The sequence below is a fragment of the Thamnophis elegans genome, chromosome 13, assembly GCF_009769535.1.
Source record: "Thamnophis elegans isolate rThaEle1 chromosome 13, rThaEle1.pri, whole genome shotgun sequence".
Classification (NCBI taxonomy): domain Eukaryota; kingdom Metazoa; phylum Chordata; class Lepidosauria; order Squamata; family Colubridae; genus Thamnophis; species Thamnophis elegans.
The window spans coordinates 19,067,445-19,355,802 of NC_045553.1; the positions used below are offsets into that span (position 1 = coordinate 19,067,445).

General features: G+C 44.6%; 5 protein-coding genes across 8 annotated transcripts in view; 3 read left to right on the plus strand and 2 right to left on the minus strand.

Moving 5' to 3' along the window:
• The first annotated feature begins 4,591 nt into the window (after positions 1-4,591).
• Positions 4,592-12,395, plus strand: BOLA3 (bolA family member 3). 2 transcript variants are annotated; one of them, XM_032229955.1, is made up of 4 exons: positions 4,592-4,687; positions 4,881-5,007; positions 11,536-11,624; positions 11,948-12,395. In XM_032229955.1, exons 1-4 carry the CDS (start codon positions 4,649-4,651, stop codon positions 12,020-12,022), a joined length of 330 nt encoding a protein of 109 aa, XP_032085846.1. In that variant the 5' UTR covers positions 4,592-4,648; the 3' UTR covers positions 12,023-12,395. The 2 variants fall into 2 exon arrangements, with proteins under 2 accessions (XP_032085846.1, XP_032085847.1); XM_032229956.1 differs by having other exon boundaries at positions 11,922-11,964.
• Positions 12,396-28,469: 16,074 nt separating this feature from the next.
• Positions 28,470-34,909, plus strand: MTHFD2 (methylenetetrahydrofolate dehydrogenase (NADP+ dependent) 2, methenyltetrahydrofolate cyclohydrolase). Of its 2 annotated transcripts, XM_032229717.1 has the most exons (8): positions 28,470-28,671; positions 29,682-29,866; positions 30,507-30,629; positions 30,894-31,046; positions 31,723-31,830; positions 33,009-33,101; positions 33,373-33,498; positions 34,157-34,909. In XM_032229717.1, exons 1-8 carry the CDS (start codon positions 28,547-28,549, stop codon positions 34,294-34,296), a joined length of 1,053 nt encoding a protein of 350 aa, XP_032085608.1. In that variant the 5' UTR covers positions 28,470-28,546; the 3' UTR covers positions 34,297-34,909. The 2 variants fall into 2 exon arrangements, with proteins under 2 accessions (XP_032085608.1, XP_032085609.1); XM_032229718.1 differs by lacking the exons at positions 28,470-28,671; positions 29,682-29,866 and having other exon boundaries at positions 30,509-30,629; positions 30,833-31,046.
• Positions 34,910-38,659: 3,750 nt separating this feature from the next.
• Positions 38,660-144,116, minus strand: SLC4A5 (solute carrier family 4 member 5). Its single transcript, XM_032229450.1, has 27 exons — positions 144,044-144,116; positions 142,723-142,917; positions 115,362-115,491; positions 106,336-106,496; positions 101,858-102,010; positions 100,337-100,432; positions 94,062-94,117; positions 91,096-91,253; positions 90,280-90,367; positions 89,479-89,633; positions 87,880-88,020; positions 87,033-87,207; positions 86,511-86,644; positions 77,789-78,060; positions 66,641-66,702; positions 64,719-64,919; positions 64,471-64,584; positions 63,159-63,320; positions 62,419-62,597; positions 50,835-50,907; positions 50,388-50,456; positions 48,976-49,149; positions 46,545-46,706; positions 45,247-45,325; positions 44,659-44,726; positions 40,241-40,308; positions 38,660-38,828 (listed from the first exon to the last, which is right to left on the minus strand). Exons 1-27 carry the CDS (start codon positions 144,114-144,116, stop codon positions 38,660-38,662), a joined length of 3,567 nt encoding a protein of 1,188 aa, XP_032085341.1.
• Positions 144,117-166,974: 22,858 nt separating this feature from the next.
• LOC116517054 (tetraspanin-15-like) lies at positions 166,975-232,657 on the minus strand. 2 transcript variants are annotated; one of them, XM_032229821.1, is made up of 8 exons: positions 231,915-232,657; positions 215,772-215,957; positions 180,618-180,692; positions 176,758-176,853; positions 174,586-174,699; positions 171,260-171,313; positions 169,047-169,163; positions 166,975-168,264 (listed from the first exon to the last, which is right to left on the minus strand). In XM_032229821.1, exons 1-8 carry the CDS (start codon positions 232,002-232,004, stop codon positions 168,031-168,033), a joined length of 966 nt encoding a protein of 321 aa, XP_032085712.1. In that variant the 5' UTR covers positions 232,005-232,657; the 3' UTR covers positions 166,975-168,030. The 2 variants fall into 2 exon arrangements, with proteins under 2 accessions (XP_032085712.1, XP_032085714.1); XM_032229823.1 differs by lacking the exons at positions 169,047-169,163; positions 171,260-171,313 and having other exon boundaries at positions 231,915-232,656.
• Positions 232,658-279,360: 46,703 nt separating this feature from the next.
• LOC116516961 (substance-P receptor-like) overlaps positions 279,361-288,358 on the plus strand; it is a 19,395-nt gene continuing 10,397 nt past the window's right edge. Inside the window, exon 1 of the mRNA XM_032229665.1 lies at positions 279,361-279,826. Coding sequence (XP_032085556.1) covers positions 279,447-279,826 — 380 coding nt within the window. The 5' untranslated portion in view covers positions 279,361-279,446. The remainder of the gene's footprint in view (positions 279,827-288,358) is intronic.

The window sequence follows — 288,358 nt, forward strand, 5'->3', positions numbered from 1 at the left end:
ATAATTATTTATTTAGGGTATGGCATATAATACATAGACCAGCAATATGTATTATTTGATCTAGATTAATAAAACACAATAACATTTAAATATTAAAAAGATCTATGTTCAAATACCAATCTCTAGGCTATCTAACCATTGAAGCACAGCATCGTTTGTTAAAAAAATCAGATACTGGACCAGTATCTGCCCTCAACTTACAGCTGATCATGGTGTGATCTATAGGTAACAACAGCTTGAATAAAAAATTAAATCTTATATAAGGATCCCTGCAGGCCACATATTTACTTAGAAAACCACTTGTTTGTTTATTTAGCTGAATAGATAGATATTAATACATCAACACATTAAATCAGATAGAACTAGATACTGTACTACCAATAGATAAAAACACATTCACTGGGTTTTGGGCTTAAAGGCGGCAGCTCTGACCCCGCTTTAAGTCCAAAACCCAGCCTGAAGATGGCGAGTGAGACCTCGCTGAAACGTTGCCAAGACACTCTCAATCTTACATGGGAAAAGACCCGAATACAACAAGACCAGCACGCATATATATATATATGGCATACATACATGTTTACAGATTATAATCTAAACTCACTAGTCATTGAAAATTCACTTTGCAAGTATTTAGTCTACATTTCTTTCCTGGACCCAACAATCAGGAACAATTGTCATCCAGCCTCCAAATGTCCCTTCCTTGGGAATACTTCAGCTTCAGGGGAACCTGGAGGAAACGGCTTTCAGGCAGTCCTTGACTTTCCATGCTAAGCAAGGCAGTTGTTAAATGAGTCATACCCGATTTTACATCTTTTGCTGTGGTGATTAAATGAATCAAGTGGTTGTTAAGCAAAATCTGACTTCTCCCACTGATTTTGTCAGGGCATCTGGGAAGGTCACAAAAGCCAATCATCTGATCCCGACACTGCAACCATCATGTCAAGTGCCCAAATTTTGATTGTGTGGCTGGGGATGCTGCAATGGTCATAACTGTGGGGACTAGAAATTAGTCAGTTTTTTCAGTACCACTGTAACTTTGAATAGTAGCTTAACAAATGGTTGTAAGTCGAGGACTATCTATATTTGAATTAGTTTTGGTCAGGTTTTAGCCTGCAGACAGCATTTGTCACATTTGTTGATGACTTCTGCTAGAGCAGGAATAGAGTTGGTGCATCCAGCCTCGTGCTTCCTGACCTCCCAACAGCTTTTGATATCACTGACCATTCTTTTGGACTAGCTTCAGGAGTTGGGGACGGGTCCGCATTTGTGGTGGGCAATAGGGTTTGACTTCTCTCCAATGTTCCCTCTAATTTTTTTTCAGTGTGAGCAGAAAAGTATAGTGTTTGAGCGGCATATTTTCATGCCGGAGCACCTGAATTTTTTTCACAGATGTCACCTAAGACAACGAAATCAGTATTATTTGAAACTCAACGTTATGTTTATTCAAGGTACCCGCTTAATTAAAAGTGTTATATAATATCAGTATCACTTAACAATGGTCCTGCTTAGCGACCAAAATGTTCGCTCAGAAAGTCTGGCATTTGAAGCATGCAAGTCTTAAAGCTGTTGTTACAAGATCCTTGCACCCATAACCATTTAGAAAAAAAAACCCCAGGGGTCTTCAAACCTGACAGCTTTAAGATTTGTGGACTTCAACTCCCAGAATTCCTTCTCCAGTCATGTTGGCTCAGAAACTCTGGCATTGAAGCATGCAAGTCTAAAGCTGTCAAGTTACAAGACCCTTGCACCCCTAACCCTTTAGGGGAAAAAAAACCCTAGGGGTCTTCAAACCTGACAGCTTAAGACTTGTGGACTTCCAACTCCCAGAATTCCTCCTCCAGTCATGTTGCGGCGACGTCATCTGCGTGGATCTGCTCCATCTTCGGTTTTTTTTTCACAGGGGGCAGGGCTGCCGCTGAAGATGCCGACGAGCTCCCCCCCCACCAGAATAACTGCTGACGCCACCCCCGCCTCCTCCAAGAGGGGCACCACATTTGCTGCCTGGTGCTGCGGCTGAAGTGAAGCCGCCAAAGCTCCCGCTGGCACCACCTCCGCTCGGAGCACCTGAGCTGGGCACCGCATTTACCCCTGCAGAGGAGGAAGGGGGAGGGATAACGTGGGGGCCAGCTCAGGTGCTCCGCGTGGAGGGGGAGGCACCACTGCCACGGGCGGGGCTGCTGACTGGAGCTTTGGCGGCTTCATCTCAGCCGCGGGCGGCAAATCCAGTGCTGTTAGAGGAGGAGGAGGCAGCAGATATTCTGATGGCGGCAGGGGCTTTGGGCGGTTACTTCAGCCGCAGCGCCGGGCGCAAGCAGCTAGGATTGGCCGCCCACAAAGGACCTCCCCGGGCTTGCTTTGCTGAACACAGGGGCGACTGACGCTAGTTTGAGAGGCTGCAGCCGGCACAAACTACCGTCAGTCGCTCCGTGCTGATCAAAACAGGTCTGGGGAGGTCCTTTGCGGGCGACCAGTTCTAGCTGCCTGCAAAGGACTTTCCCACGTTTGCTTTGGCAGAAATCACTGCGCGGCAGTTAGAAACTGCTGCGCGGGGTTTTCTTGCCACGTACACGGCCGCGCAGCCGCACACCTTAGAGGGAACAGTGCTTCTCTCCCCTTCTCTTCAAATCTACATGAAAAAGCTGAGTGACTATCTGCCAACCTGATGTCAGGTATTATCAATATACAGATGATACTCAGTTCTGAATTTCTCACCTAGCTGGTTAAAAAACTATGGATGGAAACTTATCGATATCAAACTTAGAAATAAGGAGAAATTTTCCAATAGAACAAGTAATCAAGCTTCCCTCCAAAAGTTGTAGGTGTTCTTGTCATTGGAGGTTTTTAAGAAGAGATCAGACAGCCATTTGCCTGGAATGGTATATTTATTCTGTCTCTCATGTACTTGTTACTTCTCAGTTGGTCCAGAATGCGGCAGCATAGACAGCGAAAGGGGCACCACATTATCCACATATCACATGTGACATCCACATATCACATAGGCAATGAAAGGGGCACCACATTACAATTTTCTCCAGTCACAGGAGGACACTCCTTCCTTTGCAACACTTCCTGAATGCCTGAACAGCAGGAAGAAGAGCCACAACCAAGCCCCTGGTCAAAGACTCGGACACCCGAGTGTGGGTTGGAACTGTAATTGGAGAAAGCCTCTCAGACTTGACCTGTTGAGGAGGGAGGGGGAAGCACACTCAGACTTGCAAGATGCAGATGTTGTAACATTATTAGATTTTTTTCTCATTTTAAAAAAATAAAAGATCAAGATTGTATATCTAATATTCCTGCTACCTATTTTCCCAACAACAACCCTGCCAGGCGGATTGGGCTGACAAAGAGATGTTAAAGAGGTTAAAATCCACTCCTCTCCTAGAAAAATGAAATATCATGGGAAATATTGAAAAGGCAGAATATTATATTTCCCTGATAAGAAATGGAGAAACATGTTTTAGGCAGGAAACAGGCTCACTCTTAATAGCCCCCACCTTTGTCAATGAGCCATTAAAAGGCCAGAGTCAGTCTATTCTACATAACAAAGACCTCCCCGCATTCAGCTCCAGGGTGAGAGGATTAAGGCATGATAGTATTAGCCCTTTACCTATCTCACCACAGGGCACCTGGTAAGAGGAAATGCTCAACCAAACTTGGACTCAAAACATAGCCTACAGAGTTGCCCCTGTATGGCCCTATGGGAGCCTGACAACCAATCAAAATACAAGATCAAGATCAAAGCCCAGAGAGGGCATAAAACCAGGGACTTTCAGCATCTTGCTCTCTTTTTTCTTCTTCACCCAACATCTGGAAGCATCTGATCCCCCTTTTCTGTTCAGGAGCTCAAGCTATGTGGTGCTGTCCACCACATCTTTCCAAGCATGTTTCCAGTGTCTTTTCCCCCCATTTGGAGCTGAACCCAGAAGGAAGTTTCTTCCAACAGAACTGACTGAAAATCACCCAGTTGGCTTTCATGTCTAAGACGGGGCTGGAACTTCCTGTCTCCTGGTTTCTGGCCAGCACCTTCTCCATTGCACCTTCTCTGGTGCCCTTTTATAATAAAAGTAGTACAGGGAGTCTCGACTTACAACCATAGTTGAACCCAAATTTATGTTGCTGAAAAATTTATTGAATTTTGCCCCATTTTATGACATTTCCTGCCACCTTTGTTAAGTGGTTCACCAGACTTGTTAAATGAATAACAGTGAAGTGAAGTGAATCTGGCTCCCCCATTGAATTTGTTAGTCAGAAAGTCGCCAAAGGGCCCGATCACTTGACCCCGGGGCACTGCGACCGTCATAAATGTGAACCAGCCGCCAAACATCCGGATTTTGACCACGTGACCGCTGCAACCGTCATGTCTTTCCCAGTAGCGTTGGAACTTTGAACGGTCACTAGAGGAACGGTTATAAGTCGAGGACTACCCGTGTCTGTCTGCATGACTGCGCATTCCTTGGCCGCTCTCCAAACGGCTAGGCGAGCCGTTTGCCAGGGTGCCCCATGCCCCCTCCCCCACACAGCATCCCCGCCCTTCGGCCGCCGCGTCACCGACGGGCCCTGGAGCCGCGCCAATTGACGGCGAGGCGCGACCTTACGTCACCCCCCGGCGCCAGCGGCCTGCCCCGACCTGTGACGTCACGGCATCATGGCCACTGCTGCCTGGTTTCCCGCCTGCCGGAGGAAGGTCGGTGCCCGGGAGGGAATCGGAGAGACTCCGGCGGAGGGCGACCAAAGGGATAAAAGGGGCCCGGACTGCCCGAAGCTGGGAATCCCTCGCTGCTTTTCCTATCCCGGAGCGGAGTCCCCCAGGGAGGGGTGGGGAGGCTTCGACCCAGGTGAACTTGCTGCTGACCAGAATCGTTTCTGTTTCCCCGCAGATCGCTTTTCTTCTGCGCCGCGGAGGGCGACCCTTCGCTTCCCAAACCGAGGGGGAAATCCGGATGACCCGAGTCCTTCAGGAGAAGTTCCCCCAGGCTGCTGCGATTAAAGTCGTCGATATCTCAGGTGAGGAGAGAGACCTTTCTCTCTCTGGCATTCTGGGGGTTTTCTGCCATGATCTTCATGCGGCTGTCTCCTTCCGATCTGTAGATATGAAATGGAGGATTTGTCTACTTACTCTACTGCTGTAGCCCTTGTCTTCTCATGTCATTTTACTGCAACATCAGATTTGAAGAAAGATGTTGATTGGTGTTTCATTGCAATTAGAATCTTAATCCTTATGTTAAGATTGAGTCAATCTTTTTTTTTACTGTTAAATGTACATTAGATTTTGAACGAGTTCCCAAAAGGTTGGAATGCTTTAGCAAAATAATCCAGTGACACGGCTAGTCAAGCAGTACATAAAAAGTTCAAATCCTGAAATATATACTGATAGTTGATAGAATGAAAGCAATGTTATGTTGATTTAGAAAGATCTTACCTGATACAGAATAGTGTGCGCTTTCTTGGGATAAATATGTTAAGTAATGGTGTACTGCATGTGGTATATTGCACAACATCTTCAAATTGGTATAGTCTTCGCAAATTAGCAGGGAATACTGCATATAGTTGCTGCTCATGCAATTGAGGCTTGTAAAACATGCTACTTTTTTCTAACTTACTAAAAAGAATTTTTAGAAAGCATTTATTAACCAAAGGCACAATGAATGGAGAAGATCAATTCTAGGTCATAGTTCCCTAACCATTTCAGTTCTGTGGACCAGCTGGGTGGGGAGGAAAGGGGATAGTTCCACACGACTGGTGGGCATGCAAGCAATGGGCACGTGTTCATGCAGCTCCATTTGTGTGCCCACTGCTCAAGCAGAACCATTCCCCCCCCCCTCCCCAGCATGCATGCTTGCCTACACTTTCGCAGCCCGGTTCCAAATGGCGGAAGGCTTGGTAGTGGGCCAGGGATTGGGGACCCCTGTTCTAGGTGATCTAGTCATGCCCATGCTGTATTGAAGATTGCCACTTGCAGTGTAAAGAGTAAATGACAGGGAATGAATTTATGTCTGAAATGAAAAAATATATATATGCATATGTGAATTTGTGAAGGGCAAGCTATAATAAATCTAAAAGAAGATGGTCTGATTCTGTGGGTCGCGTTGATGAATAAATGCAGAGAAGTGAAGAAATATGTTTTAATGAATTCATTAACGAATGGGCTAAAACAAATGCTGGAAAGTATGAATTGATGATATCTAAGTTGTTGTAAGTCGGTTGCATATGAAACTAAGAGAGCATGTTATTCTCCATAAAAGTCATAATGGAATAACCAGAGATGAGTGTTGGGGAAAATAATGCAACATTCTTAATGACTACAATCTGGAGAGAACAATGTTCTGAATGGATGAGTGGAACAAAATGAGAGGCAGCAGAAAAGCTGGGCCTTTGAAGGTCCCACATCTCACTGCTGATTGTTTGGTGAGTTTCTTTTTAGAAAAATAGCTGTTTTGAATACATAGATTAAACATAAACAGAATATAATTCTAAAATCATAGTTGGTTTGATTGTTTTTAATGAAGAATTGAGATAGTTTGTGAAAGATACATACAAGATAATAAAAACATTCTGAATGTGGGACAAAGCAGAGTGACGGCATAAAACAATCCATAACGATCATAAAGCATAAATCATCTGTGAAAAAATAATTACTCTCTCAACAGAATTAATGGAAAGTAGATAAAAATGTGTAGAGTGACAAGAATGATATTCCACTGGACAGAAAAAGTGACATGACAGAATGACATAATGGTGGCTCTATAATTATACATGTCCACTTGGATGGGTCTCCTAGAAGAGAGAGGTGAATCAAAAATCGATCTCAATCTAAACACCATAACAAAAGTCCACATGAAATAGAAGCTTTGAATATCAACATTTTCTGGATGAATACAAGATAAATGTTAGTGAAGTGAGTATCTCAGAAGCACGTGGGATTATTAGTCTGAGAGATTGAAGATTAAAAGAGATAGAGAAAATGCACAACATTTTGATGGAAATAAAAAGTGACTTGGAAGTAGATGTGGAGGGCTAACGCCACATTGCCATAACTTCTTCTGAGGGTGAGAGAGTATCAGCCAATTGACTTAGTTCCTAAGGCAGGGCTAGAATTTACAGTCCCCTCATTGCTTACCTGATACTTTCATTAATACACCAAACCAGGTTTCCTTGGATGATGGGATATCGTACAAATGTGAAGGAAGTGAATACTGTAAATGGAATTGATGGGTAAATAAATTGATATTGAAGAGTGAGTAAGACTAGGGTATGCACCCTTGGTTAATTAATACATTTCGGATAAATATCTGGATAAATAGCCTGAAAATAATTAAAAAGTTTGGTTAAGATGGTTTCTAGTTCAGAGATGTCAATAATCATATTCATTTGTTTTTAGATAACTGTTACGTTTGTGAGAGGCAGGTACGACGGGAGTTTCAGGGCTGGCCATTACCGGGGAAGGAGGGCTCGCTAGGTTACAGCGATCCCTCGTTCCGGGCCTGAAAACTCAACCCAAGGACCAGATGGCAAGAGATGTCAGGGCCCTGGTCTCAGGTTGCTGCTACTAAATGCCAGGCCTGTGATCCAGAAAGTTCCCCTCGTCCGGGACTTAATATTAGATGAGGGGGCAGATCTGGCATGTATTACTGAAACCTGGCTGGGCCATGAGGGAGGAGTCCCCCTCTCAGAAATGTGCCCAGAAGGGTTTCAGGTGCTCCACCAACCACGACACCAGTGAAGGGGTGGGGGAGTGGCAGTTGTCATCCGGAAATCATTAGTACCTCGTGGGATCCCTGCTCCGGAGACTGTCGGGTGTGAGTCCCTTCTGGTGAAGCTGGACCTTGGGGGTCAAGTGGGCTTGTTTCTAACGTACCTACCTCCCAGCTGCGTTACAACAGCTCTGCCTTCGCTCCTGGAGTCAGTAGCCGGACTGGTGGTTGAGTTCCCCAGACTGATAGTACTGGGGGACTTCAACCTGCCATCTCTCGGCAAACGCTCTGATGGGGTGCAGGAGTTCATGGCTTCCATGACAGCCATGGATTTGACCCAGGTAATTCAGGATCCTACTCATACAGCGGGACACACTCTCGACCTTGTGTTTCTCTCGGGGCAGTGGAGATGTGATCTGGACCTGAAGGGCATAGAGACCTTGCCCTTGTCATGGTCAGATCACTTCCTACTGAGGCTTGATTTTCAGAAACTACTCCCCCACTGCAGGGATGTGGAACCAATTAAATGGTTCCGTCCTAGGAGCCTGATGGATCCTTTGAGATTTCAGACGGAGCTTGGGGAGATTCCCAACTCCCTTGCCCACAATCCGACAGAGTCCTTGGTCGCTGCTTGGAACAGAGCGGCGGCTGCGGCTCTTGATCGGATTGCGCTTTTGCGGCCTCTCCGCGGCAGTGGATCCAGGAGGGCCCCTTGGTTTACCGAGGAACTCAGGGAGATGAAGCGCCAAAAAAAGAGACGCCTAGAGCGAGGCTGAAGGGCCAGTAAATCCGAATCTGACCGAACACAATTAAGAGCCTTTATTAGGACTTATCTAGTGGCAATACGGGTGGCAAAATGTACTCATTTTTCCGCTCTTATTGTGTCCGCAGATTCCCGCCCGGCCGCCCTGTTTAGGATAACCCGCTCCCTCCTGAAAGGGAGGGACGCGGGCAAACCCTTACAGGGAAGAGCTAAGGAATTTGTTCAGTTTCTGTCGGACAAAGCCGCTCAGATTCGGATGGACCTGGACTCCACTTGGACAGTACCTGCGGAGATGCCGAGAGTGGGCCTTGATCGGATTTCTTGGAGTGAGTTCCAGCCTGTCACTCCTGAGGAAGTGGACAAGGCCATGGGAGCTGTGAGTGCCTCCACCTGTTTATTGGACCCGTGTCCCTCCTGGCTGGTCTCGACCAGCAGGGAGGTTACACGAGGCTGGCTCCAGAGGATTGTTAATACCTCTCTACAGGAGGGATCTTTCCTGCTGCCCTTAAAGGACGCGGTGGTAAGACCGCTCCTTAAGAAGCCTTCTCTGGATCCAGCTATCCTTAAAAATTATCGTCCAGTCTCCAACCTCCCTTTTGTAGGGAAGGTTGTTCAGAAGGTGGTGGCCTTTCAACTCCGACGGACGTTGGATGAAGCAGATTATCTAGATCCCTTTCAGTCAGGTTTCAGGCCTGGTTACTCCACCGAAACTGCTTTGGTCGCGCTGACCGATGATCTCTGGCGGGCCAGGGATAGAGGACATTCCTCTATCCTGGTGCTTCTTGACCTCTCAGCGGCCTTCGATACCATCGACCATGATATCCTTCTGCGACGATTGGGAGAGGTGGGAGTGCGAGGCACCGTTCTACGGTGGTTCTCCTCCTATCTCTTGGATAGGTCGCAGTCGGTGTTGGTTGGAGGACAGAGGTCGACCCCTAGGCCCCTAAAGTATGGGGTGCTTCAGGGCTTGGTCCTGTCCCACCTCCTATTTAACATCTACATGAAGCCGCTGGGTGAGATCATTCGCCGGCACGGGATCAAATACCACCAATATGCAGACGATACCCAGTTGTATCTGTCCGCCCCGTGCCAACTCAGCGAAGCGGTAGAAGTGATGTGCCAGTGCCTGGAGGCTGTCAGGGTCTGGATGGGAGTAAACAAGTTGGCACTCAATCCAGACAAGACCGAGTGGCTATTGATGTTGCCCCCCAAGGACAGAACAGATATTCCATCTCTCAGCCTGGAGGGTGAAACCCTTCACCCCTCAGAGAGGGTCCGCAACTTGGGTGTCCTCCTGGATTCGCAGCTGACATTAGAATACCACCTGTCAGCTGTGACCAGGGGGGCTTTTGCCCAGGTTGGCCTGGTGCACCAGTTGCGGCCCTACCTGGACCGGGAGGCACTTCAAATGGTCACTCATGCTCTCGTCACCTCTAGGCTTGATTACTGCAATGCGCTTTACATGGGGCTGCCCCTGAAGAGTGTTCGGAGACTACAATTGGTCCAGAATGCAGCCGCGTGAGCGATATTGAGTGTACCTAGATACACCCATGTTACACCTATCCTCCGCGAGCTGCACTGGCTTCCCATCGGTCTCCGAACGCGCTTCAAGGTGCTGGTTATTACCTTTAAAGCCCTACATGGCTTGGGACCTGGATATCTGCGGGACCGCCTCCTGCCACATACCTCCCAACGACCCATAAGATCTCACAGGCTGGGCCTCCTTCGGGTACCGTCGACCGGGCAATGCTGGTTGGCGACTACTCAGGGGAGGGCTTTCTCTGTAGCTGCTCTGGCCCTGTGGAACGATCCACCCGCAGAGATCCGGACCCTTCCCACTCTCTCGGCCTTCCGGAAAGCCACTAAAACCTGGCTGTTCCGGCAGGCCTGGGGCTGTTGACCCTAAAATACGGTACAGCCCCATTTAGAATGGAGTGTATGGTGTGTTGTTTTTAAATCTATCTTTTCTTTTTCCCTGTATTTTATTTTTGATTTTATTTCTGTATTGTAAGCTACCCGGAGTCCTACGGGATTGGGCGGCATATAAATGTTATTCAATTCTAAATTAAGAATCCATCTGATCTGTAGTAAATAGTCTGGAAGATACCTAAAATGAGCTTAATCTTGTCTTATATTATTCAAAAGATGATTTATTAACTTTGTTATTTTTTGCTTGTGAGCTACTGCTTTTTATATTCAGTTATGAAATACTTACTGTGTTTTTCGGAGTATAAGATGTTCCAAAGTATAAGATGCACCTAGCTTTTAGGGAGGAAAACAAGGGAGGGGGGGATCTGCTTCTGCCTCCTAGCAATTTGGCTCCTTGCAACAAACAGTAAACAGTACAGACAATGCATGCTGTTTGTAGTGTTACATTTCAGATTATACTTGTACAGATGCTGTTAAAATTGATGTGCTTTCTGGAAGTATAGTTGTTCTCTGCTATTTAAAAGAAGATACAATAGCACAGGGCTCCTTCAGATCAAGCATTTATTTTAAAAATCTTCATTTTGTTAAGCTGTCTAGAACAATAATTAAGCAGTCTTTAAAAAATAAGTCTAATAATTTGAACATTCTATAGGCATTTATAGTTATTGACTTACCTTCTTGGAACAAACAGCAAACAACCTGATTAGCACAAGAAAAAAATTTGCTTCTGCCTACCAACAATTTGCTTCCTAGAGCAAACAGCAAGTTTCACTTTCAGTTTAAGCATTTGCCTCATGATCATCAGCTGTTTCAGGCTGCAGGGATTGCTATATCCTATTGCAGCCTCTGCAAGCCCCATTTTCCCGTTTGCTGCATGGAGGTAAATTGCTGGGAGGCAAAGGCTAAAGGATGGGGGATGGTGAGTGGATGGGACTACATTCAGTGTATAAGACGCACCCAAATTTTCACCCTCTTTTAGGGGAAAAAAGTGCGTCTTATTCTCTGAAAAATACAGTATTTCCCATGATAGGAACATATAATCTCTATCTAAAACAGTCTTAATGAGATTAAAAATGTGAAGTTTAAACAGCTGAAAAGATTGAAGCATATTAATCCCTAAATGTGATAAAATCAACTCATTTTGTCAAGGTGGTTGTGGAGCAATGTACGAAATACATATAGAATCAGAAGATTTTAAGGAAAAGAAAACAATTCAGCAGCACCAGATGGTTAATCAGGTAAGCAGGTGGACCTTAACGCTATGGGAATTCTACGGGAGCTTTGGATTTCAAGTATTTCCAATTATTTACTCCTCTAGACTTCATGCATGCCTCTTGTGATTCTTTTGCATTGTTCAGATGTCTTAATTTTAATTGGGAGGAGCTCTGTTCTCAAAAGTGGCCTAGAAATACTATTATAAGTAAAATGAAAACTGCTATATTTAGTTTTGGGCTTGTTTCTTATCCTATGAATGGATAGCTTATATGTTATATGTTGTCAGTTTGTGCCTGAAATTATTTTTTTCTTTTGCATAGCTGTTTACAATGCCTCCTTCTTCTAGGCTCTAAGTGAAGAAATTAAAACAATGCATGGACTGCGGATATTCACTTCTGTTCCCAAACACAGAACTGACTGATAGTATATGAAAACTGTGCCTTTCAGAAGTTGTGAGAAGATGGCCACTGGAAAATTATAAAACTAGTGGGTTGTATTTCTGTCTTTCTCCCTTCTAATCACCAAAGCCTGGTTACAGCAGCAATATTTATGTCAGATTGAAATTTTAGCTCATTTAATTGTATTAGAGTTTTTTTCCAAAACGACTAGTTGAACTTACAGTGAAAGTCTCTTTATCCACAGTATTAAAGCTAAGAATGAAAAGAATAGGAAAAAATATTTGCAACATTATCTTGTTCTTATTTTTAATTTAAAACTCTGTCATGTCTCAGGTGGAAATTTACTTGAAATAGAATGCAAGTTGCTGCTGCTTTTATTGAAAGTTCTCATAATGGGGGATACTAAAGTTGCAGAAAATGACAGGCTTTAGACTTCTCAGGATACAGGAAAAGTTTATTTGGCAGCCAGGTTCAGAAAGTTAGCGAAAAGGCTAACATTGCAAATTCTGAACAACCTTCATTATCGAAGCACGCGTTCTTATACATTCTCAAAGACAGCATAACACGGAAACACTTAACTCATTTCTTATTGGTTATTTTGGGGGGAAAGCCTTATAAGTAGATGACGGTCTTCTCCTTTTGTTACAGGTATGGATTACGTGTCATTAACGAACTTTATCTGAACCTTGTGGTTTGGACTTTTGACATAGGGATGTTGGCTAGAACATCTTGTGGTTAGAAGCTGATGACATTTCCTTTCAGCAGACTTCTAATTGTCCCTTTTATGCCACGTCTTCATTATTATATTTTTAATCCATATTTTATTCTACTTTATTCCCCCCTTCTAGGCTCTATTAATACCCACTATTGAGTCTAGCCTATTAGATTAACAATATAAGCATGCAGGATACAGAATAGTAAAAAAGCAAGGATACCAGCAATACACATCTTAGAACTTATCTTCCAGAATCACTTTCTCGATTATCTAGATCCCTTCCAGTCGGGTTTTAGGCCTGGCTACAGCACGGAAACTGCTTTGGTCGCATTGATCGATGATCTCTGGAGAGCCAGGGATGGAGGTCATGCCTCCATCCTAGTGCTCCTTGACCTCTCTGCGGCTTTCGATACCATCGACCATGGTATCCTTCTGCGACGACTGCGGGAGGTGGGGGTGGGAGGCACTGTTCTACGGTGGTTCTCCTCTTACCTCTCGGACAGGTCGCAGTCGGTGTTGGTCGGAGGGCAGAGATCGACCCCTAGGCCCCTGAATTATGGGGTGCCACAGGGTTCGGTCCTGTCCCCCCTCCTATTTAATATCTACATGAAACCGCTGGGTGAGATCATTCGACGGCATGGGATAAAATACCACCAGTATGCGGACGATGCGCAGCTGTATCTGTCCGCCCCGTGCCAACTCAATGAAGCGATTGACGTGATGTGCCAGGGCCTCGAGGCTGTTAGGGACTGGATGGGGGTTAACAAGCTTGTTCTCAATCCAGATAAGACCGAGTGGCTGCTGTGCTTCCCTCCTACTAATTGGCCAAGTGTTCCATCTCTCAGGCTGGGGGGGTCAAACAGTACGCCCCTCAGACAGGGTTCGCAATTTGGGAGTCCTCCTGGACCCACAGCTGACTTTTGAACACCACTTGTCAGCTGTGACCAGGGGGGCATTTGCCCAGGTTCGCCTGGTGCACCAGTTGCATCCCTACCTGAACCCGGAGGCTCTCACAACAGTTACTCGCGCCCTTGTGACCTCCAGACTGGACTACTGCAACGTGCTCTACATGGGGCAGCCCTTGAAGAGTATTCGGCGACTTCAGCTTGTCCAGAATGCAGCCACGCGAGCGATTGTGGGTGCACCTCGGTTCACCCACGTAACACCTATCCTCCGCGAGCTGCACTGGCTGCCTATTGGTCTCCGGATACGCTTCAAGGCGCTAGTCGTTACTTATAAAGCCCTTCATGGTATTGGACCTGGGTACTTGAGAGACCACCTACTGCCAATTACCTCCACTAGACCAATTAGATCCCACAGACTAGGCCTCCTCCGAATTCCATCCGCCGGCCAGTGTCGACTGGCGACTACCCGGAGGAGAGCCTTCTCTGTGGCTGCTACGACCCTCTGGAACGAACTCCCTGTGGAGATTCGTACCCTCACCACCCTCCAGGCCTTCCGCATAGCCCTTAAAACCTGGCTGTTCCAACAGGCCTGGGGCTAAAGATTCGCTGCCCCTATCTCGAATGGTATGATTGTTGTGCTTTTAACTATGTATAGTTTTGTGTTCTTGTTAAACTGTTTGTATCCCCCCCTTCCCTTTTTGTATCCCCCCCCTTCCCTCACCCTCAGGGTGAGCCACCCTGAGTCCCCTTAGGGAAAAGGGCGGCATACAAATGAAATAAAACTCAACTCAAACTCAAACTTTCTCCACTTCTAAGAGTGCAATTTGAATATACAAGATAGTATCTGAAACTTCATCTTCCTTGAGGGTATGTGGGATTAGGCTTTCCATTAACTCCTTTTCAGCCCGTATTTCTTTTACAGACCTCATAACGAGCTGTTTAAGCAATGGTATTATGCAAGGGAGGAAGGCTAAACTTGCGATTCCACATAATAAAAGAAATAGCATTTGTTTAATCCATCCTGTTCCCGGTAGCCAAGAGAACCATTCATCTGTCCCTTGCATTCTCTAACCAATTTAGGAAGCTGGGTTTCGTAGTTCTTTAACTACTCCCCCCCCCCCCCCGCTCCTGATCTATTCATATAGAAACAGCAATCTTCTCCCAGGAATACACATAACCCACATTTTTCAGCAGTTAAAAGATCTATGGCACGCCGGTTCAGCAATTTGGTTCAGGCTTTCTTGGAATTCTTCTGACTGAAGAATTGAACTGTGTAATGGAGTGGGTCATTCCACCTACATCCGTTCCAACTGCAGTCCCTATTCTCAAAATCGCTAATAGCGGAATTAGGAGCAGCACTCTTTTCTGGACATGTCCCATGAGGGGTAAAGGGAGGGTCTGTTCCCCACTTACCACCCATTTTAGGGAGGAGGTGTATTAGAATGCATGTGCCAGTCCAATTGGTGAGTAAACATAGATATACATTTCTCCCACATAGAAAGAAAACTCAATTTTCTCCTACACATACGCTGATGTTCACGGAGAAGGCATGGGCTCAGAAGTTCCTTTCATTGGTCCAGACTTGTAAGGTTCCTGCTAGGAACATACCACTCAGGGGCTGTATTGGAACTTCTTGATTAGGATCCATTAACTTTTTCCTGAGGTCTGGTCCTTCAAAGAGATATTGCAAAAGTAAACTCAAGCTCCCGTAGCGGATTGTATTGAAAGCCAAACGGGAAGTCGGGGTGGTTGGAATGGCCTTGGGAAGCTTCCAGTGGTCAGATTCCCCTCCCATCAGTTAAAAACAATTGAAGGTGGAGCGAGAAAGTGACTTTCTGTTGGAAGATCTTGTGAGCAGAGGGACACATGCTGCAAGTTAATTTTACGTCTACAAGGGTTTTCCTGGGGGCAAGATACATTTCAGATGGCGTTGTTCCTCTGATAGTGACCCCACAGGAATGCCAGGCTCCTGATATCGTTTGATGCACAAGGAGGGTGACCCTATAATTTCTACACCAACTGCTATGGGGCCAACGATGGGGAGACGGCTCATCGCTAGTCTTAAGTGCGTCATACAGCTAGCCATGTAGCTGGGCTTCTGCCATTTTAGTTCCCCATCTACCTCCCTTTTCAAAGACAATCGTAGCTCTGGTCTTTTCCCCAAATTCTGGGTCAATTGGAATAGCATTGTAAGATGAAGAGGTTCCAGACAAGCACAACCAGCATTTTTGGCTTAAGTCAGGATCAGTCTGATTAATTAGGCTTTGACCTAACTCCAACACTCTTGACATATAGTTCCCTTTTCTCAATTGTTGCAGGGGCCCATTTTCCCTATGCTCTGCCCTTTTTCTTACAGGATTTGTCAAGACTTTAGGTGTTGGGATTGGCTTACAGTTCATTCCCAAGCATAAATAATGCGCCGTTGATGGGAGCGGACCTATTCCACATCCTGTAACTTGATTCCACCCTGTTCTCTGGGATTTTTGACATCCTCGGATCTTTCTTCAAGAGCAAGGGGGGTTGCTCGGGTATTTTTGCAACATTGGGAACTACTATTCAAGATGTTATCACTTAGCAAGCTCTTTGCCAATAACAGCCAGAGCCACAAAAAGCTCATAATTGTCCCTCACGCATAACTTCTTCTAACACAATTCTTTTAGCCTACTGAATCACCACGTCAGGGAGAAGGCAGGGGATATATATATTTTGAGGAAGGGCAATATCATCTTTGGGCAATCTATAAAACCAAATCTTATTTACTAAACATATTACCCACAATCCAAAAACTCCTATTACACTGCAAAGAACCCATTCCCACAGTTCCTCAAACATAAGTGTCATCAGAAGATTCACACTCCTCTTTGTCACAGTCAATGATTTTAGCCTCAGCAACTGTCTTCCTCTGGAGGGGCAATTCCTGAGGGATGAATATGCAATACAACAAATACGTACATTCACTAAACAAGAGATAAAGTAATTACTTGGCTTGACATTTCCCGACAGGTGTTCAAACTTTCTAATACATCTTATATCTAATAGATGGAACGTTGTCTTCCTCCCCCAAATCTTCAGCCGTACGTCGAGAAGTCAGTTTCCATGGAGTGACTTCACTAGGGCCTTTTCTGCCCCGTATACTCTGCCCGTTGCTGGTAGAGCAGTTTTTAGGGGGCGTTTCTTTAAGCATATCACTAGAGGAAGGGCTTCATCCTGGTCTGCCTCCCAATACACATCAGCAGCTGGCTTAACTTGAGTCCAGTGAATCCAAAGCTTGGATTCCAGCACTTTTACTTACATGACCACAGTATATGGGCCCTTCCATCTAGGTTTCAAATTCTTCTCCTTTCCAGTGTTTTACCTATACTTTTCTCCCACCTGAATATTATGACTAGGGGTGGTCAGAAATGGTGGACTGAGGGACACACAGTATTGCTGGATTTCTTGTATTTGTTTATTCAGTTCCCGCACCATCTGACTCACTCATGAGGACCCTATTTGGCCTAGGTCCCCTATATGATTTTTCAAGTTAGCACTTATAACTGGGGGTCTCCCAAACATCATTTCAAAAGGATTCCAATTCCCTTTCATGTAGTGCATCACACAGACCAAAGTGCCAGTGGCAATGCATTCACCCATTTATGACTAGCATTGCCTTATGTAGCCCCCACTTGAGCATGTCTGTGAAATCAATAACTAATAAATCCATGGGATAATATCCTTTGGGTTAACTTCCAGGAGGAGTCTAGGTCCTTGCCTTGGGTTTTACTTGAGCACACATGCTACACCTTTCGCTTGCATGGGCACACAGTGCATGTAAACGGTCAATGTAATATGGAGTTCTGCTTTGGAATATCTAGGGCTCAGTCCCCTTCGCATTTCCAATGCTGCATAAGCTGTCATGTCAGGGTGGCTCTGATCATCTCGGGTTGCTGACAGCCTTGGTTCTCTGTCAGCTGCTTTTCCCTTTTCTCTGGATCCGACCATCCAGTTTGGAGAGATTAAGGAGCTATTAAGAGTCCTTTATGTGGAGTACATCTTGCAGACCAGAGAGCTAAGGGTAAGGCGTCTACCCATCTTTTCCTTAACAGTGCGATTCACACATTTGTTTAATTCATCCTGAGGAAGAGCTGAGGTGGCGCAGTGGTTAAATGCAGCACTGCAGGCTACTTCAGCTGACTGCAGTTCTCTCACGGCTCAGGGTTGACTCAGCCTTCCATCCTTCTGAGGTGGGTAAAATGAGAACCCGGATTGTTGTTGGGGGCAATATGCTGACTCTGTAAACTGCTTAGAGAGGACTGAAAGCCCTATGAAGCGGTATATAAGTCTTACTGCTATTGCTAATTTCTTTCCTGAGGCCGTTAAAAAACCTCTTTCCCCATAATCAGCAGTATTGATATGCAAAGTAAGGAAGGCATATAGAGTCATTTCAGAAGTTCATCCTTTCCTTCTTTGTCCTCTTTGAATGCATGGATTCTGCTACTTGGACACTAGTGCCTTTTGAGTCAGGAGTGCCTGATATTTGTAAATTCTAGGGTTTGTTAACCGTAAATGTCCCTTCGTTTCTAAAATTCTTTGAATTGCGTGGCTGGTGTAATTTGTTAGCTTCCTCCAGCCTTTTGCATCAACTGTTTGGATAGATAAGCCACAAATTGTTGCCAACCTCCCTTTTCTTATCAGAGCCTGAGATAATTCTGACTTTACGGTTTCAAATGCCCGTTTTTGTTCCAGCCCTCAAATGAAGGGTTCCTTCATTGGGGATGCGCATGTGCGAGCCTGTGAAAGGCTGGTAGCTTCCTTGCTCCAGCTGGGCGGATGGGAAAAACGCCGAAAACATCATATTTCTCAACAGCAAACCCTGCAAGAAAGGGCTTAAAGCGGTAGGGCATGACTTTGGGGACCCGACCGGGTGATCAGTTGGGGAGTCGCCATTCATGGCTTGCTCCCTGGTGTGTTTCTAGCTTGCGCGGCTTCTTCGCTGGCTTCTCTCTATGGGGCGGCAGAAATTGCGGCGCTGCGCTAACGGCGCCGCCCCCGGCGATTTCCAACAACGCTGGTGCTTCTTTTGGCTCTTATTTTCAGACTGAGGAAACCTGGGAGAACGTTTGGGACCGTATGAACTGCCAGCGAGGGGGTGGCTGGTTCAGATGGGGCCAACTGAGATCGGGCTGCTGTCCTTGCTGCCGCCGTCACGGCCCTCCCAGCCCCCCCTCCTTCTGTTTTCATCGTGCTTTGGCTTATGGCAATCCTGGCGACCTTCGTCCTTGTTTTCTGCGACGGAGAGAGCCCCTGGATCTTTCGGAGGGGTGTCGGTTCGCTGCTTGTCTTCAAGGAGTGGGGTGGCTGATCCGTATGGTGCTGGATGAGGGTGGGCATGTAACTGCTTATCATTGCCACGGCCCCTTCTGGCACCCCCTCCACTCGACCGGACTCTCTCTGTGCTGTGGCCTCTCCTTCGCCCTTTTTGTGGCTGTGGGGCCTTTTTCTCCTTATTATCTCTACCATCTGGCTCTTCCTGTTTATGGACCTCGGACTGCCTATAGACTCTGGACCCCTGGACTCCCAGACTTACGACTCTGTTTCCCTGTCACGACTACTGCCGCCTACTACTACTCTAGAGACACCATTTCAACCATCCAGATTTTTTTTCCCCTTTGCCACACTATCTAGGAAAGAAGACGAACGACTTCTTCTATATTTCCCTACCACTGATCCAACGTTTGTGTCTCCGCCCCGTGAATGAACAATCCTACTTGCACAACATTAATACTGATTCTAACATCTGCGCACCCCCCCCCCTTTCTGTATGTGGAGTGTATGTGTATGCCAGTGAGTGAATGATCCCACATTCTTTTAATTAGTGTAATTTTTTATTGTACTGTTGTATTCTTTTAATCTGTAGTGGGGCATGTATGTGGAGAATGCCTGGTTGGTACGTATGAGGGGATTGAGAGCGCGGCCTGGAGCCCCCTCCACTGAGTGCAGTAGCAGAAGTGGATGGGGGCCCAGACTTGCCTCTCATCGCAGAGTGCCTGGATTGAATGGCCTGCCGAGTAGAACGGGGGCCGTGGGAGATGGAGGGGGATCTACGGGCCTGGGGGCAGTCCGGAGCATTAGGGTTATGACTGGGAGGGGCAGGTACGATGGGAGCTTCAGGGCTAGCCATTACCGGGGAAAGAGGGCTCGCTACGTCACAGCGATCCCTCGTTCCGGCCCTGATAGCTCAACTCGGGAACCAGGTGACATGGGAAACCAGGGCCCTGGTCTCAGGCTCCTGCTGCTGAATGCCAGGTCTGTGGTCCATAAAGCTCCCCTCGTCCGGGACTTATTAGACGAGGGGGCAGACCTGGCATATATTTCTGAAACCTGGCTGGGCCATGAGGAAGGAGTCCCCCTCTCAGAAATGTGCCCAGAAGGGTTTCAGGTGCTGCACCAGCCACGACACCAGGGAAGGGGTGGAGGAGTTGCTGTTATAATCTGGGAGTCATTGATGCCTCGCAGGCTCCCTGCTCCAGAGATTGTCGGATGTGAGTCCCTCCTTGTGAGGTTGGACCTTGGGGGTCAAATGGGCTTATTGTTGACGTACCTACCTCCCAGCTGCGTCACAACAGCCCTGCCTACACTGTAAATTTTCACCCCCCAGGATCAAAGATGGACTGTCTGAACTGTCCTTCGGGGGCAGCATCCACAGCGGCTCGGTCTTGTCGGGATTGAGCACGAGTTTGTTTATTCCCATCCAGATCCTGACAGCGTCCAGGCATCGACACATCACGTCCGCCGCTACACTGAGCTGGCACGGGGCAGATAGATACAGATGCATATCATCTGCGTATTGATGGTATTTTATCCCGTGCCGTCGTATGATCTCACCCAGCGGTTTCATGTAGGTGTTAAATAGGAGGGGGGATAGGACTGAACCCTGGGACACCCTACAATTGAGGGGCCTAGGGGCCAACCTCTGTCCTCCGACCAACACCAACTGCGACCTACCGGAGAGGTAGGAGGAGAACCACCGTAAAACGGTGCCTCCCACTCCCACCTCCTCCAGACGTCGCAGGAGGATACCATGGTCGATGGTATCGAAAGCCGCTGAGAGGTCAAGAAGCACCAGGATAGAGAAATGCCCTCTATCCCTCGCCCTCCAGAGATCATCGGTCAGTGCGACCAAAGCGGTTTCTGTGCTGTATCCAGGCCTGAAACAAGACTGAAAGGGATCTAGATAATCCGCTTCATTCAAGGTCCGTCGGAATAGACAGCATGAAGTTTCCACTTAATTCCAAAAGCCTAGGAAACAGTTTGTGTCACCTGAGCTGTGAAATATGGGTTCACATGCTTCAGGAACAAAATGAACAGGTAAAATCATTTAAACACACAATAACTACAAGGATGAAACTTTTTTTGTAAATGACCTTAAAACATTTCCTGGGCTGCTAGTTTAAGGTATAGGCAAGGAAGGAAGGGAAAAAATGCTTCTCTTTACTCTGTTGGCCAAACAAATGCAAAGTAAGGACTCCCCACCCCCTTCACTCAGTTTTCTGGGCCCGACAAACTGAGCGAAGGCAATTTCTGCCAGTTTAAAATTCTTGTCCTTTTGGATTGGAGACATCTTAGTTTCAATTACCTTGAGGGTGAACAAAGACTTAGAGATACATATACACAAGGACAAGGAGCAGGAAGCTTCTTTTTTTTTTCTCACAAGCCATTAGGTTTGGAAATGATGACGCGCACACACACATGCACCAATACCATGAAACAACACTTTCAGGCCTGGGGGAGGTTCTGTCCCTTTAAATCTTCAATTTTCTTTCCTTGGGTAACGTGTAGCTATTCTCCAAGCATGGGAAAACTCAGAGCGCAGTTTAAATCCTAACTACACTACCGTTCCCCAGAGCTTCAAGCCCAAGCTGAGAAGCTTACTTATTTTGCCAGCTGGTCAAACATATCAAAATCAATTCAACGCCATTCAATTCTATATGTTATTAGTATAGATACACACCTAAGAATTTCAACAGACATTACATCAAATTAATCAAGTCCAATTACCTAGGTCTTCCATTCAATAGGCTTTACCTTTTTATTACCTGCTAAATTTCTTACTTTTGCTCATAGTTATGCCCAATGTTCTATCTCTTTAAGCACTAGATTGTTAATACCTGTTTCTGCCCTGGGGTGTTCCGTTTCTAATTTGGATCTGCCAGCAGACGCTGTCTAATTTTTAAAGATCCAAACTCTTCTATCGTGATCTCCCAGCATGCGCTGGCATATTTTTAAAGATCAAGATGTATGGAGACTTTCATTAACACATCGTTTGCATTTAGGATTCATCTGATGGTGGCCAGAATCTGAGGCCCTACAGAAAGGCACCCCAAATCTTGGCACACTTTTAGTACACACAAAACCAAGAGATCTCTAAATCCCAATGTCTGGGAATATTGTGGTGAAATCTAGCACCTGGGAGCCCTGTAGAAGGACTTCCAAAGGAAATTTCCATCCTGTCTTTGGGTTATTTTGTCACAACTGAGACAGGCTGCAGCAACCTGATTAACAACAGCATATGTGTCTCTAACTACTGATCCCCGCAAACAACCTCCTTGAGGCTTGTACAATGGGGTGAGGATAATTTCTCTGCCAGAGACTTTACTAAACTTTCTGAAAAGTTTTTTTTCCAACATGTATTGGAGGGGCGTTCAAGGAACGCTCCCCACCCTCCCATGTTCTATTTCTAACACACTTTCTGCTGACCTGCGGTCCCGGAGATCACGATCACCAACAGGAACTGCAGCAGATTAACCTCCCACACAAACCTAGAGCCTCATTAGGATACGCTGGTTCCGTTTGGAAGGGACACTATCCCGGGCTCAGGAGGGTGATTGGGCCCCCTCTTCCACTCCTAACCGAGTGAGTCTACAATTCTTTTGATACTTGTCCTGATCCTGGTCAGATTCTTGAATCAGTGGTGTCCTTCGGGTGTCCAAGAGAAGTCGTCAGCCCTCTTCCGGAGAAAGGTCTCCATTGGCGCCTGAAAACGGGTGAGATGGCCTCGATGGGGCACCAGTCAGTTTGTTCCGTCTGCAGCGAAATATCGCGCTCAATCCTTCCCACAGTCGCCAGAATTGTTGCAGAAAATGACAGGCTTTAGACTTCTCAGGATACAGGAAAAGTTTATTTGGCAGCCATGTTCAGAAAGTTAGCGAAAAGGCTAACATTGCAAATTCTGAACAACCTTTATTATTGAAGCACGTGTTCTTGTACATTCTCAAAGGCAGCGTAACAGGGAAACACTTAACTCATTTCTTATTGGTTATTTTGGGGGAAAAGCCTTATAAGTAGATGACGGTCTTCTCCTTTTGTTACAGGTATGGATTACGTGTCATTAACGAACTTTATCTAAACCTTGTGGTTTGGACTTTTGACATAGGGACGTTGGCTAGAGCATCTTGTGGTTAGAGGTTGATGACATCTCCTTTTAGCAGACTTCTAATTGTCCCTTTTATGCCACGTCTTCATTCTTATATTTTTAATCCATATTTTATTCTACTTTACTAATAGTTGTAGACTCATAAGTATTAAAATTGCTTGAAGTCTAAACAGCCTTTCTTAAAGAGCTTTTATACCAATTCTTGGATAGTCTAGTTTTCTAAGATTATCTTTAAACAATCCCAGTAATGCATCATCATTAGATATGATGGATAGGGTTGTCTTTTCCTTCTGTTGTTAAGAAGGTGATATCTGTTAGTCTATTTATTGCTTTAAATATAATACCAAATAAGGTAGAGTTTTAATGAAGAATAGTTCGATATAATAGTATTTTAAAGGTGGGAAATAAATTTAAATGACATTTTTTTTCTTTCAGTTCAATTGTAAAGCCCTACATCCTGATATTCTCTTTCTAGCAGGGCTCTGCATGCTTAAAAGGATTACAGATAATATTTGGTTAATGACCATTCCTTCAGCAGTCATTCTGAGTGATGTCAGTGGTGAAGGAAAAGACTTGAGGCCTTTGCAACATCCCTGGAGTCACATGATTGCAATTCAGTCACTGGCAACCAGCTCACCATTTACAATGGTCACATGATCTCCCTTGCTGGCTTCTGAAAGTAATGTCAGTGGAGAAGCTAGCAGGAGGTCACCCCTGGTGACATACTTAACAACTGTGTGGAACCTCTGGAGCTACTGGCATAAGCCAGCGCAGTCATGTGATGTCACACTCTATGACCATGCCATGTTGTGATGGGTTCCCATTCCCAGTCCATTTCCCTCATTAACCAAGGACTGCCTGTACTTTGGGCTTATCCTGAGCACTGCACCAGAACTTGAAAGGTGCCACAGCTTTAAGAATCGTATTACTTAATAGAATGGCATTATTGTTGTATATTTGTGGGGAAGCTAGAAAAATAGTCAAGCTCACTTACAAATATTCTTAGAAGTCATCATCATCTTCGTTTAATGATATAGTCTCAGTGTGCCCACAGAGAGAAATATTTGCCTCTACCTAGGATCAAACTCACAGCCGCCTGATTGTGAGGCAAGAACCACACAATTCTTTCCCACTAATTGAGAGAAGTAAACAGATGTCAAACATAAAAGTCCCTATGAACAATGGTAACTTAAGCTTTCTGACCCACAGGTACTTTGTGGTTCTGAACTGGGCAGAGCATTGGATGTGGGTAGATGCATTGTGTGCCATCAAATAATTTTTGATGCCTATTGATTACATCGAATATAATATAGAGTGATATTAGTAAAGAGCACCTGTAAAGGTATTACACAAGGTCTGTAAAGGGGAAGCACAATATTGGGCTCAATATTTCAAGGGGGAAGTGTATTGTGCGAGTAGGTCTCTTCCCCCCTCCTGCATCGGAGAAGTTGAACCCTCTACTGCTACACATGATGTATCGGGATTTTTTCCCCATTCGCCAAACCGGCATGTGATCCATCCGGGCCGCAAGTTTCGCACCCCTGCTCTACAGTTCTTGGTCATTCACACAAGAAAGTCATCCTCTACAGAAATGGCTGCCAACGCAGGAAAATAATTTGAGTTTGGGGTAGAGCTTTACTCACAGGCATAATTTTGTGTAAACTGCAAACCTTCATAAAGTAGAGACCTCCAAGTTGAATGTATCCCGATCCTTTCCAAGCTTGTAAAACATTAATGCATTGTTACCCTGACACACTTCTTTGCTATGTGGAAGGTCTAAATTGTACAGCTATGTTTTTGAAGGAGGTCATTGTTATAATAAAATCTCTACTTGTGGAATAATGTACAAAGCTTCCATCATGGTCCTTAATCATGTTTTATTTTTGTTGGAGAGGGCGGGAGGAATAGAGAATGATGGCTTTTTAAAAACTATTAAGTGTATTTTACAGCTTATACTGCAATTTTTATGGGAACTCTGTAAGAATGTCTCTTTATTGGCTTCAGCTTCTACTTATATCTGGTGTGGTTTCCTCAATCTAGGCAACTATTTGGCTATAAGTCTACTGCTATTGCTATTAGAGCTAGTTTGGTCTAGTGGTTAAGGCACCAGGGCTAGAAACTGGAAGACAGTGAGTTCTAGACTAACCCTAGCCTTGACCATGAAAAGCATTTAATGCTGGAAGCCGCCTAGAGTTATTTGCTATGAGATGGACAGCAAATAAATTATATAAATAAGCCAATTGTTCTCTCAGCCCAACTCACCTCACCAGGGTTGTTGTGAGGAAAGTAAGGAGAAAGGTGGTTCACTGTGCTGTTATTTCAAAAAATAATAAAGTGTGATATGAATAAATAAACCTGAATTATCTTTGACACAGCATAATTGTCTGGCAAAAGTATGGCTGTTTAACCACCATATTGGGTTCAGCAGGCAATACTTTGACTTTCAGCTAAAGATATAAATTTCCTAGAAATGTTCTGATCACAAGAAAACATTGGGGTTGGGGGCATGAAAGAATGAGGATAGAATTAGCAAAAAAAAAAAAACAACCCACACATTGGGTACAATGTACAATGAAAAAAGAATCTTCATTTGAATCTAATTAAACAACCCATGTCCTGTTGGGTCATCATTTTATAGTTAGTTTTTTTTAACCTAAACAGAGAAATGGAATGAACAAGGGCAAAAAAGCAGTGGGAGTAGTAGTCCTCTACCAGCTTGGCCATGGCTGGCTGAGAGCGAGTGCAGTACCAGTCTACTTGATCTTCAGCAGCAAAAGAAGAGGCCAGACTTCTGCCTGGTCTCTGGACACCTGGGGTGGGGGGCTATTGAACTTCCAGGCAGTGGCACAGCAGCATGGCATCTACCAGGGAATTTCCGCTAGGATTTTACAGATCAAAAAGGTAATCTGTGGAGGACCTCTGTCCCTTTCAGTTAGTACCTGCACTTTCTTCCTTTACACACAATGAGCCTTTGCTTTTTTTTGCTCTCACAAGACAACAGCAGCAACAACAAAATTTTCATTCATTTTTCCATCCATTTTCACACACATTCTCCTTTCCCTAACAGAAGGTCCTGTGCTCTGGCCTGACCCTAATACTTTCCAGGCTCTCTTGGTAAAACACACAGAGGAACCAAGATCCAGCTGTGATCAGGAGAAGGATCCCACACATGCACGCATACACACATCTCCCATGCTTTGCCATGCTTTAAATTACATTTTAGAGAATTAAAATTTAGAGGTACTCACCTTCTTTCCAGGCAGCCTTTGAGCTCAATCTCAAAACCACTTTAAAACCTAGATCCAATGGTTAAGGCCAAGATAAAGTCCACCCACAGACTCAATGGGGTCTGTGCTGGCATGGGAGGCTTACCTGGGCCATATCCATTTGTTAGGCTAGCTTGGAGTCCCATCTGGGTCGCCAATTGTTGAAAGAAATGTCCTTCTGGGTTCAGCTCCAAGTGGGGAAAAAGACACTGGAGACATGGAGGCTGCTTGGAAAGATGGTTTATTGTTGGACAGGGCAACATGGCTTGAGCCCTGAACAGAAAAGGTGATCACATGCTTCAATGTTGGTGAAGAAGAAGAGAAGGGCTGAGGGAGGGGCTTGCTAGGCTTTTTATACCCTGTTTAGTCCCACCTCTCTGTTTCCTGTTCCTGTGTAAGAAATGTATTCTGATTGGTTGTCAGACTCCCATGGTACCATGCAGGGGGCTACTCTCTAGACTGTTTTGAATCCAGGTATGAGTTCTCAGATGCCATGTGGAGAGTTGAGTAAAAGGCCAATATTATCATGCCTTAATCCCATCACTCTGGAGCTGAATGGGAAAACTCTCTATTATGTAAAGTGGACTAGCTCAGGCTTTAATGGCTCATTGACAAAGGGGGATGGGCAGGAAGCTACAGGCAGCTATTCTGTCTTTTAAAACATGTTTCTTCCTTTTTCACATCCAGAGAAATATTCTGCCTTTTCAATATTTCCTAGGATATTTCATTTTTCTGGGAGAGGGCTGGATGATAACTTCCCACACTGCATGATATGGAAAGTATTGATATGGATTAAAGGTGCAATTTTCTCTCACAACCTTACTATTTTGGTCAACAGAGTGCTGAGAAAATGTATTTTTAACATTTTTATAGAATGATAAAATTTCTGGTCCCAGGGTACTTGGGGAAAATTATTCAGCCTGAGCACTCGTGATTTCAGCAATTTGATGCAGATGCCACCACAGTTACTAAAAGCTTTTACAGGTTGGGAAGAATCAGCCGCCACTTCAAACCACCCTTTTTTGGGGAGTTGATGAAACTGACAAGTGATGCACCATTTATGGTAACCCAGGTAAATAGTGAAAAGTTCTTTTTTAAAGGACAAGAAGTTAACTTCCTTGATCGTAAAATTAATAAACTGAATACACTGGATATCTTAGAGAATGTTTAATAGTGATAATGCTAATTTTAGCTGTATATGCGATTTAGGAGCTAGATGTAATTTGAACTTCTCCCATTATTGGATTTGACTTATTGTCACATTTGGAACTAAGAAAATTGTTACTATTCTGAATTGATCATTTGTGTAATAAAGATATTTATCTTTTTCTTAGCTATATTTCAAATATTTTGGATTTACCATCAATTTGGGATTTGGGTTCTGACTAAAAGAATTTGGAATATTTCGTCAGATTTGGAATCTGATTTGAAATAACGGAATGTAAAAATTTTAAAAAGCCTTTTTTAAAACAAAGATTTTCTAGTAATGTTGCCAAACTTAGGTAGTTAATGTTTTTGGTGCAATAATTATTTTATTATATTTTTCAGGGGGTTTTCCACTGTCATTTGTAATGCTTTCTTGATTGGTATGGCTAAAATTAATATCTACTATTATCTTTTGGAACTCTTGGATCATTGGTAGGTCAAGGAAGGCCAAATCTTGTCCCTTTTTTCACAAGAAGAAAAAAGGCTTAGGAATTAGTCATTTAGTAAAAACCTGGGAAAATTTTACAGGAAATTGCAAAACAATTTATACATCTTGAAAAAACACTAAAAGTCAGCACCCATTTGTACAGAAGCAGTCAGGGAAATTTCGGGGAATTTCCTTTCTAAAATTGTAGGCCGCAAATAATTTAGCACGCGGCGGTTCCCTACAAGGAGGGATCTTGCAAGGAGCCTCGAGTATAAGAGCACTCTATCCTTCAACTCATGCACAGGCTTCGTGCGAAGGGGGGGCACGGGCCAATGAGCGCAGAGCTTGCACTACTTCGCGAATCAGAATTCACGACAGCCGCGTCGGCTCACCTTTTGCCAATGCCGGTCCGTCGATTGCGTCAGTTTTCCCCTCCGCCAATAGCCGAGTTCCTCGCTGTCGTCATCGCCTGCGCAAGAGCCGCCACCGTTTCAGCCAATGGGGCGAGCGGGGCGGGGCCGGAGTTTTTATAAGGGGCGCTTCGAGGGCTTTTTCCGCTTTCCCCTTTGGGCCGCCGCTGCGCTTCCTGCTCGTCTTCCGCATCGTTCTGGTGGCTATGGCGCCTCTGGGTTACCCGCGCTTGCTCCTCCGAGCCTCGGCCCGGGCAGCCTGGGGAGGGGACGGCTGCGGCTGCCGACACCTGCCGAGGGCTGCGCGGCGGCTGCACCTGACGGCCCCCAGGTAAGCGAAGGGGCTCCGCTGGGGTAGCCTCCGAATCCGGGCGCGGCATACCGGAGGGCGCTGCCCGCGGCTCCCGCTCCCTCGGCGACTGCCTCTCTGGGAGGACACAGCCGCGCAGGGCTGGCGGGGGACAGGTCCCCCCAGTGGCCGCTCGCCGCGCTGCAGGCTGATGAAATCCTGTGGGCTGCTTGCATCGGCAGCCCGTCCCCGTCCCACCCCCCAGGGCCCCGGGAGCGCTTGGCGGACCCCTCGCAGCCCTGAGTCCTGCCCAAGGCTTCCTTCGGCCGATGGGCGCCTAGTCCAGCCCACCTGCCGGGCAGAGGGAGCTGGGCCAGAGCTCCGCGGTCGCTGCTTGGGCTGCACGCCTGGCCTCGGATTCCTCCAGCGGGAAATTTCTCGCAGCCACGAAAGCCTCCTCGATGCCTGATGCAATATTGAGAAGGTGGTCGCTCATTTGGAGCGCCTTATACTGGAAGCCCTCAAAACACCAGGCGCGCAGCCGGCCGGCCGCCTCTGTAGCTTCCTTGCTCTGGGAGTCGCTTGGCTTGGCTGCTGTTTGCAACCAGCTAAAGAAGTTGGGCTGGCCACAATTCTCTCTCTGGAGTCCCAGGTCACAGGAAAGGCTGCCCGGGCCTTCGTCTTTGAATTGCCCAGCAGAGGCTTGGTTGAATAGTGGGGTCAGACTCCCGTGCGGAGTTTGTAGGGAAAAGCCGCCTAGGAGAATATTAAGGAAAGAGAAGCCAAACACCTGTGGAATGTGGTCCGTTGCTGTGTCAGAGGGAGGCTTCTGGGCGCCCAGTTGGGGCTCAGCTCTGAAGTTGCACCAACTTCTGGGCAGCCACTCCTTGCGGCTGAGATGTTGTGGGAGGCCTCCGCCTGCAGAGAACCTACTTCCATTCATTGTATCTGGCCTGTCTTTGTCAACTGGGGACAATGTGCGCAAATGGTCCAGGCTGCTTAGGGAAACCGAGGCTCCGTTCTGGGAAGCCTGAAGAGCTCTTCCTTTGCAGGGACGAAGCAGTTGTCATCTCTGGACAGAAACTGGCCCGGCAGATTAGGCGGGAAGCCTGTCACGAAGTAGAACAATGGGTTGCTGCTGGCCACAAGAGGCCCCATCTCAGCGTAGTTCTAGTGGGAGAAAATCCTGCCAGCCATTCCTATGTGCTGAACAAGACCCGAGCAGCTGCTGACGTGGGTGAGTTTGCCTGAGCTGACTTTCCCAGCTAGCTGTCAAGAGTGGGGCAGGTAAATCTGGGGTGTCCGTCCGCTTTCTCTCTGGCCTTCTGCCAGGCAGCGCTTGCTCAGGCAGTGCTGTTCTTCAGAGGAAGAAAGGGTGGGGTTGTCTTTTGACGGTTCATCTGCCCCCTCCTCTTGGAGAAAGGCAGCTGCAGCAGCTTCCCTTCAGAGTCAGTAAGTGGAACATGCAGATTTAAAACAGTTCAAGCCCAGATCATAAAAAAACAAATGTGGCATAAAACTCAGCTTAAGCGAATCACCAGCTTTGGCATTGGTGGGTCTGCATATAGCCAAGTCTTATGACTGGGACACAGAATTTAGCAATTGGATAGGAAATTTCAGGCCCTTGAATGTTTCATGGCGGATTAGAATGGGACCTTGCAGGAGGGTTTATCATTCACGGCTGCTTTCTGGGTTGTTCCTGCAACCTGTAGATGTGGCCAGGACTGCAGTTCCAAAGCAGGATCTTGGACAGCTGCTGAGAGGTCTTCCTGAATGGCATGTTGTCAGCCTCTTCTATTCTGGGCCACATCGACTGGCATGTGGACAGGCCATTTCAAGTAACTTCCATCTCCTTATATTGCATTTGTTCTTTGCAGGAATTAGTAGTGAGACCATTCTGAAACCGGCCTCTGTCACAGAAGAGGAGCTGCTTGATTTAATTGTCAAATTAAATCACGATACCAATGTCGATGGCTTGCTTGTGCAACTTCCTTTACCAGGTGAGCAAGTCCTGGGCTTTTGGGGGGAGATTTGTATCAGACATTCCTGATTTTTGGAATGCACCAAGTTGAACTGTAATGTTGCAAAGCAACCTGTCACTTTTTGAGTTTTGCAAGTTCAGCCAATTCCACCTCCTTCAGATGAATTCCTATCTGGCAACACTTTGCAGTCTCACTTGTTAACTCCCCTTGCTCCTTGCCAGGCTCCATTTTGTGGTCAGACATGTGAAATCTGTCACACTGAGAGTCTCCCCTTCCTTGCAGAGCATATTGACGAGCGAAAGATCTGCAACGCTGTGAACCCTGAAAAGGATGTGGATGGATTCCACGTGGTGAATGTAGGCCGCATGTGCTTGGACCAATATTCCATGTTGCCTGCCACACCTTGGGGCGTGTGGGAAATCATCAAGAGGACAGGTAGGAGCAGGGTACCTATCCTGTGGTACAGAGGCTAGGATGCAGTATTGCAGGCTGACTGCCCAGGGTCAGGAGTTCCATCCTGACCGGTTCAAGGTTGACTCAGCCTTCCATCCTCCCGAGGTTGGTAAAATGAGGACCCAGATGGTTGGGAGTAACATACTGATTCTGTAAATTGCTCATAGGCTGCTATAAAGCACTATGGAGAATAGTACAGGTAGTCCTCGACTTACAACAGTTCACTTGGTTACAATGGCACTGAAAAAAGTGACTTACGCCCATTTTTCACCCTTATGACAGCATCCCCACGGTCATATGATTTACATTTGGATGCTTGACAACTGGCTCATATTTATGGCAGTCACAGTGTCCCGGGGTCACGTGGTCCCCCTTTTCAATCTCCTGAGAAGTAAAATCAAAACCAGATTTGCTCCACAACCATGTTAATAATTTAACATCTGCAGTGATTCACTTAACAAATGTGGCAAGGAAAGTTTTAAAATGGGGCAACTTAACAAATTTCCCACTTAGCCACATAAACATTGGGCTCAGTTGTGATCGAAAATAGAGGACTACCAGTATATAAATCTAAATGCTATTGCTTTTGCTATCCTGTTGATGGCGCTATTCACAGGAAAACACATTCCCTGAGGGGCTTTTGTGTACTTTATTGCAGGGATTCCAACCCTGGGCAAGAACGTGGTGGTGGCCGGGCGATCCAAGAACGTTGGCATGCCCATCGCAATGCTTCTCCACACAGATGGACGGCACGAGCGCCCAGGAGGTGATGGTCTAGATGGCCAAATGCATAGCTTTGGGGGGGGGGGGGAGTTTAGATTTGTGGCCCTCACTGTGGCATACGGAGGCACATTTCAGGAGGGGTGAGATGGCCGAGGAGCCAGCTTGCAGCCTAAAGGTCAAAGCAGGCAGGCAGAGAGCAGTGAGCTACATCTTTGTGTTGTTGCATTTCCAAGATGCTGGGTTGGTTCTTGGAATCAAGGGTCCTCTGAACCTCTGGAGGGCAGATGTGAATGGCCAGTAGGGGAAGTGCACTGCCATCTCTGTGGGAGCCTCTTCCTCCAAGGCTGCAATCCACCCACTTCAATATCTTGGGCCAAGTTGTCTTCTCAAGACCATACAAACTGTCAGCCTCTGTTTCGCTATTCGCTTTCGGCTGCCATTGAAACAGGGATGGGGGGGGGGGGGCATGGTATTTGGGAGGGGAAGGTTTGGTACAGGAGAGATTGTTAAGAGGGAGTTTTTTCTCACCATCTACCGCGCATACTGCCGGCTGGTGTTTAGAGTTGGTCAAGGCCAATCGTCATGCATACCAACCTGATGATGCTTCTTGGAGATGCAACCCACATGACCCCTGAGGGATTTGCAGATTGGACAATGGGATGGGGGTTGTCGGGGGAGTGGGTTGGACAAATATTGCTATGTATGATTTCGTGCGCTTCTGCCTCAGACCTTGCTTTACTTTGCTGCTATCTTTTCATAACCAGTAAAAGTACTCTTAATTCTGCAAAATGGAGTTAAGTGGTTTCTTTCTTGGTTGCTGAAGGAGGCCAGCTTGACACAAACCTTGTTATCGTCAGTGAAGCCCACAAGTGGATCTCTCAACTGTGGCCCTGTCTGAGGGGTTTCCTGTTAAAAGCTAGACTGCTTAGTCCAAGAGTTGTTTTGAGCAGAATTTATGGTCCTTTCATCCCAAAGCGTCCCAGATCTTGATCCTAGTGTCTATTTTAGTGTCACTGCTATTAATTATGATGCAGGAATTTAGCAAGTTGTTTGCAAAAGCTTTTAGGCTCTCTAATAAACATGAGCTTCATTCATTTCTGCTTTATATGGCTTTTAAATGGGTCCAAAGTAAATTGTAATTATCATTATTAATTGTTTATCATTATAATAATTATCATTATTATTGTTTATCATATTTTTATTTGTTTTATTATTTTTTAGGGGATGCAACAGTAACAATTTCTCACCGCTATACTCCAAAAGAGCAGCTCAAACAGCACACCATCCTTGCTGATATTGTGGTTGCAGCTGCAGGTAAGGTCTTGAGTGGCTTGTTTAGGAGAGAAAGTTGAAAAAAGAACCTCCTAGGGGACGTTGTTGATCCCCAACCAAGTGACAGTGCTAGGAAGCCTCTGCCGGGCGGGTGGGGGGTTGCTTCTGCATTCTGGAAAGTCCTGGGGAAGCTCTCGGGAGGGGGGTCCCAAGCCAAAGGCCTGGCCATGGATCTGCGGTTTCTCTCTTCCTGTCAGCTTGGTGAACTAAGCAAATCATAGGAGGTTTTTTTGTATTAACTACTGTTTTTCAGGCATTCCCAATCTGATTACAGCTGATATGATCAAAGAAGGAGCTGCTGTAATTGATGTTGGCATAAACAGAATCCAGGATCCTGTCACTGCCAAGCCAAAACTTGTTGGAGATGTGGATTTTGAAGGTAGGCAGTTGATTTGTAAGGTCTAAATCCCTTCTTGATATGAAGATTTGTAGCTGCATTCTGGCAAGGGGAGGGAGTCCAATTTCAGCTACTGGAGTGATGTTGTTCCTTGCTTCTCTCTACATGCCTACTTTAATGCAGAAAATCATGTGTAGTTTTGAACAAGTTGGGAAGCTAATCTGTGGACAACTTACATCACTTTTCCAAATGGCAGGAAATGAAGTTGGTTTTAATGTAGCTAACTAGTAAATACTTTGTTTTTCCCTGTAACTTTATACTGCAACTCTCTGTATTGGGAGAAGCTTTGGGTGGGTTATGGGATTTGGAAAGTCGTCGCAGCTTTCTGTATGTCATCTTATTTCAGTAATTCAAAGCCAAGTGTTCAGAAAATGAGTGTGTGTCATCTGGCGCCTGGTCTTGGGTTTCTGTACAGTGAACAAAAGCTGGAGGCCATTGTGAAAAGGAGGAGGACATTCCATGAAGGGGGGAACTCAGTTACGAGACAAGGGACTTCCTTTCAGTTAAGAAATGCAATGCAATTCAGTAATGAGAAAAGTAAGGTTTTATACAGGCAAGAAAAAGTTATATAGAATATGAGGTACCGTTATTCTTAGATCTGTCATCTAAATGCTACATTTCTTTCTTTCCCCTTTTTCAGGAGTCAAGCAGAAAGCCAGTTACATCACGCCAGTTCCTGGTGGGGTTGGCCCCATGACTGTTGCTATGCTTATGAAAAACACCATTATTGCTGCCAAGAAAATGCTGAGAGCCCAGCATCTTGAAACCTTTAGTGCTTGATGATGGACTTCTTGTGGCCAAAAGTGACATTCCAGATTGCCTCCCTAGAAGCAATGCCGTATTTATTTATTCGATGAAATGTTTTGGCCAGCTCTGCAATATTTATATAAAGCAATTTTCCTCTCAGGCAGAGTAGCTCCTGTCAGTTGTACACATGATTCCTACCTTTTAAACTGCTATTCTGAAATACAGAAAACGAGATCACAACTTGAATGGGAAAGTTGATTCCTCACTCTTAGGCAGTCTGAAAGAGTAACAAAGGGCCAAAATGTGTTTTTATAGTAGAAATATATACACTTGAACTGACTAACCTTGGCTGAACCCAGGATATAAATTATTTGTTAGGATTATATTGCAGCTAATCTGGAGTCAAAAGTTACTATTTTCTACAAAGCCATATTTATATTTAATAATGCTTAGCAAAGCAGTTGATAGCCTATTCAATACTCAGTTTTTTCCTGTTTTAAAGGAAGAATTGGCTTGAAAGCTAGGCGACGCTTAGACAAAATAAGGTGAGCTCTCCATGCTTATTCCAACTTGCTTGTGTTTATCTGAGCAAGGAGTAATATTGCTGGATGTATCTGAATAAAAATAATTGTTACTTGCTTGTAAAGTCTTGAGTTCCATCATACATTTTGTCAGAACGTAGCTGTGGCGTGGCTGGCAGTCGTCTTCTGTCCGACATTGCAGGGTCCCTCTGCTGGGAGGGTAATCCTCCCCTAAATGGATTAAAGATACACTTTGATTTTATGCAGTTGCCCAACCCCATCTAGGGATTCAAGTCCATGCATCTGGGCAGCATCCTGGCTGAAGAAGGCGGCAGCAGTGAATAAGGTGCTCTCTCCCACAAGCCTTAGAACATATCCTGCCTGCTTCTGCTGCTCTAGGAGCCAGGAATAAGGAACGTGCATTTATCCAGGTGCTGCGGAATCGTTTGTGTTGTTTCCTTGTGACCAAATTAATGGATGTTTCTGCTATCCTGGGATTGGCATAAAAGTGTGTCAGGATACTTTGTTGTCCCCTTCCCAAAACCAGGCAATGTTTGCCTCCTTACTGATTTCATGTGAGAGTTTCAGGATAGGAACTGCTGGATTGTTTTCAGTTTTCTCCTTTGAACAAGTGACTCCTCTGGGGTTCCTTGGCTTCACTGGCTGCAGAAACTGGCAATTCTTTTTTGTCTGGCTTGTTGGGTTTTTTTTGAATGAAAACCTGGGCTGTCATTTGGCACAGAGCTGGTACGTGCAGCTTTGTCCTGCTCCCTCAGGTGTCCCACCAAATGTCATGTTGGGGTGACTGGTTTGTGCAGCCCCTTAAGCAGCTTAACCCAAAGTGGGCATTGGTGGCACGATCTGGAAGCAGGATGGAAGGCAGGTACTGTGAACAGGTTCATTGTTTTTCTCTGTCTGTTACACTCGCTTCACTGATCCTTACTCCAGCCAGTCCCCATGTTGAGAACACTTACGTGCACGGAAGACCAACCTCCACTGCTGCTGCTTTGATATGACCACATTGATCTGGAAGATGCACATTCATTTAGATGCATTAATGTTTCTTGACCAATTCAGTAACCCCAAGAGACTGTGAAAGCCTAGTGTCCCGTTGTATTTGCAGTTCTAGCCAAAATTGCCTGAGAGGAAAGTGATCAGAGACCCTATTGGAAGAGAATTGCAGAAGAAAAATGAGTAGTGGCAGAATGGAGGGGGGGGGGGTTGGAGAAGAAGCTTCAGCAGCAAAATAACAAAGAGGACACCCAGGTTGTCTCTGCAGCAGGTTGTGTGTGTGTGTGTGTGTGAGAGAGAGAGAGAGAGAGAGAGAGAAATTGAAGTAGGATCAAGAGAATGTGGCCCTCTAAAGTGGCCAGGAAAGAGGTTTGTGGCAAGATCAGCGGGAAAGGGAGGATGGGCATCTAACACTAAAGAACGAAGAACCTTCACAGGACTACTTTTCCAAGGCTATCGCAATAGCACTTAGACATATATACTTGTTGTGGTCCCCTGGTGGACTGTGGAGCTGGCAGCAGAGTCAGACAGTGAGGAGGTTGGGGAGGAGTTTAGGCCAATCCTGAAGCCAGGGGAAGGTTCAGACGAAGGCTCTGCGGTGGAGGCAGAGAGGGGGTCAGGGCCATCTGGGAATTATCTGCTGCCTCTGCAGTCTCCAGAGTCTGACATCAGCAAGGCAGAGGAACAGGCTCCTTCTGTTCCCAGTGCATGCATGTGCAGAGCTGCCAGAAGGCAAGAATAGTTAAGACAGAAGGGATGACTTGGGAGTAAGGCTTGGAGGTGATTGGCTCCTCCCATAGGATATAAAGGAGGAGCAAAGGCATGTGAGCCTTTGCAGGAAGCAACTTGGTTCATGCTGGTCAGTTTACCTTCTGAAGCTCCATTTTGACTCTGCTCCTTGTGGCCTTGCCAAGCTAATTGCCAACTAAGTCTTTGGCAGTGTTTCAAGGAAGATAAAGATGGGTGCTAATCAGCCTTATCTTGAAAGACTTTGGCAGCCTATTGTAGGACTCTACAATTATTTGGGACTCTTTACCGGCTGGGAATAAACTCAGAACAGTACCTCTCCACAGTGCTTTTAAGCACTCTGAGTGGTTTTTTAACATCAACCTTGAGCTGGTCAGGATCAAACTGCTGGCAGTCAGCAGAATCGGCGTGCATACAATATTCTAATGCACTACCACTATCCATGCCCCACCATGGCTCAAAATATTTTTTATATATACCCATCAACCCTCCAATCCCAAGTTTTAAAAAAAGGACATGCAATTTGTAAAATAAGGCACAAAAGATGTAATTTCAGATATAGAAGCAAGGATTTTGTTCGGGAGATTCTAGAGTGGTTCAATTGTGGTTTTTCTTTAATGCAAATAAATGAGTTTAAATGGCAGCAGGACCTCCTACTTGGTTCACAATTGCAAAATTTGTGACTGTCTTATGAAAGAAAAAGATCTATACCTTCCTAGAGTGTGGTATTTGCCTGATGAACCAACAGGTTGTTATGTATTTTTTGTTTATGTCAATTTGGAAAAAACATTAATTCACAATGGAAAAGGCTGGTTTATTTTTTAGCCATCAGCAAACATAAATGCTCCAAAACTTGGATGGATACCAGGGAAAAGAAAACAAGTGTGATTAAATACGAAATTGATATTCTTAGTAATTAGATAGTATGTTCTAGGCTTTCTCTAGTATTCTTCAATCTAGAGGTCTCTTAATGGTGCACTCATTGCTGTTGCAATGGAATCCGTTTGATCCGCTGGTTATCCTTTCTACAAAAGCTTTAGGATACAAGAGTTCAGGATTTGGTCATTTGAGCTGGTCATTTGTGCCTCAGAACTGAATGATTTGTTTTAGTTGTTTATTTTCCTTGCTGCCATGGTATTCTCAAGAGTCTTAACAGCACCCCAAATCATCAATATTTTATCTATCCCACTTCTTCAAAGTCCAATTTTGCCTTTTATGCTATGTCACAAGAAAAATATACATCTTCATATTTATTAAAAGCTATAATTGGGGTTCATTCACTTTCCTAATAAAATTATGATGCCAGCTGTTTTGCCACTAATGCGGTGTTGCCATCATGGTGGCAAGGATGGTTACCATGATGTCAATGCAACAAGTTTCTGCTGGGGGATGTATAGTTCATCATCAGATCCATTTTGAGAAGAGAGAAATAGGGTTTTGGTTAAAGAGGACAGCAACAATAAGCTTAATTTTCTTTCCGTGGTTAGATTTTGGCCTCATTGAGACATCCACAGAAAGCAGGATGGCAGGAAGGGGGGGGATGGAAAGCCAGCTCAACGTTTTCAACACAGCTGTTTTTTTTCTTGTTTAGAAAAGCACAGATCCATTTCCTTCTAATCATTTGGTAGGAATGGATGAATGCAATGGGAGTGTTCCATCCATTTGCTCAAATCATAGCTTGGGACTGCTTTGTTACTTAGAAATTTAGGTTTAGTCAAGAAGTGTCTGCAAAAAAAGTGAGCCATCTGAGGGGAGGTTTTATGGCTCCTTGGATTAAACGCTCAGCTAGTGGCTCAACTGAATTCCAGGCTGTGGCAACACAGAATAAGTTCAAGTTAAAGATGCTGAAGAATGCCGGGAACATCTCATCACAATGTTCAACAAGGATGCAATCTGATAAGCTAAAATTGCTTCCAGTCTAAGAAATTCCTTTATCCCCATAGAATGGGATCCTGAACTATCTTTCCCACAAATGTCTGAGTAAAAGTCTCTGTGTTCCTCACTGTTCCACAACTCATCTAATGTTTGTGTTCAATTCTTTAGTGTTGGATAAGGCCCAGGAACATCCAATGACCTCTGGGTTTATAATACAGGGGTGGGGGGAAGGCATGTGGAGACTAGAGGGTCGTTTCACTGCCCATGTCCTGTGGGTGCTGTCTCTCGGTGTCGGTATCTTCATAATTGGATCCCATCTCTATCTTCACCTGGGGTACTGTACAGATGGGGCTTCGAGAATAGCTAAAGGCTGGAGAAGATGGGCAGGAAATCTTCAAATGAAGTGTAATACTACAAGAAAGGCAAATAAATTGGAATTAGGAATTATCTCAGACAAGAAACTGTAGTCAAACCATTAATATTATTTCTTTGCCCTTTATTTCTCTCTAACCTGGCAAGCAAAGATGGTGCCATGGCATAGAAACTAAAGCTTTTTCTCTCAGTGAGAGAAAACAGATTAAGCAATTTTCCTAGTCAGCTCCAGAACTGTCCAGATTAATTTTAAATTCCACTTTACTCAAGGACAGTGTAGGACATTTCCCATCTCTTCCTTGCTATTTATATTTTACTATTATTATGTTTTCCACTTTTCCTAATGTTCTCAATCTCTCCTTGAGAACAAGTGTGGTGTAGTAATTAAAGGTACCAGGATAAAAACCAGGAGCTTGTGAATTCTAGTCTTGCTTCGAACCGGTTAATCTCTTGCTACCTCAGGAAACAAGCAAGGAAAACCCATTTCCGAAGTGTGGCAAGAAAATGGCAGGAACTTTTCCAGATGGTTACCGAGAATCAACTGGCTCAGAGGAATACCCTCTCCTTATTTTTAAAGCATTAATTTCTAAAAATAGCTATGTTTTACGACATCTCAAAACTAACAATTTTTAAATTATTGTTTAGTGGATGGTTGTCTGTTTTAATAGAAGGCTGGAGTTTTGTCCTGAAAAAGGAGAACTGTACATACCCAACTGCTAGGATTGGGGCAATGAATAAAGAAGGAAAAGAGAAGAACAGAAGAGGGGTAGGTGAAATGATTACTTTGAAGTGAGCAAACATAAGCCTTTCCTGACATATTGTTTCATTGAATAGCTAGCTGATATATGCAAAATATTTACAAAAAAACCTTTATACTTTGGGCATAAAAGTAGATTTTACCCCCACATACTATATAAATATTTTGAAAAGCAAATCAGAGAACTAGTTTGGTGCATCAAGCTAGAAACTGAGAAACTGCAAGTTTTAATCTCACTTTGGGCATGAAGCCAATTGTGTAGAGGAGGAGGAGGGGGGTGGGAATCAGATTGTGAAAAGCACAATCAGCACTGACTTGAAGACAGAAAAAGAATAAAACTAGGGATTGTAAATACAAACAATGTTATTGGAAAACATTTCTATAACAAGTAATGCTAAAATAATTAAAATAAGACAATGTTGTTGATAGTTTTTAGCATCCTTTTACTTTTGCTAAGAAAAGGAAGCAAGATTCATAAATGTTAAGATTCAAAAGTTGGGTTTGACAAACAAGTCAAAGCTTTAAAAATATTTGAGACTGTCTAGTTTACTAATTTAAGAACCCCATTTTATGCTAAACATAGTTGACAACTCACATAACTTTTACTGTAAAAAAATAATGCCTGCAAACCTCTTAATTTGAGAATTGTAAAGAAATTAAAACCAATGCCAACTAAGCGAAATACATTTGTTACCTGCGATCTGGATCAGAATTGTTAGGGGAGGAATCAGAATGCAAAACTCCAACTGGAAGATTCTTCTCCTGGAGAGAAACATAAGATGCACATGAAGGTAAGGAAGAACAACAGTCAATGAAGAAAAGAGAAGGCTGAAAAAGGCAAAACCACTTTGCCATAAGCTTCCTTTTCCTGCATCCTCTTTGTCAGGCTGAAGGAAGATTTGAAGGGAAAGGAAATTAATTGCACAAAGGCTTAAATCAACCAAGGCCATGCCAAAAACCTGAAAAATCAGTAGCCCAAGACTCTTGGAGTGTGATTGAAACCTAGGGGAACAGTTCCATAACTTTGGTGCTCAGGCCAGCCTTTTGCTGCAGGCGGCGGGCAGATGATGGCGGCATTTCTTTCCATCCCTGGGTGCCTGCAACATCTTTCGATGGTACCCGCCCAGTCTGCTGAACCCCTGGGGACTTTCCTGGACTGCCTCCGCTTCAGAGGGGGAGAAAACAATCTGGACGCCCATAGAGACTGGGCGAATTGGGCGGCTGACTACAAGTGCCACCGCCATAGCCCTCCCAGATGCCTCCCCCTCCCCTCCCCCTGTGGCTCAGCCTTTGTACTATCACTGCCCTCGTTCTCTCCTGAGCTCTGTTTGTTTGGACTTCTTCCCTTGGTGGACTGGGAGAGTTTCTCCTACAGCCTGTCATCGATATTGTGGAGCTTTTGTCTATTTCCTTTGCTGGTCATCTGGCCCTTTTCCAGCTGTGCTTTTAAACATCAAGTTTTGCCTAACCATAATCCTAGGGCCTCTGGACGTGCTATCTCAGCCCCAGCCGCTTTGACTATTACTAGCTGCAACTGCCCTAGGAATACCAATACCATCTTGAACAGCACTTATTTAATTCCATCTATTATAGTGCCTTGGTTTTTGGGCAAACAGGGATGCCCATTGCGCATAGGAAGACCTTCTGCTCCCCTCAACCACCTTGGACTCTTGGGACCTTTTTAGCCTTACCGGAGGAGGGAAAATTTTTAGGAATGCGGTGTGAATGGTATGTCTGATTGATGACTGTACCCACTTTTTTAACTTCATCACTGTTGTATTTTTTGTGTTTTAATTGACCTATGTGGGGAATGCATGGACGAGTGGCTGATTCGGAATGACTGATTCGAAGGGCCTGTCGGGAAACGCGAGGGCTATAGGGGTGGGTGGAGGGACTACGGACACGGGAGTGGGCTGGAGCATTAAAAACAGGGAGGGGCAGATATGGCGGGGACTTTAGGGCTGGCCATTACCGGGGAAGGAGGGCTCGCTACGTTACAGAGATCCCTCCTTCTGGCCCTACGAGTCCCACTCCAAGGCCAGATGGCGCGAGTAATCAGGACCCTGGTCTCAGGCTGCTGTCGCTAAATGCCAGGTCTGTAGTTCATAAGGCTCCCCTTGTCCGGGACCTAATTTTAGACGAGAGGGCAGACCTGGCATGTATTACTGAAACCTGGCTGGGCCCGGAGGGAGGAGTCCCCCTCGTAGAGATGTGCCCAGAGGGTTTTCAGGTGCTTCATCAGCCGTGATCCCAGGTAAGGGGTGGGGGTGTGGCTATTGTTATCCGAGAGTCTCTAGTACCTCGTAGGATCCCTGCTCCGGAGCTTGTCGGGTGTGAGTCCCTGCTGGTGAAGTTGGACCTCAAGGGTCAAGTGGGCTTGCTGTTAACGTACCTGCCTCCCAACAGCGTTGCCACAGCCCTCCCCTCGCTCCTCGAGTCAGTAGCTGAGCTGGCAATTGAGTTTCCCAGGCTCATGGTTCTGGGGGATTTCAATTTGCCTTCGCTCGGTGAACACTCTGATGGAGCGCAGGAGTTCATGGCTTCCATGGCAGCCATGGGCTTGACCCAAGTAATTCGGGGCCCGACTCACTCGGCGGGTCACATGCTCGACCTCGTATTCCTCTCGGAGCAGTGGAGTTGTGATCTTGGTTTGAGGGGTAGTGAGATCTTACCCTTGTCATGGTCGGACCACTACCTACTGAGGCTTGACTTTTGGAGACCAAACCCCCACTGTAGGGAGGAGGAACCGATTAGGTGGTTCCACCTCAGGCGACTTATGGACCCTTTGGGCTTTCAGACGGAGCTTGGCGTTGTTCCTGATACCCTCGCCCGCAGTCCGGCAGAGACTCTGGTTGCTGCTTGGAATTCAGCAGCGGCAGGGGCTCTTAACCGGATTGTGCCTTTACGGCCGATCCGAGGCAGTGGATCCAGGAGGGCTCCTTGGTTTACTGAGGAACTCCGGGAGATGAAGCGCCGAAAGAGACGCCTAGAGCAACGATGGAGATCCAGTAAGTCTGAGTCAGACCGAGCGCTTTTAACATCCAGCATCAGAGCTTACCTCCGGGCAATTAGGACGACTAAAAGAACACACATTGCCTCTCTGATTGCTTCCGCTGAGTCGCGCCCAGCCGCCTTGTTCAGGATAACCCGTTCCCTCCTAAATAGGAGGGATATGAGCGATCCTTTGCAAGGCAGAGCTGAGGATTACGTCCAATTCCTCGCGGATAAAGTTGCTCGGCTTCGGGCGGACCTGGACTCCAATTGCGCAGAGCCAGCTGAGGCACCAGGGGGGAATCTGGCAGGACATCACTGGATTGATTTTCAAGCTGTTACCTCTGAGGACGTGGACAAGGCCATGGGAGCTGTAAGTGCCTCCACATGTGTATTGGACCCGTGCCCCTCCTGGCTGGTCGCTAACAGCAGGGAGGTGACACGGGGCTGGATCCAGGCGGTTGTTACCGCCTCCCTTCGGGAGGGGTTCTTTCCCCCCGCTCTAAAGGCGGCGGTGGTGAGACCCCTTCTGAAGAAGCCATCTTTGGATCCAGCCGTTTTAAACAACTATCGTCCAGTCTCCAACCTCCCCTTTGTGGGGAAGGTTGTTGAGAAAGTGGTAGCCTTTCAGCTCCGGCGGTCCTTGGAGGAAACCAATTATCTAGATCCCTTCCAGTGGGGATTTAGGCCTGGCTACAGCATGGAAACCGCTTTGGTCGCATTGATCGATGATCTCTGGAGAGCCAGGGATGGAGGTTATGCCTCCGTCCTAGTGCTCCTTGACCTCTCAGCAGCTTTCGATACCATCGACCATGGTATCCTTCTGCGACAACTGCGGGAGGTGGGGGTGGGAGGCACTGTACTTCGGTGGTTCTCCTCTTACCTCTTGGACAGGTCGCAGTCGGTGTTGGTCGGAGGGCAGAGATCGACCCCTAGGCCCCTGACTTATGGGGTGCTGCAGGGTTCGGTCCTGTCCCCCCTCCTGTTTAATATCTACATGAAGCCGCTGGGTGAGATCATTCGACGGCACGGGATAAAATACCATCAGTATGCGGACGATACGCAGCTGTATCTGTCCGCCCCGTGCCAACTCAGTGAAGCGGTTGACGTGATGTGCCAGGGCCTCGAGGCTGTTAGGGACTGGATGGGGGTTAACAAGCTTGTTCTCAATCCAGATAAGACCGAGTGGCTAGTGTGTTTCCCTCCTACTAATTGGCCAAGTGTTCCATCTCTCAGGCTGGGGGGGTCAAACAGTACGCCCCTCAGACAGGGTTCGCAATTTGGGAGTCCTCCTGGACCCACAGCTGACTTTTGAACATCACTTGTCAGCTGTGACCAGGGGGGCATTTGCCCAGGTTCGCCTGGTGCACCAGTTGCATCCCTACCTGAGCCGGGAGGCCCTCACAACAGTTACTCGCGCCCTTGTGACCTCTAGACTGGACTACTGCAACGTGCTCTACATGGGGCAGCCCTTGAAGAGCATTCGGCGACTCCAGCTTGTCCAGAATGCAGCCGCGCGAGCGATCGTGGGTGCACCTTGGTTCACCCACGTAACACCTATCCTCCGCGAGCTGCACTGGCTGCCTATTGGTCTCCGGATACGCTTCAAGGCGCTAGTCGTCACTTATAAAGCCCTTCATGGTATTGGATCTGGGTACTTGAGAGACCGCCTGCTGCCAATTACCTCCACTAGACCGATTAGATCCCACAGATTAGGCCTCCTCCGAATTCCATCCACCGGCCAGTGTCGACTGGTGACTACCCGGAGGAGAGCCTTCTCTGTGGCTGCTCCGACCCTCTGGAACGAACTCCCCGTGGAGATTCGAACCCTCACCACCCTCCAGGCCTTCCGCAAAGCCCTTAAAACCTGGCTGTTCCGACAGGCCTGGGGCTAAAGAACCGTTGCCCCCGTCTCGAATGGTATGACTGCTGTGTGTTTTTAAACCATGCATTGTTTTGTGTCGTTTTTAATTTTGTCTGTATCCCCCCTTCCCTGGTTTGAGTTGTGAGCCGCCCTGAGTCCCCTTCGGGGGAAAAGGGCGGCATATAAATAAAATCAACATTCAACATTCAACATTTTGAGTTTCCTTCCTTTCGTGAACCGGCCGAGGGCACGTTCACCTGAACGTTTTCGTTAGAAGCCATCCTGGAACAGCTGGAACCAGAGGCATCTGCATCTAAAGGCAATGCTGCCAAAATGACAACATGCAACGAAATAAACATCTGATGCAAATACATAAGTCGGCACATTTTTGCATGCCCGTGACCAGAGGGTCTTTGGTTTTCAACTCTCCCATGGGTTTCCCTACGATTCGTGTGACTCATCATTGGGTAGAAGTTTTTAAGATTTCAGCCTGATTGGACGATGTACCACACAAAGGACTGATAGGAGCCTGCATGCTTGTTTGTTAGAAAACAAATTGGAATAGGTTAATTCTAGTATTGTTCTAAATCCTAGAGATGCCACGTAGAAGCAAGTTAGGATTAAGGTGGTGAATAAACATCAACTACCAACCAGATCAGTTAGTAATAAAGAATGCGGCCTCTGGGGGCCCAATTGCAGCATATCTGCAGGACAATCTCCAAGCCAGCACACAGTTTAGCTGCACTACCATGATTCTTGTGTGGAGAACAAATTTCCCACATTTCTTTATAGTTGTGGTTAGCAGTTCATTTAGTATCTTGGTAAAACTTGAGTGTCTTACTTACTGGAAATATAATGGATACTGTTTGGGGGTTGAGGCAAGGCAGGTTCCAGTGGGACTGCTATAATAGAGGGAAACTTGGGCTGGGGAAAAAGAAAGGGAAAAAAACAGTGAGCAACTTGGTGGACAGGCAGATTCAGATGGGGGAAGATCCTGGGGTTCTGAAGCAGAGGCCATCAGCCACGGAACGATATGGGTAGGCCAGGCGGAAGATGCCTATGCAGTTGCCTAGTCCAAATACTTTCTGTGATTAATCCAAAGATTGTGTGATTTAAGCTATTTCATCCAGTATTTGAGTACCACATACTCAGTAAAAATATTTATTACAAATACAGTAATTTCTAAATAAAGTGAAAGGTAAAGTTTCCTTTGAATCAGACTGGATGGGTCCATGTTGTTTTCTTGTTAAGAATTTTGTTGTGGCTTCCTTCCAGGACTTTCCCCCTGATTTTCTGGTGGTCTCCTGTCCAAATACTAATAAGGATTCACCCTCCCTAGTTTTTTCAAGATTAGCTGAAGATGGTTGCATGCCACCTGTTCAATATTGTGAACATTGGAGATGGGTGTGGACAAATAAGGCGGTACAGCTTTAGTTCAAACACTTTATTAATATCACTAGCTAACCGCAACTGCTTTAAACTGGGAACAAACAGAATAGAGATTTCCACGTCTGACAGCTCCTTAAATACCCCACTGTCAGATGGCTTAGCCAAACAGCGTCCAGGGCAGCTCCCTCCTCTGGCATGGAGCTGAATACATAACACCACTGTCTTGCACTGGCAATTCAAAGTGCAGGGTAATTGCAAAAACGAATTCTGGTGACAATTTATTTGAAACAAATGCATTACTTTATTTACTTCATTTATTCCAATAAGTGAAGTTTCAATTTTGCCAAGGCACTAACCTGCTCACTCTCTTGGAATACTGTGAGGCACACTAAGCCCCTTCTTTAGGACAGGGGTCTCCAACTTTTTGGCTTTGCGGACTGGTGGGGTGTGGGAGAGGAAATGGTTTTCTGTGAGTGGCAGGTGCATGTGCTCACAGCTCCATTTGCACAAGTGGAGCACAAGTGGAGCTTCACACACACTTGTGAGTGCCTGCCACTTGCGCAATCCCTTGCCTGCTGTTTGCACAACACACGGCTCAGGGGTTGGGGACCCCTGCTTTAAGGCACGAATGTTCTGTCCATCTGACACACTTCACTTGCTAGGCAGATGGCCAGGCCCTACGAATCAATTTCTCTATTGTCAGTAGTACATTGTTGTATAAAATCACCCTCCCTTCCCTGGGTTTCTAACACACCTCCTCAGGGTGCCCCTCCTCGGTTCTTCGGCCTTTCTTTTTCTTTTCTTTCTTCTTGTCATCCACCTTCTCTTTTTCAGGAATGATGTTATCAATCCAAGCCAGATCATGCTGGGAAAAGACAAAGTCCAACATCTTCCGGACTAAAATTAAGGCTAAAATCTGAAAGGTGAGAAACAAAATAAAAATAAGTATCTAAGGTCACAATTGGCTAGGCTGTAGCCATCACCCCCAAGCTGCTGCAAAGAGCAGGTGCCGGAAAGGAAGGGATTGTGTGGTGCACAGGAGAAACTGTACTCAAAACAAGACAGGAGTTGGCCTGGGAGCAAGAGAGGAAGCTTCCTCCTCATTGGTCATGCTGAGAGATCCCTGGCCTCTCCTGCAACCACCAACATGGACTATGGTGACATCTCCATATCCAGCCCAAAGGATTGCTTGCTGGGGAAAGGATATGGGCGCTTTAGTCTTTCATTCTTAACAGGTTTAGAAGAAGAGGACATTAGTCTATGGGAGGCAGCTCCAAAGGAGGCCTGACAGGCCTTTCCCGGCTAAGAGATTCTATTAAAAGGCACGGACTTTTCATGAAACAAATGGAGACCCCTTAAAACCAGAGCCTCCTGCAGTCTTGCAACAAGTCCTGCTTGTTAGAATAGCTGCACAAGGTTGCCACGAAGTCAGCAGCCTCTACAACAGTGGTCCCCAACCTTTCTGGCTTGGTGGGCTGGAAGGAAAGGGGGAGAGGGAAGAGAGGAAATGGTCCTGCACACGCTCTCATCCGCAGCTCCAGTTGTGCAAGCAGTGGGCATTCACCCACATGCATGAAACTCCATTTGTGCAAGCAGTGGGCGTGCCAGCCACTCGCGCAAATGGAGCTGCGTGTGCACTCGCCTGCCACTTGTGCCGCCAATTGGTTCCAAATGGGCCGTGACCAGGAGCGGGCTACAACTCAGAGATGGGGACCCCTGTTCTGCAAGAAAGCTGAGCTTTGCATTGCATCCCCTCAGCCAGGCGCCTCTGCAAAAAACAGACAGGTAAGTTGGGTGCTGCTGGGCCTGGAGCTGGATGAGGAGCAGGCCATGGCCTGCAAGTCCCTTAGGGTGGCTGGATGGGAAGTAGGTCTCAGCTTGCAGGCTACACCTGCCCTCCATGCACTGGCCACTTCTTTTGGCCAGGTTTAGGCTCTCTTGCCTGGCTGAGTGGCTAGCTTTGGAACAGGCCGAGGCTGGGAGAACCTGGAGGGATGGGGGGAGATGGAGGGGGAGGGTAAATGTTGCTGTCTCCCTGCAGTTGGTTATGAAGCTGAAGAAGGTTAGGACCATTTAGGCCATTTAGAAAGTTAGGGAGACATGATAGCAGTCTTCCAATATCTCAGGGGTTGCCCCAAAGAAGAGGGAGTCAAACTATTCTCCAAGGCACCTGAGGGCGGAACAAGAAGCAATGGGTGGAAACTAATCAAGGAGAGAAGCGACCTAGAACTAAGGAGGAATTTCCTGACAGTGAGAACAATTAATCGGGGGAACAGCTTGCCTCCAGAAGTTGTGAATGCACCAACACTGAAAGCCTTTAAGAAGGTGTTGGATAGCCATTTGTCTGGAATGGTATAGGGTTTCCTGCCTAGGCAGGGGGTTGGACTAGAAGACCTCCAAGGTCCCTTCCAACTCTGCTATTGTATTTTATTGTATTTCAGCAGCTGTAACCTTGAAAGTGGGTCGTAAGTACCCTTTAGAGGATCTGTTGAAACTTCATGTTTATAACCCATATTTTGTAAGCCTTACATTATGGATCCATAATGTGTCAGGAATTTCTAAAACGGGCTTTAGGAGCCACACAGTCCACTGTCAACTCTAAGGGTTGTCCTTCTCTCTGCAAAGTAGCTCTTGTTTTGTTTCGCTCTACTGGACTTGATGGAAGGTGGGAGACCTGCATTTCCCCAAGGAAAACTCGAGGAGAAGGCCTGCTTCTCCTATCCGCTGGTGGAGCACTACCCTCTACCACAGAGATCGGGCCAGAAAGTGGAAGCCCCATAATAACTTAAGAGTCATCATGGCCCTGGATAAGGAGTGGAGAGAAGCAAGTTCTGGTGGTCCTTTAGGTCAACCGGGGGCCGACGCTGGAAGAATCCCTGCTTCTCAATCCAAAAGCCAGAGATGAAGGCGCCTTAGAGACCATGTGGGGCCATGTTGAAAATGGTGAACTTTGAGCCCTCCCTCAATCACAGACTTCATAAATTTGGCTTCCTCTTTCTCAGCCTTCCTAGACTAGGAAGTAGCACCAACCTGCCTTGGGTTAGCTGGTATCCATAACCTTCAATCCTGCTTCAGGCTGCTGCTGATTGATTTAAGAATGGATCTCCACCAAAAGAACACATTGTTCGGACCAAGATTTATACGTGGCCCCAGAGCAAGTTTTGACACGATACGGAGGTGCCTACCATCACAGGGAAGATAATGGCTGCCACTGTGGATTTCAGGATCCAGAGGATGGCCAAGCAGATAATCTGAGTGGTAGTGAACAAATGGATTTTTCGAAGGGGCACATGACGTAGGTAGGCATAATCTGGTTGGTGTTTGGCCGGCATCAAGAAGAGTTTGCAGCGCTCCCAAAACTATTAAAAACCAATGAAACATTAATACTGGTTGCAGGGAAAAAGCACTGGAAAGAGGTAGAAGCAGATGTTATTGCCAGCTGTATCTAAGAAAGTGTATTAAAACAGGATTTTTACCAAGAATATCCCGGCTTAAAAAGTGCAACTGAAGTGTCAACCCACACAACACATATACAAAAAACACAGGCAGAGCTTTGATTGTGCTCTCCATTGTGGTTGCCATCCTGATCTTTTGCTCATGTCCCTGATCGCTATAATTCTTTCCTTGAGCAGATGATAATGCTAGAGAACCAACTTTTATAAGGAACTTAGCAGTCTCTGCTTTCTTACCCTGTTGTGTGGAGTTGAGGACGTGTACTGCAATGTCATTCCAGACATTGGGGCTTATTAGCTGGGAGGTATGGGGAGGAGCCCTCTCATGCACGCACAACGCATACCGACTCTACATTCTGCCCATGTCTCATCTGAATGGCCAACAAAGCTCCCTTCTCCATTCACTCTGTAGGACTGTAGTGCAACCAGCAGTGACCCTAAATGAGGGAAAAGTCTACATGGTGCATCTAATACCTACCATGACCAGTGTCTGGGTTTGTCTTGTGCCCTTGTTATTTCCAGCCCTGAACTTTTAGTTATACATCTTTGCACCTGGCTGCCCAAGTCAGGCTGTCAAATTGCCTTCCCAGTGTTGGAGGCTGTTGAGGCTTCAGTTCAACTCTGACAAAGTTGAGTGGCTCTGGGTTGGAGGGTCTCCAAGGTCTGGAGCCCTCCCATCCTGAACTCTGGATTGGGCAACAGTGCTCTGACAGAGAGAGAGAGAGAGAGAGTCGGTAGACAAAGTGGGGCTCCTCCTGGATTCATGGCTCCCGACTGAAGAGTAGGGATGGCAGCCATGGCCGGGAGAGGCTGTGGCACCTGTTCCTGGATCAGGAGGATCTGCTAATGGTTACTCCTTGTGGAGGGCGTAGCCAATGGCCTGGAAGGGCTGAAGAAAAGCGGCTACCAAGGCCAGGGCTAGATAAGCAGATTTTGACTCCTTCAAGTCAAAATATTGGTTGGTTTCTTGAAAGGGGCCTTGTGGCTCCTAAGGGTCCTTTCTGATTTTTTCTCACCTTCTTCCACCAGGCCTAATTAAAAAACAGGAAGAAGCCCAACCTGGCAAGGTGGCTCCTTGCATGGAAATGCAGTGGTGACTGATGGCACAAACGCAAAGCTCCCAGCTGAAGCCCCCGTGTCCATACCTGAATGCCATTGAGTGAGGCCACTCCCATGTAGAGGAAGATCCCGTACAGGACTGGCATGGGGATATACTGCAGCAGAGAAAGCAAGCAGCCAGGTAAAGGACACAGACACAAAGGTGCTTTTCAGAAATCAACTACTTAAAACTGCAATCTGATACAAGTAGTCCTCACTAATTTAGTGACTGTTGGAAGACACGTTTGCTTAATGATCAAAGGAGAAGTGAGGTCATAAATCCATTGTGGTCACAAGATTTCCAATTAGCAACCATGGCACTAAATGATCAAGTTGCCAATCCCAGTTGTGGTCACTAACTAAGGACTATCTGTACTGCACAGAATGAACTTTATTTTAAATAAATAGCTATTAATGTTGCCCGTCATTTCAGATGGTGGTTTAAAATTTCTGGGCCATTTCTAAATCCACATCATGAGGCTCAGATACTTTACCTTGAGAATAGGTGCCAGAAAGACCGAAATCCCAGTCAGAAGGAAGACAAGAATCCCCGTGACTCTCTGCTCCCTGTTAAAGATCAGAATAAAGAACTGGATTTCTGCCCTTGAGTGTCATGTTTACATATTTTATTAGATTCCCAGGTTTAACGACACCTTCCTGCATGCCTGATGTTGAAATACCACCCATCCCAATATTCCACAGCGTTTGTTCCAGATGAGCTGCAGAGTTCAGCCACAAAGAGCAAAAAACAAAGCTGCAGCGATACCTATTTTCACCCAATCCTTATGCTGCCCTGCCTGGGACCATCCATCTCTCTGCCTGGAGTCTCCAAACTGAAGTCGAAGAGACAAGGAGGCTGCCATCAATGCCTCTTTTTTTGGTGGGGGGAAAGCCCCCTACAGAGTGAAGGCAGTGAAGGAAAGCATGGCAGGGCTTGGCCTGGTGGTCTTCCTACCCCAGGGGCTGCTGCCTGTTAGCAGCCCTGAGAGAGATGGCTGTTATTGTGTCTGCTATTATCTGTGATTAGTTTTAATTTTATGTTAGCTGTTCCAAGTTGTTGTGAGACGAATAGCTATATAAATGGATTTAAATAAATAGCTAGTTCACCTTTTATAACTTTTAATAACTCAGCTGCAAATGGACCTAATACCTCTGCCTCCTAGTTTCCTCACATAAATGACTGAAAGTGTGCATTTAGTGTTTCCAGTAGTTTATATCACAAATCCAATGCACACATAAAATAAAAATGCCATTAGAAATTTAAAAAATGTATTTACAGAACATTCAGATTCCCTGTTTCAACAATTGTTCCCAAATTTCATAGCTTTCCTAATACTGGGGTGGGGCAGAGGTGGGTTGCTACCGGTTCGCACCAGTTTGGGCGAACCAGTAGTGGAAATTAGGACTGGGTTGCTGAACCAGTAGGGACGGCAGGCTGGCCCAGCCCCTGAACTGGTTCCCTGCCCCCCCCCTCCCATGCCGTTGCCTGCATGTGTTTTAGGCATTTTATAATGTTCTGTGCATGTTCAGAACAATTTATAGGCAACTGAGCATGCACAAGCAACAGGCGGCGGGCGTGAGCGCGAAGCAAACCAGCAGTAACGCCAGCAGCAAACCACTCCTGGGATGGGGAACACTATTCCAGAGAAAGGGGTCTTCGGTGCTCTCTGAGGTTGGTTGTTTTCTTGCAGATGTTTCATTGCCCAAACTAGGTAACATCATCAGTGTTAGTAGGGAGTGGGGTTTGCTCTCAAGGGTGTGTCCTAGTGGCTGCCCTATCAGTGTTGATGGAGAGGGGGGTGTCTTAGGGGTTCTTTGGTTAGGCTATTTTTACTTTTGGCTTGTTTGGCAGTTCCTTGACTGGGGCATTGTTTACTTGATGGTTGATCTGATGTCACTCTTGGCCATCCACTGTCCACTGCAGAACACAGGATTCTAGAGAAAGGACTCAACTGCAGCACAGGTGATGCCAACAATCACCTGGAATTGTTTGCAGTCCTAAAAGGAGCATTCAAAGCTATTGGAATTCCCACAGAGGTCCAAGAAAACATCAGATAAATGGAGGCAACATCTAGAAGCCAAAGTACTTCCACAAATACAACACAAATTGTATGTGTGCATGTGCGAGTTTGGAATGGCTGCTCCGCTTTTTCGTTCCGTTTCAATTCTGACGAAAAAGCGCTGGGAAATCCTTCAAACTGACTGCATAATCCTTCGGAAGTTCCCTGGGGATGACTGAGATCTGGGGGACTCAAAGAGACCAGGCACCTGGGGAGGTCGTCACTCCCAGACGATTCCGGATCATGCAACGCTCAGCAGCTGTTGAACGACCTATGCTGCTTCATGGCGGCGGCACGCTGGCGGCGTTTTTTATCGATTCTTGCCGCCTGCGATATCTCCTGACTTTGCCCGCCCGACCTGGTGAGCCTTTGGAGACTTTTTCGGACTACCATCACCCCGGAGGGGGGTGAACGACCTGTACGTCTGTCGAGGCTGGGCGAATTGTGTGGCTGGCTGTATTTGCCGCCGCCATGGCCCTTCCGGACATCCCCTCCCTCCCTCCTCCTTCTTTGCCTCGGCCCTTTCATCAGCGCTGCCTCCTCCTTTCTCCGTTTTTTGCGTGACTGGACTTTTCTTCTTGGCGAGTTCCTTCCTCAGCCCACCATCGCTGCTGTGGAGCCCTCTCCTGCTCCCCCTGCCTGGCATCTCTTCTATCTGGGCTTTCGAATATCTAGCCTTCTTCAACCATAACTCTAGGGCCCCTGGACTTGCTGTTTCAGCCCCAGTCGCTTTGATCATCGCCACCCGCCACTGTCCCTTGAATACCAGCTCGGACAGCACTTGTTTAATCCATCTTATTACAGTGCCTCGGACTTTGGATGAGTGGGGGCACTCATAGTGAGTAGGGAGGCCCTCTACCACCCTAAACTGCTCCGGACTTCTGGACCTTTCCAGGCCTACAGGAGAGGGGGAAGACGAGACACCCTCCTGTATGCCACCTGTGGACTATTGCTGGTTTTCAACCATTTAACCATTTCAAACTCTAAGAACTATTTGCACAACAACTAAGACCTGCGCGGACTTCTCTTGTATGTGGAATGCGTGTCGTATGTATGTTAATGAATGATCCCACTTTTTAAACTGTTTTTTAACTTTATGCTCTGTTTATTGTAATTTATTTTAGGGTTTAGTGGGGCATGCAGGTTGGGAATGATTGTTTAGTGTATATGAGGGGACCGAGAGTGCAGCCCCCTCCACTGAGTGCAGAAGCAGAAGTGGATGGGGGCCCGGACCCACCTCTCGGCCCGGAGTGCATGGGGTAAATGGCCTGCCGAGGAGAACGAGGGCCGTGGGAAGGGAGGAGGGGTCTACAGAAACAGGGACAGGCCAGAGCATCCCGGTTACGTTTGGGAGAGGCAGGTACGATGGGAGTTTCAGGGCTGGCCATTACCGGGGAAGGAGGGCTCGCTGTAACATAGCGTTCCGGCCCTGAAAACTCAACCCAAGGACCAGGTGGCAAGAGATGTCAGGGCCCTGGTCTCAGGTTGCTGCTGCTAAATGCCAGATCTGTGATTCAGAAAGCTCCCCTCATCCGGGACTTAATACTAGATGAGGGGGCAGATCTGGCATGTATTACTGAAACCCGGCTGGGCCATGAGGGAGGAGTCCCCCTCTAAGAAATGTGCCAGGAAGGGTTTCAGGTGCTGCACCAACCACGACACCAATGAAGGGGTGGGGGAGTGGCAGTTGTCATCCGGAAATCATTAGCGCCTCGTGGAATCCCTGCTCCGGAGACTATCAGGTGTGAGTCCCTTCTGGTGAAGCTGGACCTTGGGGGTCAAGTGGCTTTGTTGTTAACGTACCTACCTCCCAGCTGCGTTACAACAGCCCTGCCTTCGCTCCTGGAGTCAGTAGCCGGACTGGCGGTTGAGTTCCCCAGACTTATTGTACCGGGGGACTTTAACATGCCATCTCTCGGCGAACGCTCTGATGGGGCGCAGGAGTTCATGGCTTCCATGACAGCCATGGACTTGACCCAGGTAATTCAGGGTCTGACTCATACAGCGGGACACACTCTTGACCTTGTATTTCTCTCGGGGCAGTGGAGATGTGATCTGGAACTGAAGGGCATAGAGACCTTGCCCTTGTCATGGTCAGATCACTTCCTACTGAGGCTTGATTTTCAGAAACTACTCCCCCACTGCAGGGAGGTGGAACCGATTAAATGGTTCTGCCCTAGGCGCCTGATGGATCCCTTGAGATTTCAGACCGAGCTTGGGGAGATACCCGACTCCCTTGCCCACAATCCGACAGAGTCCTTGGTCGCTGCTTGGAACAGAGCAGTGACGGTGGCTCTGGATCGGATTGCGCCTTTGCGGCCTCTCCGCGGGCCCCTTGGTTTACCGAGGAACTCCGGGAGATGAAGTGCCAAAAGAGATGCCTAGAGCGACGCTGGAGGGCCAGTAAATCTGAATCTGATCGAACACAATTAAGAGCCTTTATTAGGACTTATCTAGTGGCGATTTGGGCGGCAAAATGTATGCATTTCTCCGCTCTCATTGCGTCCTGAGAATCCCGCCTGGCCGCCCTGTTTAGGATAACCCGCTCCCTCCTGAAAGGGAGGGATGCGGGTGAACCCTTGCAGGGAAGAGCCGAGGAATTTGTTCAGTTTCTGTCGGACAAAGTCGCTCAGATTCGGACGGACCTGGACTCCACTTGGACAGTACCTGCAGAGATGCCGAGAGTGGGCCTTGATCGGATTTCTTTCCAGCCTGTCACTCCTGAGGAAGTGGACAAGGCCATGGGAGCTGTGAGTGGCTCCACCTGTTTACTGGACCCGTGTCCCTCCTGGCTGGTTTCGACCAGCAGGGAGGTTACACGAGGCTGGCTCCAGAGGATTGTTAATACCTCTCTACAGGAGGGATCTTTCCCGCTGCCCTTAAAGGACGCGGTGGTAAGACCCCTCCTTAAGAAGCCTTCTCTTGATCCAGCTATCCTTAAAAATTACCGTCCAGTCTCCAATCTCCCTTTTGTAGGGAAAGTTGTCGAGAAGGTGGTAGCCTTTCAGCTCCGACAGACCTTGGATGAAGCAGATTATCTAGATCCCTTTCAGTCGGGTTTCAGGCCTGGTTACTCCACTGAAACTGCTTTGGTCACGCTGACCGATGATCTCTGGCGGGCCAGGGATAGAGGACATTTCTCTATCCTGGTGCTTCTTGACCTCTCGGCGGTCTTCGATAACATTGACCATGGTATCCTTCTGCAACGACTGGGAGAGGTGGGAGTGGGAGGCACCGTTTTACAGTGGTTCTCCTCTTACCTCTCGGATAGGTCGCAGTCGGTATTGGTTGGAGGACAGAGGTCGACCCCTAGGCCCCTAAAGTATGGGGTGCCTCAGGGCTTGGTCCTGTCCCCCCTCCTTTTTAACATCTACATGAAGCCGCTGGGTGAGATCATTCGTCGGCATGGGATCAAATACCACCAATATGCGGATGATACCCAGTTGTATCTGTCCGCCCCGTGCCAACTCAGCGAAGCGGTAGAAGTGATGTGCCAGTGCCTGGAGGCTGTTAGGGTCTGGATGGGAGTAAACAAGCTGGCACTCAATCCAGACAAGACTGAGTGGCTATTGATGTTGCCCCCTAAGAATGGTCCAGATATTCCATCTCTCAGCCTGGGGGGCGAAACTCTTCACCCCTCAGAGAGGGTCTGCAACTTGGGTGTCCTCCTGGATTCTCAGCTGACATTAGAATACCACCTGTCGGCTGTGACCAGGGGGGCTTTTGCCCAGGTTCGCCTGGTGCACCAGTTGCGGCCCTACCTGGACTGGGAGGCACTTCAAATGGTCACTCATGCTCTCGTCACCTCTAGGCTTGATTACTGTAATGCGCTTTACTTGGGGCTGCCCCTGAAGAGTGTTTGGAGACTACAATTAGTCCAAATGTGGCCGCGTGAGCGATAACGGGTGTACCTAGGTACATCCATGTTACACCTATCCTCCGCGAGCTGCACTGGCTTCCCATCGGTCTCCGAACGCGCTTCAAGGTGCTGGTCATTACCTTTAAAGCCCTACATGGCTTGGGACTTGGATATCTGCAGGACAGCCTCCTGCCACATACCTCGCAATGACCCATAAGATCTCACAGGCTGGGCCTCCTTTGGGTACCGTTGACCGGGCAATGCCGGTCGGCGACTACTCGGAGGAGGTCTTTCTCTGTACCTGCCCCAGCCCTGTGGAATGATCTACCCGCAGAGATCCGTACCCTTCCCACTCTCTCGGCCTTCCGAAAAGCCATTAAAACCTGGCTGTTCCGGCAGGCCTGGGGCTGTTGACCGCAAAATACGGTCCAGCCCCATTTAGAATGGAGTGCATGGTGTGTTGTTTTTAAATCTATCTTCTCTTTTTCTGTATTTTATTTTTTTGATTTATTTCTGTACTGTTAGCCGCCTGGAGTCCTACGGGATTGGGCGGCATATAAATGTTATTAAACTTGCAAACTTGCAAAATATGGAACAGGTATGTAGATGACACCTTCACCATATTAAAAAAGAACGAATTAGAAAACACCCACAGAACCATCAACAACATTTTTAAAGGAATCCAGTTTACTATAAAGGAAGAAAACAACGCTATCCTTCCTGCACATCCTGATCAGCAGGGACCACAATGACAAACTAGAAATACAAGTCTACAGAAAAACCATCCACACAAACCAAGGGCTCTACTACCAAAGCAATACCCCAACCTCCCACAAGAGAAACTATGTAAGAACTGTATTTAGAAGAGCACAGACTCTCTTTAGCAACCCCGATCAGCAGAAAAAAGGAAATATACAAGTTAATTCCAACAAAATGGATATCCATACAACTTTATCAAAAGGTGCCTGACCACTCAATCCAATATAGCACAACCAACACAAGCCCCAAAAAGAATAACACTGCCATACATAAAGAACATTTCAGAAACTACTAACAAACTACTACCACCACACGGAATCAATGTGGCACACAAGCCAACTAAAGCCCTTCAAAACACCCTAAGCAAATCAAGAGACCCAGCAGCCCCAGAAGAAAACACATTACATACACTGTAAGGACTGCAACAACCCCCCTGCAGGACAAACAGGCAGAAGACTGGCAGAAGGCATCCATGAACACCAACTGGCAGTCAGGAGACATGATGAAAACACGTTCAGTCTCCGGTGTGGGGTGTGGGAGGAGTCACTGAATGGGTATTGTTACGGCTCAATTGCCTGGAGACTGAGATAAATCTGAGGATACTCCCTCTGTTCCTCCTTGTGACTCCCCAGATTAACCTCAGTCTTCGGCCTAACAGGAGCTATTCAGTGACTCGCCAGGATTTTTTTTTCCTAGTCTTTATTCAGTTCCCTGCTGCACAAGGCCAAAGCCACAGCAGACCTGGATCCTCCTCGGGCTCCTAGCCAGAACCCCACCACTCCTAGCACTAGTGGCGGGAAGAAGCAGCAGGGCCCCTTTCACAGGCCCCAGGTAGAGAAGGAGGAGATCCCCACTCCAGACCTGTTCTTGGAGGTCCTCAAGTCCCAGTGGTCCAAGCCAGGTTCCTTTCCCACCCCAGGGATAAGGATCGCAGGTTTTATAACCTCAATGCATCTTTCACTCAAGGCTTGCAGGTTCCTGCCGTGGACACCCCAGTGGCAGCCTTGGCCTCCGCCTCCACCATGGTAACAGGAGATATCTCTAGCTGCCTGAAGGCAGAGGACAGGAGACCGGAGCTGGACATGCGTAAGACCTTCCAGGCTGTCTCATGGGTGATCAAGGTGGCGGTGGCCGCATCTTTCTTTAACAGGTCCACCCTCTTATGGTTGGAGCAGATCTGGGACAGGACACACGCATCAGACGTGAGGCTGCTATAGGACATCATGAAATTGATGGCGGCAACCCAGTTCTCGGCAGACGCTACCCTGGATGTGGTAAAGTATTCCTCCAGGACCTTGTCATCCTCAGTGGCATCCAGACGTCTCCTATGGCTTCGTCACTGGCAGGCCGAGTTCCGGGCAAAGTGGCACCTGGCGGAGGTGGAGTATACAGGCGACAAGCTGTTTGGACCCTCATTGTACCCCATCCTTGTCGAGAATAAAAACAAGAGGAAGACCACCGGGCGGCGCCTTACTCCTGGAGAGCCTCCTACCGACCTCCTACTGACCACTGGATCAGGACACCCAACAACAAAGGTACTCTGCTCCTAGGTATTCCAGACAGAGGGACAGGCAGTTCTCCAGGGATAGGTATAGGGCCCAGCAGGCTGGCAAGTGGCCCTTTCGAGGGGGGTGGCCGTTCCTTTCGCAGGGGTAAGTGATTCGGGATCAGATCACCCCATCGGCGGTCGCCTCTCTTTCTTCCCAGACTGCTGGGAGGGCATCACCACAGATGCCTGGGTCCTCCAGACCATCAGATCGGGACTCCATCTGGAGTTCCGTTCCCCCCCCCCAGTAGATTCCGCACTTTTCCCTCCTCCAAGAACCCGGTCAAGCGCGCCCTCATGCGCGAAGCTATTCTCCACCTTCTGGAAATTAGTGCCATCGAGCCAGTTCCGGAGGGGGAAAAGGGGTCAGGGTTCTATTCTCACCTTTTCCTAGTCCCTAAGAATTCGGGGGGTAGGGGTGGAGGGCCATCCTAGATCTCAAACTCTTGAACTCTAGAATTGTCTACCGGAAATTTAAGATGGCTTCCCTCAAGTCCATCTTGGAAGGGGTCCTAGCCTCCATTGACCTCATGGAGGCCTATCTCCACATCATGATCGCCCCTGATCACCGCAAGTTCCTCAGGTTCTCATACCGGGGCGCTCATTACCAGTACAGAGCACTTCCCTTTGGGTTGGCCTCTGCCCCCAGAAACTTTACCAAGGTGATGGCCACGGCTGTGGCCCACCTCCATTCCTTCCCGGTTCGTCTCCACTGCTACCTTGACAACATCCTTGTGCTAGCCCTCTCGATTCTCTGCGCAGAGAGTGACCTCAGTACCATCATTAGTACCTTGAGTTCCCTGGGGTTCTCGATTAACTTCGAGAAGAGTCACCTTACCCCCTCCACTAGGCTTCAGCACCTAGGTCCCATAATTGATTCAGTGAAGGGTAAGGTTTTTCTATCCCAGGAGCGCAGGAACAGCATCGTTGAATTGGTTCGGGAGATTCGCAGGATTCGATCTGTTCCCATAGCTCTTTTCTCCAGGCTCCTCGGGAAGTTCATATTTTGCATCGGGATCATCCTCTGGGCTCGCCTTCACGCCAGAGACCTGCAGTGGTTCCTCCTCCCTGACCAGAGGAATGGGACAACCGACGCAAGCTTCAAGGTCCTAGTGACCCCTCAGGTACTTCTCTCCCTTCACTTATGGAGGTCTCCCTCCCTGGCCAAAGGGTCTCTTTTCAGGGAACCGGACAGGCTGGTCCTCACCACGGATGCAAGCCTGTTCGGCTGGGGGGCTCATCTGCAGTCCCAGTTGGCCCAGGGCCGGTGGACATTGATGGACCTGTGGAAGAACATCAACTGGCTGGAGCTCAGAGCAATCCACCTAGCCCTTCACCAGTTCAAACAGATGGTCACCGGGAATCACATCTTGGTTCTGATGGACAACGTGGCGGCAAAAGTCCACGTAAACAAGCAGGGAGGCACTCATTCCATGGCTCTACGCGACGAGGCAAAGCGTCTGGGAAGCTGGGTGGAGCGGAACCTCCTATCGATCCGAGTGGAGCACATCTCCGGAGTGGAGAACCAGCAGGCGGACTGGCTCAGCAGGGAGCCGGTAAACCACGGGGAGTGGCAATTTCATCCCAGCATCTTCACACAGATCTGCCAGAGGTTCAGCCATCCAACAGTGGATCTCTTCACCTCTCCGTCAAATGCTCAGGTTCCGAGTTTCATATCGCGATTCCCAACCCGGAGGTCAGTGAACACCGATTCCCTACGCTGCAGATGGCTGGCAGGTCTTCTGTACGCCTTCCCTCTGCTCCCTCTCGTCCCCGGGGTTGTGAGGAAGCTAGTGGTAGAGAGGGCAGAGATCATTCTAGTAGCCCCTCACTGACCATAACGACCCTGGTTCACGGATCTTGTGGAATTGTTGGTTCGTCCTCCTTGGCCACAGGAGGAGATGGAGCTGTGCCAGGGGAGTCTGATCCACCCAGACCCAGAATGGCTCAATCTGACCGCTTGGCACTTGAGCGGGAGCAATTGAGAGTAGCGCAGATCTCCTGTAGAGTTATCAATACCCTTGAGGCTTCCAGGAGGAGATCCACCACCTGCATTTATGACGCGACGTGGACTGCCTTCGCCACCTGGTGCCAAACCAAACAGGTAGAGCCTTCAGCAGCCTCCGTCCCTCAGGTACTGGACTTCTTTCAGGATGGGCTGGCTAAAGATTTGGCTCCCAAGACCCTCCGCAGACAGGTATCCGCTCTAGCCACTATCCTCCGGGGGGAGGGCTCCCAGTCCCTGCCCCAGGTTCCAGTCATTAAAAGATTCCTCAAGGGGGCGGCCAACCTTCGGCCTCCGGTGGTCCACCAGTTCCCCTCCTGGGACCTGCCCACGGTTTTCCAGGCTCTCCTGGAGCCGCCCTTTGAACCCCTTAGGGAGGTTAGCCTTCAACTCCTCACTCTCAAGGTGATCTTCCTCGTGGCAATCACCTCTGCCAGAAGGGTGTCCGAGCTTAATGCTCTGTCCTCTATGGCTGACCTCTGCACCTTCCACAGCAACAGGGTTGTACTCAGGCTTAACCCGGCCTTCATGCCCAAGGTCAATTCCCCCTTCCACAGGGGTCAGGAGGTTATCCTCCTGGACTTCTGCGCATCTAACTCAAGCGCACAGCCCCCTTCAGACGGTCAGAGGCCCTCTTTGTCTCCTTCCACCCCTCATCCCGGGGCGCCAAGGTCTCCCCTACCACCATCAGCATGTGGATGAGGTTAGCCATTTCCAAGGCTTACGAGGCCCGAGGCCTATCCGTCCCACAGGACATCACGGCTCATTCCACTAGAAGCACTGCCATTTCAGCGGTCTGGGCCACCCAGGCACCCATCAAGGACATCTGCAGGGCTGCCGCCTGGTCCTCTCCTTTGCCCTTCATCAGACACTACCGGCTAGATACGTATGCCAGCCGAGGCATCCTTTGGGAGGCGGGTCCTTCAGGGTGTCCTGGACACTCAGGCCCAATGATCCCTCCCATGGACATCTAGCTTTGGTATGTCCCATTCAGTGACACCACACCTTGGAGACTGTCAGTTTGTCCTACCTGAACTGTATGTCTTAAGGTTGGTGTGGGAGCAGTCACTTCCCAGCCTTCAGGCGCCAGTGCCGGGCCTGAGTAGGCAACTACAGATCACCCGGGGTCCAGGAAGGGAAGCTGTTGTTGTTTCTCTGTCTCTTCCCTTCCAGGTTTTTCTTCTTCCGAACCATCGGTTTATCTGGAGAGTCACAAGGAGGAACAGAGGGAGTGTCCTCAGATTTACCTCAGTCTCCAGGCAGTTGGGCCGTAACAATACCCATTCAGTGACTGCTTCACATAGACAGACTTTGCCATAGTTTCAATTATGAAACTGGGACCATCCTAGATCAGGCCCACTCCAACAATGCCAAGGAATTTTTAGAAGCCTGGCAGGGTGACAAATTGGCTATCAATAGACACGTGGACATAAATAATATCTACAAACTATGCAAATGAGACAATCAACAAGCCAAAAAGCTCTAAACATCTCTCCACTAGCAATCAACATTCGGATGAGCACAGATTAACACCAAGATTAACACCGGACCAACAATCCAGAAGTAAATAATACCCCAATCAAGGAATTGCCAAGCATACTGTAAACAGCCCAACCAAGGAACCTCTAAGACCACCCCCACCAACGCTGACAGGGCAAGGCATTAGAAGGGGGGATCCAGTGGGATCATCTGCTCTCAGAATTCCCCAGTCATGTTTGTTTAATGGCCCTGATATTCAAATTGCTGCAGCTCTAGAAGACTGCTCAACTCTTTGCCCATCATCCCATTGTCATTGCATCCTTGACACAGGTGAGAGAAACTTTTTCAGTGGCTTCCAAGAAACTCTCACCTCACTCCTAGGAACTGCGGTTGTTCTCCTGGCGCACTGGTCTCTGTCTCCATCTTCAAACTATCAATGTGTGCTATGGAAATTACAGTGGCTGCCACATACCAGGGTAGCCCCATGAATGAACACACTGCCAAGAGGACTCCAACCCAGAACAAGTCCAAATGGTAGCCTGCGGCTTTCTAAAACAAAGAGGGAAAGGCAGTGTGAAAACAGGGGAAACTGAGGCAAAAACACTGACTTTGAGAGCTGTAAAGTGTGCTGAAGTTTTTCTTTCTCCAAACCCAAAATCACTATACCAGAAATATACTTCCAAATTTATTTGTATTGGCCATTTGGGACATGCAGGGACGTGACTCAAATACACAACCTATCATAATATGAAGGGAAGCAGAAGGAATGAGGAAAACTCTTCTGAGAACTCATTAATTAGCTCTGCCAATGGTGATTGTCTAGCTGAAGAGGCAAAGTAACAAACAAAATTAAAACATTTCCTTGGTGTGCACAATATGTTGGTAAGCTATTATATCCAATCAATACAACATGCCATAGAAAGCCAACTGATGTTAAAATTAACCCAATTGGACTCTGTTTCAGCTGATCTTTCTACATCATGCCAACTCTTTTGCCTCAGGTCTGGATCCTTGTCCAACATGATAGAAATGGGGTTGATCAGCATCCCACCTTTCTTTGTGTTCCAATTCACAATAGTAGTGTGCAAGAAGACAGAAGAAAAAACATACCTTCAGCTTGTGTTCCTTCCTGTTCACAATCACGGCTGTAATTTGCTGATCCATGAAGATCAGGATAGTGACCAAAAGAGCCGGAAGTGCACTTGCCAAGTAGACCCACCAAGGATTTTTTCCAAAGGGGAACACAAACCACCCTCGGTCGAGGCGGGTGGGCTAGAAGTAGAATTCAGAAAGAGCAGGTTACCCAAGAGACTCACACAATAAGGAGGTTTTATGCTCCCTCTTATGTGCCGGCTCCTATCCTCAACTAGCTCCTAAGCCAGAGGTCTTCAAACTTGGCCACTTTAAGGCTTGTGGACTTCAACTCCCATAATTCTCTGGGAGAATCTCCAGCCAGGGAATTCTGGGAGTTGAAGTCCACAAGTCTTAAAGTGGCCAAGTTTGGGGGCCTCAGCTATACACAGCTCAGAACACACATTCTACCACGGGCAGAATTTCTCTCTTACTTTAACGTTTTTGACACGAAAAGCCCTAATGCCTCAAGAGGAATGTTTCCTAAGGCAACCAGTGAAAGATGGATCACTCCAAAACAATGCATTGTTCAGAAACCCATATACCATACTGCACAGCCAGGCCTTTGCCCACGTGAAGCAGATTGGAGCCTTTTTTAGCTAAAGTGTAGCATTCAGTTATTTACCTTAAATTCTGTAGGCACTTGCAGTTTTGGAGTGTTCAGCCCACACAAAACATCAAGACCAACAAACATTAGTATGGACATGAAGATAGAGAAGTCACTAATAAGTTTACGGAACTAGAAAGAAGGAGAGAAAACACATGTGTACGAGAAATAGCTATGTTAGAATGTCAGCTGGAGAAGAAAAGAGCTACATGCAATCCTTTTGCCGTCAGAGAGAAACACAGAGCAACCTTTTACCAACACTACTTTCAGTCCAGCCCTAGTAGGTATTTGATACCACCAGAGCCTCCTCTGACTTGGCTGTGAAATTAGAACCGTGAACTTCTTTATGCTCCCCTTCAGGGGAAAGCAAGGTGGGGGGGGGGGGGAGGAAACACGGCCTCCTTGGGAATGGCTCCAGAAATACTGCCACAACCCAGAAAAAGCCCAGCTCTGCTGTCGCAATTTGCAGAGACACAGGCCAGTTTCTCCCCTTGGCCTCAGGCCTGACAGTTTTTGAACCTCCTGGACCCAACAGTGCATTCATTCCCCACTTCCCCCAGTTCACTTTCAAGTAGGACCTTGAGGCTGTAGAAAGCTGAAGCTACTAGAGAAAGCAATTCAAGGAACAGGAGACCGGAGCAGAGAGAGGAAAGGGTGTGTCAAAACCTAGTTGGTTATCCAAACCTTAATGATACTGGGCACATGCAACTTGGGAGTATCCAGTCCAAAACAAAAATCTATTCCACAGAAGAACAAGATGGAGAAGACAATGGAAAAGTCAGCAATTAGGCTCCTGACCTAAAAGTGGAGGGTTGAAAGGGGGAAAAAAAGAACAAGTTATAGGGCACTACGGAATATTATTTTATGTCTTCTGGGAGAGGAAGACCTTTTTTGAACAGCTGACACCCAAGACATCGTTTGGAGAATCTTACCTTGGTTGGAAAATAGCGACTAAACTTGAACTTTTTCAGAGTCAGAGTCATGGAATATGTTCCAAAGAAGAGAATGAAAGACATAAGGGCCAAATCGGGGACAAATTTACAAGACGTCCCCACCAGACTTCCTCCATATTTCAGGCATTCCTTTTTGCTCAACTGAGTCCAGTCCAGAACTGTTACATTAATAGGATTATACTTGAAGGATAAGAAAATAAACCATATTATTCAGGTACTGAAGAATAAAACTAACAAGTAAGTTAACTCCTACACATACAAGAGATACAAGCCTGCTAATTCTTTTAAATATTATATATAACAGAATAACAGAGTTTGAAGGGACTTCTAAGTTCTTCTAGTCCAATTTCTTCTTAAAAGCCTCCAGTGATAGGAACCCCACAACTTCTGAAGGCAAGAGATTCCACTGGTTAATTGTTCTCACTGTTAGGAAGTTTCTCCTTAATTCCATGTTGCTTCTCCTCTTGATTAGTTTCCATCCATTTCTTCTTGTCTTGTCCTCTGGTGCTTTGGAAAATAAGTTGACCCCATTTTCTTTGTGACAATCCCTCAAATATTGGAACCCTGCTATCATGTCACCCCTACTCCTCCTTTTCACTAGACCAGACTCCTGCATATATGTATTTATATATCTCCATATTACACACATATTATATATTTTTTTAAAACAGCCAAAATCATAGCTGGTGATAGCATTGTTAAGATGAAGAGAGTGCTTCCCATAGGTTATTTTCCCCTCCAAAAAAGGATAATGGGGCAGATAGAAGACATCTTTTAAAAGTAGATTTTATGTTTAAAAGTACCTATTTTGTAATTTTAAGTTGTGATTGTTAATGTCTCTGGAAATTTTTGTAAAATTCTTTTCAAGATTAGCAAAATTAATTTTCAACTCTGGAACAAATTGGACTCTTTGATCCGAGTAATCTCAATGTTTTGGAGATTCTAAGCCAAAGATCCAAGAATCCACCCAGTGAATGCAAAAACAATCACCAACTGGCAGTAAGAGCCAGGACTCAGCCTGGTAATTTGGAATTTATAAGCCCCCATAACACAATCCCATAGGTATGTATTCTCAAGTCCTCTTGCATTCAATGCAGTTTACTTCCAGCCTTTATATAAGAATTGGAGCCCTGTGCATTTTCCAGAAGACACCTGATGATTGGGTATCAAATTTGAAAGGGGAATCATGATACTTGATTGCTGGCCTTGATCAGTTGAACAATTGCTCTATAGACTCCTGTAGATGGAGATACAAATTATGAATCTGGCAGGTCTCTGTTAGGGATAGCAAACAATGTGTGTTTGGCATAGAAGGGGGTTTCCAAACGTGCCAATTTAAGTATACTTATCAGGAAATGGATGAGAAACAATTCTGATCATTGCCATTAAACGGTCAAGATTGATCACTGGAGCGAAGAATTGTTCTCACAGCTTTAAGAAGTTTTAACTGATGTTGCTTGAAGCCTCTTTGGGCAGGTTAGATCAGAGATGGACCAACATTTCAGGCCTAGGACTCATTTAAGCTGCCACCCAACACTGATGAGAAAAGAGAGCAGTGGTGAAATTCAATTTTTTTTACTACCGGTTCTGTGGGTGTGGCTTGATGAGTGTGGCAGGGGAAGGACACTGCAAAATCTCCATTCCCTCCCCACTTCTGGGGAAGGATATGGCAAAATCCCCATTCCCTCCCCACTCTGGGGCCAGCCAGAGGTGGCATTTGCAGGTTCTCCAAACTAAAAAGTTTTGCTACCATTTTCCAGAACCTGTCAGAACCTGCTGAATTTCACCCCTGAAAGAGAGGTACTGTAATCAGTTTTTGCTCTTGCAGTTATAATGCTAAACAAAGATATACACAGCATTTTGGATTGGTGGGTGGGAAGAAAAGACAGAAAAAAACTTACCATAGAAATATTAACATTGTTTGGTACCAATGGAACTGAAGCATTGAACAATGTTGTATTTGCTGCAAAAAAGGAGTTTGTAATTATTAAAAAATATATTAAGAAAAAATATTACTCCATGATACACCATCATATTTTTCGTTTGAACTTTTCGAAAAATTCTCTTTTAGTGTTAAAGCAGAACCAAAATCCATATATTTGGCTACACCTATTACAGAGGTCTCATCGGCTTCGTTTTGGTCACCATCTCACCATCCAACCATCCAGAAAACCACTGTTGTGAGTATTTACAGAACTCTTTGAGCTTGTAATCCAATGAAAAGAATTACATCCCCACTGCTTGTAAATAAACAGCTGCTTATATGAACACTTCGATAAGCTACAATGTTGTTCTGATACTAATTTCTGCAGAAACATCTCCCTAATTAACCTAAGATGTTTCTCTCTTTCAACTGGGATCCCAGAAAGCAAGGAGGAGGAGGAGGAGGAGGTGGCATTCTGGAGGCACAGAAAATGCTTTGGAACATACCCCAAACAGGTATCTTCCCTTATGCCTGAGCCAGGGGTGGGTTTCGACCGGTTTGCACCGGTCCCTGCGATCCGGTTGGTCGCTGAACCCGGAAGTAAGTAACTTCCGGGAACGGCGAAGCCCCCCCCGCGCCCGCGCGCGCCCGCACACCCGCTCCTTACCCGGTTTTTACGAATTCTGCGCTTTCCACGCATGCACAGAACGCATACAGCGCCTGCGCGATCCTCCAGGAGCAGCTGGAGCATCGCGCAGACGCTAGTACGCATGCGCGCACCGCGTGCGTGCACGAGAACGCCGCCGGCCTCGTTCCAACCGAACCGGTTGGAACGGGGCGAGAAACCCACCCCTGGGCCCTGAGCATACCTAAAATGTTGATATGTGTCAGGAGCGGATTCCAATTTAATCCAAGGACAGAATTCATAGCTAGGGTGGATCCTTCCTGCATATTACTTTCTTCTCCTGATATTTTTGGTGACAATCAAAACCCACTATACAGTAATATAGAGACACCTCAACCTACACCAGTGTGACCTAATCCTAGTTGATGGAGATTCTCTCTCTGGTCACAGAGTTCTGAGGTGGATCATTCGGTGGTGCCACCTGAATAGCACAAGGACCCCTTCAGGTCTCATCACTGGGTGTTGTGCTTATTATTTTTAACATGGACAAGAGTCCTTGCTTACTTTCCATTGCCTGAATATAACCTCTAAAGGCCTGGGCCTTGCTCAGAGCTGCTTTACAGGGAAGGCAGAAAGTAGCAATAGCAATAGCAATAGCAGTTAGACTTATATGCCGCTTCATAGGGCTTTCAGCCCTCTCTAAGCGGTTTACAGAGTCAGCATATTGCCCCCAACAACAATCCGGGTCCTCATTTTACCAACCTCAGAAGGATGGAAGGCTGAGTCAACCCTGAGCCAGTGAGATTTGAACAGCCGAACTGCAGAACTGCAGTCAGCTGAAGTAGCCTGCAGTGCTGCATTTAACCACTGCGCCACCTTTGGCTCTGAAAGTGCCAACCTTTCATTTGCATGATGAAAGGCCCACTAACTTCCTCACTAGTAAGGTCTGGCTAACTCTTCTCTCTGCCCTCAGCTCACAGAAATGTGCATGTCTCTTGGATTTGGAGGTCACTGATCATAACTCTCCGCACTGACATAAAAACAAAAAACCCTGGATACATTTTCTAATTCTTCATCTGCCGTCTCTAGCTTTTTCTAGAAAAAGATCAAAAGTGGAGCAAGCAGGACACATTTCATGTGACATGCACATAGACACTCCATATTAAGCCATAGTACAGAATCGCTAAAAGGAAAAACACAATAGTATCTACTGTTTTGAAACACCATTCTGGACGGGGCTGCACTACCCTAGACAGACCCAGTATGCAACCTGTGGTTTCTCCTGCCTGAAGAGCAGGTGGTGGTCATGGCTAGGTCTTTGTTCATGTTGTACACCAGTTGTTCCTTTACTGGTGAGGCTCTGCATGCAGCCACTCTTGCCTTAGTCATCCCTCGGATGAATTACTGCAACATGCTCTACAAGGGGCTGCTCTTGAAGAGCATGTGGGAGCTACAGCTGGTGTCTAGTACAGCGGCATGCACAGTCCTGGGGCCTCTAGGGTGGCACAAAGACCCCTGCTGTTTTGCAAGCTGCATACCACTTTGCTTCTGGGTTCAATTCATGGTGTTGATTGTTACCTTTATACTAGCCCTAGGCAGTCAGGGTATCTGAGGAGCCATCTCACACAAATGGGATTACTTCATCCCACTCAGGCCAGCGGAAGAGGCTACAGATCCCATCTGCTGAGGAATTCTTCACTGTGGTCCCTACCTTGTGGAACACTCTACCACCAAAGGTGAGAACTACTCCCATCCTTTTGCCCTTCCAGAAGGGTAATAAAAGTTGGTTTGGCTAGTGTGAGTTGCACAGGGAACCTCTGGATTTATCCAGGTCGTCTGTCTGGACTGTTGTTGCTCTGTAGGGGGGACCCTGGCCTGAGAGACACAAAAGCAAAAGCAGCCAGAAGCCTCTCTTGGGCAGGCTCCCTTTTTCTTTGAGGGGGCTGAGAATAAGTCCCCCACTTTAAGGAGCTTAGGGAATGGTCATGCTGGCCAGGAAGGCAGGGCACGTTCTGAGTCTCAGCTATCCAGGGCATGGCACTTGGTGGGACCTCGAAAAAGAGCCTTCTTCCCCAGTGATAAGACTGGCACCCATCTTGTTGCTTTTCACAAGGTCTCAAAGACATGGGTTTGTCAGCAGGCCTGGGGGATAAATTTGTTTAACAAATAAAGTAGAGTAAATAAACGGAAAACCAGTGCTTGACACTGCCCTCTGCCTATGGCAACTTGGAGCAGGTCAGGAAAGCTTTGCCAGTTGACAGTTTGGAAAGAATCTTTCATCAGACTAAACAGGTTTTGACTTATCTGCAGAAGTTGTATTGAATTTCCCTTTTGATGCCAATAGGTTAGGCTGTGACAATTGATTTAATCATTTTTTTCTGGAGGCAAACAATGTCCACATAATTAATGAAGGAGAAGCAGTTGTTGGGTTAGAGTCGGATTTCTTGCTGCAGAGAAGGTACTGAATTTCATAGGAAATTCAAAATAGGAAGAATTGGACAAAAGTGGAATAATTCTTGCTATTGATTCCAGGTTTTTTTTAACGTTGCTTCTCCCTACAACCAGAAGCTTTTCCAAAAATAGACGTATTAGGGTGGCCTTCACTAATAACTTCAAGTGTAAAATAATTAGACCTTGTACCGGATGAACAATGCTTTTTTAAAAGGCTGATTTAATGCTTTATGCAGATTGTGTATGCTAAAGTAGAAATAACAATAATTAAAAAATAAGAGTATCAAATATTTAATAATCTTAATATTTATAAAATGATACTCACTTGAGAATGAAACCAGCCAAATAGAAGGGTGCAGCAGAGACAAATATGGTATAAATAAGTTACAGTAATCCAAAACGTTGATTTGCAAAAATAAGAGTAATAAAAAAATTAAGAGGTCTTAAAAGACTATTACGGATACTCCCCAGTGGCATCTAGGAGGGAGATTGAGAAAATCGGTGCAGTAGCACAATAACAGCCGCCCCTTTTGTGGGTCAATACAAACATGTACAAAGGAGCAGAGCTTCAATCTGATACTGAGGCTACATCAAGACCTTTTTATTCCCCACTCTGAATGCCACTTACGGAAAGGTGAGAAACTTAAATGGGATTCAGTTTTAAACAGCTGAAATAGAGGATAGAAAACATTACAGCTATTTTCATCCAGATAGAAGCTAAAGCATAGAAGCTATTAAAGATAGAGCATTTCAGAGACTAGTTCTGGGTTCTTCACAGCCATTGAGCACACATGTCCAGACCACAGGAATTCCTGACAAAATATCACCTGCTGTTTGGCATGCAAAATATGTTGTAGCCTCTTCACTTTGGGTCTACAAACCTCCTTTGAAAGACACTTCCATAACTACATATACTGAGCTGCAACCAGAGTTTAGACAGACACACACACAGTGACATAGATAGATAGATGGATAAGATAGATAGATAGATAGATAGATAGATAGATAGATAGATAGATAGATAGATAGATAGATAGATAGATAGATAGATGATATGAGAGGGATTATCAGAACATATTTTGCACAAACGAACTAACACGAATAGGCAAGAGATCACCTGTTTACTTTGGGCAACCACCTTGGAAAACAGGTGATAAAAGGAGGGGGGTGATGGGGGGGTGTCCTAATCAGAGCAGGCATGTTTATACTCCTGGCATGTCCATTTGGTTTTTCTAGGAGGATAGGGGCTTGTCAGTCACATTTTATATTTTGGCTGCCGTTTAACTGACTTTTTAAAAATGCACTTTGTTATACTTGACAGTGTTGCTTTATTCGGTTAGTTGTATTCTGTTATAACAGCTTTTACTAATAAGTTGACTAACAACTTTCCCAATGGATACGAATCATTTTAGAAATAACACATTCTCTGTTTGCACATTGCTTGTTTGTTTCATACATTTGCACTCCCTTCATAATTATGGTATGGGAATCAAGATTCCCCTTCTGTTTCACTTGCTGACTCACAAGAATAAGAGGATAAGAAAGGATCTTAGTAGTCCAAAAAATGATAAAGGTTACTTTCACATACTACACTGAAACAGAGAATCTTCTTGGCAGCATGTGGTCAAAAGGCCCCATTAAAAGGCCTAAAGTTGAGATGCAGACTCCAACTTGCAGATCTTTTGCTGTATTCAGATCACTTGGCACCCAAGGCTCAATTCATTCAGTTTTAGTTTTATGAACTGAGTTAAAAGAAGAATAAAACTTGCTGATTTTATTTTCCCTGCTTGTGTAATGTGTATATTTATCCTCCTGATTTTTTTTATTTCTATGGAAACATGCAGAAACTAAATTTTTTAATTAAAATTTAGTTCTGTTGAGGATTACCTGTTAAGTGAGGTTGGTCAGCCAATTGCTGGTGATGCTGTCTAATCCACATTTTTCTATCTTATCAAGTAGTAGGTTGTGGTCTATTTTATAAAATGCCTTACTGAAATCCAAGTAAATTATATCCACAGCATTCCTCTGGACCACTAATTTTGTCATTTTATCAGGCTGATAGGCCTGTAGTTTCCTGCATCTATTTTTTTTCTTCCTTTTTTGAAGATGGAAACCACAGGTAGCTCTTTTCCAGTCCTCTGGTAGTTCCTTGGTGCTCCAGGATCTTTGGAAGATATGGTTCAGTGGTTCTGAGATGACATCTGCCAGGTCCTTCAGAACCTTGGGGTATAATCCATCTGGTCCTGTGATTTGAACTTGTCTAGGGTGGACAGGTGCTCGTTTACCATTGTCTTGCTTATTTTAACTTGTATTCCTAATCTGTTTTTACGGTATTGTTTTTGATGGGTTGAATTGTTTTTTCCTTTTGTGTAAAGACAAATGCAAAAAATGAGTTAATCAGTTCTGCTTTCTCCCTGTTGCTTGTCACCTTCTTGCCACTTTCTCTCACTCATGGCCCAATCATTTCCTTGACTGTTATCTTGATTTTTATATCTTGAAAGACACTCTTTTGGGGGGTTATTTTTGACTTGTCACAAGCATTAGTTCATTTTGAGCCTTAGCTTTTCTCACTTCATCTTTGCAGGCTTGGGCTATTTGCTGATATTCTGTCTTAGTTATGTGCCCTCTTTCCACTTTTTATATTGTCCTTTTTCTCTTTCAATTTATCAGAGAGTTCTTTATGCCACCATGTGCATAAGACCATTTTATTTGAGAGCTGTAATTTTTCTTCTTCATTGGTATTGTGCTAGATTGGGCTTTTATAATTTCAATTTTCAAAGTTTGCCAAGATTCTTGGGTTGTTTTCCCCTTGAGGATTCTCATCCATGGAATCCTTCTCTCTAAGTTTATTGAAATTAGCTTTCTTAAAGTCCAAGACTCTAGTTTGACTTTGTTCTATTGCTTAGGCTTGCATAATGTTGAACTGCAATATTGCATGATTACTCTCCATCAAGGTTCCTGTAGCTTCAACATCTATCATTTCATCTCTGTTAGTGAAAATTAAGACCAATATGGCTGATCTCCTAGTCCCCTTCTCTACCTTTTAGAAAGACAAAGTTGTCTGCTTGGTTTATCAGGAACCACTTTGAAACTTCCACTTGGTGCACAGTTTGTTTCCCAGTTGATATCAGGTTAGTTAAAGTCTCCCATTAATATTATGATGTGCTTCCTACATACCTTAGTTAACTGATTAGCAAAAAGTTCATCTATTTCCTCTGGTTGGGTAGCCTATACGGTAATATACATCTATGGCAATGTCATTTCCCCCCTTTTATGCATTGCCATATTTATTTCTTATATATAGTGCAACTCCACCTCATATTTTATTTGGTTTGTTTTTTTAAAACAATTTTAATTCCTCTAGCTGTATCTTCAATTTGTGAGTTTCATCCCATCAAGTTTCTGTAATTGCAACAATATCATATCTAAACCACTGAGACCATTTCATAAGTATCTGACAATGCAAAGGACTTAACTGTAATTTTAGAATATAAATCTGACACCAATCTCTATTATGATGATGCTTTAAATACAAGCCTTCCAGTAGAATTGAAAGAAGAGTTCCAAATAAATCTGCACTTCTCAAGAGAACAAACAAGACTGAGAATCCCTTGAGAAAGTTTATAATTTATCGATAGATATTGCAGAGAAGAAAAAGATTGAGAACAAGTTGGAGGGAGTGATTTAAACTTAAAGCGCTAGTTAGAGTTGGGATGGATTTTTAATGTTCTGATATATGTAGTAAAAAGAGGTAGCAATAGACTTCCTGGGGGCGTGGCCTGTTGCCGAGGAGGGCTCCACCGAGCTCCTCAGAGATCTGGTCTGTATATCTAAATAAGATCATAGATAGCACCCCTTTTTGGCTAAGAAAGGGGCAGGGAGTAGCTCTGTAGGCTAGGGTCTATTCGTGAGCCACAGCCTTTTTCTTTTTTTGGCTGTGGATAGAGATTAGATCCAGCCGGAGCAGAGCTTTTATCTCCAGCCAGTTCTTCTCAGCTGCCTTTTTTTTTTGGCAGCCCCAGACAGGCTAGCCCCCCCCAGGACAAAACAAAGTTTTTTTCAAGCTAGAATTGATACGGGCGGGTCCCACCCCTGTGAGATTTATGTTTTTATTACTATCTTAAATACCAGCACCATTTGTCTTAGAGACTTCTTTGTCTAAATGGATTTCAAAATGGCGATTTCTCTCCGTGGATGATTGATAGTGGATATACTTAGCCGGTTTTACCTTCCTGCAGACCGCTCCTTAACAAAATAAACTCTTCTTCTTTGGAAACAGAGGGGAGCAAAGCGCTGCTTACTTGTTTATTTATTATGGCACCCAGGTCAAAGAAGCGCCTTGCTACAAATGTGTCTAAAGAATTTAAAGAATTTTTACTGGAGCCACAGCCTTTGTCTCCTACGCCCTCTACTGGAGAACTTTTAACACAGGAATATTTCTTTAAAATGTTTAATGATTTTAAACAAGAAATTAAGGAATTTGTATTGGAACTATATGATGATTTAAAGTCTAAAGTTAATCAAATGAAGGCGAATACGTTTGCAGCCGTGTCTGCCCTGTCAGATTATTCTGCTGAAATAGAGAACAAATTGGAAAGTTTGGAGAAGGCTAATTTTAATTTGACTACCAATATTCAAATTTTACAACAAAAAATTAGAGACACTGAACAACAGCTTATGATGATAAATTTTAATAGGAAGGCATTTGCAATAAGAGTCAGAGGATTCTGTGAAAAGGAGCAAGAGAATCTGAAACAGACCTTTGCTGAAGCCTTCAGCCATGCGGTGGGAAGCCCGGGACTTAATTTTGATTGGCAGATTCGGAAAATCTATCGCCAGAACTCATTGATAGCGGAACAGCGACAGCTCCCGAGGGACATAATTATACATTTCTCTACAAAAGAAGCTAGAAACGCGATTGTGCAAAAGTTTCATAACAACAGTCTCCGAGTTGATGACCAGGACCTGATTGTCTTCAAAGATATACCTTTCCAGATGTTGAAAGCAAGAAGGGACTACACCTTTTTAACTAAAGAGCTTAGGAGTCAACAGATTCGATACAGATGGGAGGCCCCTGCCGGCATCACGGTTACATTTAAGAATCAAAGATTTCATCTTAACTCTGTTTCGGAGGCTCAAGATTTCTACTGTAGGACTTTGAAGGCGGGACTTCCTGACCCACTTGGAAGAGAGGAGAGACAAGCGGAAGGAGAAGGCAAACGGCAGGCCATGTGGCTGCAAGATGGAGGGGGTAGCCTTTCCTCCCTCGGAGAAGCAGAAAAACGGAGATCGAGAATTTAGACATTTCAAAATATTCGCCAAAGTTAAGGACTGAATGGGGGTTTGAGACCTCTCTCCGGTAGAAAAAGCGGACTAATTCTTATCAGAAGGGAAAGCTGGGTGAAACTACTTTGAGCTAGATTTTAAATTAACGTTAGCATAAATTTGATAGTGGTAAACATTAGACAAGCAAGGGATGAGGGTAAAATATATGTGGAATGATTTACGTTGTTTAAAGCTTATTAGAACAGAAAGCCGGTTGGGATTATCTTAAGATAGGTGTAAAAAGAATGCGGAATGATTTATGTTGTTTAAACTTTGTTAGAAGGGACTATTTTAAAACAGAAGGTTAACTGACTCTTGCTGAAAGTATTATTTGAATATGTGGAATGATCCATGCTATTTAACTTTTATTAGAAGGGAAAGTTGGTTGAAATTGCTTTGAGTTAGATCTCAAACAAATGTTAGCATAAATTTGATAGTGGTAAATATCAGACAAGTAAGGGATGAGGGTAAAATGCATGTGGAATGAACTACGTTATTTAAATCCTATTAGAAGAGAAAGTCGGTTGGAATTATCTTAAGATAGAAGTTGATTTCTGTGTAAAGTAATATTTGATCTACGCTGCTTAACTTTACTAAGAAGGGGAAGCTTGGCTAGATTATTTTGAATTACTGTTTGAAAAGGAGGTTAAGAAAGATCATTTACGCTGTTTAAATTTTACTAGAAGGGAAAGCTTGATTACTCTTCTGCAAAGTAATTTGAATATGTGGCATGAACCACGTTGCTTAAATTTTATCGGAAGGGATCATAAGGTTTAGGAAGAGGAACGGGAGAGTCTACAGAAGGTTGGGGTAAATAGCAAAGAAGTAAGAGACGAGAATAAAATATAGATAGAATGATTTATACTATTTAAGCATAGATAAAGATGGGGGGCTGAGATCAACACAAAGAGTGGTTTCTTTTTTTTTCTTTTTTTTCTTTTCTCTTTTCTTTTCTCTCTTCTTTTTTTCTGTTTTTCTTTCTTTTGACATATTACTTTTATTTTTTTAATCCATATGTATACAAGATATTTTAGACAGAAGGTAGTGCCAGGTGTGGGCCCTGGGAAGTCGGGAGGATTAGGGATGGGGATTTGTGGGGGGGGGGTGGGGGGTGTTAACATAGTCTTAATAAGAACAAGAATGTATTTATATACGGTGGTTCTTTTTTTTCTTTCTTTTTTTTTTTTCCCTTGGTTCATTTTACTTTTATCAGATCAAACAACACTCGAATAAAGGCATACACCAAGGAGGGAGGTAGAGGGAAAGAAGAGGGAGGAGTAAGGAAGGAGTAAGGGGAATGTAAGGAGGGTGTGTGGGGAATAAGGGGAGAAGGAAGGCTTGAGGGGAAAGGGAAGTAGGAGGGGAGTGTTAGAGGGAGAAAGGAAAGTTGGAGGGGGTAGATGGGGTGTATGGAGGATGGAAGGGTTAGGTGGGGTTGTGAATGATGAGTTGTGTTTCCTTTTTTTGTTCGTTTTATCTCCTTTTTTTTTTCTTTTCTTATAGTAAATACCCTGTATATAAGTGATTGCAAATGGAATGTGAAAAATGAATAAAATATATTAAAAAAAAAAAAGAGGTAGCAATAGAAATAGCATTTTGACTTGTATACTGCCCAATCTCTGGGTGGTTTAAAATGTCAGCATCTTGTCCCCAACAATCTGGATCCTCATTTTAACAGAAAGATGGAAAGTTGAGTCAACCTTGAGCCCTGTCAGGATTGAATTCCAGGCTGAGGACAGAGTTTGATTGTCATACTGCATTCTAAGAACCAGGGCTCTAATGTATAGTTTTGTGTCCCTAAGGTAGGTTTGAAAATGGGTTTCTTTTCTCTTTCTTGTATATATAATGCTTATTATCTAAAGCTTGTAAAATATTATTGAGTGAATTTGAATGTATGTCTGTTAAAAGGAAGTTTTAAAAGCTTAATTAGAATTCATCAACTTTAGAAATATTTTTAAAGAAAAGTTTACACTTTTAAAATTAGTAGAGAATTCTTCTTGGTAGAGAAAATGTTTTCCATATCTGGCATTCCTTTGACTTGGAAACTTCTGTGTATATATAACAGTATTTTTTAATTCAGCGTAAGATAGTAGCGGGCTTTTTACTATTTTGGATAAAACAAATAAAAGTGTATCTTCTATAATCTGGTTCCCATTCAGACACTGGCCTGTCCTATATTTACGAGACACTGGGAGCGTCCCACACCAGCTCTGATGCTTGGAGGTGGGAATGCATCAGCCTCACAGTCAGGGACTGATAATGGGTGTGAATTGCCTACAGTGAATTTTGCTGCAAGAAACACCCCACAACACTGAAATGTATTGTGTCAGAACAGACTTCAGGTTTCTCAGTAAAATGGTTCTGGCACAGTAAATTTTCAGTAACTTCCATTCCCTCTTGTGATTTATTTACACTTTTTCTGGCCAGGAAGGACAGCACTATAGAGAAATGTCATGAGACTAACCACTTCAGCATAAATTTACAATACAACCTTGACAACAGAGGGAACTCTTGTCATACACTGACAAACATTTGATTAAAGTTTTGCTGGCTGAGCTATTTCCAATTTCAGACAGAATAAATGATATTAACTTGCATTTGCAAAGAACTTTCAGAAATCTTTGGAAGACATTTTTAAAAGTTCATCATATCAAGCATGAAACACTGCTCCACTATAAGGGGGAATGCAATGACTTTGCAATGGGACACAGGATTTGCACTTACCTGCATCTGGAGCTATGCATTCACATTTATACATAGTCACATAGTCTGGATTGTAGTTGATATTGATAGGGTAGACCTTAAAGGCTCCAATCATCTTTTTAACCGCATCATAGATGAATATGAAGCTGATCAGAGTGGAGAAGCCTTCTTCAGTGAAGCGAGTGATGTACTTAATTATGAAGCTGGCATCTGTAACCACCAGAATAAGGCACTGGGCCGCTGAGTGTAAGCCGATCCAGAGGCGAAACTCTAGGTAATCAATACTGTTACCTCTGAGAGGGAGAACAGAAACACTCTGTTGGCCACAACAGCAGAGCCCCGGCCGCAGCAGAGCAAGATATTATATTCTGATCGTGAAAAAGAGTGAAGACAGGAGCACATTGTTGTCACCGCCATAAATAAACTTTAATGTCTGCAAAATGTACATGACACTCTGAAGCACTTTAGTTGCAGCAGCACCACTGTATCTTCATGGCAACCCAAGAAAGCACAAGTGCCTACTCATGCAACATTATAGGTAAGTGATTGGATTTTCTTTATAGTCTTTATGCATTGCATATAGGGGAGAAGGCAATGGGCAGCATCTTGCCAAAATATGGCAAAGAGTAGGGCTTGGCCAAAAAAAATCATCTCCTCAGGATGTGATCTAACTGGTTGTACCTGAGAAATTTTGGGTGAGTTTTTTACAGGTTGGAGTCTTAGTGATTTGAAGGACTTGTTTTGGACATTTACGGGTGTTAACAGCTGTGCCCAAAACCTAAATTTTGCTCCTTTCAGAACTCAATGTTCTGAACATTTGACAATTGTGTCCCCTGCAATTGGGAAGTGAGCTGATGATGAGGTATTGAAAATGGTTGGCGTGTGGCATGTGGCCTGGTTCTGCTATAATTGATTGCCTTCATATACCAATTGGATGAGATAAGCCGCACAATTGAAAAGAAACAAATTCTATAAGTTTGGTGTCACTTTGTTTGAGATGGGCTGCCACATAAATGTGCTAAGCAAACAAACAAACCAATTGCTAGTTAATAAAAAGTACTACAAGATTCTCCTGTGCACTGCTTGGGGAATCCAAGCATGGGTTAACTTTGTCCATTAGCCTAGAGACTGAGTTACGTAATTGTTGACCACGCCTCCTCTGACTGGATGGTTAAGTTTTTTAACTCAGTCCAGCCTAAAGAGACGTAACACAATTTGCTCTAGGACTAATAAAGAAATTACCTCATTCTTCTGGATTCATCGCTCTATTATTTAACTCATTTAGAGAAGAAACCAAGCACGGATCCGTGTCTGGCTGGATGAATGGGCGACAGTTCACTATCAGCCTGCAAGCCATTCGGCACGTTTGGCAATCTTCCCCAGGGCTCTAGTGGCCAAAGGGAACACTATTGCTGTGAGCATCACTAATTGTCTTTAATTCCGTGCGGGTGCGGTTGAGAGTAGGTTTGCCACTCTCTGTGTGCTGTGTTAACGCGGTTGGGGGTCGGTTTGCCACTCCGTAGTTTAGAATGGGTGTGACCCACTAGAACTAGCGCAGTCTGTCCCACAGCTCCTTCATCACTTGGGCGCTCTCTTGCCACTATTGCTGTCCGTGAGCTGGCACAGAGACGTTTGCAACGCCGGAGGGCTCGAGCGAAGCGGTGATCGTAGCAGCCGCCGATTTGAATTTTGCACCCATTGGATTGCAGTCGCCATTTTGAACAGGTTGAATGCGCGCCGAGAAGCGGCCGGAAGGGGCGGGTCGAGCTTTTCATGCCTGAATTGCGGCGCTGTGCTAACGTCTCTTTCTCTGTTGCTCTCACCCTTGTTAGAGGAGGTCGGTTCGCCGCGGCTTCTCTCAACTTACGGGGTAGCTCTTGCAGGGAATGGAGTCAACCTTCACTATTGGAGCTGCGCAAGTGTTTTGTGTTGAAGTGTGAGATTTATTTATTTATCTATTATTTATTTATTTATTTATTTATTTATTTATTTATTTATTTATTTATTTAGTATGCCGCCCACTCTCAAAGAGACTCAAGGCGGCTTACAGGTAAAAAATGGAGGAGGGACATACAAAAAATAAAAAACAACATTAAAAATTCCACAACATTCATAACTTAGGATGGGGCTGGATAAATCAACAGCCCCAGGCCTGCCGGAACAGCCAGGTCTTGGTCGCTTTGGGGAAGGCCGGAAGGGTAGTAAGGGTCCGGATCTCCACGGGAAGATCGTTCCATAGGGCCGGAGCAGCTACAGAGAAGGCCCTCCCCCGGGGAGTCGCTAGCCAATATTGACTGACAGATGGAATCCGGAGGAGGCCTAGTCTGTGCGATCTTATAGGTCTCTGGGAGGTAACTGGCAGGAAGCGGTCTCTCAGGTAGATTGAGCTCTTTCAACTCCCCCTGTTAAGATTATGGCCGATCAGTCCATCTCCGGAGGCACTGCTGGGTCTATCAATGCTTCCTCGCTTACTACCAATGAAGTGGAAGCCAGCGCCAGGCCAGGCAGGGCCACCACCAGGGCCTCTAGCCAGAGGCCTCACGCCTCGTCTGCAGCGCTGGATAGGGCCTCTAAATGTAAAGATAAGTCTAGGCCTTTGGCCAAGGCCTCTGGGGTCACAAGCAGGTCACCTCCCATGCTAGTTCCCCAAGGGCCTTCCTCCGTTTCTTCCCTGCACTTGCCTGGGAACCACGGTTGGTCCCTGATCTCCCTTTACCCCAGGCAATAACATCCGAGGAGGGGGAACTGGGGACCCAATCTCCCCTGGCCTTTCGGAAATCAGCTTAGCCTCGGTCCAGGCGCCCGCTGTGCAAGGGCCACGGCTACGTTTACACCTACAGCTGCAGGCCTCAGCTGAGGAGGGCCATGAGCTCGGCCTTCCTCCAGAACTCCACCAAATGATTTCAACTGCCATCTCACAGGGCGTGGATGCTGAATTGCATCGCAGGGCCCACTTACCTAGACCGGCAACCTTGCCTAGTTACCCCCCAGGCAGACCCTCCATCATCTTTGTCTTCAGTTTACAGTGAGGATTCGGTGATAGGTGAGGAGGGAGAAGTGGCAGACATAGAATTTTCAGATGATGAGGGCATAGCACAGGACCAGCCTACCTCTTTCAGGTTGTTCCGCCCAACATTATTTAAGTCCCTCTTGTACAAGGCAAAGGCCATTACCAACATGGGGGGAGCCGCCACTCAGGCTAGTACGGCGGTAGGGCTTGACTCTATGGAACGTCTGTTTGCAGAGCAGGTGCAGGAACAGGATGTCATTCCTTTTCCTAAATTGTTTCTTGACGTTGTTCAGAAACAATGGACGCAGCCAACTGCTGTTACCCCACCTAGTAATGGGGACAGGAAACGGTATACTTTTATGCCAGAGCTGGATGGAATTCTTCAGTTCCCCACAGTAAATCCACCTGTAGCGGCTTTGGCTTCACCAGCCTTAATTCCTTCTGAAATTTCAGAGGGCCTTAAGGTGGAGGAACGTAAAGCCGAATTGGTTATCCGTAAGACCCACCAGGCCACTGCTTGGGCCTTACGGGCGGCCACGGCGGCCTCCTTCTTTAATAGAACCTCGTTGGTTTGGCTTAGACAGCTGCAGAGCAGGCTTGCCCCTGATGATATGCGCTTCCACCAGGATGTCAACAAACTGGTGGTGGCACTGGAAGTTTTGTCTGATGCAACGCAGCCAAGTTCGTGCCTCGAGCTGTAGCATCCAATGTGGCGTCCCGTTGTCTGCTATGGCTTCGCCATTGGCAGGCAGATATTTGTTCCAAATGGCGCCTAGCATTTACCCCCTTCAAAGGTGGGGCACTATTTGGTCCTGCATTTGATCCTATCTTAATTGAGACAAGGGACAAGCGCAAGGTGTTCCTATCCACCAACAGATGCACTGACAGAAGGCAGCAGCCTTACAATAGGCGTCAGGCCTTTCGCGCTGGGGACTCTGGGTACAACATCATTCCTTACGTTCCCCAGTACAACAGACCTTACATGCAGATCGGAACCAGGACCACTCTGGCGCCAGGGATAGAGGTCACCAACAAACCCAGAATCAACCTCAGGACTGGTGGCCATTTGGTGGTGCCAAAAAACGGTCCTTTCGTAGATACCGGTGACTCACATGAGGTGGGGCCTATTGGCGGATGCCTATCAGCCTTCGCTCACCAGAGACCACCTCTGACGCCTGGGCTCTCCAGACTGTGAGGCTGGGTCTCACTCTAGAATTCCTCTCCATCCCTCCGAGACGCTTCATCAGGTGCCCAGTACCCAGGTGTCAGGTAACAAGGCGTCTAATGGACACCAAAATACAACATCTTCTATCTATCAACGCCATAAAAGAGGTACCGAAGGGGCAGGAAAGGTTAGGGTTCTATTCTATCCTATTCCTAGTCCCCAAGAACTCGGGAGGATGGCGAGCCATCCTAGACTTGAAACGGCTCAATCTTTACCTAAAATACAAAAGGTTTAAGATGAAATCTCTGAAAAGCATATTAGCTTGTATACGCCAGGGCGACCTGCTGACCTCTGTCGACATCAAAGACCTTCACGTGCCAATTCATCTGGTGCACCTGCGGTTCTACTTTGTGGGGCGTCACCTTCAATATCGGGCTCTGCCCTTCAGCTTCTCATCAGCCCCTTGGACCTTCACGAAGCTGCTGGCGGTCATAGCTGCTGGCGGTCATTCTCTTCGCTTGATACCCATAAGGGTCAATTGTTACCTGGACAACATATTAGTCCTGTCATCATCACAGAACCAAGCGCTCCAGGACTTGCAATACACGATTGACACCTTGCAGAGACACGGCTTTATCCTGAATGTCCCAAAGAGCCACCTGCAGCCAACCACATCACTCCTCCACCTCGGGACTGTCATCAACTCGGTGAGGTACGAGGTGTCCCTGTCTCAGGAGAAGCGACAAAGCCTGCACATTCTGGTGAGTCACATAATGTCACAAAGATCCTGACTGCTACCGACTCTTTCCCAGCTGCTCGGGAAAATGTTATCCTGTATAGACATTGTTCCCTGGGCACGGTTCCATGCTCACCCACTCCAATGGTTTTTGCTCCCCTTCCAGAGGGCTCATACCAGTCACTCACAAATCAGAGTCCGGCTACCACCCAAGCTGTTATGGTCTCTCCGGTGGTAGGCTTCCTCCAAGCTACTCAAGGGATGCCTCTTCAAGGAGCCAGACCGCATCGTGATAACAATGGATGCGAGCCTCTTCAGGTGGGGAGCCCATGTCCTGGACCAAGTCGCTCAAGGTCGCTGGATGGACCAGGAATTAAGGAACAGCATCAACTGGCTAGAGCTGCGAGCCATCCACCGACAACATGGCCTCCAAAGCTCATGTCAACCGCCAGGGAGGCACCCGCTCCGAGTCTCTGATGATGGAAGCGGAGAGACTCCACCACTGAGCAGAAAGCAGGTTGTTATCGGTCCAAGCGGAGCACATCTCGGGCGTATCCAACATGCAAGCGGATTCGCTGAGCAGAGCTACCGTAGACCAAGCGGAGTGGCATCTCCATCCTGCTCTTTTCCAGGAACTCTCTCACAGGTTCGGCCAGCCTGATGTGGACCTCTTTGCTCAGCCTCACAACTCACAGCTGCCACAGTTTTATACCAGATACTGGACACCGGGGGCGGAGGGCACCAACATGCTCCGCAGCCCGTAGCCAGAGGGCCTCCTTTATGCCTTTCCACCTCTACCGATCATCCCGCTTGTCATTCAGAAAATCCTAGCGGAGCAGGTGGAGGTCCTCCTGATCGCACCAATGTGGTCATGTTGCCCTTGGTACACCGGCATTGTGCATCTGTCGGTCTCACATCCTTGGAGAATCCCAGACGGCCAGATTCACCTCTCTCAGGGGGCTCTCATTCACCCGAACCCTCAGCTGCTGCAGTTAGCCATGTGACACGTGAGTGGGCTATCTTGACTAGACTACATTTTTCAAATAAAGTCATCGGCATGATTCAGGCAGTGCGATGCCCATCCACGACTTGTATTTACGAGGCCACCTGGCAGGCCTTCTGCAGGTGGTGTTGGACAGCTACCGCTGACCCAGTCAGGACATCCGTACCACAGGTATTGGAGTTTTCACAGATGGGCTTAGACAAGGGCCTGGCGCCCAGTACGCTTCGCCGCCAAGTCGCAGCCTTATCAACAGTGATTGGCAGCGACCAGGGCCGTTCACTGATGCAGCACCCAAGAGTCCGCTCATTCCTGAAGAGCGCAACGAACATCAGGGGTCCAGTTATACATCGCTACCCTACCTGGGACTTGTCCCTGGTACTCAAAGCCCTCACAACTACACCATTCGAGCCCATTCACAAGATCAGTCTCAGGTTGCTGACCTTCAAGACTGTCTTCTTGGTGGCCATTACATCCGCCAGGAGGGTGTCAGAACTGGCAGCACTGTCAGTTCGCACGGATCTCTGTATCTTTCACCCTAACAGAGTCGTCCTGCGGTTGGACCCGGCCTTCCTACTGAAAATCAACACTTGGTTCACAGGGCGCAGGAGCTCATCCTCCAGGACTTCTGCCCGCGCCCGTCACGGGAACGTCAGTGGCATCACCTTGACGTTGGCAGGACACTTCACCGCTATGTGAAATGCACTGCGACGTTCAGGAGATCGAAGGCACTGTCTCCTTTCAGCCATCATCCATGGGACAGAAGGTATCTTCACATACCACTGGCCGCTGGTTGAAGGCATGCATCGCCCTTTCCTATGACAATCACTACCGGCTGGTTCCCAGACACATCACTCCCATTCCACCAGGAGTGCGGCTACCACACTCCTGGTGTGGCCTGGGCAACACAGGCATCAGTGGAAGACATTTGCAGGGCGGCGACCTGATCATCACCTTTATCAGACATTACAAAGTGGACATGTATGCCTCGGCTGAGGCCTCCTTTGGGCGGCGAGTCTTGCAGAGGGTGCTCTCTCCTCTTGGGGACCCTGACCAGCCTAGCTCCCGCCCTTGACTTTCATTGCTTTGGCATGTCCCATGCTTGGATTTCCCAAGCAGCACACAGAAGAACGACCGTTGACTTACCTGAACGGTCCTTCTATGTGCGTTGCGAGGGAATCCAAACCCGCCCTCGGCTTCGGCTGGTCCGGGCACTAAAGTCTGTCCTTGTTTCACTACTATAGCTACCGGTCTCTTGACTATTGACATTGTTTGATTACTTACCTTATTGGCTACCGCCTTCAGTGACATTTGTTTCACCTCTTGATTCAGCTGACCTTCATACAAAACTGAACCATCCAGTCAGAGGAGATGTGGTCAACAATTACGTAACTCAGTCTCTAGGCTAATGGACAAAGTTAACCCATGCTTGGATTCCCCTCGCAGCACACATAGAAGGACCGTTCAGGTAAGTCAACGGTCATTTAGAATGTTTGAAACTGCAATCCAGACAAATGTCACAAAACAGTATGAAAATTCATGTGTTTTCAATTCAGCAGTCAAACCAATGCCAAGAGTAAGAAAAATGTAGATTTTGGAAAATCAATTTGTACTATTGAGGAAACTATATTAGGAATATAGATACCACGATACTTGGTCATGTAAACAAAACAGAATTGCAGCTCAAACCAACAAGTAATTGTTCTCATTGCCAGGAAATTCCTTCTTAATTCTAGGTAGGATCCCTAATAATCTTCCATTCACTGCTTCTTGTCCTGCCTTTAGGTGCTTTGGAGAGTAAGTGAAGCTCCTCTTCTCTGTGACAGCCCCTCAACCACTGTGACAGCCGACATGTCAGCCCTAATTCTTCTCTTTGTTAAAAGAACATATCTAGTTCTCTTAACCATTCATCCTAACAGTTTAGCCTCCAGAACGTTTCTGCAATCTTTCTAAGCATCATTTTTCTATCCTGGTGACCAGAACTGGATGCAGTAGACTCACCAGTGTGGTATAAAATGGTATTCCCACTTCTCATGATCTTTATGCGATACTTGATGCAGCCTAAAAGCAGACTGGCTTTTTGGGCAGCTGCAGCTCAAGTGCTGAGTTGGGAATCCTAGTGGACAATCACTGATATGTGAGCCAGCACTTGAGCTGCAACAGGCTCTTTTTTTAGCAAACTCACGCTGGCTTCTAGTACAGGTAGTTCTCGACTTACAACCATAATTGGGCTCAAACTTTATGTTCCTGTGAAACATTTGTTACGTGAATTTTGCCCCACTTTTCTTCCTCCAGTTGTTAAGTGAATTAGTCTACCCAGATCATCGCAGTTGTTAAGTTAGTGACACGGTTGCTAAGTGAATCTGACTTCTCCACTTACTTTGCTTGTCAGAAGGTCGCAAAAGGGGATCACGTGACCCCGGGACACTGTGACTGTCATAAATATGAGCCAGTTGCCAAGCATCAATTTCGATTATGTGACCATATGGATGCTGCAACGGTCATAAGTGTGAAAATGGTCATAAGTCACTTGTTTCAATACCATTGTAACTTTGAACGGTCACTAAATGAACTGCTGTAAGTTGAGGACTACCCATAATCGCCTTGTTCATTTCTAGTTTCTTGGGCTAATTCCATTTCCTTTCCTGAGCTCATACGGCCCAAGAGGCAAAGGGAAGAAGGGGGCATTGTGTCTGGGAGGGCTTGTGTGAGGCCCAAAGCCTGAGAGGACAAAGCCCCCAGTTGGAAAGGGGAACCTCCGGCTGCCCCCACTTCCACCCCCATATCAGCCAGAGGGGGGGTTCTGAAGCCGCCCAAGAGGCCCCCACTTACTTGCTGAAATCATAGAGCAGCTTCTCAAAGATGAGGATGGGCCCTGTGCTGCTCAGGATGATGAGGGGCTGCCCTGCCAGCAAGCAGAAGGCGGCGCCTGCAATGGCAGTTCCCAGGAAGCTCTCCATGACGCCCTGGGGGGAGAAACAGCACCACCTGAGTCCCTTCAAAAAGGAGGACCATTCATGGCAGGCCTCCTGAATTCTGGTCCCCCCCCCCGGCCACTTTCCCATATCTGCGGACAGGGAGGCTGCCCCATGGGAGCCCTCGGTGCTCCTGCCTTGGGTTCCAGCCGCACCGAAGGGCCAGCCTTGGGAGCAGACTAGCTGTGACTTTCAGATTGCATATTCAAACCTCAGCCAACTCTGCAAAGCAGACCTGAAGCGGGCACAGAAGTGCCAAAGCCTCCTTGTTCCTGGCTGCTCAGGCCTTGGGACATCAAGGGCCAAAATAGTACAGATTCTCCAATGCTAATGGAGAGACGTTGGGGGGGGGGTGTTTGGGGGGCTGGCCTGAACTTGCCTGGTAGTTGTCAGTAGCGTCCCCCAACAAGCCACCAAATGTAATGGCATTGGCGATGCAGCCCAGGTAGATGAAGAGCACAGCAGAGATCGACTGGATATGGAAGCCATCATAGAAGTCGCTGAGGAACCAGGGCAGCTTCCTCTTCAGATCCAAATACATCCCCCCGCAGAACCTGAAAAGGAAGCAGGGCCACCTGTGCTCTCTAGGCACTGAAGGGCTTCTTCCCATTCAGTGTCCAGAGCGCCCAGCTTTACTCCTGAACTCACTTCCCCTTGGCAAGATTTTCTAGCCACACATTATTCTGCTGCTGATGGCAACATCATTCCCTTCCTTGCAGATTTCCCTGAGCTCCCATAACCTCATTGACCATCTTTAATTGGCCCTCCTGGATCTTGCCCTGCTAAGTGAGGGGCAAGCTTCCTGAAGGTTCTGCGCACAAAAGGACAGGGAAAGGGCCAATGCTGCATGATGCCCACTGGCTAACATTCACGTCACCTGGTGGTGGCTGAATTACCACAGTTTGTATCAATCCCATTGGAAGCAGGGATAGAGAGAGAAAGAGTGAGGGGCTGAGTCCTCACTTGCCCTTCTCTAAAGTAGATGCCAAAGCTGATTTTTCCCATCCAGGTTTCTGCACTGGCCAGGCAGAAAGAGCTGGGGGTAGAGTGGTGAGGGTGGAAAGCTCGTCTTCCAGGGGCTTAAGCAGAAACCTCCTTTCTAAATATGGAAAGGCAGAATGGTAGGCCAAATCTTTCTTCTCCAGCAATTCAATGCTTCTCTCTACCTAAACAGCAGGGGTTTTTTCTTCACTGCTACCACCTGATTGCAGAGACATTTTTCTCACCGTCCAGTCCAGATCAGCTCTTCCCCAATTTCATGGACAGCAGGAAGATCATCATCTTCGTTGCCCCCACCCCCACCCCCTGCTGCTCCTCCAACTGCCCCGTTCATCTGGGTTGCTTCGCTCAGAGAAAACACAGATTTTCTAGGAAGAAAATGACATGAAATATTAGTACACGAAGGATACAAATGAGCTCCTGTAGTACAAGTTGGGGCCAGTTGAAGGCAGATATTTATTAGATTTCTATCACTTTTCCTCTAAGAGCTCAAGGCAACCTACAGAATCCCTTTCCCCTCCTCCTCTTCCTCAAACAGATGAGGTAGAAGGACCATGATCGGTCCAATGTCACCCACCAAATTCTACAGAATTTGAGTCTCTTTTCCTCTAGTCCAGATCTGGGCATTTTATGGGCCCTGTGCCACATCCAGCCCTTTGGCTGTGCCTCTCTGGTCCATCCTGGTTTGTACATAGATCTAAAAATATGAGCAAACAAAATACATACACCTATCAATTCTGGAAAAAGTTGAACTACAGTTCAATTGGAAATTAGAAATCAAATATAAATAAGTGGTTTATTCAAGGTTAAGGTTTATTCAATTTGTATGCTGCCCTATTCCCGAGAGACTCAGGGCGAAAGGAGGCAGGAGAGGCCAAGTTGGGCCAACTCTGCACTGTGGTCTACACTCCTTCAGTCACATATGATGCGGCAAGGAGAGAAAGCACTTTTCTGGGCCTGTGCAGCGCTCACCCCTCGCCTGGAGCAGCCTGAGGAGGGGGAGGGAGAGGCAATGGTGGTCATCATATGGGAGACCCAGGCTTGGCCACTCACCACTGCCTTGGTTGAAGCTACTCAACTGGTTCTCATAGCTATGAGGCCAGGTGTCAGGACCTCCATTGTCAGCCTGGCATCTTGCTGGCATCCTGCCATCAAAGGGGAAGGGAGGCATTTGAGGCAATCCACACCTGTGTATCTCATAGTGGGAAATGGGGAGGGGGAGCTTACTTGTGAAGAAGACCAAAGCTGCTTGTACCAGCTAAGCCAAGCACCTTCAGGGCCGCTTGCCCTGGGTGTGAAATTCCAGCAGCCTAAACAACCTACAACATTGTGGTGATCCTGGATAGGGTGGAAATGGACCAGACATTGAGGAGAAGAATAGGGGACATTGGGTTTGGCTCTTTGTATCGAAGATTTGTACCACCTTCCTGCAGCTTCACCTTCCTGCAATCTTTATTCAAAGTCCAATTCATTCAATTGGAGTCGAGAGTCTGCTTTCCTAAATTATTGTTTGGGGAGACAGGTCTGACCCAGGGCTTGGTCTCTTGTTTTCTAACATTGCCCCTTAACCACTAGACTAGACCAAACGTTAAAGATCAGCTGGTCCTGTTTTGATACAATGTAAATAGACCAGGCTAGATGCATTTTTACATTAAGATGGCATTAATGCTGTAGTTCAACATTTTCCATGTATAAATCATGTATGTATGTGATTTATTTGCTCATATTTTTAATCTATGTAAAAACCAGGATTAATCCCAAAAGAGGTCCTTTCCTCCTGATATTAAGATGGAATGAGGCTCCCTTGGACAAAGGAACCCACTTACCTCTTCTCTGCAGAGGGCACTTTTTTGGGTGGCTCTATCCGAACCTTTGGATCCCACCCACCAGGAGGAAGGACTGTGACTTCATCCAAAAACTCGTCTAGTCCTGCTATCAGATCTTCTCTGTCTCTTGCTTTGTAGGCTACATCACTGAATAGCTGCATACGAAAAGGAAGAGTCATTAGCTAGGAAGCCATGGTGGAGAGAGCAGCCAATCTCCCATGTACAATCGTGCTTAGTTCTTCACTTCTTGTATTGTATTTAAGCACAGTACTGAATGCATGAATGAGAAAACATTCCGACTGAGTAACTATCGGAATGTATGAAGAATCTATGAAGAATGGAATCTATGAAGAATGGTTGCAGGAACTGGATATGTCTAGTTTAATGAAAAGAAGGACTAGGGGAGACATGATAGCAGTCTTCCAATATCTCAGGGGTTGCCACAAAGAAGAGGGAGTCAAACTATTCTCTAAGGCACCTGAGGGTAGAACAAGAAGCAATGGGTGGAAACTGATCAAGGAGAGAAGCAACTTAGAACTGAGGAGAAATTTCCTGACAGTTAGAACAATTAATCAGTGGAACAGCTTGCCTCCAGAAGTTGTGAATGCCCCAACACTGGAAGTCTTTAAGAAGATGTTGGATAGCTATTTGTCTGAAATGGTATAGGGTTTCTTGCCTAGGCAGGGGACTGGACTAGAAGACCTCCAAGGTTCCTTCCAACTCTGCTATTGTATTGTACTAGAAGCCGTGCACCAATAAATGAATAGGGGCAGATGGCAAAGGCCTGCAAAACTGACTTACGTCATCTACCAGAAGGGTAGCAATGGCTCGGCCAATTTCATTGTAGGATTTTGCTTTTCCAGAAGGACCCAGGAGTATAAACAGGAATCTGGTGAAGGAAAGCAAACCATGATATGAGCATTTGCAAACCAGTTCAACACTGCTCCCAGATAACAAGCTCCTGCAGGAGAGAATGCCTGGCCCTTTAAATAGCTAAGAAAAGTATCACAGCATTGAAGAGGACAGAATATGACCTGCCCTGCTATGACCATTAGCTAAAAGCTGATTCTACTCTTTTCATTTGAATAGGCACATGTCAACATCGTGATCATTCACAAGTAGAGCAAGTCAGAGACTTGTGCCATGTTAGACCACAAGGAATACCTGAGATTTCTCTCCTCATGCCTGAAATGTAATTTTAAATCAAATAAAAAGACTAGAAACCTGTGATTCTGGGAAGGAAGGAGAAGAATTCTGAACAGAATAGAGACTATTAGCAGAGTCGTCTGTTAAATTAGTGGATGAAATTTTAATAATGGTTTGGAAGTTTTGAGAGGGAGAACACTCATACTGTATTCTCCACAAAATGAGCGAATTTAGAAGACTGTTAAAGCAAGTATTAATCCAGTATTTATGGGTTGTTTTGCATACAATGAAAAAAGATCTAACAAATGAATCGTCCCTTCAGGCACCATTTTCAGTAACTCCAAATGGACTTGGGTAGAAATATAGGAATAGAAATGAAAGGGTAAAGATGGGAAATGCCCTTGGGTCAAAGCCCTGTTCCTGTCTTTTACCCTGGAGGAAGGTGCAGAGGGTTTCTGACGATTGACCTACCTGGTCGGAATAGGCACTTCTGTCATCCCACCCAATATGGTAGACTGTATAAGCCGGACAAAGGCTACAAAAGGCTTGTCCAGGAAATCCACTTCTCCTACCAGGACATTTGAGGCCTCGGCATTTTTGGGGATCTTCTTCATGAATTTGTTTCTAAGCTGGAGAGAAAAAAAATATTTCTCTTCTGATTTGTCTCGACATGCCTCTAACCAGCACAGTCCGGGGGAAAGAGGCATTTCAATTGATACTTTTTCTCCTGAAATTTAGAATAGAGGATTAGAATATTAGTGGGAACTGTTTGGGAAACACTCAGTTATGGCATGCAAAGCTAGTTTCTTCCATATTCTGAGTTGTGTATGAGAGGTGTCCAATTTTAGAGTAAAACATAGAGGCCTATCCAAATTTCTAATTGAAGGTATCTTGGCTATTTATGGCAATGTCTTTTTAAATGCTGATTGCTTTCCTTCTGCATCCACCCCGATATTGCCACACCAGGTAATTGGAACAAAGATGAAAGGGTGCATTGGTGGACCCAACAGAAAAGTAGCCCAATAAAAGAAAAATAATAATTAGAAAACACATGCTGCTGGCTTTTAAACTAAGGATTATTTGCCATGTAGACATTATGCAAGTACAGGTAGTTCTTGACTTATGACCAAAATGGAGCCCAAAATTTTAATGGCTAAGCAAGACAGTTAAGTAAGTTTTACCCTATTTTATGACCTTTGTTGCCATAGTTGTTAAGATAATGACTGCATGCATTAAGTGAATCCGGCTTCAATTCATTGACTTTGCTTGCTAGGAGGTTGCAAAAGGTGATCACGTGACCACAGATCATAGATAAATGCCACTTGCCAAGAATCTGAACTTGATGATGTGACCATGGGGATGCTGCAATGGACATATATGTGATTGAAAGTCATTCTTTTCAGTGCCATTGCAACGGTCACTAAATGAATAATTGTAAGTTGAGGACTACCTGTAAGGAAGACCCTGCAGTAAGCTTCTGCTTGAAGGCCATGCCGTGGGTGTGGGTGTCCGTCTTACTTCACTGTTGGTGAAACAGCCTGTCGAAGAGTCGAGGGCGGAAGGATAAAGAGCCGCAGCCCTCGGCTCTTCCCTCTTGGCATGGGAAGACACCAGTGTGAAAGTATAGCAGGAAAACGCATCAGGAGAGAAATAGGCTGTGGTCTGTTTCAAACGGCTTACTGAAGTCCAAGAAAAGGAGATCCACAGCATTTCCCTGATCCAGTCATTTATTCATGTTGTCAGTGAAGTCAATAAGGCTCATATGGTAATTTCTGGTAATCTTTTCATTTCTAGATGCTCACAAAGCTGCTGCTTTTCTTTTCCAGGATTTTGGAAAAAAAGATGATTGGCTCAACCCATGGTCACCTTGAGGTCCTTGTGCTCTTGTACCCTCCCAAATCCTCCGTAAGCTTCTCCCTGGAGGAGGCCCGTTGTTCCCCTTGGTCTCTGGAGGGGCCCTGGATTCGGCTTTCAAGCCATTGCCATCTTCTGGGCTCTGTATTGGGTAAACTTCAGCCTGGCTTCCAACTGGCTACCAGCTCTGTCAGGTCTTTTGCCACCATCTGCCCTTTGGAGCGTGTCTCTGGCTCTGGCCTTGTCCTCCTCTCCCTGGCCTCTCATGACCGCAGCAGCTGCACAGCTGTGCAACAGCAGCCAGTAGCAGCGAATCAGCCACAACTTCCCTACATTTCATTTCCTTGTGAGTCAGGGGTCCTGGATTTTGGATGCATTTTGAACATTTGCCCATTTGAGGTACTTTGGTTGAAAAACCATTGACCTATTTTGCCCAGGAAAAGGTCACAACAAGAGTTTTAGTGGTATATAGATTTGTGGAGAGACATGCCGTAGCAAACATCATTACAGGTTCCTACAAGTTACAGCAAGCTAGCAAACAAAGCTGTTTGTCCCTGATATCACCTGAACAGAAAGTTAGCCTTTTACTATCATAATAACACCAGCTGAAGCCTTGATTTACTTTCATAGTATCTCCTCCAAGGACATACACTTTTTGGTTGGAACTCAAAGGAATATTCTTTAAGGAGATCTGACTTCTTGGGAATCTACCCATCATGCTTCCAATTGTTGTGCTCATGCTGGACAATGACTGTGTGGTTGCCATAACTGAATACAAAGCTACTGAATGGCATGGATGAGATGGGAACATGGGAAAGGAACGAGAACGACACAGGGAGCCGATCAAACCGCACATTTATTGCTATTTGCCTGTTGACAGGAATCTCACCAGACTCCTGTGCTTCCCACAGAAACTGCTAGATGAGCCATGGGAGGTTTAGAGAGGATCTGCTCTCCACTCAGGGATTCAAGGCTAATCAGTCTTTTTTTTTTGTCTTTTTTTTCCCGGTAAATGTGTTTTTATTTTCCATTTTCATTTCGTACAGTCACATATATACTGTGCATAACCGGGGCCATATAACATTAAACAATAAACACAGCCATTCCTCTTGTCAACAATACCCCCAAAAATAGAAATCCAATGTACCTCTTCGACGCTCCATACACCCTTTCTTTCGCCCCCCTCCAACTTTCCATTTCGCCCCCCTCCAACTTTCCATGCTGGATTCCGGTCCTCCCCCCTCCCCCCCATCAGCTACAGAAGATCCGGGAGTGCATTCAGACCTTTTAAATGAACTCAGATCACACAGTAAGAGAGTAATCATATCTAGATAAAACAATGCTTGATTCCGAAGCCCCTTCCCTCAGCCGAAAACAGTGAACGGCAGTGGCCTCTTCTGAAATTTCTGAAAGGGGGGAGGGTGGCTGGCGTCCCCATGGGCACAAAAGCTACTGAGCAGGCAAAGACAGCAGTGCCAGGTACCCAGCCAGGGAGCAGCTGCCCATTAGATAGCCCTCCACCTCCTCCTGCCCTGGGGCCAACCTGGAAATATCTAGAAGAGAAGCGCCTGGCGGACTCCTACCTGGGCAGTGCTTGGAGTGTCCGTGATGTCATTCATGCTTCGGCTTTGTGTGTGGCCTAAAGGAGGAAAAGGTACATTTGTTTATTTATTTAAAGTATTTACAGGTGAAACTCAAAAAATTAGAATATCGTGCAAAAGTTCATTTATTTCAGTAATGCAATTTAAAAGGGGAAACTAATATATGAGATAAGACTCATTACATGCAAAGCAAAATAGTTCAAGCTGTGATTTGTGATAATTGTGATGATTATGGCATACAGCTCATAAAAACCCCAAACCCACCATCTCAGAAAATTAGAATATTACATGCAATCAATAAAACAAGGATTGTACATAGAACAATATCAGACCTCTGAAAAGTATAAGCATGCATATATATTCAGTACTTGGTTTGGGCCCCTTTTGCACCAATTACTGCCTCAATGCGGCATGGCATGGAAGTGGTACTGCTGAGGTGTTATGGAAGACCAGGATGCTTCAATAGCGGCCTTCAGCTCTTCTGCATTGTTCAGTCTCATGTCTCTCATCTTTCTCTTGGCAATGCCCCATAGATTCTCTATGGGGTTCAGGTCAGGTGGGTTTGCTGGCCAATCAAGCACAGTAATCCCACAGTCATTGAACCAGGTTTTGGTGCTTTTGGCAGTGTGGGCAGCTGGAAAATGAGGTCATTCATTCATCCATTTCATTTCATTTATTAAATTTAGAGACCGCCCAATCCCGGAGGACTCCGGGTGGCTTACAACAAAGAAGAAAAAAAAGAAAAGCAAAATAAGTAGAAAATAGTTTAAAATTTACAACAAACATACGTTCTAATCGGGACTGGACCTTAACACTAAGGTCAACAGCCCCAGGCCTGCCGGAACAGCCAGGTTTTAACAGCTTTCCTGAAGGCCATGAGAGTGGGTAAGGTTCGGACCTCTGGGAGTAGCTGATTCCACAGTGTCGGAGCAGCCACAAAGAAGGCTCTCCTCCGGGGGCCGACACTGTCCGGCTGACGGTATCCGAAGGAGGCCCACCCTGTGGGATCTTATCGGCTGTTGGGAGGTGTATGGCAGTAGGCGGTTTCGCAGATAGGCTGGTCCTAAGCCATGTAGGGCTTTAAAGATAATAACCAACACCTTGAATTGCATCCGGAGACCAATTGGCAGCCAGTGCAGCTTGCGGAGGACAGGTGTAATATGGGTGTATCTCGGTACACCCAATATCGCTTGTGCGGCTGCATTCTGGACTAGCTGTAAAGACCAATTCGATCGCACAGGCTTGGCCTTCTCCAGGTTCCATCTGCCAGCCAATGCCGGTTGGCAACCCCCCGGGGGAGAGCCTTCTCTGTTGCTGCTCCGGCCCTCTGGAACAAGCTCCCCGTCGAGATCCGGACCCTTACTACCCTCCCGGCCTTCCGTAAAGCTACTAAGTCTTGGCTGTTCCGGCAGGCTGGGTGCTGTCTTAATTGTGACTGTTGTGGATTTTAAAATTGTTTGTATTGTCTTATTTATTCCCTCCCCTGTTTATTGTGAGCCGCCCGGAGTCCTTCGGGAGTGGGCGGCATACAAAACCAATAAACCTAACCTAACCTAACCTGTAGTCTCAAAAGTCAGCATCCCCATAAATCTCATCTGCGGAAGGAAGCATGAAGGGCTCCAAAATCTCCTGGTAGACGGCTGCGTTGATCCTGGTCTTAATAAAAGCATAGTGGTCCAAAGTCCTGTTGCTCCTTGGTCCAAACTCCTCTTTTCTGATGAGAGCAACTTTTGCCAAAAGCACCAAAACCTGGTTCAATGACCGTGGGATTACTGTGCTTGATTGGCCTCTCCATTCTTCCTCCATACTCTGGGTCCTTAGTTTCCAAATGAGATGCAAAAGTTGCAGTCCCAACATGTCTGGACTACAAAGTTAGAGAAGTCCAGTCATCTCCCATTAACCAGCAGGTGGAAATTCAGTCCTGACTGAGTCCCTCCCTTGACTCAGCTGGGAGCAAGCTGTTGCTTTGATGATGGGACTTTTAGCTCACGAAGGTGCTGTTTTCCTTTCGGTATTATATTTGTCAGTATTATATTTGAAGAAAAATGAGAACTTTTTAATTAGGAAATTTGAAAAACAAATATTCAAAGTATTGATAAAAATCCCTCAAATAAAGTTGGGGTAAAAATATAGGACAATAGAAAAAGTATTAATAACATAGAAAATCTAGGAGAGGGGCATCTTAGAGCTGGGCATTTTTGCTGGGGGGAAAACTGTCAGCAATTGAATGTCATTCTCTTTTCAGCTCAGGAAGATCCAGGTAGATGGCATCTGTAGGGGTAAGAGCCACTGTGGGTTAAGTGAAAAACATGTTGAGGCGATGCCTATGACTTGCATCAGATGTTGGGACACAAGTAGATAAGAACAAGATTTCCATCACAATGTGTGTCCGTGCGTGTGTTTGTGTGTGTGTGTTTATCAGTTTGGTTTTATTGTCGTGTGCTGAAGACACACCCACACTCACTGCCTTTGGATATTTTGCTTCTCGTGAAATGATCTTTGTTTCTTTGTTTCATTGTTTGTTTTCTTTCTTCTTTTTATTAATTCATTCAATTTACATTCGGTTCATCTTTCAGTTCACCATGACACGGGGCAGCTTACCATGAAGATATATTAGGGCACTTTCATGTCATTGGTGTTGAACTGGTTCCTTATTTTGATGAAATAGATGTTTTATGACCAGTCGTGGCTATTATGGACATTTTTTTTTCTGTATTTCAAATGTTTTATTCATTTTCATTTTCAATTTTGTACATTCACTTATATACTGAATATTTGCAATAATAATAATATTATAATAATTAAAAAAAACCCAACCTAAACACAACTCATCATAAACCCAACCTGTCGCTTTCATACACCCCTTCTTCTCCCCCTCCAACTTTCCTTTCTCCCTCCAACAATCACCCCTCCTACTTCCCTTTCCCCTCCTATCTACCTTTCTCGCCTTCCTCACCCTCCTTCCCCTCTCATCCTCCTTACATTCCCCTCTTCCTCCCTCCTTACTTCTCCCTCTTCTTTTCCTCTACTTCTCACTTTGGTGCATTTCTCTATTCATTAATCTATTCAGTTACTAAAAATTGCGCTAAAAAGAAAAGAGAAGGAAAAAAAAAAGAAAAAGAAAAAAAAAGAGAAAAATAAAAAGAAAAGATAAGGAACAACAGTATACATGTGTATTCTTCTTATTCTATATATTGAGACTATATCTCCACCCACCCACCCACCCCCAATGAACCCCCCCTCCCTAATCCCCTCCGACTTCCCAGGTCCCACACCCGGCACAGTTCAGTACCATTCACCTTCTAGAATATCTTATTAACAATAATAATGAAAATAAAATAAAAAGAACACTCCGAAAAAGAAAAAAAATGAAAAAAAGAATAAAAAAATGATAAAAATCTTTTGCATTCTGCTCAGCCTCCCATCATTCTTAAAATTTAAACAGTATAGATCATTCCATTTATATTTTGTCTTCGTCCCTTGCTTCTTTGATATTTACCCCCATCTTCCTGTAGACTCTCCAGATAGCCTTTCTTAACCTTATATTCAAATAATAGTTTATACAAAAATCAATTTACCTTCAAATACAGAGCAGTCTAATCATACTTTCGCTACTCATCTTCCTACCCCTCGTTTCTCATCTCCATTCCTCCCAGGCCCAAATTCCATAAGATTAGGATCTCGCTCTTCACTTTAAAATCCTGAGCTTTTTATGTTATACTTCAAGCATGTAAATCCGTAAAATGTGTGCCCAAAATCCATACCACTTCATTCAGTCCCAAGATCCCTTCATCGATATCCCGCTCCACCTTCCCTTCTGCCCCACTCCTCCCGACTCCATTCATCCCAAACCGCAATTCAAATAAATCTTGGTCCCCGCTTTCCTCACACCAGAAAACAATTCATGCGCAGTTTGGATTAAAATTCAAATAAGTCTTATAAAGATCCCATACAATATCTGTCCAAAATAAGCAATGCTTCTTTCCATTCCTCATCGGTACACAGCTTTACCATTTCGTACCAAACAGGAATCCTAAAATTTTAATCAGTCCAAGAGCTTAAAAAGTATTTTAAAGACATTGCTGGATCTTTATTCTTTACTCTTCTGCCCTTCCGGAAAGAGAAGGCAACCCTCTGCTTTATAACCACGTGTCCCGCTGCTTTGAAAATATGGCTAAATCCTCAGTTTCCGCTCTTCTGCCTCTCCGGTAGGGGGAAAACAACTCCCTCCATCTTGTAACCAAGTGAATTGCTGCTTGTCTTTCCTTCACCTTGTCTTTCCGCATTTCCGAGTGAGTCAAGAAGCCCCGCCTTCAGAGTTTTATAATAAAAGTCCCGAGCTTCCGAAACAGAATTGAGACGAAATCTTTGATTCTTGAGTGTAACTGTGATTCCAACTGGAGCTTCCCATTTATACTGTATTTGACGATTTCTAAGCTCTTGGGTTAAAAAAGTATAGTCTCTCCTTGCTTGCAGCATCTGGAGTGGTATTTCTTTAAAGACAAACAAATCTTGGCCATCGATTCGCAGCCTGTTGTTGTAAAACTTTTGGATGATTGCATTTCTGGATTCTCTTGTGAAAAAGTATATAATTATGTCTCTTGGAAGCTGTCGTTGTTCTGCTACACACGAATTCTGGTGATAGATTTTTCGAATATTCCAATCAAAATTGAGTCCTGGACTTCCCACCGCTTGGCTGAAAGCCTCTACAAACGTCTGTTTCAAGTTCTCTCCTTTCTTTTCGGGCAGTCCTCTGACTCTTATTGCAAACGCCTTTCTGTTATAATTTATCATTATAAGTTGTGTTTGAGTATCTCTAATCTCTTGTTGTAATGCTTGGATGTTGGAAGTCAAATTAGAATTAGCCTCCTCCAAAGTTTCCAGTTTAGTCTCCATTTCTTCGATATAATCTGTCAAAGTAGACATAGCTTCAAACATATCCACCTTTATTTGTGCAATCTTAGTCTGTATTTTGTCGCATAAATCCAGCACAAATTCTTTGATTTCTTGTTTAAAATCATTGAGTATTTGAAAAAGAAGCTCCTGTGTTAAGGAATCTCCAGTAGGGGGTGTAGGAGGCAAGGGCAGCGATTTACTAACAAGTTCTTTAAGCACATGCGGGGGGGAGCGTTTTGCCTGCTTAGACCTGGGAGGCATTATAGATAAAAGCTGAGAATAAACAGATAAACAGTGTCTTCACCTGCTCAGTTCTCAATAAGTTATTTGTAGATTTTGCTTGTTAATGAGTAGCAGTCTCCGGGGAGATAAAGCCGGTTAATTACGTCATCAATCACCAACACAGTAAAAACGCCATTTTGTAGCACGGTTTAACAAAGAAGTTTCAAAGGAAAACGAGGCTGGTGTTTAGATAGTTATAAAAAAAGGAACATCACAGGAGTAAGACCCGCTCGTGTTAGTCTTAAGTTGCTTTAAGCAGTTTATCATTGTCCTGAGGGGGGGGATCGCCTGTCTAGGGCTGCAAAAAAAAAGCAGCTGAGAAGAACTGGCTGGAGATAAGAGCTCAGTTACGCTGGATCTTTTCTCCGTTCGCAGCCCAAAAAAAAAAGAAAAGGGGCTGTGAACTACGAATAGATCCTAGCACCTGAGCTTCTGCCTGCCCCTTTCTGCCAAAAAGGGGTGATATCTATTGATCTTAATTAGATATACAGACCAGAACTCTGAGAGGAGCTCCGTTGAGCTCCTTCGGCGACAGGCTCTGCCCCCAGGAAGTCCGCTATTATGGACATTTTTTAAATGCACCAAACTATGCTCTCAAAATTCTAAATGATTTCCTAGTTTACTTACCTCTGCATCAAGGGTGAAATCCACTTACCTTTGCAAGCACCACCTCCACAAATGCGCAGAACCTCCTGCGCATGCACAGAGCTTCAAAAAGGTAAGGTAAGTGAACAGCGAGGGGGTAGAGGAATCCGCTGTACCACACGATTTAGATTAGCTAGAAAGAAGGAAATCCTGCTTTCTAGCTAATATAAGTCGTGCATCACAGCTGATCATCTGAAAGTTTGTAGTTCATTTCTTTTTACTATTAGTTTGGGCGAACCAGTAACATTTTTACTACTGGTTCAGGCGAACCGGTAGCATTTCACCCTTGCTCTGCATCAATCACTACCCTTGGATTTGGTGCTACTTCAACTCCATCTGTTCAATACTTTCCATTATTATATCAGGTGATGAGGAAATGAATAGTTCCTCCTATAGTATTTGATCTGTAACGGCAGAACTAACATGAAACTTACGTAATCTTCCATAAGTTGAGTTTTGTCTTATTCTGAGGTCTTCAGAAGAACGATAAAAGCCAGCTCCTGTAGCTGGACTCTGGACAGGGCTACGATCTGTTGGCAGGCAGAAACATCATGAGGATGAACCTATCATAGCCCACAGCTTCAATAAATATGATCAGCTAGTGAAACATTGGACTTTTGGTACCAAGCAAGAGCCCAAACCACTGAAGAAACACTGCACGGGCGTGCCACACCCATAATGCTATGTGCACCACCCCATGCCCATGCACGCATGACCAGCACTCCCCCTGTTTTTGGCGTGCTTTTTTCACCCCCCCCCCCAGGCTCCAGAGGCTTTCTAGGAGCTGGGGGAGGGTGACAACAGCCTCCCCCGCCCCCCGCCCCCCCAGAGGCACTCCAGAGGCTTCAGGAGCTTCCCTGAAGCATCTGGAGGGTGAAAAATGGCCATACGAGCAATCTGGAAGTTCAGGAACGGTGACTTCTGGTTTGTCTGTAGGACCATTTTTCACCCTCCGAAGGCTTTAAGGAAGCCTCCTGAAGGCTCTGGAGGACGAAAAACGCCCCTATGGGCAATCTGGAAGTCACCGTTCCTGAAGCCTCCGGAGTGCGGAAAATGGCCCAACGTGCAACCGGAAGTCCGTTCCCAAAAACGGCAAAAAACAGCCAAAAAAGAAGGCCAAAATCAGCTGGCCATCATGCACATGTGCGCTGGAGCTGAAAGCGTAACGTCTGGCATGCCCTAACAAATGGCTCTGTGTGCCACCTGTGGCATGTGTGCCATAGGTTCACCATCACGGCCCTATACCATTTCAGACAAATAACTGCCTAGTCTCTTCTTAAAACCTCCCAGTGATGGAGCCCCCACAACGTCTGACAGAAAAGCAGTTCCACTGGTTAATTGTCCTCACTGTTAGATAGTTTCTCCTTAATTCCAGGTTGCTTCTCTTCTTGATTAATTTAAAATCATTGTTTATTATCCTGCCCCTCCGGTGCTTTGGAAAATAAGTTGACCCATCTTCTTTGGGGCAGCCCCTCAAGTATTGGAATACTGCTATCATATCACCCCTAGTCCTTCTTTTCTTTAGACTAGCCATACCCAAATCCTGCAACTGTTTTTTAATCATCTTATTTATTCTTCTTTGCATTTTTTCCAAAGTCTCAACATCTTTTTTGTAATATGGTGACCAAATGGATACAGGATTGCAGATGAGGCCTTACTAAGGCTTTATAAAGTGGTAGTAATATTTCACATGATTTTGATTCTATGCCTCTTATACAACCAGGGATTGTATTAGCTTTTTTGGCTGCTGCCAAAAAATCTTTTTTTTTACTTTTTACCCAGTATTGATCAGAGCCATATCACCTCCCCATTTTTGCTGTCCTTCAGGACAGCAAAATTTGTGGCAGCAAAAGAAGCCCATAAGCAGAAGCCCATAAGCAGAAACTCAAGACTTCCCTTTAGCTGCCACTTCTTCCCTGCTTTGCCAAAAATGGTACTCTGGTAATTTCACTCACTTATGCTTGAGACAGATTTGCCAATATCTGCCAAGGATCGGTGAATGGATTTCTTCATCTGATGTCGGTGCTTTCTCAGCAGCACATAGCTTATTTTATCTCGCAGCTCTGGCTTTAGAAGGCCATCTTCTATTTGTTTTTCAATGACATTATCTGGAAAACATAGATTATATTATTGATGATGTCCAGGCAAAATATTCCCAACTTTTGTCAGTCCTGGATGACTCTTGAATTTCCAGATCAGATGGATTCAAGGTAATAGACTTAATTATTTTCTCCATGCTAATTTTTCTTTGAGGAGATTTGAGGAGTCCGAACTGGTAAGAACCCATGTCTCTCCTGAACTGCTGCTGAAATGAAGGCATTCTGCCCATGTCTTTCAAGGCGCCTTCTGGGGACGACGCTGGCTTGCTACTCAGAGACTGCAAACGGTTGCCCAACACAATTCATCAAGACATTTTTCAATCTCCGAACAAGCAGTAAAGTAAAAGCTACAGGCTTTTTCAAATGTCTTCAGTTATTGACTTAAAAGTTATATAAAAATATAACTATGATATCAGATGATGATAACACAAAATGCATACATCAATGAATATAAAACTCAAATCCATGAGAGGAAAATCCGGTAAGGCACCATAAGGCTACCCCTGAAAAACATTCAAAAGTTACAGCTGGTACAGTTGCAACAAAGATGATAAGTTATCTTGAAGCCAAATTATATGATGAATAGTTAAGGAAATTAGCTATGTTTAGCCTAATGGAGAAGGTTTAGGGGTGACACAATAACTATCTTCTAATACTTGAAGGCTGTCATAGGAAAGAGGAGGCAAATTTGTTCTCCATAGCACCTAGGGACAGGAGAAGAAGAAATGGTTCCAAGGTCATCAAAGGGAGATCCAGCCTCAAACTAAAGAAACCTGACAGTGAGAATAATCAACCAAAGGAACAGCTTGAAGGTGCTCCATTGTTGGAGGTTTACTAGTTTAGTTTAGTTTAGTTTAGTTTCCTTTATTTGTATGCCGCCCTTTTCCCTGGGGGGACTCAGGGCGGCTCACAATTCAAAAAGCGGGGGGGAGACAAACAGTAGACAATACAACATGTTAAAAAAAGAGCACAACAGTCACACAGTTCGGGTGGGGCTACAATCTTAACCCCAGGCCAGCCAGGACAGCCAGATCTTTAAAGCGGCGCGGAAGGACTGGAGGGTGGTGAGGGTCCGAATCTCCACGGGGAGTTCGTTCCAAAGGGTCGGAGCAGCCACCGAGAAGGCTCTGCTCCGGGTAGTTGCCAGTCTGCACTGGCTGGAAGATGGAATTCGGAGGAGGCCTAATCGATGCGATCGTATCGGTCTAGTGGAGGTAATTGGCAGTAGGCGGTCTCTCAAGTACCCAGGCCCACTACCATGAAGGGCTTTATAGGTGATAAGTAGCACCTTGAAGTGCACCCGGAGATCAACAGGTAGCCAGTGCATCTCGCGGAGGATAGGTGTTACGTGGGTGAAGCGAGGCGCACCCACAATCGCTCGCGCGGCCGCATTCTGGACTAGCTGAAGTCGCCGAATGCTCTTCAAGGGCAGCCCCATGTAGAGCACATTGCAGTATTCCAGCCTAGAGGTCACAAGGGCACGAGTGACTGTTGTGAGGGCCTCCCGGTTCAAGTAGGGACGCAACTGGTGTACCAGGTGAACCTGGGCAAATGCCCCCCTGGTCACAGCTGACAAATGATGTTCGAAGGTCAGCTGTGGGTCCAGGAGGACTCCCAAGTTGCGAACCCTGTCTGAGGGGCGTATAATTTGACCCCCCAGCCTGAGAGATGGAACACTTGGCCAATTCGCGGGAGGGAAACACAGCAGCCACTCGGTCTTTTCTGGATTGAGCACAAGCTTGTTGACCCCCATCCAGTCTTTAACAGCCTCCAGACCCTGGCTCATCACATCCATCACTTCGTTGAGTTGGCACGGGGCGGACAGATACAACTGAGTATCGTCCGCATATTGATGGTATTTTATCCCGTGCTGTCGAATGATCTCACCCAGCGGTTTCATGTAGATGTTGAAAAGAAGGGGGGACAGGACCGAACCCTGCGGCACCCCATACGTTAGGGGCCTAGGGGTCGATCTCTGCTCCCCAACTAACACCGACTGCGACCTGTCCGAGAGGTAAGAGGAGAACCACTGTAAAACAGTGCCTCCCACCCCCACCTCCCGCAGTCGTCGCAGAAGGATACCATGGTCGATGGTATCGAAAGCCGCCGAGAGGTCAAGGAGCTAGTTGTACTAGAAAACTTTGTACAACTATTTGTCCACGTGGTATAAGGTCTCCTGCGTTGAGCAAACAAGACCTCCAAAGTCCTTTCCAGCCCTAGGATTCTACGATGATTTCATCCTGTACATTTTCTTGGAGCATAAATGGCTGAGCCCAAAGTAAAATGCCAAAATTAAGGACCTCGGGTTGTATAAGAGACATTGTAGATGCTGCAAAATATGCTATAGTTTCATTACCATGAACTTTGGCAAGGTCTGATTGTCCTCCACATTCAGTATATGCTGGCTTGTGGGGGGTGGGGGGGTCCTATCTATAATATGGCACTAAAAGTGAGTGGGAAGGAGGTAATCTAAGTGCTGGAATTTTTTTAAGGATGGCTCATTTCCACGGTCTAATATTTCTCAAATAATGTTAGAAATGCAAGTCCTGTTAGAAAGGGGAATTTTCTTAATCACAACTGAACTACTGTATGGGCCACACCACGGTCCCAAGAGAGACCATGCGTGCTTGTCCTTGTGTCCATGAGGCATCAAGAGGGTCCTGAAAAATGGTTGCTAAAAACTGAATGAGCCACAACATGAGAGCAAGTGGATAGATGAACTCCTTAAAGATGCTCACCCTGAATGTTATTGAAACATATCAGCTCACTATTTATGTAAAAATTGGATTGAGAATATGATTTTATCTAATATCTTCATGCTCAAATAAAGATTGCAAATTTTGAATGCCATATTGTTATACAGGGTATGTATGATAACAGCAAATGCTTAGCTTGAGGGTCTTTGAACTTTTCCTATGATTTGATTCAGGCACTAGAATGAAATGATACTGTCATGGCGGCCTCCCTCAATAACCAAGAAAGAAACCACTCAACTTCATTTTGCAGAATTAAGAGTACTTTTACTAGTCATGAGTAGATAGCAGCTAGGCAAAGCAAGATTTGAGGCAAAAGCATGCGTAATCATAGATATCAATATGTGACTCAACCCCCTCCCCTTGGTAACCGCATCCCATAGTCCAATCTGTACACCCCACAGGTGTCATATGGGAGACATCTTCAAAAAGCATCATCAGGCTGGTATGCCGGACAGTTGGCCTTGTCGGCAAATCCACTCTCTGCAATATGCGCAGTAGATGGTGAGAACAACTCCCTTTTTACAGTCACTCCTGCACTGAACACTCCGCCACCCAAATACCATGCCCCCCTCCCCGTTTCAATGGCAGCCGAAAGCAAGCAGCAAAACAGAGGCTGACAGATACCTTTGAGTCTTCAAAAACTCTATGCAAGGAAGCTGGAGTTTGTGGATTTCTCCTGCCTTGTTTCCTCCCTCCCACCGCATTCTCCCAACCACCCACCTCTCCTCTTTTTACATTCTAGAAGGAGGTCCAAAATCAGTGTGTTCACAGCCAGGTGTAAAACTTGTGGAGCTTTCCCCATCACAGTAGGGCTTTAAAGCCTGTTCAGTCACATGTATGGACAGAATAGCAAGTCAAGCATGTAGATAACAAGTCATTAAAAGAAGAGGGCAAGACGAAGGCTGTAGCGGCTCAGGCCATCATGACCAGCAGGACCATCCTATCTCTTCTGCCACTTTCAGTCCCATCCGTGTATTAAAAGAGCTACCATGTGACTCTGGTGTAAGATGTGGATTGCCCTCCAATAGGATCCTGTAAGGCAATAATGGTCACAGACCTACAACATGTGCTAGAAATAAGTGTATCCTCCAAAGAATTCTGCCAGGCAGCGATGAGGATGATAGCCCTGGATCCTAGGAATTTCCTGAGCTGGAAGGGACTTTATAGATCGTCTAAGAAGGTTATGCACTTGTTAAACCCTGGTTGAACCCCATATGCCCCAGATTAAGCAGGACTCTAATATCTTTGGAAGCATTGGATATGAATACAGAAGGATTGTGACAATCATCCTTACAAGGATGCAGGCATTACAACATACCCCATGCTCCTGAAGCCATGACTTCTGCACATGAATAGGTCATCACACAGAGAGCATTCCTATCATCTTGGACACAGAGTTCTTCAAATGACGCCCTTAACACCTGAGCTCTCAGTAAGACTGACAGAGCATTCTCTGCATCTGACTCCCATATGTCATAGTACTCTTGGAAAGCACTTTGGCAGGCCCTTGTAATTTAATGAAGCGGGGTTTGGATGGGTTGAGCCTTTCATTTCAAATCTTTGCAGATCTTACCTTACCTATGATTTGTGGCAGGAAGTAGCCATCAAGATCTAACAGGATGGTTCCCATCTGTAGGCAAGTGCGCAGTTCAAACAAGCTATGCAAAGTCAGAGTTGATACATGAGGTTTACTCCATCGCTCCCCTCCTTCTTCCACCTTCTCTTCAAACTTAATCCATCTGAAACAAAGAAAGAGCATCTTTTTTGCCACATGAAATGGTCTGTGGGAATGACCTGGGTGACCAGAGCCGCAGACTGGACAATGGTAAGATAAGAGACAGCTGAAGGAAAAGGGAGACGGCAAACGTTCCAGAAGGAACCCTCCCTGGTTTCTTAGGATAAAAGGAGAAGGGAAGACAGATGCACTTTCAAGCCTGGAAGTTTCAGTTCAAGTAACCTTATAATAAAATTAGAACAACTGTGTAGCAGCTCTAATTCCAGTACTTGAGGGCCATTCACAGAGCTGAGGGGTTTTTCTCTCATGCTCCTGAGGGTAGGAGAAGAAGTGACGGTGGAAGCTTGTTAAAGAGAGACCCAACTTGGAAATAAGGAACAATTAGTCCATGAAGAGCTTGCCTCTTGGAGTTGTGGGTAAAGCTTAGGGCCTTTCCAACTCTGCTATTCTGTGTTCTGTATTTTAAAAGCTTAGGAAGGAGGCTACAATGGAAGTAACACCAAGTTCTGGGAAGAAAAGACATTTTCTTTAGAGACGAAGAGAAATAAAGTTCTGCCTGTCACAGATCTCCTATCTTTACATGTCAGGAAGAGGAAATACCTGGTCATTGGGATTACAGCAAATCCCCTTTCATCAGTCTGCATGCAGCAAGGGAAATATAGCAATTATGTGATGGAGAAGGGATTTATTCCGTGCCAAAACCCTTCACCTCCAGGCAAAATGAACCTAACAATGGAAGTTTAAAAAGCTAACCTCTCTGCTATGCTGGGCTAAGAGCTGGTTCATGTTGCACTAAACCAACCATGACACAATTGGAGCTGAACTAAAACAAGTAAGTATTTGATTCAAACTGTATGACACGTGGAATATCAGAAAGTGGTTTGTCTTTACCTATTCCCAGAAGGTCTATAGAGATTCTAGGTCATCCAGGTCACAGTTGTCCCAAAGGGGCTGCTGTTCAAAAGGCAAATTGACTTTCGTGGGTTTTTTCCTTGAAAACATTTCACTTCTCATCCAAGAACTGAAGAAGTTTCTTGGATGAGAAGCAAAATGTTTTCAAGGAAAAAAACACAGAAGTCCAGTTGCCCTTTGAGCAGCCTCTTTGGGACTATTTCCAGAATGTTTTTTTTTTTAATTCCAGCTAGCCTGACTCTGCTCAGCTGTTTCAAGATTAACCATTTTTGGTTAGGTTTTGCCAAATGTTGTTTGTACATGATACATCTTGGATAATTACAATGCAAACTGGTTTTTCATCACTGCCAATGGACCAAAAGAAGAGACATTGGGGGACATCTTGCCAAAGTTTCCCCCACCCATCGCCACTCAGCTAGAATGACATAATTTGTAACAGAATGAGAAGCAAAACAAAAATTAAATTAATTTTGGTGGGAGAAAATTCTAAAGATAAAAGAAGAATCTTGGAATTTCAGCTTTCCCCGCTTCCCTCTTTCTGCTTTGAGGTTACTGGACATGTGAATGAATTCACATTTCATCTTCATTTCAGCAAAAGGTTTGCTTATTCATTTAAAAGTTCAGATAGCCACCCATACAACTCTGGCTGGAGAGCCATGGGAAAAGTCCCCAAGCTTTTTACTTAGTGTTTGCTCAAGGTCGTTTATATGGGCCACTGTGAACAGGCCAAGGTGTGGATGGCTTAGTCCCCACCCTCCACAATGGAGGAATCATGTGATACAATCCCAAAACTACCATGAACAAGAAAGGCAAATGAATTATTAAAAAATAGAGCTATGTTATTAGCTGCTTGGCTTTATAGTATAGTTTTGCTTTTCTTAGACATAAGCACCCGCGATGCTTTGTTCTTCACAACCAAGAGGTTGAAATGAGATCAAAAGTGCTATTAGGGTCTCCAAATTCCACTTCCTCCCCCAATACAGGGAGACTCAGTATATTAATGAAAAATAACTGGCTAATGCCTCTAGAATCTCAGCCGATAGAGGACATTCCATAAGGATTTGTATTTGAGTTATTTTAAATGGTGAACTTAAAATTCAATAACATAAGGATGCCTTAACATTTTCATTAATACTTTGATTAAAGTTTGAGGATTTCAAAAGGGTTTGTTTTTTATATATATGTAGTAAGTAAGCAAAGTTAACTCTTCACTTGACAATCGCAACCTTTGCAGCTCCCTATGGTCAGGTGACAGAAGTTCAGATGCTTGACAACTGCTTCATATTTATGACTGTTGCTGTATCCCCAGGTCATGTGACCACCTTTTGTGACCTTCTGACCAGCAAAGTCAATGGGGAAGCCAGTTTCTACCATGAGTGGACAGGGGAGCCCATGGAGGAAACCACTCTGGGACAGCCTTTTATTTCTTTGAAGACAAGGAAGAAGGATGCTGATGGCAGGGGGGACAAGCTGGTGGGATGATGGCTTCCTGCATGGAAAAAAAGTCTATTGTAGCATTTCAAAGAAAGTGGCAAATGGTTGGAAACATTCAAGGTAGCATCACTTGGGGATTAACTAAGGTGACCAGATTTTCAGATTGGAAAAGAGGGACACCCTTGACCGGGGGGGGGGGGGGGAGGGGGGGCTTGATTAAAAAAAATTTTTTTGTCAAAAGGTCACCCCAGGACACTGAAACCAGCATAAATACGAATCTGTTGCCAAACAAAATTTTGATCACGTGACCATGAGGATGCTGCAATGGTCGCTAAGTGTGAAAAATGGTCGCAATGGTCGCTAAGTGTGAAAAATGGTCATCAGTCACTTTTTTCAATGCCATTGTAACTTTGGTCACTAAATGTTTTCCCCCTCCTCGAGACTCCTCACTTAGCGACCATCAGAAATACGAATCTGTTGCCAAACATCAACATTTTGATCGCGTAACCATGAGGATGCCACAACGGTCGCTAAGTGTGAAAATGGTCGCTAAGTGTGAAAAATGGTCATCAGTCACTTTTTTCAATGCCATTGTATCTTCCTGATTATTAAAAGTGCAAATTCACTCAGTGTCAATCATGACTCCTGAGTCCATTTCAAAGTATTGTGCATAGAAATTTTTAAAATGGCTTGTTTCAATTTATTTTGGATAGAATCTTTTTTTAAATAGTCTAAGACAATTTAAAAAAAGAATCAACACAGAATACCACTATTTTAAAAAATCATATGCACAATAAATAAAATATTATTTTAAAATACATTGAGCCTATACTCCTTACAGTAAATGACTCATCTGGAAACAAGCCAATAGCAGTTTTGTGCTTTAAAATTTACAGATTTTCCAAAATCAGCTTAAAGTCCAAATATTTAAAGACCACCCCCCTCAAAGCTATCTTACCAGAGCTTTAAATATCTTCTGGGGAGGCCCTGCTAGTAATCCCATTCATGACAAAGGTAGGGCTTTCTCAGGAGGAAGGTCTCAGCTGGTGCCCATCCTTTGGAAACCTCCTCCAGAGCAGGGAGCCCTAACCTGCTGTCCATTCAGGAAGGCTGTACAAATTATTCTGTCTTCTAGAATCTAGAGCCATTGGGATTTAATATGGTTTTATCACTGGATTTTCTTTTTATTGTTTTTGTGGAATTGTTACAATGATTTTATAATAATATAATTTTATTTGGCATTTTTGTTGCTGTAAACTGCTGAAAGCCCCTGATAGAATACAAATTATTTAATAATAAATTAGGAAATGTGTAGCTGTTTTCTACACATTGGTTTGTTTGAACAGCTGAAATCAAGCCTGTTCACCCAAGGCAATTCTAGAGTAACATGTGCTTCAGGACAACCTCCCTCTTAGACTGCTTTTTAAAAATGAATTATGCCTTGCTTTTCTATATTATCTTCACTGACACTGTTAGTTTTATTGTTTTCTTGAAGAGATATTTTATTATTCTTTTGTAAATCCTTTTGGATTTTTTCATGAAGAATTCCAGTATAAAAATAAAAAAACAACACCATAGAGTAAGCTATCTTTTTCAAATACACTTGCAGTGGCAACCTATTACATATTACCTGGCAAAAGAAATCAGTGTTTCTTAAAATCTCTCCTTGGAGTCCAGAGGGTCAGACCCAATCAAGGGTACTCAAAATTCAAATTTGCCAGCCTATGTTGAAATCCCATCAAACAATTGTGAGAATCCACAGTAGCAGTGAATACTTAGATTTCAATATTTAATGCAATACATATTGATAAATATAACCCATACAAACAAATACCATTTTGGGATCCTGAGAGAATTTTTTTAAAACAAAGACAGTAATATAGATTCAGGCGGCTAACACATACAACTGTAATGTTTTGAACATATTTTTCTCTCTACACTATACAGCCTTCTGATGCATGAAATGAAACTCTTACTCTTAACTCTATAGGCACACAATCTTTCCAGTAGTTCACATACTAGTTGGTAACATCTTAATTTGAGGCTTGATTGGAACATTATACAGTTATTGAAAGACAGTAAAATGGACATCAACAATCTCACACCCTGCTCAAAGTTGTGACAGCAAGTTTAAATTTTTGACCTTAACTATCAAGAAAAAAAACAATTTTAAAACTGGCATGTCAGTGACTTCTTAAAAGTCAGGATGCCTGGTCAAGATTAAATTGCAGGTAGATTTCTTATCACTTTCTAAAAAGAGAAAAATTCAGAACATAACAAATAAAAGGTTGTGAATTTCACAGATGAGACAGAAAACCACAAATGGGCAAATATGACCTACAAAGGCATGACTCTCCCATATTATGGGAATCCCATAAACCCTGCAGATGTTCATAATGAAATTATATTTAACTATTTGGGACAGAAAGACAACACAGACTATTTTTTAAAAAAATTCACCAATATCACACCATAAGATTCTTTATCTTTTCTTTGCAACAATTCCTAATGGCACAAGAAATCTCCATCAATATCTATCCCCAAGAAGAAAACTCTTCTTTAACAGCAAAATAATGTAGAAAAATTACAAACAATAACTCTTTTCAGCTTTATGCACCACCCCAGTAAACACAAATGTTTGATCAGAAAAAATATGTCCAAGATAGGAGCAATAAGCTATACACCATGATTTAGGAGTTTGATTTTTTTCAAAAATAAATGCTAAAATACTAAACTGTATATATGCACATTTAGGTAAATAGTGTTCTGTATACCCTCTCGGAGGTGGCGATGGATCCCAATCACGAACGGACGCCGCCAGCAGATAACTTCCACGCGATTCAGGGAAATTGTCTGCGGGCGGCTGGCAGCGCCCCAACCTCTCCTCCTGCCGCGCGGATCCATTTTGATTCACGAACGGATTCCGCGGCGGTTCAGGGGCTTCTGCCGGGCGGCGGGACCCCCGGAAGTGAGAGGAAGTTCCGGAAGCGAGAGGCTGCCCCGGCGATCGATCCCAATCACGAACGGACGCCGCCCGCAGATAGCTTTCCATAACTTTCCGGGCGGCGGGACGCCCGGAAGCGAGAGGATGTTCTGTGCGGGCGGCAGCTGCTGCGCCCATGCTCTCGGAGGCGGCGATCCCATTCACGAAGAGGCAGCTCCTCGTGGGCGCAGCGGCTGCCGCCCGCACAGAGTGAATTCAATTGGGATCGCCTGTGGCCGCGAGGACCCCTGCACAAATGGATTCCTCGCGGCCGCAGGCGATCCCAATTCACTCAGCCGGGGCGGGCAATTTCTGCACGAACGGACTACTCCTCGCAGCCGCAGGAGGAGAGGGAGGAGGAGGGGGCAGCCGAGCCGCCCGCACAGAGTGAATTCAATTGGGATCGCCTGCGGCCGCGAGTACTCCTGCACAAACGGACTACTCCTCGCGGCCGCAGGAGAGTGAGGAGGAGGGGGCAGCCGAGCCGCCGGCACAGAGTGAATTCAATTGGGATCGCCTGCGGCCGCGAGGACTCCTGCACAAACGGACTATTCCTCGTGGCCGCAGGCGATCCCAATTCACTCAGCCAGGGCGGGCAATTTCTGCACGAATGGACTATTCCTCGTGGCCGCAGGCGATCCCAATTCACTCAGCCGGGGCGGGCAATTTCTGCACGAACGGACTACTCCTCGCGGCCGCAGGAGGAGAGGGAGGAGGAGGGGGCAGCCGAGCCGCCCGCACAGAGTGAATTCAATTGGGATCGCCTGCGGCCGCGAGGACTCCTACACGAACGGACTATTCCTCGTGGCCGCAGGCGATCCCAATTCACTCAGCCAGGGCGGGCAATTTCTGCACGAATTGCCCGCCCCGGCTGAGTGAATTGGGATCGCCTGCGGCCACGAGGAATAGTCCGTTCGTGCAGAAATTGCCCGCCCCGGCTGAGTGAATTCAATTGGGATCGCCTGCGGCCGCGAGGACCCCTGCACAAATGGAGTCCTCGCGGCCGCAGGCGATCCCAATTCACTCAGCCGGGGCGGGCAATTTCTGCACGAATTGCCCGCCCCGGCTGAGTGAATTGGGATCGCCTGCGGCCACGAGGAATAGTCCGTTCGTGCAGAAATTGCCCGCCCCGGCTGAGTGAATTCAATTGGGATCGCCTGCGGCCGCGAGGACCCCTGCACAAATGGAGTCCTCGCGGCCGCAGGCGATCCCAATTCACTCAGCCGGGGGGGGCAATTTCTGCACGAACGGACTACTCCTCGCAGCCGCAGGAGGAGAGGGAGGAGGAGGGGGCAGCCGAGCCGCCCGCACAGAGTGAATTCAATTGGGATCGCCTGCGGCCGCGAGGACTCCTGCACAAACGGACTATTCCTCATGGCCGCAGGCGATCCCAATTCACTCAGCCGGGGCGGGCAATTTCTGCACGAACGGACTACTCCTCGCGGCCGCAGGAGGACAGGGAGGAGGAGGGGGCAGCCGCCCGCAGACAACTTCCACGTGGTTCAGGGGCTTCTGCCGGGCGGCGGGAGCCCCTGAACCGCGTGGAACTTCTCTTCCGCAGGCGGCTGCAGCTGCCCCCACCCTCTCCTCCTGCTGCGGCGAGCGGAAAATTCGATTAGAATTAGATTACTCACCAGTCAGCGCAGCTGCAACCTCTTTCGTCTTTTGTCGAAAGGAAATGGAGACTCGCGCAAGCGTGCTGAAAATTTCCCATCCCAGCCAGCTCACTGATTGGCTGGAGTCCAGGCCAATCCAATCAGTGAGCGGCAGGCTGGTCTGGCTTAAATTTGTAGGTAGTAGGTAAAAGGCTAAAAGCACGCTTTTTTTGGCGCTCGCAGCTCCCGCCCATCAGCTGCTAGCTTGCTGGGCTGGCTCATCTGGTAGGATAGAGAACAGAACGATGAGCCAGCCCAGCAAGCTAGCAGCTGATGGGCGGGAGCTGCGAGCGCCAAAAAAAGCGTGCCTTTTAAAAAGGCGGGCGGGACGCGGGAAAATGCATTGGAAAGCTGGTGTGTCCCGCCAAAAGCGGGACGTCTGGTCACCTTAGGATTAACTGCAATAGGGAGGTAGGTGTAACCATCGGTCACCCAGAAGGGCTGGGACATCTCACAACTCCCAGTTGCGGAATCAGCATTGTAGCTCTTTCTCCCATTCTACATTCATTGATTGATAATCAAATTGTAAAATGTATTAGCCAACCATCTTACCACACGGTAACCCTGAGTGGTTAATAATATTAAAAGATAAAACTATATAAATGCTAATAATATAAATACAATACTATAAAACATCAACCAAGCTAAAAAGATGGGGAGGGAGGGAGGATGATGAGAAGGGGTTGGGTGCGGCCTGTTGTTGATCTATCAACCACACCCTGATAGGATTCTGGGAGGCAGGGAATGTTGTGTGTCCCATCCCCATGGGAGATACACCTGGTGGGACCCAGAAGAAGGGCCTCCTCCGTGGTGGCTCCCTCTCTCTGGAACATCATCTCCCCAGAGATTAGAATGGGCCCAACTCTAACGCTCTCCCAGAAGGCGCTGAAGACCTGGTTCTGCCTGTGGGCTGGGGAACCCAGAGTGGGATGGAGCCTGTTAAATGGCTCGTGTGATCTGCTGTTGCTGGGGCAGGGGGTGGGGATTGATTTTACTGTATTTTACTATATTAATTTATTGGATTCTCTGTAGCCAAGCCAGAGGCCCCGTCCGAGCACAAGGCTTTGGGCAATGCACAAGGCTGTTGCCACTGAACAGCTGATTCCAATGTCGCGATTCCTCTGGATGTTACAGAAAATGACCCCATGCCAGAATAGGGTCACCGCATTCTAGTCTTGAAAGAGCTGCCTAAAGCAAGGAGACCAATCCCCTGTTCAGTGCAGGAGCTGCAGCGAAGTTTTCCTAGGAAGATGGCCCTGATAGCCTGTCCTCTTTGAATGAAAGTTCCTCGGGTTGAACTGCTCTTACAGTTGTACCATTTTCATGAGATGTTGACATTTCCTCTAGGTGTAGTTTTCTTTGATTTTGTGCACGTGTGTACAATATTATGTCAATTACTGTTTGGGTGGAATAGGAGGTGCACCATGACCTCCATTTGGTTATTTATCCTTGATGCTCTACAGGGAAAAGAAGGGGAAATGTGCATCTAATACTGAATTTCCTTCACCCCTGAGCCACTTTTCTAGGTGTTCACTAGCTGCAACATAGGAACTAATAAGCCTATAAATCAGAGAAGCGATGACAAGTTTCTAGGATTACTCTATAGTATTCTGGTCCCTCATAAAATTAAAGATAGCTTTCGAAGTAGTATTAGGAACCACTGACTAAGATGACAGTCTGATCCCAAATTTTCCCATTGGCACATAGATTTTAGAGGGTTTATCACCACCCATCAAAGCTGCTTGCCTAGAGGCAACAAGAAGCATGAGAAAAGTAAGAACAATACATGTTCCTTTCTGCACTCTTCTAGGTCATTAGCTATATCTATCCAGCCATGAAGTCAGCCTTTGTAGCCAAATGGCTCCTGCCTTCCCAGTTTTCCTACCTGGCTGCCTCCTTCCATTCCATTTCTTCTCCATCATGTTGGAGAGTGTCCATCTCAGTGAATAGTGTTGGGTTGGGGGGCTCATCATCTTCACCCAGAATATATCGGAGGCGCTCAGCAGCAGGTGACACTAAACCAAAGATGAAAAGCTGATTAAAGACAAGCAGAACCTACTCAGGATGCCTTGTTTTCAACCCAGTTCTGGGAAAGAAAGCGTCAGCAACAAAACAGCTGTTGAAATCAGCTTTTTAAAAGTCTAAGACATTGGTTTGATTACGTTCTATTGCTTATGATTGCGTTAGATTGAATTCCAATATGACATAGTCACTTTCCCCCAAATTCCTGCAACTTCAGCTCCTTCTATCAGTTCTTCTCTGTTAGTAAGATAGCCATGGGTTTCATAGAAGAGCTCCTCGAGAGTGGGGGGAACACTGTAATATGGACCGTGGTTGACCTGTTCTCAAAACCAGCACATTTCATAGCATGCCAAAAGCTCCATAAAACGTATGAAGAACATTTGCAGGAATTGAATATATCTATTCTGGTGAAAAGAAGAACTAGGGGTGACATGATAGCAGTATTCCAATATTTGAGGGGCTGCCACAAAGAAGAGGGAGTCAACCTATTTTCCAAAGTGCCAGAAGGCAAGACAAGAAGCAATGGATGGAAACTAATTAAAGAGAGAAGCAACCTGGAATTAAGGAGAAACTTCCTAACAGTAAAGACAATTAAGTAATGGAACAGCTTTCTGTCAGAAGTTATAGGTGCTTCATCACTGAGAGGGGGGATGGTCATCAGAAAGTCCAGTTGCCTCTTGAAAAAATACCTTTGGATTCATCGCTGGAGGTTTTTAAGAGACTGGACAGTCACATCTGAATTATATAGGGTCTCCTGCTTGAGCAGGGGTTGGACTAGAAGACCTCCAAGGTCCCTTCCAGCTCTATGATTGAATGATGGAAGGATGGATGGATGGAGTGTATAGGCATCTGTCCTTTATGGCTTTCCCTGGATATGCTTTCTACATCTTCTAGTTTGTATCTGAGATTTTCTTCCTTTTCATCTCTCTCTCCCTCCTTGTTTGATTGGTTGTCTTGGGGTTTATGCTTGGGATTAGGTCCTAAAGATCCTAAAGACTGGCCACTCCCCCATTTCAGTATTGGTTTAAAACCCTTCGGGTGTCCAGGCAATTAAAATGTCTATAGAGCTGTATTGCAAGTCATGCTCACTACAAGAATTGAACTACTAATGGTCAAAGCAAACAAGTGGTAGATAAGAGTCAATAGAATTCAAGGTGGTCTGAACTTAGATTTCTTTTTTTTCCAATATATTTTTATTATTTTTATTTTAAAACAATGCAGTACTGCAAAGTTGGAGTGACTCTACATTCACATTATATACAGCTAGTCACAACTATTGACAGTTAGCCTACTTAATATGTTATCAATCCTTCTGTCCAATCACAGTATATACAGTTTGTTCCAGTCTTGTCACCTTGTCTTATACCAGTCATAAAATCTATTCCATACTTCGAAATATTCTGATTCCCCTTTATTTTTAAGTTCAAGAGTGAGCCTATCTGCTTCCGCACAGGCCAACACTTTTCTGATTATATCTAGGTCTGATGGTGTATTTTCTTTTATCCAATATTGTGCATGAGTTATGCGCGCCACAGTTAGTACATGAATAATTAAATAAAGTGTATCTTTCTTAAACCCCTCTGATATTATACCTAGGAGAAAAAATTCCGATTTAAACAAGATTTGGTCTCCTACCATTTGTTCTAACCATGATTGAATCATTTTCCAATAATTTTTTGCCTCATTGCACGTCCACCACATATGATAAAAAGTGCCTGGTGTATTTTTACACTTCCAACAATTTGGGTCCAGATTTTTAAACATTTTGAAGAGCCGTGCTGGAGGGAGATGCCATCTGTAGAACATCTTATAAAGGTTTTCTTTATACGGCGTAGCCATTGTTAATTTCTGATAAAGTATCCATAGATTTTCCCACTTAGCCAATTCCACATTGTAACTGAAATTTTTTGCCCAGGCAACCATCATTTCTTTGACATGCTCCTCCTCTAGCTTGTATTCCAACAAAAATCTATACAACACTTTAATCAGCCTGCTTTCTGTCTGTATCAACAGTTTGTCTAATGTTGTGTAGTCTTTGGCAATACCTTCCTTCTTCCTATCCTGTGCAAACCTTGACTGTATCTGTAAATAAGACCACCATTCTACTTGTACCCCTTGTGATGTCAATTCTAGTCTAGTTTTAATCTCCCCCTGTCTGTTCAATAACTCTTTATATGTAACTATATTTTCCATATTAATTAAATTTGGATGTATGTATGCTTCCATGGTAGATAGCCAAATGGATATTTTGGTGTAGTGGTCGTGTTTAATTTTGTTCCATATTAATAATAGGGACTGTCTGATATAATGTCTACTGAAATATTTATGTACAAGTCCTTTTTCATACCAAAGGAAGGCATGCCATCCTACCTGGAGGTCATGGCCTTCCAATTTGAGTAATCTTTTATTTCTCAACATTATCCATTCTCTTAGCCATGTTAGAGTGGCCGCAGTATAATAAAGTTCCCAATCTGGTACGCCAAATCCTCCTTTTTCCTTAGTGTCTTGCATAGCCTTGAGTTTTATTCTTGGTTTTCTTCCCTGCCAAATAAATTTTGAAACCAGTTGATTCAAATCCTTAAAAAAAACTTTTTCTAATTTGATGGGAATATTCTGAAATAGGAAAAATAATTTTGGTAATACGTTCATTTTTATGACTGCGATCCTACCCATCAGGGACAATTGTAGGTTTTTCCACCTTTCTAAGTCTTTCTTAGTTTTGTTGATCAAATTAGTATAGTTATCTTCTTTGATGGTCACACATCTCGCAGATAAATGTATACCGAGATATTTGACTTTTTTGACAATTTGGATACCCAATTTCTTCGTTAACTCCTCTTTCACTTTTGAGGTCATATTTTTAACCAACATTTTAGTCTTAGTCATATTTATCTTTAAACCCGTTATTTTCCCATACAGTTGTCAATTCCTCAATGAGTATTGTACCAGACTTTATAGGATCCTCTAACACAAACACTAGATCGTCCGCAAAGGCCTGTAATTTAAATTGTTCCTTTTTGATTTCTAGTCCCATTATTTGTTCCTCTTTGCGTATATTCCTGGCTAAAACTTCTAAAGTTAATATAAACAGCAGTGGGAATAGGGGACAGCCTTGTCTTGTACCTTTCTGGATTGCTATACTTGGCGTTAATTCACTATTAATTATTACTTTGGCTTTTTGTTTTGTGTATATTGCTCTAATTGTGTTTATAAATTTATCCCCAAATTCCATATATTCCAATGGTTGATGAAAAAATTCCCAGTTCACTTTATCAAATGCCTTTTGGGCATCGAGAAAAAATAGTGCAACCTGTTTTTCATTATGCACTTCATAATATTCAATACTGTTCAGGATAATTCTCATATTGTTTTTAATTTCTCTTCTGGGGAGGAATCCATTTTGATCTGTGTGGATGAATGATATAAGAATTTTTTTCACCCGTTCTGCTATTATTAGAGCAAAAATTTTGTAACCTGCATTTAACAGTGAGATTGGTCTGTAATTTTGTATAAGCATCTGGTCTCTGTCCACCTTAGGTAATAATACAATATTAGCCTCCGTCCATGATAATGGTGTCTTCGCCTCTTTCAGCATAGCATTATAAACTTCCAACAGCGTTGGAACAAGCACATCCTGGAATTCTTTATATATTTCCGCTGGCAGCCCATCCGACCCTGCAGCTTTATTATTCTTTTGTCTTTGTATGGCTTCAATTATCTCTGATGTTTTAATGTCTTCATTGAGCATATCCTTTATTTCCTCTGGTATCTTTGGCAGATCTGACTTTTCCAGATATTGTAGTATTCCTTCCTTTGTATAATCTCGGTTTTCTCTATATAGTTGTTCATAGAACTCTTGGGTAATCCTTTTCTTTTCCACTAGTTGGTAGCCTTTTCCATCTTGCAGTTTATTGATCCAGTTCTCTTGCTTTTGCTTCCTCAGCCTATAGGATAGCCACCGCCCCGGTTTATTTGCATTCTCAAAGAAATTTTGTTTTGCTTTTTTTATAGACTGTGTCAATTTTGCTTTTTTCAAATATAGCCAATTCATGTTTGATCAATTCCATACTTCTTTTTATACTTCTATTTTGTGGTTTCTTTTGAAGTTCGCTCTCTAGATTTCTATACCTTTCTTTCAACTTTCTTATTTTTTGATTCTCAATTTTTTTCTTCCTAGCTGTGGCCGATATTATGACCCCACTTATAAATGCCTTAGTTGTATCCCATAGGTTTTGTATGGATGTGTCTCCTGGGCAGTTTTCTTTGAAGAAAAATCTTAATTCCTGATTAACTCTTTTAATATATTCCTTATCCTTTAGTATTGTTCTATTGAGTAACCAATGATAACTGCCCTTTTGTTTTTTCCATATAATACTCATAGGATTGTGGTCGGCCTATAAGTTGGGTTCTATGTCTATCTCCTTCACTTCCGAAATTAACTCCAACGACATCCAGACCACATCTAACCTTGACCAGGATTCATGTCTATTCGAGTAGAAGCTATATTGCTTTCCCTCTGGGCATCTTTCTCGCCATACATCATAGATATTGAGTTCTTCAGCCATTTGAAAGAATTATCTCGGCAAAGTTCTCCTAGCTCCTTTTTTCTTCTTTCCACTTTTGTAGTCCCATTTCTGGTCGACTATAGCATTGAAATCACCCATTAAACAAATATTTTCATTTCCCATCTGTTGAATAATGCTATGTAGTCTATAATAAAAATTTCCCTGACCTTCATTAGGTGCATATATTACAACTAGTGAACTTATATTTCTTGTGGGCATGAAGGACTTGAGACCGATGACACATTTGACCACTTTGTTGATCTCAACCACTTATATGGAATGGCATAGTATCTCCTGCTTGTGCAAGAGGTTGGACTAAAAGATCTCCAAGGTCCCTTCCAATTCTGTTATTCTGCTTTTTCCTACCATGTGCTAGAATTAACCTCCCCCCTTCACAAACACAACCTATATGGAGCCCTAGTGGTTCCAGTATTGCAGGCTAACTCTGCCGACAGTCTGGAGTTTGATCCTGATGAGCTTCAAGGTTGACTCAGGCTTCCATCCTTCCAAGATCAGTAAAAGGAGCACCCAGATCATTGGGGACAATGTGCTACTGACATTTTAAACCACCCAGAGAGTGCTGTAAAATACTATTGGGTGGTATATAAGCCTAAATGCTACTGCCATTGCTATCTTTCATCAGACAATCCCTTTCTAACCTTACCCTAGAATTCTGCAGGGAATTAAAGGCCATCCCCTCAAGGTTTTATTATTCTATCTAAACAACATTGATATTACAAAATGTATGGTCCTTATTTTCCTTGGAATCCAGAATCTCTGAAAACCTGTTTTCATTGACCTTTCTACTTGGGCATTGTTGTTAAAAAGCCTACTGTGACCCCAGCTGCATGATTCATTCTTCCAGCTCCTCTAATAAGAAAGTTGTTTAGATGATAACAATTTAAAGGTATTGCAGCTCATTAAAATAATATAGCTCTGCAGAGTCTGCCACTGCAAAGAATATTAGTTTGTTTGGGCCAAATGCTTTTCACACGGATGGCTGATAATGAAGCACCCAGCAAAAGCTGCAGGTCAATTTATGATCACAATTGAGCCCAAAAGGTATGTTGCTATGCGACAAATTTGTTAAGTGAGTTTTGCTCCATCTTATGACATTTTGCCATAGTTGTTAAGTGAATCACAACAATTGTTAAATTAGTAACATGGTTGTTAAGTGAATCTGTCTTCCCCATTGTTTTTGCTTGTCAGAAGGTTGCAAAAGGGGATCACGTGACCCCAGGACACTGCAACCGTCATAAATATGAGTCAGCTACCCAGAAAATTTTGATCACATCACCACAGGGATAGTTCAATGGTCATAAGTGTGAAAACCAGTAATAAGTCACTTTTTTCAGTGGCGTTGTAACTTTGAATGGTCACTAAGTGAATTATTGTTAGTTCCTCGATTTGTACAGCCAAATGAAAGCAAGGCATGCCACTAGTTCAAGGGATCACTGCCCCCAAATCCATTGCTCAGGAAAGAAGTCCACACCCAGGGCTTGGCACTAGGGAGGAAGTCAGCATCCCTGCCCAGGACAACAGCTGTCCAGAGTGAGGAAAAGCCCAGTCAAGAATTCAAGGTTGCTCCTTTGCTTTCCAGATCTGTTTCCCTGCCCAGAGGCCCCCATGGACTGCACTGCAGAGGCATTTCTCTGGCATTTCTCTGGGTTTCCCCTCGTGATCCAGCTGCCTAAGGGATTGAACCATTTGGGCCCAGTTTCGGCAAGCAGCCTTTGGTTCGCCGGCTCATTTCTTTCAAATTATTTTCTAACATTTAGGAATCAGAGATAGAAATCTGGTGGTTTTGGGAAACTCAGACAGTTTTTTGCCCTTCTCTCCTGACTCCCAGCAAATCTATTCCTCTAAAAACTATAATGGGATTCGTGGGGGGGGGGGGGGGGGGAAGGTAGGCAAGCAACAGGACGTGTCCCGGGGAGGATGGGGTTAAGATAAAGGCTTCAACTGTGGGACTTTAAGCCCATCTTCAAAACCCCCAACTTGTTTTTTTTGTTTGTTTTTTGCCTCTGTGGGCACCCATACAAGCCAAAGAAACAATCCAACAATTATTTCTTAATGTTCTTTGTTCCCTATTCAGGAAACCTCAATTCTGGGGAAAGCACTTGCATCCACATTTTGCTGTGGACAAAATCAAAGGGGAAAGAGAGAGTGCAACTGCTACAATAATGAGGGACAAAGCCAACCAGGTGTAGCCCTACATTCTCTTTCCTCCCTTGCCTGCATCGTTCCCTGTGTGTCCACAGAGGCTGTGCAAAGACTCTGCACACACCTCTCCAGACAGAGTCTCCCCAGCCGCAGGGTGGCTTATCCCAGGCCAGTCTCCTTATAGGGAATTTAAACATACATTTCTCATACAAGTAACAGGACTCATATCCGTCTTCTTGCCCTATAATAGACTGACAAAAAAGCACTTCTTTTCTGTAGAACAATTTAATAAATTGCTATTTGTGTAGTATAATTTCATCCATCCCTATTCAGCTATGCATCCAAATATATTCAGTAAGATTTGTCCTCAGGTTAAGAGAGAAACAGAATTGTAGTACAATCAGAATTAATTGGCATTTGCTCGTTTGCAGCCAGTTCCAAGGGGGGGGGGGGAGAGACAAAGGTTGCTTTACTTCCCACTTTGTGTCAACTGGCCCATAATATATAAACAAAGTGTAAAAAAAGCCCCCTAAAGTAAATACATTTTCATCAAAATGTTACCAAAAGACACAGAAACAGAGACTGTGTTCCTTTCCATTGCTCAGGCAAGAGATAAGCTCCCATGACCCTGGAAAAGAAGATGGAAGACAATGGGAAGGTTGTTCATTTAGGTTATTGGTCCCTTTGCCCTTCACTAACTGCACAAGATTTTGCTTCTGGAAATATCAACCAGATGAATTAAAATGGGCCAGTGCCAAAGTATTCCCTTGGAGCAGCGGTTACCAACCTTTTTTTGGCCATGATCCATCTAACCATCTCTAAAATCCTGATCTCCCCCCCCCCCTGTGACATATAAATCTTACTTTACTCAAAAAGTGACCTCTACTCACACGGAGGAAGCCTAAAAGGCCATTCACTTGGTTTAAACAAGGTTCAAATTGCCCCCATTAAAAATCAAATGGCCCCAGGTTGGGAGCCCCTGCCTTGGAGGGAGCCATTCTGAGAAAGTGGATTGTTGTTGATGGAGCCTGAGATTTTTCAGGAGGGGGATTTGCATCCGGCTGAGCACCTGCTGATCAAGTGGTTTTCTGCTGTGCGTTTGGAGTCCTAATGTTTGAGAGACATTTACTGTCTGTTCAGAGTCTGTGATCATAACATTATGCAGCAGGTCTTAGAGCAAGATTGCCCTGCTTGCTGCCTTATGATGCTGCCAAAAGTCTGAAAACCTCTTGGAGGGGGAGGCTTAACAGAAGTCTTTCTGAGCCAATCCAAACACAGGTAAGGAGAGCCTTTGTCCCTTCCTCTTTTTCCCCCGGGGCTCCATCGAGAAGCTCACTTGAAACATGTTGTGAACCTCTTGAGATGAGCATCCACAGTATCCATGTCAATTGTGTGAACGATGCCATTTGTTCAAATTGCTTCATTGGATTCATCTGCATGATGTCATTAATATGTGACATCATTTTTATTTCTAACTGGTTATGTTGACAAAGTCTTTTAGGGGCTAACTTCACAAATTGTGCTAACGGCAGCGTAGGAAACATTTATTATTACTTATATAGTAAGCCTGTCACCTCAGGACTACTTCCCATGTCCTTCGTGGATCTAGAACAGAAAAGATTAAGAACTGCACTGCAGTTGTCAACCTTTGACAGGAAAAAACGCAGGTGTTGGCACAGCCTTTGGATTGGGGGGAGGTCTCAGTGCTCAGATCTAGCAGATCCATTTGAGCCTGTGACCTTTGGAGAATCAGAAGTCAAAACTAAATGATCCTTTCTCCCAGAGGGAGGGAAAACAATAACATGAAATGCTGGCATTTTTAGAAGATGGAGAGAAGCATTCTGCCCTCCAGCTCCCAAATGAAGCCCTTCAGTCTCAGGCTGCTCTGCCCCTTGGTGAGTTCAGCCTTCTGCTGGCACTGCTGGGCCCTGCTCATTTCTCATTAGTCTTGAACTGAAGAGGGAGAGGGGAGGGATGATGTCAGTCAAATTGCTCAATGAGGCTGAAAGGATTGGAGGGGGGTGGTTTGTTGCAGTTCAGCACTGCTCTTTGGCCACAGGTTGTGAAAACCAAGCTATCACGTTAAACTATTACTTTCAGCATCATTTGCAATTCCATTCATGGGGGAAGGATGTCAAAAAAGTCAAGAAGACAGCTGTGACTCTCAATAACTCCCCTGTCAACTGTCCGACTAGTGAACACAAACAAGGAAACATTCTCAGGATATACATATGAATTCCCAAAAGTAAAACTTTATTGGATATACCATATTGGTACTGAAGAAACAAAACCAGCTCTGGTTTTCCCGTGCAAATGCTTGCTATGTAAAACCATAGTTTCCTCCCCACCCCTGGGTGATCACATTGTCCAATTATGAGACATTCTTTTGTTATGGGAACAGCCCACTCCTTCTCAAGCACCTGCAGTGACTTTGATGGTTTCCATCAGGGGTGGGTTTCAAAAATTGTTCGAACCTACTCTGTGGGCATGGCCTCCTTTGTGGGAGTGGCTTGCTACCCATGTGACCGGATGGGAGTGGCTTGCTAATGCCGCCGCCGCCGCTAACGCCGCCGCTAACGCCGCCCCCCCCAACCGCCTTCGACCGCGTAGTGCACGCGAGCCTGCAGCTTTTGCAGGGGAAGGCCTGGAGGCCTTCCCTCGCAAAAGCTAGGCCACCACCCCCCACTTCAGCCGCTACCGCCGCCGCCACTACCACCGCCGTTAATGCCGCTAACACCGCCACCGCTAATGCCGCCACTGCTGCCGCCGTCACAGCCGCTGCCGCTGCCACTGCCGCTGCCGCTGCTACCACTAACGCTTCAGCCACCAACGCTTCAGCCGCTAACGCCGCCTCCGCTAACGCCGCCGCTAATGCAGCCCCCCCCCACCAGCTTCGGCCACGTAGTGCAGGCGAGCCTAGCTTGCAAAAGCTAGGCTGCCACCCCTTTCAGCCGCTACCGCTAATACCGCCGCTGCTAATGCCGCCGCTTCAGCTGCTAACGCCGCCACTAATGCTTCAGCTACTAACGCCGCTGCTGCTAACATTTCAGCTGCTACTGCCACCGCCGCTGCCGCCGCTGCTGCTGCCACCGCTGCTGCTGCCGCCGCTGCCGCCGGCGCCGCCACTAACACCGCCGCTAACGCCGCCGCTAACACCGCCCCCCAGCTTTGGCCACGTAGTGCACGCGAGCCTAGCTCGCGAAAGCTAGGCCACCGCCCCCCTCTTCAGCCGCTACCGCCGCCGCTACCGCCGCCGCCGCCACTAATGCCGCCGCCGCTACTGCCGCCCCCCCCAACTTCGGCCGCGTAGTGCACGCGAGCCCGCAGCTTTCGTGAGCGAAGGCCTAGAGGCCTTCCCTCATGAAAGCTGGGCCGCCGCCACCCACCCAAAGCCTCCCGAGTCCCGCAGCTGGGGCTTTGTTGCTTACCTGAAGGGGAAGCAGCAAGCGAAGGCCGAAGGGAATTTTCAAATGGAGGTCAAGCGCGAAAAATGCTTTGCTTCGCCTCCAGCCCGCTCACTGATTGGTTGGACTCCAGCCAATCAGTGAGCGGCAGGCTGGGCTTAGTGCGGATGGGCGGGGGAGCGAGGGAGCGAGCCGCGATGGGCGGGGGAATGAGCAAGTGAGCTGCGACGCGCCGGCAAAAGGGTGCTTTGCAGCGACAGGGGCCAGGACCGGTACCGGCATTCCCGGAAGTTAATTACTTCCGGGTTCACCAACGAACCGGTTCGTGCGAACTGGTGCGAACCGGGAGGAACCCACCCCTGGTTTCCATGCTCTCACGATCTCTGCATACATTCTCAGCATTTCCTTTCCCTCTCCCCAGTTCACTGGCAAGTTGAAAAGCATTAAGTTTTGAAAGAAGCAAAGCGATCCAATCTTGACATCCCCCTTATATGCAAGACACAGATGAAAATGGGACAAGAGTTTGATGACTAGGACCAGCTGCCATCTTGACTTTTTGCATTATTAATGGGTTGAGTGAAATCAGAACATGATTGTGCATTGAGACATTTTTCCAACTCTGACCATAGGTTGACATGAAAAGTCAAGGCCACAGTTTATGCTGCTCCTTCCTCTCCGCCTTCACTTTCAGAAATACTGAAGAGAGAGAGAGAAAATTGGCTGCCCCCCCAGCTTAAGTGTTTGACCCCAGCCAGACTGTCATTCCCTCTATTGCCCAGCAGGTTTCCTTTGGATTTATTTGCTAGTGATCACAATGCCTGTTTTCAGAACGCCTTCACTTGCTCTTCCAGAGTGAGCGTTAAGCTTCCAGGGCTGGGACTGGAGATATTGCCACCTAAGACAAAGAACAAGATTGGCATCCCGTTCCCTATCCCCAATGGGAGTGGGGAGGGGCAACAGCCTCCCAGAGACACGGCTGGCCCCCAAGCACTCGAGCGGAGGGGCACATTGGTCACAAGAATGAAGGAAAACTGAGCCAGCAAATAAATGTGCCCCATGTTCATTACAATTCCTACTAGTTTAACATGAGGCTTTTCCACCATAAAGGTCGAAGAAAAAAAATAGGATAATCATTGTATTTTAGCCTAATCTGATTAACCTAACTAAGAGCATTAACACTGAACTGCCAGGACCAAGGAACTATAGGCAAAGCACTCCAGACCTCAACATTTGGTTGGTAAATCTATTTCTGGACTATCCAGGGATCTTTGGGGCTAGGAAGGGCAAACATAAAATAGCATTTGTCATCTAGTAGTTCAGAATGGCGTGTGAACCCAGATTGTGGTCTATGGTTTAGCATGAAGTGTGAACCAAACCAGTGGTTTTTTTTCCAGTAAACAACAGTAATAAACCTTACACAATGTAACAATATAATAAATATATTTATATATATTATCATGTAATTATGTTACATATATACATATTTTATGGAATATCAGAAATCAAAATCTAGTCATTGACAACACTGTAAGAATTTGTAGCATAGATATAGCAATGGAATTTATCTTAGAAATGTGCTACAATAGCAGTAAAGTGGAGTGAAATCACAAACAAATATGGAATTCAAAAGCTGAATGGCCAGACCATCAGGAGTTGTCAGAGGAAGCCTACAAGTATATGGGCATTTTACAGTTCAATAACATAAATGGACAAGTTTAAAATATGATTAATAAAGAATACCGTATATACTCGAGTATAGGCCGACCCGAATATAAGCCGAGGCACCCAATTTTACCACAAAAAACTGGAAAAGTTATTGACTCGAGTATAAGCCTAGGGTGGGAAATGCAGCAGCTACCGGTAAATTTCAAAAATAAAAATAGATACCAATAATGTTTTTGAATATTTATTTCAAAGAAAAACAGTAAACTAGCGGTGTATTCAATGAAATACTTCACTCACCTCATGATGCTGATGTCCCGCTGTGATGATGATGTCCCGTGCAGCCGCGGGAGCGATGTCCCGCCTCCTATGACACACGGCACAGTGATTCCTATCATTGGATCACTGTACCAGAGGAGGTGGGACATCGCTATGTGGCTGCTTGCCATAACAAGGAGGAGGTGGGACATCGTTGCAGAGCGGCAGGAGGGGGAGGAAGGGGAATCGTAAGACAGCCCTGCATTACATTAGAACGTGAGGAGGGGGGATGGTGCGGTGCGCGCTGCGTGGCAAACTGACACAGAGGGAGGGGAAACTCACAGGGGCACTGGGCCATTCACGAGTGTCACCCAGTGGCATGGCCCCGCCCCTTTTTCTCCTCCATTTCGGGCAAATTTTTCACTGACTCGAGTATAAGCCGAGGCGGCTTTTTTCAGCCCAAAAAGTGGGCTGAAAAACTAGGCTTATACTCGAGTATATACAGTACATTCAAAGAGTGAGAAAATTGCTAAAGACAATGGGCTATACCTGTGAAATCACCAGGGTTTGGGTGTTTAAATTGCTAGGATCAGATGGATTACCACCCAGAGTTCTGAAGGAGCTGTCTGTCAGGCATTTTAGAAACACTGAACCATATCTTTCAAAGATCCTGGAGCACCAGGAAACTACCAGAGGACTGGCTGATGTGGTTCCCAAATTCAAAAAAGGGGAAAAATGGACCCAGGAAACTACAGATAAATTAACCTCATATCAATACCTGGAAAGATCCCCAAAATGATAATCAAACAATGGATCTGTGAATACCTAGAAACAAGCAAAGCTTACTAGAAGCTAACATGGGTTTGTCAAAAATAGATCATGCCAAACAAAACATATTGCATTCTTAGACTAAAGTGACTAAATTAGTGAATCAGAGAAATGCTGTTGGCATAGTTTACTTGGACTTCAGTAAGGCATTTGACCAAGTGGACCATAGTTTACTTCTTGGTAAGCTATAAAACTGTGGGATATAGAGGTGAAACTCAAAAAATTAGAATATTGTGCAAAAGTTCATTTATTTCAGTAATGCAACTTAAAAGGTGAAACTAATATATGAGATAGACATTACATGCAAAGCAAAATAGTTCAAGCTGTGATTTGTCATAATTGTGATGATTATGACATACAGCTCATGAAAACCCCAAAGAGAATCTATGGGGCATTGCCAAGAGAAAAATGAGAGACATGAGACCGAACAATGCAGAAGAGCTGAAGGCCGCTATTGAAGCATCCTGGTTTTCCATAACACCTCAGCAGTGCCACAGGTTGATAGCTTCCATGCCACGCTGCATTGAGGCAGTAATTGCTGCAAAAGGGGCCCAAACCAGGTACTGGGTACATATGCATGCTTATACTTTTCAGAGGTCCGATATTGTTCTATGTACAATCCTTGTTTTATTGATTGCATGTAATATTCTAATTTTCTGAGATGGTGGGTTTGGGGTTTTCATGAACTGTATGTCATAATCATCACAATTATGACACACCACGGCGTGAACTATCTTCCTTTGCATGTAATGAGTCCATCTCATATATTAGTTTCACTTTTAAGTTGCATTACTGAAATAAATGAACTTTTGCACAATATTCTAATTTTTCAAGTTTCACCTGTATAGCATCACCACCACATGGATTTGTTACTGGCTCACTAACCACACTCAATGTCTAGTCCTTAATGAAACTATATCTACATGGAGCAAAGTAAGCAGTGGGATACCCCATTGTTCTGTTTTAGGCCCAATATTCTTCAGCTTCTTCATAAATGGTTTAGAGAAAGGGGTAGAAGCAATACTTATCAAATTTGCCATAGGTGTATACTATTGGCTACCCAACCAAGCAGAAGAAATAGATGAACTTTTTGCTAACCAGTTAACTAATGCATGTAGGAAACATAAGACAGTAGTAATGGAGAACTTTAACTACCCTGACATCAACTGGAAAACAAGTTCTGCATCATATGGGAGATTGAACAGGTTCTTTACGAGCTTAATTGACACCTTTGTCTCTAAAATGGTAAAGGAACTAGTGGACCTAATTTTCACTAGCAGAGATGAAATGATAGAGGGGGTTGAAGTTCTAGGAACCTTAGGGGAGAGTGACCATATCATATTGGAAATTAATATAATCCAGACACGAGTAATAAAACTAAATCAAACTAGTGTCTTACATAATCAAGCAACAGATTTTCAAGTACCTACAAACAAACTAAATTATAGCCAAAAGCCAACACGAGGTTGTCAAAAACAGATCACGCCAAATAAATCTTGTTTTATTCTTTGACAAAGTATCTAGTGGACCAGAAAAATGCTGTGGACATAGTATATCTAGACTTCAGAAAGGCATTTGACAACATCCTATTTTTTAGTAAATTAGAAATATGTGAGATAGACAGCATCACCACTAGATGGATTTGTAACTGGTTGATAAATCACATTCAATATATAGTCTGTAATAGAACTACATCTAGGACTTCCTGTGGTGACCTCACCGTGCTTAGAGTGGAGGGAAGGAAGCTCTCCTAACCTCTAACTCTAACGTCTTCATTTGGGCTCTTTTTTGAGCACTGTTGATCCTGAAGGGACCAACAGATTAAAGGAGATACTCTGTAGACGCTGGGGTGATAAGGCAAATCCTCCTGCGGATAGGAGAAACCCCCTAAATGGACGAGGAGCTATCCTGCCATTTGGTTAGGACCGCAGCGATGGCGACCGCATAAGAAGGGAGCGAATAGACAGAAGCAGTGGAAATCGGATACTTGTTACTATTGCTGACAACCGAAAGAGGAAGGCAATGCGAAACTGGTAGAGAGGGTGAGCTGGAAAGAAGAAAGCGCTGGGAGTGAAGCTATTTTTGCAGCTCAATTTTGCCAAAAAGAACTGGAGCAGACACACTGAGACGCTGGAACAGAAGGGACAGCCGGAAGAGGCTAAAGGAATTAGCCACAGTGACAACGAAAATCCGACATGGACAAACAGGAGTGGAGTGGAAAATAATATTTGCCGAAAAGATTTGGAAAGCTCAAAGAAGAGATTGTTTAACAGTCGGGTTGGTACACTGAGTTCCTTTTCCTTTTCTGCTCACTCTTCCTTCTGCTGCTTGTTGAATTTATAAGTATTTGACATTTATTTGCCTCGGAGCTTGGAACAGTGCCAGAAACAATAGATAGAGAACTGTATTGGAAAGAGAATTTTGCTTTGTGTATATTAACAGTGAGACTGAGGAAAGGGTGACACCTAGTGGATTGTAAATCCGAACCCTGAAATCTGATGTAAGAAAATCTCTGATGACATAAGCTTTATATATATCCTGATAACAGGATAAGAGCCTGTGGCCTAATGGCTAAGATCTCTGCCTGGTGTGCCTAGTATGCCATATAGCCCAGGTTCAAATCCCAGTAAGGGTATGGCTAGCTGATGAGAGCTAAATAGCTTGAAATAGATCTATACTAGTCTCCCTTTATTTATTTATCAGCACAAATAAACACACACACACACACACACACACACACACACACACACACACACACACACACACATATATATATATATATATATATATATATATATATATATATATATGTATATATATATTTGTTTTCTGAGGTTTTCGCGGGTGTTAGTATGTAGGTCTCTAGTTGTTCGGGTTTTCTCCCGCGTAGAATTGGAGATGTCTTGGCGACGTTTCGACGAAGTTGACGTTTCGACGAAGTCTCATTCGTCATCTTCAGGCGGCTTCAGACTACTTCAGGTTTGGTGTTTCCAGGAGTAGTGTGAGATCTCGGCTGTTTGTTGCTTTTAACTGCCTTCGTCGAAACGTCGCCAAGACATCTCCAATTCTACGCGGGAGAAAACCCGAACAACTAGAGACCTACATATATATATATATATATATATATATATATATGTGTGTGTGTGTGTGTGTGTGTGTGTGTGTGTGTGTGTGTGTGTGGTATTTGTGCTGATAAATAGGGGGATGGTCTCTTGTGACGAGCCGATGGACAGAGAATGGAAGCAGTTAGCTTCCTCCCATAATTGGGGCATTCCAGGGTTTGTGACACTATATATATATGTGTGTGTGTGTGTGTGTGTGTGTGTGTGTGTGTGTGTGTGTATAATTTGTTATATATATACACACACACATACACATATACATATACATACACATACAGAGAGACTAATTACTAGGATTGAATGCTTGTATAATTGATAAAATTGAGAGACATTTATTGGTATAAGATAATAGTGTAATATATAAATCTATGATATATATTAAGTAAAGACCAAAAACCAAATAATCTAATAGGATAAAATACTACATAGGAATGTTTAGGGATTGAAATGTGATATTAAGGACAGTTCATTATTGTTGGATATTGAAATATACAATTATTTATATCATAGATATTACTGACAAAGTAGAAGTAAAAGTAAAACTTATATGCAATTGTGGGCAAGGATAAATAGGGGGATAAAAATGGCAACTTCAGTAAAATTAGTAAAAAAAACTGCACCCAATGTGATCTCAGCAACATCCCCCTCCTCAAATCAAATCAAAGATCAATTGAGAGTGCGTTGGGGTTGGAGAAAGGTGAAAAGATGGCAGAAACAGTGGGACCAGCTCCAATGATGCAGAACATGTAATCAATCCTCCAGATGATACAAGAGACACTGGCAAAAAGCCAAGAAGTGACAACTACTAATCATGAAGAAACAAGGAGGAATCATGAAGAAATGAAAAATGAAATGGGAGAATTGAAAGGAACTATTAAGAAGGTAGATGACAAAATTGAAAAGATACAGAAGGCCTTAACAATCAATGAACAGAAAATCCAGCGTATGGAAGAAAAAAATAGAACAATCAGACCAGAGGATGGAAAAAATGGAATTGGAATATAAAAAACTTAATAAAGAATTAGAACTATCAATAATTCGACTGGAAAATGAAAGAGCTGCATTCTACCTAAGATTCCAAAATATACCGGAAGAGAAGGAGACCCGCCCGAATGTTGAGTGAATGTTGTGTTTTTATGATCAATTTTCTTTTAATCACGATTCTTTTCTTTTTAAGTCTTGTCTTGCACTCCCTTCCCTTCACTGTTGTAAGCCGCCCTGAGTCCCCTCAGGGAAAAGGGCGGCATATAAATTTCCAATAAAATCCTAAAAAAAAAAAAAAAAAAAAAAGTAATTAAAATTCTCACTGAATCTCTTTAAAAAAAAGAACAAGAATTGAGAGGAGACATTGATGAGGCTTATAGGGTGCATACTAATTATGCCAGAAGACATGGACTCCTGAGGGAAGTGCATGTAAGATTTGCTAAAAAAATAACGAGAGATGAAGTGTACAAAAAAACCAGAGAAGAAACAATTACTCTACAGAGAAAAGAGTTGATCATGCTCAAACAGATTCCATGAAGAATTCGGGAACAACGTAGGCAGTACCGATTCTTAACAAACCAGTTAAATAAAAACATAACAATGTACAGATGATTGGTATCAGAAGGGGTTCTAGTATCTTGGCAAGGAAAAAGATATAAGATAGAAAATATAGAAGATGCACAGAAATTCTATGAAGAATTCCGCAAGAGGGAAATAGAACAAGGAAGCAAGGAGGAATTGGAAAGTAGAGGTCAAGAGGAAGAAACATCAGAACATTATGAAAGAAACAGGAGAGAAGAACAGAGGCAAGAAAGAGAGAGAGCAGAGAAGGAACGCGCGAGAGGGAAAAGTCAGATACAAACCAGAAGTAAAAAAAACAACCCCAGTTAAAGATGGATCAAGAAACAACAATTACTGTATATACTCGAGTATAAGCCTAGTTTTTCAGCCCACTTTTTGGGCTGAAAAAAGCCGCCTCGGCTTATACTCGAGTCAGTGAAAAATTTGCCCGAAATGGAGGAGAAAAAGGGGTGGGGCCATGCCGCTGGGTGACACTCGTGAATGGCCCAGTGCCCCTGTGAGTTTCCCCTCCCTCTGTGTGTTTGCCGCGCAGCGCGCACCGCACCATCCCCCCTCCTCACGTTCTAATGTAATGCAGGGCTGTCTTACGATTCCCCTTCCTCCCCCTCCTGCCGCTCTGCAACGATGTCCCACCTCCTCCTTGTTATGGCAAGCAGCCACATAGCGATGTCCCACCTCCTCTGGTACAGTGATCCAATGATAGGAATCACTGTGCCGTGTGTCATAGGAGGCGGGACATCGCTCCCGCGGCTGCACGGGACATCATCATCACAGCGGGACGTCAGCATCATGAGGTGAGTGAAGTATTTCATTGAATACACCGCTAGTTTACTGTTTTTCTTTGAAATAAATATTCAAAAACATTATTGGTATCTATTTTTATTTTTGAAATTTACCGGTAGCTGCTGCATTTCCCACCCTAGGCTTATACTCGAGTCAATAACTTTTCCAGTTTTTTGTGGTAAAATTAGGTGCCTCGGCTTATATTCGGGTCGGCCTATACTCGAGTATATACGGTATCTCAATGAATTTGAATGGACTGAATGCACCCCCCCCCCAAAAAAAAGAGCCCAGATGTTTAATAAAATAAGAAGGTTAAGAATGGTGAAATCAATTCAGGACGATAGCTGGCATATAGACTATAGAACGAAAGAGAAAAAAGGAAATGATATGAAATTATATGGAAATATCAATTTGTGGAAATACCATCCCCAAGAAAACACAAATTGAGATTTGAAAGAGATACCTATAACAATAGAAAAAGAAAGGGACAGAAGAAGGAAGGATAGGAGAGGAGGAAGGAAGTAGAGAAAGGAGGGAAGAAGGAAGGGAAAGGAGAGGAGGATGGAAGGGAGAGAAAGAGAAGGAGAGATAGTAGGAAAGGAAGAGGGAGAGTGGAGGAGAGGTAAGGGAAGAAGAAAGAGATAAGGAAAGGTGGGTGGAAGGGAGAGAAAGAGAAGGAGAGGAGGGAGGAAGGGAGAAAAAGAGAAGGAGAGAGGGTAGGAAGAGAGAGGGTAAGAGTAGGGGTGAGGTAAGGGAAGAAAGAAGGGGAAGGAGAGGAGGAAGGAAGGAAGTAGAGAAGGAAGGGAGAGAGAAAAGAGAAAGTAAGGTGGTGTCATAACACGCTTGGGATGGTAAACAATACAATCCAAACTGTACTCTATAATCTCTTAAATGGAATAACAATAGTATAAGATTGGCAAAGAAAAAGAATAACCATGTGAATGTATACCTAGAATTGTATGTAAGAGAATAAATGATAGTAAGAATATATAGCACATTATAGATAAACAATATTTGGTTATAAATAGCTAAGTATAAATAAATATAGAATTATACATAAAAATGGATAACGAATAAAGAGACCATGAATGTAAGACAGAAAGGTATAGAAAGGGAAAACACTAACTGCAAAGAAACCGATACAGAACTGCTGTATGATATATGATGGAACTTCTTGTTCCTATGTTGTCTTAAGTCATGTGTTTGCTTTTGTTGATGGGTTTATGTGTGTAAAATAAAAACGTAAAAAAAAAGAACTACATCTACCTTGAAGGAAGGAAGCAATGGGGTGCCACAAGGTTGTGTTTTAGGCCCCATACTCTTTAACATTTCATAAATGGTTTAGATGAGGGAAGAGAAGGAAAACGCATCAAATTTGCAGATGACACCAAACTAGCAGGAATGGTCAATATCCCAGAAGATAGGTTCAAAATCCAGATGGATCTCAATAGACTTGAACACTGGGCCCTATCTAACAAAATGAAATAAAATGTAGAAAAGGGTATGGTTTTATACTTAAGCAAGAAAAACCAAATGTACAAGTACAGATGTAGGTGAAGTATAGTACAGCAGTGGTAATAGAGAGAAGGACCTTGGAGTCCTAGTGAATAATCATTTAAATATGAGCCACCAATGTGCTACAGCTACCAAAAAAGCCAATACAATCATAGGCTGTATTAACAGAGGGATAGAATCAAGATTGTGAGATGTGATATTATTACTTTATAACGCCTTGGTCAGACCAAACTTGGAATATAGCATCCAGTTTTGGTCCACACGATGAAGGCTAAAATGTATGAAGAACATTTGCAGGAATTGAATATGTTCAATTGTGAAAAGAAGAACTAGGGGTGACAAGATAACAGAGTTCCAGTATTTGAGTGCGGTGAGATTTATGGCTGATGAGGCACTGACACAGTAGTGGGTTTCAAATTTTTTTAGACTTGTGGACTTCAACTCCCAGAATTCCACAGCCAGGCATGTTCAGTTCCGGTTTAAAGCGACACCATTTGTTTTTCTCCTTTGCGAAAAAGTTTCCTTCATTCTTTTTCTTCTCCCTCCCCCTCCTTCCTCCCTCCCATCCCCTCTCAAACAGACACACGCACACAGAAAAGTTGGATTGGACTATCTCTCCTACCCCCTTCCCTCTCTCATTCACTCTCAAACAAACACAAACACAGAAGTTGGATTGGATTTATTTTCCAATGGCTTGAAAGCAGCTCCTTTGCCATACTCCACCCCCATTCCCCTGCTGCCTTCCCCAAACACCTCCACCATTGCAAATGCAGCCTGCTGTCTGGTGGGAAGTGCCTGAAACGCAATAAAGCCCACCCACCCACTCACCTCCTGCTTGCAGGCTGGGGTGAGAGAAGAGGCAGAGAAGCCGGAGGGAAGCCGAGCCGAGCCTTTGATTGCAGGCAGAGCCACATTGCCTTTTCAAACTTGTAATCAGTGAAGCTGGGCTTATATAGTTTTATCCAGGTAGGTGTGTGTGTGTCTGTGTGTGTCTGTGTATGTGTGTGTGTTTGAAAAGGCAACGTGGCTCTGCCTGCAATCAAACTACACTCTACAGGAGGAGGCAGGAGAACGACGTGCCTCACCTACGTCAGGAATTTTTAGGTTTTTAACCCTTGCTTAACTCTGCTTGAGTGATCATAAAATGCCTAAAGTCAGACTAGATGAGGCACGTCGTTCTTCTGCCTCCTCCTGTCGAGGGTGCTTTTTTAGAGGCTTTTTTAAACAGTTAAGCAGAGTCATCCACGGTGACTCTGGCAGCAACTAGCTCAGCCTGACCTCACCTCTTGCCTTTTTCCTTTTACATTTTTTTTTCTTTTCATGATGACAGTGGTGCGGCTCTGCCTCCCCTGCCTCCACATCCCTGGGATGTTCCAATATTTCCCACAAAGAAGAGGGGATCAATCTATTTTCCAAAGCACCAGAAGACAAGACAGGAAGCAATGGATGGCAACTAATCAAGGAGAGAAGCAACCTAGAACTAGGGAGAAATTCCCTGACAGTGATAATAATTAATCAGTGGAATGGCTGATTAATTATTCAGAAGTTGTGAGTGCTCAAATAATGGAGACTTTTAAGAAGAGACTGACCAGCCACTTGTCTGGAATGGGATGGGTTAGACTAGAAGACTTTCCAACTCTGTTGTTCTGTTGTATCTTAAAAGAGCCGATTTCAATAAACTTAGAGAAAGGTTTTTTTTTTGAAGGGTGGGGTATCCATGGATGAAAATCTTAAAAGGGAAAACAATTCCAGAAGTTTTAGAAACTCTGAAAAATGTGATTATAAAAATTCAGTCCAACACAATACCACTGAAAAGGAAAAATAAGAAATCCAAGAAGAAGGTTGTGCATGGTTGCACAAACACTCTCTGATAAACTGAAAGACAAAAACGATAGGTATAAAAAAAATGGAAAGAGGGACTCATAACTAATCAGAATACCAGCATATAGACCAAATCTGCACAGATGAAGTAAGGAAAGCTAAGGCTCACAATGAACTAAGGCTTGCAAGAAATGTCAATAATAATAATAATAAATGTTCTTTCAACAGATTAAAAACAAGAAAAAAGACAAGGAAACCATCAGTCCACTAATGGGAGAAGATGGAAAGGAAGTTACATGCAGCAGGGAGAAAGCAGAGCTGCTTAATTCATTCTTTGCATCTATCTGCATGCAGAAGGAAAAAATAGCCCAATCTACCAAAAATAGAACTGTGAAAGGCAGGCTAGGAATACAAATTAAAATAGGCCAGAAAATGCTAAGAGAACGTCTGCCCACCCTAGATCAGTTCAAATCACCAGGACCAGATGAATTACATGCCTGAGTTGTGAAGAAGCTGGCAGATGTGATTTCCTAACCACCAAACCAATCCTTTCACACATCCTAGAGCACTGATGACAGTCTGGTTTTTAATGTGCTGTAGCAATTGCATCTAAATACTTCAAATCAAATTAGAAAATTTAGAAAACATCTAAGACAGAAATTCATTTTCTACTTTGTATTCATTTATAACTGTCACCTCTGGAAGATGTGTTCTCAAGGCAGTACATCCTTTTATTATTTTCTTTTTCCTTGTTTGCATTCCACTTACATTATTTTACATTTAAAAAGGCTGTTTGTTTTAAAGAACATCTGGGGATTATTCAAGTACATGCAATCTCTGCTTAAATTCAAATGCAGGAGGCACATTCCTGGTATTACAATAAGATCCAATAGGAATTCCAACTTTTACCTTCTTTATTATGGAGTTCTAATAAATCTTGAAGGTGTCTTTCTAGGCAAGAGGCCAGTTTCTTCAGGGTCCTTTTCCTACTCCTCAAAGTTCCCAAATCAGAGTTTCCAGCTCAAAGGTGCCGGCTTCCTAGAAGATTCCCTTCAAGAGTTCTGGGGAGGTTGCTACTTTGCTGTTAGTGGTGATAGGTCCACTGCCTCTCTTTCTCAACCCCACACTTTCAGAAACACCTTTCGTTCTCAGAGTTTGTCCAGAAAAAAGAGGACAAGCCTGGCTGTGCCAGAATCCCTCTGGTTGCCACCTGTCTTATATGACCTGGAAGCTTACCTAAATGTCCCTCTTGTATGTAAACAGTTGCATCGCTTGCTAGAAGAGGCAAAATCGGTTGCCCTGCCCTGGGCTTCCCTTCAGAACTTCCTAAATTTTCAACAAACCTCAGACATGCATATATTGGAACTTCCCCAATGACTTTTTTTTAAAAAAAAATTGAAAGTACATGGAACCGTTTCTTACCTAGAAATGGTTGGAACTTTTCCCCCATTTATTTCAGGCAAAAGAGCTGATCACAGCACTACCCCCAGCTCTTCCTAGCTTCAGAGACTTTACAGGAGCTGCAGCCACAAAAGTAATCCCCACCTTCTGTTTACTTGAATAACCAGATTATGAGGCATATCAATCCTCTCCTTCACTCCCAGCCCTCATGACACAAAACCACCAAATCAATGTAGCTTCTGTGTGAAGAGGCAGGGCTGCTGGGGGTGCTCTGCGCAAAGGAGAGGGGTAGAAACACGCCCGTGTTGGAAGGGACATATTTCCCTTTCCTATCCAGAGACCGTAAAGCTACCTAGACTGCAGAGCCAGGGACACAACAGTCGGATGATCCATGATGAGAGAACTGAACTAATTTAGTTCTTTGTTTTGCATTTCAGGAACCTTAATCCAGTTGAATCAAGCCCTCCCTCCCAATAGCACGGAACTAGCACTAAACAACCATGTCAATATTGGTAGGGGTTTTCCCCCATCTTCCTCAAGCAGTACGGTGACAGCCAGAGTTTTCCCTTAGGAAGATGAAACCAGCTTCCAAGAGAGCCACTGAGCATCTACTTGGTTTCAATAAGAACGGAGTAGGAAGGGGGTTTTAAGGGAGTTGTCCCCACTTCGCTGAGCAGCTCTTACGGTCTTCCTGCACAAGTCATGTTTTGCCTCTTGCATTGCAAGGGCTTGTGGTGATTGCTACACAAAGCAGTTGTTAACCAGCTCTGAAGAGGGAATCACAAAAGACCCTGAAAAGCTGTGTGTGTTTCTAGAACCATGGCTGCCTGCACTGGTCTGGAGACAAAGGTGCTGAGAGGTGGGCCTGGCTCTGGAATCGTTTTATGGGGTCATTTTCAAGAATGAGGGGAGTGTGGGACATCTTCCTCCAACACTTTGCTTCTGATTGCTTACACACATGTTCCTTTCTGCAAAACAAGTGAGTACCATGTCCCTGTTCACGCCTATGTCACATAAACAAAGGACCACGTTGCCAAAGGAAACCCTCACTTTTAAAGATTGGGCATCCCAACTAGCAAGTTCCAGAAGGCAGGACAATGGCCCTCTGTGGACAGGAGGAGGAGGACTGGGGGGGGGGTCACATACTTCCTCCACCCCGCTTAAGGATTGTGTAAAATCTCAGCAGGATGCCTTTCTGAGAACACCATAGAAAGTAAGCATCTATTGTGGTATGCAGCCTATTAAGCTTTCCTAAGTAGCTTATCAAGTGGGCTGAAGAGAACATTTCTGTTTTGGGCTGCAGCCATTCCAAAAGCAGAACTAGTCACATTCCCTGCTACATCCTAGGCTGAGATCCAACAATTAAAATGGCTATTTGAAACAGCTCCTTTCTTTCTAAAATAGAAGTTGCTTTTGGATTCTGCCCTTGGAGGAGAGCTTCATCTTTTAGGTATCTTTAGCTAAGGGACTCCTTCTACAATGCTCTAAAATCTGTTCTCAGCTTTGAATATTGTAAGAGACGATCAGTAGAAGTTGATTTATCACTGATATATATATTCCAGTCTTAATTATTAATTATTAATTAATTAATTCTAAAAGTTGCTTGGAATGTAATGGGCACTCAAAAAGGTTTGGTAGCAATCGGGCTCTACATGGGGCTACCTCTGAAGAGCCTTCAGAAGCTACAGCTGGTGCAGAGGGGCAGGGCAGGCAGTTCTTGGGGTCCCAAGAATGGCCCCTATAACACCACTGCCCCATGAGCTGCCCTGGCTGCTGGTATGGTTCAAGGGGTTGGCAAACCCCTTTGAAGCCCTTCCTGGCCTGGGTCCAAATCACGTGAGGGACCCTCTCACCCCAATGGGATTGGCCCTTCCCACATGTCCCAGCTCTAGTAGGCAGGCTGCAAGTCCATTGGCCAAGAGGTTCCGACTGGCAGGTTCAGGAGGAGATCCTTTTCTGTCCTTTGGAACATCTTGCACGCTCCAACCAACCTGACTGCAAGAACTGGAAAAGCTGGCTCTAGGAGTTGGTTCTATTGGGTGGGGGTCCAATGGGGGAGCATCAGGCTGGGGGGAGTTGACAGAATAACAACAGAAGCCACCCTCTTGCTGATTCTATTCCCTCCCTTCTCATCTTTTAGTTATAGCTAATATTTTGTATATTTGTAGTATTTTATATTATGACCTCTGTACATTTTGTATAGTTTTATCTTTTTAACATTGTAAACCACTCAGAATTACCCTGTGGTAAGATGGAATGCCAATAAATTAAATAAATAATAGATAGATACAGATAGATAGATAGATAGATAGATAGATAGATAGATAGATAGATAGATAGATAATAGATAAATGCTGTGAAGCTCAATAAAGTTCATGCTAGAATGAATGACCTTTTTAAATTTGAATTTCCATTTCAGTTTGCAACAGTCTTATGTTATTATGCCATATATTCCTTCTAAAGTATACTGAATTCCTATGATTCTTATTGAAACAGTGATCAATGGATTCTACCACTCTCTGATTTATAGCAGAAAAAAAGGAAAGAAATATAAGGGGCAATTGTTGACAGGAATCCAATTCAAGCAGAATAGGAAGCAATAAAAAAGACCACAAAAAAGGGTGGCAGAGGGAAGCTTTGGGGGGGTGGGACAAGGCTTTTTAGGAACTTTTGGCTTGGGGGTGGGACAAGCCACAAGTTCTAGAGAGCTACACAGAGTGTCAGGCCTGCATTTATATTCCTTTTAGAATTTTAGCCTGCCACACTTTCTCTTATTTCATTATGCTGTTTTTTTAGTATAGTCAATGGGTGGGGGGAATAGAAGGAGTAGGATTGTGGATGTATTGTTTTTCATTCTTTACTAGAAACCAATGTCATCCTTTGTCTCCGCACTTTCACACCTGACCGGAAGTAGCTGGGTGGAGACGCCAGTGTGGAAGAAGATTGGACCATGTGATGAACTGTGGGTGTGGGGACAAGATCATGAACTTTTAACTGGGTGGGATTCTGATATAACTTCCAGAGTTGGAATCCCACAGCACGATGCCAACATGCCTGTCTTATTAAATTGGAACTTTAAGCATAGTTTTGCCTTCGACTCTGATTTAATTCTGCATGGTATTTGGAACACTGACACAGAGTCTACATTGCAATTTAATTTTTAACTCGCTTTTTAAAAAGTATACTTTTCAGCTATACTAACACCAAAAAGCAAGAAGTTAAAAAGTAATTATTTTGCATATGATGACAAATTTGAATCTGATTCAACCTTTGCTATAGGTGATGATGCAATTCAATCAATTTTTATACATGTCTTAAACCGCCCACTTGCTTTGGTTTGAAAGCATATAGAGGTAGACTACCCTGTTTAACAATTGTTCTAAGCTGAAAAATTGACTTTGTGGCCAGTTCTTGAACTTACAACCGTCATGGCATCCTGCAGTCGTGCGATCATCATTTCGACCTTCACAACTGGCTTTTGATAAGCAAAATCAAAGGAGAAGCTGCAGTAAAATCCCAAGTCAAGGCCATGTGATGTCTCAGTTAACTATCTGCAGTGACATGCTCTTAATAACCAATGGGAAGAGATGTTGTAAATCTGTTGTGGCTGTAAGTTGTGTTGTGTTTAGCATTTGTGTTGCAGGTTCCACTTTTGTTTGCTAAGTAATAACTGTATGGACACCTTTGTATACTGTATATTGCTGGTAAAAACCCGCTTGACCAGTAGATGGCAACGAAGAAATACAGAAATCTTTGGTTCATAGCTGCTATCCTGTGATTGCCCAGATACGGCAGCCTCATTCATGAGGAGGCGGTAGCCCTCACAATTCCTGCATCAGTAGAGAGCTATTGGAGATTCTTCTAGGCACACCCTAGTTCACCCCTATTTTTATCTGGATTTTGAAACTCTTTTCCCATAAAATGTTTAAAATCAGAAAGCCTATATTTTCCTTCCATTTTGCTACTTTACATTTCTGCATAATATATGCCTGGCAATAAACTCCCTGCAGCCATAGGAGTAATTCAATCATCACTGAAATGAAATTTGCAGATCCTTGTAGGCACAAGGTCAATCCTCAACAGGGTGGAATTCTGGCTCATTTTTAGCGTTCTATTTTCCTTCCTCGTCTACTCACTGGTCCTGCTGGCGTGGTCATTTCCACTCTCATCACCTGTCCGCCTTCCTTCTTCTGTGTCCGATTGGATCTGCTGTTCGTAGGGCCTTTTGCGTTGACCATTTTTATCTTGGCTGAAGGAAGATCTCCTTTTGCGTCTTTTTTTCTGGTTGCTATGGGGCATTGGTAGCCCAATGTAAATGGAATGGTAATCTGCTAGAGGAGACAGCCAATCAGCACAAAGAGAGCAAATGAGAAAGCTCCCCATTCATGAAAATACCACACAGCATATAATGTGTTAAATTAGTCTCCCAAGAATAGAATATCTATTTGCCAAGTGTGATTGGACAGACACGGAATTGGTCTCCAGTGCATAAGTTCTCAGTGTACATACAAACAACCAGATAATGTAATCACAAGGTATCAATAGGAGAAGTTGAGTTGACACAGGAAGAACATTCTTTGTTGTGCCTTTTTAATGACGGTTCTAATGTTAGATGTCCATTTCAAGTCCTGGGAGATAATAGAACCCAGAAACGTGAAGGTCTTTACTGTTGATACTGTGTTGTTTAACATTGTAAGAGATGATAGAATAGAGGGGCTCCTCCTAAAATCTCATATCATCTCTACAGTTTTAAGTGTGTTCAGTTCCAGATGCACCTCCCATCAACCTCCCATCTGTATGCACACTCATCATTATGTTGAATGAGACCAAGGACTGTTGTACCATTTGCAAACTTCAGGACTTTAACAGAGGGAGGGAGGGAGGCGGCTGGACAGGTGTGTGAAAGTCATGTAAATGGGACATGGCACAATGAAACCACTGCCTCTCCGGGCTCTTCGAGTTTAAGGGAGTTGGTCTATATATGCCATTCTGATAGTCCCCGTTTATGAAAGATGTTCTGAAGCTACATTCTTGGGCATGACCAGGGATTGTTCCCCCTTCTTGGCTCCTGATGCTGCTTTCAAATAGGCCTCTTGAGGAGACATTAAGCACCTAAATCCTGCAGGAGTTACGTAGTTGCCCCTTGAAAGGAGCAGGTGGGGACAAATGGATGAAAGCTAGACTTTTTCTGGCTAAATGCTTTTAAGTGTTCAGCAGACTCTGCAAACAATTTGGGATCACATCCTGAACAAGGAAGGGAAGACTTTTCCCAGCTACAGATGTGATTTACATGTAACTAAAACATCTAAATTGCATTTTACTTAGGGAAGTACATAAGGGAAACGAGGGACATGCTCCATGTCAAAGGGTTGTATGACCTTAAAACTGGAAAAATCCTTGTGCCACCATAGAAGAGGCAATTTGATTCAAGGAAACGCACAGGGGGAATTCCCTTACCCTCTTCGTCATCGTATTGCATTCTGAAGGTGCTCAGGCATCTCTCGCCCAGGGTGTCGTTCTCGTACATCATGGCCAACCAGCAAATGCTATCATAGATTTAAAGGTAAAGAATTATTAAATAATAATGAAATATTAATGCACCTAGTGAGAAATTACTAATTCAGCACTTTAAAAGAAAAAAATTGAAATAAGGACCAATGAAAAGGTGAATGAGAAACCATTACTCATTCCTTTTGGAAGAAGCAAGGTTCTACAAAGGGAAGAAAATGAGTAATTAAGATGTAAATAAGAAAAAATATATAATTATACATGAGTTGTGTTGGCTCAGTGGTTAGACTGCAGGTAGCTCTGTGTGAAGTTCCCAGAAGATGACCTAATTAATTTACGAGCCTCGAGACAAAGTTCAAAAGAAATCCATTCATTTATTAGGATCAATATTCTGACATGTACTCCTGTGGAGCCAAAACTGATTTACACTTAATGGCGTCTGAACTTTACCCCTGTATCCCCTCCCCTCTGCCTTGGTCATAACTCACATTCACCAACAAGATGCTATGGAGGTTATGGACATGCACATTCACATGCTAGATACAAGAATATGAGACCTGACCCTAGGCAAAAGTATGCATGGAATTCTCCTCCCGTCTCTATGCCACTTGATAGTAGCCATGGCAACAGTTTACAAGTTGACATCTGGCTCCCCTCACTTCCCAAAAGCGACCTGTGTAAAACAAAGCAATTTGAGTACAGGTGTACAACTTAGGGATGCATTCCTCCCCCAGGCTTGCCTGGATTTTCTGCATGGAATTTTGCTATAAGGCGCTCAGCCTGGATATTCCTACTTTTTACCTAAGATGTCTCTGATAAGGGGTAGCCCTTCCACTTGATTAAGTATTGGAGTTGTCTCCTGTGCCACCTCGAATCAAGGACTCATGGAAATTCATAATGGCTTTGGCCCTCTATGACCATAGGGCCCGGGGCTCCCAGGGTAGTGGTCTCAGAGTGGATCCGACCACGGGTTTTAAGAGGCTACTATGAAACACTGGGTGTATTTTCCCCAGCAATCGAGGCAGTTTCAATTGCACTGTGACTGGGTTGATGATCTTTACTATGGGGAATGGTTCCATAAACTTTGGCCCCAGTTTCTTACTAGGCAGTTTTAGTCTCAAATATTTTGTGGAGAGGTAAATCTTCTCTCCCAGCTGGAATGGCCATTGCGGAGCCCGGTGTTTATCTGCCTGTTTCTTATAAGTTTATGCCACTTTAGCCAGAGTTTTTTTTGACATTTTCCCAATTTGCTTTCAGCATCGACATCCAATCAGTCAAGCTGACTAAGGAGGAAGGATCCCTTGGAAACTCAGGCATTGGGACGAAGTCCATACCGCTCACTATTTTGAATGGCGTGAGTCCTGTGCTACTGTGAACAGCATCATTGTACGCAACCTCAGCAAAAGATAAAAGGTCTGCTGAATTGGACTGCTGATAGTTCACGTAGCCCTTCAGGTACTGCTGTACCATGGCGTTCAGTCTCTCTGCTGCCAGATGAAAAGCTGAACTAAGACCCTAAGATGACCCAATGGACCGCAGTAACTCCGTCCAGAACTTAGCCGTGAACTGGACCCCTCTGTCTGAAATAATTCTTCAAGGTACTCCATGCAGTCAGTAGATATGCTTCATGAACAGTTTAGCCAGCTTGTGAGCAGAGGGTAGTCTGCTGCAGGGTATGAAGTGTGCCTGTTTGGAGAGCAGGTCTATTACAGACCAAATCACTGTGTTTCTCCCACTTTTCGGCAACTCTACTATAAAGTCCATTGCGATCTCCTCCCATGGCCTCATTGGCTCTGCTACTTTTTGCAGCAGTCCGGGAGGTTTTCCCGGTTGTCTCTTCATTGTGGCACAGATGGTGCAACTTTTCACGTAACTATCCACATCTTTCTTTATGCCAGGCCACCAGAATTGCCTTCGGGCTAAGTGTAAAGTCTTTAGGAACCCAAGGTGGCCTGCCATTTGGCGTCATGGCTCCTCTGGAGAATTAGGGTGCGTAGGGATTCTGGGACGTAGAGTTTCGTCCCCTTCCATGCAAGATCATCTCTTTTTGTCAAGATGTGTTGGTTATTTTGGAACCAGGGGTCTGCTAGCAGTTCTGTTTTTAGCCTCATGGTTAGGTTGCTTGCAGGTGGGTTTTGCTGGTTACAGCATTGCTCCTGGTGGTCACTTGGGCAACTGTTTGAGTAGAGGGAATGATGGTGTCCACTACATGCTCCCGTTCACATTTGTACTGAGGCATGCGGGAGAGGGCGTCAACTAGAAAGTTCCTCGCCCCTGGAATGTGCCTTAACACACAATCAAAACGGTTGAAGTATTGAGCCCATCGGACTTGTTTGGGTGACACGGAAACTGTTTCAGTGGGGTCCTAAGCGCCTCCAGATTTTTATGGTCAGTCCAGACTTCGAACAGTTTCTGGCCCCCTTCCAACAGGTGTCTCCAGGTCAGCAGTGCCCATCTCACTGCAAAAGCCTCCTTTTCCCACATGGCCCATCGTATCTGTGTCTGTGAGCTTGCAGGAGGTGTAGGCGCAGGGTTGTAAGTTTCGTTGGTTGTTTCTTTGGAGTAGCACCATTCCTACCATTTCGCTGGTATCTGCCTGGATCATGAAAGGTTGCTCGAGGTCAGGATGCTTCAGAACTGGCTCCCTTGCAAACATTTCTTTTAGTGTTTTGAACGTCTCTTGGCAGGTTAGGTCCCACTATAGGGGTTGTCCCAGACGAGATTTCATTCCTGGGCTCCCTGTCTTCAAGAGGTCTGTTAGAGGCTTGGCAATTTTTGCAAAGGAGTGGATGAATTGCCTGTAGGAGTTCTCGAACCCTAGGAAGCTTTGTAATTGTCTGCGGGTGCAAGGGGGTTGCCAGCCTAAGACAGCTTGCACTTTGGCTGGGTCCATCTCTACTCCCTCATTTGACACTCAGTAACCCAGGTAGTCTTAACTGTGCGTGGTGGAATTTGCATTTTGATACCTTGACATACAGGTTGGCTGCCAGAAGTTTTTCCAGTACGTGGCAGACTAGGGATATGTGGTTGTCCATGGTCTGTGTAGATAAGGATGTCATCTAGGTAGATGAGGACCCCCTTGTAGAGGTGCTCATGCAGCACCTCATTTATTAACTGCATAAATAATGCTGGAGGCCCCTGCAGTCCGAAAGGCATCACTTTGAATTGAGCGCTCCCTAGGGGGCAGTTGATGCTGTTTTCCACTCATCTCCCTCTCTGATACATGCTCGGTAATATGCTTCTCTGAGGTCTAGTGTGGTGAAGACTTTTCCCTTGGCCAGATGAGATAGCACGTCCTTCATTGGGGGGGAGGGGCAGGGTATAGGTTGTGTATGTACACCCCATTTATCACTCGAAAGTCCACACACAATCTCATAGTTCCATCTTTTTTCTCTTTGAAAAGGACTGGTGCCGCGACCCGTGGCTTGGCTGGCTCAATGAACTCCCTTGCTAGGTTTTTCTCTACGTATTTGAGCATCTCTTGCATTTCCCGGGGCGTCATGGCGTACAGTTTGGGCTTGGGTAGTTTTGCCCCAGGGATGATTTTGATGGCACAAGTCTATCTCACGGTGAGGAGGCAGAACATCACACTTGGCCTCACTCTGTGAGGTCCTGATATTCCATCAGAATCAGTTCAGCCTCTGGGGTTTTGTTGGATGTGGTTGCCAATTGTTCCTTTGGGCTCTTTTGGGGGGGGTTGCTGTGTTGGTGGTGTTTCTGCTAGCTGGTGCGGGAGGGGTTGGGGGCCCCTTGATATCCTAAGTCTGCGGGTACCCCCTTTCCATCAGATGGTTGGTCCCCACTTGTCTAGCCAGGAAAGTCCCAGTATGACTGCGCCTGTCATTTAGGGGGCTACTATGAATCGAATTACTTCCCAGTGATCCGCTAGCTCTAGCCTCACTGGTTCAGTCAGGTGGGTGGCATAGCTCCTCCCATTAGGGACCCGTCTACCTGCTCGAACCTGATCGGGTGAGCCAGTTTTTTTGCTCAGTTTCAGGACTGTGGTTAGGTTAATCAAGCACCTTGTGCAGCCTGAATCTATTAGGGCTTGAAAATCCTTCTGGTTTCCTGTTTTTGGGGCAGTGAGTCGTATTGGAAAAAGGAAAGGGTGAATTGGTTCACTCACCATTAGGTTATTTTCTCCCTCGTCCTCACTGTCATATAACTTGGGCAACTGGTTGTTGTTGCCTAGGGTTCCACCACTTTTGCCTGAGGGGGAAGGGGCCTCTGCAGCCTGGAGGGCTTTCCCAGATGTGTTGGTGGTCCGTTTGGGGCCTCTTTCTGGTCGTGGCTTTGGTTTTGGGGCTGGGGTTGGGCATGCAGCTGCCATGTGGCCCATCCCCTCACATCGGTAGCATTTCAGCGGACTTTGAGAGAGAGTTGGTCTCAGGGCCTGCTGTGGTGCTGTGGTTCCCTGTTAGCTGGGTGGTTTCAGGTCAGGTTGACCTCTCTCTTTTGTGTCCAGTTGCTTTCTCAGGTTGTTGACATATAGCTGCCGACTTTTGTTGCTACTCGGAACCATTCAGAGAGTCGATTTGGGATGTCGCAGTATGCAGTTACTTGGACAATGTCAGCTTCTGCTTTGCTGTTGCTTCAGCTGCCATTGAAACGGGGAGGGAGGGCATAGTATTTGGGTGGGGTTACTTATTGTGCTGGAGGAAGATTCTGGAGATCTTTGGATGGACGTACTACGCATGCGTGGATGTTTCCCGCCTGGGTTAACGGCACCGACATTCCATCTTCGTGATGTCTTTTGAAGTTATCTCACACCTGATACTTGAAGGACTTATGATTGGACTAGGCCTATGATGCCAGGGGGAGTGGAATGGGCTATTCTATATATCAACCGCTTTCGCGCCTAATTAACCAGACTTTGCTATGCAACCGCTCTTTAGCCATTTTTAATTAGTAAAAGTACATTTGATTTCCTACAAATGGAGTCTCATGGTCTTCTTTCCTAATTACTAAATGGAGAGGTGCTGACAAGTAGCAAAGTCTCAAACCCACCTTTCCAGGAGATCAACATCTACCGTGGAGGGTGTAAATGTCTTCGCCAGCCAGAGAAGAAAAGGAGGCAGAACTCCCTGCTGAGGAAGAACGTCCTCCCCCTGAACTCTCGCTTCATGAAGATTTGTGTCAACTGCAAATATCAAGCCCGGCTGATCCACCTCCCCCCAGGTGGTCTACCTCGGTAGGACAAAGAGAGGAAGGGGCCAGCTGGGATGCGGGGGTTACCAGAAGAAGACCCCAACAAAGACCGCTGGAGGCAGGAGCCGAATGGAGACCCCAGGAGAGAGATCTACCTGATTACTGGGGACAAAGGTACTTTGGACAAATAGGTGGGGAAGATGAAGAGGTCAGGAGGGGCTGGGGCCGAGAAAACCCACGTGCTGATTCACCCCCCCCTCGAGCTGACTCACCCCCTGCAGCTGGGGCTTTTGCCGGAGTAGGGGGCCCACCTCCCAGGAGACGCAGAATGGCTAAGATTCCACCCTTGCCTGTGAGATATGATGGAAGCCCTGCGAAGCTGGGGTCTTTTATCATGCAAATCTTTAATTACATGGAAATCTACGGCCCAGATTTTGAATCAGATACTATGAGGATAAGAATGATTTTATTATCATTGGACGGCGAAGCGTCTGACTGGAGTGCTGGTTTACATCAGTCAGCTTCCCCCCTCCTGAGGAATTTTAACAGGGTTATGGAGGCCTTCAAAAGGCGCTTTGATGACCCCCTTACTGAAAAAAAAAGCAAGTTAAAATTTATAACCCTCGAACAAGACGACAGACCGGTGGCCCAGTATATTCAAGAGTTTCAACGCCTTTCTCAGTACATGAGAGGGTGGAGTAAGGAAGCGCTTTTGGACAAATTTGCTTTGGGCCTAGATGAAGATATCTATCAGCAATGTGTCAATCGAAATTTTCCCAGACGCTTGACTATTTGGTTTGAGCATGCTGCTGACATTGAGCTGGATTTGGCCGGGCTCCGTTGCGCTAAAGAGGAGAGACGCAAAAGAAAGCAGCAAGCTGCGAAAACAACCCCCCCCCCCTAGCCGGAAAGCCACTTTCGGAGGGAAGGGTGAGGGGAGATCCAGACCAATAACGTGCTTTCGTTGTGGAAAATTGGGCCATCGCACCCCTGACTGCCGGGCTAAATTACCCTCAACCTCCCAACCCCCACCCAAGCGGGAGGAGAAATCTGGCAAGTCCTCGGACAAGAGGAAGAAGGAAGCTGCCTTCGTTATGGATTCCAGACCCCCTCGCTTCAGCCACGCCTTGGAGGGAGAAGCGGACACCTCCCCCACCTCTTCTGACGACTCAGATGATGACACATCGCCTCGCTGGGTGAGTTCAAACAAGGGCCCCATGCTAATCCCCATAGAGTTAAAAGTGCTGCCCGATGGGAAACCGGAGTCCCTACATGCCTTGCTTGACTCAGGGTGCTCCCGGTCAATGATCAATCTTGCTATGGTGGAGAAATTGGGCCTCAAATTACATACTTTAAAAACCCCCCATTGTCTTTTGCCAAATAGATGGGTCCACTGCGGCGGGGGGGGGACCCGCTCATTTCTTTACTGAGCCCTTGGAAATGAAAATGGGTTCTCATACTGAACTCATCTCCTTCATTGTGGCCCCGGGGATGGAAAGACCTCTCATTTTGGGCCTACCCTGGCTTCGGAAATGGAACCCTCGCATAAATTGGAGGGAAGGCTGGTTACGCATTCGTACGGCTCAGCCCCCGGAAGGGGAGGGCGTTCCCGATAAACCTGTTAATTGCGATCCTGAGGTGGCCGCCAGAGGGCATGAGAGGATTGAAGGAGAGGAAAAAATTCCTAGAGTGTATTGGGACTTGAAGGAAGTTTTCAGTGAGAAGTCTTCCGACAAGCTTCCGCCCCACAGGCCTACTGATTGCTCCATTGACATTCTACCCGGGGTTAAGCTACCAAAACCCCAAATATATTCCATGTCACCCAGAGAGATGGAAGAAATGCGTAATTTCATAGATAAAAACTTGACCCGGGGCTTCATTGAACCTGCTCGCCCCAAAGTTGCTGCCCCTGTGCTTTTCCGTGAAAAGAAGGATGGTTCTCTCAGATTATGTGTGAATTTTAAAAACCTTAACGGAATATCTGCTCAAAATGTGTACCTGCTTCCATTAATGAAGGACATGTTAGCCCAATTGGGGAAGGGCCGCATTTTTACTAAATTGGACCTCAGAGAAGCTTATTATAGGGTACGCATAAAGGAGGGGGATGAATGGAAGACTGCCTTCAACTGCCCTCTTGGATGCTTCCAGTTCCGGGTCATGCCTTTTGGCCTGCAGGGGGCCCCTGCAGTCTTCATGCAATTAATCAATGAGATCTTGCATGACCACCTCTACAAAGGAGTTATCGTATATTTGGACGATATCCTTATCTATACTCGCTCCTATGACGAACATGTCGCTCTTGTGCGCACTGTTTTGAAAAAACTCAGAGCTGCTGATCTTTATGCCAAATTATCCAAGTGTGAGTTTCACCGAACCAAGATTGACTACCTTGGGTATTGCATCTCTCCAGCCGGCATTGAGATGGACCCTGAAAAGGTGAGGGCGGTCACTGAGTGGGACGCGCCTAGAACTCGTTGGCAATTGCAAAAATTTTTGGGATTTGCTAATTTCTACCGTCAGTTCATTCCTTCCTTTGCCAAAATTGCGCTTCCTATCACTAACTTGCTGAAATCCAAAGGTGGTCCTAAACCTAAGCCAAGCAAACCTCTTGACTGGACCATGGACTGTCAGGCGGCTTTCGAAAAGCTGAAACGCCTTTTTGCTGCGGAACCAGTGCTGAAGCATCCTGATATGGACAAGCCTTTCGTCGTCCAAGCTGATGCCAGCGACGTCGCCGTTGGGGCCGTTTTGTTGCAATCCAACGATCAAGGTAACTTGCAACCTTGCGCGTACACCTCCCGCAAACTCACAGACACCGAAAGACGTTGGGCGGTTTGGGAGAAAGAGGCTTTCGCTGTACGTTGGGCCCTGACCACTTGGCGACATTTTCTGGAAGGCGCTAGGCACCCTTTCGAGGTGTGGACTGACCATAAGAATCTGGAAGCTTTGAGAACACCGCGCCGACTCTCCCCAAGCAAATGCGGTGGGCCCAACATTTCAACCGTTTCAATTTCACACTCAAGTACATCCCCGGTGGGAAGAACTTCATGGCAGACGCTTTGTCCCGCCTCCCACAATACAACTGCTCTAAACTGAGCATCATGCAACCTGTGGTTCCTACTTCCAGCCTGGAGGCTCCGGTGGTTACTCGCAAACAGGCACGTGCGAAAGTCGACGTGCCTCAAGATTTTCTTTCTGACCTCAAACTCGCCCTTCCCCAGGATGACTGGTTCCGGGAACATCAGGATGAGTGCACTATGAGGGATGACTTGCCATGGATCGGCGCCAAATTGTATGTCCCCACATCTCTTCGCCCCGTTGTCCTCCAACGGGCTCACGACTCCAAGTTGGCAGGTCATTTCGGATTTGTAAAGACTTTACATTTGGTGAAAAGACAATTTTGGTGGCCATCTTTGAAAAAGGACATTGAACTTTATGTTGCAAGTTGCCCCGTTTGTGCGACCGTGAAACGGCCCCCAGGGAAACCATAGGGATTGCTCCAGTCCGTTGCCCGACCTGTTGCCCCTTGGAAGGAGATTTCTATGGACTTTATTGTTGAACTCCCCAAGAGCCAGGGGCACACCGTCATTTGGGTCGTTACTGATTTGTTTTCGAAGCAAGTTCATTTTGTGCCCTGCCACAAGATTCCTTCCGCTAAAGCACTAGCTAAACTCTTCATTTCCCACATTTACCGCCTACATGGAGTGCCTGATCGCATCATCTCCGATAGGGGTGTCCAGTTCACTTCAGTGTTTTGGAAGGAGTTTCTCAAACGTCTTGGCTCCGCCCAGGGCCTTAGCTCTGCCTACCATCCTCAGACTAATGGCACTTGTGAGAGGACCAATTCTGTCCTTGAACAGTATTTACGTTGTTTCATCAATTATCAACAAGGTGACTGGGTGGACTTATTGCCGCATGCTGAAGTGGCCTACAACAATTCTGTCCATTCCAGCACTGGGTTCACGCCTTTCCGGGTTGTTTATGGTCAAGATTTTGTTCCTATTCCTGAACTGCCTCGTGACCAGTCGCAGGTTCCATCTGTCGCTGACTGGAGCGAACGTCTCAGCCGCATTTGGCCTTTGACCCTGGCAACTCTGGATGCGGCACATCGTGCTCATAAGAAACAGGCAGACAAGAAGCGGACACAGCCTTATGAATACCGGGAGGGTGACATGGTTTATTTATCCACTAAGTTCCTTCACACCTCGCAGAAGTCCAAAAAGTTGGGGCCGAAATACGTGGGTCCGTTCCCCGTCGTGAAGGTCATCAATCCTGTCTCTGTCCGCTTGCAACTACCCAAGCACCTAAACCGGGTTCATCCGGTTTTCCACATTAACCTGATTAAGCCTGTTCGTGTTTCCCATTTACGTCCGCCTGATGTCCCTCCGCCTGCCCCTTTGCTCATTGATGGTGAAAGGCACTTTGAAGTTCGTCAAATTCTTGACTCCCGCAAGCGGCGTAATCGCGTCCAATACTTGGTCACTTGGAAGCATTTCCCTCCCTCTCATACCGAGTGGGTTGACAAGTCCCATGTTCATGCCCCCCGACTGCTTCGGAGGTTTTATGAGGCGTATCCTGATAAACCCTAATTTCTCTCTTTCCCCTTGATCCCCCCAAATCTGGCCCCTAGCAGTTGCAAGACGTCATCTATGTCGTCCACAAGAGGGGGCTCTCCTCTTGTGAAGGGCTGTTAACCATTCCCTTGCTTCTCCCTCTAGCCCCTATTCCCCATGGCCCTGGGGGATGGGTAGAGGTGCCCATAGCAGTCTAGGTGGATATCAGCTGAATCGAGGAATAGAGCTAGCTGGTCTGAGTCCCCGTCAAACTTCCCTCTGAATTGGGGTGGGCCATTCACCCCTACTCCTCCAACCTCCTGTCGCACCTGATATGGCTGGCTGTCTTCCTCACCTCCAGTTCGGCGGGAGGGAGGGGTTTGCCTGCCATATCCATATCCATATCCATATCTGTTGTGACCCAGCAGGAGCCGTTGGAGCTGCCACCAGACTCCAACAGCGAGGGGCCCTATGAGTCGGCTCTGGAGGATGTGGAGGACCCTGGACAGGGTTCCTACTCCAAGCAGGGTGCAGAGAGACCAGGTGGCGTTTGAGCCTTGGATCAGTGGGGAGGAGGCAAGGGAGAATGATCCAGAAACCAACAGTGAGTTGTTCCTGGATGCACGCCATCGAAGAACTACTCGGCGTCAGGAGCAATTACATAATTACAGGAGGTAATTACGCTCAGCTGATGGTCATTAGGCTCCTCTCCAGACTATAAAAAAGACTGCTTGTGCCACACCCTTCTTGCAGAAGTCAACGCTTTGACTAAAGAGAAACTAACTTGGCAGGCTGGATTGCTGCCAAGGTTTGTTTGAATTGCTGCCAAGGTTTGTTGGACTTGCTGCCAAGGTCCGTATCTGTTTGTTTACTTGGCTTTCAGCCACTGAGATTCTGGTCTTGTTATTAAAGGACATTCCATTTAAGTTTGTCTTGACTTTCGTTACTGGACGGAGGAGGGGGTCAGAACACATATCCATATCCATATCCATATCCATATCCATATCCATATCCATATCCATATCCATATCCATCCATCCATCCATCCATCCATCTATCTATTATCTATGCTGGTCTTGTTGTATTCGGGTCTTTTCCCATGTAAGATTGAGATTGTCTTGGCAACGTTTGGCGAGGTCTCACTCGCCATCTTCAGGCTGGTGTTTTTGGCTTCGTGTTTGTGTGAGTAAAAAAAAAATTACTCACACAAACACAAAGTGAGACCTCGACGAAACGTTGCCAAGACAATCTCAATCTTACACAGGAAAAGACCCAAATACAACAAGACCAGCATACCTACACCCGTGAAAATCTACAAAAACATACATATATACAGTTTATATACACACACACATATTGCAAAAACCACATTTTTGCAGCCTCTTATTTCTTTATATACCTATCTATATCAATATCAATATCTATCTATCTATTTCTATCTATCTGCAGTTATTGCATTTGTATATGTGTTGCATATAATAAATGTTAAAGAAAAAGATGGAAAATTTTATAATTTAAAATATAACATTGCACCTTAAAGAATTTATAAAATTGCTTTGTATAATAAAAGCTTAACAAGTGTAATAAAATCCATATAGCTTTTATGAAAGGTGTATTGCAACTTGTTCCTTTCTATAATTCCCTTACTAGCTGTGCCATGGCATTCTTGCCACTCCAAAGTCAGTCAACTGAATTCAATGTGGTCTCTGCCTGGGGAAGAGTTTGATCTCTTCAAATCTCATTTCCGACTCTCTGCCGGATGGTTTGATGAGACCAAAGGGACAGCTCTGCCTAGCATCTGAGCCCCATCAGGGGATTGATATGCCTGGGTTAAAGCCCTGGGCTAGAAACCAGGAGACAAGGAGTTCTAGTCCCACCTTAAGCACAAAGCCAGCTGGGTGACGTTGGGCCAGCCCCTCCCTCTCAGCCCTGAGAAGAAGGAGGAGGCGGCCAGGGCAAAGCACATCCAAAACTTTCCAAGAAAACTGTGGAGACTCATCCAGGCAGTTTCTGGAAATCAACATAGAATCGAAGGCACACGTACACTCTCCAAGCTTGTTTCAATGAAGTTTCTGAATGTTTCTGAACATTCAACTGACATAAATAAGCTACAGAGGAAGAGGAGAAGAAAATCCTGCTGCTGCTGCCACCGCTACCAGTCTGGGAAGGAAACATTCAGAGACCAAATTGAAAGAAGCTTGGAGACAAAAGACTGCCAAAATCTAAAACTAAAGCTACAAGTATTTTCTATTATTTCAATGCATGTTAATTTCCCAAATGTCCTTTATGGGCGACTGGGAAAGATGTAGTTACATTTCATGGCAGGAAAATCAATCCCTTCCAAAGTCACTTTGAACCCAACACCGGCCCCTCCCTCTCTCTGACATCCACAGGCTGTTTATTGCTGCACACTGAGAAAATCAAGAGAAAATGTTGTCTTATTATAGTTAGGTGAAAAGTACGTAGATTGATATGAAAGTATATTAAAAGTGGAATATATATTAAAACTGCCACCAGGGAATATGGTAAGTGGTTTAACCATGTTTTTTATGAATTACACATCATAGCATAAATTAAATAAATGGCTTTAAGCACAACTCAATGAACTAAAAAAAATCCTGCAGTAGAGTTTGAGGCTCTAGTATTATAAGCAAAAATGGAACAAAAATTCAGACCATTTTTTTTACAAATAGTACGGATGAATATCTTCTTGCATCTGTGGTAACTTCCTTTATTCAGAAGTCCCTCCCTTTGAAGCATTCAAAAAATTCTGAATGTACATTCAGACAATGTACTTACAGTTGAACCTTCCTGAGAAATGCTCCAGACTACATTCAGTGGACTGGTCAGCTCCTGGACAGCTGCTGCAGGCTTTGAATCCTACAGAGTCCTGGACAGCTCTCTGAGCCAGCAAGAGGCCAATGGATGCTGGGATCGTATCGACCCATAAATGTTGCAGCAGCCTCGCTGTTGAAAATGTGTGTGACATGACGTGGATTGATCCCTTCAGAGCAGCAAGAAACTGGATCATGGGATGCTTCTCAAGTTCATACATGAGCATGTTCAGACAAATTCTGACCCATTTAATGCACAATCAACTTCAAGTAGCCAATTATCCCACAGCTGATAAAGATACTACGCAGAATTTGTTTCTAGGTCTTGGATGAGTTGAGATTGTTGGTTGCAGGGTTGAAAGTGCACTTGCTGAATGTTTTGGTCCTAGGTGAATGGTCTGAACGAGCAAATCTGTTGGAACCCTGGCAAACAGAGTCCTCACCCCACACATCCCTGAGGCCTCTGGAGTTTTCCCACTATCACTAGTCTGAAAACATAGTACAGTTCCTTGATGGAATCCTTTTTTTAAAGTAATAACGCTAAGTGTAGTGTTCTTAGGATAATTCCTTTGCATACAAATTTAAGTTGTAACCTTTCTCAATATCCAATAAGTTATGTATTATTAATCCTCACCCAAGGCTGAAAGAGAACAAACAGCTTGCCTAGAAAAGTCATTGTGGAGACAAAATTTGAACTGAGGATAAAACCATAGAATGAAATACACCTCCACTAAAAAAGAAAAATGTGACAAACACCTTGATAAGATTTTAGGGCAAATCTCCTTAGACATCCTGCTTTAAATGGGCTTAGCTATGGTGTCACTTGATGATTGTTTCCCAGCAACTTCCATTGGCTCTTAAGCACCTCTGTCCCCTGCTCCCTTTCACGTAATGGAGAAATCTTTTTTCACAACTACTTTAAGGAAGAAGTAAAAAGTCATTGAAGTTTTAGAGGATTTCTAGCACTTTGAAGTGGTCATTCTTCGATATCAGAACATCTTTCTGTGCCCATATATGTGAATTTTCGCCAAGTGTCAGACAGTGACCAGGTGCAGATAAACAGTTCTTTGAGAATCCGAAGACAATGAATACACCAGTGAGGAAGGAGATTTCAAGCTTTATTGAGTACTCTTAGCAGGTAAATTAAATACAGGAAAACATAGGGTAACAAGAATTCAAATTAATCATTTCAGTTGTGGAACAAAATGAAAGAACAGCATCGTCTTCTAGGGAAACACAGGGGAAAAGACAATTGCTTCATATCTGTACTTGCAGGATGAGATCCAAAAGTAGAGAATCTCTGTAGCACCAGGCTAAAATGTGGAGTCTTTGGTGCTCTCTGAGCTTGGTTCTTTGCTCGCAGGCATTTCACTCCTGAGACCATTGATCATTATCAGTGTTTGGGGGTTTGCTTCAGCTTTATATAAAATACAAGTAATTCTCAGTTTACAATCATTCATTTAGTGACCATTCAAAGTTACAGTGGCATTGGAAAAAGCGACTTGGGGGTGGTCCTCTGCTCTCACAACTTTTGCAGCTTCCCTATTTGTGGTTGGTGAAAGTCTTCTTGCCACCACGTCCTACCATTCCAAGCCAGTCTTGCTCTGCATCTGTATTATTCAAATAGATTTTCAGTTTGTGACCACGAGGGGGTGGTGCAACCACACAAAAAAGAAAAAGTCAAGGAAACAACGGGTCCACTAATGAGACAAGACGGCAAGGAAATAAAGGGCAGTATAGAGAAAGCGGAGCTGCTTAATTCATTCTTTGCATTTGTCTTCACGCACAAAGATAATATATCTCAACCTACCAAAAACATAAATGTAAAAAACAGAGTAGGAATACAAATTAAAATAGGCAAGAAAATAAGAGAACTCCTGTCTGGTCTAGATAAGTACTCACAGGCACTAGATAGATTACAGCCCAAGGTTCTGAAAGAGGAGGCAGGCATGATCTCGGGACCCCTGAACCAGGGACATGCAGTCAGGGGAGGCAGGGCCCCTCACCACTGTCATGATGAAAAGAAAAAAAATTAAAAGGAAAAAGGCTGAGGTAGTTGCTGCCAGAGTCACAGTGGATGACTCTGCTTAGTGCTTAACTGCAGGAGGAGGCGAGAGAACCACGTGCCTCCTTTACTTTATCTTTATGATCACTTGAGCAGAGTTAAGCAAGGGTTAAAAGGCGAAACATTCCTTATGCAAAGGAGGCACGTGGTTCTCTCGCCTCCTCCTGTTCTGGCAGCAGCAGCTTTTGCCTTTTTCTTTTTACATTTTTTACATTTTCATCATGGCAGACAAGAGGAGAGTTGAAATCCTCTGTGACACAGCTGGAAAAGATATGTGGGTCGGACGGAGGGAGGAATTCAAAATTATAGTAATTTGTAAGTAATTTTTTTATTGTAATTTGTGTGTATGTGTGTGTGTGTGTGTTTCACTCAAACAAACACACTCTCAATTTTCATTTTCATTTTCTACAATTTTTTTATTTTCATTTTCATACACTCACATGTATACTGTACATAGCCAACGCCATACAGCATTAAACAATAATTGCATCAATTCCTCTTGTCAACAATGCCCCAGAAAATAGAAACCCAATATAACTCTTCCACTCTCCATACACCTCTTTCTTCCATCACCCTTCAACTTTCTATCTTCCCTCCATCATCCCCCTCTACCCTACTTCCCCTCCCCCTTTACCACTCCTCTCTCCACATCCACTCCCCCCTTCCTTCTCACCTTTCCCTCCCACCCTCTCTCCCATCCCTCTCTGCCCTTCTTTCTTCTTTCCCACTCCTCCCACCCTCTCCGCTCCTTGGTGTATTTCCACTTCATGCCAATATACTTAGCCTATCCTATTTTTAAAGAGAAGTTAAAAAAAGAACAGTATACATGTGAAGTCATATTACATTGAGATCTAACACCTCTTGTCTAACCTAATATATATCCGTCCCTCCCCCCTCCCCCCACATTCTCCCCCCCCGACTTCCCAGAACCCGTACATGGAATAGATTTTTAACAAACACAGTCTAAAATATATTGAGATGAAAAGAATAAGAAATTAATAACATCTCTACATTGAGCTTAGCTCCTTCTTGCTAAGCTAGCTTTAAACAACTTAAATCATTCCTGGTCTTAAGCATAGGCTTTCTGGAATTTCTTAGTCCTGTATTTATTTTGTATATAATCAATCCATTTTTTCCAGTCTCGTTTATATCTCTCATTTGAGTGGTCTTTAAGATATGCAGATATTTTAGCCATTTCGACTAAATTTGTGACTTTCAATGTCCATTCTTGAATTGTAGGAAAGTCTTCCTTCTTCCAGTATTGCGCCACCAACAGTCTTGCTGCCGTTATTAAGTGCAAAATCAAGTTAATCTCTACCGCTGTAAAGTCAGTACTTATACCTAACAAAAATAACTGAGGAGTAAACTTTATCCTTCTTTTAAAAATATTTTGCGTAATCCACCATATTTTTATCCAAAATGCCTTAACCTTTTGGCAAGTCTACCATATATGGAAATATGTAGCATCGAGAGAACCACATCTCCAACATTTGGGTTGTAAATTCGGATACATAGAAGCCAACTTTTTAGGATCTAAATGCCATCTATAGAACATCTTGTAAAAATTTTCTCTCAGGTTTTGAGCTTGTGTAAATTTCACATTTCTTACCCAAATTCTTTCCCATGTATCCAACATTATCAGTTCTTCAATATTTTGAGCCCACTCTACCATACAATCTTTAACTAATTCTGTTTCCGAATCCATCTGTATTAATACATTATATATCCTCTTTATATGCATTAAACTTTGGTCTCTTATTTGTTTAAATAGATTATCCTCAACTTGGATAAAACCAATTTTTTTATCTATTTTCCACCTGGCCTGTAATTGCCCATACTGGAACCATGTTTGAACTGCCTTCTCCTCTTTCAATACCTCTAAGGATTTTAGTTGTAGTGCCCCCCTTTCCAAGATGAGGAGCTGTCTATAAGTAGTTCTATCCTGTTTTTGTGCTATATTCATATTTTCAATTGCATGTCTAGGAATTGCCCACATGGGTATCTTGTCATTTAGTTTATGTTGATATTTTTTCCAGACTCGCAGTAAAGCATTTCTTAAAATATGACTTTTAAAGTTTTTGTCCAGTTTTTTGTTGAATAACAGGTAAGGGTGCCAACCATATACCAGATCATATCCCTCAATATTCAATATCCTATCATTGGTTAAGTCGATCCAATCACTAATTACGGATAATACCACTGCATCGTAATATAGTTTTAGGTTGGGTAGTTTCAAGCCTCCTCTCTTGCGTGCATCTTGCATTATTTTCAGCTTTACCCTCGGCTTCTTTCCTGCCCATACAAATTTATTGATACCCTTCTGCCATTCTAAAAGATTCACATCTTTTTTGAGTATTGGTAACATTTGGAAAAGAAATAAAAAATTTGGTAAGATGTTCATTTTCACTGCCGCTATTCTTCCCAGCAAAGATAAGTGCAATTTCTCCCATTTTTTCATCTCTATCTGTATGCTATGCCAGAGTGGTTCATAATTATACTTATATAATTTCCCATTTGAGGTTGAAATATTAACTCCAAGATATTTGACCTTTTTGACTACCTCACATCCTAACATTCCTCCTAATTCTTCCTTTTGTTTAGTATTCATATTTATAGCTAATATTTTTGTTTTCCCTAAGTTTATTTTAAAACCACACACCTGACCATATTGATTAATCATATTCATTAAAACCATACTGGATTCCTGCGATTGTTCCAATATTATGACCAAATCATCCGCAAAAGCACGCACTCTGTATTCTTGCTGCCTAATCTTAATTCCTTTTAGACCATCCAAGCCCCGTATTTTATTCAACACTTCCAAAGTTATAATAAACAATAGTGGGGACAAAGGACAGCCCTGTTTTGTACCTTTTCCAATTTGAAAAGAGTCTGTTAAACTTCCATTGACTATGATATGAGCTGTTTGCTGTTGGTATATTGCTTTAATTGACTGTAAAAAACTGTCTCCTATCTGCATTTTTTGCAGTATCTTCAAAAGAAATTGCCAATTAACTCGATCAAAGGCTTTCTCAGCATCCAAAAATATGAACGCAGCAGGAATTTGATTGTTCTTTCCCAAGTATTCTAATGTATTAATAACTAATCTAACATTACCTTTCATTTGTCTCCCTTGTATAAAACCTGTTTGGTCAGCGTGTACCAATTGTTGAATAACCAGCATTAACCTATTTGCTAATATTTGAGAAGTATCTTGATCATCTTTGTGTATCAAAGATATAAAAGCTGTCTTCCAAGATGGAGGCACCTTACCTTCCGTTTGAATCTTATTAAATAATTCTCTAAGAGGTTCTACCATTTCTAACTCTAAATTTTTATAGTAAGCCGCTGTCAAGCCATCCATGCCTGGTGCCTTCCCTGACTTTAATTGCTTAATTACCTGTAAAATTTCCCCGGAGGTTATTGGTTGATTCAATTTTTGCCTGTGCTCTTCTTTAACTAAGGGTATTTTCCCTTTATCTAAATATTTGTCTATATCTAAATCATTAATTTTATCCCCCTTATACAACTCTGTAAAAAATTCCCGAAATGCCTTTTGAATCTCCTCCTGTTGAAACACTTTCTTTCCTCTATAGGTCAATTTAGATATATTTCGAGATTTCCTTTTTTTCCTAATCTGATAAGCTAGGTTTATTTGCGTTGCAGAAAGTATTGTGTTTTGTGTATAACAAACTAGTAGATACCTGGTCAGAGATCAACATGTCAAATTGAGATTTTAATATGGCAATTGCTTCCTTGACCTTTGTATCGCCTGGATTCAATGTTAACTCCAGCTCTTTCCTCTTAATTTCCTCTTCCAATTCTATTCGTTTTACCCCTTGTTTATGTCTATGTGCTATATTTATCAGTACTCCTCTCATATATGCTTTGCTTGCATCCCATACGAATTCCATAGGTGTACCCTTATTCATATTAAAAACAAAGTATTCGGTTAGCAATTTTTTACAATCATTGATATACTTTTCGTATCTAAATAAGTTTTCATTCAATCTCCAAGATCTTCTTGCGTGTACCACCCCTCCCAATTCCATCCAAACTGGATTATGATCCGAAAGGACCCTAGCCGCAATCTTTGTCTTCTTCACCCTAGAAAGCAAATCATTGGTGATTAGTATGAAATCAATCCTAGAAAAGGATAGATGTCTATCAGAAAAGAAGGTAAAATCATATTCCTCTGCATTTCTTTTTCGCCAGATATCTCTCAGTTCAAAGTCATCCATCATGTCAAAAAAGGATTTAGGTAGCTTTGCTCGCATCTTAGTATTTGGGCGAGAAATCTTCTTATCTCTCTTGGTATCTATAACGCCATTCCAGTCACCCAATAGTATACAAGACCTATAATCCACTGTACTAATTTAGCATGAAGATTTCTGTAGAATCCGTCTTGCTGTTGATTAGGAGCATAAATTCCCAAAAGCAATGTCTTTTTCCCTTCTAGGATTAGATCTAACGCAATGTATCTTCCATAGGGATCTGCTTCAATTAATTCAGGTTTCATATCTTTTCTTAAGTATACAACTATACCATTTTTCTTTTCCATAGCAGAAGCTACAAAATGTTGACCAAGTCTTGGGTAATCAGATATTTTTGATCGGTTGATTTAATATGAGTTTCTTGCAAACAAATTGTGTCATTCTTAAACTGTTTAAGATAGTGAAATATTTTCTTTCTCTTCTGTGGAGAATTCAGTTCATTGACATTCCATGTTAAAATCTTAGTTGTCATCTTTGGTTACCTGAAGCTTTTTTAGAGCCTCCTGCATGGCCTGTTTAACCTTTGACCTAGCTCCTCCCACTGCTTCTGGACTTGTTGCTGTAGCTCCTTGATCGATGGCCAGTGATTGTTGAGGTTGTTGCCTTTTAGCTTGTTTCTCCATTCGTCTGGTAATCATACGGCTAGGTCTTTGTTCTATAACACCTTGCGCTTCTAGCAGAGAGGGGTGATCCATCTTATCTGGTAGTTGTGTGGTTTGCTGTCTGTCTTGTCCTTCTTGTGGTCTTTCTCCGGGTCCAGATGGTGCAGGATGTCCAGCCTTCAAAATATTATAGTAAAAATCTCGGGCTTTCCATACGGAGTTGAGACGATATCTTTGCCTATCAAATGTAAGTATAATGCCGAATGGTGTGTCCTATCTGTACTGTATCTGACGTTTTCTAAGTTCTTCAACTGAAAAAGCATAATCTCTCCTGGCTCTTAGCATTTGAGGTGGTATCTCTTTCAAAACAGTCAGGTCTTGACCCCCAATTTGGAGCTTAGTGTTATAAGACTCTTGTAAAATCGTGTTTCTGAGCTCTCATGTAGTGAAATATATAACAATGTCTCGAGGGAGCTACTTCTGCTTTGCCACCCAAGAGTTAACGCGGTAAACCTTGTCGATTTGCCAGTCAAACTTAGCCCCCGGTCTTCCCAGCAGACAATCAAAAGCTTCTGAAAGAATCTGTTTCAGGTTCTCCTGTTTTTCTTCACGCAACCCCCATACTCTTAATGCCAGTTCCATTTGCCTGTACTGTATCATAATAATTTCTTTTTCAGCATTTTCAACTTTTTGTTGCACCACCTCTGTTTTCGATGTCAAGTTGATATTGGCTTCATTAAGATCCTCTAGACTATCTTCAATTCCGGAAACATGTTCTGTCAGTACAGTTACAAGCCCCAGCATATCATCTCTAATTTTAGCAACCCTGGCATCAATTTTATCATACAAGTCCTCTTTAAGTTCTTTTATCTCCTCTTTTATCTCCTCTTTAAAGTCTTTAAGTTTGTCTTCCACTTTAGTTGTCTGAGTGTTGAGAGCCTCATTTAATTCCCTCAAGAAGAATTCTTTCGTTAGCAAATCTCCAGTAGGGGGCATAGAGAGCGGAGGCTACGACTTTGTGCTAGGTATTGGCGATGTGCTTCTGGGGGCTGAGGGAGGGGGTTTCAAATTAGGATTTGGTTTTGAGGCCATTCCAAGTTTTCTCTTCAAGCAATTAGTAAAACTCTACTGGCCCACTGTAGAGCTATGGAAAAAGGTACTAAATCTCCCCCTTTATTTTGAAGTTTTTGAGGCTCAGTAGGACTTTGCAAAAGGTTTCAGAAAATAAGCATTGTAACGAGACAGTTCAGTATACTCATCGCCATTTTAAGTGTCTCTAAATTAGCAGAATTAATGGAAGAAAGAGAGTCTTGTAAAAGTGAAACTAATTAGTAAAACTCTGCTGGCCGGCTGTGAGGCAGAGTAATAAATCACTCCCTTCCTTTGAAGTTTTAAAGCTCTGTAGAATTTAACAAGGAGATTAAGAAAATAATCATTGTTACGGAAGAATTCAACAGGCTGGTCGCCATTTTAAATGCCTCTTTAAGTAGATAGATTAACGGAAGAGGGTCTTGTAAAAAATGAAGCTAGGATTTGGATAAACAATTAAAGTTCTCGCATACAGACTCAGCTCGTGTTAAAATCAAATAGTTCAAGCCTTGTTCTGAGTGGGAGGATGCTTACTTCGTACTGCACAAGGCAGTTGGAGATGCCCAGCACGGATACTGTTCTGCCTTCGGCTGGCCCCCCTCTCTCCGCAGACACAGAAGCTGCAAAGATCAAAAGGCATTTGCACAGCAGAACTAATCTTCTTCCCTTCTTGCCCGAAGAGTTAAGATACCTGTCAGACGTCTGATAGACGATCGTCTAAACAGATAACATGACCAGGAACTCGGGAGCTGATATGTTAAGCTGCTTCCATCAGTAAGCCCCGCCCAGGAAGCCCCCCGCCCAGGAAGCCCCAAACTCACTCTCAATTTGAGAAAGAGCTTGTTTGAGAAGAGAGGGAAGGGGGAGAGGCAGGGAGGGCAGCCTTGTTTGAGAAGAGAGGAGCAGCCCGCCAGCAGAGGCCGATCTTTTACCTGCCTCTGCTGGCGGGCTGGCGCTTTCTTTCTTTTGCCTGCTGTGCTCTCCTTCCCTTTCTCCTCTCCCCCCCATCGGGAACCCCATCCTGCTCCCCTCTCCCTTTCCTCCTCCTCCTCTCCCCTTTCTCCGCCGGCTGCCGCCTCACCCCCCGCCTCCTCCGTCCTCATCGCTGTGTCCAACAGTGGCGTCTCGTGTCTATGGCGGACATAAACGTGAGACGCCTCTGTTGGGGATAGTGGCGGGGACGCTGCTTCTCACCACCGCCACACTCTTGCCTCACCAACCGTAAACCCCACCGCACGTCACTGCCCTGAACCACATCTTTCAAAGATCCTGGAGCACCGGGGGACTTCCAGAGGACTTGAAAAGAGCTGCTGTGGTTCCCAATTTCCAAGAAGGAAGAAAAACAGATCCAGGGGACTACAGAACGATCAGCCTGGCATCAGTTGTTTTTCAGCAGAGGTTGTGTTCAAGGTGGCCCCATGGGCTTATCCAAGACGAGGCCTTCCTGCAGTGGTGCCTTAGGCAGGAAAGTCTTCCCCAAATGAGTCCAGTCAGCTCTCTCCTAAGTCTGAGGTTGGCTGGCAGGTTTCCATCAGTCTCAGGTACGTCTCTTCACTTTGGGCGCCTCCAAGACGCTGCCATTCTCTTGAGAAGATTTTGGGGCACTGTTTGCCTTGGCCTTCTTCTTCCTGGAGTTGAGGAGGAGGGGCTTCCTCCTAAGGTAGGACAGGTGGTCCTCGACTTTCAACCATTCACTTAGTGATTGTTTGAAGTTCCAGTTGCACAGAACAAAATGCCTAATGACCGTTTCTCACACTTATAACCATTGCAGCATCCCTGTGCTCACCTGATCACAATTCAACTGCTTGGCAATTCGTTCATATTTATGACGGTTGTAGTGTCCCGGGGTCACATGTTCCCCTTTTGCGACCTTCAAACAAGCAAACTGAAGGGGGAAGCCAGATTCACTTAACAGCCATGTTACTCACTTAACAACTGCTGTGACTCACTTTGCAACTGTGGCAAGGAAGGGCATAAAACAGGACAAAATTACTTAACTGTTTTGCTCAGCAACATAAATGTTGGATTCATTTTTTTTAAATTTGATTTGATTTATTTGGTTTGTATGCTGCCCTATTCCCGAGAGACTCAGTTGTTGTTATATGTTGAAGACTACTAGAACAGAGCATCTCCTGGTTTCTTGTCTGGTGCTTTAACCATTTCACCGCCTTCACCTCTCTTGATGCACTCAGGACGATTCCCACACGTGTGATGACAAGAACTGTGACCCACGAGGGTGTCTATCCACTTATTGATAAGCCTTTGTGGATGCAAAAGATACTGTGTTTGCTGCCAAAGATGAACACAACTCCACATCCAATCACTTGTTTATTTAATCAATCAACCGATCAGTCAATCGATCAATCAGTCACTACACTCCCAAGGTATCCTGATTACAAATACGGGCTTACAAACATCATGAAAAATAGAAGCAAAGAATATATATACATAGCAAAATTAAAAAGCAGGATGACTAGAAAAGAACAAGATTCCACAAGTGCTTCTGCACCTTGTTCAACAGGGGCCTTTTTTCAAAACGAGGAAATGCCATCTGCACAGGGCATTTCTTCATCAGTACAGAACTCTTTTTCAGGCACTCTGCTCAACTTCAGTGAAGGTAACAACACGCTTTGTCCTCCGACACCAGTTCATTGTGGATCCACTGACTAAGCTGCATCTGATTGGTTACATAAACATTAATTTTCAAAGGGGCAAAAAATGTGGGATTGCCAGATCTGTATATGTTTTGCAATTTTTTAAATGAGAAAATAAGATTTCTTTTATTTTGGAAATCCATATATATCTTTACCTATCATCTTTGCTTTTCACGGTCATCAGAATTTTTTGATAGTGATATTAGTACTGTAGACTGTAAAATAGAAAGAACTGAAAATGTCTGCACTACAAGGTTCTTGACTGTTTGGGTTTTTGTAGTGAAGAAACTGCTTTAAAGTCATTAAGAGACTTTTTTAGGGAAATTAAAGCATTAATTAAGTTTGAAGCAAGTGTAAAATTTGGACCATCTACTAGGTAATATGTAGGAAAATGCAGGGGCAATATTTTAACCATCTGGTGTACAAAATACCCGGGATTCTTTTTTTCTACTAAAGTTCTAAAATCTAAAAACTATAAAATAAAAAAGCTGCTACATTTCAACTTTTTAAAAAAATAATAATAAATATATATTAAAAGTTCAGAGTCCCAAAACTGGAAAAACCTATTTGAATTTTAAACTCAACCTAGTATGCAAAAACAATTACTGAGTGGTTGTGTATATTTCAGAAGGCAAAGCACGCTATATGACACCCGCCTATCTCTTTTCTTAACAGTCCTCGCCCTCCAGAACAGGCACCGCAAGCGACCAAAGGGCTTCATATTTTGCTGTGGCTGGTGGCGGCCTCAACCTCGCTCTCATTCTCTTTGTCACAGACTGGGATGTAGCCACCTTCTCGAGGCAAGCACCAGCACCAGCCGGCCCCTGTGAGGTCGAGAATGGCAAAATTGAAGTCACTCCAGTCCAGTTGCTTGAAGTCCACAGTGTCCATCTGGGAATGGATCTCATTGAGCTTCTGCCAATGCAGCCAGGCCATTGCCAAGCCGAAGACCTGCAAGAAGAAAAGGGAGACAGGACCCCTTAGAATGGGGCCACCTGGCCCTCTGGGTTGGTTGCCTGCGATGCAGTGAGCAAGAGAGCCAGTCCTGTAGCTAAAGAGTGAAAAAATCAAGGGACAGGATGAGCCCTCCACTGTGGGGAGAGACCCTGCACCATGGGTGGCTGTGAGGTGAAAATCCTTCTGCTCTTCAAACGCTTCCAGCCCTGATATGCCTGAGGCGTCAGGGCCGACCCTGCAGGCCGCGTGTGCATGAACAAAATAAGGAAAGAATGCCAGCTCTGGATCCTTTAAAAATGCGACTGCTGAAAGAAAACTGTGGGGAACAACAGAAATTTGGCATCTGCCCAGCTTGTTCCTATTCTGAATGTCCCTACAGCTTCCTTTGCAGGAACCCCAGCCGGACCGGATTGTCCAGGGATCCCAATAAAGGAGAAAGATGGCAACTGGAGAGAAAACAGCAATTATCCTGGTTCACTTTGGGGCCAACAAACGCAGCTACTCTGGATGCGTAATGGATCCTGATTCCTTCTTATTAGAACAAGTGGGGGCTTGTGGAGCATTTAAAAACCTCAAGATCGGCACCATGATGGAAAGGTTGCAAGCACCATTCCCAGGGCTGGGATCTTCCCCCAGCGGGCGGACGGACACTCTGGGCTCTTTCCCTTGCAGCAAAGCCTCCTGATGTGCTAAAGAGACCTCTTTTGTGCCACTTTTTCATGGGCAAAAACACAAGATCCCCCAAACAACAGTCAGAGAACAAAGTGGGTCTTTACCTGAGGAAGGAGCAAAGAGCAAACAATGGCCAGAGTGGCTTCAAAATTGTCTTTGAACCAAAAGCTCACTGCGTGGATGCAACCGCGAACATGGATGGTGTTCACCAGCTCTAGTCGCTACAAAAAGAATAAATCTCTGATTAAGGACATGACCGTGTCTCATCCCGTCACAAGTCATTGGCCTTTAGAACTCCAGTCATACATTTGGCTATTACCTTTGACTGATGGAAACTTTAAAGAATGACTGAGATCCAGCTGGTGCCCCCACATTTACCCAAGATACTGGTTTCCATAACACCAACCAAGTTAGTAGTTGGCCAGGCTAATCTTTATCGGAGGATGTGACTAAGTATGTTGGGTAAACCGAGCTGCTTGGTGAGTTTACGCAGTGCTAAGGGGCCAATTCAGTGACCAGATCATGCCATTGTGAGAATCCACCACATAATTCGAGGAGGCTTTTTCCAGAGGACTCCTGGCCTGGCCATTCACACAACTCTCACGGGAATCTGCTCTCAGCCATTTTGAGCAGAATGGCTTTAAAGACCCAGTCTCTTCTTTGGGGTGCAGTGGCCAGGAGTGTGCCCCAAATTCCTCTGGCGCTCGCTAAGATTGTAGCCAAGAGCCCAGATACACTGGCATTCTCGCCTGCAGTCTTGCCCCTAATCAGGTTCATCTGAAATCTGCAGATTTCCCAAATGGGTCTAATCTTGTTTACTCTTTTCAATTTAGCAGAATGATGGAAAGATGTAAAATAAAGGAGTCCAGGGTAGCTGAACACAAGGACAACTCTAAAAAGTCTGAGCAGAAGAGAGTCAAATTCGGTCTGCTGGTTGGAGAATTCTGGGAACCAAAGTAGATGCTTCTTCAGTTTGCCCAGGACTGAAAAATTCAGCTCCAAGGTCTCCTGGGGAGAGGCAGCCAGGCAGCAGCTCAGGATGTTGGCTTGCTCCAGTCTAAGTCCCCTCCTCTGGTCACATGACCTCATCAGGCACACTGCGCACCAGTCACTCCTGCTTACCGACCGCCTTATTCAGTGACCATTTGAAGTTCTAATGGGGTTGAAGAGGTAACTGCTCCTTGCATCGACAGTCACGTGATCGCCAATTGTACCTTTGACAACTGGTTTGTGACAAGCAGAGTCTTTCTCGGAGACGGAAGCCCTGGTCACTTGGAGTCTATAGTGGGGCTGTGGTGGGGCCGGGCAATGGAGCTGCTGGTCCCAACTGGGATCTCTGAGCGAGGACCATCTGTATTAAGCACGCCTAACTTCCAACGGCACACGTGCCTCCCATCACACGCACACACGCTGTAGCGCACTCGCGAGGAAAAGAGCAGAACACACACACACTAGGGTGATGTAGCTTGCTACCCGGAAGAGAAGATGGGTGACTTCAGTGGAAAGTGGCTAGGAAGCATTCCGGAGGCCTTCTGTGTTTTGGGGTATAGAAACGCTGCAAGGGTTTGTAGCGAGGCCAAGTTAGGTTAGTTCTTCTGCTGACCATCTCTGTAAAGTCACCAAAATGGCTTCTCCCCTTGTGAGGTTCATTGGAAACCATGTCAGAAAGGCCAATTGCAGAGTCAGCTGCAAGTTTCATTTCTTTCTCTGAACATGTGTTTAGCCTGTCAGGCTGCTCACATCCCGTATTGAAATACGGCACTTAATAAAAGAGGGATGACATTTTACTTTTGCATTGGACTATTAACTGAATTATTTCTGAGTGATCTGGAGCTGGATGTTAAATGAAAAATTAAGCAGATTTGTTATTTGTTTATTTATTGCATTTTGTATCCCTCAAAGCAGTGAGCATACAACACTCTTTCCTCCTCCTATTTTCACCACAATGACAACCCTGTGACGTGGATGGGGCCAAGAGGGAGGAGGACTTGGCAGGGGGAGTGAGGCCTCTTCTGCAGGGGGTTGGCTGCTCAAAAGACCCGCCACTGGGCTGAATCTTGCCCGAGGGCCGCCGTCTCTCGGCCCTTCGACTTTGGGATTCCCACCCACAGGGGCTGCTGTGAGTGAAGGTTGCCTGGCCAAGCTGGGGCAGCCCTCCTCCACGGGGAATCCAGCAGCAACACACACACCCCAAAGCTCCTGTTTGTTTGCTTGCTTGCTTGTTTATGTTTACACTATGCTTCTTAGCCACTTATCTCCCTCCCTGCCCCGCTGCCGCTCGGCATTCAACTCAGCCCGGTGACTGTCAATTGGCTACCTCTTGGTTTAGTGTTCGGTATCCACACAGAGTGTTGATGACTTCTCCTGGTGCCTGTGAAGACAAGAAGAAGGGTAGCCAATGTAGCAAAGTTCAGGTGGTGACATTTAAGACACCGGGAAGAAGAAGAGTAAAGCCGGCCATTTGGTTGCCTTTGGTGGTTCTCGCACGGAACAACTGCCTTCTGCATCTAAACAGCCATCCGTCCATATTCACAACACAGCCTTGCATTTGCTTTGCTAAGATTTCTCTGTCCTGAAGTCACTTCTGACTGCTTGAAATAAGAGCTGCCCTCAGGAAAGCCTAGCGGGTCCCTCGCTTGCACCAAGAGCTCTGCTGTTTCCCGGGCTGAATCCCCCCAGAAGGGGGATTGAAAACACCTACCTGCTTCCTGATGGCCAAGATAATTTTAGTGGCCGGTCTGGCATGAAAGACTTCAGAGTGGAAACATTTTTCACCTACAGTTACCCACCAGGTTTCTTCTATTAAGCCTCAGAATAGGTCATTGGCTTCACAGAAATGCCATTTCCAAATCTGACAAAATGAAATCTGATTTTTAAATATTTCATGGAAATGTTAATCTATACATTATCCCATCTCTCATACTGCTATCGCACACTGCTATTCATAACTAAATTAACAATATTTCCATTTTCAAAAACAGACCTATTAAGAGAAATGGGTGCAGATTTCATTTTGCTCAAAACACAACCAGAGCTTTGCAGATTAGCACTTTCAATTTGACAAAATACGCATTTGGGGATTGTGCTTTGCTGTATTAAGAATAAGTTGCCTCGTTTTGCTGATCATTCTCTTGCAAGTATTATGGGCAGTGGGGCTGAAGGTTCAACCCTCTTTCCTGCTAACATCTCTCTGATGTTCTATATAACCAACAGATGGATTGGCAACTGGATGACCAGCCTGACATCAATACCTGTGAAAATCCTGAAGAAGCTAAGCAAGAGGAGAAGTTGTGAGCACCTAGAAGCAAACAAGACAATTGCTAGAAGCCATCTAGTATGGCCAGTCTAGAGAAAAGAAGGACTTGGGGGGGAGAGAGTGATAGCAGACTCCCAGTATTTGAGAGGCTGCCACAGAGGAGGGGGTCAACTTATTTTCCAAACCACCAGAGGGCAGGACAAGAAACAATGGAACTATTCAAGGACAGAAGCAACCTGGAGCTAATGCGAAACTTCCTAACAGTGAGGACAATTAGTCAGTAGAACAGTTTGCCTTCGGAAGTTGTCCTTCGTCATTGGAGGTTTTTAAGAAGAGATTGGACAGTCACTTGTCTGAAATGATATGGGATCTCCTGCTTGAGCAGGAGGCTGGACAAGAAGACTTCCAAAGTTCTTTCCAACTCTATTCTGATTCTGACTTCAGACCAAGAATCCATGACTGCATTTTTCCATAGCACATCTGACTTAACCAAATATACAAAGATTGAAACATTCAGGATTATGGATCCCTGCTTAACTATATACTTCCAATTTGAGGGACATATTTACAAACAAATTAAAGGGACACCTATGGGATTGTCACTTTCAGGACTTATAGCAGAGGTCATCATGCAATGGCTAGAAGCCATAGTACTTCCACAAAAAAATATGGATTAGATATGTAGATGACCCCTTCACCATAAGAAAAAAGGACCAATTAAAGAACACCAAGAGAACCATCAATAACATTTTTAAAGGAATCCAGTTTACTATAAAGGAAGGAAACAACAACTTCCTGGACATCCTGATCAGCAGAGACCACAATGTTAAACTAGAAATGCAAGTCTACAGAAAAACCACCCATACTAACCAGGTGCTCCACTACCAAAGCAACGACCTAACTTCCCACAAGAGAAGCTGCTTAAGAACTTTATTTAGATGAGCCCAAACACACTGCAGCAACTGGAACAGCAGAAAAAGGAAATTGAGCACCTGTACAACATGTTCCATGGTTAAGTCCCTGACCACTCGACCAAATACAGCACAATTAACACAAACCCTAAAATAAATTACATTGCCATAAATCAGGAATATTTCAGAAACTACCTACAGACTCCTACAACCACATGGAATCAGCATAGCACACAAGCCAATGGAAGCAGAGGTGGAATTCAGCAGGTTCTGACCAGTTCTGAAGAACCGGTAGCAGAAATTTTGAGTAGTTCGGAGAACTGGTAAACACCACCTCTGGCTGGCCCCACCCCAATCTATTCTCTGCCTCCCAAGTCCCAGCTGATCAGGAGGAAATGAGGATTTTGCAGTATCCTTCCCCTGCCACGCCCAAGCCATGTCCATGCCATGCCCACCAAGCCATGCCACACCCATCAAGCCACGCCCACAGAACCAGTAGCAAAAAATGTTGAATCCCACCACTGAACTGAAGCCCTTCAAAGCATCCTAAGCAGACCAAAAGAGCCAACAACCACAGAAGAAAAAACTGCAACATTTTAGAAGTTTAGAGACACGACACATCTTCTCCCCTCATCTCTGTAGCAGCCCTTCAATAGCAATAGCAATAGCAGTTAAGACTTATATACCGCTTCATAGGGCTTTCAGCCCTCTCTAAGCCGTTTACAGAGTCAGCATATCGCCCCCAACAATCTGGGTCCTCATTTCACCCACCTCGGAAGGATGGAAGGCTGAGTCAACCTTGAGGCGGTGAGATTAGAACCGCTGAACTGCAGATAACAGTCAGCTGAAGTGGCCTGCAGTACTGCACCCTAACCACTGCGCCACCTCGGCTCTTCAAGGCAGCTAACATGCCACCCCTACTCCATCTCTTCTCTAAGCTCTTAACTGTTCATCCTACAATTTAGCCTGCAGCCTTCTAATCAACTTTGTTGCCCCTCTCTGCATTCTTTCTAGAATTTCAGCATCTTTTTTGTATCATTGTACAGAACTGAAATCAGTTTTCCAAGTGTGCCCACACTAGTGCACTTCCCCTGACCTTGATGCTACCTCTCTGTTGATGCAGTCTGGGATGGCATTGGCATTTTTGCTAGCTGCAACACAAATAAGCACTTTCTTTTGCAGGATTCAAAATCCAGCCTTCTCTAAACCTGGGCACCTTACAGATCTATGTCCTTTAAACTCTTCCAGTAAAAGCTGAACTTCTGTGTCTGTGGAAGGTGCACTCGGGGAGGGAGCCTGTGGTAACTGAACCTAAGGTGTGGCCTGAAAAGAAGCATGTCAAAAAACCTGCTGCCCTTGGAACAGAAGGAGACGGTGGCCCTGCCATGAAGCAGCCCAAAGGGATACCAGTGCATGGTGCCTCAAGCCACCCTCCTCCCTTCTGGAAGACCCCCTTGCAAGCCTCTTCCCCCTCACCTTCCTGATGCAGCAGGTATAGGGCACCCCACAGGCCAGAGGGCCACTGCCGTTGCATGAGTGGTATGGATTCAAATGCCAATCCCTGAATTCATCACCTCCGCAGCAGGAAAACTACAAGGCAAAGTGGAGAGCTGAGTGCAACACTTCCTCTTCAATCATAAAAAGTAAAATGATAGGGCAATTCCAGGATGTTCCAGGACAGAGGCCTTCGTAGCCTTCCAAGAGACTGGGCTGCTCTAAGCACGTGAGGCTATTTCTCTGAAGAGATCTATGGCCACTTAGTGAAACTGAAGGAAAACATGGGCTCCAGCCACGGCTGCTTGGGCCAGGGAAAGAGGGAACCATGCTCATCTCTGCTTGACAGGCAATGCTTCCTTCTATCCTATAAATGTCTGGGCTGCTCCCCGGGGTTCTTCTAATGAGTCAAGGGTTAGTGAGTGGAACAGGATCTTCCAATGGCTGAACCTTTCACATTTTCCTGCTGAAATACCAAGGGACAGAAATGGGAGGCCACTTTCAACAGAACCATCAGCAGACTGGAATGAATTTGTTTTGGGCAAAAGTTTGTCAGAGGCCAGAGCAGTCTAGTTGAGATTTTGGCAAGATCACTCAAAAGTCACCTCCCTCTGGGAGTTGGGTGAAATAGCAAAGTGGCAGAATACACCTGAACAGCCACAGCAATTCCTATTGAACCCATGGCAGAAGGTGAATCTTTTGTTCATTCCTCTTCAAATTCAAACTTCCCTGCTGGCCACTGTCAAATAGGGAACATTTCTAGCAGGAGTTTTCTTCAAAAAAGCCATAACGGAGATAAAAACCCAGACAAGGACACAAGCACTCTGGACTAAGAAAGAACACTTGCACTTTCTACCCATCAGTGTCTCTGCAGATCAGTCAAATTTTTTCTTTTGTCACCCAGCACCTTATTAGATTGGGAAAGTGAGGAATTTACATTTTGCAAGGAAAGAAGTCAATTTGGGTGAAACTGATGTGTAGCTGCTAGCTAAAAACTGATTGTTACAGCTCGGACTGTGGCCTCAACTTATGGCCAACTGCCAGCAGTTACTTATAAGTATGATGAACTACAATGGCTCCTGGACCATGGATATGGAAAGAGCTTAGTTATAATTTTAAGGAAAAGTTTTATTATTAGGAATCAATCAAGTATATTTGATCCTGGACAGACCAGAGACAATGACCGTAATGGTTAAGGTTGAAAATGAAACTGAAGCTATTGCAGACTTTCTGTGAGTAAAGCATATTCATGGATTGTTAACAGAGGTTTTGAAGTAAGTTTTTGTTGTTGGGCTTTCCTGTTAACTGTTAATAGGTCAAATTGTTTGGGTAAATAGAGTTGTAGACGCTTATATATTGTAGGCCTGTTTTGGAAAGGGGGGGGAAGTACTAATGCTGTAATATGTTTAGCAGTATTCAATTAAGGGGGGGCAATATATGTATATGTTCTTTTTTAAATTAATGCACTTATTTTTGTTTTTGTCCTTAGTTTTGTTCAGTTTTTGGTTGTTTTTTGTGAATTTGTAGTTTAACTCTTGAATAAAAAAATATAAAAAATGAAAACTAAACTAAAATAAATAATAAAATGCATAAACTTTGTGAAGTACAGCTCATTTTGTTAGATGCATCAAGCATCACAAAGGTATTTATGCCTTTTAATAAAACCTGGTAGACTAAAAAGGTCCTCCTGATTTTTGTCTATTATGGACCAACATGGTTCTCCTGCAGCGTCTGCTATGAGAAGCAAAGGTCCCTGAAGAACTATGGGGAGTCCTGGGGATATTCCTCAGTTCAGAGGTTATTCCCCAAGAATTCTGTTTTGCCCTTCATCTTTGGTGTTACCAGCTGAGGAAATTCTCCTGTTTGCCACCCAGAGTCCCAGATGAATGAGAGAATCCAACAAAGGGGAATATTTTTATCTCAGGGTTGAAATGAGGGATTCCTGGTGCTCTCTGGGCTTGGTTGACTTCCAGCAGATCTTTCATTGCCCAAACAAGGTAACATTATCAGTGCCAGAATGGGAGAATCTATCCCAGATTGCACATGGATTCTTTAGCAGAATAAGACATTCTGGATCAGTCTAGCCATCTAACCTTTCTCCATGAACATTTTTGTTATAACAAATTCACAGTTGAGCCAAAAATATAGCGTTACCTTTTGCTGAACATAGTCCAAAATATTTTTGAAATCCAAGTCGTCATAATAGTGTCTAATTCCATCCTGAATGCTGGAATGGAACACGGCATTCATCTGCAAGAAAGAGAGCCCCAGGCATGAGAGGAGTCTTCCTCAGACCCCTGAAGAGGTCACGCAGGTTGGAGGTCATTTGCAAGGCCAGCAGCCTTCATCTTTGTGGACAGCATGGGCTAAATAATTAGAAGCACCATTTACTTCTCAAGGAAGATCTTCTGACACTGTCCTGGTTTGTTTCTGTTGAAATTCTAGCATCACAGAGTCACAGAATCACAGGGTTGGAAGCACCAAAGATCGTCAGTAATTATTGTGAGGGTAAAGTCATCTGCTTGACTCTTTCATAGAGGGCCACATAGTGACCAGAACCCACTGGGGGAATCGGGTCCCTTCCTGCCCCAGACCAGCTTTGAGTCTGTGTGCTGAGGAGCAAGGGAGGGGAGAGAGCCCAGCAGGAAGCAGGGAAGACCTCCGGTGAAAGGATTAAGCTCAGGGGTTGCGGTGGCCTCTGCTGCAGCCACTCTGAACAGGGTTTCAGCAAAATGGGAGGTGGTAGTTAGGGAGAAATGCAGCTTCCCCCTCCATCCGGGGCTCTGGCCAGACTCAGAACGGGGCTCCTTCTCTCCTGAGCAGAAAGGGGCCCCAAAGAGTCCGCCCAAGACCTCCTGTCCAGAGGCCTCCGCTTCAGGCAGGTTCAGGGCAAAAGAATGAGCCGAAATGTCAGGTCCTGACACTATTTGGCACTCCTGGAATTCCACCCGTATCCTTCCTTCTTCTCACCAGCGGCATGAGGATGAAGAGCAGGTCAGTGTCCCCACAGGGCTGAGACATAGTTGGGACCTGTATGTGTGGGCTCCATAGGCCAACGGGACCAAAAGTGGGAGGGAAGACGGGTGAGATCCCTCCTGCAGCAGGAGCCCTGCAGCGCTCAGGCCTAGCCCCTCCACCGGAGACTGTGAGGCGGATTGGGGCCGGGCTTCTGCTCCTGCTAAGAAAGGGGGAGGGACTGCTGCCTGTGTATGTTTGAGGGTATGTCTGTGTGTGCATGAGCGTTAAGAGAGACAGTGTATTTATATGGGGGAATGCAGGAAAAAACAAAAAGGTGGCAGGGGAGAAAGAAGGAAAGCAGGAAAGCTAAAAAAGAAATCAGTTTGTGGGTTGCAGGGGGCAGTGGGCAGCCACAATTCAGACAGGGCTGAGGAGTGTGGCAGAACCTGGCCACCCCCAAAAATGGCAGAATTGGGTGGCAGCTGATGAAGGTCTTACCCAGGCCAGCCAAAGACAGAGATACCAAATTCGCTACAAAGACTAGGCAGCTAGAAAGTCAGGAAAACAACAACATCTGCAAAACCAGCCCAAGTTAGGAGGGTCAAAGGAAGGGTCTAGAGCAGTGGTTCCCAAACTTGGCAACTTTAAGACTTGTGGACTTCAACTCCCAGAATTCTCCAGCTAGCTCTTCTGGCTGGAGAACCCTGGGAGTTGAAGTCCACAAGTCTTAAAGTTGCCAAGTTTGGGAACTACTGGTCTAGAGTGACTGGATGTCAGGCTGGGTAATTTCCCCATAGCTCACAGCTGGAGGTCAGTCCAGGACAGGGAGAGGCAAGTCAAACCTGACTGCCAGAAAAAAAGAAGAGGAAGAGGAGTTTATCAAACCTCAGGAAACCACAGATAAGGAATCTCTAAGAAGATGCAGAACACCTACAGAAATTTCTAGAACCTGCTAGACACCCTGAAATAGTTATAGCTCCCATCAGAGGGCAATATTTGGGGGAAAGAAGCAGAAGCCTTTAAACTAAACAATGGGGACAAAAATTGATACAGAACATTTTTGTCCCCAGTAATCTAAAGTAAATAGGGTTATCAATGCATGTAACATAGATATTTGTGCAGGTAAGAATATCAACCTTGCTGTCAAGCAAAATCAAGCTTTTAAAAGGGAGTGCCATACCATTTGCACTAATCAAACAGGTGGTAAGGAAGCAGGGGACAAGCACAAGTTCTGCAGAAAGTAAATGCAGAGCCAGGACTCAAATATCTTCACACCAATGCACATAGTATGAGGAATGAACAGGGTGAATTAAAAATTCAAATAAATGAGGGCAAATAGTGTTGCCATTATGGAAACTTAGTGGGATGAAATCTACAAATGGAGCTTACAGTTAGAGGGATTTAAATTATTTAAAAGAAACAGACCAAATAAAAGAGGAGATGGAATTGCATTATATATAAGAGGGGAAAAAAACTACAGAAATAGAGCACAACAATGATGAAAAATATCTTGAATGCATTTGGGTCAATGCATAAAAGGGGGAAAATGACATTGCCATAGATGTATATTAGGCCACTCAACCAGAGGAAATAGATGAACTTTTTGCTAGTTAACTAAGGTATGTAGGAAGCACATCACAATAGTAATGTTTAACTACCCTGACACCAACTGGGAGACAAACTCTGAACCAAGTGGATGGTCAAACAGATTCCTGACAAACCTAGCAGACAACTTTGTCTCCCAAAAAGTAGAGAAAGAAACTAGGGTATCAGTCCTATTGGATTTAATTCTCACTAACAGAGATACCAGTAACAGTAATAGAGTTGGAAGGGACCTTGGTGAAATGATAGATGTTGAAACTACAGGAACCTTTTATTTAAGGGGGGGGGATCGTGCAATATTGCAATGCAACATTATACAAGCACAAGCAATAGAACAAAGTCAAACTAAAGTGTTGGAATTTAAGAGAACTAATTTCAATAAACTTAGAGATAATTCTGGAAGTATTCCATGGATGAGAATCTTCAAGGGGAAAACAACTCAAGACACTTGGGAAATTTTGAAAAGTGAGATTATAAAAGCCCAGTCTAGCACAATGCTAATGTAAAAGAAAAATAACAGCTCTCAAAAGAAGCCAGCGTGGCTGCATAAAGAACTATCTGATAAATTGAAAGACAAAAAGGACAAAGTGGAAAGAGGGCACATAACTAAAGCAGAATATCATCAAATAGCCCAAGCCTCCAAAGGTGAAGTGAGGAAAGCTAAGGCTCAAAATGAACTAATGCTTGCAACAAAGGTCAAACATAACTGAAAAAGAGAGCCTCTTTCAACATATAAAAAACAAGAAAAAAGTCAAGGAAATGATTGATCCATTAGTGGGAGAAAGTGGCAAGAGAGTGACAGGCAACCAGGAGAAAGCAGAACTGTTTAACTCATTTTTTGCATTCGTGTTTACACAAGTCCAACCTATCTTTGAAATATATGGTTCAGTGGTTCAGAGATCACATCTGCCAGCTCCTTCAGGATTCTGGGATGTAATCCATCTGGTCCTGGCAATTTGAACTCATCTAGAATGGAGAATAGCAATAGCAATAGCAATAGCAGTTAGATTTATATACCGCTTCATAGGGCTTTCAGCCCTCTCTAAGTGGTTTACAGAGTCAGCAAATTGCCCCCACAGTCTGGGTCCTCATTTCACCCATCTCGGAAGGATGGAAGGTTGAGTCAACCTTGAGCCGGTAAGATTAGAACCACTGAACTGCAGATAACAGTCAGCTGAAGTGGCCTGCAGTACTGCACCCTAACCACTGCACCACCTCAGCTCTTAACGAGAAGTACCGATAAGAGATAAGAGAAGTATTCTCTTATCATTTTCCTGCCTCTTTTGACTTGTATTCCTGATATGTCTTTTATGGTTTTGTTGCCGTTGAACTGTTTTTTCCCTTTTGTGTAAAGGCAGATGCAAAGAATGAATGATTCCTCCCTCTTTCCAATTCATAAGCTCTCATGGGCAAAGAGTCTCCAGTCATGGGAGGGACTGACATACAGAGCTTACCTGCTTCTCGAATATAATTTCCACCATTAATAGCAGCAACTCAACGATGAAGATGGCCAGGAGGACCCAGAAGAACTAGGCAAAAGAGACAAAAGGGGGGGGGGCAGAGAAACCAAGGGTCATTAAAACAGGAACGTGTGTGCTCATTTTTTAGCAATGCTGGATCATTAGGTAGAACAATGTTGGTCACCTTCCTAAAATGCAAGCAAGATAAAGAAAGAACTTTTTTCTCCATCCAATGAGTGGGAGGTGCTGCAGAAAAAATGTAGGGCAAAGCCTTTTTGATAATTTCACCTAGTTTAAGAGCATCAGCTGCTGGATTCAGAGGATTTCTTCTTTTTTCCCTTTGAGAAGTGGACTCCATAAACTTTCAGACAAATGGTCTTGAAATGGAAGAACATGTATGAAACAGAAATCAACCCCCCGACCCCCAAAAAACATGTGCTTTAATGTCAGGCTTGAAAGACCAGGTCCACACATGAAGATTCAATTAAACTGATTTGTCGCTAAAGCCCATGCACAGAAATCTTCTCAACCAATGGCCGATACAATTAGATAAGGGTCAACAGCACTCAGAGGGGTTGGACTTACTTTTGTTTCTGGCTTCATCCCCCCCTCAGGCTCTGCCATTCTTTTTTAAGTTTTTTATTTTATTTTAATTGAACAAAAACACAAAGAAAGAATCATCCTTCATTACATCTTGTAGAAAGCGTGTCGATTGGTTACAGATAACTTTCGTGCATTTCTTCCACAGTCATTACTTATAGTTCATATTAGATTATATACTTTAAATCAAAAATCTTTGCATATCTTACTATCAATGTACCACAATTCTTATTTGACTACAATTATATGAACATGCTTTAACCTCAAATCATTCATACTTAAAGACACAACCACATAATGGCATTCATTAGCTATTTCTAAAAATCCTCCAATAACATTACATCTTTATGATTTCTTTTTTTTTGTTTAAATTTTTATTTCCATTTTCATTTTCATAACACATACTCACATGAATACTATGCATAGCCCATATCATATAGTATTAAATAATAATTACATCAGTTCCTCTTGTCAACAATGCCCCCCCAAAATAGAAACCCATTATAGCTCTTCTGCTCTCCATACACCTCTTTCTTCTACCATCCTCCAACTTTCTATCTTCCCTCCATCATCCTTTTCTACTCTACTTTCCCTCCCTTTCTGCTGCTCCTCTCTCTACAATCCACTCCTCCTTATCCTTCTCATCTTCCCCCCTTACCCTCTCTCCTATCGTTCTCTTCCCATCTTTCTTCTTTCCCACTCTTCCTCTCCTTGGTGTATTTCCGCTACATGTCAATAAGCTTAGCCTATCCTATTTTTAAAGAAAAAGTAGTAATAATAATTGTAATGAGAATATAAAATAAAGGAAAAAAAACAGTATACATGTGGAGTCAAATTACATTGAAATCTAACATATCTCATCTAACCTGATATATATCCCTCCCCCCCACCCTCCCCCACAACCCCCCACAACCTCCCCCCCCCTGACTTCCCAGAATCCATACACGGCATAGTTTTTTAACAAACACAGTCTAAGATATATTGAAAAAAAAAGAATAAGAAATTAATAACATCTTTACATTGAACCTAGCTCCTCCTTGCTAAACTAACTTTAAACAATTTAAATCATTCCTGATCTTAAGCATAGGCTATCTGGAATTTCTTAGTACATGTATATATGACTAAGCTGTATTCATTATCATTTCATTATTGTTATTATAGCTAATTATTTGTTAATGAATAAACATTTAATAGCAATCTAAAACAATCTAAGTTACTAAATTCCTACTTATTGATCACCAAAATCAATTAATTTTTTATTATCAACTTTCATTGTCAATCTGTATCTTTCCAGTAACAAAACTATCTTATCTCTCTTGCCAATGGTGGTGTCAGTCTTCTTTTTATCTCCTTTATAAGGTTTTTATAGACTTCTCTCCGCACTTTGTTGCTTGAAGGATCTCTCAGGTAATCTCGTTGCCCTCCAACTACTACTAAAATGAGTTTGTCTTTGGTTGTCAATATTGCTTCTGAAAAACATTCTCTTCTTAAGTCCATCATCACCATTTTTTTTCTTCTGTATCTTGGAATTTGTGGTAGAACTCCAATTCATCAAATTCCCTTTTCCATATCCCCTTCTTTCCACTTTCACCCACATTTGCTTCATTAATAAATTCATCAGTTACCTTGACCCATTCCAGTCCGGCTTCAGGCCTGGTTACAGCACAGAAACCGCTTTGGTCGCATTGACCGATGATCTCTGGAGAGCCAGGGATGGAGGCCATGCCTCCATCTTGGTTCTCCTTGACCTCTCGGCGGCTTTCGATACCATCGACCATGGTATCCTTCTGCGACGACTGCGGGAGGTGGGGGTGGGAGGCACTGTTTTGCAGTGGTTCTCCTCCTACCTCTCAGACAGGTCGCAGTCGGTGTTGATTGGGGGGCAGAGATCGACCCCTAGGCCCCTAACATATGGGGTGCCGCAGGGGTCGGTCCTGTCCCCCCTACTATTTAACATCTACATGAAACCATTGGGCGAGATCATTCGGAGGCACGGGATAAGATACCACCAATACGCGGACGATACGCAGTTGTATTTGTCCGCCCCGTGCCAACTCAGTGAAGCGGTGGACGTGATGAACCGGGGTCTTGAAGCCGTTAGGGACTGGATGAGGACTAACAAGCTTGTACTCAACCCAGAGAAGACCGAGTGGCTGTTGTGTTTCCCTCCCAATAATTTGGCTAGTGTTCCATCACTCAGGCTGGGGGGGCCAAATATTATACCCCTCAGACAGGGTTCGCAACTTGGGAGTCCTCCTGGACCCACAGCTGACTTTCGATAACCATCTGTCGGCTGTGACCAGGGGGGCATTTGCCCAGGTTCGCCTGGTGCGCCAGTTGCGACCCTACCTGAACCGGGAGGCTCTCACAACAGTCACTCGTGCCCTTGTGACCTCTAGGCTGGAATACTGCAACGTGCTCTACATGGGGCTGCCCTTGAAGAGCATCCGGCGACTTCAGCTAGTCCAGAATGCGGCCGCGCAAGTGATTGTGGGTGCTCCTCGGTTCGCCCATATAACACCTATCCTCCGCGAGCTGCGCTGGCTACCTGTTGATCTCCGGGTGCGCTTCAAGGTGCTACTTACCACCCATAAAGCCCTTCATGGTAGTGGATCTGGGTACTTGAGAGACCGCCTCCTGCCAATTACCTCCTCGCGACTGATTAGATCACACAGATTAGGCCTCCTCCGAGTTCCATCTGCCAGCCAGTGCCGACTGGCAACTACGCGGAGGAGAGCCTTTTCAGTAGTAGCTCCGACCCTTTGGAACGACCTCCCCGTGAAGATTCGTACCCTCACCACCCTCCAGACCTTCCACACAGCCCTTAAGATCTGGCTATCCCGCCAGGCCTGGGGTTAAAGATTGGGATCCGTCCCCACCCGAATGATGAATGAATGTTGCTTCTATTTTTAATTGTGTATTGTCTGTATATGTCATTACGTGTATCCCCTCCCTATAGGTTGTAAGCCGCCCTGAGTCCCCTCAGGGAAAAGGGCGGCCTATAAATAAAAGCAATCTAAATCTAAATCTAAATCTATTGTCTTGTCTTTATCTTCTATATCTTCATTCTCCCCTTTAATTTTTGGGGCTCTAACCCCATCATCTTTTGCTGCGAGGAAGATTAGTCTTTCCAACTTCTTCTCAATTCTCCCATATCCTTCCAAGAGATTTTGAATTCCAGCTAAGATATTTTGGAATTTTAAGGTTTCCTCATCTGAATATTGATCCATGTTTCCAAAAAAGAAAGGGGAAAAAAACTAATAGCCACTGCCACTCTAGCCTTCCAGGCCTCTTTTATTTTTTTTATTTAAGTTGACTTGAACACAAGTTCTTTTATGCTCTTCAAAGGAGAATGGTTCTGTTTTTTCCCCTTTCTTTCCCCTGCCAAAATAGTTCTCAAAGGAACCTGTGAAAACAACTCATGCCCTTGGCTCTTTATCAGTTTCTGTAAACAAGTTGCAAACCCTTCAGCTGCAAAGTCAGTGAAATCAAAGAAGGAAAGAGAAGAGATATGTTGTTTCAAAAACTCCAGCCTCTGACCTCCGAGTGGCAGTGTTGCTACTTTTCACTTTATAATATTTATCTCTGGCTTATAAGAAACAGATTTCTTTTAATAACAAGTAATAGGAAGAATTGTTAAAATAAGAAGGAAGGTTTTAATCCAGAAGTCAAGAAATAAAGCAACAAAAAGCAGGAAAAAAAATCAATCCATTCACTTTAAGAGGAGAAATAAGAAACGTTGCGAGCACCTCAATCCACAAAGAATAGTTACAAAGAAAAAAAACTTTCCAAAGCAATCCAATATGAGTTAATTTTGCTGCTCAATTCTTTTGCTTAAAGATCTAATTTGGCTTTAAAAAAACATTCTTTGGGCAGTCTTTCACAAAATAGAAATAAAACCTCACCAGATGGACTCACTTTCTCTTTTCACTTACTTCCTTCGGGAGCTGTCCCAACTTCATCAGCCTGGGGGCTGCTTGTTTACCGCCAGCTTGAAGCGCTTCCCTTGGGTCGATCAGGGACTTTGCGTGAGACCAGCAAGGCTTCGTCTTCCTGATCACCATCTCTACGGGATGGTTTAGGTCTCAATGGACCATCCAGTGGCAAAAGTGCCAACGGCGGTCTCGGAGTATCGAGACTGCATATTGTGACATCACGATGTTGGCTCCTCCTTCCCAGGCTCTGCCATTCTTCTCCTACATTTAGGCTTCTAGATTACTACAATGAATCACTTTTAATAACTTATTAAATTTAAAAGTGTGTATATAAGCTGCTGCAATATTACATACTTCCTATTTTCCTGAGTGGAATGTTATTGCAACTATTTACAATATTTAACTTATTTATGATGTTAACAATATTTGAGAGGCTGCTGCAAAGAAGAGGGAGTCAGCCTGTTCGCCAAAGCACCAGAAGGTAGGACAAGAAGCAACAGATGGAAACTAACCAAGGAAAGAAGGAACCTAGAACTAAGGAGAAACTTCCTGACAGCAAGAACAATCAAGCAGTGGAAAGGGTTTGCACTGTGAACTCAGCCACAGAGGTAGGAACCTCTGCATAACTTTAGCTACATTAAAATAAATTTGCATTTTGTTAAGTCTTTCACTTTTTGTACATGACTGTTTCAGGACTGTATCCCAAATGTTCTATTTAACTTGAGATCACCATGAACAGTTACAGTTTTTGCTTTTTCATATTTCTTATTTCCACGAGCAACATGGGATGTGATTTTTTTTTGCCTTTCACAACACTTTCACAAACTGCATCTTTCTTCTTCCAATGTTCTCAGGATTAAAATTAGGCAGTCCTTATTTTATAACTTTCCTTGGATTGCACCTTTGCTGCCATAAAGCAAGGCATTCCCTCTGTGAGGACTGAACTGAACTTGGGGCAAAATCCTTCTGCAGAGAGATTTGGCAGGCTGCTTGACAGACTTCACCGCATCCCCAAAAGGCCTGAGGTGAATTTTCAGACTCCTAGTTTTCCTTTAAAATACCCAATCAGAAATTCTCCCACTTTCTTTAATGCCACATCGTTTGGGGAAGGATTTTTCTTCTCTGCTTTGCTTTCTTTCTTATCACAAATATCTTCAGATAATTTCTTTATGTTGTTTTTATTTATTTCCCCAGAAACATCTGTTCAAACTGATGAGTTTTCAAAAAATATTTTAACTCTGTTGTAGATGTCCTCCCTATTATTTTTCAAATTCTGTTTTTCTACTTTTTTTTGTTTTATTTCTGCAATCTACGATCCATCATTTTTTTGTTTCTTTTATTTATCTAGAGAAACTTCAAAGCTTTCATTAAAGATATTTCACTGCCCTCAGTACAGCCTTGGCTTTCCACTTCCTCTTTGCTCCCCTGTGAGTGGAGATGGGCAGGACCAGGGCTGCCTTCCCCAAGGCAAGAGGGAAGGGCCCCCTCCCATGCTTTGCTTCTGCAGAAGGCCTTCCTCGCAAGACTAGGCACCTGACCTAGGAGCCACCCTGCCCAGGGATTCATGTGCTGCTTTGGACTGGGAAAAAGAGCTCCTGGCAGGCTTACCATGAAGAGGCAACCCGAAAGAAAAACCTTGATGCAAGGAGTCTCCCTTTGATCTCTTGCCTGGACGTGAGTTGTTTGGAGGCAGAGCTGGGCTGCCCTTCAGAGAAAAAAGAGAAGGGGAGAGATGGGAAGCTGCACCAAAGGAAAGGAAAAAATGTAGCTGGCAGCTGGCCTCCCGAGCTTTCAGGAGAGTCAAGCTGAGAGCCAGGGTGGTGTCCTTTCAGCCTCAAATGCCCCTGGCGCTTCCATCACTCCTTGGGAGCCGGCAACACTTCTATGGAGCTGAAGGAAAGCACCCACCACAGGAGAGAGTAAAAGAGAAGTGCTTTCTTTGCATAAAGCTGTGAACGCAGGGACAGCCATGTCATCCTCCACTGCTTTCTATTAGATACTAGCAACTGTTATAATGGTTTCCACCAAGGTCCTCTGTTCCAGCAGGAACAGAAGTTTAATCTCATTGGTTGAAGGGTCTGACAACTCCCTATAAAAGGGCTGCTGTCAGACTGAACCTTCGCTGCGTTGTACATACTTGTTCTGTTACAATAAAGAGCTGTTGTTGCCTTTAACTGGCAATGAGGATGGGATTGGAAAGCAACCAGGCAAACCAAAAAGAGCGTAACAATCCAGCAAGTAAATCCAGCCCGGAGTTCAGCGCAGCTTTGAGCAGCCATTTTTGAGTGATAAACTCAAAACGGCCTCAGAACACAAAATGGCCATGCACACCCAACCAACTCCATACGACCGAGTCACTGAGCACTGGGACTCCTATATGCTGAAGTTCGACTGCTTCCTCGAAGCCAATGACCTTATGGGCCTTTCTGAAGGACGCAAGAACATATTCCTCGGTTACTGTGGACAGGAAGTGTTCAAAACAGCCAAAGACCTCTCTGAGCCAATGCCGCTACAATCGGTTGCTTGGTCAATGCTCCAACAGACACTGAAGACACACTACACTCCCAAGCCGTCAAAGCACATCTGCCAGCATGAATTTAATATTCATAATCAGAAGGAAGGCGAATCGATCAACGAGTATGTTGCGGTACTAAGGAGTTCCAAGACCTAGATGAACCTATACTACACTACATCATATGCGGTGTGCAGGACATTAATTTACAGAGGAGGAGGTCTAACCTCACTCTACAGATCGCCTTGGATGAAGCCAGGGCATCCGAATTGGCTGTTAAGTCTACAGAAACCCTGCAGCGCCAAAGCACTCCACAAGACGGGCGAAAGAGAGCACGCATATATCGCGAGGCTGCAAAGGCCGAGAGCTCAGAAGACAACGATGACAGCTGCTGCATGCGCAGTAGCCACGCCAAGCCTGCGTGCAAATTTGACCCCCGTTTCCCGTTTCCGTGAAGCTATCTGCCAGCGCTGCGAATGAAAGGGGCACATTGCCAAGGTTTGCAGAAGCGAGCACTGCACGACGACATGGCAACCCAGAAGCTGACCTAACCACCAGCAGAAGCCCAACCAAGGGGCATGGCAGCAGCCACCAGGGCGCTCAGAGGGCGACACCAGAGTCATCTACCACACCTCAATCGGCAAAGTCCGCACTAGGTGGCCAAAAAAGCTGAAGGTCACAGTCCTCATCGAGGGCTCTCCATGCGAAATGGAGATCGACCCGGGGTCATCACTGACCATCATGCCATGGTCTACACTCAAGCGGGGTATCCCTAGCCTAAAGAAGCAGCATCTATGCAGCCCTGACATCTGCCTTTGCTATTACCAAGGGAACCGAGTCCCCATCGTAGGCCAAGACACCTTCTGGGTGCAATTCAAAAACTACAGCAGCCAGCTCCCAATGACAGTGGTCAAAGGTGACCTGCAGAGCCTCCTGAGGCTGGACTGGTTCGAAGCCCTGGGCCTAGAAGTGACCGGTATCAATGCCTTGAAAAACAGGAGCGCCGAAGTAATTTTTAAGGAGTTCTAGGACGTCTTCAGCACCGGTCTGGTTAAGTATGTGGGGACTCAAATCTTTTAATTTGGACCCAATATAGCCCCCACAAGGCTAAAACCCAGGAGAGTACCTTTCGTTCTCCGCCCCAAAATTGATTGGGAAATTGACAAGCTCGTAGGCCAGGGAATCCTAGAGCCGGTTGATCACGCACTCTGGGAGACCCCTATAGTGACACCTGTCAATTCTGACGGGTCTGTCCGCATCTGCGCAGACTACAAATGGATAATCAATGAAGTGTTGCAACAAAGCGCTTACCCTATACCCATTGTACAGCATTTATTACATTCTTTAGGCCCCGGGAAAGTATTCGCTAAAATGGACATGATGCAGGCATACCAACAATTGCCTGTAGATGGCGCTACGGCAGAGGCCCAAACCATTGTGACGCACAGGGGGGGGCATTCAAATGAAACCGCCTGCAATTTGGAGTTTGTATCACTCCAAGACTGTTCCAAAGCATCATGGAATTGCTTTTGCAGGGGATTCCAGGAGTCGTCCCCTATTTCGATGACATCTTGGTATCGGCTGCAAATGAGGAGCAACTTTTCAAATGTTTACGAACTGTTTTGACCAGAATTAGAGACAAAGGCCTCCATCTCAAAAAAGAAAAATGCCAAATTAACGTGCCAAGGGCTGAATTCTTATGGTACCTAATCGACAGCTCTGGGATTCACCCAACCACCAAAAAGATTCAAGCAATCCAGGACGCCCCTACACCTCGCAATCAAAACAGGCTGCAGGAGTTCCTCGGGCTTCTTAATTTCTATAGCTTCTATCTTAAACACAAATCCACTGTTGCTGAGCCCTTACATTGTCTCCTGGCAAAGAACGCGAAGTTGTCCTGGGGCAGAGCCGAGGTTGCCACATTTGCAGTGGTAAAAAGACTTCTGTCGGCAGACATGTTCCTGGTTCAGTACAGCCAGAACCTGCTACTGGTGTTGACTTGTGATGCTTCGCCGTTTGACGTCGGTGCCATCCTCAGCCACTGCATGCCCAACAGAACCGAGGCTCCCACAGCCTTTTATTCAAGGACCTTGTCCGCTGCTAAGCGGAACTACAGCCAGCTGGACCATGAGGCTTTGGCTGCAGTGGCTGGTGTAAAAAGGTCCCATGAGTACCTCTACGGCCATGATTTCGAACTAATTACGGACCACAAACTGCTACTGGGCTTGCTGGCTGAGGACCGACCTACTCCTGTGTCATTATCGCCATGGATGACCAGATGGACTATTTTCCTAGTGGCCTACACCTATCCTCTCGTCCACCAACCAGGATCCACTTTGGGGAATGCTGACGCATTGAGTTGCTGCCTGCTGCCAGAACTTCTTGCAGACCCAACCCCCGAGACCACAGTCCTTCTTATTGACTGCTTAGAGATTGGTCCTATCTCATCTAATGACGTTACCCGCCACTCTGCAAAAGACTCCACCATCAAACAAAACTGGGTGTTGAGGGGGTGGTCCAAGGGGCCTGTTGGATCTGATTTCAAAATTATTGTAAGAGAGATGAATTGTCTGTTATTGATGGCTGTTTGCTGTTGGGGGACTGGGCCGTTGTTCCACCCAAACTGCGAGTTGCAGTATTAGAGGCTTTACATGTAGGGCATCCTGGAATTGTCAGGATGAAGTCTTTGGCCAGGAGTTACATGTGGTGGCCTAACATGGACACGGAGATTGAAGAATGGATGGCTATCTGCACACTGTGCCAGGAGTCCAGACCAGCTCCCCCAGAGGTGCCCGCTAAGGAGTGGGAGTGACCTCAAGCACCATGGTTTAGGCTGCACATTGATTTTGCTGGTCCAGTTCATGGCCAGACATTCCTAGTAGTTGTGGACGCCTACTCGAAATGGCTAGAGGTAGTCCTCATGACCTCCATTACAACAGAAGTGGTCACCAAGGTACTACAGAGACTTTATTCACACACGGCCTGCCCGATGTCCTGGCCTCTGACAACGGGCCCCAATTCACGGCCATGCAATTCGAGACTTTCTTAGCAGCACAGGGAATCAGATATGCCCTGGTTGCGCCATTCCATACGGCTTCCAATGGTCAGGCAGAGAGAATGGTGAGATCTGCAAAAGAGGCCCTATCCAGAATGGGCCCGGGAGATTTGCAAACACAGATTGACTGTTATCTCTTAATTCAACATATCACGCCAAGTGCCACTACAGGGAGAAGCCCCTCCAAGCTTCTCATGGGCTAAGGTCCCACTTAGACCGGCTACACCCAAACTATTCTGCCGCATCGCCCCCCCAATTCCACAAACAAAATTTGGAATTTTAGCATAGGGGATTCAGTTTACGCCCACAACTATGCCGGGGGAACTCTGTGGATTCCTGCCACAGTGATGGGCATCACCGGGCCTTGCTCTTATCTCGTAGAGCTCGAGCACGGTCGGAATTGGAGAAGGTATGTTGACCAACTCCATTGCCGCCTCTCCAACTCCACTCTTAGGCAGCCAGAGGTAACTCCTGCTCGAGTTAGCCAAAGCCCTACCCAAAAGGAGCATGAAGTCACTCCTTCCATAGCCAACTCAAACCCGAAGATACTTAGCTACTTGTGTTGCAGGCCGGCAGCGAGCTCCGAGCAAACTGGCTCTAGACACTCCAGCTCCCTTTTGGGAGGGTTGCTGTTCAGGGACTGGCTTCAAATATGTGTTGAGCCACACTTAGCTCAACACACACACACCACCTGAGGACTGTCTCCTTGGACCTGTTATGAATCAAGCAGTCTTTTGCTAGATGGATTTAGCAAAATACCTGACAGTGACAACGCCTTGTAGGCCAGGAAATGAAGATGAATCAAAATCAGCTAATGAAAAGTTTCAATTACCCACCTGTTCAGGTTCTCAACGTGATGGGAGGAACGAAGCAAACCGCTCATCCTAATTCAATTCCCAATTCCAAAAGCTTGTTCCAAATCTAAGGTTAAAGTGAGTAATTGCAGAATCACTCAAAGGGAATCTAGTTCTCTGCCTCTACAGGCTTATCACAGTGACAATGAGCTGACAAAGTGGTCCCAGATCCATTGGTTTTTAAAGGTTTATGCACACACGTGTTAAGCTCTGTGTTGGCAGAAACCATTGCATTGCTAGTGCAAAGGTTTCAGAGGGAAGATGCACGTTTGCTGCTTTTATGGTCCCACCGGAAGAAAAGTAAACCATATGAGCACCGCCGTCTCCTATTTTTTTGCTGCTCTTTGGAAGCCCACCCCTAGTCCAAGATTTTGGTTCATCCTCCAATGACAAGAGGCCTCAAAAATTGTGAAAGCAGGACCTCCCGTGAACACGGCCCATGACTGACACGCCCAGAGGGGCTTCTCTCTCTCTGGATCATCATTTTTTTCTACTTACTAACAGGAGGAACAGGCATTCCTTTCATTTCTGGAACCCCAGAATCACCCCACCAGATCTCCCGCATAGCAGCGGCCTCCAAGAAGTCCCAGGAGCTGTGCCTGGAGCAGCCAGAGAGCTGCTCAGCTGCAGGGCAGGGCAGGGCTGAAATCACTTCACTGTTGAAAAACCAGCCGTTTTGGAATTTATTTGTCAAAAGGGCAATAACATTTCTTAACTAAATTATGAAACTATTATCTCTATTAGCTAAAAGAGGGTCTCTTTAGTCACAGCCTGTTATCCCTTTTTGAAGCTCTGCACCATTTTTGAATCTTCTTTATTGTTAAACAACAAGAAAGAGGGTTGCTGGAGACAAGCTGAAATAAAGAAGTGTGGAGCATCTTTCCTTCTTAATTGTGATGGAGAAATGTAAGAATAGAATGAGGTGGTTTTATTTTACTATTTTTAAATAATATGCAGCCTTAGGTTGCTCGGTTAGAGGTGGCTGAAATTCTCTGATTTTTATGAACTCTGATTGGCCAGAAACAAACACACAAACATTCTTTGACCACAAGAGGGGGCTAGGATGGTCAAATTTGAGCATATTTTTAGGGACGTTTTTAAAATTCTTTACCGAAAAGTACTCACTTTATAGATTGATTAGCTTCTAAAGATATAAATAATATAGTTAATATAAAAAAGAGCAAGAGGGGCAATTATGGGTAAAAAATTATCAAACCATTAAGGCAATTTTACAAATATCTGACAATGTAAGGGACTTAACTGTGATTTTGGAATATAACCAATTTTTATTAGGAAGATGGTTTAAATACAACCGTCTCAGAGCAATTGAAACAAGAATTTCAAGAAATTCCACAACTTTCAAGAGGACAAGTTTGAGACATTTTTTTCATGGATACTAACAAAGTTGAGAATTCTTTGAGAAAAAGAGATTCCATAGAGCCGTGATGGCAAACCTATGGAACACGTGCCAGAGATGGCACACAGAGCCTTCTTGTGGGCTCTGTGGCGCCATCACTAGCTGCTCTTCTGGACCAGTGGTGTATTAACCATTAAGCAGACTAAGCACATGCTTAGGGCACCAGGCCCAAAAGGAGCACCACAAAGTTGAGAAAGAAAAAAAAAACAATGAAGATTTGTATAGGATATACAAAGGAGGGGGGCACCAAGATTTGTCAGTGCTTATGGCACCAGCGATCCTTAATCTGCCACTGATGCCAGCCAGCTGGTGTTTGCGAGTGCCAAAGTGCCAGAAACCCGAAGAGCAGTTGGCTGGCGCACATCTTCACCGGTCAGCTGGTCTTCAGTTTTCCAGCGCTCTGGCATGCATGATGTGCACAAATGTGTGTTCCGGTTTGGGCACTTGGTGCCGAAAAGGTTAGCCATCACTCCCTTAAATGTTTCAGAGAAGATTTTATTCTATGAAGAAGACCTCCAAGCAAATCAACAGAAGAATTCTAGGACTTTTTCTTCTGGGATATTAACAAGGTTGAGAATTCCTTGAGGAAAATAAATGTGACAGATATCACAGAGAAGAAAAAGGTTTTATTCTAAGGGAATGGCTTAAATTTAATGAGTTAATTGGAAGTAGGATGGATTTTTGCAAGTTTGACCTATATAATTGAAAGAAAGCTCTAATGTAGTTTTGTTTTGATAAAGTGGATTTGAAACTTTTTGTTTTTCATATATAATATTTGAGTCATTCCTAAAGTTTGTAAAGTATTATTGAAAGAGGAGGATCCACCGTCGCGATGTTACATCGTGCGGACTCAACAGTCCGAGTCCGCCAATGACACTTTTGCCCCTGGACTGTCCGGCAGAACCTAAACCGTCCCAAAGAGACAGTGACTGGGAAGACAAGCCCTTGCTGGTCACAGGGACACCACAAAGTCCCTGATCAACCCAAGGGAAGCGCTTCTAACCGGTGGCAAACAGGCAGACCCCAGGCTGACATAGTCGGAGATGGCTCCGGAAAGAAAGAAGAAGTGAAAGTGTTCCATCTGGTGAGGTTCTTTTTTTTTTTTTTTTTTTTTTACTTTTAGAAGATTGCCCTAAGAAACTTTTTTTTAAAGCTAAATTAGTCCTTTAAGTAAGAACAAAGCGGCAAATTTAATCCCTAATGGATTGCCTTAGGAAGTTTTTTTCTCTTGCTTGTAACGATGTTTTGTGGATTGAAGTAATTGCAACGTTTCCTGTTTCTCTGCTTGAGGTGAATGGACTGATCTTTTTTCCTCTATTTCTTTTTACTACTTTAATTTTTTTTGGCTTAAACTATTTTTTTATTTTAATAAACTTCTCCTTCTACTTGTTATAAAATTATATTACAGATACCCACAAAAGAACTTGTGCATAAGATTTAAAATAAAAATAGATATATTCTTCAAAAAATTTTGACAGGCTATAGAGTGGCAGCAATTATCAAATTCCTCTTTTTCTTTTTCTTTATATTTCTTTTTACTTTGAAAAATGGATCAATACTCAGATGAAGAAAACTTGATAATCAAAAATATTTTGGCTAGACTTCTAAACATCTCAGAAGGACTTGAGAGATTTGATAAGAAAGTGGACAGACTGTGGGATATCACAGAAAAAGATGATGGGGTTGGAGTCCCAGAAATTAAAGAAGAGAATGAAAATACAGAAAACAAAGATAAGACGTTAGATGAACTTATTAATAGAGTAATTGTGAGTGAAGGCGGAAAGAAGGAAAACTGGAAAAGTGACTTTGATAATTTGGTGCTTCATTCCAAATTCCAAGATACAGGAGAAAAAGAAAGAGCGAAAAAAACAAATCTATCCAGAAATAAGTTTGACAACCAAAGTTAAGCTTATGTTAATAACAATTCAAGGGCAACAAAACTACATGAGAGATCTTTTAATATACAAAGTGTGGAGAGAAGCCTTAAACTCTGGAAAGGTCCTGAAAAGAGAATTGACAAAACAGCTGGCGAGAGAGAAAAGACCATTTTGTTACTGGAAAGACACTGATTAATAATGCTAGTTGATGAAAAAAGTTAGCTAATTATTGATGATTAATAAGTAGAGATTTTAGTACTTTGTAGACTGCTCTAGATTATCATTGAATTTTTATTCGTTAACATATAATTTACTATGATACTAATAGGAAAATGATAACCTTAATTAGGATAAATAACTGGGACATAAATTGTAAGTTGGGATCTGGCGAAAAGATGTACAAATCTTACAAATTTTTGTTTAGATCTTGTTATGAAGATATAAATAATTTGAGTCAGAAGAGAGGAGACGTGATATAAATAAGGAAATGCTAATGTATATTTTTGGTGATTATTAAGTAGAAATGTTAATTATCTCTGAGTTTTTAGATTTTTAATGTTTATTTTGTTAACACGTAATTAACTAATTCAGGACAGAGAAAAGGCCTATAATTCTTATTAATAAGCCTTTGTTTAAAGATGGTTATAAAGGTATAATCTCATGTGGGCCTGTGGAGAGGAGAGGTGAGATGAATAGTATATAATCTTTAGTTAACTACAATAATAACAAAGAAATGTTGATGGATAATATTTAATGATACATACAGGTGTGTTATGGGGGGGTGGAATGCTTAGATATCTTACTTAACTGAACTTGTTTCAGAATATGTCATAAAGGTGTAATATTATTGGAGGTTTATTGAAACTGCAAATGAATGCCAGTAGGTGGTTGTGTCTTTAAATACAAATGATTTTAGATAAAAACATGTTTAAATAATTGTAACTAATTGAGAATTGTGGTACAGTAATAGTAAAATACATAAATTTTCTTTTTTGATTTAAAATGTACAATTCAATTTGAATGAAGTATATGTAAGGATTGTGGACGATACGCATGAAATGTATTTGTAACCAATCGATACACTTTCTACAAGATGTAACGAAAGATTATTCTTTTTTTGTGTTTTTGTTTAATTAAAACAATAAAAAAATTCAAAAAAAAGAAAGAAAGTAAATTTGAAAGTATGAATGATTAGAAATATTTTAAAGAAAAGTCTAGAGTTCTTAAATGGATGGGTTTTTATTTTTTTTTAAAAAGTGTTTCTCCCTTTAAGATTAAATAACTTGAGAGAGTGTAGTAAATTATGTTAATATAAATGATGATAGTTTGTAAAAAATTAATAGGTACAAACAGAAATATAATTTCCCACAACAAAAAGATTGTTAAATTAAATTTAACAATTAAATTAAATTGATTGTTTTGTTGAAAGAAAAGAACATGTCTCATTTTATTTCCATTTGGTTATTATAGAAACGGCTACTATATATTATTGTGTAAAAGTAAAAAGTTGAGGTTGTATTGCTATTATCTTCTACTGTACTAAAGAGAGTCAGATGTCGGGGACTTCCTGGGCGAGGCTTACTGATGGAAGCAGCTTAACATATCAGCTCCTGAGTTCCTGGTCGTGTTATCTGCTTAGACGATCGTCTATCAGACGTCTAACAGGTTTCTTACCCTTCGGGCAAGAAGGGAAGAAGATTAGTTCTGCTGTGCAAATGCCTTCTGATTTTTGCAGCTTCTGTGTCTGCGGAAAGAGGGGGGCCAGCCGAAGGCAGAACGGTATCCGTGCTGGGAATCTCCAACTGCTTTGTGCAGTACGAAGTAAGCATCCTCCCACTCAGATCAAAGTTTGAACTATTTGATTTTAACACGAGCTGAGCTCGTATGCGAAGACTTTAATTGTTTATCCAAATCCTAGCTTCATTTTTTACAAGACCCTCTTCCGTTAATCTATCTACTTAAAGAGGCATTTAAAATGGCGACCAGCCTGTTGAATTCTTCCGTAACAATGATTATTTTCTTAATCTCCTTGTTAAATTCTACAGAGCTTTAAAACTTCAAAGGAAGGGAGTGATTTATTACTCTGCCTCACAGCCGGCCAGCAGAGTTTTACTAATTAGTTTCACTTTTACAAGACTCTCTTTCTTCCATTAATTCTGCTAATTTAGAGACACTTAAAATGGCGATGAATATGCTGAACTGTCTCGTTACAATGCTTATTTTCTGAAACCTTTTGCAAAGTCCTACCGAGCCTCAAAAACTTCAAAATAAAGGGGGAGATTTAATACCTCTTTCCATAGCTGTACAGTGGGCCAGCAGAGTTTTATTAATTGCTTGAAGATAAAGCTTGGAATGGCCTCAAAACCAAATCCTAATTTGAAACCCCCTCCTTCAGCCCCCAGAAGCACATCCCCAATACCCAGCACAAAGTCGCAGCCTCCGCTCTCTATGCCCCCTACTGGAGATTTGCTAACGAAAGAATTTTTCTTGAGGGAATTAAATGAGGCTCTCAACACCCAGACAATTAAAGTGGAAGACAAACTTAAAGACTTTAAAGAGGAGATAAAACAGAAGATAAAAGAGGAGATAAAAGAATTTAAAGAGGAGTTGTATGATAAAATTGATGCCAGGGTTGCTAAAATTAGAGATGATATGCTGGGGCTTGTAACTGTACTGACAGAACATGTTTCCGGAATTGAAGATAGTCTAGAGGATCTTAATGAAGCCAATATCAACTTGACATCGAAAACAGAGGTGGTGCAACAAAAAGTTGAAAATGCTGAAAAAGAAATTATTATGATACAGTACAGGCAAATGGAACTGGCATTAAGAGTAAGGGGGTTGCGTGAAGAAAAACAGGAGAACCTGAAACAGATTCTTTCAGAAGCTTTTGATTGTCTGCTGGGAAGACCGGGGGCTAAGTTTGACTGGCAAATCGACAAAGTTTACCGCGTTAACTCTTGGGTGGCAAAGCAGAAGTAGCTCCCTTGAGACATTGTTATATATTTCACTACATGAGAGCTCAGAAACACGATTTTACAAGAGTCTTATAACACTAAGCTCCAAATTGGGGGTCAAGACCTGACTGTTTTGAAAGAGATACCACCTCAAATGCTAAGAGCCAGGAGAGATTATGCTTTTTCAGTTGAAGAACTTAGAAACCGTCAGATACAGTACAGATGGGATGCACCATTTGGCATTATACTTACATTTGATAGGCAAAGCTATCATCTCAACTCCATATGGAAAGCCCGAGATTTTTACCATAATATTTTGAAGGCTGGACATCCTGCACCATCTGGACCCGGAGAAAGACCACAAGAAGGACAAGACAGACAGCAAACCACACAACTACCAGATAAGATGGATCATCTCTCTCTGCTAGAAGCGCAAGGTGTTATGGAACAAAGACCTAGCCATATGATTACTAGACGAATGGAGAAACAAGCTAAAAAGCAACAACCTCAACAACCACTGGCCATCGATCAAGGAGCTACAGCAACAAGTCCAGAAGCAGTGGGAGGAGCTAGGCCAAAGGTTAAACAGGCCATACAGGAGGCTCTAAAAAAGCTTCAGGTAACCAAAGATGACAACTAAGATTTTAACATGGAATGTCAATGGATTGAATTCTCCACAGAAGAGAAAGAAAATATTTCACTATCTTAAACAATTTAAGAATGAAATAATTTGTTTGCAAGAAACTCATATTAAATCAACCGATCAAAAATATCTGATTAACCCAAGACTTGGTCAACATTTTGTAGCTTCTGCTATGGAAAAGAAAAATGATATAGTTGTATACTTAAGAAAAGATATGAAAGCTGAATTAATTGAAGCAGATTCCTATGGGAGATACATCGCGTTAGATTTAATCCTAGAAGGGAAAAAGACGTTGTTTTGGGGAATTTATGCTCCTAATCAACAGCAAGACGGATTCTACAGAAATCTTCATGCTAAATTAGTAAAGTGGGATTATAGGTCTTGTATACTATTGGGTGACTGGAATGGTGTTATAGATACCAAGAGAGATAAGAAGATTTCTCGCCCAAATACTAAGATGCGAGCAAAGCTACCTAAATCCTTTTTTGACATGATGGATGACTTTGAACTGAGAGATATCTGGCGAGAAAGAAATGCAGAGGAATATGATTTTACCTTTTTTTCTGATAGGCATCAGATTGATTTCATATTAATCACTAATGATTTGCTTTCTAGGGTCAAGACGACGAAGATTGCGGCTAGGGTCCTTTCGGATCATAACCCAGTTTGGATGGAATTGGGAGGGGTGGTACATGCAAGAAGGTCTTGGAGATTGAATGAAAACTTATTTAGATACGAAAAGTGTATCAATGATTGTAAAAAATTGCTAACCAAATACTTTGTTTTTAATATGAATAAGGGTACACTTATGGAATTCATATGGGATGCAAGCAAAGCGTATATGAGAGGAGTACTGATAAATATAAATAAAGCATATAGACATAAACAAGGGGTAAAACGAACAGAATTGGAAGAGAATATTAAGAGGAAAGAGCTGGAGTTAACATTAAACCCAGGCGATACAAGGGTCAAGGAAGCAATTGCCATATTAAAATCTCAATTTGACATGTTGATTTCTGACCAGGTAGCCACTAGTTTGTTATACACAAAACACAATACTTTCTGCAACGCAAACAAACCTAGCAGATGGTTAGCTCATCAGATTAGAAAAAAAAGGAAATCTCGAAATATATCTAAATTGACCTATAGAGGGAAGGAGGTGTTTCAACAGGATGAGATTCAAAAGGCATTTCGGGAATTTTTACAGAGTTGTATAAGGGGGATAAAATTAATGGTTTAGATATAGACAAATATTTAGATAAAGAGAAAATACCCTTAGTTAAAGAAGAGCACAGGCAAAAATTGAATCAACCAATAACCTCGGGGGAAATTTTACAGGTAATTAAGCAGTTAAAGTCAGGGAAGGCACCAGGCACAGATGGCTTGATAGCAGCTTACTATAAAAACTTACAATTAGAAATGGTAGAACCTCTTAGAGAATTATTTAATAAGATTCAAACGGAAGGTAAGGTACCTCCATCTTGGAAGACAGCTTTTATATCTTTGATACCCAAAGAGGATCAAGATACTACTCAACCCAAAAACTATAGACCTATCTCATTACTTAATGTAGATTATAAAATTTTTACTAAAATATTAGCAAATAGGTTAATGCTGGTTATTCAACAATTGATACACGGTGACCAGACAGGTTTTATACAAGGGAGACAAATGAGTAGTTATTAATGTACTAGAATACTTGGGAAAGAACAATCAAATTCCTGCTGCGTTCATATTTTTGGATGCTGAGAAAGCCTTTGATTGAGTGAATTGGCAATTTCTGTTGAAGATATTGCAAAAATGCAGATTTTTTACAGTCAATTAAAGCAATATACCAACAGCAAACAGGGCTGTCCTTTGTCCCCACTATTGTTTATTATAACTTTGGAAGTATTGTTGAATAAAATACGGGTCTTAGATGGTCTAAAAGGAATTAAGATTAGGCAGCAAGAATACAGAGTGCGTGCTTTTGCGGATGATTTGGTCATAATATTGGAACAACCGCAGGAATCCAGTATGGTTTTAATGAATAAGATTAATCAATATGGTCAAGTGTCTGGTTTTAAAATAAACTTAGGGAAAACAAAAATATTAGCCATAAATATGAATACTAAACAAAAAGAAGAATTAGGAGGAATGTTAGGATGTGAGGTAGTCAAAAAGGTCAAGTATCTTGAAGTTAATATTTCAATCTCAAATGGGAAATTATTTAAGTATAATTATGTACCACTCTGGCATAGTATACAGATAGAGATGAAAAAATGGGAGAAGTTGCACTTATCTTTGCTGGGAAGAATAGCGGCAGTGAAAATGAATATCTTACCAAAATTTTTATTTCTTTTCCAAATGTTACCTATACTCAAAAAAGATGCGAATCTTTTAGAATGGCAGAAGGGTATCAATAAATTTGTATGGACAGGAAAGAAGCCGAGAGTAAAGCTGAAAATAATGCAAGATGCACGTGAGAGAGGAGGTTTGAAACTACCCAATCTAAAACTATATTACGATGCAGTGGTATTATCCGTAATTAGTGACTGGATCGATTTAACCAATGATAGGATATTGAATATTGAGGGACATGATCTGGTATATGGCTGGCACGCTTACCTGTTATTCAACAAAAAACTGGACAAAAACTTTAAAAGTCATATTTTAGGAAATGCTTTATTGCGGGTCTGGAAAAAATATCAACATAAACTAAATGACAAGATACCCATGTGGGCAATTCCTAGACATGCAATTGAAAATATGAATATAGCACAAAAACAGGATAGAACTACTTACAGACCGCTCCTCATTTTGGAAAGGGGGGCACTACAACTAATACCCTTAGAGGTATTGAAAGAGGAGAAGGCAGTTCAAACATGGTTCCAGTATGGGCAATTACAGGCCAGGTGGAAAATAGATAAAAAAATTGGTTTTATCCAAGTTGAGGATTATCTATTTAAACAAATAAGAGACCAAAGTTTAATGCATATAAAGAGGATATATAATGTATTAATACAGATGGATTCGGAAACAGAATTAGTTAAAGGTTATATGGTAAAGTGGGCTCAAAATAGTGAAGAACCAATAATGTTGGATACGTGGGAAAGAATTTGGGTAAGAAATCTGAAATTTACACAAGCTCAAAACTTGTGAGAAAATTTTTACAAGATGTTCTTACAAGATGGCATTTAGATCCTAAAAGGTTGGCTTCTATGTATCTGAATTTACAACCCAAATGTTGGAGATGTGGTTCTCTTGATGCTACATATTTCCATATATGGTGGACTTGCCAAAAGGTTAAAGCATTTTGGATAAAAATATGGTGGATTATGCAAAATATTTTTAAAAGAAGGATAAAGTTTACTCCTCAGTTATTTTTGTTAGGTATGAGTACTGACTTTACAGCAGTAGAGATTAACTTGATTTTGCATTTAATAACGGCAGCAAGACTGTTGGTGGCACAATATTGGAAGAAGACTTGCCTACAATTCAAGAATGGACATTGAAAGTCACAAATTTAGCAGAGATGAAAGATATAAACGAGACTGGAAAAAATGGATTGATTATATACAAAATAAATATGGGACTAAGAAATTCCAGATAGCCTATGCAGGAATGATTTAAATTGTTTAAAGATAGCTTAGCAAGAAGGAGCTAAGCTCAATGTAGAGATGTTGTTAATTTCTTATTCTTTTCTTCTCAATATATTTTAGACCGTGTTTGTTAAAAATCTATACCATGTACGCGTTCTGGGAAGTCAGGGCGGGCGGGAAGGATGAGGGGGGCCGGGGGGGATGGGGGGAGGGATGGATATATATTAGGTTTGACAAGATGTGTTAGATCTCAATGTAATGTGACTTCACATGCATACTGTTCTTTTTAAATTTTTCTTTAAAAATAGGATAGGCCAAGTATATTGATATGTAGCGGAAATATACCAAGGAGCGGAGGAGTGGGAAAGAAGAAAGATGGGCAGAGAGGGATGGGAGAGAGGGTGGGAGGGAAAGGTGAAAAGGAAGGGGGGGGGAGTGGATGTGGAGAGAGGAGTGGTAGAGGGGGAGGGGAAGTATGGTAGAGGGGGATGATGGAGGGAAGATAGAAAGTTGGAGGGTGATGGAAGAAAGAGGTGTATGGAGAACGGAAGAGTTATATTGGGTTTCTATTTTCTGGGGCCTTGTTGACAAGAGGAATTGATGCAATTATTGTTTAATGCTGTATGGTGTTGGCTATCTACAGTATATATGTGAGTATATGAAAAAATGAAAATGAAAATAAAATTTATATACAGAAGAGGAAAAAAAGAGTCAGATGTCCTTTTCCCCACACTTTTTCCTTTTCCCTCCCTTAGTTTTTCACTATTTTCATTCTCTTTGTATTTTATAATCTGATAAACTAATAAAAAATTTTCAAACCAAAAACAGTGAGAGCAAAGAACAATTCACCCACTTGGATACAAGCAATGTTGGGGAAGAAAGGCAGACCCAGCAGAGCAGAAACATATCTAAGATAAAATCATTGGCACATTGTGGATCACTCAGGAAATGGGGCTTCCAAAATCCATGCTTTGCTTGGCAGGAGATTGAAAAGAGGAAAGTGTTTTCATCCCCAAGCAATGTCACAAAACATTATTAATTTTAAAAAGGAAAAAGTATTTGACATTTGTAGTTCATAGAGGAGATGAATTTCTGATATGCCGATGAAAAATAGTGTCAGGCAGGAACAGTTTGTGATATTTATTTAACCAAAGTGGCCTCCATTTGTGAACTGAAAATTTTTACTTTTGATTCCTGTACAAAGTTGATTATTTGGAACTTCGATTAATTTTCTCTCTTTACAGAAGTTACTCAAACTTGCACAGTAAAGTAGTGAGGACATTGTGGACTTTCTGAAGTTTCTGAAGTTTCACACTCAAAGTTTAGGGAACAAAAAGGGTGAACCTGAAGTATTCAATATGATATAGTTACCATTACGGAAACTTGGTGGAATGAAAGTCATGATTGGAATGTATTGAGGGAAGGATACAAACTGTTCATAAGGAACAGACCTAACAAAAGAAGAGGTGGAGCATTATATATAAAAGATCATTACATCTCTACAGAAATACACAAAACCAAGGATGAAAACGTCCTAGAATCCATATGGGTCAATATAAAAGGGGAAAAATGATATTGCTACATATATATATTACAGACCACCCAACCAAGCAGAAGAAATAGACAAACTCTTTGCTAACCAATTAACAAATGTATGTAAGAAACCTACCACAGTAGTAATGAGAAACTTGAACTACCCTGATATCAACTGGGAGACAAACACTGCAGCAACTGTCATCCATAAGACAGAGGAGGGAACTAGAGGAAAAACTATGCTGGATCTAATTCTTAGAAGAGAAAAAAAGTACTAGAGGGAGTTGAAGTTACTGGAACCTTAGGTGAGTGTGACAGGGACGTGCAGTCAGGGGAGGCAGAGCCTCACCACTGTCATCATGAAAAGAAAAAAAATGTAAAAGGAAAAAGGCTCAGCTAGTTGCTGCCAGAGTCACCATGGATGAGTCTGCTTAGTGCTTAACTGTTTAAAAAAGCCTCTAAAAAGTGCCCTCTACAGGAGGCGGCAGGAGAATGAGGTGCCTCATCTAGTCTGACTTTATGATCACTCAAGCAGAGCTAAGCAAGGGTTAAAAGCCAAAAAATTCCTGACGTAATGAGGCACGTTGTTCTCTTGCCTCCTGTAGAGGGCGTTTTTTTAGAGCCTTTTTTAACAGTTAAGCAGAGTCATCCACACGGTGATTCTGGCAGCAATTAGCTCAGCCTACCTCAGTTCTTGTCTTTTTCCTTTTACATTTTTTTTCTTTTCATGATGGCAGGCAAGAGCAGAGTTGAAATCCTCTGTGAAACAGCTGGAAAAGGTACGTGTACGTGCGGGTCGAAGGGAGGGGGAGGAATTCAAACTTCATCCTCTTGGTGCAACTGTCAGCATTGACTTCATTCAGTAATCAGGAAAGAAACCACTCGACTCTGTTTGAATTGAAATCAAGTGTACTTTTACTAATTATAAATGAACAGTTGCAAAGCAAAGCTGAGTCTGGTTAATTAGGCATGAAAGCGGATAATATCAAGCACAATTCAATCCCCTCCCCTTGGCACCCCCATTCATAGTCCAATTATAATGCACCCAACTGTCAGGTGGGAGATAACTTCAAAAATCCTCATCAGGATGGAATGCTGGACAGTTGGCCTTGGCGGGAAACTCCCTTCTTCCACATGCGCAGTAAGGTGGTCAGAACAGCTTCTAGAAACTTCCTCCAGCACACAATGATTCCCCTCCCAGATACCATGCCCCCCCTCCCCGTTTCAATGACAGCCGAAGCAGCAGCAAAGCAGACACTGACATCCGGCCCTCCTCCAGAAAAGGGTGGTCAGACCTGTAGAAATGAAAAGAACACAAACAAACAGACAGAAAACAAAACATGAAAAAGGGAAAGGGGGAGGGAAGAAAAACAAGAAAAAGAAAAAGGAAAATTAGAAGTTCAAAGTCAGGGCTTGTCAGGATAAGTAGAGTAGAACTTGCGGAGCAGACGAGGCGCTCGAACATGGGACCCGTCAACCCATTCAGTGTGGGAAGGGGGGAAATGCTTCCAAGCCACCAGGTACTGGATACAGTTCCGGTGCTTACGAGAGTCCAAAATCTCCCGGACCTCGAAATGTTGCTCACCCTCAATCAAAAGCGGAGCGGGCGGAGGAGGGAGAGGCGGCCGCAACAACGAAGTGCAGACAGGCTTCAGGAGGTTAACATGAAAAACAGGGTAAACCCGGTTGAGGTGCTTAGGTAGCTGGAGTCGGACAGAAACAGGGTTGATGATCTTGATAACGGGAAACGGGCCAACATATTTGGGCCCCAATTTTTTCAACTTTTGGGGTGTTTGAAGAAATCTAGTGGACAAATACACTTGATCACCAACTTTGTATTCATAGGGCTTAGTCCGTTTCTTATCAGCCTGTTTCTTATGAGCATGGTGCACAGCATCCAGAGTCTGGAGAGCTAAAGGACAAATGCGCCAAAGGCGGTCACTCCACTCGGACGGAAGTGCACGGAATTATTGTAAGCTACCTCCGCATGAGGCAACAAATCTACCCAATCATCCTGTTGGTAGTTGATGAAACAACGTAAATATTGCTCTAGTACAGAATTAGTCCTCTCACAAGGCCCATTAGTCTGAGGGTGGTGGGCAGAGCTTAACTCTTGGGCGGAGCCAATCTGCTTCAGAAACTCCTTCCAGAAAACGGAGGTGAACTGAACACCTCTGTCCGAAATGATGCGGTCAGGCACCCCATGTAAGCGGTAAATATGGGAGATGAACATCTTAGCGAGGGACTTAGCAGAGGGAATCTTGGAGCAAGGGATGAAATGGACCTGTTTGGAGAACAAGTCAGTAACAACCCAGATAACAGTGTGTCCCTGACTCTCAGGAAGTTCAACAATGAAATCCATGGAGATCTCCTTCCAGGGGCCACTGGACGAGCTACCGCCTGGAGTAACCCCTGCGGCTTTCCCGGAGGGCGTTTAGCAGCAGCACAAACGGGACAACTGGCAACATATTTCTCAATATCCTTTTCAAAGAGGGCCACCAAAATTATCGCTTGACGAGGTGGAGCGTCTTGATGAAACCAAAGTGCCCTGCCATCCGGGAATCATGAGCCCGTTGAAGAACAATGAGTCTAAGAGACGCAGGAACGTATAATTTTGTCCCAATCCAAGGCAATTCATCCCTCATAGTGCATTCGTTCACGTGCTGTCGGAACCAATCATCATCAGAGAGGGCTCTTTTCAGGTTGGAAAGAAAGTCCTGAGACACCTCTACCTTAGAACGCGCTTGACTTCTAGTAACAACAGGAGCAGCGAGGCTCATCGCGGGAATGACAGGCTGGACCACACTGAGCTTAGAACAGTTGTATTGAGGAAGTCTGGATAAAGCATCAGCCATAAAAAAATTTCCCCCTGGAATGTATTTTAAGGTAAAATTAAATTTATTGAAATGTTGAGCCCAGCGCATCTGTTTAGGAGAAAGTTTCCTGGGCGTCCTCAAAGCTTCCAAATTCTTATGGTCAGTCCACACTTCGAAAGGGTGTTTGGCGCCCTCTAGGAAATGGCACCATGTGGCCAAAGCCCAGCGAACAGCAAACGCTTCCTTCTCCCGGAAAAGTTTTCCGTGTCGGTTAGTTTGCGAGAGGTGTAGGCGCAGGGTTGTAAATTACCTTGACCATTAGCTTGAAGCAACACAACCCCCACAGCCACGTCACTGGCGTCAGTTTGAACCACAAAAGGTGCGTCCATGTCCAGGTGTTTGAGGACTGGTTCCTCCGCGAAAAGCCGCTTTAATTTCTCGAAGGCAGCTTGGCACTCCATGGTCCAGTCTAGCGGCTTGCTAGGCCTGGGTTTCGCCCCACCTTTAGATTTCAGAAGGTTGGTTATGGGAAGAGCTATCTTAGCAAAAGAGGGAATGAACTGGCGATAGACATTAGCAAAACCCAAAAAATTTTGCAATTGCTTGCGTGTACGAGGGGCCTCTCACTCGGTGACTGCTTTGACCTTAGCGGGGTCCATTTCAACACCCTCGTGGGAGATGCGATAGCCCAGGTAGTCAACCTTCTCCTGATGGAATTCACACTTGGACAATTTGGCGTAAAGTTCAGCTGCCCTAAGTTTCTTCAGCACAGTACGAACCAGCTTCATGTGTTCTTCACGTCTTTCCGTGTAAATAAGGATATCATCTAAATATACGATAACGCCCTTGTAAAGATGGTCATGCAAAACCTCATTAATTAGTTGCATGAAGACCGCTGGAGCCCCCTGTAGGCCAAATGGCCAAATGGCATCACACGAAATTGGAAACAGCCAAGGGGACAGTTGAAAGCAGTTTTCCATTCATCCCCCACTTTAATTCTGACTCTATAATATGCCTCTCTTAAGTCCAACTTAGTGAAAATGCGGCCCTTCTGTAGTTGGGCCAGCATGTCCTTCATTAGTGGCAATGGGTAGAGGCTCTGAGATGATATCGCGTTCAGGTTTTTGAAATTCACACATAATCTCAGGGAGCCATCTTTCTTCTCTCTGAATAGCACAGGAGCTGCTACCTTGGGTCTCGCCGATTCAATGAACCCCCTCTCCAAGTTCTTATCAATGAATTTTCTCATTTCCCCCATTTCCCTAGGGGACATTGAATATATTTGGGGCTTTGGAAGCTTCACCCCAGGTAAAATATCAATGGTGCAATCTGTGGGTCTGTGGGGGGGTACTTTATCAGAAGATTTCTCACTAACCCCCCCCCCCCGAGATCCCAATACTCCTTTGGAATTCTTTCTTCCCCTTCAATTCTCTCCTGCCCCCTGGCTGCCAACGTGGGGCTAGTAGCGTCAGAGTCCGGAGTCTCAACCTTCCTTTCCGGGGGTATGTTTGTGCGAATACGTAACCAACCCTCTCTCCAGTTAATGTGGGGGTTCCATCTACAAAGCCAGGGGAGTCCCAAAATAAGGGGCCGGTCCATTCCAGGTGCCACAATAAAAGTTATTAATTCCTGATGGTCCCCATCCTCATCTCTATGGGTTCAGTAGAAAAATGAGCAGGGCCCCCTCCCGCAATAGAACCATCAATTTGGCAAAAAACAATAGGGGTTTTCAAAGTTCTCAATCTCAAGCCTAGTTTCTCCATCATTGCAGGGCTTATCATGCAGCGGGAACAGCCTGAATCGAGGAGAGCTAAAAGTTTCTCAGTTGCGCTAGAAGATGGCACTCTCATCTCAATTGGGATAAGCATGGGCCCCGTTCTGGAACTTACCCAGCGATGAGACTCCTCCCCATCCGAGTCGTCAGATGAGCTGGGGCTCACGCCTCCCTCCTCCTCCGGTTGGAAGTGCTGGGGAACATTCTCAGCAGCGAAAGCAGCTTCCCTTCTCTTGCTTGGAGTTTTCACTGCTTTTCCCTCTTTCCGGGGGGGTGGGGCGGGTTGAGCTAATTTGACGCGGCAATTCACAGCACGATGGCCCTCCTTCCCACAGCGGAAGCAAGTGAAAGGCTTGGTTTGCCAGCAAACCCTCCCCTGCCCTCACTCCTGGGGCGGGGGGGGGGTCTTTGGATTGCTGGGGGGGGGATTCCTCAACATCTCCCTCTTTCGTGCACTGAAGCCTGGCTAAATCCAACTCTATGCCTGCAGCATTTTCATACCAATCTGCTAATCGACGGGGGAGGCATCTGTTTATGCATTGTCGGTACACTTCTTTATTCAATCCCTCAGCAAACTGATCCAGCAAAGGTTCTTCCGACCGCCCCCACATAAGCAGACAACTCTTGAAACTCCTGGACATAATCCGGCACAGTTTTGTTTCCCTGCTTCAGAGCCGTAAATTTCAGGCTGCCTCGTCTTTCGGTCAAAGGGTCATCGAACCTCCTCCTCATGGCTGCCATAAAGTCATCAAAATTCCTCAGGAGAGGGGAATTGCATTTATGTAGGCCGACCATCCATTCGGCCACTTTCTTCTCTAAGGCCATCAACACCATTTTCACTTTCATTTCATCTGTCTCTAAATCAGGTCCATAGATTTCCATATAATTCCAGACCTGAATTATAAACAACCCAAGACTCTTGGGATCTCCATCATATTTTACGGTTAAGGGAGGGACCTTTGCCATTCGGCGTCACCTGCCCCCCCCCCCGCTCTTTGAATGACTCTAGCTACAGGGGGGGCTGGTTCTGGGTTTTCTTGCGCACAACCCCCTTCGGCCCCTTCACTCTCCCTTAAACTGTGCAATGAGTACCTTTGTTCAAACTCCTCTGTGGGCTCCTTTTCCATTGCTCTCTCTCGGCTTCGGCGTTCAGTCCATGCCTCTTCAAGGAGTCTCATGGCGTGGGAAATCTTGTAATCTTCTTCTCCAGTGCCACTCCAATCAGTTGCTGATTTTTTCTTTGGCCTTCTTCTTGTAACTCCAGCATCCAATTCCTCAGACTCCTCTTTCTGTCTCACACCCCAAGTCCATCTGGGACGGACGGCTGGTTCTTCCACTCTTAGTTCGGCCAGTCTTTCTGTTAAAGATGGTCCCGCCGCTGCCCCCCTTCTTCCTCCTGGTCACTTACATGCAAAGAAATTTTCTTCTTGTGAGGGCACCCCCCTCGGTAGTTTTTAGCTCCGGGATGGGTGTGAAAGGAGACTCAGCTTAATGTCAGCATTGACTTCATTCAGTAATCAGGAAAGAAACCACTCGACTCCATTTGAATTGAAATCAAGTGTACGTTTACTAATTATAAATGAACAGTTGCAAAGCAAAGCTGAGTCTGTTTAATTAGGCGCGAAAGCGGATAATATCAAGCACAATTCAATCCCCTCCCCTTGGCAACCCCATTCATAATCCAATTATAATGCACCCAACTGTCAGGTGGGAGATAACTTCAAAAATCCTCATCAGGATGGAATGCTGGACAGTTGTCCTTGGCGGGAAACTCCCTTCTTCCACATGCACAGTAAGGTGGTCTAGAAACTTCCTCCAGCACACAATGATTCCCCTCCCAGATACCATGCCCTCCCCTCCCCGTTTCAATGACAGCCGAAGCAGCAGCAAAGCAGAGGCTGACAGCAACTTTGTGTGTGTGTGAGTGTGTGTGTGTGTGTGTGTGCGTGTGTTTGAGAGAGGGGGGAGGGATCATATTGAGACAGTTCTTTAGTTTATGCACTATGTAACACTCTAATACTATGCCTTTGGGTCTTCTGAAATTTTAATTATCCAAGCATAAGCAAAAACAATGTTTTCAGTAGAATGAATTTCCACTTCTACTTACACCTGCCAGCCAAAATGCTACTAGTGGTATTGCTAACATGGGCTGAGGAGGAAAACCTAAATTTTCTGAATCCTGGTGCAACTTTGTGTGTGTGTGTGTGTGTGTGTGTTTGAGAGAGGGGGAGGGAGGGAGAGAGGGATGAAGGAGAGGAACGGAGAAGAAAAAGAAAAAGAAAGAAGGAAACTTATTTAGCAAAGAAAACAAATGCTGTCGCTTTAAATCGGAACTGAGCATGCCTGGCTGTGGAATTCTGGAAGTTGAAGTCCACAAGTCTAAAAAATATGCTGCCTCACCAGCCATAAACTTCACCGCACGTCACTGGAGTGTGATCATGTTATACTGAAATTCAAAATAATGCAAACACAAGCAATAGAATATAATCTTCATCCAGATCCAATCTAATCCAGAATTTACCATAAGGTAAAGTTGACTCCTTCAAAATTGTCCAGGAAAGAAAATGATAGGAGAACACCTGTCTCTCTAGACAAGTTCAAATCCTTGGGACCTGACAGATTATATCTGTTTTGAAAGAGCTGGCAGCTCTCAGAACTAGTAATCAAAATCTTTCAAAGATCCAGGAGAACTACAAGAGGACTGAAAAAGAACATAAGTGATTCCAAACTTCAAAGGGGGGGGGGGGACTATAGACCAATCAACTTGACAATGCCTGCAAAAATCCTGAAAAAGATAATTAAGCAGCATATTTATGAGCACCTAGAAATGAACAAGACAGTTACTAGAATCCAGCATGAATATCTCAAAAACAGATTGTGGCAGACAAAATGTATTGCCTTCATTGACCAAGCAACTAAATTAATGGATCAGGGAAATGTTATGGGCATAGTTTCCTTAGACTTCAGTAAGGCATTTAACAAAGTAGACCACTGCCCAGTTGATAGTAAGACAGAAAAACACGCTATAGACAGCATCACCACCAGATGGATTTGCAGCTGGGTGACCAACTGCACTCAGCATGTAGTCCTCAATGGAGCTACATCAACGTGGAGGGAAGCATTCAGTGGGGTACTTCAAGGTTTTGTCTTAGGCCCAGTGCTCTTCAATATCTTCATAAATTATTTACATGGGAGGGTATAGAAGGGAAACGCAGCAAATTTGCAGACAATATGAAATTGGAGGGAATAGTCAACACTTTAGAACAGTGTTGGCAAACCTTTTTGGCACCTGGTGCCAAAATGGGAGCGCGCACGTGCATGCCGGAAACCAGAAGAGCAGCCATCTGGTGCGCATGCCGGGAAGATGATCTTCCAGTTTATGGTGCACGCATACAGACTTGCCGCCTGGTCTTCACACACATATGCGTGCCAGAACAGGAAAACCAGGTGACCGGTGAGCATGCCAGAAACCAGAAGATCATCTTCCCGGCGTGCGCATACTCACTGAGTGGCTGCTCTTCCGGTTTCTGGGACTCCCGGGTGCATGAAGACCAGAACCCAGAAGAGCAATGGATGACAGCTGGTGTGCCTGGAGAGATGGCTCTGCATGGCACTTCCGGCACGTGTGCCATAATTTTGCCATCACGGCTTTGGAAGATACACTCTCCCAAGAAGGAACTTGAGAGACTTGAACACTGATTCCTATCCAACCAAATACCATTCCGTTGTGCAAAAAGTAAGGTTTTACACCTAGGCAAGGGAAACCAAATACATGAGTGTAGAACAGGCAGTGCATGGCTCAATAGTAGTGATTCTGAGAGTGATCTTGGTGTCCTAGTAGACCACCACTTGCACTTTAAGTCAGGATGCCAACAAAAGGAAGAAGCTAAAGATGGTAGGCCTGACACCAACATAATCCTAGGCAGCATCCACAAAGGGATAGTATCAAGATCACTTGAAGCGATATCACTTTATACTGCACTTCTAAGACCATACTTGCATACTGCACCCCGTTATGATCACCATGATAAGATGTTAATGCTATATAAAGAGTGAAAAGGGTTTGGGAGGATAAACCATATGATGAACGGTGAAGGGAATTAGGTTATGTCTAGCCTATTGAAGGGAATGGCAGCATCTTCCAGTACTTGAGGTGCTGTCACAGAGAAGAAAGGCCAACTGATCTCCAAAGCACCATAATGCGTGGAAGATCATTAAAGAGACATTCAACCTAGAAATAAGGAGAAATTCCTTGTCAGAGAGCAATTAGTGAATGGGTTACTGCCGGAAATTGTGGATGCTCCATCTCTGGAGGTTTTCAAAAAGAGACTGGATAGTTGTTTGTCCAGAATGGTACAGGAACTCCTCCCAAGGGCAGGGGGTTGGTCTAGAATATCTCCAAATCCCTTCCAACCCTATTATTCTGTCTCTACCTTCTACTGTACCAGATGCTCCCGAAGGACAACAAAAAGGGCCAGGCATTCTGGGCTGCTCTTGATAAAAGGGAACATCCACCCCCACCACCCCCGCTGCTTTCATGATGCTCACCTTGGGCTCACTTGCCGGCGATGTCTCCAGGCAGAGGGGCAGCGTAGAATTCAAAAGAGAAATTCAGCACAACCCTGCTCTGCCAAACCACTTTATATTTTCTGGGTTATTCTAATAAACTGACAGTTGCACTTCTCAAGAACTCATTAAAAATAATATTCCTTTTATATCTTAACATAAAAGATGTAACAATGCTGTTGAACATTCAGCTAGAAATTCAGTCTCTGAGTGTCAGAGGAGAAAAGAATGAAAGCATGAAAGCAACTCCAGCAAAATCAGTTCAGTGTTTGATGATGAGATTTTGAGCTGAAAGTGTTTAAGACAAGTGATCCCCAACCTTTCCAGCTTTGTGGATTGGTTGCAGGGGCGGGGGGGGGGAGGAAATAATTCTGTGTGAGTGGCAGGTGCACCCTTGCACACACAGTTCACACAGGGTATGGAGACCTCTTGGCACTCGCTGCTGCTTCTGGGGGGAGGAAGGGTCCTTTCTTTGGGTCGAGGGGCCTTTCTGCCCACGATGCTGCAGAGGGAAGGACCAAGCAGCAAAGGGGCCTCAGCTGTTTCTTATGGAGGTGCCCTAGGATCCCCCCCCCCCGCCTTCAAAGGAGACTACTCTGGCTGGGAGCTATAGACCCAAAACAGATCAGGAGCAGAGTTAATACCTTTGGTAGCAATTTGCAAACTCCCAGAAGGGGTGAGTGGGGAGCCTCCTCTCTGCTAATGTTTTCTGCCACAAACATGAAGTGTGTGTGTGTGTGTGTGCATGCGTGTGCGTGTGCGTGTGCATCCTTTCTCCTCCTGGGCTACTGGGGGAGGGGAGGAGACTTTTACTGGAGCCCCCTGGAAAAGGAGCCAAAGCCTTGCAAGGGCTCCTTCAGAACAGAAATGGCCAGCGTGGCCTTGCCTCTTCCTGCCCTGCCTTCTGGGAGGCCTGGTCTTCTTTGCTTCATGGGGGTGGGGAGCTCTTCAGGGTTGCCTTTGTTCCTTGCTGCTCCCCAAAGCAGAGAAGCCTCAGAAGGTGGGCAGGTGTTCAGAATGCCTGAAGGCAGCACAAAGCATGGGGGGTTGGGGGGTAGCAATGGCTGCCTTCCATCTGCTGCGTCTTTTGTCTGCTTGTTAATTCAGGCAGAGAGGCAAGAGAGGACAATAGGAGGCTGGGGAGGCTTTCATTCCTTGCAAGCACAATTGGTTGGCTGCAAAATGGGGGGGGGGGAGGGTACTTCAGTTTCTTTCTCAGGAAAGCAAGGAGCAATGTGGCTTCAGAGAGGAGGAGTTGGCTGGCTAGCCCAAATACTTGGGGTGGAGCAGCTGCTGCAATCTGACACGTTTGATAAAAGTTATGAGGAAGAATTTTGCAGCCTGCCCTACAGGCAGTTCTGTGAGTCTGCTGTAAATGATGGGCAAAGAATAGTTCTTGGAGGATAGATGTGATGCATAAGACTCCCTGCAGGCAGGCTGGCATTATTGTTTCTAGCAGCAGCAGCAGCTGTACAGCCATGCAGTGAGCAGGAACTTCCTTTTCCCATGCTTTGCTGCACATACATACATATCACGCATCACTCTCATAGCTAAAGTAAAATCAAAATGTTCCATAGAAACATGCTTTACCCTCCTGCCCAAGTGGCATATTCTTACTTGTTTATTCTTCATGAATCCCCCTACCTGGTAGCTGGCACAGAAGGAGGATTCTGTTGGGGCATCAAGCATCCCAGAGCCAAAGCAAGTTCCCTGCATTAGGAACGGTGAGCCTCCCTGAACAGATCCACTAGATGGCCAGCAAAGGGAGGATTGTGTCCTCCTTCGTCCCAAAGGTGCTTTATCAAGAGATAACTGAACTTTCTGGTTTTTCTTTGAAGATGTTTCGCTTCTCATCCCAGAAGCTTCTTCAGCTCTGACGGGATGGTGGGATGTTCAGTCAGAGCTGAAGAAGCTTCTTGGATGAGAAGTGAAACATCTTTGAAGAAAAAACAGAAAGTCCAGTTGCCTCCTGAAAAAGCACCTTTGGGATAGCCATGGCCTGGATGACTGAGAATCTCCATTTGTCCTCCTTCGTGTCCTCATATGTGTCCTCTTTGTATGATATATCCAGTCTACCAAAGAGAAGATCTAGAGGAGATACGATAGCTGTCTTCCAGCAGAGGTAAGAGAAGAAGGGGTCAACCCGTTCGCCAAGTACCAGAGAGCAAAAGAGGTGGAAGTTCATAAAGAGAGATCCCACCTAGAACTGGGGAGAAATTTCTTGACAGGGAGAACAATTAATCAGTGGAACAGAAGTTGCCTCCAGAAGTTGTGGGTGCTCCATCAGTGGAGTTTTTGAGAAGAGACTGGACAGCTATTTGTCTGGAATGGCATAGAATCTTCTACTCAAGAAGTGGGTTGATTTAGAAGACCTCCAAGGTCCCACCTTCTAAACCCATTGTTCTATGTTCTGCAACAAGCAGAGCCTCACATTTGCCGAGCTTAGTGAGCATTTAACCAGCTTATTTCTTTCAGAATAGCTTTTCCCGAGATACTCGTTTCCTAACAAGAGTTCTCGCTCTCTCCTTACAATAATTTTATTAGAACTTTAAAATAAAAATATAATTAAGAAAAATACACAAAGTAAGATTTTAAAAGATATAAACTTATGACCTCTTGCCCTTCTTTCTATCAAGTAATCGATGCCTTATTTTTTTCTCCTTCCTCTTTGACTCTTTTATAATCCCCATATCCACTCTGTGACATTTTCCAAACAATGGGATTTATTTTTCAAAATTGTACGCTTGTTCTGCAGTTTATATTTTTGACTGCAAATGTTTCAAGATGGCAGTGCCCAGGAAGGATGCTTATGGGGGCATGCAACAGGTGGCAACCAGGCCCAGAGTTCAGGGGCTCTGCTGAAAAGAAGCTGTCATCCTTTTCCAATTGCAAGATTTCTAGGAAAGAGGGACAAAGCCATGGCTATTACAGCATTATCACCAGAGACCATCCACTATGGCAGACACGTTAAGGTGAAGGAGGAGCCGGGAGTAAGGAAGGGGCCCCGGATTGTGGAAAAATGTCTTACGGTTTTCAACAGCGTCCGGTTGTCTCGAAGAGATCCCACCATGCCAATAAAAGAAACGGCAAAGATCGTGAGGCCCAGGAGGATGAGGATGACAGCTGGGGCGAGGAAGAGCCCTTCCAGGGTCCGATGCTTCTGCCTTTCCACTTCAGCATAAAGGCCCACGCAGAAGATGACAAGGCCGACCATCTGCAGAGGAATGGAAGGAAAAGCAACTTAGACCCTCCAAGCCAAGGGAAGACTCTCTGGACCTTCCACTCGGCCCCCATCCAGGCAGTAAACACAGCTGTTGGTGAGGCGGCAAAGAAGGGTCTGCAGAGGTGACCTGTTCACATTTCTTGACACTAGGAAAAAAAATCTTCCAATATGAAAACAATAATATTTCACAAGTTAAAATCAATGCATGAATATCAGACCAAAGGGCTATACATCTGCATGTATTTTATATTCCATAATTTATCATGATGAGCTATAAATAGCTTTGCTCTTTTCCTTATTTTATTAAAATATCTTATAAAGTCATTCCATAGAGTAAAAGCACTTTTCTTCCTTATTTTTTCACTTGGTTTCAATTTACACATTTATTTTTTCAAATAGGACAATAGATGGCCCTATATCAAAGGAATTTTTCTTAGATGTCTACTCCAGATGTTTCCAATATTTTACTAATCTAGCAGCTTTTCATTATAAGGTTATAAGGTTTATTGCACTTGTATACCGCCCTATTCCCGAAGGGACTCAGGGCGGCTAACAAACCAAAGGGGAAAGAGATAATACAGACAAAAAACAAAAAGCAAACAAACAAAATACAAAAACAATTTAAAAGCAACCAACAGCCACACAAATTCGAGAGGGGGTGGGAACTCATCAGCCCCAGGCCTGTCGGAACAGCCAGGTTTTGACGGCTTTGCAGAAAGCCTGAAGGGTGGTGAGGGTCCGGATCTCCACGGGGAGATCGTTCCAGAGGGCCGGAGCAGCCACAGAGAAGGCCCTCCTCCAGGTGGTCGACAAACAGCATTGGCCGGCGGATGGAATTCGGAGGAGGCCTAGTCTGTGGGATCTAATTGGTCTGTTGGAGGTAATTGGCAGCAGGCGGTCTCTCAAGTATCCAGGGCCAATACCATGAAGGGCTTTATAAGTGACGACTAGCACCTTGAAGCATATCCGGAGACCAATAGGCAGCCAGTGCAGCTCGCGGAGGATAGGTGTAACGTGGGTGTACCGAGGAGCACCCACAATCGCTCACGCGGCTGCATTCTGGACAAGCTGAAGTCTCCGAATGCTCTTCAAGGGCTGCCCCATGTAGAGTGCACTGCAGTAGTCCAGTCTTGAGGTCACAAGGGCATGAGTGACTGTTGCGACAGCCTCCCGATTCAGGTCGGGACGCAATTGGCGCACCAGGTGAACCTGGGCAAATGCCCCCCTGGTCACAGCCGACAAATGATGTTCTAAAGTCAGCTGTGGGTCCAGGAGGACTCCCAAATTGCGAACCCTGTCTGAGGGGCGTATAATTTCACCCCCCAGCCTGAGAGATGGAATATGTGGCCAATTATTGGGAGGGAAAAACACAAGCCACTCGGTCTTGTCTGGATTGAATGCAAGCTCTAACACAGGTATTGTTTCTTAAACTTATATTCTTACCAGAAAATAATGACCAAAGGCCTAATGTATCTTTTTCTATGCTTTTGTTATGGTGCAATTTTCTGAAATACCCTACCCTCAAATGGCTACCTTTGAGCAAGACCACTCATAAAGGCAAAAAAGTAATTTAGTTCTGGCAACCCCTCCAGCATCAAAATGTGTTTGCTTTAACTATACATTCATTTCTGCAAATTTATGGAGAAGTTAGAAACATGTTTCATTCATCTATAAATTTATTAAAATAATCCACCAAAGGTATCTTTTCAAGAGATAACAACGAGACAACCCTGACCTGGGGAGTGAGAATCTTTGAGGCAGCCATGCCTACCAGGGAGTGGCAGGAAATGCCTTGGTAAGCAAGTATCACCCACCCACCGCCTTCTAATCCAGAGCAGCAAGGCCACCATAGCTATCCATTCTTCACACAACAAATCACAGGAGAGGACAGCAGTTTAATTCTGTTTTAAAGGTCAGTTATTTCAAACCAAGCAGCAGCAAATGCCTTATTAAAAAACAGCACCAGAAATCCTGTAAATGCCATCTGTCTCTCACAAGCTTTGCTCAGAAAAAAAAAACAAAAAACAGCTGGGGGTGACATTCCCTCAGCCCCCCACAGGCCCAGGTGCTGCTGCTACCGGGATATTAGTAGTAATAGTCTTCCCCCCCCCCCGTGTGGCAGCTTTCAACCACATATGCTCTAAGACATTCAGATGGAATAATAATCACATCACTCAGAGGATGAGCAAAAGCTAATAATAAATAAGTAAATAACATCAAAGTAAGGACAGCAGATAGCAGGGAAACTGATTCTTCCAAAGCTTCTGGAGAAAGGGACTCATTTCTGGGAAAGACTCATTTGCAACATCAGGGCTGGGATAGGAAAACATTGCTTTCCAACCCCCCTCCCCACAATCCCTGACAACAGGGAGGGCTCCCAAAGGCTCGCACATTTGGGTTGTGTAAATATTCCATTTGGAGACTGGGTCCAATTCTCAAATCAGATGGGGTTTTTGAATCAAAGCAGCAAATTGATCTGAACCATTGAATCAAACTAGTCATCTGAACTGAACTGGAGAGTTGTTTTATTAGCACACATACATTTTTAGCAACCAAATTAGCCTGAATTGGATTGGCCTGCCAACTGGAATAAAACTGGATCAGACAGGATCTAGTTTCAACAGCCGGCCATTGCAGACTCCTGACTGCACAGCTTGGATAGTTCAGATCCAGCCCTGATAGAATCTTAATTCCACAGAGGGAACGGAGCCCTTGTTTAAACTTAGTGGTGGCTGGTAGTAGCTCAAAGCAGGCCGGGGCCAGGCAGTTTCAAGAGTGGCTTCTCCCTATAGACACCTCCTGAAAAACAGTCTTGACAGCAGCTCTTGGTGTTAGATACTTGCTTCAGCTATAGTGGTTTCCACCAAGGTCCTCTGTTCCAGTGGGAACAAAGGTTTAATCTCATTGGTCGAAGGGTCTGACAGCTCCCTATAAAAGGGCTGCTGTCAGACTCAACCTTTGCTGGATTGTTCTTACTTGTTGTACTTTAATAAAGAGCTGTTGTTGCCTTTAGCCTTGTGTGCCTTTCCATTACCCAATCTAACACTGACGATGAGGGTGGGATTGGAAGGCAAATAGGCGAACCAAAAAGAGTGTAACAATCCAGCAAGTACATTGAGTCAGGAGCTCAGCGCGGCTTCGAGCAGTCATTTTTGACTGGCAAACTCAAAACGCCCTCAGAACACAAAATGGCCATGCACGCCCCACCGACTCCGTATGACTCAATCACCGAGCACTGGACTCATATATGCTGAGGTACGACTGCTTCTTCGAAGCCAACAACCTCATGGGCCTTTCTGAAGTCTGCAAGAAGAACATGTTCCTTAGTTACTGTGGCCGGGAAACGGCGAAAGACCTCTCTGAGCCAATGCTGCTACAATTGGTCGCTTGGTCTGTGCTCCAGCAGATGCTGAGGACCCACTACACTCCCAAGCCATCTAAGCATGTTCGCCGGCATGAATTTAACATTCAGAACCAGAAGAAAGGCTAATGAGTACGTTGTGGCACTACAAAAGACCACAGCGTACTGCGAATTCCAAGAATTAGACAAACCTATTCTTGACCACATTATTTGTGGTGTGCGGGACATTAACTTACAGAGGAGGTTACTCGCCAAATCTAACCTCACTCTACAAATTGCCAGGGCGTCAGAATTGACCATCAAATCCACTGAAATGCTGCAGCGCCAAAGCGTTCCACAAGACGTGCGAAAGAGCACACCCGTACATTGCGAGGCTGCAGAGGCTGAGAGCTCAAAAGGCGAAGAAGATGACAGCTGCCGCATGCGCAGTAGCCACACAAAGTTGGCATGAAAATTCAAACCGCGTCTCCCACCTTGCGCTGGCTGCGGAGAATACCATGCTAGATCAGCTTGCCGTTTCCACAATGCTACCTGCTAGCGCTGCAAGTGAAAGGGGCACATCACCATGGTGTGCCGGAAAGAACTCCCCACTACTACCTGACAGCCAAGAAGCAGATCTAACCGCCAGCAGAGGCCCAACCAAGGGGCCTGGCAGAGGCCACCACAGCACTCAGAGGGCAACACTAGAGTCACCTACCACACCTCAATCGGCCAGGTCCACACTAGGTGGCAAAAAAAGCTGAAGGTCACAGTCCTTGAGGGCTCTCCATGCGAGATGGAGACCGACACCGGGTCATCACTGACCATCATGCTGTGGTCTACACTCAAGCAGGCTATCCCTAGCCTGAAGAGGCAACATCTGCGCACCCCTGACATCCGCCTTCGCGATTACAAGGGGAACCGGGTCCCCATCATGGGCCAAGGTACCTTCTGGGTGCAATTCAAAAACTACAGCAGCCAGCTCCCAGTGACAGTGGTCAGCAGCAACCTGGAGAGCCTCCTGAGGCTGGACTGGTTCGAAGCCCTGGGCCTAGAAGTGACCGGTATCAACACCTTGAAAGACAAGAGCGCCGAAGTAATTTTTAAGGAGTTCTAGGACGTCGTTCAGCACCGGTCTGGGTAAGTATGTGGGTACTCCAATCTCTTTTAATTTGGACCCAATATAGCCCCCATAAGGCTAAAACCCAGGAGAGTACCTTTCGCTCTCCGCCCCAAAATTGATCAGGAAATTGACAAGCTCGTAGGCCAGGGAATCCTAGAGCCGGTTCATCACACATGCTGGGAGACCCCTATAGTGACACCTGTCAATTCTGACAGGTCTGTCCGCATCTGCGCAGACTACAAATGCACAATCAATAAAGGGTTGCAACAAAGCGCTTACCCTATACCCATTGTACAGCATTTATTACATTCTTTAGGCCCCGGGAAATTATTCGCTAAAATGGACATGGCGCAGCATACCAACAATTGCCTGTAGATGGCACTACGGCAGAGGCCCAAACCATTGTGATTTGGACTTAGTATCACCCCAAGACTGTTCCAAAGCATCATGGAATGGCTTTTGCAGGGGATTCCAGGAGTCGTCCCCTATTTCGATGACATCTTGGTATCGGCTGCAAATGAGGTGTAACTTTTCAAACTTTTACAAACTGTTTTGACCAGAATTAGAAACAAAGGCCTCCATCTCAAAAAAGAAAAATGCCAAATTAACGTGCCAAGGGTTGAATTCTTAGGGTACCTAACCGACGGCTCTGGGATTCACCCAACCACCAAAAAAATTCAAGCAATCCAGGACACCCTACACCTTGCAATCAAACCAAGCTGCAGGCGCTTCTCAGGTTCCTTAATTTCTACAGCGTCTTTCTTAAACAGAAATCCACTGTTGCTGAGCCCTTACACTGTCTCCTGGCAAAGAACGCGAAGTGGTCCTGGGGCAGAGCCGAGGTTGCCACATTTGCCGCGGTAAAAAGACTTCTGTCGGCAGACACATTCCTGGTTCAGTATAGCAAGACCCTGCTACTGGAGTTGACTTGTGACACTTCCCCGTTTGGCATCGGTGCCATCCTCAGCCACTGCATGCCCAACAGAACCCAGGCTCCCAGCCTTTTACTCTAGGACCTTGTCCGCTGGCGAGCGGAACTACAGCCAGCTGGACTGTGAGGCTTTGGCCGCAGTGGCCAGAGGAAAGAGGTTCCATGAGTACTTATATGGCCATGATTTCGAACTAATTATGGACCACAAATTGCTACTAGGCTTACTGGATGGGGACCAACCCACTCCAGTGTCATTATCACCGCAGATGACATGATGGACCACCTTCCTAGCTGCCTACTCCTACCGTCTCATCCACTGACCAGCCTCCACTTTGGGGCACACCAACGCTTTGAGCCGTTGCCCGCTGCCTTAACTTCTTGCTGATCCTACTGATCCTCTTGCTGATTCGGAATTTTAGCATAGGGGATTTAGCCCACAACTACGCTGGGGGAACTCTGTGGATTCCTGCCACAGTGATAGGCATCACTGGGCCTCAGTCTTATCTTGTAGAGCTCAAGGACGGTCGGAATTGGAGAAGGCACATTGACCAACTCCATGGCCGCCTCTCCAACTCCACTCTTAGACAACCAGAGGTAACTCCTGCACGAGATAGCCAAAGCCCTACCCAAATGAAGCAAACACTCACTCCTTCCACAGGCAGCTCAAGCCCAAGGGTACCGGGAAACTTATCTGGTTGTGTTGCAGGTCCGCAGCGAGCTCCGAGTGAACCGGCTCTAGAAGCTCCAGCTGCAGCCTGTGAAAGGTTCCAGGAGCTTCCAAGTGGAGCTGCGGAGCAAACAGGTCCGTCCGACCTGTCCAAAGAACACCCTCCAACTGAACTGTGCAGGTCAGGCAGAGCTACCCAAAAACCCGCCTACCTGCATGACTATGTAACCAATAGGATTATTCCATCTAAGAGGGGAGGGGTGTTAGATACTTGCTTCAGCTATAGTGGTTTCCACCAAGGTCCTCTGTCCCAGCGGGAACAGAGATTTAATCTCATTGGTCAAAGGGTCTGACAGCTCCGTATAAAAGGTCTGCTGTCAGACTCAACCTTTGCTGGATTGTTCTTACTTGTACTTTAATAATGAGCTGTTGTTGCCTTTAGCCTTGTGTGCCTTTCCATTACCTGATCTAACACTTGGTTTCCACACTAACTGAGACCTGCAGGTGAGCTTCTGCCCGTCCCCAAGGTTCCCCCAGGAGAAGAAGCCTTCCCTCTAGGGACACTTTAAACAAGCAACAATATTGTTTTTCAAAACGTTTTTAGAAGCAAAGGGTTGAAAGGGACCCCAAACATCATCTAGTCCAACCTTCTATAATGTCCAGGGAAACCTATCCTTGAGAAGGACCCATCCAGCCTCTGCTTAAAAGCCTCCAGAGATGAAGAACCCACAGTCTACATGGTTATGCAGTTTCCGGGTGGATGTTACCATCATAAATACCACAAGTATCATTTCCTTGTAGTTGGACAATGGGCAAACTTCCCCCCTTTTAAATGTACCTTGTCTAAATCATGTTAATTATTTTAGAAATGTTAAAAGCAGATTGAACTATTGGGAAAAAAACCTTATGTACTGCAAGCAACATACAGCCGCTTTGCTAAGAGCCAAACATATAATGTCAGTCTGGAGCAAAGTTATTATTCTTTCTGTTAAAATTTTCTTCCTCAGAAATTATAAATCAGTGTTGATGTAACTCAGAAAGATATTTTTCAAGCCTCTAACAGCAATGTTTCATAAAAGCTTGGGATGCAAAGAGAAGGACACCAAAGTTTTGATGGTGATGATAATGATGATTGAAGATGATGATGTTTTCCATTCAGTGAAATCCGACTCTTGTCAACTGTATGGGGCCAGGTCTCTCCGCGTCTTCTGATCTTGCACTACCTCTTCAGGTTTTTCTATGCTTTTTAAAAAATATATATTTTTATTCTTTTTAAACAAAACAACACATACAAAACAAAGCAAGAGAAGAACAAAGAACAACTTTCTTCCATTTCATCAAGCATGTCATTTGGTTACAAGTTTTTGTGCATCAATTCTTAAACTTAGGATTGATATCACTGGTTTACATTAAACGTAACTGGATATTTCGCTGTCATTGAGCATTATGTGTTCAAATTACCATTAATATTCTTTCATTTGTAACAATCCTTGTTTCTTAAAATTCATAATTATCTATCATATATTATAGTATCACCTATCTCTAAGGAAAAAAAGCGAAGATTAGAACAAAGATTTCCCATTAATTTATAATATACATTTATATTTTCAATTGACCATAATGTCACCAATCATCCAGAGATCCAACAATAATTTTCCATTATTAATTATTAATCCATATAGTGGTTAAGTATTTCAATTTATATATATATATATATATATATATATATATATATATATATATATATATATATATATATATATATATATATATATATATATATATATATATATATATATATCAGGGGTGGGTTTCAATTGGTTCGCGGCGGTCCCTGCGAACCGGTTGGTCGCCGAACCCGGAAGTAACTAACTTCCGGGAACGGCGAAAGGCATGCCCGCCCAACCGCGGTCCTTACCCGGTTTTGACAAGTTCTGCGCTTCCATGCATGCGCAGGATGCATACAGCGCCTGCACAATCGTCCAGGAGCAGCTGGAGCGTCGCGCAGACGCTAGTACGCATGCGTGCACCGCGCGCGTGCACGAGGACGCTGCCGGCCCCGTTCCAACTGAACCGGTTGGAACGGGGCGAGAAACCCACCCCTGATACATATATATATGTTGTATTTGTGCTGATAAATAAATAAAGGGAGATCAATTGTTCATTATATCATCATTGATCCATTTAATATAGAAAGATCTTTCTAATATAAAATGCTCCCTACATGTAATTATACCAAAGTATTCAAATCATCCCACTCTTATACATTAAGATCATTATTGTCCTTTATATATCATGTGAATAGTACTCTATATTATAACAAGAAAAAAACCCTATTACTACATAAGTAAACAGTTTCATTCCCAGGTTTTTTTTTATCTAACCATTGGTAAAACAAGTCCCATACTTTATGATATTGCTCATCCTCTCATTCTCTAATTTCAAATGTAAGCTTACTCATTTCGGCACATTCCATTATTTTCCTAATAGTTTCCTCCTGTGATGGTACTTTCTCATTTTTTTCAATTTTTGGCAAATACAATTCTAGCAGCTGTTAAAACATTCATGATCAGGTATTTCAAATCCTTATTGTGTGTTTCTGGTATTATTCGCAATAAAAAGAGTTCCGGTTTTAAGTCTATGTGTTTATGTATCATTTTCTCCAACCACATGTGGATTTTAGTCCAATATTTTTTAGTTTCAGTACAATCCACCACATGTGGTAGTATGTGCCCGACGTCTGATGACATTTCCAACATTTTTCGGATTTATTCTTGGACATTCTTGCAATTCTCGATGGGGATAGGTGCCACCTGTAAAACATCTTATACAAGTTCTCTTTATATGCAGTTGACATTGTCATTTTATAGTTTTGAGTCCACAGTTTTTGCCATTTCTCTAATTCAATCCCATGCCCCAAGTTTTTCCCCCAGGCTAACGTAGTTTCTTTAACTTGTTCCTCATGAAGTTTCACCTCTAGTAAGTAGCCATAGTTTTTTAATTACCTTTTCATCGGTACCTGTTAAGATTTTATCTAATTTGGTCATTTTATAGTAAATACCCTCCTTTTTTTGATCTTCATTATATCTAGAATGTATTTGCACATATGAATACCAATTAACTTCAATACCCTCCTGTTTCAAATCTTGTATAGACTTGAGTTCACCCTCTATATTTAATAATTCCGTATATCTAACTGTTTGTTCCTTTTTGTATATTATTGAATATGAAAAACCTTCAATGGATGATATCCAGACTGGAATTTTTAAGTAGTGTAGTCTCTTAATCTTCTCCCAGTTTAATAACAAAGCCTGTCTTATATGGTGTCTCCTAAAGTAACCATGTGCTTTAGTTCCCTTATACCATAAAAAAGCATGCTATCCCAACAGCAAGTCATGTCCCTCTAGATTCAAGAGCCTACTATTTCTTAACGTTATCCATTCCTTGATCCACATCAGACTAGCTGCCTGGTAGTATAGCTCCCATCAGGTAATCCGAATCCTCCTCTTGATTTAGCATCTTGCAACACTTTGCATTTTATTCTTGCTTTTTCCCCCTGCCATATGAATTTCAACACCAATTTATTTAAGTCTTCAAAATAACCTTTCCCCAACCTAATTGGGATTGTCTGGAACAAGTACAGGATTCTAGGTAAGATGTTCATTTTAATTGTAGAAATTCTCCCGATCATTGATAATTGAAGATTTTCCCATTTCACCAAGTCCGTTGCAATTTGTTGCTTCAATCTAGAATAATTATCCTCTTTGAGGGTACTACATTTAGCTGTTAAAAAGATCCCCAAATAATTGACCTTGTTAATAACTTGCATCGCCAAGATTTCTGCCAATTCTTCTTTATGTTTTGATATGTTCTTTTTCATGATTTTTGTTTTCTTTATTTTCAAACCTGCTACTTTTCCATACTCCTCAATACTTTCTATCAATTTGGGTGCAGATTCCAGTGGCTCCTCAAGAATGAAAGCTAATCATCTGCAAACGCTTGCAACTTATATTCTTCTTTTTTAATAATCATACCCTTTATTTCTTCCTCTTCTCTGATTCTTCTGTTTAAAACTTCTAGCGTTAGGACAAAAAGTAGCGGTGATAATGGACAGCCTTGTCTCGTACCTCTCTTTATTTCAAAAGGATCTGTCAGTTCTCCATTTATCATTATCTTAGCTGTTTGTTTGTGATATACTGTTTGTATAGCTTGAATAAAATTCTTGCCAAAGTTCATTAATTCCATTTGTTGTATCATGAATAGCCAGTTTACATTATCGAAAGCCTTCTGCGCGTCAAGGAACATCAAGGCCATTTGCTTTTCGGGGTGAGCTTCATAATATTCCAAGGTGTCCAAAATTATTCTTATGTTGTCTCTAATTTGCCTCTTTGGTAAAAAACCATTTTGGTCCGAATGGATAAACCCATTTAAATATTCTCTCTGCCAATATGGAAGCAAATAACTTATAGTCTGAGTTTAACAAGGAAATTGGTCTGTAGTTCTTAATTTGCATGTGGTCTGCCTCCTCTTTGGGTATTAATGTAATGTATGCTTCAAGCCAAGAGTTGGGTGTTTTACTTTCAATCATTACTTCATTCATAACTTCTAATAGGGGAAGAGACAAGGATTCCTCTAGTGTTTTGTAGAATTCCACGGGTAAGCCATCCAGACCGGGGGGCCTTCCCATTCTTTTGTCTTTTAAGAGCTTGAGCTAACTCCATCATTGTTATTCTACCTTCTAACATAGTTCTAATATCGTTGGGTATTAGGGGAAGATTAGCATTTTGTAGATATTGTTTAACTTCTTCTTTTATATTCTCTTGTTCATACATCTTAGCATAATAATCTTGTATGATTTTCTTCTTTTCTGCATTTTCATAATGGGTTTGTCTTTGTTCGTCTTTTAGTTGTTGTATTTTCATCCTCTCTCTCTCCTTTCTCAGTTTATATGCCAACCATCTACCTGGTTTGTTTGCATTTTCAAAATAGTTCTGTTTAGTGCCTCTAAATTTTTGTGCCAGTTCCTCCTTTTCCAGTAAGTCCATTTTATGTTTAATTATATCTATTTTTATTTTAATCTCTTTCTTTTGTGCAGATTTCTGTAATTCTTTTTCCAAAACACTATAATCTTTTTCTAGTTTTTTGGATGTTTGTCTTTTCTTTGAGTTTCTCATTCTTGTTTAGTCTATTATCAGACTATCAGAAAAGGCCTTCATTGTATCCCAAAAGTTCTGCAAGGATGTGTCTTTTTTATTTTCTTTAAAAAAGAAAGTCAATTCTTTTTCGATTTTCTTTACAAAGTCTTTCTCTTTCAGTATCGTGTTGTTTAAAGTCCATCTAGATCTTGTTCTTTGTGCTCTCCATTTTATTGTCATTGGGTTGTGGTTGGCCCAAATATTTGGTTCAATTTCAACTTCTTGTATACTGCCAAATAGATCCGTTGAGGCCCAAATCATATCAATTCTAGAGAATGATAAGTATGTGAGTAGAAGGTGTATTGTTTTTTGGTGGGGTTTCTTTCTCTCCAGATATCTTTTAGATTGAATTCATCCATCATCTTGAAGAAAGATTTCGGGAGTGTTTTTATATTTGATTTTATTGTTTTATGGGTTTTATGATCCATGTTCTGGTTTATAATGCCATTAAAGTCTCCCATCATACAGATATCAGCATAATCTAAGTCAATTATTTTCTTGTGGAGTTTTTTATAAAATTCATCTTGTTTTTCGTTAAGGTGCATAGATTGCAATTAAAAGTATTTTCCTTACATTGTCCACGATTTCCACCATCAAAATTCTTCCATCCTCATCTGTAAAATTTGTTTTGCTGGGATTTTATCTTTAATATAAAAAGTCACACCTCTTTTCTTACAGTCCACCAAAGAAGTGAAAGTTTTGCCAGGTTTTGGTTGTACTAATAGATAATTGTATGTTTGTTGAATGTGTACGTCTTGTAAGCAAATTATATCTATTTTTAGCTTTTCTGATTTATGGAATATTTTCCTTCTTTTGATTACCGAATTAAGTCCATTTACATTAATTGAAAGCAATTTTGTTCCTTCCATCTTTATGTTTTATAATTAGGATTTATGGCTCTAGTTGTTCTTGGTTCCCGTTGTTCTCTAATCTCTACCCCCCCTACTGGTTTTTCTATGCTTTGATGGTGTTCTTTCGCAGCTGGGTTTCCTTTGACTGCTAACTCTTCCAAACATAACTGCTTTCTCCACTGAACTCATAATCAGCATCTATCTTCCATCTATCTGAATGTAAGGATAAGCCCCAATATTGCTTAGATGGCAGAGGCAAATTAAAGGTAAAGTTTCCCTGTCAGTCATGTCTGGCTCTTGGGCATAGGACTCATCTCTGTTTCTTGGTCGAGAGAGTGAGGCTCTCCAAAGATAATTTCCGTGGATATGTGGCCACCATGACTATATGCCAAGACATCCAAAACACTGCTATTTGCCCACAGAAGTGATACCTATTAATCTACTTGCGTTTGCAGGCTTTTGAACTGCTAGGTGGCCAGGACCTGGGTAAGGGTGCTCACCCCAGTGTGCAGAGCTTGGGTCTCCAACCTGGTCTGTCAGTTCTCCAGCTGACAATCTCAGCGTCTTTAACCACTGAGCCATCGTGCCCCCTACTGTAGATGTCTACAATATCTAACAAGGGTACAATTGGTATGGACCAGAAGGAAAGCTGAAAGAAACCAAGCAGTGGCTTTTATTTTTTCTATCATTTGTGCCTTCAGCTACTGAGTTCTTAGTTGACCCTTTGCTGAAAAGTGGGGGAAGAAAGGCACTTGCTCTGGGAAGACAGAAGACCAGAAACAACACTGGAAAGGAAGAGGTGGCAACACCAGAAGACAACTAGAAATCTGTCCTCTAGAAGAGAATATTTGTAGCCCAGGGATTGAACTGTCCCTAGGCACTAATAGGGCTACCTAGTTGGCTAATGAAAAATCTGCAAGGGAAAGAAAACAAGTTCAGAGGACACAAAAGACCCCACAATTTCTCCATTATTTCTAACAGCACCCTAATATCATTTATTGCATGTTATGGATTCCATTAATAGAGAGAAATTAACTGGCAAAGAATCCAACATCTGCCAGTGCACATTTTCTATTTATTTTCTTCCTAGAACCCAGCAAATGTGCAAAGGGAGAGAGCAGCCTATGGTCTTTTCATCAAATATTTCCATGTGCTCTTTGCTCCTCTCAGAACTTCAACAGATTAAGAGTTGGAAGGGATCATGTTGCTCATCTAGTCCAACCCCCCCCCCCCAAGTAGAAGACTTCTTGAAAGCTTCCAGTGAACTTGAACCCACAACTTCTGAATGCAAATTCTTCTGAATCTTTATTCTTATTGTCATAAAAATAACTATGGTAGATGGGTATGTACCATAAATGGTACATATGGTAAATGGTTCATATGGTAAATGACACTAAGCCATGATATTTTTAGTCATGGTTTATTAAAACCATGCTTGCACTAAGCCTGAACTCCAGTTTGAACAAATTGCAATTGCTTACAAGTTTCCTTGGCATTAAACAAGTCATTGCTTTCATAATTATGATGATGGTGAATAAATCATATAAAAACATCAAGACTTCTACATAGTGAACTTGTGTTAAATTAAACCAACAGAGGAGAAACAAAAGCCTCAATTCAATATAAAATTCTCCAACAAAGCAGAATAGAGATGATAAGTCAAGTGCATCGTGACAGCAAAATAGAAGGTGCAAGCTGGACCTACAAAATGATGTAGCATCCAAAACTGGTTCACAAAGATCCAGGCCAAAGCCCTGAGACTCAAACGGTTAACAAGAGCCCCAGGGAGTCCCCTCCAAGCAGACAGAACTGAGACTGTTCAAGAATCTAAGTGTCCTGGTTGACCATCGCTTAAGTACGCTCCAGCAATGTACCTATCAGCAGATGTGCAGAGCATACTTTTTATTATTTGCAACAAGATTTTCCTTCAGATTTCCAAAGAATTCAGGAAAAAAGGGGCTACAGATAGTCCACTTTTAGCAATCACAACTGGGATTAGCAATTTGGTAATTCAGGCAAGTAATGGCAAGTAACTCTTTACTTTGCTTTACAGATCTGCCATAGTGGTTAACTGCAAGGATTGGTCACAAACTTACTTTTTCATCACCTAATCCTAATTGCTAAATGAGGGCTAACTGTGTTGCCAGAGGAAGAAAATGCTCTGTTTCCCCAAATCTAAAATTTAGCCTCTGCCTGGCTCCCTGGGAACACTCACAAACTGGGATTGACTGAACACCCCAAACTGGGATTGATTATGTCAAGATAAAATCTGATTTTCTTTAAAGATGTTTCATTTCTCATCCAAGAAACATTTTCAGCAGAGAAAATGTTCAAAGGGAAAAAAACCAAGAAAGTTCCACTGCCCTTTGGAAAAAGCACCTTTGGGACAAACACAATCTGGATAATTGAGGGCCTCCATATCACTGAGCCACTGTGATCTTCTGCCAATCAGAAAGATCTGGCAAATAAACAAAAAACATTCACCAAAAATTTAAATTACCATAAACATGGTTGTTTAGTACAATTGTCATGGAAAGGGGTGCCCCCCCTTTTACTAGCCCAGAACCAAAGAAGAGATGAAAGAGGCCTGATTTCTACCCTTCTTCCGTTGTCTAGGGCAAACTTTAAACCACCAGAAGGAAGCCACCTTCAAGGCTTTGTCATTGGCTAAAAAATAAGTCATTATCGGTACGTTTGAGGTAGAAGCCAATATATCAGCATGCTGGCCGGGCTCTGCATCTCTCCACATTCACAGTGTGCAATCTGCCAAGAACCTCACTTTTTATATATCGAACAGGATTACTTCCATATGCGGGATGGGGAAGAGGTTTGCCGCATGCTAACAGGAATTGGGGGGGGGGGGGCAGCGCTTAGCCTTTGGGAAACCAGGGGCTGAGGCCCCATGGAACCAGAGGAGGACAAAGCCTCCCCCCTCCTGGGGTTCCAGAAGGCTCTTAAAGCTGGCTTTGAGTGGGGTTAATGTAGAATGCACACACACACACTAACATATACATAAGCCATTCCCAAACTTGTCTCACTGGAAGCCCATCAGATAGGTTGGAGCTTGGCAAGATTTTTCCAGTTGTGTTTCCTGAGAAAACGATATGGTTTCATGAGAAACCAAGGGCACAAAAAGTAACTGTTTACTCAACCACTGCCAATTTCCTCTCTCTCCAGCTTGCTTAGAGCTCTAGGATGTTCAGAAAAAAGCTTCTCCCTTCCAGAGAAAACTTGGAAGCCTCTGGACAAGAGTCACACCTGGAGGAGACAGGACTGGTTGAGGGTTGTGGGGGTTGTGTAGAGGGCGCCCAGGTAGATGGGCACAACCGGGGGTCTCCAGCTGACAAAGGAACCAGTTCCCCAGAGTCATTTTCTTGGCCGAGACATACAAAAGGCTTGACTGGCGCTCCTGCTCAGCCCTTCAGAGGGGAACAACCGGCTCAGATTTTTCAGAAAGGGGGGGGGGGAATCCGGGGAGAATCCAGGCGGAGCACTCTCTGTGCAGCGGCCAAGGAAACTGACGCTCAGGGCTCGTCCGGCAACCGAGCAGCGCCCAAATTGCAGAAAGAAACGAAGGCCCGACTCTCCGGGCGGCGGGGCGTCTCCGGCGGCGGCAAGCTTCGACAGTCCGCCCGAGGGGCCCCGCCGACAGGCGCTCTCCAACGGCCTCGCTCCACCGGAACAGGCGCGGCGCGAAGGCCAGGAAAGGGGCAGGAGGCGGCCGGCAAGGCGGGGGCGGCTGGCCAGGGGAGCGGGAGGACGAGACGGCTGCGGGGGCGGGGATCGAGGCTCAGCCGGGGCGGCCGCCGCTCCGCTTGCAGTGTCTGGAGGGGTGGCCTACCGAGAAGAGGGTGGAGGACGCCGAGAGCGCGAACTTGACGCAGTAGTAGTAGGGCAGCGAGTTCCGCCAGGCCGGCTCCGAGACGCCCATCGCTCCGCAGGATCGCCGAGACGACGCCGCCAGGAAGGCCGGGCAGGCACCTGCGCGGGGAGGCGGCGGCGGCGGCGGCGTCAGCTGTGCCCGCTGGGCGCGGCGTTTTCTCTTTCTCCGGGGATTTCCTCCACTTCCGCTCGGAAAGCCAAGGCAAGGAGAGGGGCGGCTGGCTCCAGGCCGCGGAGCAGACCCGCCCCCCCTTTCCACCTGCAGAAAGCCCCCAGGGGCGCTTTCGGCGGGCGGGTCGCTGAGCCTGCTTCCCGGTCTCTGGGGCAGCCTCCGTCCCTCCGTGCAAGCGCTCCTGGCCCTGCTCTTCGCTCGGGATGCGGAGGGTCAAGCTCTGCACGAGACCCCGCTCGGGTCTCGCACAGGGGTGAAATTCCAGCGCCTCGGCCCGGCTGCGACGGGCTGCTCGGGGCGCTTGGAATCGGTTCGCTGAGCCGCTGCAAATCGCCCCTGGTTGCCCAGCCCACGCCGCAACACAAACGGGCTGCTCGGGCTTTGGCCGGGGGTCGCCGCGCTCCTTCCTCTTCTGGCCATGTGAGGACCGCGCTGAGCCACCACCCTTCATCCTGGGGTGATTCGGCCCGAGCCTCGGGATGCCTTTTGGCCACTGACAGCGGAAGGAGGGGAAAGCCTCGGGACTCTGGCAGCGCTGCTGCTTTTTCTTCTTTTTTACTTTGTCTTCTTCGAGGAAGGAAGGAAGGGAAGGAAAGAAGGGAGGAAGGCGGGGCGGGAGGGGGAAAGAGCTTGAGAAGAGACTAAGGAATATGTGGCTCGGCTTGAGTTTGTGGCGGCAAAGAGCGTGGCTCGTCGCCCGTGGAACGCCAGTGGCTTTCTCAAGGATGCTGCGGAAGAGGAGGAGGAGGGAAAAGTCCCTCCCTCCACACCCACTGCGGGGCTTTCAGGTGGTTCCTCGCAGGGGCCCTTGAGGAGGGCTCCAAACTTTCCCTTGGCGGGCGGTGGGGCACAACGAGCTGAAGGTTTTAATTTTTTTCCTGGGTGGGACTGCCCCCTCGGTTCTTGAAAGAGGGACCATCTGCCCACAGACAGGGCCGAGCTTCGGGGCTGAAGTGCCGGATCCAGGCAAGATCTGGGCAGTGGAAGCCAGAATGCCAAAGCTTCGGTTGCATAGAGGTGGGTGGCCAAAAGCCGCTTTCTTAAAAGAAAGAAAGTGCCAGCCTGCCAGTAGAGGCGGGTAAAAGACCTGACTCTGCTGGCAGGATGCCCCGACACAGAGAAAGAAAGCTGGAGGGCTGCCCTCCCTGCCTCTCCTACCCCCTTCCCTCTGAGTGAAGAAACAAACACGCACGCACGCACACAAAAATTACTTACAATTACTTACAAATTACATTAATTTTGAATTCTTGCCCCTCCCTCCGACCCACATACCTTTTCCAGCTGTTTCACAATCACAGAGGATTTCAACTCTGCTCTTGCCTGCTCTTGCCTGTCATCATGAAAATGTAAAAATATAAAAGGAAAAAGGCAAGAGCTGCTGAGGTCAGGCTGGGTTAGCTGCTGCCAGAGTTCCCAATGGATAACTCTGCTTAACTGTTTTAAAAAGCCTCTTAAAAAACGCCCTCTACAGGAGGAGGCAAGAGAACCAAGTGCCTCATCTACATAAGGAATTTTTTGTCTTTTAACCCTTGCTTAACTCTGCTCAAGTGATCATAATGTCAGACTAAATGAGGCACGTGGTTCTCCTGCCTCCTCCTGTAGAGGGCACTTTTTAGCAGCTTTTTTAAACAGTTAAGCACTAAGCAGAGTCATCCACTATGACTCTGACAGCAACTACCTCAGCCTTTTTCCTTTTACATTTTTTTTCTTTTCATGAAGTGGTACTGCCTCCCCTGCCTGCACGTCACTGCTCCACCTTGGTCGGGAGCTCCGTCTGGAGTGTGGTGGCCCCAATCTTGGTAGAATGGTTCCACTTCAAGAGCTCTTTCCACCATATTCATTTGGGCGCCACCTTCTTACCATGTTGGACTTCCTTTTGTGTTCTGCAGTCAGGGACCATCCGGGAGCTGCCCCCCCCCCCTCTTTCCAATGGTGTCATTGGTTTATGGGGCTTGGTTTCAAATCTCCATAGAATTCTGGATCGAACCTCTCGCCTCTTGTTCCCCCTTTTTTAAACCTTTCCTAAAAGATGGTATTTAAATATGGACACAGGACAAGCAGCAGAGTTTGGCCAGGGCAGAACAGAATTGGACTTTTTGTCTGGGATTGCAGACTGTTGCAGAATCCAATCTGGGTCAGTCACTGGGACCAGATGGGTGGTTTAGACTGGTGCTGGAGCCCATCCTGGGGAACCTCTCTCTACCCCAATGTGTGTGGTGGGCTAGTCTATGTGTCCTCTTTATGTGGTGCCTGGTTGGGTGTGGCTTCTTGGTTGATTGGAGTGTTGATGGCCGGCTATTAAGTCCTCGGCTGTTGTTTTCTGTGCTGCCAAGTGCTCCCCTTCTAAGTACCTGATAAGCTGGTGATAAATCAGCACTCCTGTTGACTGACAAGGGGCCTGGTTTCCCAGGCGTCAATCATTTCCCTGGCTGTCTTTGTACCTGCTTGGCCAACAATCTTAGTAGCTGTGAAATTGAATGTGTGTTCATCACAATGTGAGGCTACCAATGAGTTCAGGTCTCCTCGTCTGACCACTCGCTTGTGTTCTTGCAGTCTGGTTATTAGCTTCCTCCCTGTTTGTCCTACAGTCACAAGGGCAATCCACACAGGGGATCCAGTAGATTACATTAGAAGTATCTCCCAACTCCAAGCAATCTTCCCAATGCATGATTTGTCCTTGCATGGTAGCCTTTAGGCTGTGTGTGAGGCCCACTGGCAGCTGTCCAAGGTCCCTTCCAATTCTTATTCTTTTTTTTTTTAAGTTTTTTTTTATTGTTTTAATTGAATAAAAACACAAAAAAGAATCATCCTTCATTACATCTTGTAGAAAGCGTGTCGATTGGTTACAAATACATTTCATGCGTTTCTTCCACAATCATTACTTATACTTTATTCATATTGAATTGTACATTTTAAATCAAAAATCTTTATGTATTTTACTATCAATGAACCAGAATTCTCATTTAACTACAATTATTTAAACGTGCTTTTATCTGAAATCATTTGTATTTAAAGACACAACCACCTACTGGCATTCATTCACAATTTCAATAAACCTCCATTAACATTACACCTTTATAACATATTCTGAAAAGATATTTAAGCATTTCCACCCCTTCCCCAGCAACTCACTATTTAAAGCTTGTATCCAATTTGCTTTTACCAATACATGTATATATCATTAAACGTTATCCATTAACATTTCCTTGTTGTTGTTGTAGTTAGCTAAAAATTATTTACTATTTATATCACATCTCCTCTCATCAGACCCAAAAGAAATTACACCTTTATAACAAGATCTAAACAAAAATTTATTAATAAAATTTATAAGTCTTTTCCCCAAGTCCCAATTTACAATTTATATCCTAGTTACTTTTACTAGTTAAGGTTATCATTTCATTATTGTTATTGTAGTTAATTATATGTTAACGAATAAACATTTAATAATCTAAAACAATCTACAAAATAATAAAATTTGTAGCCAAGGTGGCGCAGTGGTTAAATGTAGCACTGCAGGGTACTTCAGCTGACTGCAGTTCTGCAGTTCGGCTGTTCAAATCTCACCAGCTCAGGGTTGACTCAGCCTTCCATCCTTCCAAAGTGGGTAAAATGAGGACCCGGATTGTTGGGGGCAATATGCTGACTCTGTAAAACGCTTAGAGAGGGCTGAAAGCCCTATGAAGCGGTATATAAGTCTAACTGCTATTGCTATTGCTACTTATTAATCACCAAAAATTAACTAACTTTTTATCATCAACTTTCATTATCAACCTGTATCTTTCCAGTGACAAAACAGTCTTATCTCTCTTGCCAGTTGTTGTGTCAATTCTCTTTTTAATTCCTTTATAAAGTTTTTATAAACTTCTCTCCGCACTTTATTGCTTGAAAGATCTCTCAGATAATCTTGTTACCCTTGAATTGTTATTGAAATTAGCTTTTCTTTGGTTGTCAGACTTATTTCTGAAAAGGTTTCTCTTCTTAATGCCATCATTATCACCCTTTTTTCTCCTGTATCTTGAAATCTGAGATAAAGCTCCAAATTGTCAAATTCACTTTTCCATCTTCCATTCTTTCCACTTTCACCCATGTTTGCTCCATTAATAAGTTCATCTATTGTCTTGTCTTTATCTTTTATATTTTCATTCTCTTAATTTTTGGGGCTCCAACCCCATCGTCTTTTGTTGTGAGAAACAATAGTCTATCCAACTTCTTCTCAAATCTCCCAAATCCTTCCAATATATTTTGAATTCCAGCCAGGATATTTCGAAATTTTAAGGTTTCCTCATCAGCATACTGATCCATTTTTCCAAAAAAAAGGAGAGAAAAAGAAAAAAGGAATCTGATAGCCACTGCCACTCTAGCCTTCCAAGCCTCTTGTGTATATGTATATATGTATATGTATATGTGTATGTATGTATGTGTATGTATGTGTATATGTATGTATGTATATATATACACACACACACACACACACACACACACACACACACACACACACATATATATATATATATATATATATATATATATATATATATATATATATATATATATAAAGTTGACTTTAGCACAAGTTCTTTTGTACTCTTCAAAGAAGAAGGATTCTATCTTTTTCTTTCCTTTTCCTTCCCTTGCCAAAATATTTTCCAAAAGCACCTGCGAAAACAATTTGTGCCCTTGGCTCTTTATCAGATTTTGTAACCAAGTTGCAAACCCTTCAGTTACAAAGTCAGTGAGATCAAAGAAGAACAAACAAAAGATTGTTTAAAAAAAACCTCAGACTCTTGACTTCCCAGTGGCAGATTCCACTTTTTCATATTTGTCTCAAGCTTATGGAAAACAAAGGTCTTTAATGTCTTTAATGGAATTTAATAACAAATGGTAGGAAGAATTGTTAAAATAAAAAGGTTTTAGTACAAGCCAAAAAATAAGGTGAAAAAGAATAGAGGGGAAAAAAATCAATCCATTCACTTTAAGAGGAGAAACAGGAAACATTATGGTCACTTCAATCCACAAAATATCGTTACAAAGAAAAAAACAGAAACTTTCCAAGGCAGTCCAATAAAAATTAAATTTGCCACTTTATTCTTTCACTTAAAGGACTAATTTATCTTTTTTTTAAAGTTTCTTTGGGCAATCTTTCTCAGAATAGAAAAAAACCTTACCAGATGGACTCACTTTCACTTCCTTCCAGAGCTGTCTCCGACTTTGTCAGCCTAGAGCTGCCTGTTTGCCGCCGGCTTGAAGCGCTTCCCTTGGGTCAACCAGGGACTTTGCGATGTCTCTGAGACCAGCAAGGCTTTGTCTTCTTGTTCACTGTCTCTACGGGACGGTTTAGGTCCAACTGGACCGTCCAGTGGCAAAAGTGTCACCGGCAGTCTCGACTGTCGAGACCGCACGTTGTATTGTCGCTATATTGGCTCCTCCCCCTTCCAATTCTTATTCTGTTATTCTGAAATACAGGGACCCACAAGTGCATCTAAGGTACAGTTTGTTCTCAGGCATGCTTTTATCATTTATGCAAATGAGGATAACTAATTCAGAGAGTCCCTTGCAAGCCCCCATAAGGTTCCATGTAGCCCACTGCATGGCAGTATATGCTTATATCCTTAAACATGCTCATTTCTTTAATTCAAACTTTATTATGACTGGGCTACTTCCATGTGCAATTCAGATATTAAGTAGGTGATGAATTAATGTGGCCAAGTCCTTCTTTTGAAGAGTTGCATGCCCAAAAGCCCAAAAGGTCTCAGTGCTTCCTCTGAGGCTGCAATAATTCAATTTATTCAGCCAGAGCTGGCATTCAACCCCAAGCTGACAGGAATACCCGACACCTCAGAAGTTAGGCTCAAGCTCCAGGTGGATCTCGACAGACTTCAACACTAGACCCTTTCTAATAAAATGAAGTTCAATGGAGAAAAAAGTAAGGTTTTATAGTTAGTTAAGAAAAACCAAATGTACAGGTACAGATGAGATGAAACTTGGCTCAATATCAATAATTGCAAGAGGTATTTTGGAGCCACCAAAAAAGCCAATGCAATTGGCTAGGCTGCATTAAAAGAGAAATAGAATCAAGATCAAGAAGTGTTAGTACCAGTTTATTAGGCCTTTGCAAGACCACACGTGAAATACTGCATCCAGTTTTGGTCACCATAATATAGAATGAAAGAATGCAAGAGCAACGAAGATGATTGGAGGACTGGAGACTAATACAGATGAAGAACAATGACAGGAATTGGGTCTATCCTACTCTTGTGAAAAGAAGGACTGGGGTACTTGATAGCAGTGTTCCAATATTTGAGGGGCTGCCATAACCTACGTTCCAAAGCACCAGAAGGCAAGACAAGAAGTAGTGGATGGCAACCGATCAAGGATTGAGCCAACCTAGAACTAAGGAAAAATTTCCTGACAAGAACAATTGGACTTGCTTGCCTTCAGATGCCCCATAAGGTTAGGTTAGCCCCAACCCTGCTGATTGTTGAGAAGACCTTTAAGACCGGCTATCCTCCCAGGTGTGGGAGTTGGGAGGTTAAGGGAGCCTGTGAGTTATTGTTCTGTACTGCTGAGCCATTATTCTCAGTGACAATTGAGTGTTGAATTGATTTGTTGGTGGAAAGCTCCATATAGATTTTTTTCTCCAGAAACAGCTCCAGGCTTGCCATAGAAATAAGAGGGCATAGGGAGTGTTGTGTTCCCAGAGATCCAAGGGGAGAGTCTGCCACCAGGTTGGAAGACTGACACAACAGGTGGCCCAGATTCCTTCTTCCGAGTCCCAGCAGATTTGATTTGATTTGAATTTGATTTGTTTATTTATAGGCCGCCCTTTTCCCTGAGGGGACTCAGGGCGGCTTACAATCAAAAAAGGGAAGGGGAGTGTAGGACAATACCAAAAAGAGATGTGCACAAAGTAAATTAGACAGTAAAACTCAACATTCACTCAGCATTCGGGAGGGGCGAAAATAAGATTATCCCCAGGCCTGACGGGCTAGCCAGTTCTTGAGGGCTGTGCGGAAGGCCTGGACGGTGGTGAGGGTACGAATCTCCACGGGGAGATTGTTCCATAGTGTCGGAGCCGCAACAGAGAAGGCTCTCCTCCGAGTAGTCACCAGTCGGCACTGACTGGCGGATGGGATACGGAGGAGGCCAACTCTATGCGATCTGATGGGACGCAGGGAGGTAATTGGCAGAAGGCGGTCTCTCAAATAGCCAGATCCACTACCATGGAGCGCTTTATAGGTGGTGAGTAAGACCTTGAAGTGCACCCGGAGACCAACAGGTAGCCAGTGCAGCTCACGGAGGATCGGTGTTATGTGGGCGAACCGTGGTGCGCCCACGATCACTCGCGCGGCCGCATTCTGGACTAGCTGAAGTCTTCGGATGCTCTTCAAGGGCAGCCCCATGTAGAGCACATTACAGTATTCCAGCCTAGAGATCACAAGGGCTCGAGTGACTGTTGTGAAGGCCTCCCGATTCAGGTAGGGCCTCAACTGGCGCACCAGGCGAACCTGGGCAAATGCCCCCCTGGTCACAGCTGAGAGATGGTGGTCAAAAGTTAGCTGTGAATCCAGGAGGACTCCCAAGTTGCGGGCCCTTTCTGAGGGGTATAAATTTTGCCCCCCCAGCCTGAGTGATGGTATGTTGGTCAAATTTTTGGGAGGGAAACACAACAGCCACTCGGTCTTGTCTGGGTTGAGTATCAGCTTGTTTGCTCTCATCCAGTCTTTAACGGCTTCCAGTCCCCGGTTCATCACGTCCACCGCTTCATTGAGTTGGCACGGGGCGGACAGATACAACTGTGTATCGTCCGCATATTGGTGGTATTTTATCCCGTGCCTTCGGATGATCTCGCCCAGCGGTTTCATGTAAATGTTAAATAGTAGGGGGGATAGGACCGACCCCTGCGGCACCCCATAGGTTAGGGGCCTCAGGGACGATCTCTGCCCCCCCACTAACACCGACTGCGACCTGTCCGAGAGATAGGAGGAGAACCACTGCAAGACAGTGCCGCCCACCCCTATCTCCCGCAGTCGTCGTAGAAGGATACCATGGTCGATGGTATCGAAAGCCGCTGAGAGGTCCAGGAGAACTAGGATGGAAGCATGGCCTCCATCCCTAGCTCTCCAGAGATCATCAGTCAATGCGACCAAAGCGGTTTCTGTGCTGTAACCGGGTCTGAAGCCAGACTGGAAGGGGTCAAGATAGTTAGCTTCCTCCAAGGTACGCTGAAGCTGGAGAGCCACCACCTTCTCAACAACCTTCCCTACAAAGGGGAGGTTGGAGACTGGACGATAGTTATTAAGAACAGCTGGATCCAGAGACGGCTTCTTCAGGAGGGGTCTTACCACCGCTGTCTTGAGCGCGGTGGGAAAGTACCCCTCCCGAAGAGAAGCGGTAACAACCGCCTGGATCCAGCCTCGTGTCACCTCACTGCTGTTGGCAACCAGCCAGGAGGGACACGGGTCCAGTATGCAGGTGGAGGCACTCACAGCTCGCATAGCCTTGTCCACATCCCCAGAGGCAACTTCCTGAAACTCAACCCAGAGATGGTTTGCCAAGTTTTCTCCTTGTGTCTCGGCTGGATCTACTGGGGTGGAGTCCAGGTCCGCTCGAAACCGGGCAACTTTGTCCGCCAAGAACTGGACATACTCCTCAGCCTTACCCTGTAAGGAGTCCCCCGTCTCCCTCCTATTTAGGAGGGAGCGGGTTATCCTAAACAGGGCGGCTGGGCGGGACTCGGCGGACGCTACCAAGGAGGCAATGTATGTTCTTTTTGTTGTTCTTAAAGTCCGAATATACTCCTTGGTGCATGCTGTTAAAAGTGCCCGTTTCGACTCGGACCTATCGGACCTCCACGAGTGCTCTAGGCGTCTCCTCCGGCGCTTTACCTCCCGGAGTTCCTCAGTGAACCAAGGAGGCCTCCGGGGGCCGCTGACCCGGAGGGGCCGTAGCGGCGCAATCCGGTCTAGAGACTCCGAAGCTGCCGAGTGCCAGGCAGCGACGAGGGTCTCCGCCGAACTGTGGGCGAGGGTATCAGGAATAACCCCAAGCTCCGTCTGGAACCTAACAGGATCCATCAGTCGCTTGGGGCGGAACCAGCTGGTCGGTTCCTCCTCCCTACGGTGGGGGTTTGGCCTCCGGAAGTCTAGCCTCAGTAGGTAGTGGTCTGACCACGAGAGGGGTATGATCTCATTACCCCTCAGACCAAGATCGTAACTCCACTGCTCCGAGAGGAATACGAGGTCAAGCGTGTGACCCGCTGAGTGAGTTGGGCCTCGAATTACTTGAGTCAAGCCCATGGCTGTCATGGAAGCCATGAACTCCTGCGCTCCATCAGAGTGTTCACCGAGCGAAGGCAAGTTAAAGTCCCCCAGGACTATAAGTCTAGGGAACTCAACCGCTAGCTCGGCTACTGACTCGAGGAGCGAGGGGAGGGCTGCTGCAACGTAGTTGGGAGGCAGGTACGTAAGCAGCAAACCCACTTGACCCTTGAGGTCCAGCTTCACTAGCAGGGACTCACACCCGACAAGCTCCGGAGCAGTGATCCTACGAGGTACTAAAGACTCCCGGACTACAATAGCCACACCGCCACCCCTTCCCTGGGCTCTCGGCTGGTGTAGCACCTGAAATCCGGCTGGGCACATCTCAACGAGGGGGACTCCTCCCTCAGGGCCCAGCCATGTCTCAGTAATACATGCCAGGTCTGCGCCCTCATCTGTTATCAAGTCCCGGATGAGGGGGGCCTTATGAACAACAGACCTGGCATTTAGCGACAGCAGCCTGAGACCAGGGTCCTGAACACCCGCGCCATCTGACCTTGGAGTGGGACTCCCAGGGCCGGAAGGAGGGATCTCTATAACACAGCGAGCCCTCCTTCCCCGATGATGGCCTGCCCTAAAGTCCCCGCCATATCTGCCTCTCCCTGTTATGACCGCAATGCTCCGACCCTCTCCCGTGGATATAGCCCCCCCAACCACCCCGATGGCCCCCACATACCCCGCCAGGTCCTCCGAATCAGTCATACCCAAACTCTCACAGACAGTCCTCACTAAAAAAGTAAAAACACAAATACAACTATATAATAATAAAAAGTGAGATCATTCATATCATCTCAAACAATCCCATGCACTCAACATACCGATTAAAAGAAATATAGGAAAAAGTTGCGCAGTTCGTAATAGTCCAAAGGTGCCTTCCACCTCTCCTGAGGAGGATAGCACCTTAATGGGAGCACCGCTAAGGAGACCAATATCGTCCAAGGGAGGGGAGGATGGGGGACAAGGTGGATCTGTGCAGCAGCTGTAACAGGGGGAGTCAAGGGGCTAACCATAGTGGAGAAAGTCTGATGGTTAAGTTCAATTCCAGCCATCCCCTTGATGTTATTTCCAGGTTAAGTCCTAGGGTGGGGAAAGAGTATCTGTCTCTGATGGAAAAAGACAGGGGGAAGATGTTGTAATCACCAATCACACTCTCCTTCAATTCCGTCCCCTCGAGCAGTTTCCTCCCTCACCAGTTCTCTTCTTTTGGTTACAGCGTGGAGGCAGAGTAGATCTAAATATCAGCAGCAGCAGCGAGAGCCGGAAGGCCAATCATGATGGTCAAAGGCCCAATATACAGAAGTCAGTTCACAACAAGAGTCGTACCAATCGTACCAGCCCACTTAGTAGTCTAAGCCCAAGATTGAAAAAAAAAGCTTCGTCCAAGGTGGAAGGAGGGGGGGGTGCCCCATTCAGCAGCTGGCCCCCGGCATTCTCAAAGGGGCCTCAGCAAACCAGAGAGTTATCAGGCCAACAACGACATAATGATGGTTATGGTAGTCGGGGCGGTAATCGTAGTTAAGTCAGGCTCCCCCCAAAAGCAGCTGGGCCGTACGGTCTTCCAAGCCGCTAAGCCGCGGCGATCTCACAGCCAGCGGGCCAGCGAGCCAACAGACAACAGTGGTCGCGGCAGCCAGCAATAATCGGGGGAGGATCAGAACTCCCCTAGCAGCTCGGCCGCAGAGTCTTGTAACAGCTGAGCCGCGGCGTTCTCAAGCGGCAGCCAGCAATATCGGGGGAAGATCAGGACTCTTCCCAGATGACCGAGAAGGAAAGTGCTGATCAGGATTCTCTGGCCATGATAAGCAAACACAGGGCTTCTTGTCAGTCCTCCAAGGTGGACAAGACTAGGAAAGCCCAATCACGCAGGCCAATATTACTTTTATTACAAAACTAGAGCAAGAGAATTTTGCAATTCTGAATGTCCTCTTACCTGAGAACTCGGGCGAATCTTGTGTGAGATGTTTCTGTCCCGGACTCTGGTTTCTTTTATCTGACACTGTTTTGGTAGCAGTTCTTCCTCTGGTTCCTCAGGGTCATCTTTCTAGGCCTCATTGTCTTCACTGTCAAGACCTGCTCTCCTCTTTCCAGATCCAGACTTACTTATTGCAGGCCTCTTTCTTCAAGATCTTGTTCCACCCACCCATGCAGGCTTTATAGTGCTGGTACCGCCCTCAAAAGCCTGCTGTGATGACATTTGCACAATTACTGGCTATTATTTCAAATTTTAATGAACTCGTGCCTCCAAAACCACAGGTGGCCACCCCATCGCACCACTTCAGTTGTCCTCAAGAACTCTTTCAAGAGGTAAGGAGAGGAGGATGGAAAGGAGAGAAAGAGGAGGAGAGAGGGAAGAAAGGGGAAGAGTAAGAGTAGGAGTAGGAGAAAGGTATGGGAAGAAGGGAGGGGAAGGAGAGGAAGAAGGAGGAAAGTAGAGAAGGGCGGGAGGGAAAAAGGGAAAGGGAAAAAGGATGGAAGGGAGAGAAAAGGAAGGAGAAAGGGTAGGAAGGGAAAGAGGAAGAGCAGGAGCAAAGGAGAGGTAAGGGAAGAAGGAAGGGGAAGGAGAGGAGGAAGGAAGAAAGTAGAGAAGGGAGAGAGGATGAAAAGAAAGAGGTAAGGAGAGGAGGATGGAAAGGAGGAGGAGAGAGGGTAGAAAGGGGAAGAGCGGGAGTAGGAGAAAGGTACAGGAAGAAGGAAGGGAAAGGAGAGGAGGAAGGAAGAAAGTAGAGAAGGGAGGGAGGGAGAAAAGAAAGGGAAAATAAGATGATGTTACAACAGGAGGAAGGGATGGTAAATAAAGCAACCCAAACAGTATATTATAACCTATTAAATGAAATAATAAATGTATAAGAATGATAAATGTTAAAACACCTGTAACCAAACGACATGCTGTATGTGATAATGTTTTTTTTGTCTGTCTGTGTGTTTTTTTATTTTATTATTGTGTGTATGTGTGGTTTATGTAATAAAAAATAAAAAAATTAATAATAATAAAAAGAACTCATTCAGCCATGTATTGACATATTGATGCTGTAATTCAGTACATCTCAACCTGTGGTCTGCAGACCCTTGGGGGGGCATAATGTCATCACAGGGTGGAGGGGTGTCAGCAAAGACTTGAAGAAATGTTATCCTTTAAATCTTGAGTTAAGTTTTGGGGTTCCCTTGCCATGCTCCGTGGCCACAAAAGGTCTTTAAAGAAAAGGCTGAGAACTACTGCTCTAATTCATTCATTAAATTTGCACAAAGGAGAGGGTTCTGGAGGCCAGGACAGATGGAACTGATCAAAGAAGAGAACCAGCCTAGAAATAAGGAGAAATTTCCTGACTGTTAGGACAGCCAATCAGTGGAATGGCTTGCCTTCAGAAGTTGTGGGTTCTCCATCCCTGGAGCTTTTAAAGAAGAAATTGGGAAGGTGGCATTGACTTAGTCTCCAAAGCACTGGAAGGCAGGACAGGAAGCAATGAGTGGAAGCTCATAAAAGAGAGATCCAACCTGGAAATAGGAAGGGATTTCCTGACCATGAGAATGATCAACCAATGGAGCAGCTTGAATTCCAACGTTGTGTGTTCTCTATCACTGGAGATTTTCAAGAAAAGATTGTACAACCTATAAAAATGTATAAGAACTCCTGGCTTGGGCAGGGGTTGGACTAGAGGACCTCCATGGTCCTCCCCAAGCCTGTGATTCTATACTTTGATTCAAGTGACTTGAGATACCACAGCTTGCATTAGAGAGACCTTGGAGTTCAGTCTAATGTGTCAATGGACAAATACATTTCAGGATGGCTATTGTTGCAAGTGGAGCCTGTTTTCCGGAACAGGTTCAGACAATCAGTCACATTCCCTCTGATGAGACATAGCTGTTGGTTATATACTGAGTCAGATTACTGCAGCCTTTTCCTTTGTTGACACTTGAAAAAGATTGGTTATTTTAAAACTTGGGCAGAATGCCAGAGAATTGGCTGGATTGAAGCTAGAAAGAAGAGGTTTACTGTCTCTTCCAGAACCTCCCATTCATGTTTTGAAGCTGTTGAAAAATGGAAGGCCAGATAACTGGGCTTCCAAATTATATTCTAGGTTTGTACTTGGTGTTGTGCTAAAAGCTTTCATTTTTCTGTACAAATTAAGGAGTGGTACAGTATGTAATTCCAGCTTTTACAGGTTCTAGGGGCTTGTTCAAATGACACAGTATTTCCCCTCTAAAATATCTTGGGGATCTGCAGTATATTTTATTCGTCCCCTGGGATCTGACATATTCTGGGCAGAATGTCCTGGCTTCATTGGTAGGAGAGCAGAGCTATCTCTATGCGTTTGCCTGTATACTTTTCTTTTTTCCTTTTAGATGCCATGTAACCTACAGGCCTAATAACTTTCATCCCCACTGGGACTGTTCAGGCATAGGATACAGAATGTCAGAGCTGGAAGGGGGAGGACCTTGAAGTTTTTCTAGTCCAATCCCCTGCTCAAGCAGGAGACCTATACCATTTCAGACAAGTGGCTGTCCAGTGTCTTCCTGAAAATTTCCAGTGATGGAGGCAAGTTGTTCCATTGAATAATTGTTTTCACCATTAGGAAATTTCTCCATAGTTCTAGGTTGCTTCTCTCCTTGATTAGTTCCATCCATTGTGCCTTGTCCAGCCTCTGGGAGCTTTGGAGGACAGGTATTCCTCAAAGTTACAGGTCAAGCAGGCAGGGACTCCCTCCCCAGGCATGGCCTCCATCAACAAATCAAGGAATCTATTCAGGGCAATCTTGGCTGAAGAACTTTGCTCATCTGCAATCAAGGAAGGCTGATTACAGTTCTGCTGCATTGCACTAAAAGAGCCTCATTATATTTAATTGCGCTATGATTTTGTGTCTTTTTTTCTTTGATGTAATAAAGACTGGTCTGATCTTGGCTTGGAAACAGATGCTCCAAATTACTAGTGATCCATGATGCTTAAAAGAATTTCCTCTTGTACTTCTATTTCCTTTTCCTCCTGTTTTTGGTTATTTCTATTGTTGCTGAAGGTATTCACTTGGTAGGCAACAGAACTGTGTGCTTGTACAGACTGGCCTTTCTTAACTTGGTGGTCTCCAGATTTTCAGATTTTTTATTATTATTATTATTATTATTATTATTATTATTATTATTATTTATTTGTCTTGTATGCCGCCCACTCCCGGAGGACTCCGGGCGGCTCACAAAAGACAAGGGAAAGGGGGGAACAAGACAAAGACAACATATTAAAAACAAAACCAACATTCACAATTTCTATGGAGGTAGATGCTTCTCAGCTCCCCCCAGCCTGCTGGAACAGCCAGGACTTGGTGGCTTTGCGGAAGGCCGGGAGGGTAGTAAGGATCCGGATCTCAACAGGGAGCTCGTTCCAGAGGGCCGGAGCTGCAACAGAGAAGGCTCTCCCCCGGGGAGTCGCCAGCCAACATTGGCTGGCAGATGGAATCCGGAGGAGACCCAACCTGTGCGATCTAATTGGTCTGAGAGAGGTAATTGGCAGGAGGCGGTCTCTCAGGTACCCAGGTCCGATGCCATGTAGGGCTTTATAGGTAGTGACCAGCACCTTGAAGCGGATTCGGAGACTAATAGGTAGCCAGTGCAGCTCGCGGAGGATAGGTGTAACGTGGGTGTACCTTGGTGCATCCACAATCGCTCGCACGGCTGCATTCTGGACTAATTGGCGTCTTCGAACACTCTTCAAGGGCAGCCCCATGTAGAGCGCATTACAATAATCCAGTCTTGAGGTCACAAGGGCGTGAGTGACTGTCTGAAGGGCCTCCCAATCCAGGTAGGGTCGCAATTGGTGCACCAGGCAAACCTGGGCAAAGGTCCCCCTGGTCACAGCCGACAGATGGTGTTCTAGAGTCAGCTGTGGGTCCAGGAGGACTCCCAAATTGCGAACCCTCTCTGAGGGGCATATAATTTCGCCCCCCAGCCTGAGAGATGGAACAGTTGGACAATCTTTGGGAGGGAACATCAGAAGCCACTCGGTCTTGTCTGGATTGAGTGCCAACTTGTTTGCTCCCATCCAGACTCTAACAGCCTCCAGGCACTGGCACATAACTTCTACTGCTTCGCTGAGTTGGCACGGGGCAGACAGATACAGCTGCGTATCGTCTGCATATTGGTGATACTTAATCCCATGCCGGCGTATGATCTCACCCAGCGGCTTCATGTAGATGTTAAATAGGAGGGGGACAGGACCGAACCCTGCGGCACCCCATACTTGAGGGGCCTTGGGGTCGATCTCTGCCCTCCGACCAACACCGACTGCGACCTGTCCAAGAGGTAGGAGGAGAACCACCGCAAAACGGTGCCTCCCACCCCCACCTCTCACAACCGTCGCAGAAGGATACCATGGTCGATGGTATCGAAGGCCGCTGAGAGGTCAAGAAGCACAAGGATAGAGGGGTGACCCCTATCCCTGGCCCGCCAGAGATCATCGATCAGCACGACCAAAGCAGTTTCCATGCTGTAACCAGGCCTGAAACCCGACTGAAAAGAGTCTAGATAATCGGCTTCATCCAAGGACCGTCGGAGTTGCGAGGCCACCACTTTCTCAATAACCTTCCCTACAAAGGGAAGGTTGGAGACTGGACGATAGTTGCTCAAGATGGCTGGGTCCAAAGACGATTTCTTCAGGAGGGGTCTCACCACCGCATCCTTTAGGAGGGGTGGGAAGATTCCCTCCCGGAGAGAGGTGTTCACAATTGTCTGGATCCAGCCTCGTGTCACCTCCCTGCTGGTCGAGACCAGCCAGGAGGGACACGGGTCCAGTATACAAGTGGAGGCACTCACCGCTCCCATGGCCTTGTCCACTTCATCAGGAGAAGCCCATTGAAACTCAATCCATAAAGCATGCTCAAGACCCTCCCCCGGTACCTCGGCTGGTATCGTGCAATTGGAGTCCAGCTCTGTCCGAATCCGAGCGACTTTATTTTGATTTGATTTTGATTTTTGATTTTATTAACATTTGTATTTGATTTTATTAACATTTGTAGGCCGCCCTTTTCCCTGAGGGGACTCAGGGCGGCTCACATAAAATCAGGGAGGGGAAGTACAAACAATGACATAGACACATATAATAAAAGTAATAAGCAACATACATTCATCATTCGGGAGGGGTAACTATCCTTGTCCCCAGGCCTGATGGGCTAGCCAGTTCTTGAGGGCTGTGCGGAAGGCCAGGACGGTGGTGAGGGTACGAATCTCCACGGGGAGTTCGTTCCAAAGGGTCGGGGCTACTACTGAGAAGGCCCTCCTCCTTGTAGTTGCCAGCCGGCACTGGCTGGCCGATGGAATACGGAGGAGGCCCAATCTGTGTGATCTAATTGGTCGCAGGGAGGTGATTGGCAGGAGGCGGTCTCTCAAGTATCCAGATCCACTACCATGCAGGGCTTTATGAGTGACTAATAGCACCTTGAAGCGCACCCGGAGATCGACAGGTAGCCAGCGCAGCTCGCGGAGGATAGGTGTTATGTGGGTGAACCGCGGTGCACCCACAATCACTCGCGCGGCTGCGTTCTGTACCAGCTGAAGTCGCCGGATGCTCTTCAAGGGCAGCCCCATGTAGAGCACATTGCAGTATTCCAGCCTAGAGGTCACAAGGGCCCGAGTGACTGTTGTGAGTGCCTCCCGATCCAGGTAGGGTCGCAACTGGCGCACCAGGCGAACCTGGGCGAATGCCCCCCTAGTCACAGCCGTCAGGTGGTGGTCAAACGATAGCTGTGGATCCAGGAGGACTCCCAAGTTGCGAACCCTCTCTGAGGGGCATAAAATTTGACCCCCCAGCCTGAGTGATGGAATATTGGTCGAATCTTTGGGAGGGAAACACAACAGCCACTCGGTCTTTTCTGGGTTGAGCACAAGCTTGTTAACCCTCATCCAGTCCATAACGGCCTCAAGACCTCGTTTCATCACGTCTGCCGCTTCATTGAGTTGGCACGGGGCGGACAGATACAGCTGGGTATCGTCCGCATATTGATGGTATCTGATCCCGTGCCTACGGATGATCTCTCCCAGCGGTTTCATGTAGATGTTGAATAGTAGGGGGGATAAGACCGAGCCCTGACTTTATCTGTCAAATACTGAACAAATTCCTCAGCTCTACCCTGTAGAGGGTCACCCCCATCCCTCCCTTTCAAGAGGGAGCAGGTTATTCTAAACAAGGCGGCTGGGTGCGATTCGGCGGATGCAATAAGGGCGGCAAAATGCGAACATTTCGCCACCCGTATTGCCACGAGATAGGCTCTAATAAAGGCTCTCATCAGTGCTCGGTCTGACTCAGATTTACTGGCCCTCCAGCGGCACTCTAGGCGTCTCTTTTGGCGTTTCATCTCCCGGAGTTCCTCGGTAAACCAAGGAGCCCTCCTGGATCCGCCGCCTCGGAGAGGTCGCAAAGGTGCAATCCGGTTTAGAGTCCCTGTCGCCGCTATATTCCAAGCAGCGACTAAGGACTCCACTGGATTGTGGACGATAGTGTCAGGTATTTCTCAAAGCGCCGTCTAAAACCCCATTGGGTCCATCAGGCGCCTAGGGCGGAACCACCTAATCGGTTCCTTCTCCCTACAGTGGGGGATAGCAATAGCAATAGCAATAGCAATAGCAGTAGACTTATATACCGCTTCATAGGCCTTTCAGGCCTCTCTAAGCGGTTTACAGAGAGTCAGCATATTGCCCCCAACAATCTGGGTCCTCATTTTACCCACCTCGGAAGGATGGAAGGCTGAGTCAACCCTGAGCCGGTAAGATTTGAACCGCTGACCTGCTGATCTAGCAGTAGCCTGCAGTGCTACATTTAACCACTGCGCCACCTTGGCCTCCGAAAGTCAAGCCTCAGCAGGAAGTGATCAGACCATGACAAGGGCAAGGTTTTAATGCCCTTCAACTCTAGATCACATCTCCACTGCTCCGACAGAAATACAAGGTCAAGTGTGTGACCCGCTGAATGAGTCGAACCTCGAATTACTTGGGTCAAGTCCATGGCTGTCATGGAAGCCATGAACTCCTGCGCCCCATCAGAGCGTTCACCAAGTGTAGGCAGGTTGAAATCCCCCAGAACCATAAGCCTGGGGAACTCCACCGCCAACTCGGCTACTGTCTCGAGGAGCGAGGGAAGGGCTGTTGCAATGCTGTTGGGAGGTAGGTACGTTAGCAACAGACCCACTTGACCACCAAGGTCCAGCTTCATCAACAGGGACTCACACCCAACAAACTCCGGAGCAGGGATCCTACGAGGAACTAAAGACCCTCGGACAATGACAGCCACTCCTCCACCCCTTTCCTGGGATCGCGGCCTATGAAGCACCTGAAAACCTTCTGGGCACATTTCAGTGAGGGGGACTCCTCCCTCTGGGCCCAGCCAGGTCTCAGTAATACATGCCAGGTCTGCCCCCTTGTCTAAAATTAGGTCCCGGACAAGGGGAGCTTTGTGAACCACAGACCTGGCATTTAGCAACAACAGCCTGAGACCAGGGCCCTGACAATTCTCGCCACCTGGCCCTGGAGTGGAACTAACAGGGCCGGAAGGAGGGATCTCTGTGATGTAGCGAACCCTCCTTCCCCGGTAATGGCCAGCCCTGAAGTTCCCATCATATCTGCCCCTCCCCATAGTGACCGTAATGCTCCGGCCCTCCCCCGCTACCGTAGACCCCACAACCCCTCCCACAGCTCCCACACCATCCAGCAGGAAATCCTTAACACTCATTCTAGGACGGGAAGTAAGTCTGGGCCCCTACCACTTCTGCAGTGGCACTCAGTGGAGGAGACACCAGGCAATACTCTCAACCCTCTCATACATACGCAGCCACTCACCCATGCAGTCCCCACGAAATAAGTTAAACACAAAAAATACAACAATATGAATTTTTTAAAAAGTGGGTGCAAACATCAACCAAGCATACCATTCACACTACATTCCTAAAAAATTTGCGGAGCACTGCGCTAGTGCGATGTAAGATAATGGTGTGCAGATGGAGGGCGAGCTGCTCCGCTCTTCTCCCCTCCTCTGAGTCCTAGAAGAGCTTCCCAGGCCACAGGTCCAAAGTCAGTAGCATATAAAGTGGCTGTAAGTGGAGAGAGCACGGGATAAGGGTCCGGTATTGGTACAGAGCAGCTTTCCAGTCCTACGTCCTCCGGATCCAACAAACAATTTATGGCCCCCGTGTCGGGGGGTAGTTCTTCTCCTTCCCCTGAGATTGAGCAGGGTCCAGAATCCGGGGGGGGGGGAGAGTCTGTGGGGCCAACGTCTGGGACTGGCCCGGGCTGCTCCAGAAGATGGAATAAAGGGTGCCAATTCCTACAGAGCCAAGTCCTGACCCCTATGGCTGCCATCATCTACCACTCCTAGCCCTATTCCAACCTTATCCTACTACTAAACCTAATCCTAACCTAAAGCTAATCCTAATTCTAAGCCTAAACCCAAAACTAACACCAACCCAAACTAAGCTCACCCATTCTAACCCTACACCAGCCTAATCCTAATAACCCCAGCGTAGCCTAGCCCTAGCCCCCACACTAACTCTACCCCCAACCCTAGCCACGACCCCAACTCCGGTCTCCACTAGCCCTGCCCCAAGGCCGAGAGCACCCACAGATGGTACAGTCTCCAGTACTTATACCTAAATCTATATCTAATCTATGCCTAAACTATATCCTAAATCTATATCTAATCTATGCCTAAACTATCTATAACTATAAACCTAAACCTAACTAAATCTACCTAATTAACTGGAGCTATGGCAGGCAGCAAACAGTCAGAGGGAGGGCAGATAGAATGACCAGAGCAGATGGCCCCAGCCGAGGCGAAGGAGAGTCAATGCTGGGTAGGGAGATGGTAAGGCTTGCCGGTAATGGAGAGGGACAGGAGTGGTATCCGAAAGGCTGCGATGGAAAAAAAGGAGGGGGAGGCGTCCAGGCCTCTCACTGACTCAGCAATGGACGATGTCAGCACGGCGCCGCCCTTCTCTGCTCCGAGCAGAACCCGACAGGGGCGCAGGGGCGCAGGGGCGAGATTTAAAATTACAGCATCACACCCAACTTTATTTTCCTGTCCTGCACTTTTGACACTGGCTCAAAACAACATGTTAAATCTTCAAATCAAATTAGCAAGTCCCAAGAGCTACGTTCACAAGACCTCCTGTCTCCAGATACAATTCATACATTATGTTGAGTGAGATCCTGTAGTTGCTTTCTTTGCTAGAACACCCCTTGAACATTTGATATTGATCTTCTGGAAAATCCTGGGAAAGATAATCAAGCAGCAGATTTGTCAGCATCTAAAAATGAAGAAAGTGATTACCAGATGCCAGCAGGAGTTTGTCAGAAGCCACAGAAACCTTGGTGCCTTTTGTGATAAAGTGGCTACGTTAGTGAAATGGGGAAATGCTGTGGGTAGATAGTATACTTAGACTTCACATCTATGTGGAGGGAAGCATGCAATGAGGTGCCTCAGAGTTCTGGGTTGAGGTCAGGGCTTCATAATGGTTTCATCAATGACGTAGCTGAGGAGGGGACAGAATGGAAACTCATCCCATTTGCAGATGGCACCAAATTGGGAGGGGGAATAGCCCACATTTTAAAAGATAGGCTTAAGATCCAGGTGGACCTCAACAGATATGAACACGGGGCCTTCTCCCACAAGAGGCAGTTTAGTGGCAAGAAAAGGAAGCTCCTGTACTTAGGCAGGGAAAAACCAAATGCACAGGCCCAGAGTAGTGACATGCCTCATCCTGAGGATAGGAGAAGAAGCCATGGGTGGAAACTCCTGGAAGAAAGCCAGCGATATGTGGCTCAGCAGTAACTCTTTAAGACATGTGGATTTCAACTGCCAAATTCTGGCTGGCTGAGGAATTATGGGAAAGATCGGCTTTAGGGTCTTGCATTTACTAGGAGCCACCTAGAATTGAATGACTGGGGCAGAAATAAAATAAAAATAACTAGGGGAGGAGTCAACGTCGCAATGATATGGATGTACGGTCTCGATGCTCCGAGACCGCAGCCAATACTTTTGCCACTGGGTGATCCAATCGGACCTAAACCATCCCGAAGAGACGGTGAACAGGAATATGTCTTGCTGACCTCAGGGACATCGCAAAGTCCCTGATAGAGGCAAGAGAAGTTCTTCAAGCCAGCGACAAAAAATCCAGCCAAGGCTGACAAAATCAGCTCCAGAACAGAAGGATACTGAAAGAGAAAGTGTTTCCAGCTGGTGAGGAACTTTTACTGCTTTAAAAAGAGACCTTCTATAAAAAACTTAAAATTACTCTAAATTGGAGAACAGAAGAATCAAGTGGCGGAATTAAATTTGGAATGGTTTTGGACAGTGGTTATCTTACTTTTTAAATGCTATCTTCATGGATGGAATTTATGCAAGCCTTTTGAAACGGATGGATTTAAAGTGTCAGGCCTGCAATTATATTCCTTTTAGAATTTTGGCCTTCCACACTTTCTCTTATTTCATTATGATGTTTCATTAGATTGAAACATGTTTTGCTGAATGGCGGCCGAGCCCTGCCAGCACTCTAAAGTGCTGGCATGCCTTTAAAGTGCCACCTTGCCTTCCGCGCCAGGCGGCGCGGAAGGCAAGCCGGCACTTTAGAGCTCGGCCGCCATTCAGCGAAAGTGCCGGCACTCTAAAGTGCCGGCATACCTTCCGGGCCGGCCAGACATTCAGCGCTCGCACCCAGCGCTCGCACGCCCACCAGACAGCGCCGAGGAGGAGAGGAACTGCATGGGTCCCACCGCTGACAGTACGGGCGAGGGTTGGCCAGCTGGGGGTGGGGGTGGCTGCTAACGAGGCCTCCAGCCTTGCAATCCTGGGCAGGGAAGGCGAAGGGGGCAGGCTGGCCTCGCCGCTTGCATTTCCCCTATTCCCCCCCTCCCAATATAAGTGCAGAGAAAGAGCCAGGCTTCAAAAAGGAAATGATATTTGATTTGATTTCCCACTGAGGAAAAGGGGAGTTTTAATTCCCCACCAGTAAAAAAAAAAGTTTAGTCTTTGAAGGGCCCTTGTGTGACATCTGCCTCTGTGTGTGTGTTTGTGTGTGTGTGTGTGTGAGAGAGAGAGAGAGACATCAGTGCCTCACCAGCCATAAACCTCACCGCACGTCACTGAAGATGATTAGAGGATTGGCACCACAAATGGTAGAAGATATGAAACTGTTTTGCTATTGGAAAGATATAGGTTGATAGATGGAAGAATATAATTTAAAACTAGTTAAACTTAGTGAAATGTATTGACAATAGATATAGCTTAAATAAATAACTGATAATGTTACTAATGTATACAATGTGTAGTGTTATGATGAGTATAATTGGATATGAATATTGAATGGTACCCATGTAAGGAAGATTAGCAATCCCTTTGGATTATACATAATAATAATAATAATAATAATAATAATAATAATAATAACAACTCCGCCGTTGCCGGTCCCAAGCCCGGATGAGAAAGGAGGAAGGTTGGGATCAGGTTGGCATCTGGTCCCGTAAAAAACCCCCCGCCAACCCATACAATATGGTGAAAAAAACGAATAAGAATTCCATACCGCATCGGTCGTCGCGCGGGTTAACAAGGGCCGCGGCGGATGTTGGGGTCCCTGGACATCCGTCGACAAGTGGGCTACAAGTGGACCAGCCAACAAAACGACAAAAATATAGTGCAGATGAAAACCGTGCCATAATGGCCTGTTACTACAACTCAGAGCCAGAAAAAAGAGGATATTTAAAGCGAATGTATGAATTATGGAAACAACAATATCCAGATTCAAATGTTAGTGAACAACGACTAGCAGATCAAAGGCGATTTATTATACGGAATAAAGTGTTTAGTGAAGTTGAACATGAGGAAATTCAGGCAAATTGCAAAACCCAAAAAACAATATCACAAGCGGAAATAACTGATATTCAAGACACAACTAAAGACACTATAGTAGAACTCCCAGAAGAAGCTCTCAGGGAGGAAATAACATCACCACCACTAGAACCAGTTATCACTGAACCAACTGATGAACTAACTCAAAAACAAAAAGAATTGAAGGATAAGATCATGGAGCATTTTCTGCTTAATGAGGAAAGGCAACGTTTACCATCACTAAAAACTGTGCCTAAGAAAATTTTGGCCCCTATCATGAAAATGGTTAATGCAGTGTTTTCAACAATTGAACCGGGATCCATCTTGGAAACAAACCAGTTAATGTACAGTGCAGCTGTAATAGTCACTAATGAACTAGGCATTAAAATTAAAGTACCTAGTCACACAACAGAAAAAGCATCAAAGCCAAAGTGGAAAATCCGTCTAGAACAAAAAATCAAAAAATTAAGGGCAGATGCTAGTAACTTAAAGAACATGCATGAGCAACGGCTTAAAAACAACAAAATCATAGATCGGCTAATCAGAAGATATAGATTGGATACAAGAAACATCAATGAAGCTGTAGAGTTTGTAAAACAGCAGATAACAGCAACAGCTAGAAAAATTGAAAGATATGAGGCACGAATCATCCAATATAAACAAAATCAGCAATTTCGATCAGACCAACGGCGTTTTTATCAAAGTCTTAATGTGAATGGTGACACCAAAAGTGAAAACCCAGAAAAGCAGGCCACAGTTGAATTCTGGAAAGAATTGTGGGAAAATGCAAAGGACTACAACAAGGAAGCAAAGTGGATACATGACTTTGAGAAAAGCATTGGCAACAAACAAATGCAAGTATTAGAAATAACAACTGAGATGATCAAAAATCAAGTTAAAAAGGTAAAGAATTGGACATCACCTGGAAAGGACCAATTACATGGTTTCTGGCTCAAATATCTGACCAGTTTACATGCAATATTGGCCAGGCAACTGAATGAAATTTTACAAAAGGGCCAAATTGATGAATGGTTGACAACTGGAAAAACATACTTGATTCAGAAAGATCCAACTAAAGGAACAACACCTGAAAACTATAGACCAATAACATGCTTACCAACAACCTTCAAATTACTCACAGGCATTATTGCAGATAACATGATGGATTATTTGGAAACAAACAACATCTTGCCAGTAGAGCAAAAAGGCAACAAAAGAAGGAGCAGGGGCACAAAAGATCAGCTTCTAATTGATAAAATGATATTAGAAAATTGTAAGAACAGAAAAACGAACTTGTATATGGTCTGGATTGATTACAAAAAGGCATTTGACTCACTGCCACATAGTTGGATCATAAAATGCTTAGAAACAACTGGCATTAGCAAAAATATTACATCCTTTACTGAAAAGGCAATGAAACAATGGAGAACTGAGTTGGCAGTAGGGAATGAGAGCTACGGAATGGTTAATATCAAGCGAGGAATTTTCCAGGGTGATTCACTTTCACCTCTTCTCTTCATCATCGCAATGATCCCACTATCAGTAATCTTAAAAAAAATGAAATTAGGCTACCAAACAGCCAAAAAAGCTGAAAAAATTTCGCATTTACTATATATGGATGATTTGAAACTCTATGGCAAGTCAGAAATAGAAATCCAATCATTGACAAATACAGTCCGAGTATTCAGCACCGATATTTCAATGCAGTTTGGCATGGAAAAATGCGCCACTGTATCCATAAAAAGGGGCAAAATCACTGCATCTGAGGGAATTGAAATGCCCAATGGCCAACTAATTAAATGCAAAGAAAATGAAGCCTACAAATACTTAGGCATTCTGCAGTTGGATAACATCAAGCATGGAGAAGTAAAAACTATTGTCAGGCGAGAGTACACCAACAGAGTTAGGAAAATTTTGAAATCTAAATTGAATGGTGGAAATACAATCAAGGCCATAAATACCTGGGCAATACCAGTTATAAGATACACAGCTGGCATAGTTAACTGGACACAAGCTGATTTGGACCTTTTGGACCGAAAAACCAGGAAACTAATGACAATGCACTACAGTTTACATCCACGTGGTGATACTGATAGACTATATCTGCCCCGAAAATCAGGTGGCAGAGGATTATTACAAGTGAAGCAAACAGTTGAAGAAGAAAAACATGCACTGGCTGATTATTTAAAAGACATCCAAGAACATCTATTAATCGAAGTAAAGAACAAAAATCTACTGAAGGCCCAACAGACAAAACAAGAATACAGAAAAGATGTGATAAAATCAAGAATGGAGAGTTGGCAGAACAAAGCACTGCATGGTCAATTTCTGGAAAAAATAAAAGATAAAGTGGACAGTGAACAAACTTGGTTATGGTTAAAAACAGGTACATTAAAGAAAGAAACAGAGTCACTAATCCTGGCTGCGCAAGAACAAGCTATCCGCACAAATGCCATTAAGGCCAAAATCGAAAAATCCTCTGATGATGCCAATTGCAGACTTTGCAAAGAAGCTGATGAAACTGTTGATCACATACTCAGCTGCTGTAAAAAAATCGCGCAGACTGATTATAAATTGCGGCACAATTCAGTAGCACAAATGATCCATTGGAATTTGTGCAAAAATTATAATATTAAAACAGCAACAAACTGGTGGGAACATCAGCCTGAAAAAGTCACCGAAAATCAGATGGTCAAGATCTTGTGGGATTTCCGTATACAAACCGACAAAATACTGGCGCATAATACACCAGACATCACACTGGTTGAGAAAAATAAGGTCACAATCATAGACATCGCAATACCAGGTGATAGCAGGGTCGCCGAGAAGGAACATGAAAAAATCGCAAGATACCAGGACTTAAAAATCGAAATTCAACGACTATGGCACAAACCAGCAGTGGTAATTCCAGTGGTAATTGGCACACTGGGTGCTATTCCAAAAGCACTGGAATTACATTTAAAACAGTTAAAAATTGACAAAATCACCATCAGTCAAATGCAAAAAGCCGCACTGCTTGGATCTGCACGCATATTACGAAAATACGTTACGACGTCCTAGGCCCCTGGGTGGGGCCCGACTAGTAACCAATGCCAAATCCGGCGAAACAACTGGCCGCTGTGATACAATTGTACAACAACAACAATAATAATAATAATAATAATAATAATAGAACTAAGTTAGATAGTTAAAGTTTTGATTATTAGAGGGAAAATGTTATGATATAGGATATAGTCAAATAAAAGAGGTATAAGAATAACAATGTATATGTAGATATGTGTAGAACATAAGGAAACTGGATGTAAACTTGAAATAGTGATTTGGAAAGGAGGATTAGAAAACTTTGTTATTAAATATTATGGATGTTTAGCTAGAATAGGACATAAGGATTTAGTGTTAGTGGAGGATTTTAGAAATAGTAATTGAAAGGCCAGTATGTGATTATGTATTAAATTTTGGTATATTTTATGATGAAGGACGCTTAAACAATTATAGTCAAATGAAAATAGAGATATGATGGTGACGTATGAATATTTGAGTTAAAATTCTTAAGTTAATATGAATTATTTTTGTTGACTGTGGAAGAGATGCACGAAAATCTTTTTGTAACCAACTGATACACTTTCTATAGCATGTAAAGAAGGATGTTGTATTTGTTTTAAATTAAAAATTAAAATAAATATTAAAATAAATAAATAAAAATAACTAGAAACTAGAATTTACAACACGGTCAGAATTCAAGCATTGTTTTAAAAATGAACATTATTTTAAATGATTTTTAAATCCATGCCCAAGTGCCTCCCCTCAATTCCAAGCATGGTCTTAGCAAGGCAGTATGTAAGACTTTGTGTGACCTTTTTTTTTTTAAGAAAATTTGTATTGTTTTTGTTAAACAAAAAACACACAAAAAAAGAATCATCTTTCATTACATCTTGTAGAAAGCGTGTCCATTGGTTACAGGTACGTTTCGTGCGTTCTTCCATAATCATTACATATATTTCATTCAGGTTGAGTTGTACATTTTAGAGTTTATGTATTTTACTATCATTGTACCACAATTTTCATTTAATTACAGTTACTTAGATGTGTTTCTTTTTTTTCTCTCCTAAGATCATTTATATTTGAAGACACAACCACCTACTGACATACTTTCACAATCTCAATGAATCTGCTTTACATCTTTATATCATATTCTAAAAGAGAGACACTTAGGAGGATATCCAACATTCCCTCTCCTTTTTCCCCCCAATCTCACAGATTAACTTTTACTGGTATAACACAATTGTATGTATCATTAAATATTATCCATTAACATTTCTTTGTTATTATTGTACTTAACTAAAATTTATTTACTATTTATCTCACCTCCCCTCTCCACAGGCCCAGACAGGATTATACCTGTATAACCATCTTTAAACAAAGATTTGTTAATAAATTTTATAGGTCTTTTCCTTTAGTCCCAGATTAGTTAATTACATATTAACAAGATAAACATTAAAAGTCTAAAACAATCTAAGAGATGTTAACATTTCTACTTAATAATCACCAAAAGTATGCATTAGCATTTCCTTATTTATATCATGTCTCCTCTTCTCTGACACAAATTATTTATAGCTTCATAACAAGATCTAAACAAAAATTTATAAGATTTGTACATCTTTTCACCAGATCCCAAATTATAATTTATGGCCTGGTTAATTATCCTAATTAAGGTTATCATTTCACTGTTAGTATCATAGTAAATTATATGTTAACGAATACACATTCAATAATAATCTAGAACAGTCTACAAAGTACTAAAATCTCTACTTATTAACCATCAATAATTAGCTAACTTTTTATCATCAACTAACATTAACCAGTGTCTTTCCAGTAGCAAAATGGTCTTTTCTTTCTCGCCAGCTGTTGTGTCAATTCTCTTTTCAGGACCTTTCCAGCATTTAAGGCTTCTCTCCGCACTTTATAGCTTAAAGGATCTCTCGTGTAGTTTCGTTGCCCTTGAATTGTTATTAACGTAAGCTTAACTTTGGTTGTCAAACTTATTTCTGGATAGATTTGTCTTATTAACTCCATCCTTTTCACTCTTCATTTTTCTCCTACGTCATGGAATTTGGAAGGAAGCACCAATTTATCAAAGTCACTTTTCCAGCTTTTCTTCTTTCTGCTTTCACTCACGTTTACTCCATTAGTAAGTTCATCTAACGTCTTAACTTTGTTTTCTGTATTTTCATTCTCTTCTTTAATTTCTGGGGCTCCAAACTCATCATCTTTTTCTGTGATACCCCATAGTCTGTCCCATTTCTTATCAAATCTCTCAAATCCTTCTAAAATATTTTGAAATCCAGCCAGAATGTTTTGGATTATTAAGTTTTCTTCATCTGAATATTGATTCATTTTTCAAAGTAAAACGAAATGTAAAGAAAAAGAGGAATTTGATAATTACTGCCACTCTAGCCTGTCAAAAATTTTTTGAGGAATATATCTATTTTTATTTTAAATCTTAAGCACAGATTCTTTTCTGGTTTTCAAAGTAGAAGGGTTCTTATCTTTTTCTTTCCTTTTCCTTCTCTTGCCGAAATATTTTCCAAGAGCACCAGCAATACACTATTCGTGTCCTTGAGCCTTTATCAGGTTTTAAAAACAAGTTCCAAACCCTTCCATTGCAAAGTCAGTGAGGCCAAATAGGAATGAACAAAGGATACATTGTTTCAAAAAAAACTTCAGTCTTAGGCTTCCAAGTGGCAGATTCAACTATTTTTAGCACTTTTCCCTTAAGTATCTTTAATATAATTTTATAACAAATAGAAGAAGAAATTTGTTAAGATAAAAAAGTTTTAGTTTAAGCCAAAAAAAATTAAAGTAGTGAAAAGAATAGAGGAAAAAAGATCAGTCCATTCACCTCAAGCGGAGAAACAGGAAACTTTGCAATCACTTCAATCCACAAAACATCGTTACAAGCAAGAGCAAAAAACTTTCTAAGTAGAGTAGGGATTAAATTTGCCACTTTATTCTTACTTAAAGGCCTAATTTAGCTTTAAAAAAAGATTTCTTAGGGCAATCTTCTAAAAGGAAAAAAAAAACCTCACCAGATGGAACACCTTCACTTCTTTCTTTCTTTCCAGAGCCGTCTCCGACTATGTCAGTCTAGGGGCTGTCTGTTTGCCGCCGGTTGGAAGCGCTTCCCTTGGGTCGATCAGGGACTTTGTGGTGTCCCTGCGACCAGCAAGGTTTTGTCTTTCCAGTCACCATGTCTTCGGAACAGTTTAGGTCCTGCCAGACCGTCCAGGGGCAAAAGTGTCAGACTGTCGAGTCCGCATGATGTAACGTTGCGACATTGGCTCCTCCTCCCAGACTTTGCATGATCTTGATACTGCCCATCAGTTGATGCAGCAACAGGACTACACTGGCTTTTTTGGCAGCTGCAGCATAAGTTACTACCTCTTCTATACTTCTGCATTTGTTTTTTCTTGCCTAAGTGCAGGACCTGATTTTTCTCACCACTGAACTGCATTTTCTGGAACAGGCCCCAGTATTCCAATCAGTCAAGATCTTTCTGGATCTTAAGTCTATCATCTAAAGTGCTACCTATCCCCCACCCTAACTTGATTTTGTCTGCAAATTTCATAGATACCCCTTCTATCCCCTCATCTAAAACATGTATGGAGTCTTGCTGGCTTTCCCATTGTCTCCCTCCACCATTGTTGAGTAATACTTGCCTCGCAGGAGTCAGCTGGATGAAGATTGGGGGAAGAAAGAGGGAGCCCAATTTGGTGTCACCTACAGACAGCCGCTTGCTCCCACTTGTTCGGGGGGGGGGGGGATTCTGCATTGATGTGGAGAAGCAGGTTCATACCAGACAAATGATAACCCAACAGACACTGAATCCAAGCAAGGTCATTGGGTGTCATGGGGCAGGAACAGGTGTGCCAAATTCACTTTTGACTGGGATTGACTTGCCCGAAATCGAAGTTGTGGCAGAAGCAGCCACATTTTGTTTGAAGATCTAATAGGATAGAAGGTCCCATAAAAGGACAGATGGGCACTAGAGATGAAGAAAAGAGTTCAGGGACTTCAGAAATGGTTTTCTTTATTACTCAAAGGCCGGAGAGGAAGAGAAGTGAAGGGATAACTGTAAGAGCAAACAAGGGCTGCTGTACTGTTATGCCAAGGCAGCAGCGGAGAGCGGATGGGGAGAAGGAGGGAAGGAAAAATCCTGTGTACCCTAACCAATTTCGTTATATACATGATGTACAATGACGATAAAGGCTTCACTAATAGAATCAGATCCAACAAACCAGAGGTTAACCATGGTTAATCCCAACTGCATGGATGTTTGTTGAGGGGAGGGAGGGGGACACATCTGTGGGTCTTCTTGCCATCTCCACAACTCAGCTTTGTCAGCACGTCCTTCATGACAGACAAATCCCAACCAGCTAATTAATTGAGTGGGAGACTTCTGCATGGTTTGGATGTCATCTTGGTGCTTTGGAAATAAATTAAACCAACCATCTTTTTTTTAAATAAAATATTTTATTCAATTTTCACATTCCATTTGCAATCATTTATATACAGGGTATTTACTATAAGAAAAGAAAAAAAAAAAAAAAGAAAAGAAAAGAAAAAAGGGAATAAAACGAACAAGTAAAAAGGAAACACAACTCATCATTCACAACCCCACCTAACCCTTGCATCCTCCATACACCCCATCTACCCCCTCCAACTTTCCTTTCTCCCTCTAACACTCCCCTCCTACTTCCCTTTCCCCTCAAACCTTCCTTCTCCCCTTACTCCCCAGACACCCTCCTTACATTCCCCTTACTCCTTACATTCCCCTTACTCCTTCCTACTCCTCCCTCTTCCTTCCCTCTACCTCCCTCCTTGGTGTATGCCTTTATTCGAATGTTGTTTGATCTGATAAAAGTAAAATGAACCAAGGAAAAAAATAATAATAATAATAAAAAAAAAAAAAAAAAAAGGACCACCGTATATAAATACATTCTTGTTCTTATTAAGACTATGTTAACACCCCCCCACCCCACCCCCCACAATCCCCATCCCTAATCCTCCCGACTTCCCAGGGCCCACACCTGGCATTACCTTCTATCTAAAATATCTTGTATACATATGAATTAAAAAAATAAAAGTAATATATCAAAAAAAAAAAAAAAAGAAAAAGAAAAGCAGAGAAAGAAAAAAAAAAAGGAAAAAAAGAAAAGAGAAAAGAGAAAAAAGAAAAAAAGAGACCACTCTTTGTGTTGATCTCAGCCCCCCATCTTTATCTATGCTTAAATAGTATAAATCATTCTATCTATATTTTATTCTCATCTCTTACTTCTTTGCTATTTACCCCGACCTTCTGTAGGCTCTCCCGTTCCCTTCCTAAACCTCATGATCCCTTCCAATAAAATTTAAGCAGCGTGGATCATGCCATATATTCAAATATAACTTTACAGACAAGTAATCAAACTTTCCCTTCTAGTAAAATTTAAACAGCGTAAATGATCTTTCTTTACCCCTTTTTCAAACAGTAATTCAAAATAATCTAACCAGATTTCCCCTTCTTAGTAAAGTTAAGCAGCGTAGATCAGATATTACTTTACACAGGAATCAATTTCTATCTTAAGATAATTCCAACCGACTTCCCCTTCTAATAGGATTTAAAAAACTTAGTTCATTCCACATGTATTTTACCCTCATCCCCCACTTGTCTGATATTTACCACTATCAAATTTATACTACCATTTGTTTAAAATATAACTCAGAGCGATTTGTAGCATGAATCATTCCACATATTCCAATAATACTTTCAGCAAGAATCAGTTAACCTTCTATTTTAAGGTAGTCGCTTCTAACAAAGTTTAAACAACATAAATCATTCCGCATTCTTTTTACAGTTATCTTAAAATAATCCCAAGCGGCTTCCTGTTCTAATAAGCTTTAAACAACGTAAATTTTGCCCTCTTCCCTTGCTTGTCTGATATTTACCACAAATAACGTAGTTCATTCCACATGCATTTTACCCTCATCTCTTGCTTGTCTAATATTTACCACTATCAAATTTATACTAACGTTTATTTGAAAAGTAACTCAGAACTATTACAACCAACTTTCCCTTCAAATAAAAGTTAAATAGCATGGATCATATTCAAATAATACTTTCAGCAAGAGTCAGTTAACCTTCTATTTTAAAATAGTCCCATCTAACAAAGTTTAAACAACATAGATCATTCCGCATTCTTTTAACCACTATCAAATTTATGCTAACGTTACTTTAGAATCTAGCTCAAAGTAGTTTCACCCAGCTTTCCCTTCTGATAAAAATTAGTCCACTTTTTCTACCGGAGAGAGGTCTCAAACCCCCATTCAGTCCTCAACTTTAGGAAGTCTTTTGAAGTATCTAAATTCTCGATCTGCGTTCTTCTGCTTCTCCGAGGGAGGAGGGGCTGCCCCCTCCATCTTGCAGCCGCATGGCCAGCCGTTTGCTTTCTCCTTCCGCTTGTCTCTCCTCTCTTCCAAGCGCGTTAGGAAGTCCCGCCTTCAGAATCCTAGAATAGAAATCTTGAGCCTCCGAAACAGAGTTAAGACGAAATCTTTGGTTCTCAAATGTAACCGTGATGCCGACAGGGGCCTCCCATCTGTATCGAATCTGTTGACTCCTAAGCTCTTTAGTTAAAAAAGTATATTCCCTTCTTGCTTTCAACATGTGGAAAGGTATATCTTTGAAGACAATCACGTCTTGGTCATCAACTCGGAGACTGTTATTATAAAACTTTTGCACAATCGCGTTTCTAGATTCTTTTGTAGAGAAATGTATAATTATGTCCCTCGGGAGCTGTCGCTGTTCCGCTATCAATGAGTTCTGGCGATAGATTTTCCGAATCTGCCAATCAAAGTTAAGTCCCGGGCTTCCCAGCGCATGGCTGAAGGCTTCAGCAAAGGTCTGTTTCAAATTCTCTTGTTCCTTTTCACGGAATCCTCTGACTCTTATTGAAAATGCCTTCCTATCAAAATTTAGCATCATAAGCTGTTCTTCGTTATTTCTAATTTTTTCTTGTAAAATTTGAATATTGGTAGTCAAATTAAAATTAGCCTTCTCCAGACTTTCCAATTTGTTCTCTATTTCAGCAGAGTAATCTGACAGGGCAGACACGGCTGCAAACGTATTCGCCTTCATTTGGTTAACTTTAGATTTTAGATCATCATAAAGTTGCAATACAAATTCCTCAAGTTCTTGCTTAAAGGCATTAAAGATTTTAAAGAGATATTCCTGTGTTAAAACTTCTCCAGTAGAGGGCGTAGGAGACAAAGGCTGTGTTTCCAATAAAAATTCTTTACATTCTTTAGACACATTTGTAGCAAGACGCTTCTTTGACTTGGGTGGCATAATAGATAAGCAAGTAAGCAGAGCTTCGCTCCCCTCTATTTCCAAAGAAGAAGAGTTTATTTTGTTAAGGAGCGGTCTGCAAGAAGATAACACCGGCTGAGTACATCAATCATCCACGGAGAGAAATCGCCATTTTAAGGTCTGTTTAGACAAAGAAGTCTCTAAGACGAATGGTGCTGGTATTTACGATAGTAATGAAAGCATAAATCTCACAGGGGTGGGACCCGCCCGTATCAATTCTAGCTTGAGAAAACTTTATTTTGTCCTGGGGGGGGCTAGCCTGTCTGGGGCTGCCAAAAAAAAAAAGGCAGCTGAGAAGAAATGGCTGGAGATAAACGCTCCGCTTCGGCTGGATCTAATCTCTTTCCACAGCCAAAAAAGAAAAAAGGCTGTGGCTTAGGATTAGACCCTAGCCTACGGAGCTACCCTCCCTGCCCCTTTCTTAGCCAAAAAGGGGTGCTATCTATGATCTTAATTAGATATACAGACCAGATCTCTGAGGAGCTCGGTGGAGCCCTCCTCGGCAACAGGCCACGCCCCCAGGAAGCCCTAACCATCTTTGAAATTGTTGCTAGATGAGAATAATAAAAGATAACACAATGCTTTAGCATCCCACTGAAAAGACCTAAAATGTGTTGATTTAGCAATTTGCCTTTATGACTACCAAGACACAGTCTTTTTTTCCATCTTACCTGCATGGCATTGGAAGCCCGTTTTTGTCCTGTTTATTATTCTGCCCCATACTTCTTTATGGTTACCGTTTGCAACAGCCCTCCTGATCAGATCAAGGCTTTCACTTAGCATTCTGTCTCCAGCAGTGTGTGGCCTCATATTCCAGGGACACCATGGCAGGTGAAGGGCAACAGGGGGTGCCTATATGTGGTGGGTTTTAGAAGGAGGGGGGAAGGAAATGAGGCATAAGCACCCAAGAAAATGTGGCTGCATATCTATGGATCTATCCTAGTCTTTGCAGTTTGGGTTGGACCAGTAGGTTCAACTGTAGACAAAACACCAGGGCACAATCAGGGGTGGGTTCTGGGAGTCACTACTGCCAGTTCACATGTGGGTGCCGTTCATGCGCAGTGCAATAAACCACTACTGGTTTGGCCAAATTGGTCTGAACCAGTAGGAACCCACCACTGGACACAACCCTTCCCTTGACGTTGTCCTTCTGCAGCAGGACACTAATCAGCATATCAGATTTCCAGATGTCTCACAAAGGTTTCTGGAAGCTGCTTACCCAGGGAAGTAGCCACCCAGTAGTGCCTTTTTGGTCATGGCGATGAGAGTGGTTCTGTGCTTGCCTCAGTGGCCCCAGGTGTTGGAACCAGCAGGGCAGCCAGGCTCTTGCTCTGATCTGCTTGAGAAAAGCTCCAACCAAGGACATCTGTTGTCTCAGGGCTGAAGGCTCAACCTGGAAGCCTGAAAGGTGCAAATGGAGCTGAACCAACCATCTTCCTGTGTCAGCCCCAGTTTGCCTGGCCTGCTGTGATCTTCACTCTCTGCCTGACAATTGGAAAATTGATCGCTCTTCAGGTCCAACAGCTTCCTTCCAACACCATCACTTCCTTCCTTCTAATGTTCTTTACCTGAGCTCTGGTCCATTTGTTCTGGAGTCCAAATCCACTGAAGGGAACGGAGGCAGAGCGAGACATTGCCACAGGCCCTGTGTTTTTGGGCGCTTCCTAAGGAAAGGATTCAATTACACAACAGAAGCCAGCAGCTGGAACTGGAGGGACAACCTGCAGTAGATTCCAGGGAAGAAGCTTCTCATTCAGCTCTGACTGGATGGTAGTGGAATGAAAGAATTTATACTCCTTGCAGACAGCTGGTCATTTGCATCCTCTTCAAGGATCATTGAGGCTACTTGGAGGCTTATCTGTGTCCTCAGGGTCACCTGAGTGGTGCAAATGGATGTGGAGCCTTCTTGGAACACAGTTGAAGGACCGTTTGTAGACTGGAGATAGACAATGTCCTATTCTGTTGAGAGAGGGCTGTTCAATTTGGCCACGAATGGCCTCTTTATTAAAGGATGAACACCCAGCAGGTGCCTCTTCTCTGCCAGGCTGCCCTCTCCATGAGGGAATGCCAGAAGCTCCCCCTGAATCCAGGCCACCTGAGGTTCCCTCTCTAAAACAGACCAGCTTTCAAGTGCCAAAGTCCAAGTAATTGAAGGGATAAATCAAAGAGGGAGTGTTCCTGTGGAAGGACTCTTAGGAGGCCAGGCCAATGGAACATAAAACAAAGGAAGAAATGCTAAATATTTTGACTTTCAGAAAGTAGTGGCTGCAAGGGGGGGGGGAGAGGAGGAGGAGGAGGGGGAGGAGGAGGGGGGGAGGAGGAGGAGGAGGAGGAGGAGGAGGAGGAGGAGGAGGAGGAGGAGGAGGAGGAGGAGGAGGAGGAAAGGTACAGAAAAGAAAAGGGGAAGTATTTTGCATTGGACTTACAGGAAATTTGCAGACAGATTGTTTTTAAGGAAAAATAGGACCATGGCACACTTGGTCTGCCAAGTCTTAATGTAAAAACACTCTATCTTTTGGGTGGACCCAGGATTGAATTGGGTGCCTTCCAAGTAATCTGTGGGCATCAGCCAGAGCCTGACAGAGCTATTGGCTTTCCAATGTTCTCTTCTGGTTTCTTGAACCCAACCACGCAAGCAATCCTTGCAAAACAAGCAGCAGCTGTAAGACCAGTAGCAATAAAGGGGACCGGTTATATTCTGAGGGCCAGCAGGAAATCCAGACACTCCAGGGCAAAGTTCAGCCTGGCACCATTTACAATAACCCCCCAGGTGTTGAACAAATTCCTCTGCGTGGCCCTGAAGACGATCCTCTGAGAACCCCTGTCCCAGGAGCAGCCAAGCGGTCTTGAACAGGGCTGCCAGGCGACACTCTGCAAACACAATAAGAAATAATGATCTTTGGCCACTCTGACCAGAGGGAGGGAGGCCTTAATGGCAGCTCTAAGTTGTCCTTGGTTGGAGTCATCCCTCGGTTTCCTCCTGCAGCGCCCTGGGCATCTCTTATGCTTGACCCTCCTGGCATTCCGAATGTCAGAATGACAGGCATTCAGCAGTCGGAGTGCAGGGCCTCCAAAGACCTCCTGTCCAGCCAGGGGCTGGGAGTGAGCTCCCAGGGACAGAACAGGCCCCCAGTATCACATGTTGGGGGTGTCTTCCCCGGTTTAGCGCTGTCTACTCTGGAACCACTCCTGGCCTGCCAGTCCTGGGCACCCACCCCAAAAGCTATTCTGAATGTCTCCCAAGCTTGGCTGCATCTTCAGGCCCTGGAGTTGGTGTTGTTGCGTTACAGAGCAGCCTTGGCTCTCATAGCGAAACCTGGGCACCCACATGATGTTGTTATGTGGGCAAATACCCTTAAAAATGGGCAGAGCTTTGATGGCACCAACATCTTGACTTTTATCACCTTGCAGACACCTCTGGGAAAAGTCCATGAAAACCAGGTGCTTTCTCTCTCTCTTTTATTGTTTTGGATATTTTCTTCCCTTCCTTGAACATCATCATCTTAATCTGGAAGGAAAATATGACTTTCTTGTTTTGCCCTCGAGTTCCTCCGGAGCCTTTTATGTTCCAAATTCAAATCCTGTTTTGCTTCTTACCTTTTTTTTTCATCAGAGGTTGTTTGAATTAATCTGCTGTTGGAATTCTCTTCCCTCCGGCGTAAGAAGCTTTCTAAAAATAGAGGAACTGTATTTTATGAAGGAGCCTAGAGACGTTGGGTAAAATTTCAAGATTAACCTCCAGAGCTGCCGTGGTTAAACAAAGTGATGATTTAGTCAATGTGCTGGTTGAATGGGCTGTAGAGTGTCACTTGAGTTTTGGAGAAGACTTCAGTTATTTCTGTCCCATTTGCTCACCATTCGTTCAAAGATGTCCTTAGCTCAATCTGGACTGAGTTTGTACTAAGTACGATGACACTAAGCTGGCAGGAATAGCCAACACCCCAGAAGATAGGCTCAAGGTCCAGATGGATCTTGATAGACTTGAATACTGGGCCCTACCTAATAAAATGAAATTCAGTGTAGAGAAAAGTAAGGTCCAAATGTTCATGTATAGAATAGATGAAACCTGGCTCAAGAGCAGTAACTGTGAGGGGGAATCTCGGAGTGCTAGTGAACAGTCATTTAAATTTGAGCCAACAATGTGCTGCAGTCATTAAAAAAGCCAGTGCAATCCTAGGCTGCATTAACAGAGGAAGAGAGTCAGTAGTAGTACCACTTTATAAGGCCTTGCTAAGATCACACTTGGAATACTACAGTTTTTGGTCGCCAAGATATAAAAGAGATGTGGAGGCTATAGAAAGAATGCAGACAAGAGCCACAAAGATGGTTAGGGGGTTGGAGGCTAAAACCTATGATGAATGGTCTCAGGAATTCGGTAAATCTAGTCTAGTGAAAAGAAGGACTACTGGTAACATAAGAGCACTGTTTCAATAAATGAGAGGCAGCCACAAAGAAGCGGGGATCAACCTGTTTTCCAAAGCTCCAGAAGGCAGGACAAGAAGCAATGGATGAAAACTAATGAAGGAGAGAAGCAACCTAGAACTAAGAATATATTTTGTAACTGAGAACAATTAAGCAATGGAACAGAAGTTGCCTTCAGAAGTTGGGGCTGTTCCATCACTGGAGGCTTTTAAGAAGAGACTGGACAGCCCCTTGTCTGAAATGGGATAGGGTCTCCTGCTTGAGCAGAGGATTGGACTAGAATGGGGGGCCCAACCCCCAGTCTGTGGACCAGTCTGTGGTATGCCAAAAACTGGGCATCGCAAAGCCCCATCTACGGGTTTCAGACAGCATGTCAAGCCTCTCTCCATGGAACCGGTCCCTGGTGCCCAAAAGGTTGGACTAGAGGACCTCCAAGGTTTCCTGCAACTGTTATTCTATCACTCTGTTAAGAACTTTAAAAAATAAAAGACTTCATTCTGAACACCAGTTCTACAGGCTCAGGCAGGGTCTGGTTTTGAAATCTGCCCCCCCACCCCCGGAAAAGAGCAGCCCAAGGTGGGAGGCTGCACTCAGGGGCCCCAGGGGCCTTGTGGATTAAACCAATTCACGTACCACTTCCTGGTCTTAAGCACTTCAAGGTGATTGACATATTTCTAGTTTTTCTAAAGATGCCTAAATTAGCGTCAGGCACCATGGCCTTTTGTCAGTACACAAGGGAACTGTGTGGACTTTCTTGCTTGTCTGTGGGGCAAATGGGCAGCCTCACCACCCACACACCCCTGTCTCAAGGTCTCCCTCTCTGCATCAAAGCCAAGGTGCCTCCATAAACAGGATTGTGGTTCACACCCATTGTGACTTCTTCCTTTTAAGGTTTCAACGCCAGGAGCACCAATTCCCCCTGGGAGGAAGTTAACGTTACCCGAGAACAATGGGAAAGGGTTCGGTAACTTCTCCATTTAGAAGTAACACCTTGTTCTAATGATTTTTCTTTATCCCAAAAGACATTTCCAGCAGCAAAGGTCTCTTTCTTTTTCTCTCTTTTCTCCTTCTGTTCAATTGGGTCCAATTCTTGGAAACTATCTGGATACGTTCCTGCAGTTTTCTTAGCAAGGTTTCTCAGAAGTGGCTATTGCTTCCTTCCTAGAGCTGAAATAAAGTGACTGGCCCGAAGTCACTCAGATGGCTTTCTGCTGAAGGTGGGACTAGAATTCACCGCCTCCTGGGTTCTAGCCTGGAGCCTTAAGCAACGATCAGTTAACCACACTGACTCCCAACTGTCTGATAGATGGAGGCAAATGTCCCTGGGTTCAATCCCCTTCTTTCTGACTGACTCTCAAGTAGTAGAAGACAGTTCTTATATTACTAGTAGGTTAATAGGTATGTCTGGCCCATCAAAGAGAAAGAAGAGGGCTAACTCTAATAGGCCAGGCATACCATTCACCACGTACTTTAGCCTGCAGACCTGCCATCATCCTTGCTGCTCTTATTGGAACTCTTTCTAGAGACTCAACGTCTTGTTGATATTGTGATAGGTGTTATTTCATGTGTGGTTTCACCACTTCAGCTCTCCCCCGTGGTCTTCAGCCATCAATTAGGCTTGGTAATCAGTTTAGCTTTTGTCTGAATATCGGCCTTCAATATTTAAATCAAGGATTAACATTAGATAAACAAGCAGAAAACTGCTGAGGATAATTGTAATGATGGCATCCCATATTTCTAACACATTTTGTTATATGCAACTAGTAGGGTTTGCTCATTCATACATTCATTTGGTGTGACCACTTGACTCACATCAGTGAATTATGTGACCGCTTCCTGCTCTTTACAGCTGCAGGTGGCTTCTGGGGTAACCTCCATGCCACAGCAAGGGATGCTACCAGTTTTTGCAGAGCAGGCAATTTTGAAAAATCCCTCCTTTGCCAGCCACAAGATTTCCTTCTCTGCCAGCCACAATCCCTCTTCCCTGGGCATGCCTGGATGAAGGAAGAGCGGACCTCTTATCTTCCACCTTGGAAATGACTTGTCCATGGTAGTCAGTTGGCTCAGCACGCCTCTCCTCTGGTTTAACCCGTTCAGTTTTACATGTGCTTCAGGAGCGTCATTAGTTGAAGGGAGTTACTCACTTTAAGGAATTCTTTGCATTATTCACTTGAACGGGCTTCCATGAGAGGTGACAAAATGCAAAGCAAGATTTTATGGCAGCAGCATCTGTGTTAAGTACCACATCAGCTGCCATCTCAGAGTGCCCAGCTTTGATTAAATAAATAGAAAACAGCAATCTCTATAATTAAAGACAGCAAAAGGTCAGATCTGGTTAAACTTGTAAAGAGGCATTTCTAGCCTTGGAGGTAAGGGAAAACTGTTGAAACATCTGCAATGCCAATGAAGCCATGCTATGCCTTTGACCTGACCAAAAGCTTTCAGAGCTCCCCCCTCATCCCCCAGGAGAGGCAGGGAATGGAAGGGGACCTTATGGCAGCCCCCATGCAAAATACAGAGGACCTGAATCCTGTCAGCAACCTGCAATGGGATGGCTCCTCTCTGATGGACTGGGTTGGGCTGAAGAATCGCCAGGTCTAAGAAAGATGGGGATATCAGGGGTTGCTTGCCTTGAAACTGTATAAATAATAGTGGGACATTTGTTTTATCTCATTTATAGACCTCCTGATTCCCAAGTCACTTTGGGCAGCCTACAATTAGGAACCAAAATCCAGGGGTGAAATTCAGCAGGTTCTGGAGAACCAGTAGCAGAAATTTTGAGTAGTTTGGAGAACTGGCAAATACCACCTCTGGCTAGCCCCAGAGTGGGGAGGGAATGGATCCTTCCCCTTCTATGCCAACCAAGCCATGTCCACAGATCCAGTAGTAAAAATTGAATTTCACCACTGACAAAATCTAATAAGAATTTTTAAAAGAAATAGTGAGGACCTTATATAACAGTATTGTTTCTAGCTCCCTCCAAAAAGATGAGCTTGTGAAGCACAAATCTTCTTTTGCATTCTCTGGCTTTTCCATTTTCCCTAATTGTGGAACCAAAGCTCATTGACCACATAATCCATTTCCATCCATTGTACTCAGTGGATGGGTCATGATGGGATGGCCTCCTTGCTCAGTTCGGCAAAGGTGGAATCGTGAAGGTAAGACATTCTGTAGGAAATTCTTTGATAAAGACCTAAAATCACAATGGTGGCAATAAAACAAGTCATCTTTTATACGCCTTCCATCATGGTCAGGAAGTTGTCAGGATTTTCAGGAAAATGAAAAAGTCAAACCTACCTATCTGGGCTTTACTCCCTAGAAGGACACCGTGTGCCCGAGGATTGTCTTGAGAGGTCTATCACAACTCGCCATGGGACAAGAGTCACACTAATATCAAAGAAATAGAGGAATAGAATCAGTAAAGAAAGGGTGCCAAAGAAGGGACAGAATGAAATGTGAATGACAAAATTAAAATAATGTTTTAATTATTTTAAATAATTAAATTGAATTGTTGAATTGTCCCACAGTGAGTTGGCCCATGGCAAATTGGCCGTGGCAAGTTGGCTGCAGCAAGTTGTCCCATTCCGCTTCTTGAGCTCCTCAGAATCAGTATTATGATTTTGAAATTCCAGGGCATCATTTTTTAAAGCCACAGGTACAAGGAAGTGAAACCTCTGTGTCTTGTGGTGCCTGTGAATGGCTAGGGATGTTGCAGAGGGAGCAGAGTATTCTGTGCCTGCAAATGAATGTCCTCAAGAATGGAAATCTGACCTGAACTCAATGGGTGAAGCAAACTCGTATGAAGAAAGTACAGAACTAGAGCCTGACAAAGCCGAGCACCTCCAGGGGGAAGAAGCAAGAGCTCCGGGCTCTTCTCTGCAGGGAAGAAAGGAAGAGGGTGAAGGGTCTTGTAGGCCAGGGTCACACAGATGGGAGACCAAGAGGAGAGCAGAGTCAGCCTTTATCTCCCTCTGCAGACTCGGCTCCCACCCTAAAGTCAGCAGCTCAAGAAGTGCCAAAGACTCCCCACCACTGGATTTTAAGAGTTCACCCGATGAAAACCAATGGTAGCAGCGTATGAAGGGATACTCTTTACCTTCACAAGTTGTAGTGGAGTAAAGCAAATGTCCCTATTTTGACTAAAAATGGAGGAAAATAAGATAAAACCTGTAATCAGAACTAAAAGATGACCATATTGTCTGGATGCTGCTGGGTAGAGTGGAGGGAAGCATCTTAGACTTCCCTCCCCTTCTGGGTCACACATGGATGGAAAATGGATGGGCTTTGCTTCCTTCCTTAAGCCAAGAAGCTTGATGAAAACATGGCATTTGCAGGAATAATCTCAAAAACAGTTCCAAAGAAATTTCCTCTGTTTCCCCAGAAGATTACTTCCCCATTTGTAGATCTCAGGCTTTGAAGCATCTGCCAATACTATGGAAGATATAGAGCCTTTAAACAAGCGAACGATGCCTTTTTGTTCTCAAAACAAACTGAAATGGAAATTTCCAGCTGGGGAATGTGAGAAACCAAACATACCTACTTATTGCATAGATTCCAAACCGCTACCTTCACAGAACATAGAATCACAGGCTTGGAAGAGACCTTGGTGGTCTTCTAGTCCAACCCCCTGCTCAAGGCAGAAGACCTTATCCTATTCTGGTCAAATGGTTGCCCAGTTTACTTTTTAAAACTTTCACTGATGGAGCACCCATAACTCTGGGAGGCAGACTGTTCCACTGATTGCCAGAAAATCTCTCTTTAATTCTAGGCTGGATCTCTCTTTAACAACCTTCCACCCATGACTTCTTGTTCTGCTCTCTTATGCTTTAGAGAACAAGTCAGCCCCCTCTTCTCTGTGACAGCCCTGCAAGTACTGGAAGAAGAGTTACCAGGTTCCCCTGCCCAACCCTCCTCTTTGATAGGTTAGACATACCATTTAGCCCACAGACCCTTGCCATCTTTGTTGCTCTTCTCTGCATTCTTTCTAGCAGCTCAACATCTTTTTTGCATTGTGGTGACCAGAACTGGACATAGTATTCCAAGTGTGCTCTCACCAGTGGAATATAAAGTGATATCATCACTTCTCGTGATGTTGATGCTATTGCTCTGTTGATGCAGCCTTAGACTGCATTGGCTTTTTGGGCATCTGCAGCTCATTGCTGGCTTATACTTAAGCAGCGGTCCAGTAGGACACCTAGATCTCCCTCTCTCAATTATTACTGTTGAGCCAGGTGCCACTATTCTGTATCTGTGCAGCAGAAATTATTGACAGAGAGAACAATCAGTGAAATAGCTTGCCACCACAAATTGTGGAAGCTCCATCATTTGAGCCTTTCAAGAAGAGGGTGGACAGCCGTTTGTCTGGAATGGTTTAAGGTGTCCTGCTTGAGCAAGAGGTTGGACTAGAAGAACTCCAATGCCCCTTCCAATTCTGTTAGTCTATATTTTGCTCTCAATTCTTGGCCACAAGGAGACCTGACTTGCCAATACCAAAAACTGTGGATTTTGGTGGGCCTAGTTGAATGTTCTTGAATCCCTCTCTGTGAGATGGGGTTGTTTCTAACTTTTTTTAAGGGCCAAGCAACCTTAAGTGGAATGCTGTAGAAGTAAAGCGAAAAACAGGTGACGGAAAACTATTTAAGTAAAGCAGATTGGACTATCAGGATTGTTCTTTTCATGACTTGTTTTCAGTGCTGCCCCTTGCTGGCTGAAAAGGGACTTCAGTTTTTGGACATAAGACAGGTTGCAGACATTTAAATGAAAGCTTTATTGGTTTTTTGTCATGCACTTCTTCCGGGGATGCTTGTTCTTTGATTTGACACACCATCAGTGGTTTTCTTATCTTTGTGAATGGTGTGTACTATTTTATACTCATGTAATGTTTATGTTCATCGTTTTTGTGTCCCCCCCCCTATACTTTGTAAGCCGCCCTGAGTCCCCTCAGGGAAAAGGGCGGCCTATAAATATTAATAAAATTCTAAATTCTAAATTCTTTGTCTTACTGTCCAAGCAGCATAGGTTGGGCAGAGACTATAAATCCCAGTTTACAAGCTATAAACAAGTTCATTCAACAATGAAGTCAAAACCACCCAAAAGTTATAATGGCTTTATTCAAGGCACAACTACAGCCACTTCCTTTTGTTTGTTCAATGTCCATATCTAACCTCCTTGCAGTGAAATGTTTTGTTTCCAAGTTGGCATGCTTGGACTTGGAGAAGCCACCTCACTTGACAAAGTGTTTTATCCTGATGATACCAGCCTCTAGGCGCTCCCTTTCCTGAAGGCCACCTGGGGAACGAGGCCATTAGAAAAGCAGATCACTAATGGATGTAATATCTAAATTAGGAGAGGATATGGATCTGCAGCCTCACTGAATGCCCAGATAATTTGACCTCTCTTACACATTTATTGACATATTGCAAGGTTTATTTACTATTGCCCCTACATGCATTCCCAGGACTTGATATTTTTATGAATCCAATAAAGACCATTTGAACTTGCCATTACATTGTACCGGTAAACCAAATCCCTCCCTTGGCATCCACTCAGAACAACCATAAAGAAATCTCTGGTGACCTCTAGGAAAGCAGAGTGAATAGGAATCTTCCAAAGATGCCTCCATGCCACATGCTCTGTGGAAGAAGTCTGTTCAAGCCACCAGAAAAAGTGTCATCCAGATCTCCAGGTGAAGTGTTAATGCCATTTTATAATACTCTGGTAAGGCCACGCTTGGAATACTGCATCTAGTTCTGGTCACCAAGATACAAAAAGGATGCCGAGGTCCTAGAAAGAATGCAGAGAAGAGCAACAAAGGTGATTAGGGCTCTGTAGGCTAAACTGTACAACGAACAGTTAAGGGAATTAGGTATGCCTGGTCCATCAGAAAGGACTAGAGATGACATGATAGTGGCCTTCCAGTATTTGAGGGGCTCTCCCCTCACAGAGGGGAGAGGTTCAATCTATGTTCCAAAGCATCTGAAGGCAGAACAAGGAGTAACAGGTGGAAGATTACCGAAGAGAGAGCCAACTTAGAATTAAGGAGTAATTTCCTGACAGAACAATTAATCAGTGGAACGAACAGCCCTTCAGAAGTTCTGGATGCTCCATCACTGGAGGTTTTTAAGAAGAAACTAGAGGACATTTGTCCAGAATGGTACAAGGGCTCCTTTTTTAGTAGAGGGTTGGACTAGGAGACCTCCAAGATCCTTCCAACCCTATTATTCGATATTCTATGTTCCAAGCAAGGTCTAAGTGTTGCCTTAAAGGAGAGATGGGAGGCGTAAAAGTGTAATAACCAAGACCATGCAAGAATCTTGTAAGTTTAAAATCGTAGCCCAGTCTTTCTCAATCTTGACAAGTTCAAGACATGTGAACTTCAACTTTACCTAAAGAACAGCTACAGACACAGGCATTTCTTGCCACTGGATTTCCCAGGCATGGACTCCGGACAGAGTGAAAACACAGACGGTGCTCTCAAAATGGAGACTCAGAAAGGTTAGGACTCTCTCCTACATGTTTGTTTATACCTTTAAAGCCCTGTCCTCAGGCTTAGATCTAAAAAGGCACAAGAAATCATTAGCATCAGCCAACCTACAGCATAATAGCTAGCATTAACCAACCTGAGATGGAGAGACCGAAACTAATTAAAACAGTTGTCGGATTATTTGCCCTCTTTATGGCAGCAACCTTTGGAGGGCCTGCTCCCAATGGAAAGGATGCTTAAGAGCTCTGGCACCCCCACCCCACACTTTGCTCCCCACCCATCTCTGGCTAGTTGGCAGCTGGAATTGAGCAGCCTTTAAAGTCAGACGTAAAGTGAGATTTGGACATTAAGTGTGAAACCTACTGGGTCAGGCTGGACAGCCTCCTACAGCCTCTTTACTTCTATATTAAAGCAACATAGGCAGAGTTGCAGCTTGCAGCTTGCAAAAGAACAGGAAGCAAGTGCCTAACCACAAGATGTCCCTATGTCAAAACCTATGTCAAAACCTATGTCAAAAGTCCAAGGTTCAATTAAAGTTGGTTAATGACACGTACTCCATAAACAAAAGGAGAAGACAGACCCCATCTCCTTATAAGGCTTCCTCCTCAAGGTAAAGACTAAGAAATGTGTTAAGTATTTCTGTATTACGCTGCCTTTGAGAATGTATAAGAATGCGTGCTTCGATAATGAGGGTGGTTCAGAACTTGCAATGCTAGCCATGGGCTAGCTTTCTGAACCTGGCTGCCAAATAAACTTTTCCTGTAAACTGAGAGGTCTAAAGCATGTCATTTTCTGCAACACCTTCCTCCTGCTTTGTGGTTTGAGTTGGCCTCCTGTTCCTTTTCACCCATTTTACCCTGGAGAAGGAAAGGAGGCCCCGCCCTCTCCCCCTTGCCCAGGCTCCTGGACCAATTGGGAAAGACCATTCTGAGAAGGGGAGAAAAAAGGGCCCCTCCTCCTGGGAAGAGGTTATCCATCGCATTTTACATGGCTTGGGGGTCACTTGGAGCAGCAACTGTCCCAAGGGATTCCTGGGCCAATTGAGGCTGCAGACTCTAAGGGGTTTGTTACCTAGCCTCTCTTCCACTTTTGCATTGCTACTTTATATGACAAACCTGAGGAAAGGACGGTATCCTCTTGATTCTCCTGAAAGAGACATTGGATCCTTCAGGCTGAAGAAGTTAAATAAAATCGCACTAACTTTGGTGGAATCTCCCCTCCCGTCCGGCCTCCAGTTCCATCCAGCCAAAGCCTCCTTTTAAGGAGGGCCGCGGGTGGGGCGGAGTACTTGAGCCAGAAGCCCCGGCGTCTCTGAAGACGGGAGGGAAGCGGGGGAGACCCACCGGCCTTCCGAAAGCCCCGGCAGAAGGGCAGGAAGGCGGGGGCGGCTGGTTCTCCGTCCCGAGGAAAGGAGGCAGCGGGGCAGCTCGAAGCCGCCGAAGGCCGCTCCCGCCTGACCCGTGGAAGAAACTTCCTAAGGCGAAGCCTTCGCCGCCGACCCGAGCCGCGCAGGAGAGGCGGCTGGAGGCCGGGACCGGACCGCCTTCGCTCCGCGCCGAGCGCCCCAGGGACTGGGTGGCGGGCCCGGCCCTTCCGACTCCCCACGAGGCGGCAGGCGGGGCTGGTCAGAAGGCGCGTCGGGGAACTGCCAGCCGTCACTGCCCACCTTCCTTGACGCGCCGCCGCCGCCGGGCTATAAGAAGCCGCCGGGGTGGCGCAAGGCAGGCAGGCGCTCCGGGCGGCGGAGGCTCAACAGGCGGCCCGAGGGAAGGCGGCTTAAAGCGCGAGGGGCGCGGGAGGTGTTGCGCGGCGACCCGGCTCTGCTGCCGGTGGGGCAGCGGGCATGGAGGCGAGCACGGCGGCGGCGGCCAACGGCTCGGCGGCCAACGGCTCGGCGACCAACCCCTTCGTGCAGACGGGCTGGCAGATCGCGCTGTGGTCGGCGGCCTACGCGCTGGTGGTGCTGGTGTCGGTGGTGGGCAACCTGGTGGTGATGTGGGTGGTGCTGGCCCACCGGCGGATGCGCACCGTCACCAACTATTTCCTGGTCAACCTGGCCTTCGCCGAGGCCGCCATGGCCGCCTTCAACACGCTGGTCAACTTCACCTACGCCGTGCACAACGACTGGTACTACGGGCGAGCCTACTGTCGCTTCCATAACTTCTTCCCGGTGACCGCCGTCCTCGCCAGCATCTACTCCATGACGGCCATCGCCGCCGATAGGTGAGATGCCGTGAGATGCCGCCGCCCGTCCCGGCACCAGCTCCCGCGCGGCCTCGGCGCGACTCTTCGGGCGGGAGGAGCGGGAGGGGAGCGCGGCGGGGCGGGTTACGCTCCTTCTGCCCCGGCCGGCCGCAGTTGGGCGAGGCTCGCTGGAGGGAGACGGCAAGGCAGCCGGACGCCCGCGGGAAGGCGGCGGCTCCAGGCTTTGCCGCGGCAATTGATGTTGCCCGTCCAGGAGCAGAAAGTTCCGCCCTTTACCCCCGCCCGGTTTTTGCCCACCGCCCGCTTCTAAAGGAGGGGCGGGCGGCGCTGGTGATTGATAGCCGGGACTCCCACGGACACGGATGGAGCCCCGGCGGCTGCCTGTCCTCAGTGCGCTGAAGTCTTCCCCCGGGGAAGGGGCCTCCGCTGCTCTTGCCTGGGCCCCTTGGGAAAGCCCCCCATCTGCCCTGTGGCCCCTCCCAGACTCCCTTTCCCAATTGGGGCTCCACAGGGGCTACTAGAGAACGAGGCGGGCCGGTCCTTCCGCGCTCTCTGCTCAATTGCCGGAGCCTCGGCATGTTCAAATGCCTGCCGGACTTCGCACATCAAGCGCGCTGCAGAAGCGAAAACAATGCGGTTCTCCCGACAACCTTGGGAGGCGGCTTGGCTGAGAGGCAGAAACTTGCTCAGATTCGGTGCATTTTCACTTCTTACATCAGAATAAGCCCCCCGCCCCCCTTTTTTTACCGAATTGGAGCGAAGACCAGAGACGCATCTAAGGCCTGTGCAGGTTTCCGCAGAAATCCCGGCGAATTGTCAAACCCTGTTTCAGAATTCATCTCTTTCCTGCTTTGGCAAAATGCCCTAAACGGGCACTCTGGCTTTACCAGAGGTGCGAAGTCACAGAAACAAAAGAAAGCTGCACGGGAGATGCTAATGCTTCCACCTCAGTCCTGCCTGGAGCCCCAAGTGGGATCCCTGCTGTTCCCCCTCCTCCTCCAGGCTGTTCTCCCCACAACAGCTCCCTGGGAGCTTGGTTGGGCTGCGGCCACCAATGTCTCTTGTGGAGCTTGGGGAACCTTTTGGGTCCAGGATGGATCTGACAGACGGCTCCCAACTGTTTGATGAGGTTTGATGGAGGCTGGCAAAGTGAGCTACTACCCCTCTCCTTTGCCTGTGGGGCCACCCAGGAAGAAGACTGGTTTATTTCTGTATGAATTTGAAAATTGTCCTGCATGCCCATCCTCAGATTTTATTCCCATGGGCAAGCTGGTGGCCCATGGAGGGAGCAAAGTCAACTGGGTCTCCTCCTTCATGGCTACCCCACTGCAAATGCCCTTTGCTGCCCATGGTGGGATGAGGGGCTTGTGAATGTGCTTTGCGGGACATGAGCCAGGAAGGCAGGTAGGGAGTCTCCTTGCACCAGTGATGGCCAGCAGGGTCTTGGAGATCAGCTGGTTTAATAAAAAAAGGTTCTCTGCCCTCCTTCGCAGGGGTGGGGGTGGGGGGAGATATTTGCTCCACATAGTTTGTAAACATTGCTTTTAAAACTGAGGATATCTATCCATGCCTTTTTGTCAGGAGTAAAGCTTTTTGTGGTTTTCAAAGGATTTTAATAACACCCCCCCCCCATTTTTCAGTATTTTTCAGAGAAGAGTTTCATGGAGGGTTTTTTGTATGTGTGTTCTGAAACCCACTATCGTTACATGAAGTGAAAAGCTTTCATTATTGTAGAATGGTAGCAATGCAGGAAACATCTGCCTTTTACCACAGCAAAACTAGAAAATGTTTTACTTCCCTCTTGACTGCCTTGAAACATTCCTACCATAAAAAGTAAGGCGGCGGCTAGGGGAGGGGGAGGCATGGGGCTTTCCTCTAGGAAAAATGAATGTCTGGATGATCGCTTCTTGCATTTTTTAAATATGTGCTGATATCACCTGGAACATGCTGGTACATTCCAGGGAACTCCCTGTACGCTTCATCCACCACTAATTTGGATGTCAGAGCTGCAGTTTTTCATCTGTTGGCTGTTATTGCTCTGCTGTAATGAACGCTTTTCATTTCATGCAAGGAGGGTGAGTTTCTGCCATCCGTGGACTCTTAGTGCCCAACATTTAGAAGGCTCCCCTTCTGCATATGCTACAAGTCTTTAGGGGTTTGGAATAATGCAAAATGTGTCCTCTAACCTAATAAATTCTAATTCTAATTCTCTGTTTTATTTTTATTTTCTTTTGTTGGGCATTTGCTTTTGAAACTTAAAATCCTAATCCTTGGGATTTTCAACAGCAATTACTTTGAGTCTGGAGAATTTGAGAAGTTAAGAGTGGGTTTTCACACATTAGGTGCTGGGTCCTCATCTTTCCACAGCTAAGAAAAGCAGAGTGGATGAAGTCAAAAGCAAAATTTATTAAATAAATGGGCAAAATGCAAATTGTAGGCCATTGAGAAGCTGATTACAAGACTGGTGTTTTTTGTTGCTCAAGTGAGATGATTTAAGTGCAGAATATTTCTTATGCATTTGAATACACACCAACATTCCATTCGTTCAAGTATCAGCATTTTGAACTATTGATCAGTCAGCATGATGGAAAGATGCTACACCGCCTTGGAGTAACTGCATCAACTGAAGCAGCTTCAGCACTGGGAGAGGGAGAGGCCAGGTTAAAAACATAGCAATAAAACCAATAAGTTAATTGAAATAACAGCTGGAAAGACACAGCTCTCTAATGCCCAACCTTTGTGCTGGACAGGGCTGCAGTTGAGGGGGAGAGTAATTGCCTCAGGACCAACACAAGGAGTATATTACTCATATTATGCAGGAAGAAACCAAATGGCATAGAAAGTATCCACTCTGGGGGGAAATAGCCCCTTTTTCTGCCTGTACAGTATGAAATTAATCATGGGGATACTTTTATTCCCTTTTCATGCCATTTGTACATTCCTTTGAATTCTCCAAAATGATGTTGTTAGTTGCATAGTCGTGTCCGACCCATCATGACCCCATGGACACCTTTCCTCCAGGCCCTCCTGTCCTCTACCATCCTCTGGAGTACATTTAAGCTCACACCTACTGCTTCCATCATTCCATCCAGCCACCTCATTCTCTGTTGTTCCTTTCTTCTTTTTCCCTCAGTCTTTCCCAGCATTAGTCTCTTCTCCAGGGAGTCCTTCCTCCCTGGAGGCCAAAGTATTTGAGTTTCATATTCAGGGTCTGGCCTTCTAAAGAGTAGTCCAGGTTGATCTTCTCTAGGACTGACCAGTTTGATCGCCTTGCAAGGGACTCACGGGAGTCTTCTCCAGCAACAGAGTTCAAAGGCTTCAATTCTTTGGTACTCAGCTTTTCCCATGGTCCAACTTTCACAGCCATCCATTGCAACTGGAGGAACCATGGCCTTGACTATACGCACTTTTGTTGGCAGGGTGATATCTCTGCTTTTTAGTATGCTGTCTAGATTTGCCATAGCTTTCCTCCCCAGGAGCAAGCGTCTTTTAATTTCTTGGCTGCAGTTCCCATCTGCGGTGATCTTGGAGCCCAGGAAAATAAAATCTGTCACTACCTCCATTTCTTCCCCATCTATTTGTCAGGAATTGAGAGGGCTGGATGTCAAGATGTTAGATTTCTTAATGTTGAGTTTCAAGCCAACTTTTGCACTCTCCTTCTTGGAGAAATATCTTCTCCAGAGATACTAGTCAGGCAAAGAATTATAAAAAAACAGGACAGGGGAAATAAGTGAAATAAGTTTCTAAATCTGGTCACGTCTTTCATTCATCATCTCTACAGCTCCAAATCAGTTGCAATAGCAATAGCAATAGCAGTTAGACTTATATACCGCTTCATAGGGCTTTCAGCCCTCTCTAAGCGGTTTACAGAGTCAGCATATCGCCCCCAACAATCCGGGTCCTCATTTTACCCACCTCGGAAGGATGGAAGGCTGAGTCAACCCTGAGCCGGTGAGATTTGAACAGCAAGGTGAGGGTTCTAGGCTAGGTGGTTGTAAGCTGAGAACTACCTGTATTTTTAACTTTAATTCTTTTTTATAAGTGTGAGCCTCCTAGAGTCATTATATGAGATAGCTGGCATATATGTCCAGTAAACAAACAAATAATTTCTCTAAAAGATCACATACAGGAAAGACCAGGTTTCATCCACATCCTTATGTGCCAATGAATGCCATTGATCACCATGGGGTTGCTTCTGAGTAGACCTCATGGGAAGGGAGGGGAAGCATGTCATCCACACACACACACACCCAAACTCATCTCTGCTTTTAATTCTTCCTTTACAGCCAATTGAGCAAACAGCCTCCTATGCAACATGAACCACTGAAATCATACCATGACACTCAGTCTACTGGCATCATATATCTTATGAACAAATATTTTTGGTTACTTCCTTGCAAAATATATTTGCAATTAACCATTTTCAACAAGGGGTTATGAATAATGCCTTTATTCACAAGTAGCCCCACTTTTGCATGGTCTTCTGTGCCCCTCCCCAAAGCAACACTGCAGAGGCAGGTTCTTACACCTTTGTGGAAGACTAGGCAATTGGGGGCTCCCCTCACCTCTGGGGAGTGGATGTTCCACAATGTGGGGGCAGCGGCAGAGAATGTCCTCTTCCCAGACCCCTCCCCCAGTTGAAATTCTTTGACGGCTCTGTCACATGCCTTCCCTACCTGACCAGGTGGAATGGGCTAAGGACAAAGGTGCTTCCATAGCAGTGACGTGCGGTGAGGTTTATGGCTGGTGAGGCACTGATGCCACACACACACACACACACACACACACACAGATATCACACAAGGGCCCTTCAAAGACTAAACATTTTTTTTACTGGTGGGGAATTAAAACTCCCCTTTTCCTCAATGGGAAATCATATTCAGACAAAGAAAATTATTAAAAATATCCTTTCCTTTCTGAAGCCTGGCTCTTTCTCTGAACCTATATTGGGAGGGGGGAATAGGGGAAATGCAAGCGGCGAGGCCAGCCTGCCCCCTTCTTGTCTCCCACCTCCCCTTCCCAACGGGACAAGAAGGCAGTGGGCTGGTCTTGCAAATGGGGATCAGCGCACTCACCGCCTCCCCCGGGAGGAGCTCTGCAGTGGGACAGATGAACGGAAGGGGAGATCGCCCCTTCCTCCTCCACGCCCCCAAACCCCGTCTTCCCTGGCCTGCACTCCTGCGCCCAGGCTCCTTTGGGTTCGGGGGTAATCCGAATGGAGGGAGGAGGGGATCCCCGGGGCGGAGGCCTCCTGGTGCAATGGTCTTCCGCAGCTCCGGAGCGAACCTTCGCCTTCCCCGCCCAGGATTGCAAGGCTGGAGGCCTCGGTAGCAACCACCCCCAGCTGGCCAACCCTCGCCTGTACCATCAGCGGCGGGACCCGCGCAGTTCCTCTCCTCCCCAGCGCCGTCCAGTGGGCATGCGAGCACTGCATGCGAGCGCTGAATGTACGGCCGGCCCGGAAGGCATGCCGGCACTTTAGAGTGCTGGCAGGACTCGGCCACCATTCAGCGAAACATGTTTCGCTGAATGGCGGCTGAGCTCTAAAGTGCCGGCTTGCCTTCCGGGCCAGCCGGCGCGGAAGGCAACCTGGCACTTTAAAGGCATGCCAGCACTTTAGAGTTCCGGCAGAGCTCGGCCGCCATTCAGCGAAACATGTCCTGGTTTGTGGCCGGGTGGCACGCTTGCACTTTAAAGTGAATGCCGCCCGGCCACAAACCAGGACATGTTTCGCTCTATGGCGCGCGGAGGCGGCATGGCTTTAAAAAATAAAATAAAAAATGAAAAATAAAAATAGATGTGCCAGCTCGCGCGCCAGCAGAGGTGGCTAAAAAAAAAAAACCACACACACACACACGCACATACACATAATAAAAACAAATTACAATTACTTACATTACAAATAAATTGAATTCCTCCCCCCTGCCCCCTCCCTCTGACCCACATACCTTCCAGCTGCGTCAAAAATGCTAGATTTGGTCTAGCCAGGGCGAGGCAGGCTAGGCTAGTTGCTGCTAGAGTCACCACGTGGATGGCTCTGCTTAAATGTTTTAAAATAGCCTCTCAACAAAGTGCCCTCTGCAGGAGGAGGTGGTAGAATCACGTGCCTCATTTGCATACGGAATTTTTTGCTTTTTAACCCTTGGTTAACTCTTAAAAGGCGAAAAATTCCTTATGCAAAGGAGGCCCATAGTTCTCTAGCCTCCACCTACTAACTGCACTAAGCAGACTCAGAGTCACTGTGACTTAGAGTCTGGGAGCAACTACCTTGGCCTTTTTAATTATTTTAAAAATTGTTTCCTTTTTCTTAGGAGACTGGTGAGGCCCCGCCTCCCCTGCCTCTAGTGACTGCACGTCACTGTTCCATAGGTAGCCTGGCCCCAGGCCATGTAGGGCTTTATAGGTGATAACCAACCCTTTGACCCAACCCCTGGAAGAATCAGAATCAGGAGAGAGCTGGAAAGGACCCTTGGAGCAGGAGACCCGATACCATTTTAGATAGGTGGCTGTCCAGTCTTTTCTTGAAAACCTCCAGGATGGAGCACTTCTGAAGGTGATTTCTGTTCCATTGGTTAATTGCCCTCACTGTTAGGAAGTGTCTCCTAACATTTTAAAACTAAACAAGGAAAGAAAAAATGTGCATTAAAACCCCCCACACATATTGAATGTCTCCCTCAGTCTTGAATGAGGTCCAGCCCCACTATGGTTGAGTGTGTTGTGTTTTAACCTGCTTTGTTTTCTTTATTTTTAAACTTTTTAGTACTTTTTAAATTGTCTTTTATGTAAGCCGTCCGGAGTCCTTCGGGATTGGGCGGCATATAAGTTTATTAAAATTCAAATTCAAATTCAGTTGAATACTGATAAATGTATTTCAGCAATAATAGCTTCTGTCCCCTTGCAAAACAGGTCCACAATTCAGTTTAACCCAACAAATTTGACCCAGCATCTGTCTACTGTAAAAAGGAACCGCTAACAGCTACCCTGTGGTAACAATCTATTATTGCATTTAACTCACAGAAATTCCACAAAGGCTTCTAATCTATCATAAACCACTGCGGTCATTATCTCTGATCCTCAATTCATTCTTAAAAACAAAACTTTTCCTTAAAATTTTAATTGGGAACGTTCAAACAATTGCATCTCATTCCACAAAGTCATTATTCTCTGTTCTAAATATCTCTGCAGCATTTGTGGTTCAAAGAATCTTTCTAAAAAGTGTATAAAGAAGAGCAATAAAGATGATTAGAAATATGGGGGCTAAAGTGTACAATGAACAGATAAGGAAACTAGGATCTCTGGTCTAGGAAAGAGAAGGACTAGGGTTGAATGAGAGCCACCTTCCAATATTTGAGGGACTGTCACTGAGAGGACGGGGTCAACTTATTTTCCAAAGCACTTGAGGGCAGGGCAAGAAGTACATATAAAGGAACCAACCTACAACTAAGGACTATTTTCCTGTCAATTAGAACAAATAATCAGTGAAACAGCTTGCCTCCTGGAATTGGGGGGGGGGGCACCACTGGAGGTTTTCAAGAAGGTCCTGGGCAGCTATTTGTCTAGAATGGCATAACGTCTTCTGCTTGAACAGAGGGTTGAACTAGAAGACATCCAAGGTCCCTTCCAAACCTTGTAGTCTGTTTTATATGTTTAGTGTTGAATGAGACAAATTAAGTATATTTTAAAAAATGTAATAATACTAGTAGCAACAATGGTGCTTTGGAAGATCTGCAAGAAATTCAATTTGCCTGCAGGCAAAAACTGGTGGGACCATCTTACCTAAGTGTAAGACCTTGAGTTTGTTAAAAATTTTGTTAGCCACCAGAGGCTTCCCAGATAGCTCAGAAACTGCATCAGAATGCTTATCTATGGTGTCTTGTCAAATTGGAAGAAAGTCAGATGGATTGCCCAGAAATCAGCTCCTGTTGTTCTACTAGTCAGTATTTAGAGCAGTGCCTTGAATGAAGGGTGGAAGGAAGATGGTCTCATCTCTACACACAATAGATGGCCTTGTAGCTGAGAAGACAGAAATAATATCCGAAATGTTGTTGATAGATTAGAGCGGTGAAGAGGAAGGGTCTTGGGCTGTAAACATACAGTGAATGTATATTAATCATGGAATAATGTTAATAGTTTATGATCTTGTGGGGCCACATTACTAGCTATCCAGGGCTGCATGTGTGACCCCTGGGACACGAGCTGGAAAGGGCTACAAGTGACAGGATGAAATTTAACAGAGGCAACTATCCAGTTTTTCACTTGGGAAGTCAAAATAAAAGGCAGAGATATAAGAGCAAATGGATTGGTCAGTCTTGTCAGTCTTGTCAACCTAGAATTGGATAGCTCTGAAATTAGCTAACAGTCCCTGCTTAGCACACTTAACTGGGAAATACAATTGAAAGGACCTTTGATCTTTCTCTAACTTACCCAGTTCCTTCCCATTGCTCCCATCGGCCCCAGCCCCATTGCTCCTTCCCATTGTTCCTTCCCATTGCTCCCATCGGCCCCAGCCCCTCACCTCCTCTGCTCCCCTAATATCCTAGGGTAATGGAC

Bases quoted from the DNA above. Each gene is read 5' to 3' on its own strand.
- MTHFD2 (XM_032229717.1), top strand. From the start codon at position 28,547: ATGGCGCCTCTGGGTTACCCGCGCTTGCTCCTCCGAGCCTCGGCCCGG. The intron at 29,867-30,506 runs GTGAGTTTGCCT...TGTTCTTTGCAG, and splicing joins CCGAGCAGCTGCTGACGTGG to GAATTAGTAGTGAGACCATT. The intron at 33,499-34,156 runs GTAGGCAGTTGA...CCCCTTTTTCAG, and splicing joins TGGAGATGTGGATTTTGAAG to GAGTCAAGCAGAAAGCCAGT.
- BOLA3 (XM_032229955.1), top strand. From the start codon at position 4,649: ATGGCCACTGCTGCCTGGTTTCCCGCCTGCCGGAGGAAG. The intron at 4,688-4,880 runs GTCGGTGCCCGG...GTTTCCCCGCAG, and splicing joins TTCCCGCCTGCCGGAGGAAG to ATCGCTTTTCTTCTGCGCCG. The intron at 5,008-11,535 runs GTGAGGAGAGAG...CATTTTGTCAAG, and splicing joins TAAAGTCGTCGATATCTCAG to GTGGTTGTGGAGCAATGTAC.
- SLC4A5 (XM_032229450.1), bottom strand. From the start codon at position 144,116: ATGATGTACGAGAACGACACCCTGGGCGAGAGATGCCTGAGCACCTTC. The intron at 106,497-115,361 runs GTAGGAAAACTG...TCTTTGTTTCAG, and splicing joins GAATGGAAGGAGGCAGCCAG to ATGGATTAAGTTTGAAGAGA. The intron at 89,634-90,279 runs GTAAGTCAGTTT...TTTCGTATGCAG, and splicing joins CTACCCTTCTGGTAGATGAC to CTATTCAGTGATGTAGCCTA.
- LOC116517054 (XM_032229821.1), bottom strand. From the start codon at position 232,004: ATGGGCGTCTCGGAGCCGGCCTGGCGGAACTCGCTGCCCTACTACTAC. The intron at 215,958-231,914 runs GTAGGCCACCCC...ATTCCTCTGCAG, and splicing joins CGTCCTCCACCCTCTTCTCG to ATGGTCGGCCTTGTCATCTT. The intron at 176,854-180,617 runs GTAAGCTCTGTA...TCTTTCTTGCAG, and splicing joins AAATTATATTCGAGAAGCAG to ATGAATGCCGTGTTCCATTC.